At 40.0% G+C, this 288,358-nt stretch overlaps 11 protein-coding genes across 14 annotated transcripts in view; 7 read left to right on the forward strand and 4 right to left on the reverse strand.

The window, feature by feature from the left end:
* Positions 1 to 51,968: 51,968 nt before the first annotated feature.
* On the forward strand, positions 51,969 to 71,767 carry ccdc80 (coiled-coil domain containing 80). Its single transcript, XM_072444923.1, has 10 exons — positions 51,969 to 52,624; positions 52,984 to 53,181; positions 53,339 to 53,850; positions 54,790 to 55,125; positions 56,333 to 56,489; positions 59,325 to 59,461; positions 60,714 to 60,865; positions 61,480 to 61,583; positions 65,041 to 65,124; positions 70,947 to 71,767. Exons 1-10 carry the CDS (start codon positions 52,018 to 52,020, stop codon positions 71,270 to 71,272), a joined length of 2,613 nt encoding a protein of 870 aa, XP_072301024.1. The 5' UTR covers positions 51,969 to 52,017; the 3' UTR covers positions 71,273 to 71,767.
* A 244-nt stretch (positions 71,768 to 72,011) lies between these two features.
* On the reverse strand, positions 72,012 to 75,889 carry slc35a5 (solute carrier family 35 member A5). Its single transcript, XM_072444924.1, has 9 exons — positions 75,754 to 75,889; positions 75,584 to 75,682; positions 75,379 to 75,512; positions 75,237 to 75,304; positions 74,812 to 75,003; positions 73,955 to 74,155; positions 73,753 to 73,880; positions 73,395 to 73,663; positions 72,012 to 72,410 (listed from the first exon to the last, which is right to left on the reverse strand). Exons 1-9 carry the CDS (start codon positions 75,869 to 75,871, stop codon positions 72,342 to 72,344), a joined length of 1,278 nt encoding a protein of 425 aa, XP_072301025.1. The 5' UTR covers positions 75,872 to 75,889; the 3' UTR covers positions 72,012 to 72,341.
* Positions 75,890 to 77,358: 1,469 nt separating this feature from the next.
* Positions 77,359 to 88,898, forward strand: f5 (coagulation factor V). The gene is made up of 25 exons (XM_072444925.1): positions 77,359 to 77,544; positions 77,716 to 77,798; positions 78,261 to 78,383; positions 78,750 to 78,962; positions 79,033 to 79,194; positions 79,388 to 79,609; positions 79,687 to 79,852; positions 79,952 to 80,132; positions 80,504 to 80,600; positions 81,198 to 81,403; positions 81,795 to 81,942; positions 82,015 to 82,227; positions 82,672 to 84,901; positions 85,223 to 85,391; positions 85,469 to 85,705; positions 85,783 to 85,999; positions 86,069 to 86,248; positions 86,332 to 86,448; positions 86,527 to 86,598; positions 86,684 to 86,769; positions 86,837 to 86,992; positions 87,066 to 87,210; positions 87,724 to 87,875; positions 87,954 to 88,136; positions 88,220 to 88,898. The coding sequence occupies exons 1-25, from the start codon at positions 77,402 to 77,404 to the stop codon at positions 88,364 to 88,366; spliced, it is 6,048 nt and encodes a 2,015-aa protein (XP_072301026.1). The 5' UTR covers positions 77,359 to 77,401; the 3' UTR covers positions 88,367 to 88,898.
* Positions 88,899 to 90,233: 1,335 nt separating this feature from the next.
* On the forward strand, positions 90,234 to 94,406 carry rgcc (regulator of cell cycle). Its single transcript, XM_072444926.1, has 5 exons — positions 90,234 to 90,367; positions 90,487 to 90,660; positions 92,848 to 92,955; positions 93,031 to 93,093; positions 93,745 to 94,406. Exons 1-5 carry the CDS (start codon positions 90,340 to 90,342, stop codon positions 93,750 to 93,752), a joined length of 381 nt encoding a protein of 126 aa, XP_072301027.1. The 5' UTR covers positions 90,234 to 90,339; the 3' UTR covers positions 93,753 to 94,406.
* Positions 94,407 to 103,859: 9,453 nt separating this feature from the next.
* vwa8 (von Willebrand factor A domain containing 8) lies at positions 103,860 to 140,980 on the reverse strand. The gene is made up of 45 exons (XM_072444927.1): positions 140,728 to 140,980; positions 140,260 to 140,337; positions 140,046 to 140,176; positions 139,832 to 139,942; positions 136,904 to 137,071; positions 136,398 to 136,562; positions 136,189 to 136,238; positions 136,008 to 136,116; positions 135,648 to 135,752; positions 135,444 to 135,572; positions 134,729 to 134,863; positions 134,573 to 134,650; positions 133,514 to 133,674; positions 133,330 to 133,443; positions 131,638 to 131,818; positions 130,568 to 130,645; positions 130,362 to 130,477; positions 129,900 to 130,000; positions 129,721 to 129,827; positions 128,581 to 128,652; positions 128,322 to 128,398; positions 127,672 to 127,747; positions 127,466 to 127,601; positions 127,147 to 127,266; positions 126,743 to 126,948; positions 125,422 to 125,573; positions 123,166 to 123,274; positions 122,956 to 123,094; positions 122,620 to 122,807; positions 121,267 to 121,389; positions 121,116 to 121,180; positions 120,360 to 120,485; positions 120,172 to 120,281; positions 119,940 to 120,091; positions 119,652 to 119,856; positions 119,466 to 119,547; positions 118,994 to 119,198; positions 113,490 to 113,598; positions 113,262 to 113,418; positions 110,090 to 110,198; positions 108,049 to 108,174; positions 107,451 to 107,609; positions 106,572 to 106,670; positions 106,255 to 106,493; positions 103,860 to 105,390 (listed from the first exon to the last, which is right to left on the reverse strand). Exons 1-45 carry the CDS (start codon positions 140,858 to 140,860, stop codon positions 105,282 to 105,284), a joined length of 5,700 nt encoding a protein of 1,899 aa, XP_072301028.1. The 5' UTR covers positions 140,861 to 140,980; the 3' UTR covers positions 103,860 to 105,281.
* A 392-nt stretch (positions 140,981 to 141,372) lies between these two features.
* dgkh (diacylglycerol kinase, eta) lies at positions 141,373 to 182,850 on the forward strand. 3 transcript variants are annotated; one of them, XM_072444929.1, is made up of 31 exons: positions 141,373 to 141,612; positions 142,617 to 142,781; positions 147,735 to 147,845; positions 148,010 to 148,168; positions 150,053 to 150,133; positions 162,710 to 162,814; positions 164,208 to 164,340; positions 167,869 to 167,975; positions 168,064 to 168,189; positions 169,448 to 169,550; positions 171,526 to 171,688; positions 171,772 to 171,880; positions 172,158 to 172,379; positions 172,571 to 172,662; positions 172,771 to 172,870; positions 172,946 to 173,249; positions 173,621 to 173,755; positions 175,412 to 175,546; positions 175,744 to 175,861; positions 175,959 to 176,069; positions 176,197 to 176,293; positions 176,370 to 176,477; positions 177,294 to 177,407; positions 177,523 to 177,657; positions 177,750 to 177,910; positions 177,996 to 178,101; positions 178,174 to 178,266; positions 178,348 to 178,467; positions 178,606 to 178,711; positions 179,335 to 179,465; positions 179,937 to 182,850. In XM_072444929.1, the coding sequence occupies exons 1-31, from the start codon at positions 141,571 to 141,573 to the stop codon at positions 180,027 to 180,029; spliced, it is 3,885 nt and encodes a 1,294-aa protein (XP_072301030.1). In that variant the 5' UTR covers positions 141,373 to 141,570; the 3' UTR covers positions 180,030 to 182,850. The 3 variants fall into 3 exon arrangements, with proteins under 3 accessions (XP_072301030.1, XP_072301031.1, XP_072301029.1); XM_072444930.1 differs by lacking the exon at positions 148,010 to 148,168; XM_072444928.1 differs by lacking the exon at positions 141,373 to 141,612 and having other exon boundaries at positions 142,323 to 142,781; positions 173,621 to 173,782.
* A 5,069-nt stretch (positions 182,851 to 187,919) lies between these two features.
* akap11 (A kinase (PRKA) anchor protein 11) lies at positions 187,920 to 200,685 on the forward strand. 2 transcript variants are annotated; one of them, XM_072444932.1, is made up of 11 exons: positions 187,920 to 188,005; positions 188,284 to 188,394; positions 188,478 to 188,531; positions 188,613 to 188,741; positions 189,502 to 189,763; positions 190,197 to 194,382; positions 194,461 to 194,601; positions 195,284 to 195,367; positions 196,388 to 196,434; positions 196,810 to 197,009; positions 197,601 to 200,685. In XM_072444932.1, the coding sequence occupies exons 1-11, from the start codon at positions 187,943 to 187,945 to the stop codon at positions 197,784 to 197,786; spliced, it is 5,463 nt and encodes a 1,820-aa protein (XP_072301033.1). In that variant the 5' UTR covers positions 187,920 to 187,942; the 3' UTR covers positions 197,787 to 200,685. The 2 variants fall into 2 exon arrangements, with proteins under 2 accessions (XP_072301033.1, XP_072301034.1); XM_072444933.1 differs by having other exon boundaries at positions 195,287 to 195,367.
* Positions 200,686 to 212,600: 11,915 nt separating this feature from the next.
* On the forward strand, positions 212,601 to 220,167 carry tnfsf11 (TNF superfamily member 11). The gene is made up of 4 exons (XM_072444934.1): positions 212,601 to 212,895; positions 214,261 to 214,296; positions 218,028 to 218,163; positions 218,608 to 220,167. The coding sequence occupies exons 1-4, from the start codon at positions 212,695 to 212,697 to the stop codon at positions 219,024 to 219,026; spliced, it is 792 nt and encodes a 263-aa protein (XP_072301035.1). The 5' UTR covers positions 212,601 to 212,694; the 3' UTR covers positions 219,027 to 220,167.
* A 32,442-nt stretch (positions 220,168 to 252,609) lies between these two features.
* Positions 252,610 to 254,112, reverse strand: epsti1 (epithelial stromal interaction 1). Its single transcript, XM_072444058.1, has 5 exons — positions 253,788 to 254,112; positions 253,365 to 253,423; positions 253,017 to 253,100; positions 252,866 to 252,939; positions 252,610 to 252,762 (listed from the first exon to the last, which is right to left on the reverse strand). The coding sequence occupies exons 1-5, from the start codon at positions 253,904 to 253,906 to the stop codon at positions 252,646 to 252,648; spliced, it is 453 nt and encodes a 150-aa protein (XP_072300159.1). The 5' UTR covers positions 253,907 to 254,112; the 3' UTR covers positions 252,610 to 252,645.
* Positions 254,113 to 254,419: 307 nt separating this feature from the next.
* idh1 (isocitrate dehydrogenase (NADP(+)) 1) lies at positions 254,420 to 259,184 on the reverse strand. The gene is made up of 8 exons (XM_072444935.1): positions 259,041 to 259,184; positions 257,605 to 257,896; positions 256,518 to 256,620; positions 256,272 to 256,449; positions 256,051 to 256,202; positions 255,555 to 255,695; positions 255,310 to 255,472; positions 254,420 to 255,109 (listed from the first exon to the last, which is right to left on the reverse strand). Exons 1-8 carry the CDS (start codon positions 259,160 to 259,162, stop codon positions 255,016 to 255,018), a joined length of 1,245 nt encoding a protein of 414 aa, XP_072301036.1. The 5' UTR covers positions 259,163 to 259,184; the 3' UTR covers positions 254,420 to 255,015.
* Positions 259,185 to 262,154: 2,970 nt separating this feature from the next.
* kcnh3 (potassium voltage-gated channel, subfamily H (eag-related), member 3) overlaps positions 262,155 to 288,358 on the forward strand; it is a 107,827-nt gene continuing 81,623 nt past the window's right edge. The window contains exon 1 of the mRNA XM_072444936.1: positions 262,155 to 262,511. Coding sequence (XP_072301037.1) covers positions 262,436 to 262,511 — 76 coding nt within the window. The 5' untranslated portion in view covers positions 262,155 to 262,435. The remainder of the gene's footprint in view (positions 262,512 to 288,358) is intronic.

Here is a 288,358-nt window from a genome sequence, read left to right on the forward strand (position 1 = left end):
TAGCTCTACTCGTCTTTACCATGTAGCTCTAAAAGTCTTCACCATGTAGCTCTACACGTCTTTATCATGTAGCTCTACACGTCTTTACCATGTAGCTCTACACGTCTTTACCGTGTAGCTCTACAAGTCTTGACATGTAGCAGTACAAGTCTTTACCATGTAGCTCTACTCGTCTTTACCATGTAGCTCTAAAAGTCTTTACCATGTAGCTCTACACGTCTTTACCATGTAGTTCTACTCGTCTTAACTATGTAACTCTACACATCTTTATCATGTAGCTCTACTCGTCTTTACCATGTAGCTCTACACATCTTTATCATGTAGCTCTACTCGTCTTTACCATGCAGCTCTACACGTCTTTACCATGCAGCTCTAAATGTCTTTACCATGTAGCTCTACACGTCCTTACCATGTAGCTCTACTCATCTTTACCATGTAGCTCTACACGTCTTTACCATATAGTTCTACATATATTTACCATGTAGTTCTACACGTCTTTACCATGTAGCTCTACACGTCTTTACCATGTAGCTCTACACATCTTTACCATGTAGCTCCACACGTCTTTACCATGTAGCTCTACATGTCTTTACAATGTAGCTCTACACGTCTTTACCATATAGTTCTACACATATTTACCATGTAGTTCTACACATATTTACCATGTAGCTCTACACGTCTTTATCATGTAGCTCTACACATCTTTACCATGTAGCTCTACACGTCTTTACCATGTAGCAAGTCTTTACATGTAGCTCTACAAGTCTTTACCATGTAACTCTTACAAGTCTTTACCAAGTAGCTCTACAAGTCTTTACCATGTAGCTCTACACGTCTTTACCATGTAGCTCTACACGTCTTTACCATGTAGCTCTACACTTCTTTACCATGTAGCTCTACACGTCATTACCATGTAACTCTACAAGTCTTTACCGTGTAACTCTACAAGTCTAAACCATGTAGCTCTACAAGTCTTTACCATGTAGCTCTACACGTCTTTACCATGTAGCTCTACAAGTCTTTACCATGTAACTCTACAAGTCTTTACCATGTAGCTCTACACGTCTTTACCATGTAGCTCTACACGTCTTTACCATGTAGCTCTACATGTCTTTACAATGTAGCTATACACGTCTTTACCATACAGTTCTACACATATTTCCCATGTAGTTCTACACATCTTTACCATGTAGCTCTGCACGTCTTTACCATGTAGCTCTACATGTCTTTACAATGTAGCTCTACACGTCTTTACCATATAGTTCTACACATATTTACCATGTAGCTCTACACGTCTTTACCATGTAGCTCTACATGTCTTTACAATGTAGCTCTACACGTCTTTACCATATAGTTCTACGCATATTTACCATGTAGCTCTACACATCTTTACAATGTAGCTCTACTCGTCTTTACCATGTAGCTCTACTCGTCTTTACCATGTAGCTATACACGTCTTTACCATGCAGCTCTACACGTCTTTACCATTCAGCTCTACACGTCTTTACCATGTAGCTCTACTCTTCTTTACCATGTAGCTCTACATGTCTTTACCATGTAGCTCTACACGTCTTTACTATGTAGCTCTACATGTCTTTGCCATGTAGCTATACAAGTCTTTGCATGTAGCTCTACAAGTCTTTACCATGTAACTCTACAAGTCTTTACCATGTAGCTCTACACATATTTACCATGTAGCTCTACACGTCTTTACCATGTAGCTCTACAAGTCTTTACCATGTAGCTCTACACATCTTTATCATGTAGCTCTACACGTCTTTACCATATAGCTCTACAAGTCTTTACCATGTAGCTCTACATGTCTTTACAATGTAGCTCTACACGTCTTTACCATGTAGTTCTACACATATTTACCATGTAGTTCTACACGTCTTTACCATGTAGCTCTACACGTCTTTACCATGTAGCTCTACACATCTTTACCATGTAGCTCTACAAGTCTTTACCATGTAGCTCTACACGTCTTTATCATGTAGCTCTACACGTCTTTACCATGTAGCTCTACACGTCTTTACCATGTAGCTCTACACATCTTTACCATGTAGCTCTACACGTCTTTACCATGTAGCTCTACAAGTCTTTACCATGTAGCTCTACATGTCTTTACAATGTAGCTCTACACATCTTTACCATATAGTTCTACACATATTTACCATGTAGTTCTACACGTCTTTACCATGTAGCTCTACACGTCTTTACCATGTAGCTCTACACATCTTTACCATGTAGCTCTACACGTCTTTACCATGTAGATCTACATGTCTTTACAATGTAGCTCTACACGTCTTTACCATATAGTTCTACACATATTTACCATGTAGCTCCACACATCTTTATCATGTAGCTCTACACGTCTTTACCATGTAGCTCTACAAGACTTTACCATGTAGCTCTATACGTCTTTACCATGTAGCTCTACACGTCTTCATCATGTAGCTCTACATGTCTTTACCATGTAGCTCTACATGTCTTTACAATGTAGCTCTACACGTATTTACCATGTAGCTCTACACGTCTTTACCATGTAGCTCTACAAGTCTTTACCATGTAACTCTACAAGTCTAAACCATGTAGCTCTACAAGTCTTTACCATGTAGCTCTACACGTCTTTACCATATAGTTCTACACATATTTACCATTTAGCTCTACACGTCTTTACCATGTAGCACTACAAGTCTTTACCATGTAACTCTACAAGTCTTTACATGTAGCTCTACACGTCTTTACCATGTAGCTCTACACGTCTTTACCATGTAGCTCTACACGTCATTACCATGTAGCTCTACACGTCTTTACCATGTAGCTCTACACGTCATTACCATGTAACTCTACAAGTCTTTACCATGTAACTCTACAAGTCTAAACCATGTAGCTCCACACGTCTTTACCATGTAGCTCTACAAATCTTTACATGTTGCTCTACAAGTCTTTACCATGTAGCTCTAAAAGTCTTTACCATGTAGCTCTACACGTCTTTACCATGTAGTTCTAATTGTCTTTACCATGTAGCTCTACACGTCTTTACCATGTAGCTCTACAAGACGTTACCATGTAGCTCTATACCTCTTTACTATGTAGCTCTACACAACTTCATCATGTAACTCTACATGTCTTTACCATGTAGCTCTACATGTCCTTACAATGTAGCTCTACACGTATTTACCATGTAGCTCTACACGTCTTTACCATGTAGCTCTACAAGTCTTTACCCTGTAACTCTACAAGTCTAAACCATGTAGCTCTACAAGTCTTTACCCTGTAGCTCTACACGTCTTTACCATATAGTTCTACACATATTTACCATTTAGCTCTACACGTCTTTACCATGTAGCTCTACAAGTCTTTACCATGTAACTCTAAAAGTCTTTACATGTAGCTCTACAAGTCTTTACCATGTAACTCTACAAGTCTTTACCATGTAGCAAGTCTTTACATGTAGCTCTACAAGTCTTTACCATGTAACTCTTACAAGTCTTTACCAAGTAGCTCTACAAGTCTTTACCATGTAGCTCTACACGTCTTTACCATGTAGCTCTACACGTCTTTACCATGTAGCTCTACACTTCTTTACCATGTAGCTCTACACGTCATTACCATGTAACTCTACAAGTCTTTACCGTGTAACTCTACAAGTCTAAACCATGTAGCTCTACAAGTCTTTACCATGTAGCTCTACACGTCTTTACCATGTAGCTCTACAAGTCTTTACCATGTAACTCTACAAGTCTTTACCATGTAGCTCTACACGTCTTTACCATGTAGCTCTACACGTCTTTACCATGTAGCTCTACATGTCTTTACCATGTAGCTCTACACGTCTTTACCATGTAGCTCTACACGTCTTTACCATGTAGCTCTACACGTCATTACCATGTAGCTCTACACGTCTTTACCATGTAGCTCTACACGTCATTACCATGTAACTCTACAAGTCTTTACCATGTAACTCTACAAGTCTTTACCATGTAACTCTACAAGTCTAAACCATGTAGCTCCACACGTCTTTACCATGTAGCTCTACAAGTCTTTACATGTAGCTCTACAAGTCTTTACCATGTAGCTCTAAAAGTCTTTACCATGTAGCTCTACACGTCTTTACCATGTAGTTCTACTTGTCTTTACCATGTAGCTCTACACATCTTTACCATGTAGCTCTACATGTCTTTACCATGTAGCTCTACACGTCTTTACCATGTAGCTCTACATGTCTTTACCATGTAGCTCTACACGTCTTTACCATGTAGCTCTACACGTCTTTACATGTAGCTCTACACATCTTTACCATGTAGCTCTACATGTCTTTACCATGTAGCTCTACATGTCTTTACCATGTAGCTCTACAAGTCTTTACCATGTAGTACTACACGTCTTTATCATGTAGCTCTACACGTCTTTACCATGTAGCTCTACACGTCTTTACCATGTAGCTCTACAAGTCTTTACCATATAGCTCTACACATCTTTACCATGTAGCTCTACACGTCTTTACCATGTAGCTCTACAAGTCTTTACCATGTAGCTCTACATGTCTTTACAATGTAGCTCTACACGTCTTTACCATGTAGCTCTACACGTCTTTACCATGTAGCTCTACAGGTATTTATCATGTAGCTCTACATGTCTTTACAATGTAGCGCTACACGTCTTTACCATATAGTTCTACAAATATTTACCATGTAGCTCTATAAGTCTTTACCATGTAGCTCTACACGTCTTTATCATGTAGCTCTACACGTCTTTACCATGTAGCTCTACAAGTCTTTACAATGTAGCTCTACACGTCTTTACCATGTAGCTCTACAGGTCTTTATCATGTAGCTCTACATGTCTTTACCATGTAGCTCTACATGTCTTTACAATGTAGCTCTAAACATTTTTACCATGTAGCTCTACAAGTCTTTACCATGTAACTCTACAAGTCTTAACCATGTAGCTCTACAAGTCTTTACCATGTAACTCTACAAGTCTTAACCATGTAGCTCTACAAGTCTTTACCATGTAGCTCTAAATGTCTTTACCATGTAGCTCTACAAGTCTTTACCATGTAACTCTACAAGTCTTTACATGTAGCTCTACAAGTCTTTACCATGTAACTCTACAAATCTTTACCATGTAGCTCTACAAGTCTTTACATGCAGCTCTACAAGTCTTTACCATGTAACTCTTACAAGTCTTTACCATGTAGCTCTACAAGTCTTTACCATGTAGCTCTACAAGTCTTTACCATGTAGCTCTACACGTCTTTACCATATAGTTCTACACATATTTACCATGTAGCTCTACACGTCTTTACCATGTAGCTCTACACGTCTTCATCTTGTAGCTCTACACGTCTTTACCATGTAGCTCTACACGTCTTTACCATGTAGCTCTACACGTCTTTACCATGTAGCTCTACAAGTCTTTATATGTAGCTCTACAAGTCTTTACCATGTAGCTCTACTCGTCTTTACCATGTAGCTCTAAAAGTTTTTACCATGTAGCTCTACACGTCTTTACCATGTAGTTCTACTCGTCTTTACCATGTAGCTCTACACATCTTTATCATGTAGCTCTACTCGTCTTCACCATGTAGCTCTAAACATCTTTATCATGTAGCTCTACACGTCTTTACCATGTAGCTCTACTCATCTTTACCATGTAGCTCTACATGTCTTTACGATGTAGCTCTACACGTCTTTACTATGTAGTTCTACATGTCTTTACCATGTAGCTCTAGAAGTCTTTACATGTAGCTCTACAAGTCTTTACCATGTAGCTCTACACGTCTTTACCATGCAGCTCTACACGTCTTTACCATGTAGCTCTACACGTCTTTACTATGTAGCTCTACATGTCTTCACCCTGTAGCTCTACACGTCTTTACCATGCAGCTCTACACGTCTTTACCATGTAGCTCTACACGTCTTTACTATGTAGCTCTACATGTCTTTACCATGTAGCTCTAAAAGTCTTTACCATGTAGCTCTACACGTCTTTACCATGTAGTTCTACTTGTCTTTACAATGTAGCTCTACACGTCTTTACCATATAGTTCTACACATATTTACCATGTAGCTCTACACATCTTTACCATGTAGCTCTACAAGTCTTTACCATGTAGCTCTACACATCTTTACCATGTAGCTCTACAGGTCTTTACCATGTAGCTCTACAAGTCTTTACCATTTAGCTCTACATGTCTTTACAATGTAGCTCTACACGTCTTTACCATATAGTTCTACACATATTTACCATGTAGTTCTACACGTCTTTACCATGTAACTCTACACGTCTTTACCATGTAGCTCTACACATCTTTACCATGTAGCTCTACATGTCTTTACCATGTAGCTCTACAAGTCTTTACCATGTAGCTCTACAGTTCTTTACAATGTAGCTCTACACGTCTTTACCATACAGTTCTACACATATTTACCATGTAGTTCTACACAACTTTACCATGTAGCTCTACACGTCTTCACCATGTAGCTCTACATGTCTTTACAATGTAGCTCTACACGTCTTTACCATATAGTTCTACACATATTTACCATGTAGCTCTACACGTCTTTACCATGTAGCTCTACAGGTCTTTACAATGTAGCTCTACACGTCTTTACCATATAGTTCTACACATATTTACCATGTAGCTCTACACGTCTTTACCATGTAGCTCTACTCGTCTTTACCAAGTAGCTCTACACATCTTTATCATGTAGCTCTACTCGTCTTTACCATGTAGCTCTACACATCTTTATCATGTAGCTCTACTCGTCTTTACCATGTAGCTCTACACGTCTTTACCATGCAGCTCTACATGTCTTTACCATGTAGCTCTACACGTCTTTACCATGTAGCTCTACTCATCTTTACCATGTAGCTCTACATGTCTTTACCATGTAGCTCTACACGTCTTTACTATGTAGCTCTACATGTCTTTACCCTGTAGCTATACAAGTCTTTACATGTAGCTCTACAAGTCTTTACCATGTAACTCTACAAGTCTTTACCATGTAGCTCTACACGTCTTTACCATGCAGCTCTACACGTCTTTACCATGCAGCTCTACACGTCTTTACCATGTAGCTCTACACGTCTTTACTATGTAGCTCTACATGTCTTTACCATGTAGCTCTACACGTCTTTACCATGCAGCTATACACGTCTTTACCATGTAGCTCTACACCTCTTTACTATGTAGCTCTACATGTCTTTACCATGTAGCTCTACACGTCTTTACCATGTAGATCTACATGTCTTTACAATGTAGCTCTACACGTCTTTACCATATAGTTCTACACATATTTACCATGTAGCTCTACACGTCTTTACCATGTAGCTCTACAAGTCTTTACCATGTAGCTCTACACATCTTTACCATGTAGCTCTACAGGTCTTTACCATGTAGCTCTACAAGTCTTTACCATGTAGCTCTACATGTCTTTACAATGTAGCTCTACACGTCTTTACCATATAGTTCTACACATATTTACCATGTAGCTCTACAAGTCTTTACCATGTAACTCTACAAGTCTTTACCTTGTAGCTCTACACGTCTTTACCATGCAGCTCTACACGTCTTTACCATGCAGCTCTACACGTCTTTACCATGTAGCTCTACACGTCTTTACTATGTAGCTCTACATGTCTTTACCACGTAGCTCTACACGTCTTTACCATGCAGCTCTACACGTCTTTACCATGTAGCTCTACACCTCTTTACTATGTAGCTCTACATGTCTTTACCATGTAGCTCTACACGTCTTTACCATGTAGCTCTACATGTCTTTACAATGTAGCTCTACACGTCTTTACCATATGGTTCTACACATATTTACCATGTAGCTCTACACGTCTTTACCATGTAGCTCTACAAGTATTTACCATGTAGCTCTACACATCTTTACCATGTAGCTCTACACGTCTTTACCATGCAGCTCTACACGTCTTTACCATGTAGCTCTACACGTCTTTACTATGTAGCTCTACATGTCTTTACCATGTAGCTCTACACGTCTTTACCATGTAGCTCTACATGTCTTTACAATGTAGCTCTACAAGTCTTTACCATATAGTTCTACACATATTTACCATGTAGCTCTACAAATGTTTACCATGTAACTCTACAAGTCTTTACCATGTAGCTCTACACGTCTTTACCATGCAGCTCTACACGTCTTTACCATGCAGCTCTACACGTCTTTACCATGTAGCTCTACACGTCTTTAATATGTAGCTCTACATGTCTTTACCATGTAGCTCTACACGTCTTTACCATGCAGCTCTACACGTCTGTACCATGTAGCTCTACACGTCTTTACTATGTAGCTCTACATGTCTTTACCATGTAGCTCTACATGTCTTTACAATGTAGCTCTACACGTCTTTACCATATAGTTCTACACATATTTACCATGTAGCTCTACACGTCTTTACCATGTAGCTCTACAAGTCTTTACCATGTAGCTCTACACATCTTTACCATGTAGCTCTACACGTCTTTACCATGTAGCTCTACAAGTCTTTACCATGTAGCTCTACATGTCTTTACAATGTAGCTCTACACGTCTTTACCATATAGATCTACACATATTTACCATGTAGTTCTACACGTCTTTACCATGTAGCTCTACACGTCTTTACCGTGTAGCTCTACATATCTTTACCATGTAGCTCTACACGTCTTTACCATGTAGCTCTACAAGTCTTTACCATGTAGCTCTACATGTCTTTACAATGTAGCTCTACACGTCTTTACCATACAGTTCTACACATATTTACCATGTAGTTCTACACATCTTTACCATGTAGCTCTACACGTCTTTATCATGTAGCTCTACATGTCTTTACAATGTAGCTCTACACGTCTTTACCATATAGTTCTACACATATTTACCATGTAGCTCTACACGTCTTTACCATGTAGCTCTACATGTCTTTACAATGTAGCTCTACACGTCTTTACCATATAGTTCTACACATATTTACCATGTAGCTCTACACGTCTTTACCATGTAGCTCTACTCGTCTTTACCATGTAGCTCTACTCGTCTTTACCATGTAGCTCTACACGTCTTTACCATGCAGCTCTACACGTCTTTACCATGTAGCTCTACACATCTTTACCATGTAGCTCTACACGTCTTTACCATGCAGCTCTACACGTCTTTACCATGTAGCTCTACACGTCTTTACTATGTATCTCTACATGTCTTTACCATGTAGCTCTACACGTCTTTACCATGTAGCTCTACATGTCTTTACAATGTAGCTCTACACGTCTTTACCATATAGTTCTACACATATTTACCATGTAGCTCTACACGTCTTTACCATGTAGCTCTACAAGTCTTTACCATGTAGCTCTACACATCTTTATCATGTAGCTCTACACGTCTTTACCATGTAGCTCTACAAGTCTTTACCATGTAGCTCTACATGTCTTTACAATGTAGCTCTACACATCTTTACCATATAGTTCTACACATATTTACCATGTAGTTCTACACGTCTTTACCATGTAGCTCTACAAAACTTTACCATGTAGCTCTACACGTCTTTACCATGTAGCTCTACAAGTCTTTATCATGTAGCTCTACATGTCTTTACAATGTAGCTCTACACGTCTTTACCATACAGTTCTACACATATTTACCATGTAGTTCTACACGTCTTTACCATGTAGCTCTACACATGTTTACCATGTAGCTCTACAAGTCTTTACCATGTAGCTCTACACATCTTCATCATGTAGCTCTACACATCTTTACCATGTAGCTCTACAAGTCTTTACCATGTAGCTCTACATGTCTTTACAATGTAGCTCTACACGTCTTTACCATATAGTTCTACACATATTTACCATGTAGCTCTACACGTCTTTACCATGTAGCTCTACAAGTCTTAACCATGTAGCTCTACACGTCTTTATCATGTAACTCTACACGTCTTTACCATGTAGCTCTACACGTCTTTACCATGTAGCTCTACAAGTCTTTACCATGTAGCTCTACACATCTTTACCATGTAGCTCTACACGTCTTTACCATGTAGTTCTACTCGTCTTTACCATGTAGCTGTACACATCTTTATCATGTAGCTCTACTCGTCTTTACCATGTAGCTCTACACGTCTTTATCATGTAGCTCTACACGTCTTTACCATGTAGCTCTACACGTCTTTACCATGTAGCTCTACTCGTCTTTACCATGTAGCTCTAAAAGTCTTTACCATGTAGCTCTACACGTCTTTACCATGTAGTTCTACTCGTCTTTACCATGTAGCTCTACACATCTTTATCATGTAGCTCTACTCGTCTTTACAATGTAGCTCTACACGTCTTTACCATGTAGCTCTACACGTCTTTACCATGTAGCTCTACACGTCTTTACTGTGTAGCTCTACAAGTCTTTACATTAGCTCTACAAGTCTTTACCATGTAGCTCTACTCGTCTTTACCATGTAGCTCCAAAAGTCTTTACCATGTAGCTCTACACGTCTTTACCATGTAGTTCTACTCGTCTTTACTATGTAGCTCTACACATCTTTATCATGTAGCTCTACACGTCTTTACCATGTAGTTCTACTCGTCTTTACCATGTAGCTCTACACATCTTCATCATGTAGCTCTACTCGTCTTTACAATGTAGCTCTACACGTCTTTATCATGTAGCTCTACACGTCTTTACCATGTAGCTCTACACGTCTTTACCATGTAGCTCTACACGTCTTTACCGTGTAGCTCTACAAGTCTTTACATGTAGCTCTACAAGTCTTTACCATGTAGCTCTACTCGTCTTTACCATGTAGCTCTAAAAGTCTTTACCATGTAGCTCTACACGTCTTTACCATGTAGTTCTACTCGTCTTTACTATGTAGCTCTACACATCTTTATCATGTAGCTCTACTCGTCTTTACCATGTAGCTCTACACATCTTTATCATGTAGCTCTACTCGTCTTTACCATGCAGCTCTACACGTCTTTACCATGCAGCTCTAAATGTCTTTACCATGTAGCTCTACACGTCTTTACCATGTAGCTCTACTCATCTTTACCCTGTAGCTCTACATGTCTTTACAATGTAGCTCTACACGTCTTTACCATATAGTTCTACATATATTTACCATGTAGTTCTACACGTCTTTACCATGTAGGTCTACACATCTTCACCATGTAGCTCCACACGTCTTTACCATGTAGCTCTACATGTCTTTACAATGTAGCTCTACACGTCTTTATCATGTAGCTCTACACGTCTTTACCATGTAGCTCTACACGTCTTTACCATGTAGCTCTACACGTCTTTACCGTGTAGCTCTACACATCTTTACCATGTAGCTCTACACGTCTTTACCATGTAGCTCTACAAGTCTTTACCATGTAGCTCTACACGTCTTTACCATGTAGCTCTACACGTCTTTACCATGTAGCTCTACACGTCTTTACCGTGTAGCTCTACACATCTTTACCATGTAGCTCTACACGTCTTTACCATGTAGCTCTACAAGTCTTTACATGTAGCTCTACAAGTCTTTACCATGTAGCTCTACTCGTCTTTACCATGTAGCTCTAAAAGTCTTTACCATATAGCTCTACACGTCTTTACCATGTAGTTCTACTCGTCTTTACTATGTAGCTCTACACATCTTTATCATGTAGCTCTACTCGTCTTTACCATGTAGCTCTACACATCTTTATCATGTAGCTCTACTCGTCTTTACCATGCAGCTCTACACGTCTTTACCATGTAGCTCTACACGTCTTTACAATGTAGCTCTACTCATCTTTACCATGTAGCTCTACATGTCTTTACCATGTAGCTCTACACGTCTTTACTATGTAGCTCTACATGTCTTTACCATGTAGCTATACAAGTCTTTACATGTAGCTCTACAAGTCTTTACCATGTAACTTTACAAGTCTTTACCATGTAGCTCTACACGTCTTTACCATGCAGCTCTACACGTCTTTACCATGTAGCTCTACACGTCTTTACTATGTATCTCTACATGTCTTTACCATGTAGCTCTACAAGTCTTCACCATGTAGCTCTACATGTCTTTACAATGTAGCTCTACACGTCTTTACCATATAGTTCTACACATATTTACCATGTAGCTCTACACGTCTTTACCATGTAGCTCTACAAGTCTTTACCATGTAGCTCTACACATCTTCATCATGTAGCTCTACACGTCTTTACCATGTAGCTCTACAAGTCTTTACCATGTAGCTCTACATGTCTTTACAATGTAGCTCTACACGTCTTTACCATATAGTTCTACACATATTTACCATGTAGTTCTACACGTCTATACCATGTAGCTCTACACGTCTTTACCATGTAGCTCTACACATCTTTACCATGTAGCTCTACACGTCTTTACCATGTAGCTCTACAAGTCTTTACCATGTAGCTCTACATGTCTTTACAATGTAGCTCTACACGTCTTTACCATACAGTTCTACACATATTTACCATGTAGTTCTACACATCTTTACCATGTAGCTCTACAAGTCTTTACCATGTAGCGCTACACATCTTTACCATGTAGCTCTACACGTCTTTACCATGTAGTTCTACTCGACTTTACCATGTAGCTGTACACATCTTTATCATGTAGCTCTACTCGTCTTTACCATGTAGCTCTACACGTCTTTATCCTGTAGCTCTACACGTCTTTACCATGTAGCTCTACATGTCTTTACAATGTAGGTCTACACGTCTTTACCATATAGTTCTACACATATTTACAATGTAGTTCTACACATATTTACCATGTAGCTCTACACGTCTTTATCATGTAGCTCTACACGTCTTTACCATGTAGCTCTACTCGTCTTTACCATGTAGCTCTAAAAGTCTTTACCATGTAGCTCTACACGTCTTTACCATGTAGTTCTACTCGTCTTTACCATGTAGCTCTACACATCTTTATCATATAGCTCTACTCGTCTTTACCATGTAGCTCTACACGTCTTCATCATGTAGCTCTACACGTTTTTACCATGTAGCTTTACACGTCTTTACCATGTAGCTCTACACGTCTTTACCATGTAGCTCTACAAGTCTTTACATGTAGCTCTACAAGTCTTTACCATGTAGCTCTACTCGTCTTTACCATGTAGCTCTAAAAGTCTTTACCATGTAGCTCTACACGTCTTTACCATGTAGTTCTACTCGTCTTTACTATGTAGCTCTACACATCTTTATCATGTAGCTCTACTCGTCTTTACCATGTAGCTCTACACATCTTTATCATGTAGCTCTACACGTCTTTACCATGCAGCTCTAAATGTCTTTACCATGTAGCTCTACACGTCTTTACCATTAAGCTCTACTCATCTTTACCATGTAGCTCTACATGTCTTTACCATGTAGCTCTACATGTCTTTACAATGTAGGTCTACACGTCTTTACCATATAGTTCTACATATATTTACCATGTAGTTCTACACGTCTTTACCATGTAGCTCTACACGTCTTTACCATGTAGCTCTACACATCTTTACCATGTAGCTCCACACGTCTTTACCATGTAGCTCTACATGTCTTTACAATGTAGGTCTACACGTCTTTACCATATAGTTCTACACATATTTACAATGTAGTTCTACACATATTTACCATGTAGCTCTACACGTCTTTATCATGTAGCTCTACACGTCTTTACCATGTAGCTCTACACGTCTTTACCATGTAGCTCTACACGTCTTTACCATGTAGCTCTACACGTCTTTACCATATAGTTCTACACATATCTACCATGTAGTTCTACACGTCTTTACCATGTAGCTCTACACGTTTTTACCATGTAGCTCTACGCATCTTTACCATGTAGCTCTACACGTCTTTACCATGTAGCTCTACATGTCTTTACAATGTAGCTCTACACGTCTTTACCATATAGTTCTACACATATTTACCATGTAGCTCTACACGTCTTTACCATGTAGCTCTACAAGTCTTTACCATGTAGCTCTACACATCTTTACCATGTAGCTCTACACGTCTTTACCATGTATCTCTACAAGTCTTTACCATGTAGTTCTACACATCTTTACCATGTAGCTCTACACATTCTTTACCATGTAGCTCTACAAGTCTTTACCATGTAGCTCTACATGTCTTTACAATGTAGCGCTACACGTCTTTACCATATAGTTCTACACGTCTTTACCATGTAGCTCTACAAGGTTTAACCATGTAGCTCTACACATCTTTACCATGTAGCTCTACACGTCTTTTCCATGTAACTCTAAAAGTCTTTACCATGTAGTTCTACTCGTCTTTACCATATAGCTGTACACATCTTTATCATGTAGCTCTACTCGTCTTTACCATGTAGCTCTACACGTCTTCATCATGTAGCTCTACACGTCTTTACCATGTAGCTCTACACGTCTTTACCATGTAGCTCTACTCGTCTTTACCATGTAGCTCTAAAAGTCTTTACCATGTAGCTCTACATGTCTTTACCATGTAGCTCTACACATCTTTACTATGCAGATCTACATGTCTTTACCATGTAGCTCTACACGTCTTTACCATGTAGCTCTACACGTCTTTACCATATAGTTCTACATATATTTACCATGTAGTTCTACACGTCTTTACCATGTAGCTCTACACGTCTTTACCATGTAGCTCTACTCATCTTTACCATGTAGCTCTACATGTCTTTACAATGTAGCTCTACACGTCTTTACCATATAGTTCTACATATATTTACCATGTAGTTCTACACGTCTTTACCATGTAGCTCTACACGTCTTTACCATGTAGCTCTACACATCTTTACCATGTAGCTCCACACGTCTTTACCATGTAGCTCTACATGTCTTTACAATGTAGGTCTACACGTCTTTACCATATAGTTCTACACATATTTACAATGTAGTTCTACACATATTTACCATGTAGCTCTACACGTCTTTATCATGTAGCTCTACACGTCTTTACCATGTAGCTCTACACGTCTTTACCATGTAGCTCTACACGTCTTTACCATGTAGCTCTACACGTCTTTACCATATAGTTCTACACATATCTACCATGTAGTTCTACACGTCTTTACCATGTAGCTCTACAAGTTTTTACCATGTAGCTCTACACATCTTTACCATGTAGCTCTACACGTCTTTACCATGTAGCTCTACATGTCTTTACAATGTAGCTCTACACGTCTTTACCATATAGTTCTACACATATTTACCATGTAGCTCTACACGTCTTTACCATGTAGCTCTACAAGTCTTTACCATGTAGCTCTACACATCTTTACCATGTAGCTCTACACGTCTTTACCATGTAGCTCTACAAGTCTTTACCATGTAGTTCTACACATCTTTACCATGTAGCTCTACACATTCTGTACCATGTAGCTCTACAAGTCTTTACCATGTAGCTCTACATGTCTTTACAATGTAGCTCTACACGTCTTTACCATATAGTTCTACACGTCTTTACCATGTAGCTCTACAAGGTTTAACCATGTAGCTCTACACATCTTTACCATGTAGCTCTACACGTCTTTTCCATGTAACTCTAAAAGTCTTTACCATGTAGCTCTACACGTCTTTACCATGTAGTTCTACTCGTCTTTACCATGTAGCTGTACACATCTTTATCATGTAGCTCAATTCGTCTTTACCATGTAGCTCTACACGTCTTCATCATGTAGCTCTACACGTCTTTACCATGTAGCTCTACACGTCTTTACCATGTAGCTCTACTCGTCTTTACCATGTAGCTCTAAAAGTCTTTACCATGTAGCTCTACATGTCTTTACCATGTAGCTCTACACGTCTTTAATATGCAGCTCTACATGTCTTTACCATGTAGCTCTACACGTCTTTACCATGTAGCTCTACATATCTTTACAATGTAGCTCTACATGTCTTTACCATATAGTTCTACACATATTTACCATGTAGCTCTACACGTCTTTACCATGTAGCTCTACAAGTCTTTACCATGTAGCTCTACACGTCTTTATCATGTAGCTCTACACGTCTTTAACATGTAGCTCTACACGTCTTTACCATGTAGCTCTACACATCTTTACCATGTAGCTCTACACGTCTTTACCATGTAGCTCTACAAGTCTTTACCATGTAGCTCTACATGTCTTTACAATGTAGCTCTACACATCTTTACCATATAGTTCTACACATATTTACCATGTAGTTCTACACGTCTTTACCATGTAGCTCTACACGTCTTTACCATGTAGCTCTACACATATTTACCATGTAGCTCTACACGTCTTTACCATGTTGCTCTACATATCTTTACAATGTAGCTCTACATGTCTTTACCATATAGTTCTACACATATTTACCATGTAGTTCTACACGTCTTTACCATGTAGCTCTACAAGTCTTTACCATGTAGCTCTACACGTCTTTATCATGTAGCTCTACACGTCTTTACCATGTAGCTCTACACGTCTTTACCATGTAGCTCTACACATCTTTACCATGTAGCTCTACACGTCTTTACCATGTAGCTCTACAAGTCTTTACCATGTAGCTTTACATGTCTTTACAATGTAGCTCTACACATCTTTACAATATAGTTCTACACATATTTACCATGTAGTTCTACACGTCTTTACCATGTAGCTCTACACGTCTTTACCTTGTAGCTCTACACATCTTTACCATGTAGCTCTACACGTCTTTACAATGTAGATCTACATGTCTTTACAATGTAGCTCTACACGTCTTTACCATATAGTTCTACACATATTTACCATGTAGTTCTACACATATTTACCATGTAGCTCCACACATCTTTATCATGTAGCTCTACACGTCTTTACCATGTAGCTCTACAAGACTTTACCATGTAGCTCTATACGTCTTTACCATGTAGCTCTACACGTCTTCATCATGTAGCTCTACATGTCTTTACCATGTAGCTCTACATGTCTTTACAATGTAGCTCTACACGTATTTACCATTTAGCTCTACACGTCTTTACCATGTAGCTCTACAAGTCTTTACCATGTAACTCTACAAGTCTAAACCATGTAGCTCTACAAGTCTTTACCATGTAGCTCTACACGTCTTTACCATATAGTTCTACACATATTTACCATGTAGCTCTACACGTCTTTACCATGTAGCTCTACAAGTCTTTACCATGTAACTCTACAAGTCTTTACATGTAGCTCTACAAGTCTTTACCATGTAACTCTACAAGTCTTTACCATGTAGCAAGTCTTTACATGTAGCTCTACAAGTCTTTACCATGTAACTCTTACAAGTCTTTACCAAGTAGCTCTACAAGTCTTTACCATGTAGCTCTAAATGTCTTTACCATGTAGCTCTACACGTCTTTACCATGTAGCTCTACACGTCTTTACCATGTAGCTCTACACGTCATTACCATGTAACTCTACAAGTCTTTACCATGTAACTCTACAAGTCTAAACAATGTAGCTCTACAAGTCTTTACCATGTAGCTCTACACGTCTTTACCATGTAGCTCTACAAGTCTTTATCATGTAACTCTACAAGTCTTTACCATGTAGCTCCACACGTCTTTACCGTGTAGCTCTACAAGTCTTTACATGTAGCTCTACAAGTCTTTACCATGTAGCTCTAAAAGTCTTTACCATGTAGCTCTACACGTCTTTACCATGTAGCTCTACTTGTCTTTACCATGTAGCTCTACATGTCTTTACCATGTAGCTCTACAAGTCTTTACCATGTAGTACTACAAGTCTTTATCATGTAGCTCTACACGTCTTAACCATGTAGCTCTACACGTCTTTACCATGTAGCTCTACAAGTCTTTACCATTTAGCTCTACACATCTTTACCATGTAGCTCTACACGTCTTTACCATGTAGCTCTACAAGTCTTTACCATGTAGCTCTACATGTCTTTACAATGTAGCTCTACACGTCTTTACCATATAGTTCTACACATATTTACCATGTAGCTCTACAAGTCTTTACCATGTAGCTCTACACGTCTTCATCATGTAGCTCTACACGTCTAACCATGTAGCTCTACAAGTCTTTACCATGTAGCTCTACACGTCTTTACCATGTAGCTCTACAGGTCTTTATCATGTAGCTCTACATGTCTTTACCATGTAGCTCTACATGTCTTTACAATTTAGCTCTAAACATTTTTACCATGTAGCTCTACAAGTCTTTACCATGTAACTCTACAAGTCTTAACCATGTAGCTCTACAAGTCTTTACCATGTAACTCTACAAGTCTTAACCATGTAGCTCTACAAGTCTTTACCATGTAGCTCGAAACGTCTTTACCATGTAGCTCTACAAGTCGTTACCATGTAACTCTACAAGTCTTTACATGTAGCTCTACAAGTCTTTACCATGTAACTCTACAAATCTTTACCATGTAGCTCTACAAGTCTTTACATGTAGCTCTACAAGTCTTTACCATGTAACTCTTACAAGTCTTTACCATGTAGCTCTACAAGTCTTTACCATGTAGCTCTACAAGTCTTTACCATGTAGCTCTACACGTCTTTACCATATAGTTCTACACATATTTACCATGTAGCTCTACACGTCTTTACCATGTAGCTCTACACGTCTTCATCATGTAGCTCTACACGTCTTTACCATGTAGCTCTACACGTCTTTACCATGTAGCTCTACACGTCTTTACCATGTAGCTCTACAAGTCTTTATATGTAGCTCTACAAGTCTTTACCATGTAGCTCTACTCGTCTTCACCATGTAGCTCTAAAGGTTTTTACCATGTAGCTCTACACGTCTTTACCATGTAGTTCTACTCGTCTTTACCATGTAGCTCTACACATCTTTATCATGTAGCTCTACTCGTCTTCACCATGTAGCTCTACACATCTTTATCATGTAGCTCTACACGTCTTTACCATGTAGCTCTACTCATCTTTACCATGTAGCTCTACATGTCTTTACCATGTAGCTCTACACGTCTTTACTATGTAGTTCTACATGTCTTTACCATGTAGCTCTACAAGTCTTTACATGTAGCTCTACAAGTCTTTACCATGTAGCTCTACACGTCTTTACCATGCAGCTCTACACGTCTTTACCATGCAGCTCTACACGTCTTTACCATGTAGCTCTACACGTCTTTACTATGTAGCTCTACATGTCTTTACCATGTAGCTCTACACGTCTTTACCATGCAGCTCTACACGTCTTTACCATGTAGCTCTACACGTCTTTACTATGTAGCTCTACATGTCTTTACCATGTAGCTCTACATGTCTTTACCATGTAGCTCTACATGTCTTTACAATGTAGCTCTACACGTCTTTACCATATAGTTCTACACATATTTACCATGTAGCTCTACACGTCTTTACCATGTAGCTCTACAAGTCTTTACCATGCAGCTCTACACATCTTTACCATGTAGCTCTACACGTCTTTACCATGTAGCTCTACAAGTCTTTACCATGTAGCTCTACATGTCTTTACAATGTAGCTCTACACGTCTTTACCATATAGTTCTACACATATTTACTATGTAGTTCTACACATCTTTACCATGTAGCTCTACACGTCTTTACCATGTAGCTCTACATGTCTTTACAATGTAGCTCTACACGTCTTTACCATGTAACTCTACAAGTCTTAACCATGTAGCTCTACAAGTCTTTACCATGTAACTCTACAAGTCTTTACCATGTAACTCTACAAGTCTTAACGATGTAGCTCTACAAGTCTTTACCATGTAACTCTACAAGTCTTAACCATGTAGCTCTACAAGTCTTTACCATGTAGCTCTAAACGTCTTTACCATGTAGCTCTACAAGTCTTTACCATGTAACTCTACAAGTCTTTACATGTAGCTCTACAAGTCTTTACCATGTAACTCTACAAATCTTTACCATGTAGCTCTACAAGTCTTTACATGTAGCTCTACAAGTCTTTACCATGTAACTCTTACAAGTCTTTACCATGTAGCTCTACAAGTCTTTACCATGTAGCTCTACAAGTCTTTACCATGTAGCTCTACACGTCTTTACCATATAGTTCTACACATATTTACCATGTAGCTCTACACGTCTTTACCATGTAGCTCTACACGTCTTCATCATGTAGCTCTACACGTCTTTACCATGTAGCTCTACACGTCTTTACCATGTAGCTCTACACGTCTTTACCATGTAGCTCTACAAGTCTTTACCATGTAGCTCTACTCGTCTTTACCATGTAGCTCTAAAGGTTTTTACCATGTAGCTCTACACGTCTTTACCATGTAGTTCTACTCGTCTTTACCATGTAGCTCTACACATCTTTATCATGTAGCTCTACTCGTCTTCACCATGTAGCTCTACACATCTTTATCATGTAGCTCTACACGTCTTTACCATGTAGCTCTACTCATCTTTACCATGTAGCTCTACATGTCTTTACCATGTAGCTCTACACGTCTTTACTATGTAGTTCTACATGTCTTTACCATGTAGCTCTACAAGTCTTTACATGTAGCTCTACAAGTCTTTACCATGTAGCTCTACACGTCTTTACCATGCAGCTCTACACGTCTTTACCATGCAGCTCTACACGTCTTTACCATGTAGCTCTACATGTCTTTACCATGTAGCTCTACATGTCTTTACCATGTAGCTCTACATGTCTTTACAATGTAGCTCTACACGTCTTTACCATATAGTTCTACACATATTTACCATGTAGCTCTACACGTCTTTACCATGTAGCTCTACAAGTCTTTACCATGCAGCTCTACACATCTTTACCATGTAGCTCTACACGTCTTTACCATGTAGCTCTACAAGTCTTTACCATGTAGCTCTACATGTCTTTACAATGTAGCTCTACACGTCTTTACCATATAGTTCTACACATATTTACCATGTAGTTCTACACATCTTTACCATGTAGCTCTACACGTCTTTACCATGTAGCTCTACATGTCTTTACAATGTAGCTCTACACGTCTTTACCATATAGTTCTACACATATTTACCATGTAGCTCTACACTTCTTTACCATGTAGCTCTACATGTCTTTACAATGTAGCTCTACACGTCTTTACCATATAGTTCTTCACATATTTACCATGTAGCTCTACACGTCTTTACCATGTAGCTCTACTCGTCTTTACCATGTAGATCTACTCGTCTTTACCATGTAGCTCTACACGTCTTTACCATGCAGCTCTACACGTCTTTACCATGTAGCTCTACACGTCTTTACTATGTAGCTCTACATGTCTTTACCATGTAGCTATACAAGTCTTTACCATGTAGCTCTACACGTCTTTACCATGCAGCTCTACACGTCTTTAGCATGTAGCTCTACACGTCTTTACTATGTATCTCTACATGTCTTTACCATGTAGCTCTACACGTCTTTACCATGTAGCTCTACATGTCTTTACAATGTAGCTCTACACGTCTTTACCATATAGTTCTCCACATATTTACCATGTAGCTCTACACGTCTTTACCATGTAGCTCTACAAGTCTTTACCATATAGCTCTACACATCTTTATCATGTAGCTCTACACGTCTTTACCATGTAGCTCTACAAGTCTTTACCATGTAGCTCTACATGTCTTTACAATGTAGCTCTACACGTCTTTACCATATAGTTCTACACATATTTACCATGTAGTTCTACACGTCTTTACCATGTAGCTCTACACGTCTTTACCATGTAGCTCTACAAAACTTTACCATGTAGCTCTACACGTCTTTAACATGTAGCTCTACAAGTCTTTACCATGTAGCTCTACATGTCTTTACAATGTAGCTCTACACGTCTTTACCATACAGTTCTACATATATTTACCATGTAGTTCTACACGTCTTCACCATGTAGCTCTACACGTCTTTACCATGTAGCTCTACACATGTTTACCATGTAGCTCTACACGTCTTTACCATGTAGCTCTACAAGTCTTTACCATGTAGCTCTACACATCTTCATCATGTAGCTCTACACGTCTTTACCATGTAGCTCTACAAGTCTTTACCATGTAGCTCTACATGTCTTTACAATGTAGCTCTACACGTCTTTACCATATAGTTCTACACATATTTACCATGTAGCTCTACACGTCTTTACCATGTAGCTCTAAAAGTCTTTACCATGTAGCTCTACACGTCTTTATCATGTAGCTCTACACGTCTTTACCATGTAGCTCTACACGTCTTTACCATGTAGCTCTACAAGTCTTTACCATGTAGCTCTACACATCTTTACCATGTAGCTCTACACGTCTTTACCATGTAGTTCTACTCGTCTTTACCATGTAGCTGTACACATCTTTATCATGTAGCTCTACTCGTCTTTACCATGTAGCTCTACACGTCTTTCGTCTTTATCATGTAGCTCTACACGTCTTTACCATGTAGCTCTGCACGTCTTTACCATGTAGCTCTACTCGTCTTTACCATGTAGCTCTAAAAGTCTTCACCATGTAGCTCTACACGTCTTTATCATGTAGCTCTACACGTCTTTACCATGTAGCTCTACACATCTTTACCATGTAGTTCTACACATCTTTACCATGTAGCTCTACACATTCTGTACCATGTAGCTCTACAAGTCTTTACCATGTAGCTCTACATGTCTTTACAATGTAGCTCTACACGTCTTTACCATATAGTTCTACACGTCTTTACCATGTAGCTCTACAAGGTTTAACCATGTAGCTCTACACATCTTTACCATGTAGCTCTACACGTCTTTTCCATGTAACTCTAAAAGTCTTTACCATGTAGCTCTACACGTCTTTACCATGTAGTTCTACTCGTCTTTACCATGTAGCTGTACACATCTTTATCATGTAGCTCAATTCGTCTTTACCATGTAGCTCTACACGTCTTCATCATGTAGCTCTACACGTCTTTACCATGTAGCTCTACACGTCTTTACCATGTAGCTCTACTCGTCTTTACCATGTAGCTCTAAAAGTCTTTACCATGTAGCTCTACATGTCTTTACCATGTAGCTCTACACGTCTTTAATATGCAGCTCTACATGTCTTTACCATGTAGCTCTACACGTCTTTACCATGTAGCTCTACATATCTTTACAATGTAGCTCTACATGTCTTTACCATATAGTTCTACACATATTTACCATGTAGCTCTACACGTCTTTACCATGTAGCTCTACAAGTCTTTACCATGTAGCTCTACACGTCTTTATCATGTAGCTCTACACGTCTTTAACATGTAGCTCTACACGTCTTTACCATGTAGCTCTACACATCTTTACCATGTAGCTCTACACGTCTTTACCATGTAGCTCTACAAGTCTTTACCATGTAGCTCTACATGTCTTTACAATGTAGCTCTACACATCTTTACCATATAGTTCTACACATATTTACCATGTAGTTCTACACGTCTTTACCATGTAGCTCTACACGTCTTTACCATGTAGCTCTACACATATTTACCATGTAGCTCTACACGTCTTTACCATGTTGCTCTACATATCTTTACAATGTAGCTCTACATGTCTTTACCATATAGTTCTACACATATTTACCATGTAGTTCTACACGTCTTTACCATGTAGCTCTACAAGTCTTTACCATGTAGCTCTACACGTCTTTATCATGTAGCTCTACACGTCTTTACCATGTAGCTCTACACGTCTTTACCATGTAGCTCTACACATCTTTACCATGTAGCTCTACACGTCTTTACCATGTAGCTCTACAAGTCTTTACCATGTAGCTTTACATGTCTTTACAATGTAGCTCTACACATCTTTACCATATAGTTCTACACATATTTACCATGTAGTTCTACACGTCTTTACCATGTAGCTCTACACGTCTTTACCTTGTAGCTCTACACATCTTTACCATGTAGCTCTACACGTCTTTACAATGTAGATCTACATGTCTTTACAATGTAGCTCTACACGTCTTTACCATATAGTTCTACACATATTTACCATGTAGTTCTACACATATTTACCATGTAGCTCCACACATCTTTATCATGTAGCTCTACACGTCTTTACCATGTAGCTCTACAAGACTTTACCATGTAGCTCTATACGTCTTTACCATGTAGCTCTACACGTCTTCATCATGTAGCTCTACATGTCTTTACCATGTAGCTCTACATGTCTTTACAATGTAGCTCTACACGTATTTACCATTTAGCTCTACACGTCTTTACCATGTAGCTCTACAAGTCTTTACCATGTAACTCTACAAGTCTAAACCATGTAGCTCTACAAGTCTTTACCATGTAGCTCTACACGTCTTTACCATATAGTTCTACACATATTTACCATGTAGCTCTACACGTCTTTACCATGTAGCTCTACAAGTCTTTACCATGTAACTCTACAAGTCTTTACATGTAGCTCTACAAGTCTTTACCATGTAACTCTACAAGTCTTTACCATGTAGCAAGTCTTTACATGTAGCTCTACAAGTCTTTACCATGTAACTCTTACAAGTCTTTACCAAGTAGCTCTACAAGTCTTTACCATGTAGCTCTAAATGTCTTTACCATGTAGCTCTACACGTCTTTACCATGTAGCTCTACACGTCTTTACCATGTAGCTCTACACGTCATTACCATGTAACTCTACAAGTCTTTACCATGTAACTCTACAAGTCTAAACAATGTAGCTCTACAAGTCTTTACCATGTAGCTCTACACGTCTTTACCATGTAGCTCTACAAGTCTTTATCATGTAACTCTACAAGTCTTTACCATGTAGCTCCACACGTCTTTACCGTGTAGCTCTACAAGTCTTTACATGTAGCTCTACAAGTCTTTACCATGTAGCTCTAAAAGTCTTTACCATGTAGCTCTACACGTCTTTACCATGTAACTCTACTTGTCTTTACCATGTAGCTCTACATGTCTTTACCATGTAGCTCTACAAGTCTTTACCATGTAGTACTACAAGTCTTTATCATGTAGCTCTACACGTCTTAACCATGTAGCTCTACACGTCTTTACCATGTAGCTCTACAAGTCTTTACCATTTAGCTCTACACATCTTTACCATGTAGCTCTACACGTCTTTACCATGTAGCTCTACAAGTCTTTACCATGTAGCTCTACATGTCTTTACAATGTAGCTCTACACGTCTTTACCATATAGTTCTACACATATTTACCATGTAGCTCTACAAGTCTTTACCATGTAGCTCTACACGTCTTCATCATGTAGCTCTACACGTCTAACCATGTAGCTCTACAAGTCTTTACCATGTAGCTCTACACGTCTTTACCATGTAGCTCTACAGGTCTTTATCATGTAGCTCTACATGTCTTTACCATGTAGCTCTACATGTCTTTACAATTTAGCTCTAAACATTTTTACCATGTAGCTCTACAAGTCTTTACCATGTAACTCTACAAGTCTTAACCATGTAGCTCTACAAGTCTTTACCATGTAACTCTACAAGTCTTAACCATGTAGCTCTACAAGTCTTTACCATGTAGCTCTAAACGTCTTTACCATGTAGCTCTACAAGTCGTTACCATGTAACTCTACAAGTCTTTACATGTAGCTCTACAAGTCTTTACCATGTAACTCTACAAATCTTTACCATGTAGCTCTACAAGTCTTTACATGTAGCTCTACAAGTCTTTACCATGTAACTCTTACAAGTCTTTACCATGTAGCTCTACAAGTCTTTACCATGTAGCTCTACAAGTCTTTACCATGTAGCTCTACACGTCTTTACCATATAGTTCTACACATATTTACCATGTAGCTCTACACGTCTTTACCATGTAGCTCTACACGTCTTCATCATGTAGCTCTACACGTCTTTACCATGTAGCTCTACACGTCTTTACCATGTAGCTCTACACGTCTTTACCATGTAGCTCTACAAGTCTTTATATGTAGCTCTACAAGTCTTTACCATGTAGCTCTACTCGTCTTCACCATGTAGCTCTAAAGGTTTTTACCATGTAGCTCTACACGTCTTTACCATGTAGTTCTACTCGTCTTTACCATGTAGCTCTACACATCTTTATCATGTAGCTCTACTCGTCTTCACCATGTAGCTCTACACATCTTTATCATGTAGCTCTACACGTCTTTACCATGTAGCTCTACTCATCTTTACCATGTAGCTCTACATGTCTTTACCATGTAGCTCTACACGTCTTTACTATGTAGTTCTACATGTCTTTACCATGTAGCTCTACAAGTCTTTACATGTAGCTCTACAAGTCTTTACCATGTAGCTCTACACGTCTTTACCATGCAGCTCTACACGTCTTTACCATGCAGCTCTACACGTCTTTACCATGTAGCTCTACACGTCTTTACTATGTAGCTCTACATGTCTTTACCATGTAGCTCTACACGTCTTTACCATGCAGCTCTACACGTCTTTACCATGTAGCTCTACACGTCTTTACTATGTAGCTCTACATGTCTTTACCATGTAGCTCTACATGTCTTTACCATGTAGCTCTACATGTCTTTACAATGTAGCTCTACACGTCTTTACCATATAGTTCTACACATATTTACCATGTAGCTCTACAAGTCTTTACCATGTAGCTCTACAAGTCTTTACCATGCAGCTCTACACATCTTTACCATGTAGCTCTACACGTCTTTACCATGTAGCTCTACAAGTCTTTACCATGTAGCTCTACATGTCTTTACAATGTAGCTCTACACGTCTTTACCATATAGTTCTACACATATTTACTATGTAGTTCTACACATCTTTACCATGTAGCTCTACACGTCTTTACCATGTAGCTCTACATGTCTTTACAATGTAGCTCTACACGTCTTTACCATGTAACTCTACAAGTCTTAACCATGTAGCTCTACAAGTCTTTACCATGTAACTCTACAAGTCTTTACCATGTAACTCTACAAGTCTTAACGATGTAGCTCTACAAGTCTTTACCATGTAACTCTACAAGTCTTAACCATGTAGCTCTACAAGTCTTTACCATGTAGCTCTAAACGTCTTTACCATGTAGCTCTACAAGTCTTTACCATGTAACTCTACAAGTCTTTACATGTAGCTCTACAAGTCTTTACCATGTAACTCTACAAATCTTTACCATGTAGCTCTACAAGTCTTTACATGTAGCTCTACAAGTCTTTACCATGTAACTCTTACAAGTCTTTACCATGTAGCTCTACAAGTCTTTACCATGTAGCTCTACAAGTCTTTACCATGTAGCTCTACACGTCTTTACCATATAGTTCTACACATATTTACCATGTAGCTCTACACGTCTTTACCATGTAGCTCTACACGTCTTCATCATGTAGCTCTACACGTCTTTACCATGTAGCTCTACACGTCTTTACCATGTAGCTCTACACGTCTTTACCATGTAGCTCTACAAGTCTTTACCATGTAGCTCTACTCGTCTTTACCATGTAGCTCTAAAGGTTTTTACCATGTAGCTCTACACGTCTTTACCATGTAGTTCTACTCGTCTTTACCATGTAGCTCTACACATCTTTATCATGTAGCTCTACTCGTCTTCACCATGTAGCTCTACACATCTTTATCATGTAGCTCTACACGTCTTTACCATGTAGCTCTACTCATCTTTACCATGTAGCTCTACATGTCTTTACCATGTAGCTCTACACGTCTTTACTATGTAGTTCTACATGTCTTTACCATGTAGCTCTACAAGTCTTTACATGTAGCTCTACAAGTCTTTACCATGTAGCTCTACACGTCTTTACCATGCAGCTCTACACGTCTTTACCATGCAGCTCTACACGTCTTTACCATGTAGCTCTACATGTCTTTACCATGTAGCTCTACATGTCTTTACCATGTAGCTCTACATGTCTTTACAATGTAGCTCTACACGTCTTTACCATATAGTTCTACACATATTTACCATGTAGCTCTACACGTCTTTACCATGTAGCTCTACAAGTCTTTACCATGCAGCTCTACACATCTTTACCATGTAGCTCTACACGTCTTTACCATGTAGCTCTACAAGTCTTTACCATGTAGCTCTACATGTCTTTACAATGTAGCTCTACACGTCTTTACCATATAGTTCTACACATATTTACCATGTAGTTCTACACATCTTTACCATGTAGCTCTACACGTCTTTACCATGTAGCTCTACATGTCTTTACAATGTAGCTCTACACGTCTTTACCATATAGTTCTACACATATTTACCATGTAGCTCTACACTTCTTTACCATGTAGCTCTACATGTCTTTACAATGTAGCTCTACACGTCTTTACCATATAGTTCTTCACATATTTACCATGTAGCTCTACACGTCTTTACCATGTAGCTCTACTCGTCTTTACCATGTAGATCTACTCGTCTTTACCATGTAGCTCTACACGTCTTTACCATGCAGCTCTACACGTCTTCACCATGTAGCTCTACACGTCTTTACCATGTAGCTCTACTCATCTTTACCATGTAGCTCTACATGTCTTTACCATGTAGCTCTACACGTCTTTACTATGTAGCTCTACATGTCTTTACCATGTAGCTATACAAGTCTTTACATGTAGCTCTACAAGTCTTTACCATGTAACTCTACAAGTCTTTACCATGTAGCTCTACACGTCTTTACCATGCAGCTCTACACGTCTTTACCATGTAGCTCTACACGTCTTTACTATGTATCTCTACATGTCTTTACCATGTAGCTCTACACGTCTTTACCATGTAGCTCTACATGTCTTTACAATGTAGCTCTACACGTCTTTACCATATAGTTCTCCACATATTTACCATGTAGCTCTACACGTCTTTACCATGTAGCTCTACAAGTCTTTACCATATAGCTCTACACATCTTTATCATGTAGCTCTACACGTCTTTACCATGTAGCTCTACAAGTCTTTACCATGTAGCTCTACATGTCTTTACAATGTAGCTCTACACGTCTTTACCATATAGTTCTACACATATTTACCATGTAGTTCTACACGTCTTTACCATGTAGCTCTACACGTCTTTACCATGTAGCTCTACAAAACTTTACCATGTAGCTCTACACGTCTTTACCATGTAGCTCTACAAGTCTTTACCATGTAGCTCTACATGTCTTTACAATGTAGCTCTACACGTCTTTACCATACAGTTCTACATATATTTACCATGTAGTTCTACACGTCTTCACCATGTAGCTCTACACGTCTTTACCATGTAGCTCTACACATGTTTACCATGTAGCTCTACACGTCTTTACCATGTAGCTCTACAAGTCTTTACCATGTAGCTCTACACATCTTCATCATGTAGCTCTACACGTCTTTACCATGTAGCTCTACAAGTCTTTACCATGTAGCTCTACATGTCTTTACAATGTAGCTCTACACGTCTTTACCATATAGTTCTACACATATTTACCATGTAGCTCTACACGTCTTTACCATGTAGCTCTAAAAGTCTTTACCATGTAGCTCTACACGTCTTTATCATGTAGCTCTACACGTCTTTACCATGTAGCTCTACACGTCTTTACCATGTAGCTCTACAAGTCTTTACCATGTAGCTCTACACATCTTTACCATGTAGCTCTACACGTCTTTACCATGTAGTTCTACTCGTCTTTACCATGTAGCTGTACACATCTTTATCATGTAGCTCTACTCGTCTTTACCATGTAGCTCTACACGTCTTTCGTCTTTATCATGTAGCTCTACACGTCTTTACCATGTAGCTCTGCACGTCTTTACCATGTAGCTCTACTCGTCTTTACCATGTAGCTCTAAAAGTCTTCACCATGTAGCTCTACACGTCTTTATCATGTAGCTCTACACGTCTTTACCATGTAGCTCTACACATCTTTACCATGTAGCTCTACACGTCTTTACCGTGTAGCTCTACAAGTCTTGACATGTAGCAGTACAAGTCTTTACCATGTAGCTCTACTCGTCTTTACCATGTAGCTCTAAAAGTCTTTACCATGTAGCTCTACACGTCTTTACCATGTAGTTCTACTCGTCTTTACTATGTAGCTCTACACATCTTTATCATGTAGCTCTACTCGTCTTTACCATGTAGCTCTACACATCTTTATCATGTAGCTCTACTCGTCTTTACCATGCAGCTCTACACGTCTTTACATGTAGCTCTACAAGTCTTTACCATGTAACTCTACAAGTCTTTACCATGTAGCTCTACACGTCTTTACCATGCAGCTCTACACGTCTTTACCATGTAGCTCTACACGTCTTTACTATGTATCTCTACATGTCTTTACCATGTAGCTCTACACGTCTTTACCATGTAGCTCTACATGTCTTTACAATGTAGCTCTACACGTCTTTACCATATAGTTCTACACATATTTACCATGTAGCTCTACACGTCTTTACCATGTAGCTCTACAAGTCTTTACCATATAGCTCTACACATCTTTATCATGTAGCTCTACACGTCTTTACCATGTAGCTCTACAAGTCTTTACCATGTAGCTCTACATGTCTTTACCATGTAGCTCTACACGTCTTTACCATATAGTTCTACACATATTTACCATGTAGTTCTACACGTCTTTACCATGTAGCTCTACACGTCTTTACCATGTAGCTCTACAAAACTTTACCATGTAGCTCTACACGTCTTTACCATGTAGCTCTACAAGTCTTTACCATGTAGCTCTACATGTCTTCACAATGTAGCTCTACACGTCTTTACCATACAGTTCTACATATATTTACCATGTAGTTCTACACGTCTTCACCATGTAGCTCTACACGTCTTTACCATGTAGCTCTACACATGTTTACCATGTAGCTCTGCACGTCTTTACCATGTAGCTCTACAAGTCTTTACCATGTAGCTCTACACATCTTTATCATGTAGCTCTACACGTCTTTACCATGTAGCTCTACAAGTCTTTACCATGTAGCTCTACATGTCTTTACAATGTAGCTCTACACGTCTTTACCATATAGTTCTACACATATTTACCATGTAGCTCTACAAGTCTTTACCATGTAGCTCTACACATCTTTACCATGTAGCTCTACACGTCTTTACCATGTAGTTCTACTCGTCTTTACCATGTAGCTGTACACATCTTTATCATGTAGCTCTACACGTCTTTCGTCTTTATCATGTAGCTCTACACGTCTTTACCATGTAGCTCTGCACGTCTTTACCATGTAGCTCTACTCGTCTTTACCATGTAGCTCTAAAAGTCTTCACCATGTAGCTCTACACGTCTTTATCATGTAGCTCTACACGTCTTTACCATGTAGCTCTACACGTGTTTACCATGTAGCTCTACACGTCTTTACCGTGTAGCTCTACAAGTCTTGACATGTAGCAGTACAAGTCTTTACCATGTAGCTCTACTCGTCTTTACCATGTAGCTCTAAAAGTCTTTACCATGTAGCTCTACACGTCTTTACCATGTAGTTCTACTCGTCTTTACTATGTAGCTCTACACATCTTTATCATGTAGCTCTACTCGTCTTTACCATGTAGCTCTACACATCTTTATCATGTAGCTCTACTCGTCTTTACCATGCAGCTCTACACGTCTTTACCATGCAGCTCTAAATGTCTTTACCATGTAGTTCTACACGTCTTTACCATGTAGCTCTACACGTCTTTACCATGTAGCTCTACACATCTTTACCATGTAGCTCCACACGTCTTTACCATGTAGCTCTACATGTCTTTACAATGTAGCGCTACATGTCTTTACCATATAGTTCTACACATATTTACCATGTAGTTCTACACATATTTACCATGTAGCTCTACACGTCTTTATCATGTAGCTCTACACATCTTTACCATGTAGCTCTACACGTCTTTACCATGTAGCTCTACACGTCTTTACCGTGTAGCTCTACACATCTTTACCATGTAGCTCTACACATCTTTACCATGTAGCTCTACAAGTCTTTACCATGTAGCTCTACATGTCTTTACAATGTAGCTATACACGTCTTTACCATACAGTTCTACACATATTTCCCATGTAGTTCTACACATCTTTACCATGTAGCTCTACACGTCTTTACCATGTAGCTCTACATGTCTTTACAATGTAGCTCTACACGTCTTTACCATATAGTTCTACACATATTTACCATGTAGCTCTACACGTCTTTACCATGTAGCTCTACATGTCTTTACAATGTAGCTCTACACGTCTTTACCATATAGTTCTACACATATTTACCATGTAGCTCTACACATCTTTACCATGTAGCTCTACTCGTCTTTACCATGTAGCTCTACTCGTCTTTACCATGTAGCTCTACACGTCTTTACCATGCAGCTCTACACGTCTTTACCATTCAGCTCTACACGTCTTTACCATGTAGCTCTACTCTTCTTTACCATGTAGCTCTACATGTCTTTACCATGTAGCTCTACACGTCTTTACTATGTAGCTCTACATGTCTTTGCCATGTAGCTATACAAGTCTTTACATGTAGCTCTACAAGTCTTTACCATGTAACTCTACAAGTCTTTACCATGTAGCTCTACACATATTTACCATGTAGCTCTACACGTCTTTACCATGTAGCTCTACAAGTCTTTACCATGTAGCTCTACACATCTTTATCATGTAGCTCTACACATCTTTACCATGTAGCTCTACAAGTCTTTACCATGTAGCTCTACATGTCTTTACAATGTAGCTCTACACGTCTTTACCATGTAGTTCTACACATATTTACCATGTAGTTCTACACGTCTTTACAATGTAGCTCTACACGTCTTTACCATACAGTTCTACACATATTTACCATGTAGTTCTACACATCTTTACCATGTAGCTCTACAAGTCTTTACCATGTAGCTCTACACATCTTTACCATGTAGCTCTACACGTCTTTACCATGTAGCTCTACAAGTCTTTACCATGTAGCTCTACACATCTTTATCATGTAGCTCTACACGTCTTTACCATGTAGCTCTACACGTCTTTACTATGTAGCTCTACATGTCTTTACCATGTAGCTCTACACGTCTTTACTATGTAGCTCTACATGTCTTTACCATGTAGCTCTACACGTCTTTACCATGCAGCTCTACACGTCTTTACCATGTAGCTCTACACGTCTTTACTATGTAGCTCTACATGTCTTTACCATGTAGCTCTACATGTCTTTACCATGTAGCTCTACATGTCTTTACAATGTAGCTCTACACGTCTTTACCATATAGTTCTACACATATTTACCATGTAGCTCTACACGTCTTTACCATGTAGCTCTACAAGTCTTTACCATGCAGCTCTACACATCTTTACCATGTAGCTCTACACGTCTTTACCATGTAGCTCTACAAGTCTTTACCATGTAGCTCTACATGTCTTTACAATGTAGCTCTACACGTCTTTACCATATAGTTCTACACATATTTACCATGTAGTTCTACACATCTTTACCATGTAGCTCTACACGTCTTTACCATGTAGCTCTACATGTCTTTACAATGTAGCTCTACACGTCTTTACCATATAGTTCTACACATATTTACCATGTAGCTCTACACGTCTTTACCATGTAGCTCTACATGTCTTTACAATGTAGCTCTACACGTCTTTACCATATAGTTCTACACATATTTACCATGTAGCTCTACACGTCTTTACCATGTAGCTCTACTCGTCTTTACCATGTAGATCTACTCGTCTTTACCATGTAGCTCTACACGTCTTTACCATGCAGCTCTACACGTCTTCACCATGTAGCTCTACACGTCTTTACCATGTAGCTCTACTCATCTTTACCATGTAGCTCTACATGTCTTTACCATGTAGCTCTACACGTCTTTACTATGTAGCTCTACATGTCTTTACCATGTAGCTATACAAGTCTTTACATGTAGCTCTACAAGTCTTTACCATGTAACTCTACAAGTCTTTACCATGTAGCTCTACACGTCTTTACCATGCAGCTCTACACGTCTTTACCATGTAGCTCTACACGTCTTTACTATGTATCTCTACATGTCTTTACCATGTAGCTCTACACGTCTTTACCATGTAGCTCTACATGTCTTTACAATGTAGCTCTACACGTCTTTACCATATAGTTCTACACATATTTACCATGTAGCTCTACACGTCTTTACCATGTAGCTCTACACGTCTTTACCATGTAGCTCTACAAAACTTTACCATGTAGCTCTACACGTCTTTACCATGTAGCTCTACAAGTCTTTACCATGTAGCTCTACATGTCTTTACAATGTAGCTCTACACGTCTTTACCATACAGTTCTACATATATTTACCATGTAGTTCTACACGTCTTCACCATGTAGCTCTACACGTCTTTACCATGTAGCTCTACACATGTTTACCATGTAGCTCTACACGTCTTTACCATGTAGCTCTACAAGTCTTTACCATGTAGCTCTACACATCTTTATCATGTAGCTCTACACGTCTTTACCATGTAGCTCTACAAGTCTTTACCATTTAGCTCTACATGTCTTTACAATGTAGCTCTACACGTCTTTACCATATAGTTCTACACATATTTACCATGTAGCTCTACACGTCTTTACCATGTAGCTCTAAAAGTCATTACCATGTAGCTCTACACGTTTTTATCATGTAGCTCTACACGTCTTTATCATGTAGCTCTACACGTCTTTACCATGTAGCTCTACACGTCTTTACTATGTAGCTCAACATGTCTTTACCATGTAGCTCTACACGTCTTTACTATGTAGCTCTACATGTCTTTACCATGTAGCTCTACACGTCTTTACCATGCAGCTCTACACGTCTTTACCATGTAGCTCTACACGTCTTTACTATGTAGCTCTACATGTCTTTACCATGTAGCTCTACATGTCTTTACCATGTAGCTCTACATGTCTTTACAATGTAGCTCTACACGTCTTTACCATATAGTTCTACACATATTTACCATGTAGCTCTACACGTCTTTACCATGTAGCTCTACAAGTCTTTACCATGCAGCTCTACACATCTTTACCATGTAGCTCTACACGTCTTTACCATGTAGCTCTACAAGTCTTTACCATGTAGCTCTACATGTCTTTACAATGTAGCTCTACACGTCTTTACCATATAGTTCTACACATATTTACCATGTAGTTCTACACATCTTTACCATGTAGCTCTACACGTCTTTACCATGTAGCTCTACATGTCTTTACAATGTAGCTCTACACGTCTTTACCATATAGTTCTACACATATTTACCATGTAGCTCTACACGTCTTTACCATGTAGCTCTACATGTCTTTACAATGTAGCTCTACACGTCTTTACCATATAGTTCTACACATATTTACCATGTAGCGCTACACGTCTTTACCATGTAGCTCTACTCGTCTTTACCATGTAGATCTACCCGTCTTTACCATGTAGCTCTACACGTCTTTACCATGCAGCTCTACACGTCTTCACCATGTAGCTCTACACGTCTTTACCATGTAGCTCTACTCATCTTTACCATGTAGCTCTACATGTCTTTACCATGTAGCTCTACACGTCTTTACTATGTAGCTCTACATGTCTTTACCATGTAGCTATACAAGTCTTTACATGTAGCTCTACAAGTCTTTACCATGTAACTCTACAAGTCTTTACCATGTAGCTCTACACGTCTTTACCATGCAGCTCTACACGTCTTTACCATGTAGCTCTACACGTCTTTACTATGTATCTCTACATGTCTTTACCATGTAGCTCTACACGTCTTTACCATGTAGCTCTACATGTCTTTACAATGTAGCTCTACACGTCTTTACCATATAGTTCTACACATATTTACCATGTAGCTCTACACGTCTTTACCATGTAGCTCTACACGTCTTTACCATGTAGCTCTACAAAACTTTACCATGTAGCTCTACACGTCTTTACCATGTAGCTCTACAAGTCTTTACCATGTAGCTCTACATGTCTTTACAATGTAGCTCTACACGTCTTTACCATACAGTTCTACATATATTTACCATGTAGTTCTACACGTCTTCACCATGTAGCTCTACACGTCTTTACCATGTAGCTCTACACATGTTTACCATGTAGCTCTACACGTCTTTACCATGTAGCTCTACAAGTCTTTACCATGTAGCTCTACACATCTTTATCATGTAGCTCTACACGTCTTTACCATGTAGCTCTACAAGTCTTTACCATGTAGCTCTACATGTCTTTACAATGTAGCTCTACACGTCTTTACCATATAGTTCTACACATATTTACCATGTAGCTCTACACGTCTTTACCATGTAGCTCTAAAAGTCATTACCATGTAGCTCTACACGTCTTTATCATGTAGCTCTACACGTCTTTACCATGTAGCTCTACACGTCTTTACCATGTAGCTCTACAAGTCTTTACCATGTAGCTCTACACATCTTTACCATGTAGCTCTACACGTCTTTACCATGTAGTTCTACTCGTCTTCACCATGTAGCTGTACACATCTTTATCATGTAGCTCTACTCGTCTTTACCATGTAGCTCTACACGTCTTTCGTCTTTATCATGTAGCTCTACACGTCTTTACCATGTAGCTCTGCACGTCTTTACCATGTAGCTCTACTCGTCTTTACCATGTAGCTCTAAAAGTCTTCACCATGTAGCTCTACACGTCTTTATCATGTAGCTCTACACGTCTTTACCATGTAGCTCTACACGTCTTTACCATGTAGCTCTACACGTCTTTACCGTGTAGCTCTACAAGTCTTGACATGTAGCACTACAAGTCTTTACCATGTAGCTCTACTCGTCTTTACCATGTAGCTCTAAAAGTCTTTACCATGTAGCTCTACGCGTCTTTACCATGTAGTTCTACTCGTCTTTACTATGTAGCTCTACACATCTTTATCATGTAGCTCTACTCGTCTTTACCATGTAGCTCTACACATCTTTATCATGTAGCTCTACTCGTCTTTACCATGCAGCTCTACACGTCTTTACCATGCAGCTCTAAATGTCTTTACCATGTAGCTCTACACGTCCTTACCATGTAGCTCTACTCATCTTTACCATGTAGCTCTACACGTCTTTACCATATAGTTCTACATATATTTACCATGTAGTTCTACACGTCTTTACCATGTAGCTCTACACGTCTTTACCATGTAGCTCTACACATCTTTACCATGTAGCTCCACACGTCTTTACCATGTAGCTCTACACGTCTTTACCATGTAGTTCTACTCGTCTTTACTATGTAGCTCTACACATCTTTATCATGTAGCTCTACTCGTCTTTACCATGTAGCTCTACACATCTTTATCATGTAGCTCTACTCGTCTTTACCATGTAGCTCTACACGTCTTTACCATGCAGCTCTAAATGTCTTTACCATGTAGATCTACACGTCTTTACCATGTAGCTCTACACGTCTTTACCATGTAGCTCTACACGTCTTTACCATGTAGCTCTACCTATCTTTTCCATGTAGCTCCACACGTCTTTACCATGTAGCTCTACATGTCTTTACAATGTAGCTCTACACGTCTTTACCATATAGTTCTACACATATTTACAATGTAGTTCTACACATATTTACCATGTAGCTCTACACGTCTTTATCATGTAGCTCTACAGGTCTTAACCATGTAGCTCTACACGTCTTTACCATGTAGCTCTACATGTCTTTACCATGTAGCTCTACACGTCTTTACCATATAGTTCTACACATATCTACCATGTAGTTCTACACGTCTTTACCATGTAGCTCTACACGTTTTTACCATGTAGCTCTACACATCTTTACCATGTAGCTCTACACGTCTTTACCATGTAGCTCTACATGTCTTTACAATGTAGCTCTACACGTTTTTACCATATAGTTCTACACATATTTACCATGTAGCTCTACACGTCTTTACCATGTAGCTCTACAAGTCTTTACCATGTAGCTCTACACATCTTTACCATGTAGCTCTACAAGCCTTTACCATGTAGCTCTACAAGTCTTTACCATGTAGCTCTACACATCTTTACCATGTAGCTTTACACATTCTTTACCATGTAGCTCTACAAGTCTTTACCATGTAGCTCTACATGTCTTTACAATGTAGCTCTACACGTCTTTACCATATAGTTCTACACGTCTTTACCATTTAGCTCTACAAGTTTTAACCATGTAGCTCTACACATCTTTACCATGGAGCTCTACACGTCTTTTCCATTTAACTCTAAAAGTCTTTACCATGTAGCTCTACACGTCTTTACCATGTAGTTCTACTCGTCTTTACCATGTAGCTGTACACATCTTTATCATGTAGCTCTACTCGTCTTTACCATGTAGCTCTACACGTCTTCATCATGTAGCTCTACACGTCTTTACCATGTAGCTCTACACGTCTTTACCATGTAGCTCTACTCGTCTTTACCATGTAGCTCTAAAAGTCTTTACCATGTAGCTCTACATGTCTTTACCATGTAGCTCTACACGTCTTTACTATGCAGCTCTACATGTCTTTACCATGTAGCTCTACACGTCTTTACCATGTAGCTCTACATGTCTTTACAATGTAGCTCTACACGTCTTTACCATATAGTTCTACACATATTTACCATGTAGCTCTACACGTCTTTACCATGTAGCTCTACAAGTCTTTACCATGTAGCTCTACACGTCTTTATCATGTAGCTCTACACGTCTTTACCATGTAGCTCTACACGTCTTTACCATGTAGCTCTACACATCTTTACCATGTAGCTCTACACGTCTTTACCATGTAGCTCTACAAGTCTTTACCATGTAGCTCTACATGTCTTTACAATGTAGCTCTACACATCTTTACCATATAGTTCTACACATATTCACCATGTAGTTCTACACGTCTTTACCATGTTGCTCTACACGTCTTTACCATGTAGCTCTACACGTCTTTACCATGTAGCTCTACATGTCTTTACAATATAGCTCTACACGTCTTTACCATATAGTTCTACACATATTTACCATGTAGCTCCACACATCTTTATCATGTAGCTCTACACGTCTTTACCATGTAGCTCTACAAGACTTTACCATGTAGCTCTATACGTCTTTACCATGTAGCTCTACACGTCTTCATCATGTAGCTCTACATGTCTTTACCATGTAGCTCTACATGTCTTTACAATGTAGCTCTACACGTATTTACCATGTAGCTCTACACGTCTTTACCATGTAGCTCTACAAGTCTTTACCATGTAACTCTACAAGTCTAAACCATGTAGCTCTACAAGTCTTTACCATGTAGCTCTACACGTCTTTACCATATAGTTCTACACATATTTACCATGTAGCTCTACACGTCTTTACCATGTAGCTCTACAAGTCTTTACCATGTAACTCTACAAGCCTTTACATGTAGCTCTACAAGTCTTTACCATATAACTCTACAAGTCTTTACCATGTAGCAAGTCTTTACATGTAGCTCTACAAGTCTTTACCATGTAACTCTTACAAGTCTTTACCAAGTAGCTCTACAAGTCTTTACCATGTAGCTCTACACGTCTTTACCATGTAGCTCTACACGTCTTTACCATGTAGCTCTACACGTCTTTACCATGTAGCTCTACATGTCTTTACAATGTAGCTCTACACGTCTTTACCATACAGTTATACACATATTTACCATGTAGTTCTACACATCTTTACCATGTAGCTCTACAAGTCTTTACCATGTAACTCTACAAGTCTTTACCATGTAGCTCTACACGTCTTTACCATGTAGCTCTACAAGTCTTTACCATGTAGCTCTACACATCTTTATCATGTAGCTCTACACGTCTTTACAATGTAGCTCTACACGTCTTTACCATATAGTTCTACACATATCTACCATGTAGTTCTACACGTCTTTACCATGTAGCTCTACACGTTTTTACCATGTAGCTCTACACATCTTTACCATGTAGCTCTACACGTCTTTACCATGTAGCTCTACATGTCTTTACAATGTAGCTCTACACGTTTTTACCATATAGTTCTACACATATTTACCATGTAGCTCTACACGTCTTTACCATGTAGCTCTACAAGTCTTTACCATGTAGCTCTACACATCTTTACCATGTAGCTCTACAAGCCTTTACCATGTAGCTCTACAAGTCTTTACCATGTAGCTCTACACATCTTTACCATGTAGCTTTACACATTCTTTACCATGTAGCTCTACAAGTCTTTACCATGTAGCTCTACATGTCTTTACAATGTAGCTCTACACGTCTTTACCATATAGTTCTACACGTCTTTACCATTTAGCTCTACAAGTTTTAACCATGTAGCTCTACACATCTTTACCATGGAGCTCTACACGTCTTTTCCATTTAACTCTAAAAGTCTTTACCATGTAGCTCTACACGTCTTTACCATGTAGTTCTACTCGTCTTTACCATGTAGCTGTACACATCTTTATCATGTAGCTCTACTCGTCTTTACCATGTAGCTCTACACGTCTTCATCATGTAGCTCTACACGTCTTTACCATGTAGCTCTACACGTCTTTACCATGTAGCTCTACTCGTCTTTACCATGTAGCTCTAAAAGTCTTTACCATGTAGCTCTACATGTCTTTACCATGTAGCTCTACACGTCTTTACTATGCAGCTCTACATGTCTTTACCATGTAGCTCTACACGTCTTTACCATGTAGCTCTACATGTCTTTACAATGTAGCTCTACACGTCTTTACCATATAGTTCTACACATATTTACCATGTAGCTCTACACGTCTTTACCATGTAGCTCTACAAGTCTTTACCATGTAGCTCTACACGTCTTTATCATGTAGCTCTACACGTCTTTACCATGTAGCTCTACACGTCTTTACCATGTAGCTCTACACATCTTTACCATGTAGCTCTACACGTCTTTACCATGTAGCTCTACAAGTCTTTACCATGTAGCTCTACATGTCTTTACAATGTAGCTCTACACATCTTTACCATATAGTTCTACACATATTCACCATGTAGTTCTACACGTCTTTACCATGTTGCTCTACACGTCTTTACCATGTAGCTCTACACGTCTTTACCATGTAGCTCTACATGTCTTTACAATATAGCTCTACACGTCTTTACCATATAGTTCTACACATATTTACCATGTAGTTCTACACATATTTACCATGTAGCTCCACACATCTTTATCATGTAGCTCTACACGTCTTTACCATGTAGCTCTACAAGACTTTACCATGTAGCTCTATACGTCTTTACCATGTAGCTCTACACGTCTTCATCATGTAGCTCTACATGTCTTTACCATGTAGCTCTACATGTCTTTACAATGTAGCTCTACACGTATTTACCATGTAGCTCTACACGTCTTTACCATGTAGCTCTACAAGTCTTTACCATGTAACTCTACAAGTCTAAACCATGTAGCTCTACAAGTCTTTACCATGTAGCTCTACACGTCTTTACCATATAGTCCTACACATATTTACCATGTAGCTCTACACGTCTTTACCATGTAGCTCTACAAGTCTTTACCATGTAACTCTACAAGTCTTTACATGTAGCTCTACAAGTCTTTACCATATAACTCTACAAGTCTTTACCATGTAGCAAGTCTTTACATGTAGCTCTACAAGTCTTTACCATGTAACTCTTACAAGTCTTTACCAAGTAGCTCTACAAGTCTTTACCATGTAGCTCTACACGTCTTTACCATGTAGCTCTACACGTCTTTACCATGTAGCTCTACACGTCTTTACCATGTAGCTCTACATGTCTTTACAATGTAGCTCTACACGTCTTTACCATACAGTTATACACATATTTACCATGTAGTTCTACACATCTTTACCATGTAGCTCTACAAGTCTTTACCATGTAACTCTACACATCTTTACCATGTAGCTCTACACGTCTTTACCATGTAGCTCTACAAGTCTTTACCATGTAGCTCTACACATCTTTATCATGTAGCTCTACACGTCTTTACCATGTAGCTCTACAAGTCTTTACCATGTAGCTCTACACATCTTTACCATGTAGCTCTACACGTCTTTACCATGTAGTTCTACTCGTCTTTACCATGTAGCTGTACACATCTTTATCATGTAGCTCTACTCGTCTTTACCATATAGCTCTACACGTCTTTATCCTGTAGCTCTACACGTCTTTACCATGTAGCTCTACACGTCTTTACCATGTAGCTCTACTCGTCTTTACCATGTAGCTCTAAAAGTCTTTACCATGTAGCTCTACACGTCTTTACCATGTAGTTCTACTCGTCTTTACCATGTAGCTCTACACATCTTTATCATGTAGCTCTACTCGTCTTTACCATGTAGCTCTACACGTCTTTATCATGTAGCTCTACACGTCTTTACCATGTAGCTCTACACGTCTTTACCATGTAGCTCTACACGTCTTTACCATGTATCTCTACAAGTCTTTACATGTAGCTCTACAAGTCTTTACCATGTAGCTCTACTCGTCTTTACCATGTAGCTCTAAAAGTCTTTACCATGTAGCTCTACACGTCTTTACCATGTAGTTCTACTCGTCTTTACTATGTAGCTCTACACATCTTTATCATGTAGCTCTACTCGTCTTTACCATGTAGCTCTACACATCTTTATCATGTAGCTCTACTCGTCTTTACCATGTAGCTCTACACGTCTTTACCATGCAGCTCTAAATGTCTTTACCATGTAGCTCTACACGTCTTTATCATGTAGCTCTACACGTCTTTACCATGTAGCTCTACACGTCTTTACCATGTAGCTCTACCTATCTTTTCCATGTAGCTCCACACGTCTTTACCATGTAGCTCTACCTATCTTTTCCATGTAGCTCCACACGTCTTTACCATGTAGCTCTACATGTCTTTACAATGTAGCTCTACACGTCTTTACCATATAGTTCTACATATATTTACCATGTAGTTCTACACGTCTTTACCATGTAGCTCTACACGTCTTTACCATGTAGCTCTACACATCTTTACCATGTAGCTCCACACGTCTTTACCATGTAGCTCTACACGTCTTTACCATGTAGTTCTACTCGTCTTTACTATGTAGCTCTACACATCTTTATCATGTAGCTCTACTCGTCTTTACCATGTAGCTCTACACATATTTATCATGTAGCTCTACTCGTCTTTACCATGTAGCTCTACACGTCTTTACCATGCAGCTCTAAATGTCTTTACCATGTAGATCTACACGTCTTTACCATGTAGCTCTACACGTCTTTACCATGTAGCTCTACACGTCTTTACCATGTAGCTCTACCTATCTTTTCCATGTAGCTCCACACGTCTTTACCATGTAGCTCTACATGTCTTTACAATGTAGCTCTACACGTCTTTACCATATAGTTCTACACATATTTACAATGTAGTTCTACACATATTTACCATGTAGCTCTACACGTCTTTATCATGTAGCTCTACAGGTCTTAACCATGTAGCTCTACACGTCTTTACCATGTAGCTCTACATGTCTTTACCATGTAGCTCTACACGTCTTTACCATATAGTTCTACACATATCTACCATGTAGTTCTACACGTCTTTACCATGTAGCTCTACACGTTTTTACCATGTAGCTCTACACATCTATACCATGTAGCTCTACAAGTCTTTACCATGTAGCTCTACATGTCTTTACAATGTAGCTCTACACGTTTTTACCATATAGTTCTACACATATTTACCATGTAGCTCTACACGTCTTTACCATGTAGCTCTACAAGTCTTTACCATGTAGCTCTACAAGCCTTTACCATGTAGCTCTACAAGTCTTTACCATGTAGCTCTACACATCTTTACCATGTAGCTTTACACATTCTTTACCATGTAGCTCTACAAGTCTTTACCATGTAGCTATACATGTCTTTACAATGTAGCTCTACACGTCTTTACCATATAGTTCTACACGTCTTTACCATTTAGCTCTACAAGTTTTAACCATGTAGCTCTACACATCTTTACCATGGAGCTCTACACGTCTTTTCCATTTAACTCTAAAAGTCTTTACCATGTAGCTCTACACGTCTTTACCATGTAGTTCTACTCGTCTTTACCATGTAGCTGTACACATCTTTATCATGTAGCTCTACTCGTCTTTACCATGTAGCTCTACACGTCTTCATCATGTAGCTCTACACGTCTTTACCATGTAGCTCTACACGTCTTTACCATGTAGCTCTACTCGTCTTTACCATGTAGCTCTAAAAGTCTTTACCATGTAGCTCTACATGTCTTTACCATGTAGCTCTACACGTCTTTACTATGCAGCTCTACATGTCTTTACCATGTAGCTCTACACGTCTTTACCATGTAGCTCTACATGTCTTTACAATGTAGCTCTACACGTCTTTACCATATAGTTCTACACATATTTACCATGTAGCTCTACACGTCTTTACCATGTAGCTCTACAAGTCTTTACCATGTAACTCTACACGTCTTTATCATGTAGCTCTACACGTCTTTACCATGTAGCTCTACACGTCTTTACCATGTAGCTCTACACATCTTTACCATGTAGCTCTACACGTCTTTACCATGTAGCTCTACAAGTCTTTACCATGTTGCTCTACATGTCTTTACAATGTAGCTCTACACATCTTTACCATATAGTTCTACACATATTCACCATGTAGTTCTACACGTCTTTACCATGTTGCTCTACACGTCTTTACCATGTAGCTCTACACGTCTTTACCATGTAGCTCTACATGTCTTTACAATATAGCTCTACACGTCTTTACCATATAGTTCTACACATATTTACCATGTAGTTCTACACATATTTACCATGTAGCTCCACACATCTTTATCATGTAGCTCTACACGTCTTTACCATGTAGCTCTACAAGACTTTACCATGTAGCTCTATACGTCTTTACCATGTAGCTCTACACGTCTTCATCATGTAGCTCTACATGTCTTTACCATGTAGCTCTACATGTCTTTACAATGTAGCTCTACACGTATTTACCATGTAGCTCTACACGTCTTTACCATGTAGCTCTACAAGTCTTTACCATGTAACTCTACAAGTCTAAACCATGTAGCTCTACAAGTCTTTACCATGTAGCTCTACACGTCTTTACCATATAGTTCTACACATATTTACCATGTAGCTCTACACGTCTTTACCATGTAGCTCTACAAGTCTTTACCATGTAACTCTACAAGTCTTTACATGTAGCTCTACAAGTCTTTACCATATAACTCTACAAGTCTTTACCATGTAGCAAGTCTTTACATGTAGCTCTACAAGTCTTTACCATGTAACTCTTACAAGTCTTTACCAAGTAGCTCTACAAGTCTTTACCATGTAGCTCTACAAGTCTTTACCATGTAACTCTACACATCTTTACCATGTAGCTCTACACGTCTTTACCATGTAGCTCTACAAGTCTTTACCATGTAGCTCTACACATCTTTATCATGTAGCTCTACACGTCTTTACCATGTAGCTCTACACGTCTTTACCATATAGTTCTACACATATCTACCATGTAGTTCTACACGTCTTTACCATGTAGCTCTACACGTTTTTACCATGCAGCTCTACACATCTTTACCATGTAGCTCTACACGTCTTTACCATGTAGCTCTACATGTCTTTACAATGTAGCTCTACACGTTTTTACCATATAGTTCTACACATATTTACCATGTAGCTCTACACGTCTTTACCATGTAGCTCTACAAGTCTTTACCATGTAGCTCTACACATCTTTACCATGTAGCTCTACAAGCCTTTACCATGTAGCTCTACAAGTCTTTACCATGTAGCTCTACACATCTTTACCATGTAGCTTTACACATTCTTTACCATGTAGCTCTACAAGTCTTTACCATGTAGCTCTATATGTCTTTACAATGTAGCTCTACACGTCTTTACCATATAGTTCTACACGTCTTTACCATTTAGCTCTACAAGTTTTAACCATGTAGCTCTACACATCTTTACCATGGAGCTCTACACGTCTTTTCTATTTAACTCTAAAAGTCTTTACCATGTAGCTCTACACGTCTTTACCATGTAGTTCTACTCGTCTTTACCATGTAGCTGTACACATCTTTATCATGAAGCTCTACTCGTCTTTACCATGTAGCTCTACACGTCTTCATCATGTAGCTCTACTCGTCTTTACCATGTAGCTCTACACGTCTTTACCATGTAGCTCTACTCGTCTTTACCATGTAGCTCTAAAAGTCTTTACCATGTAGCTCTACATGTCTTTACCATGTAGCTCTACACGTCTTTACTATGCAGCTCTACATGTCTTTACCATGTAGCTCTACACGTCTTTACCATGTAGCTCTACATGTATTTACAATGTAGCTCTACACGTCTTTACCATATAGTTCTACACATATTTACCATGTAGCTCTACACGTCTTTACCATGTAGCTCTACAAGTCTTTACCATGTAGCTCTACACGTCTTTATCATGTAGCTCTACACGTCTTTACCATGTAGCTCTACACGTCTTTACCATGTAGCTCTACACATCTTTACCATGTAGCTCTACACGTCTTTACCATGTAGCTCTACAAGTCTTTACCATGTAGCTCTACATGTCTTTACAATGTAGCTCTACACATCTTTACCATATAGTTCTACACATATTCACCATGTAGTTCTACACGTCTTTACCATGTTGCTCTACACGTCTTTACCATGTAGCTCTACACGTCTTTACCATGTAGCTCTACATGTCTTTACAATATAGCTCTACACGTCTTTACCATATAGTTCTACACATATTTACCATGTAGTTCTACACATATTTACCATGTAGCTCCACACATCTTTATCATGTAGCTCTACACGTCTTTACCATGTAGCTCTACAAGACTTTACCATGTAGCTCTATACGTCTTTACCATGTAGCTCTACACGTCTTCATCATGTAGCTCTACATGTCTTTACCATGTAGCTCTACATGTCTTTACAATGTAGCTCTACACGTATTTACCATGTAGCTCTACACGTCTTTACCATGTAGCTCTACAAGTCTTTACCATGTAACTCTACAAGTCTAAACCATGTAGCTCTACAAGTCTTTACCATGTAGCTCTACACATCTTTACCATATAGTTCTACACATATTTACCATGTAGCTCTACACGTCTTTACCATGTAGCTCTACAAGTCTTTACCATGTAACTCTACAAGTCTTTACATGTAGCTCTACAAGTCTTTACCATATAACTCTACAAGTCTTTACCATGTAGCAAGTCTTTACATGTAGCTCTACAAGTCTTTACCATGTAACTCTTACAAGTCTTTACCAAGTAGCTCTACAAGTCTTTACCATGTAGCTCTACACGTCTTTACCATGTAGCTCTACACGTCTTTACCATGTAGCTCTACACGTCTTTACCATGTAGCTCTACATGTCTTTACAATGTAGCTCTACACGTCTTTACCATACAGTTATACACATATTTACCATGTAGTTCTACACATCTTTACCATGTAGCTCTACAAGTCTTTACCATGTAACTCTACACATCTTTACCATGTAGCTCTACACGTCTTTACCATGTAGCTCTACAAGTCTTTACCATGTAGCTCTACACATCTTTATCATGTAGCTCTACACGTCTTTACCATGTAGCTCTACAAGTCTTTACCATGCAGCTCTACACGTCTTTACCATTCAGCTCTACACGTCTTTACCATGTAGCTCTACTCTTCTTTACCATGTAGCTCTACATGTCTTTACCATGTAGCTCTACACGTCTTTACTATGTAGCTCTACATGTCTTTGCCATGTAGCTATACAAGTCTTTACATGTAGCTCTACAAGTCTTTACCATGTAACTCTACAAGTCTTTACCATGTAGCTCTACACATATTTACCATGTAGTTCTACACATCTTTACCATGTAGCTCTACAAGTCTTTACCATGTAACTCTACACATCTTTACCATGTAGCTCTACACGTCTTTACCATGTAGCTCTACAAGTCTTTACCATGTAGCTCTACACATCTTCATCATGTAGCTCTACACGTCTTTACCATGTAGCTCTACACGTCTTTACCATGTAGCTCTACTCGTCTTTACCATGTAGCTCTAAAAGTCTTTACCATGTAGCTCTACACGTCTTTACCATGTAGTTCTACTCGTCTTTACCATGTAGCTCTACAAGTCTTTACCATGTAGCTCTACATGTCTTTACAATGTAGCTCTACACGTCTTTACCATACAGTTCTACACATATTTACCATGTAGTTCTACACATCTTTACCATGTAGCTCTACAAGTCTTTACCATGTAGCTCTACACATCTTTACCATATAGTTCTACACATATTTACCATGTAGTTCTACACATATTTACCATGTAGCTCCACACATCTTTATCATGTAGCTCTACACGTCTTTACCATGTAGCTCTACAAGACTTTACCATGTAGCTCTATACGTCTTTACCATGTAGCTCTACACGTCTTCATCATGTAGCTCTACATGTCTTTACCATGTAGCTCTACATGTCTTTACAATGTAGCTCTACATGTCTTTGCCATGTAGCTATACAAGTCTTTACATGTAGCTCTACAAGTCTTTACCATGTAACTCTACAAGTCTTTACCATGTAGCTCTACACATATTTACCATGTAGCTCTACACGTCTTTACCATGTAGCTCTACAAGTCTTTACCATGTAGCTCTACACATCTTTATCATGTAGCTCTACACGTCTTTACCATGTAGCTCTACAAGTCTTTACCATGTAGCTCTACATGTCTTTACAATGTAGCTCTACACGTCTTTACCATGTAGTTCTACACATATTTACCATTTAGTTCTACACGTCTTTACCATGTAGCTCTACACGTCTTTACCATGTAGCTCTACACATCTTTACCATGTAGCTCTACACGTCTTTACCATGTAGCTCTACAAGTCTTTACCATGTAGCTCTACATGTCTTTACAATGTAGCTCTACACGTCTTTACCATACAGTTCTACACATATTTACCATGTAGTTCTACACATCTTTACCATGTAGCTCTACAAGTCTTTACCATGTAGCTCTACACATCTTTACCATATAGTTCTACACATATTTACCATGTAGTTCTACACATATTTACCATGTAGCTCCACACATCTTTATCATGTAGCTCTACACGTCTTTACCATGTAGCTCTACAAGACTTTACCATGTAGCTCTATACGTCTTTACCATGTAGCTCTACACGTCTTCATCATGTAGCTCTACATGTCTTTACCATGTAGCTCTACATGTCTTTACAATGTAGCTCTACACGTATTTACCATGTAGCTCTACACGTCTTTACCATGTAGCTCTACAAGTCTTTACCATGTAACTCTACAAGTCTAAACCATGTAGCTCTACAAGTCTTTACCATGTAGCTCTACATGTCTTTACCATGTAGCTCTACGCGTCTTTACCATGTAGCTCTACACGTCATTACCATGTAACTCTACAAGTCTAAACCATGTAGCTCTACAAGTCTTTACCATGTAGCTCTACACCTCTTTTCCATGTAGCTCTACTCGTCTTCACCATGTAGCTCTACATGTTTTTACCATGTAGCTCTACATGTCTTTACCATGTAGCTCTACACGTCTTTTCCATGTAGCTCTACATGTCTTTATCATGTAGCTCTACTCGTCTTTATCATGCAGCTCTACACGTCTTCATCATGTAGCTCTACACGTCTTTACCATGTAGCTCTACATGTCTTTATCATGTAGCTCTACTCGTCTTTATCATGCAGCTCTACACGTCTTCATCATGTAGCTCTACACGTCTTTACCATCACTTTAACCTGTGTCAGTCCTGAGCCTGATGTGGAGCCAGGAAGAACATCCTGTAAAATGCCAAAACAATAAAAGAATAGAAAAGTATATTGGTACATTAATAAGTCTATATTTCCGGATTATCCTGGTAAAGATATTCAGAAGATATTATGTCAATCAGACATAAATGTGCTAAAACATCTTTAGTTTAGCTGAAATGAAATGATTATAAAATGACCCATAACAGTTTGTCAGACCTGTTCCCAGTGCGTGTTGGACCAGGGCTGCTCAAGATCACAGATACATTCAGTCATTTCCTACTTCCTGTCCCAGTGATTTGGACCTGAGGCGATCGCGGATACAAGAGGTTGATCAGTTTTGTCCGCAGGGTGGCTGGGCGCTCACTTAGAGATAAAGTGGCTCAGACTAGAGCTGCTGCTCCTCCACGTCAAGAAGAGCCAGCTGAGGTGGCTGGAGCATCTGTCCCGGGGAAGACCCAGGACACACTGTGGGACGATGTCTCTCGGCTGACCTGGGGACGCCTCAGGACTTTCCCGGAGGAGCTAGAGGAAGTGTCTGGGGTGAGGCAGGTCTGGGAGTCACTGCTGCCCCCGCAACATGTTTGTCTATTTAACTTTTTGAAGCAATTGTTTTTAGCATTTTTTCAAAACAACTATCACAAAATGATTTATATTTCAGTCAATCACATCTAATGTTCATTCAAACGACTGCACCTGGTTATTTAGGTCTCTAATCCTGCAGCATCTGATCTTTGATTGTTTCCTGTTTGTCTCAAATGGTCTCAACATCACACCTTCATCTGACCGTATCCCGTCTCACTGACAGCAGGTCAGTCTCTCAAACCTGTAGCTGTTTAATGGCACATCTGAGGATGATCCTGACCCTTTGAGCTGTTTCAGACATGTTGAAGGGCTTTGATGAGAACATATGAGACACAGATGGTGCTGTGTGTGATGTGGTACAGACTGGTTTAACAGCAGAAGGGTGGTGCAGGAAAAAAGTACTTTTTTACAGTTTCCTGGTGATACGGGCGGTTTCCTTCCCTGGTACAGTTAAAAACAATGAAGAGTATTTGTGTTAGGGCCTGCTGTAAAAATACAACCTGTGTAAAGTACAAAGCCTTAAAAAATGTGCAGCCTTAGTGTTATTTATAGGCTGTGAGTACAAATACTGTATATACTGTACAGCAGGTCTTGACTTACACTGTCTCCACATCAAACTGGTTCAAATCAGGTTATTCTTCATGGAAATATACAATGGATATACTCTTGTTTGTCTGTATACAGCTGTCATACAGAAGTCATCTTTTGTAACTGCCCATCACACTGTGGCTTTACTCACAAGTTCACTTTTCTTTACGACTGTAATTACAAGCTGAACTTGGATATAAGTGAAAACGTATAACATACAAAGTTCAGAAGCTCCATCTCCAAATATTGACATAATCTTATGTAAATGTGCTCTTTTCCCAAAGTGTAGTGTTTATTTTAAAAACATCCCTGGAGCTGGAGCTGTTGGATGATAATATGCAGCATAAGCATGAAGGATGGGGATAAACCCGGGGGCGTCGCTGCGTCCAGGAGGAACTCGACACTGATGTGGTGGTTCTTCATCCCGCGGGGGTCAGATCCTGTTCCTCCTGCTCCGGGTTGAAACTTCTCTCTGCTCTGCTGTTCTTATGTGATTGATCAGGGCCCGCGGCTGGAGGACCGCGCAGAGCTGCAGACTCATCCGTGCTGGAAGGGGGAGTTTCTGAGAGCTGAACTGGCAGACACAGTCCTGGGGCACGGCCTGACATTGAGTCGCCAACAGTCCGGACGCTGAGGTTGTGTTTCTGAGGAAAAAGCGCTTTTCTCTTTTGCTTTTTTTGAACCGGGAAGAATCAACAAGTTTTCCGCTGCCACTTCATGAGAAGCACACAGAAGTGGAGCCTGGAGACGTTGGTCTGGAAGATTCTCACGTTCCAATGCGCGCAAAGGGAGATGAGAGATAGCTGAGTCATGAAAAGTTCTTTGGTGCAGTTTGTTATTCTAACAACATCGTTTTGAAGGTAAATCAAAGTGGATTATAAAATAGAGAACTTCCTCGAGGATTGCACTTCACGTGAAGGTTTACCATGAAGACTTGGAGCTTCACGCACGATCATTTTGTCTCTGACCTGTTTGTGTAGGCTAATAAACACGACTGCACGGTTTTGAATTTGTCTTTTGCCAGAACAAATCTCATGTCTGGCGTCATCTGGGTTGAATTCCTCCCAATGCGATTTACGGGTCCATCCCGGATCATAACTTCTTACAGTGAGCGCTTCAACAAGTCACAAAATGCACCGGTCCTTCGTGTTGAGTTTGGTGCTTTTATACGCGCTGAGCTGGACTGGGCTCACGGACAAACCCGGGGACAAACCGACACAACACCAGCGCGTCCCACTGTCCCGAGGAGCGAGGCCGGGACGTTTGAGCGCCTCTGACAACAATAAGGCGCGTCTGACTGTGCGCGCGCGCCCCGGCCCCTCGCACCCGCGTCCCGTTGCAGCGGAGCGCGTCCAGGCCGATGAAGGGGCCCCTGTGTTTAGGAGAACGGCGCACAGGAGAGGCGTGCTCCGAGATGAGGCCAGGTCCAGGGTGGCCCGCATGCCCAGTGGCGCGGGCTCCCCAAACCTGCTGGCCACGTTCGCCGGGAAGAACAGGGTGCTCGTGATCTCTGCGCCGCACGAGTCGGACGGGTACTACCGCATGATGATGTCACTGCTCACGCCGGACGTGTACTGCGAGCTGGCGGAGCGGCACGTGCAGCAGATCGTCATGTTTCACCAGGAGGGAGAGCTGGGAGGCAAAGTGCGCCGGATCACGACGGAGGGCAAGGTCATGGAGGAGCCGCTGGACACCGCGGTCATCCCCAGGCTCATGAGCGTCCTCAAAATGGAGAGAGGTAAAAGCACTGGATAACAGGCGTGATTAGTTTAGTTTTATTTATTTGCATTATAAGTTGTTGTTATTATAGGCCTATAGATTGACTTTCCTCTGATGCTGCATAATTAGTGACTGACTTCTGACTGAAAGTCCTGGATACTTGTTGGTTAATCAAAGGCGTGTCAAAGCCCCACCCACCTCATATGTTGATTCTACCCATTCTCTGATTGGTCAAAGTAGGTTTTACACCATGAAACCTTCCTAATGTTTTAAAAAATAAACTAATACATAATTAAAGGTAGGATTATAAGAACTGATATTAGGCCTATATTCATTTTCACCATGGTTTCCACAAGGCTTCTCTCTGTTTCTCTGCAGGTAAGTTTGGGATGGTCCTGCTGAGGAAGACCCTGCAGGTGGAGGAGAGATACCCGTATCCTGTGAGGCTGGAGGCCGTGTACGAAGTGATCGACCAGTCGCCAGTGAGAAGAATGGAGAAGATCCGACAGAAAGGATTTGTCCAGAAGTGTAAAGCCGCTGGAGTAGAGGGCCAAGTGGAGCAGGGCACGTTCACAGGTAAAGAACAATGTGTTTAATTCAATGATAGCCCATCCGCTGAGATGATGGGATATATATATATGGATAGGCTATATATATATGGTTTAATGTGTGGATTCATATTTTATTTGGACTTTGGTTGTATTTCATTTGAACAAAAGTGTAATATTTTCAGCTGTTGATGCACCAGAAGACAGAAAACCACCAAAGCGGAGAAAGCCTGCATCTACTACAACAACAACTACCACCAGACCAACCACAACTACCGTCTCCACGACAACCCCACGCCCCACCACCACAACAACCAAAGCAACAACTACAACTACCAAAGCTACTACTACTACTACTACTACAAGGCCAACTACTACTACTACCAGAGCGACTACTACTACTACAACAAGAGCTACTACTACTACAACCAAACGGACCACAACGACCACAAGACGTCCCACCACAACCACAACACAGAGGACGACCAGGGCCCACACCACTGCCCTGTGGCTCCCCGTCCCCCGGACCACCTCAGAACCCGAAGACTACAACCACAACCGGAGAGATAGGACCAGAACCACCCCAGCTGGAGACAACCGCACCGACAACAGAGATCCACACGAGCGTAAGATGGTGCCCTCCGCACACAAGCCAACAAGGGTCAGACCAACCAGGAAGAAAACGCCAATAGAAAAGGTAAAAGTAGATTAGCAACCTGTACAAGCTAAAGAAATTAAAATAAAACACATTTTACATGAATTACACTGTGTGAATTACACACACCAGATTTCTACAGTCTATAATACTAACATGCATACTTTAAAATAAGGCATTATAAAAAAAATCACTGTTATAATAATGTTCTAATAAAGCATACGGGCCAAAAAACAAACCAATTTACTGTAAAATCAGATAGAATTCACGGTTGTAGTGATATGTCGTGTAACAGGGATGTAATAATAATCGTGATATGGTATCATCACGAGTCTCTCATAATGTATTGAACTGCAAACTTCTTTTCTTAAATGCATTGTTTTGTTGCAACAGCAGAAACATAGCTACATCCACCATGATGTTTTCTCCCTTTCAGTGGAGACAGACATCATGAAAACATAAGTTAATACGCACTTTAATAAAGTAAACATTAAACACAACAGTAAACATTGTACCAAGAAATGAATAATGTGATAATATTGTAGCTTGATATTGTTACATTGCTACAAGACAGTGTGTATATAACTTTATTTTCATTGAGGGCTGCATACTTAAACACAGACTAAGCGGAGGGCCACAAACCAGTGTTTAATACCTGGAATGGAATCATTCAAAAACTTTGCCTTGGTTTGAAAGTGTCAACATACTTAATTCAGTCCTTCCATAATAGTTATGATAATAATGTGGGCCAAGTCACCAGGAAGCTTGGCCAAAATTGGCTCCCGGGCCTCAATTTAAACACCCAATACAATATTTGTTCTTATATCTTTTTAATACATTTAATACTTGGTGACAAATTACTATATAGTATTTTCTACTATAACCTGTTAAAGATGAATTGTGGTTAGATTGCATGCATAGTTAAAATAGGGATAATACAAATATGCAGTTTCCTGTAAATTACTTCTTATTTTTTCCTAGGTCTTAACCAACGAGTATGAGGACAAAGCTGAAAGTCTGAGCCGACCAACAGACAGTGACCCTGCGGAAACGCTCTCTGAAACCAGTCCCACCAAAAGAGTGAAAGTGAAGCAAGATAAACCGGACAAGAAAAAGAAGAGGACCGATAAGGCTGCCAAGAAAGCAGAGAGGAGAGGAGGCAAAGAGGGCAAGAACGGAGGCAAGAAAAACGGAAAGAAGCTGTCAAAGTATCCTGAAATAGACGAGTACTCAAAGATCACAAAGAGACCTACGCCTCCACCAAAGGGATCGTTGGCTACCTTCCTGGATTACTTTGAGAACAGGAGAAGACTGCTGGTAAGAGCGTGACACAATATCACACTACATCAACCGCGTGGGCTTTGGTTTATAACACGGGAAATGTGGAAACATGTTCATCTGGAAAATGTCTCAACAGCCTCGACATGCACAGGATGGGTCAGGTACAGTGGATCAGAGGGCGGAACAAGCTCTGCACAACAAACCAGAATAAGATTTAGCAAAGGCAAATTCAACTTCCTTACATTACTTGGGTTTAGAATTTGTGTGATTTATTTTAAACTTACTTTTTAGCCTGAAAAATTGAGAAAAGCATGTTTTTTTTATTTTTGGTTGTTATCTCTTAAGCCTTAGACTATAATATTCCACAGCTTGTCACACAACTTATCAATTTTCATAGAGAATGTTCAGAAATATGGTTTAACTTTCTATTTCCATGGAATGGTTAAACACTGTCACCTGCCGGCCTTTACAGAGATGTTACTGCTTTGAAAAGGAATGTCACACAGTATAGCATTTCATTTTTACATCAATCTCCATCTCCACGGGGACAAGCACCACCAGGCCACCAAGTTATATGAAAGGTCAGATCTGCGGAGAAGTGACCTTGTCCACAGTAAGAATGCAGGGTTTCTGAGCAATAAAAACAGTGTAATGCCACACTTTGGAATGATCAAGGCAAAGCAGTAAATCTCCTTGGAGACAAGCTTGGAGACCCCTGTACCAGAAAGGTTACACGGTGCAATTATCATTTTACATTTTAGATGGAAATTTAACAATGGCAAAAGGGGCAGCACTGTTGTACAAACATGTGTGTGGAGTTTGCTTGTAGGCTTCTTCTCTGAGTGAGCTGATTTCCTTTACCAAAATCACATGATCACATACCCAAAAGGAGACTTTTCAGTACTTCCTTAAGTTTCACTATAAAATGTGGACCCCAGGAAGGCAATGGACTTAATTTGTTTGGTAGTTGTTTTTTTCCTCGAATGAAAGTTCAGGAAACATCTGGCTTGGTAAAAAGACAATTCTGCTGCAATAAAACATCTGGCGCTATGACGCCAAAAATCTTTAGTTCTCAAACCATGTCAGGCAGCCTCAGTCAGGGCATCAGTGCAGCGTGCTAACAGACTGTGTGTCTCTGTTGCAGCTGCTATAGATTCTTATCACACTGGTGGTATGGGCTGGCTGGAGCGTCTGTCCCTGGTTTTGCAGGTTAACGAAAAGCTCTGTGTCTCTGCTCCTCCAGCTCATCACAACACCCAGCGAAGAGAACGGCATGTATGTCCAACAAAGGGATGAATACCTGGAGGCTGTGTGTGAAATGGCCATCAGGAAAGTCTCCATTATCACAATCTTTGGCACTTTCGCTAACCATACCATGAAGATTGACCACTACCAGCTGGGTAAGTAAAGACTGTGTCATCTTTGTATGATTTATCTGAGTTATGTAGGCTAATAAGAAGTAGTTTCTATCCTTTATGTGTCTGGACAGCGTTTACTTTATTTTTACTTTAAACCAGTCAACACAACAGATGCCGACAAAAGTATCATAGTATTCTAAAATGACGCTGGCGAAACCAAACATCCACTGCACAAAAGACTGTATCAACAAAGAACATTCTGGTTTGCACTCTGCCATGCATCTCAATCTAAAAGTTATTAATCACAATTCTGAGGAAAGGGAGTTTAAAATGTAAAGAGAGTTAATTATTTGAAAGAGGAGTGAACAGGGGTATATTTACTAAGAAGTGTACAGCACCCTGTTATCAGCTTGGCAGAAATCCAACTAGTCAAATCCCCTTGAGGTCCTTGACTGCTCAGATCCCCAAACCCAAGCTGTAGGGTGAAACTGACTCATAAACAAAGCTGGGTTAGTTTCAGTTAAAACTATTCAACATAAGGCTCAGGGGCCAAATCAGGCCCTGCAAGCGTTATAATGCGGCCCACAACCCATCTTCTGAATATTATAGAAAAAAAGCAATCATAATCTTGTTTAGTGGTTTGATTGCATTACTGGGTTAGCACTAGTTTAGACCTGGTTTGGTCTTGGTTTAGTCCTTCTGCTTTAGACCTGTTTTGATCCTGGGTTAGTCCTGGTTCATTTTATTCTTGTTCAGTACTGGATGGGCAATTTCTCACATTTCTCACAAAAATCTATCAGCAGTTATTTTATTGCGTTAACTCAATTTAATTAAATAGTGTCTGAGATGTTTGTGCACCCCAAACCTTTGTTACAGGGGCGTGTTCTGCCCAGAGGCCTTGGCCCTTTGAAAAATCTGGCCCTTGGGAAAATTAAGTTGTTCTCAACCATTTCTTTCAAATTGAAAATTACTTTCAGATGGAAGTTGAAATGTCCGGATGACTACGGCACCTTTGAAATCTGTCCTACCAAAGAATGCATTTAATTATGACAAAGATACAAGTTTAATTTGCTCCCAATTCAAGTACATTTCGTGTCCTTACACTGCCTTTCTGAAAGTCCACTTCAGTGTGACAAATGTGGTAGAATCTGCCTGTCACTCAAAGCTGGATGGTGGGTGACAAATAGGAAAAGGAAAAATGTCATATAGCTACAATAAAAGCAAAGCACTGTATAATGGCTTAATGATATCGACAAATAAACATATTGTCACGAAGGTTTGACAATATTGAACCAGACATAAACTGTGCTTAAAGTTAGTGAATATTTATGTCATGTTGAACTGGTTCAGAAAAACATTATCTTTTGGCTTCTGAACAATGCAGTTGGAAAAAGAATAAACTGCTCATCCTCCTTTGTCAAGCTGTCTTCTGCCACGATTCTGTTCTATTCTTGTTTCTTTTCACATCATGTCAGATGCTTTTGTCCTCCGTCTTTGGTCTAAAAACATGTTCTAAATATACTGTACAGTCTCACACAGCCAAGGCCACATTCCTGATGGGGAAAGTTTACTGCTGGTAATACTAGACTCGTAAAGAACTCATATAAAAGGTTCCAGATCTTTTGTAAGCAAGTGTGTTTGTGTAAGTAGCATGATCACGAAGAAGAGGTTGTCAAAATGGTCTGAATACAACAATATTAAAGTTTGATTATTTTCATTCAACTGTTAATATCACTTCTTCCACTATATTACAAATACTACTGCGGGTACTGCGTTTTCCTGTGGAGTCCAGCAGGTCGGTGCTAAATACAGTAGTGTTTACACAAACTCCCACATGGGGGAGGGAGAAATACCAGCACGCACACTCACACAACAAGGGGACACTTCAATTCTGACAGTACTGTGAATTAGTAAGGTTTATCTTCACAACCAGATGCTTTTGTATTTGTTCACCCATCTAACTTTGATATTACACACTGATGTGAGTGTCAATACATGGGAAAAAGGTACTTTCTGTGAGTCTGTAACTGGTTTTATTTAGATGGAAATGTTGGGAAATGCCGTTTTCGTGAGGTAATGTGTTCCACCCTCACCGTGAATGTGTACAAATACATGATTATTCTACAGTGTCCCCTCCCTCGCTTTGAGGTGATCTCATATCTTCTTGAGACGTTGTGTCAGCTGCACATTAGATGTATTTGTCTGTGTTCTGTGATGGATAGTGTGACCTCTGAGCACGAGTAAACATATAATATAATACCTGACACTGAAACATTTAGATTCATGTCTATTTGCAGCATGTAAGACAAACTACTTTTTCTCCACTCCCCAAGTCATTGTGAACTTTACTTAAGAGGCACTGGCTTGTTTCACAGCATGAAGGTCCTGGGTTTGATTCACAGACAATCATGAACCTGAACCTGACCTGCTGTATCTCTGTTTCTTCCCCTAAGCAAAAAGTCTAAATTCAATTTCATTCAATTTATTTTGTAATGCCCAATATCATAACAGTAGTTGCCTTGAAGAGAAATACATCCAAAGTCCAAAGTCTGCAAATAAATAAGCCTCTTCCCAGTGGGACATCTCCAGCAGGTTCCAGAACAGATGCACAATCCAAACTCATTTCGACCACTTGTATCCGAGATCTTGTGCTTCCATCATTACTCAAAGCTCATGACCATAGGTGAGGGTAGAACGTAGATTAACCGGTTGACAGCTTTGCCTTTTCGACTCCTTCTTCACCACAACAGTCTGATACAGCCACAGCAGAAGCCTGTCAATCTCAAGAGATGTGACTGCGAGATGTGACTGCGAGATGTAGGATTTTCATTCTTACAGCAGTTTATGTAACTTCACACTCCATTTGATCCTTTTCAGACAATGACAAGCCGATGAAAGGCCTGCGCCAGGAGGACCTGGAGAACCACGACCTGATCACCGAGCTGCGTAAAGAGTTCAGCATGATGTACGAGGACTTCTACATGATCCTCACTGACACCGACATGAGAGTTAAGGTAGAACATTGACACGCCACATGTCTAAATGAAATGTTAATATTTATTTATTTTCTTAATGACCATAGATTGTTTTATTGGTGTACATGGTGCTTCTAACTCATTTCAACACGTCTATACGTAAATCTAACCTTGTCAAAACTACTTCATTTAAAAGGTCCTATGTACATTTTCTGATGGCCAACAGCTTGTTACATGAGATGTTATTGCTCTGCCATGAAAAACTACCTTCATGGAGACAAGCAGGGACGTACTCAGGCCCAGTTACGGGTCAGATCTGCGGAGAGGCAAACCCGCTCCCAGAAAAAATGCATGCATACTGTGGAACATTACAGGAAAATGACTGTAATCTACAAGGAGAGAGAAAAGTGGCAGACCATCTACAAGAAAAAGTTACATAGTGCAACATTAAGCAAGGCCAGATATTCAATTGAACTTTCAGGGTTCACACTTTCAACACATCATTATTTGGACTGGATCAGGACTAAACAGAAACTAGAACAGGACCAAACCAAATCCCATCAGGACTAAAATAGGCTAAATTTAGGACCAAAAGCACTTTTACATCTCCTCATCCAACTCTCGTCACGTGAATGAGACACGGAGCAGCTCTAAACCTGCTGGAACACCTCCGTTTGGTTAAAGCTGAGACACCACACCATAAACGTGGTACAATTACAGAGCCAAAATACTTTTCCTGTTTAATGTTTGACTTGTCTGGACAGCTATTTAAAGGCTGACCAACTACCTGCCACTTTTATCCCATGCGGGTGCCTTGATGACAACAATGATTCCCTTGAACAGGACATTGGCCGAACAGCTGAGCGTGTGTGCCAGGGTAAACCAGAGCTGTTTTGGGACGGATGTGTTAAAGAGCACAGTGTTCAGGTCTCACTTAAATTTATGGATACAACATCTAACGGGGCTTTTTGCTAGTGACGTGAATCAACTATTTTGTTGAGTACATTTGGGAAATTGCTACTTTTTTAAAATGTTAGTGTGTTTGGTTCATTTTGGTAAGTGAGTAAAGGTTAGCTTTCTTGTCCTACCATCAAATTTATGTTTTTTTCTGCTGTAAAACAATTGAGAAATAAGACAAACTATTCTCAAAACCATATCTGTGTGACCACATAGCCCAGATGTTTCTCTAGCTTTGAGCCTTCACTGTCATGATGCATTTTTCTGTGGCTGCACCACATTTCATGTCAACATCAGAGGCTGTGTAAATAGAATAAGATGTTGTGTTTTTCAGCAAACCTATGAAGTCCCTATTGCCATGAAGGCTGTGTTCAGTTACATTGACACCTTCTCCACTCGGATCAGAGAGATGGAGCAGCAGAAGAGAGACGGAGTGGCCTGTAAGAAAGAGGACAAGCCGCGCTCACTGGAGAACTTCCTCGCCAGGTTTGTGCTTCATTCATTTGACTCAAAAATCTCCAAAACATATGACATTTAATGTGAAGTGTTATGACTGATCATAGCTATTCAAATTTGTATTTTTTTTTATCCATAATCAATCTGAAATGTTTTAATTTTATGTTAATGTTCATAGTACTTATTACTTGTCTACGTCAAAAAAAAGAATAAGGGTTGATTTGACCAGCTCGTTTGTAGTTAAAGTCCCAGTTCGGGGATCAACCCTTGATGAAATGTGTTACATAATAAGTCTCAGTGAGTCTTTTTGTCTGTTCTGCCTCTAAACAAACCACCACTCAGATTTCAGCACCTTTTGACTGTTCTGTCTGTGGATCCAGCTCCTCAAGGCCGAATCGCCACAGCCACAGTTTTCCTGAGACGCCCAAACCTCTGTTACCATGGAGACCAGAATTCCAGCTCCTGAGCGCGAAGATGTAGCACATTTTTGACCATAATTCGGGGTTGTCATCTCTTGGCAGTAATAGTACGGGACCATGTTAGTGTGCGATCGCTAAAGTGCCGGTCCAAAGCCGGAGCTGCTTCCACTGCAGTCTTTCAAAGAGCAGTTCCAAAAGTCAGGCTTTAATTTGGTCTGATTGAAGGTTCCGCTGGAGACGCCGACTCTTCATCATCTCGGCCCCCAGCGATGAAGAGTGGTCCTACCAGCAGCAGCAGTACGCTCTGTCCAGCCAGGCCTGTAATCTGGGTGAGTCCATATCAGGTGCTCCCACTGACACACTGGAGACAAGCTCAAACACTGTACTTTAGCAATGATCATAAGTATACTGTAGAAACATGTCTGAAAATGACATATTATTAAAAAGTGAAAACTCATATTAAAACTTATAATTGAACTAAACTTTCAATACTTAAATAGTTGTCTGCTATATTTAATTGAACACTAATCATTTCTTTAGTGTTTTTCCCCCTCAAAATGCCCCAGTCTAATTAGACGTGTTCAGTCCAATGTGTCTAATAATGCTGCGGAGTATTGGTAGAATATAACTGCTTTATCCTTGTGAGGCGAGTCGAGGAGCTGCTGGTCTGTTTCTCTTGGCCGCCTCGACTCTGCTGCTGACTGAGCTAAAGCCTTAAGATGTTTGATCCCATTATTCAGCACTTGGCTTCACAAGCAAAGCATGAGCTCTTATGTGTTTAGTGTGGGCTTTGTCGCTTCAGAGGAAACAGCTTGTTGGATAGATTTGTTGGACCACCAAGTTCTCCCTGCTTTACCTAGAAACCAGAGCTAAGATGGGTTCAATAATAAACACTGGGATGAATCAGGCTAAAAAAGCAACAAGTGGATAACAAGGAATCGGCACGTTTATATTCCAGAGAGGCTGCTTTTAAATACTATCTTTAGTGTGCACAATTCAGCAGTGTAACAGCAAACGGCTCAAATTAATGGACCCAGATACAAATTCTGTAAATAAATTCTATCCATGCCACGACAGAAATTACGGCATACAACAAATGCAAAGTTAAATAAACTAACCAATTTCATGGACAGTCTCAATGAGGCATGAACGTCTGCTCGGTCAGGGGTGTTCTGTGTGAGCTCGGTCAGGGGTGTTCTGTGTGTGCTTGGTCAGGGGTGTTCTGTGTGTGCTTGGTCAGGGGTGTTCTGTGTGTGCTCGGTCAGGGGTGTTCTGTGTGTGCTTGGTCAGGGGTGTTCTGTGTGTGCTCGGTCAGGGGTGTTCTGTGTGAGCTCGGTCAGGGGTGTTCTGTCAGGGGTGTTCTGTGTGAGCTCGGTCAGGGGTGTTCTGTGTGTGCTTGGTCAGGGGTGTTCTGTGTGTGCTCGGTCAGGGGTGTTCTGTGTGAGCTCGGTCAGGGGTGTTCTGTGTGTGCTTGGTCAGGGGTGTTCTGTGTGTGCTTGGTCAGGGGTGTTCTGTGTGTGCTCGGTCAGGGGTGTTCTGTGTGTGCTTGGTCAGGGGTGTTCTGTGTGTGCTCGGTCAGGGGTGTTCTGTGTGTGCTCGGTCAGGGGTGTTCTGTGTGTGCTCGGTCAGGGGTGTTCTGTGTGTGCTTGGTCAGGGGTGTTCTGTGTGTGCTCGGTCAGGGGTGTTCTGTGTGTGCTCGGTCAGGGGTGTTCTGTGTGTGCTCGGTCAGGGGTGTTCTGTGTGTGCTCGGTCAGGGGTGTTCTGTGTGTGCTCGGTCAGGGGTGTTCTGTGTGTGCTCGGTCAGGGGTGTTCTGTGTGAGCTCGGTCAGGGGTGTTCTGTGTGTGCTCGGTCAGGGGTGTTCTGTGTGAGCTCGGTCAGGGGTGTTCTGTGTGTGCTTGGTCAGGGGTGTTCTGTGTGTGCTTGGTCAGGGGTGTTCTGTGTGTGCTCGGTCAGGGGTGTTCTGTGTGTGCTTGGTCAGGGGTGTTCTGTGTGTGCTCGGTCAGGGGTGTTCTGTGTGAGCTCGGTCAGGGGTGTTCTGTCAGGGGTGTTCTGTGTGAGCTCGGTCAGGGGTGTTCTGTGTGTGCTTGGTCAGGGGTGTTCTGTGTGTGCTCGGTCAGGGGTGTTCTGTGTGAGCTCGGTCAGGGGTGTTCTGTGTGTGCTTGGTCAGGGGTGTTCTGTGTGTGCTCGGTCAGGGGTGTTCTGTGTGTGCTCGGTCAGGGGTGTTCTGTGTGTGCTTGGTCAGGGGTGTTCTGTGTGTGCTCGGTCAGGGGTGTTCTGTGTGTGCTCGGTCAGGGGTGTTCTGTGTGTGCTTGGTCAGGGGTGTTCTGTGTGTGCTTGGTCAGGGGTGTTCTGTGTGTGCTCGGTCAGGGGTGTTCTGTGTGTGCTCGGTCAGGGGTGTTCTGTGTGTGCTCGGTCAGGGGTGTTCTGTGTGAGCTCGGTCAGGGGTGTTCTGTGTGTGCTTGGTCAGGGGTGTTCTGTGTGTGCTTGGTCAGGGGTGTTCTGTGTGTGCTTGGTCAGGGGTGTTCTGTGTGTGCTTGGTCAGGGGTGTTCTGTGTGAGCTCGGTCAGGGGTGTTCTGTGTGTGCTCGGTCAGGGGTGTTCTGTGTGAGCTCGGTCAGGGGTGTTCTGTGTGTGCTTGGTCAGGGGTGTTCTGTGTGTGCTTGGTCAGGGGTGTTCTGTGTGTGCTCGGTCAGGGGTGTTCTGTGTGTGCTTGGTCAGGGGTGTTCTGTGTGTGCTCGGTCAGGGGTGTTCTGTGTGAGCTCGGTCAGGGGTGTTCTGTCAGGGGTGTTCTGTGTGAGCTCGGTCAGGGGTGTTCTGTGTGTGCTTGGTCAGGGGTGTTCTGTGTGTGCTCGGTCAGGGGTGTTCTGTGTGAGCTCGGTCAGGGGTGTTCTGTGTGTGCTTGGTCAGGGGTGTTCTGTGTGTGCTTGGTCAGGGGTGTTCTGTGTGTGCTCGGTCAGGGGTGTTCTGTGTGTGCTCGGTCAGGGGTGTTCTGTGTGTGCTCGGTCAGGGGTGTTCTGTGTGTGCTCGGTCAGGGGTGTTCTGTGTGTGCTCGGTCAGGGGTGTTCTGTGTGTGCTTGGTCAGGGGTGTTCTGTGTGTGCTCGGTCAGGGGTGTTCTGTGTGTGCTCGGTCAGGGGTGTTCTGTGTGTGCTCGGTCAGGGGTGTTCTGTGTGTGCTCGGTCAGGGGTGTTCTGTGTGTGCTCGGTCAGGGGTGTTCTGTGTGTGCTCGGTCAGGGGTGTTCTGTGTGTGCTCGGTCAGGGGTGTTCTGTGTGTGCTCGGTCAGGGGTGTTCTGTGTGTGCTCGGTCAGGGGTGTTCTGTGTGTGCTCGGTCAGGGGTGTTCTGTGTGTGCTTGGTCAGGGGTGTTCTGTGTGAGCTCGGTCAGGGGTGTTCTGTCAGGGGTGTTCTGTGTGTGCTTGGTCAGGGGTGTTCTGTGTGTGCTCGGTCAGGGGTGTTCTGTGTGTGCTTGGTCAGGATGTGTGTGTACTGTATATTGTAGTTTTTGAAGACACAGGACGTCGCATGACTGCTCCAAACTCCACTTATGCACACAAAATAATAATAATGCCAAACAAACACAAAATAAAACTGTTCCTTCACCTACTTACAATGTTAGTAGTTTAAAAGTTGTACTAAATAGGTTCACAGTAATAGTGAGTATATTGTAAGTATAGTCTGAAATTGAGTTTTTGCTGACATCTGATTTGACTGTTGTTATAACACAGTGTGTATAATGTGCGTTCAGTTACAATGAAAGCTTCTCATGCTTGATTTTGTGATTTATCTCAGGTTTGAGGCACATTGCCATCCTGAAGCTGACTGGCACAGATATTCTGGACATGGGTGGAGTTTTGGAGCTCTATCCTATCAATGGTAAGTAGAACTTCCTCATGTAACAGAGTGGCCCTTTCCGGAACCAGTTCCTCCTCCCTTTTCCTCCCCACTTCTCCTTACTCCTCATTGAAGGCTCCTTCATTGCTGAGCGGAGGTTCCTTCATTAGAGGCTCAGAGCTTTGACTTTCAGACACTCCCCCTCGCTCCGAGAGAAGAGACACGCCCCTTTACCTTGAAAGCACCGCCCACAACTAATGCCCCTCGAACTCGAGACGACTCCTGTTGTGATTTTGGGCGATACAAAAATACATTTAATTGAATTGAAACAACTGACGCAGAGAGCAAAACTTGATTTAAAGATGAAATCAGAAAGAACGTTTTGAGTGGAGAAGTTTACCCGTTATAGTTGTTCTTAATACACAATATTATAACATAAAGTGTTGGGAAAGTAAAGCCTATAACATGTGCAAGTAATACCAAGATAAGAAGATACATCAACAAATAATGATAATACCACAAGTTAATACCATATATTCCAGTCTATTATTAATACCAGTGTTCAAAAAAGTGCTAAATTAGCCTGTGGTGTCAGCCAACACATTGATCGATAATTAGAAAAGCACAATTGAGGTCACAAAGGACGATTTTAGTTTAAAGCCACTTGCATAAAAAATATAGTAATGTTATGTGTCAAACACATAAGAATCCCACAAATAAGGTGTTTCCCAAATAAAGTCAAACTTGTGTCTCACTGTGGTTTTCTCTTTCATTTGTCAAAGCTCACTCGCTTATAACCAAACGTGGAACTAAACTGGTGTGGTCTTGCACAACGTGCTGCTCTCCAGTGTCACACGCACCTAGTGTCAGCTCTGATTCTGACTCTCTGAGAAGGAGCTGATGAGACACTTCTTCTTACTGCTCGATCCCTTTTCGAACATCACTCAACGTTGTGGGAATGCACAAAATGAGGATTAGTGCGTAGGAAAAGGAAGGAGGAAGCGGTTTGGGAAAGGGCCTGTGTATGTGATTGCAGAGGCTTGTTTCATAAAACTTATAAGACTCAAATGACCAAATGTAACTTACTATGTTGTCATTTGGGTTTCACCCAGAGTCTCACTCAGCTGCTATGGCAACTGAGACAGGGAACTTAGACTGGTCTGGAGCAGACTTAAAGGCTCTGTGGAAAAAAAATCACTTTTATTACATCTTTCAAGAAGAAAAAGTATTTAATCAATATCCCAAAACATGTCATTGTTATTAGAATAAATCAACCAAACATGAGTATATATACATTAGTGAGAGTGGGTTTGATTCTTGATCCCGTAACTTTGTGATGGAAAAATACTCCTCATGTGCAGAGTAGTTAGTGTTATGAAGTTTGCCTGCTCACTCATGTACGACCTCTCAGGTAAGAGAGGTCATACATGAGTGTTATGTCTCTATGTCTTAAAGGGATTTTGGTGTCAGTGGGCGTGTCTTAAAGGGGTTTTGTTGGAGGTTGGCGTGTCTTAAAAGGTTTTGTTGGAGATGGGCACGTCTTAAACAGGTTTTGGTGGAGGTGGGCGTGTCTTAAAGATAAGATAAGATAAGATAAGATATTCCTTTATTGTCCCACATGGGGAAATTTCATTGGTGCAACGCAGGTAGATACAGAGGTAGATACAGAAGAACAGATCACTTATAGGAAGTCTGAAAAACACTTTCAGTAGAAGATCTCCTATAAATAAATAAAAACTCCCATAGACAAATGAATAAATAAATACATCACATTGCATGTGATCACGACAGTAATTGCACATGAATATGTGTCACGACAGCACATAGATTGCACATGAATTTCACAGTAATTGCACATGAATTGCACATGAATTCCAACAGCAATTGCACATATGACAGAATTGCACATCAGTATTAGGTTAGGTCAGTATTGCGAGTGTTCAGTACTAACAGTTTTTGTTATAAAGTCTGACAGCAGCAGGAAGGAAAGACCTACGGAACCTTTCCTTCACACATCGAGGGTGGATCAGTCTCTCACTGAAGCTGCTCTCCAGAGCGGAGAGAGTGTCCTGCAGGGGGTGACACTCATGGTCCAGCATAGATGTGAATCTAGCCAGGACCCTCCTGTCCCCCACCTCCTGCACCGAGTCCAGAGCACAGCCCAGGACGGAGCTGGACTTCTTGATGACTCTGTCCAGCTTCCTCCTCTCCCTCTCTGTGATGCTGCTGCTCCAGCAGGCCACACCATACAGGAGGGCCGATGCCACCACAGAGTCGTAGAAGGTATTCAGGAGTGGCCCTGTCACTCCAAAAGACCTGAGTCTCCTCAGGAGGTAGAGCCGACTCTGGCTCTTCCTGTACAGTGCGTCTGTGTTATGAGTCCAGTCCAGTTTGTGGTTCAGATGAACACCCAGGTACTTGTATGAGTCCACTCTCTCAATGTCCCGTCCCTGGATGTTCACTGGTGAGGGGGCAGTGGGGTGGCGTCTGCGGAAATCCACCACCATCTCCTTGGTCTTCCCCGCGTTGATGAGGAGGTGGTTCCGCTGACACCAGTCCACAAAGTCCTGCGCCAGTCCTCTGTACTCCGCGTCATCGTCATCTGTGATGAGTCCGATGATGGCAGAGTCGTCAGAGAACTTCTGCAGGACACAGCTGTCCGTGTCATGTCTGAAGTCTGCAGTGTAAAGGGTGAAGAGAAAGGGCGCGAGGACAGTGCCCTGGGGCGCCCCCACACTGCAGGTCCGAGTGTCAGACACACAGTTCCGGGCACTCACAAACTGGGGTCGGTCTGTGAGGTAGTCCAGGATCCACTCTGCCAGGTCATACTCCACACCAGCCGTCTCCAGCTTGTCCCTCAGGAGCAGCGGCTGGATGGTGTTGAAGGCGCTGGAAAGATCGAAGAACAGAATCCTCACAGAGCTGCCAGGCTTTTCCAGGTGAGAGAGAGAGCGGTGCAGCAGGGAGATGACGGCGTCCTCCACTCCGATGCCAGACCCATATGCAAACTGCAGCGGGTCCATGGCTGAGCTCACGGTGGAGCGGAGGTGGTCCAGGACTAGCCGCTCCAGTGTCTTCATCAGGTGGGACGTGAGAGCCACTGGCCTGAAGCTGTTGAGGTCTTTGGGGCGCGGTGTCTTAGGCACAGGTACCAGACAGGAGGTCTTCCAGACCTGTGGTACCACCCTCAGCTTCAGGCTCATGTTGAAGACATGCTCCATAACTCCACACAGTTCATCTGCGCAGGACTTAAGGAGCCTGGGGCTGATGCCATCAGGTCCTGCTGCCTTCCTCACTTTAATCCTCTTCAGCTCACTCCTCACCTGTGCTGCTGTGACAGTCAGTGGTTGGCAGGGGGACCGTGTGCTGGGGGGATGGGTGAGTCCAGGCGAAGTGGGGAGCTGATGGTCCGGGGCAGATAAGCGAAGAGGAACAGATGCAGGGCATTGTCCAGCTGTGGAAGAGGGAGCATGCAGCTGTGCAGGGGGAGGGGCGGGTGACCGATCAAACCTCAAGAAGTGAGCATTTAAATCATTCACCCACTGTAGATCCCCCTCTGTCTGGGCAGGGGGGATTTTGAAGCCCGAGATGGTTTTCAGGCTCCTCCACACTCCCTGAATGTTCTTTTGCTGCAGCTGCTCCTCCATCCTCCTCTTGTAGCCGGCCTCAGCCTGCCTGATCTTCCTCCTCAGCTCCTTCTGCACAGTCCTCAGCTCCTCCTTGTTCCCTGACCTGAAGGCTCTCTTCTTCTCCTTCAGCAGAGCCTTCAGTTCACGGTTAATCCATGGCTTGTTGTTTGGAAAACACTGCACCGTCCGGGAGGGAACAATGTTCTCAAAACAGAAGTTGATGTAGTCCGTGATGCACTCTGTGATGGTGTTGATGTCCTCCCCATGTGGGTCATAAAGCTCAGTCCAGACAGTGGTGCTGAAGCAGTCCCTCAGAGCCTCCTCGCTCTCAGCAGACCACATCCTCACCAAGGGGTCTTGGTGGAGGTGGGCGTGTCTTAAAGGGATTTTGTTGGAGGTGGGCGTGTCTTAAAGGGGTTTTGGTGGAGGTTGGCGTGTCTTAAAGGGGTTTGTTGGAGGTTGGCGTGTCTTAAACAGGTTTTGGTGGAGGTGGGCGTGTCTTAAAAGGGTCTTGGTGGAGGTGGGCGTGTCTTAAAGGTTTTTTGGTGGAGGTGGGCGTGTCTTAAAGGGATTTTGGTGGAGATGGGCGCGTCTTAAAGGGATTTTGGTGTCAGTGGGCGTGTCTTAAAGGGGTTTTGGTGTCAGTAGTCGTGTCTTAAAGGGGTTTTGGTGTCAGTAGGCGTGTCTAAAAGGGGTTTTGGTGTCAGTAGGCGTGTCTTAAAGGGGTTTTGGTGTCAGTAGGCGTGTCTTAAAGGGGTTTTGGTGTCAGTAGGCGTGTCTAAAAGGGGTTTTGGTGTCAGTAGGCGTGTCTTAAAGAGGTTTTGGTGGAGGTGGGCGTGTCTTAAAGGGGTTTGGTGTCAGTGGGCGTGTCTTAAAGGGGTTTTGGTGGAGGTGGGCGTGTCTTAAAGGAATTTTGGTGGAGGTGGGCGTGTCTTAAAGGAATTTTGGTGGAGGTGGGCGTGTCTTAAAGGGGTTTTGTTGGAGGTTGGCGTGTCTTAAAGGGGTTTGTTGGAGGTGGGCACGTCTTAAACAGTTTTTTTGTGTCAGTAGGCGTGTCTTAAAGGGGTTTTGGTGTCAGTGGGGGGTTTTGGTGTCTGTGGGCGTGTCTTAAAGGGGTTTTGGTGTCACTGGGCGTGTCTTAAAGGGGTTTTGGTGTCAGTGGGCGTGTCTTAAAGCGGTTTTGGTGTCAGTAAGTAGAGTGTCGTCTCTATGGTCTTGTATCTTTGCTCCTTGTGGGTTTTCAAAGCTGCTCTTATTAAGTGACACTGGGCTGAGTGCAGCGGGTGAAATAGACTGAGCATAAACTTCTGTGTTTATGCTCAGTCAAGAGAGAAGTTGGGCAGAAAGTCTGGTTTTACTGAAAAAGTTTTATGAAACAGCCCTCAGGTGAGGCATGTCTATGGTAAACACAGAGCTGCTTACTCAAACATAGCACTTCTATTCCTGCACACACTGGCTTCTTTTTCTCAGACTTTCCCTCCTCGCTCACATGTAGAAACCCACATTTAAAACCGCTTCATTTTTCTATTGCTGCTTGCATACGGACGTTTAATTAATTGAGAAATCCTTCTGGAACAAGTCAGTGTTTGTCTAACTTCAATGCCATATGTAATCAGGATAGACTAATTACGGTTCTTTCTTTTTCCTGGTCTATTCATCATTAAAATGTATTTAACATTTAATTGATCAGGTGCATCATTGAGAAACAACAACTTTGATTAAAAGACTGTTTGTATTAAATGGATCATTCAATAGGTTAATTTCACGTGACATCACATCAATCTTCTGTTTAACTGTCAAATTGCTGATTTGTTGACACGATTTTGGTTAATATCTGTAATAACCAGGGTTATCCACATGAAATCAACGTCTTCTCTGTAAACACAAATCAACCAAAGTGAAAAAAGAAATTCACAATAGCTTCAGAGAATGGTGCCATAATTAAAACCCTATAGACGAGATTGTTGTCTGTTGAAACAACATTAGATTAATATAGAAAGTTTATGTTGCCAGTCTCCAACAAATAATGTTAATTTTAATGAATATTTCTGGCAAAAACGGTAAATCTTTCATAAATCTCCATTTGAAATTATGAACATGAATGCAAACCTGTTAAGTCTGAAAGTCACAAAGTCTGGTTCCAGTTAAAAGGGTTGGTGACAAAGGTCATTATTTATACCAGTCATGTCAGGTTAATAGTGTTTAATGGTTTGACTGTGTTTCTGCCTTGTTCAGGCACATCCACAGTGGAGCGAGAGAGTCTGATAGCCACACTCGTGACAGACATGAGGAACTACTTCCAGATCAGCCCTGAGTATTTTTCTATGCTGTTGGTGGGAAAGGACGGCAACGTAAAGTCTTGGTACCCGTCGCCCATGTGGTCTATGGCCATCATCTATGACCTGGTCGATTCAATGCAGCTGCGCAGGCAGGAGATGGCCATCCAGCAGTCTCTGGGCATGCGCTGCCCCGAGGACGAGTACGGGGGGTACGGGTACCACCAGCATGGGTATGGACACGGATACCAGGATGGATACCACCAGGGCTATGGCTACAAATAGACTACACACATTTCATCACGATGAAATGAATTTCAGTGATCTGGGAAAATACTTTTTAAGCCAACAGTCTTTTTATATTCTGATCTTTCTGAATGGTTTATGAAGGTTTTGTAGCACTTAGTGGAGGCCTAAATGTAGCTTTCACCTTTCAGTTTACAATGTTACGCAGTAGAAAAATGGACAAGTGATTTGCAAATTTCAAGAGAGAAGATGCTCATTGATTGTTCATCTTTATATGGTTTTATTATCATATTTTCAGTGCGACGCTATAGAAGATATGAAATGATGAAATATTAACATTCTCCAGGTCACCCTTGAAAATGAGGTCTCGATCTCAATCGTGATGGGTTCTCAACTGGTTAAATTAAAGTAAATTAATAAAATCACGACTCAAGACTATTGCATTTTTCGATTGCGTAAAATGTGTTTGTCAATATAGTCTTTTATTTATAATGTATATTGTATTATATGACAAATAAATACTTGTTTACTATACATGTCCTAATAGTTATTTGCACATAAGAACTGCAGTGAAGACTGAGCTGGAAACCTGAGCACTTGCTCATCCTTTGAGATACAGCGCTCCCTAGTGGACAGAAAATTAAATAAAAAACTGTTGACACCGCCCTATTATATATTATATAATATATAGTATGTATCCATAATATAGATACAATGTTTATCATCTTTACAGTTGTCATTAGGCAACAAAGTTTAGGTTGAAAAATCAGCTGTTTATTGTTTTTTTTCTGTTTATAGTTGCATACATAATATGAACTATTATATGTACATTACCATAATTCATACATGGCACAAAACAAAGTATGACAGGCACATTTCATAATAAACACACAACATATTAAATACTTTTGAGTTGTTACATGTCAATTGTGCTTTTGAATTTAAATAGTTGAGTAGCTGTAAGACATTCTTTCATTTAGTGGCATCATAGCAAAAACAGCATTATTTGACAGACAGGCACAATTGTAAAAAACAATATATATTTAGAAAACAAAAAGTGCAAACATGTGGTCCCTGTACTTTCCACAGCTTTGAGAAAAACATTGTGCTATAAGGAGTCATCATCTGTTTCACTGTCTGTGTTGGGTTTGGTCAACAGCTCCAGCTCCTCTCCATCCTATAAACATAAGAAAAAAGGTCAAAACTCAAGTCATCAAACTCAAGATCTGCTTTCAACATTGAACTGGATCTCAAAGTACCCTGATAAAGGTTCTTGGTAGTAAACCAATAGTCACGCTCTTGTAGATAAAACAAATTAGATTAGTGAAAAGTAGTAATCACATTTAGTACATAAAGAACATGGTAAGTGGCAAGAAATACAAACTGCTGCCAAACTATTAAGACTAGAAACCACTTCTTCAGAAATGTGTTGCTCGTATATTGGATCAGCTGAGCTGGCACATCCAAGAAGAACGCCTCCACTTCAATTATTGAACCACTTCTCTCATCTCTATGCTCTAATTATTTCAATATGACCAGGGAACAAACCACTGAAACTACATTCTGCTCCCCCATTTTGGGAACTTTATATGTAATATTTGAAGATGAAATGTTGACTTGACAAAATACAGCTAGCTACTATAAGATTATTATTACCAGTGTTCCTAATCTGCCTTCAAAGTTTAGGCAAGGAGGAAACTAGAGGCAAAAATGGTGAGCACTATATTACATTTTAATGACTTAAGTGACATAAAATCTACACGCAGAAAATGAGGATTTTTAATAAAACAAAAACACATCTTTATTTTCCAACATCAATGTGTCAATTTATTGTATTTTAGCTTCACAAAAAGTGAAAAAAAAAAAAAAAACGTGAATCTGGTTCATGGCAGATTGATATTTGGATCACCCTGGATGGAGTTCTGCACATAGTCAAGAGTGAAACACGAGCCAGGTTAACAAAAAGTGGGAAGTGGACAAATTAAGACTCATTCTATAGCGTGTGTACATTAATCACCACAATAAATACAAAATAACTTAAGTTATTTATTATTAGTATGATACTTAAATATAGAGTCATCATTTGTCAAAACCACCTTGATTTTTTGTATTTTGTGAAATTCTGTGGCAAATCCTAATATATGCACTGTGTTTTTCTTACCCCTCTTGACCTCTCAAACACTTCACCATTGATGACTCTGAGCTTCTCCTTTTGCAGAGTGTACTCCAGGTCTTTGGGCCGGCTGGCATTGTAGATAAATATTGCCAGCAGAACCATGGGAGCCTGGAGGAAGAAGTCCAACGAAGGTCGGAAATCAAAGAGGAACAGGGAGAGAGCGGTGACCAGGACGGTGGTGAGCTGACCCGTCAGCACGTGGAACATGTTGTCCCGAAATTTCAGGATGAAGGCCACAGATAAACCAAGCGCAGCTATAGCAGAATTCAGACAACAGACAACATTAAGCATTGATTCAAAATATATGTAAACATACACTTAAAATTATAGTGTTATTACTGACCAGTGACCAGCACCAGGCCCAAGGAGAAGACGTTGTGTCCGTAAAGCAGCCCACAGTGTATGGTTATGCCTCGTGCCTCACTCCCCAGTCCAATCGTTAGGCCATTGAAGATGAGCCCAAAGACATAACTACAGAGACATGCAGAGACACTAATGAGACAAGGTCAACAATACAAATATTATATGAATCATGAATGACATACAGTTTACTGTTCTGTATAAAGATGCTCTCTGTGACCTGGTCCCCTTCCTTTAGGATCTTTTCATTGTAGATATTGGCCATAGCAGAGATGAAGCACTGAAGAATGAGCAAGATATGACCCACTCCAAACGTCCGGAGCTTCTCTACTATTTTATCCCTCCACTCTTGAGCGGGAAGCACTGACACCCACGACTCACTGGCACTGGAGAAGGTCAACATGTACTGATCAGTGAAGTGTCTAAAACAGGAGGGGTATCCATACCATAGCACCAACAAAAGTCACTTAGACCACATCCAAGACACTGTAAATGTACATGAATGAAAAATGAAAAAAAACAGATTGCGCTAAAAACTTCCGACTGCTTTTTGCAGTGGGATTTTGGTCATAACTTCATGTGTTCCTATTGTTTTCATAGTTTCCATTTTGCTTTCATATGCTTTTTGCTAATTCGTAAATGGGATGTTGAGCGATGATGTCATTACTCATACTTCCAGGTCCAATGGAATGCCAGCCTCATTCATACTTTCATTCACTCCAGAGTTTTGAGCTAAGCTGTTTACAAATTTAAAACTGCATAAAAACATCAGTAATGTCTGGTCTTCTTCTAGAGAAAATGTTTAGTCATAAACGATCAAATCTGGGCCTAAAAAAGAAGCTGCAACAAAAATAGTTGCATTCACTGATAAATGTGTGAAGCAGTTTCTGTCCCTGCCCTGATATGTCTTTTTTGTCCCTTTTGTTTGTGTTTCTGGAACATTTGGATTTAGATAACGTCACACTTCACAATCCTATTACTTTACACTGATGATGCATAATACTGCACATACATGTACACAAATGATAATTAGTTTGTTTACCTGCTGTTCCTCATTTGTTCCAGGAGCTGAGTGTAGAGGAGGCAGGAGTTAGAGGGAGCGGAGAGGGGGTATGCATGGACCGCACCAGTGACAGCAATGGGATGCTGGTTACCTCCAGAGCCTGTCGTCAAGGAAACGATGGCAAGAAACAAAATAAACAGAGACGCCCACTGGACCCAGGACAACCGTCTCCTGAAGATGACAAAGATTTGTGAGGTTAGGGCGGCGCAATATGACACATTTGCTTTCTTCATATTGATCATTCACAATATTTGATCAGATTTTGTCTCATTTAAAACAAATACAAATGTCCTTCAATGTTAGTTTTCTGAACATAAAAAGACAGACCAATGTGAGGTAATTCATTGTATACATACTACTCTAGTAATGTACGATAAAGATTATATCGCATTTAATTTACTTACTTCAGAACAAGTCTAAACAGAACAGCTGTGGTCAGGATTACAAAGTTGGAAAACAGCACTGCCATAGCCTAAAAACAAGAAAATGAATTGTTAAATATATATTACTAGAGTATGGTCAAATATAACATTGTTGTATACGCACAGGCTGAAGATATGTCATCACATAAAAAATAATGATGTTGTCAAGAAAATACAGAAAAGCGGGAATGGCCCATTTCAAGGAAAGCAGGAGAGAGGTAGTTGATGAAAATCCAAGTTCTCTGCATGGCCGTCCCTCTAAAAGAACAACACAACTGTTAATAAATATAATTACACTTCCCACAGCTGATCTCAGAACTGTGCTGTACCTCGGACGATGACCCGGACAGACATGACCAGACAGAAGATCAACTTCAGAGCTTCAGCCAGGAGATTCACAGAGGCCGGGTGGAAATCATACTTGTTATCTGTCAGGAAACATTACATTCGATTAGGATATTGTTCGTTATAATGATTAATAAAGAGTATATTTTCTCACCGGCATTGGCAGAGAACTTGAGCAGCAGGATGCGACTGGTCCCCAAAGTCACAAAGCAAAAGCCCAGAGCCAAAGTGTAAAGTGAGGAGCGCGAGCACAGCCTCCTGCAGCACGCCATGGCTCACACTGAAACAGAACAAAGAACAACTTTAGGCATGTCTCCATGATGACAACAGCATGCACACAGAATCAGAGATAGACAAAGAAATGATTATCATGTATGCTTTTTCCAGGACAGACAACACAACATAGTCACACGTCAGCATTGTTCACGTTCACATGATGTGCATTTAAGTACATTTATGAACAGACATGTGAATGCCTGTTAAAACCACCATTCACAACAACGACGACGAGAAATACGAACGAACCATGAATGTGTGATTTGTGTGAAAGAGCAGCAGGAACAAAATGTAAACAGCACATTTGCATCTCTGCCATCTGTTCCTTTTTTGCAGTGAACGACCAGAGATTGTCTGTCTAATGTCATTGAAAAACAACACCAATAACGTTCAAATATGAATAAAAGAAGACAATGAAACCATCATACCTTTAACCTGTCCTCGCCCAGAGCATAATTAAAGGCAGAATTATAAGTAAAAAATCGCGGATTCTAAAGAATCAGACTCCTGAATTCTGAATTCCACAGCGAACAACTTTAGCTTTTCCGGGTTGCTCTGCGCATGCGCAGGAAAAGCTACCAGGTTAAAAAAAACAAAACAAGAATAAAAAAGACAATCAAAAGGTGCCGTGGTAAAGGTAAACATCTATTATATGTTACATGTAATTTATTATAATATAGGGCTTAGGTAGCCGTGAAGAAGAGAGTAAATCATGTCTAATGTAGATAAACCAACTGTGTTTAGCCTGGTTAATTTGTTTAAACTTCAATTGGTTCAGGTTTTATCATATTAGATTGAGCCTGAAAATTGCTAATTGCTGATTTGAGTTTAACCTGGGAATGTTTTAATGAGCTGACTAATTTCTGAAAAGGGACTAACTTACTGATGATTAAATTAACCTAACTTAATTTCCCCCACACACAGTCATACATCACAGGCACTGAAACCCTGGCAGAAAGTGTCATTTACAAAGACATATGTTACTGCTGCCCTCTTTCAATTCTAATTGTAGTTCTAATATTTGTGAAGGGGAATTATTTGATTCAGGGGGTTGTTTGATGTTTTGCTCAATGTAATGATTTGCACTACTGGTGACATCAGGTTTAGTCCTGCAAACTGCATCAATCATTTTTGTCAAACATGATTTTAATGTACACCAGTTCTACTGTCATTGTTGTTTACCTGTAAAATATGACTTATTATTAGTGTAACACCTTACCAGCTTTACTTCACAGCACTTCTTTCTGGCATTTTGTTTGGTTTAACGCCTCTTCTTAAGAAAGAAGTGAATGTCATTGGTAGGAATACACTCCCCAAAGTGACTCAGAGTCAAACACACGTTTCTAATTAAAGAGGGATGAGAGAAAACAGACAGTGGCATGGTTCACTGGCCGAGGACATAATGTTTACATTGCGCATGTGTGCTTTTGTGCCACTGACAGATAAAGAGCACACTGCAGGCTTCACTCACAGACAGCTTCAGGAACCTAAAGACGCCACTGGATTTTGAAGAACAGTTCAACATCATGAGGCAATGTGGAGATCTATGTCTCCAAGTGCTGCTCCTAACTTCTGTATTCTGTGTTCAAGCAGAGCAGCGCGGACCCAAAGAGAGACACTTCTATATCGCTGCTGTGGAAATTGATTGGAATTATTCTGGCACAAAAGGGTACGACTATTTTTTATCATCGTAATGTTTAGATTTGGAATTAACTGAGGTGAACTTCTGTTATCAGTGTCATGTTTAGGATAGAATTCTTGTAATTGTGGCTCTGTATCTTGATTTTAGTAGAAACAAGTAAAGCTGTTATTTCATGTGTTTTTCCACTCTTTCACTTAGGCTTGGTCAGACTTATAAAAAAGTGGTTTTTCGAGAGTATGAGGAAGGCTTCAGTCGGGCAAAGCCACATCCTTCTTGGTTAGGTAAATCCAAAAACATGCTCTTAATTAAAATAAACATCTTCTCCCTGCAGACGCACATTTTCAACATTTTTCTTTTAAAATTACTTACATGATGGCGTAACCAGAAGACAAAGAAAAATTCAAATTATAGGTTCTCAAAACATTTTACACACATATTTCATTTTATGTTTTCACTATAAATGCATAACTTTACAAATACTTTCAAGCTCTGATGAATTGTTATAACATTAAAACTATGATGCAGATGATTTATTGCTTCTATGTAACTACTAATTAACTGCATCTGCTTCAATGTTCCAAAAAATGGTTGCTAAGCAGACCACATGAACATATTGTCCTGTACTTCATCCAAACCATCCTTTCTTCAAAGCACAAAAACAAAAACACCATAAACCACAAAATGCAGTCATAATGAAGTGACATCATTCTGACGTCTCAAAACAAGTCTGTGTCTGTGTCCAGGTTTAATGGGACCGACACTGAGGGCTCAAGAAGGTGAGACGCTTGTCGTCACTTTCAGGAACATGGCGAATGGAGAATACAGCATCCACCCACATGGGATCGCTTACGGGAAGCAGTCAGAAGGTGAGTAGCTGCGGCTGTGGCTAAAGACACTCCATGAGCTGCAGTGTGTTCTCATGTCGTTTTCCCTACGGTTAAGCAACTAAACAAATAAGGTTGTTTGTCTTTTTCTGAAATATTAACCCGAACAGTCAGATTATCAAAGTAGTCGGTACTGAAGTCCAACAAGAGGCTTCGGATGTACAACAAGACAACAAGGAAATTGAAACTCATAAAATCTAATTAAAAGGCCACAGTGCTGGGTTAAAACAAGTTTATAGGAAACACGAAGGAACATCATGTTTTCTGACTCCATTCACAGTAGATTATAAACCAATCAGGGAGGGATTTGGCCTAAACTACATTTTTACAATAAGTGCTTTTCTGCAGGAGCTTACTACTTTGACAACTCCTCCCCAAAAGAAAAAGAGGACGATATAATCAGGGCTAATGGAGAACATGTCTACCACTGGGAGGTCACATCAGAGGTCTCCCCTCAGAGGAACGACCCGTCCTGCCTCACGTACTCCTACGTCTCACACAAGAATGTAGTGGAGGACTACAACTCTGGCCTCATCGGGGCCCTGCTCGTCTGCAAACCTGGTAAGACCGGACAATTTGAGATGAAATAGCTGGGTGTTACTATTACATATATTATTATCATTATTCATAGGCACCTTGGATGTATCAGGGCAGCAGATTGGCTTCCACCACGAGTTTGTATTCCTGTTTGGAGTTTTTAATGAAAAGGAAAGCAAATATATGCCCAAAAACTATGGCATCGATGACCATCTGAAGTACACAATCAATGGATACACAGAAGGGACATTGCCTGGTAAGTTTTGTATACATAATCATATTCATGTGAAATATTTAAATACACATACATGTATATTTGCTGTGGAGGTAATTAAAACACAGCCAAGAGTTATATAAAATATCCCAAATAAACGTGTCTCTCACTGCACACCTTTTGCCTTTTGAACTATTATAACATTGTCTCCTCTAATTCACTCCTTGCTTTCCAGACGTGAGCATTTGTGCCCATACCGCTGTCAGTCTGCATTTCCTGGGCATGAGCTCGGATCCAGAGGTGTTCTCGGTGCACATGAATGGACAGGTGCTGCAGCAGGACGGACACAAAGTCTCCTCGGTGGGCCTCATCAGTGGCTCCTCGGTGACCGCCACCATGGTCGCCGTTCACCCCGGGCGCTGGCTTCTGTCCTCACACGTCATCAAGCACATGGAAGGTAAGGTGTGTGCTGAGCAGGAGTATGTGACCTGTGCTATTCATCTAATTCATTCATTATTTTCTTTGTTTATGCAGCCGGGATGCATGGTTTTGTTAATGTGAAGCAATGCGAGGGTTTTGAAGCACCAAAAAGAACGCTGACACTGGCTCAAAAACGACAGAGGATTGAGTGGACATATTACATCGCCGCAGAGGAAGTCAGCTGGGACTACGCTCTCAACATGCCGGACTACGCGGACAAGTGGGTTTTGCTATCTAAACTTTTTATCAAAATGGATAAACATACATATTTGTCATTCATCTTTATGTCATGTTAAACACACACTGTTCCCTCCAAAAGGAATTTCAAGTTGGAGTATCTGACAAATTCGCCAGTTCGCATTGGTCCCAAATACAAGAAGGCGGTGTTCACGCTGTACAAAAACGAGTCGTTCACGGAGAAATCGGAAACCAAGCAACGGAGGAATGAGCTTGGGATTCTGGGGCCGGTTATAAGAGCGCAGATCCGAGACGTCATCAAGGTGCGTGACGTGTCTGTGCGGTGCGCGCTCACGGTGGCTGTTTAATGATGCGCCTTTGTTTATGTCGCACAGTTATTATAATTTTACATTTATTATTCTTTATTTCAATCGTGCGTTATTGACATTAACATAAATTATCATCATAATCGAAAAGGAGCAGAGAGACGACATTTCATACAACAAAAAACAACAAAAACACAAGATGTTTCTAACAACTTGTTTTACGTTTTACATACACTGTTTTACATTTACAACATGCCACACATCAATGGTTGAGTCTTTTTTATTATTATTATTTAATTCATATGATTTGACTGTTATTGCTTTAAACTGTTTCGCAAAGATCAAGACACAATTCTTTTTCATTCCAGATTGTCTTTAAGAATATGGCGTCGCGGCCTTACAGCATCTACCCACATGGACTAACCATAGAAAAGTCACAGGAAGGGGTCAACTACCCGGCAGGAGGTAACTCACACTTGGCAAATGTACCTTACTGAAGTAGTGATTCAGAGTTTGCCCATTTTTCAATATCATTATCAGGTTTCTACGAGGCATACGGTTAAATTAGTCATATTATATCAGAATCAGAAAAAAACTTTATTGCCATTCTCAGTGAACAAAATGTATAAACCTGGAACTTGCTTGAGCAACATGAAACAATTAATAAAATAATAAACTATAAACTATGATCAAATTGAATTAACTAAAGCATGCATAAAAGTAAGGAAGTTTAGAAAAAGAAAAGAAAAACAGTACATGAACTCAAAATGTACAGTTCAAATTCATCACAACACAATCGTAAGAAATTAACAATAATAACTGTGACAATTTAAGGAAACACTCACAAAATTTGAATTCAATCCAACCTAAATATATAGTTTTAATCCCGTTGAAGGTTTGATTTGACAAAGCTGGTCACATACTAGAGAAACTGACCGAAGGTGAATTAAAGATTTCATTGTTGTTTGGTCCTGATGTCAATAATCGTGAATACTGGTCCAATTGTGGCGTTTCCCCTGACAACGACGCTCCTGACATTCGATATTGTGACGCGGGCGACAGGTAACCAGTCTCACGGAGTGCAGCCGGGCGAGACGCACACGTATTTGTGGCGCGTTGTTGAGCAGGACGAGCCTTTGGACGCGGACTCTCGATGTCTGACCCGCATGTATCACAGCGCGGTGGACACTCCTCGGGACATCGCCTCAGGGCTCATCGGACCCATCCTCATCTGTAAAAGCCAGTCGCTCAATGTCAGGAATGTGCAGGTACCACTCGTTTAAGGCGTGATCTTAATTCACGTAACTCTTGGCTTGCAACACTCGATCGCTCTTATTTACAGTAACATTTAAGTTACTATTTATTACTAGTAAATTGGCTCTGAATGGATTACAGTAACTTCAGCTTCTATTCTTTATCTCTTGAAAGTACAAAAGAGTATTTTTTATATTATTTGCTGTTTGCATAATCCAGTCAAAGAGCAGTGAAAACTTTCTTTAAATCCCAGCTCCGATAATTACAGAAAAAACAACACATTAACAAAAGGAAAAAAAGTTTGCTTTGTGTTTGGATGGAAATGAGACATTGCTGTTTATGTAATTTCTTACCTTGTACACATAACATTGGTACAAAATGGTAATTGCTCTGTTGGTTTTGTAGCTCAAAGCAGACAAGGAGCAGCATGCAGTCTTTGCTGTGTTTGATGAGAACAAAAGCTGGTACTTGGAAGACAACATAAACAGGAGCTGTAACCAGTCCAGAGTCAATAAAGCCGATCCTGAATTCTACAAGTCTAACGTCATGCACAGTGAGTTTCTGCTCACTTACTGTCATAACATCACTTGCCCAAAAGCTTGACTGTGACTGTCTTTACTTGCAGCTATAAACGGATACACTTTTGAGAGCGGGCCCGTTCTTGGCTTCTGTTATGGTGAAGTTGCTACATGGCACGTGTCGAGCGTTGGAGCCCAGGATTTTATTCAGACGGCCACATTTTATGGACATCCTTTTGAGTTGAACGAGCGCACTGAGGACATGCTGAGCCTTTACCCCATGACTGGAGAAACCATCACGATGAACATGGACAACATTGGTAAGACAGTTTATTCTTTCTGCGAGTCCCGTGTTACCGTGGGTTCTTTCATACCATCCAAACACGTGAATGTGCAGTGCAGTAGATACTTTCATGCAGTGAATTAATGTAAGAGCAACGCAGAGCTGCTCAATTCATGTCACCTTTATTTGGCTCATGAACTAAATCATTATTATTATACTGTCCAAAGTAAACCTATAGAATGTAAGATAGACTTGCTTTGTGATTCATCATTTTGAAAGCCAATGTAGATTAAAATATTTGCATTAGACAGTTTAATGGGCTAAAGTACCTACCAAAACTACATTACAAGTTCATACAAGTTCATTACTTTTTCAGTGATATCTTTGGAGCGATAACTGTAATCACGCTTACAATTTGCCCTGCACCATAATGATGACTTCATACAAGATCCACCACTTATTCATCTGTTCTGATGTCTAGGTCATTGGCTCCTTGCGTCCCTGAACACGCATGGAAGCACGAAAGGCGTACGGGTCAAGTTCCAAGACGTGGAGTGCTATCGAGACTCCCTCTACGAGTACGACGACGACGAGGAAACTACGAATGAATGGAAAGAGTGGAAGCCCGCCACGTTGGAGGAGATCCAGAAAGAGGAGGAAGAGAAGGAGAAGCAGAAGAAGGAGGAGGCAGAAAAAGAGAAAGAAAAGCCGCCGGTAGTAGATGTTTACACAGACATCTTTGCTGAGGAGTGGGGCCTGAGGTCTTTGAAAAACCAGTCTGTGGATATGGAACAACTGGATCTGTCTTTTCTGGACTACGACGCGGTTGATGTGCCAGATGGACATGAACATACCCTGAGTAAAAATGGTAAAAACACTACAGCAAAGGCTAACGTTACAGTGACGGTTGAAGACGGTATAAGTGGACAAATCGATCAAAGCCTGTCGATTGGGAACAACAGTGTGGAAGTGGACAGTTCCAATCTCACCGTCTCTAACATCTCTGAGCTCAAGAACGAGACGGGACCACTCCTCGCCGCAAATGAAACCGACGCCAGCGACGTCTCTTCAAATGTGAGACAGTTGTACACGGTGAACTTGACGTCCGTGAACGAATTTGTGGTTGATAGTTCAGAGGAAATTGTCACCAGAGGGGACGTGTTCTCATACGATGTGCCACAAAATGCATCTGACGCTTACCAGACAGATGCTAGTGACCACAGTGTGACCAAAGCATCCACAGAGCAGCAGAAGACGGACAACAATGTCACATCATCAACCAACGCAACAGAAAACAACGTCAGAAGTACTTATTTAAATGTGACAAGCGGCATATCTAACCACTCCACTAGGGGGCACCAACATCCGTTAAGTTATTCCAACATTGACTCAAACATTGCAAATTCAAACATCTCTAAAGAATCGATTACTTTAACAAATTCCACAGTGACAGTCCAGGACCTTAAGGAAAATACAGACTTTTTCAGGTCAATAGGAAATGTTACCGCCTTTAATTCTTCTCTCAATAGCAGCGGTTTAACCAATCAAACAACATTGAAGAACGAAACTGACTATTTCTCACTGGATTCAATGAATTTAGTGAACACCTCTGTCCTGGAAGACGAGGAAGAACTGGAACAATTCGGTTATTGGAGTGCGGCAGAAAACACCTCCGACTCATTTGAAGCATCCGATCTAAGAGTCTCAAATGTGTCTATTGATGTAACAAATTTACAGAATACAGAAAATCCAACAAATCAAAGTTTTATGGAAATCACACAGAGCAATTTTACAAACGTATTGAAAACACCACTGGACAACGAGACCAACTCAAACTCATCTGAGATTGTAACTGAGTTTGTGGGTGCGTCGAACTCACCCATAATTAAAAGTTCTGCTGAGGTCTTAGAAGTCCAAAACACAACTGGAGGTGTCTTACAATTAAATACTTCTGTGGAGCTAAATTATGACGCGACCATTGAGAAAAATGTCTCCCTTGAAACACAACCATCTCGTAGTCATTCTTACATTGTGGGAAGCTCTGAGGAACTCGGTGCCTCGGTCAGCAGCGAGGAAGTGGTCATTTACCTCCAAGAGAAGATCACAGAGGCCATTAAAACCAAAATCATCAAAATACCTGCACAGAACTGGACTTACGACGTGACGCACGAAACCGCCCCCATGGAAATCTCCGATCAAACGGTCAAATACATGAGTAAACCTGCGCCCCCCAAAAAGCCGCTTAAAAAGGTGACGCTGCGACAGTGGCCACAAAAAGGGCAAGGCATGAAAACCAAAAAGAGGAAAGACTACGTGCCTCAAGCTCGGAGCGGTTTGCCCTTCTCGCCCCGCGGATTCCAACCTGGAATGTCTCCGCGGGGGTCCAGGCCGGTCTCGCCCAAAGCAGTGTCCGACGAGGAGGATCTCATCAACAAGCCCATCGTGATCGGCGTGCCCAGACCAGACTTCAGTGACTACGAACTGTACGTACCCGGGGAGAAGCCGGACCACCTGGACTTGGAGGAGCGCGTGAGAGAGGAGGAGTACGAGTATGTGTCCTACAAAGACCCCTACAGCAGCCAGGAGGATATGAAACACTTCAGCCTGGACGATGCCACCAAGTATTTCCTGAAAAATGTGGGAAAGAATACCAAGCTGTATTTTATCGCAGCTGAGGAGGTGGAGTGGGACTATGCCGGCTATGGGCACAAGTAAGGTCACTTTTTGTCTTTTTAGAACGTGACATGTGCACATTTTGTTATGATCAAGATATGTCATTATGCAATATTTTCTTTTTAGTTAGTTATAGTTTTGAATGACCTCTTTAGGACTTATAAAAGCATTGACTGTTTGGAGCCATTTTAAACCCCCAAATAAACAGGAAATAGGAGAGAATTAGGAGTCAATCTGAAAACCCATTTGTTTCGCTTTGTAAAGTTCAATGATAGTCCACACAATACAAAATGACAGTTTCATATATTTGTATGTAATATGGTCAATGTAGCTTGAAAATCAAGTTTGTTTCATTGCAGGAGACAAGAGAGGTCAGAACTGAATAACCGTGAGACAATGTTTAAAAAGGTTGTTTTCCGAGAGTACATTGACAGCACCTTCACTACACCTGACATCCGAGGAGAGATAGAGGAACATTTGGGAATTCTTGGACCTCTTATCAAGGCAGAGGTTGGACAGGATATTATGGTAAGACCAAAACCATAACACATTATAAATAATGACAGTTAATCATTTTGGTGTTTTGAAAATGTGTTTGTTTTTAGGTTGTGTTTAAGAACGGCGCGAGCCGCCCCTACTCTTTACATCCCAATGGAGTCGGCTACACCAAACAGACTGAGGGGTTGAACTATGAGGACGACTCTAAATACTGGCACAAGTATGACGATGAAGTGAAACCCAACACGACCTTCACATATCTATGGACCGTCACTTCCACAGTCGGGCCAGCAGAGGGCGAGTCTGACTGCAGGACCTGGGCTTACTATTCTGGTGTTAATCCTGTAAATATTTCTATTACAGTTTGTTAAATAGAATAATGATTGTAAATAAATATATAGTGATTGTGTTTGTGTTTTAGGAGAGGGACATTCAGTCTGGTTTGATCGGACCTCTGTTGGTGTGCCGTGAAGGAACCCTCAATAAATCAGTGACAAACACACGGGAGTTTATGCTGCTTTTCATGACTTTTGATGAGTCTCAGAGCTGGTACTTTGAGGAGAATCTAGAGACAATTCAAAGAAAGACACGAAGGAGGAGCTTGAGCATGGCTCTGAAAGAAAACCTACAGTTCCACAGTGAGTGACTTTGAAATCAAACTATTGAAGATGACAAAAACATTATTTTTAATGACTCTCTTATTTTAGCCATCAATGGCATTATTCACAGCCTGAAGGGTCTGAGGATGTACACAAATCAGTTGGTCCGCTGGCATCTTATCAACATGGGCTCTCCAAAAGATTTCCAGAGTGTTCATTTTCACGGTCAAACCTTTTTGCACAAGAAAATCAAAAGTTATAAACAGGCCGTTTACCCACTATTGCCAGGTAATGTTATGAATATATATGATAAATAACTAAATAACTATTTGGCTTTGGAGTTTTATATAATTTTATTTGTTTTATTTTAGGGAGTTTTGCTACTCTAGAGATGATTCCTTCTAAACCAGGATTATGGCAACTGGAGACTGAAGTTGGGAGCATCCAACAAAAGGGCATGCAGACTCTATTCCTCGTTTTGGAAGATGGTAAAATATTTAAACTGCAGGAATTATTTCTTATTTTGAAAAGATGTTTCTTTTTTGAACTTTTCTTTCTGTTTTCAGATTGCTTCCATCCATTTGGAATGGAGTCAGGCAGCGTGACAGACATTCAGATCACTGCTAAAAACTTCAGAGGTACAAAGTCTTTTGATGATGATGATGATGATGATTAGCCAGTGTATTCTACTGATGTAATATTATAATATCTGTTGTTTTAAAGGATACTGGGAACCACATCTCGCCAGATTGAACAATGCAGGGAAATACAATGCGTGGAGCACTGATGAAGACAACAGTTGGATTCAGGTGTACATTCAGAACAAAAGCAGTTTTTATTTTGCACTGCAGTGTTTTAACATGTGCGCTCTCCCAGGTCGACTTCCAGCGCCCTGTGGTGATAAGTCAGATATCCACGCAAGGGGCCAAACAGATGTTTTACCCACAATATGTACACAAGTATGCCATTTCATACAGCAACGACAGACGGAAGTGGACATTCTACAAGGGCGACAGCAAGAGTTTCAGAAAGGTACAAGCTAACTAAAATAAACTTAAAATTCACATATTAGGCAAACCTCAATCGTCCATTCTCTTTGTACTAGATTTTTTCAGGGAACCAGGAAGCCTATGCAACCAAGACCAACCCCTTCTTCCCACCTATAATCGGCCGCTTCATTCGGCTCCACCCGGTTCAGTGGCACGGCAAACCCACAATGCGCATGGAGTACTACGGCTGTGCGCTCGACGGTAACGGATTTAATTCAATATTAAGTCACACGGCTCAAAATACCAGAATCAGAAATGTTTTGTTGCCATTGTCAGTGAACAAAAACTAGGAATATGCTTCGGCAATGTGACGCAACATAAAACAGTGACGAATAATAGCAAAATAACTCATCCAAGTAGCTGTAAATTGTGTGTCTGTACTATACCTTTATTTTTATTTTATTTATTTAAGCAATTTTTTATTCTTGCCTGATTATTGTTTTTCACCGAAGAAAGTTCTTAGTTTATGAATGTGGTTCTTATTCACTGATAATGGCGATATTTAAACCTTTTTCTGATTCTGAGCTTCTTCAACCAAGAAAACTGTAGCAAAACCTATTCTCTTGAAGCTTTGACTGACTTTCAGGATGACTAAATTCAAATGTTGTCATCTTCATGGATCCCACCTGGACGTCTCATTACACAGACAATTAATAAGAAAATATGATCAAATAAATCCACTTACTTATCATGTTTATTCTGTCTGGGCCTAAGGTTGCTCTTTGCCTTTGGGGATGGAGAGCAGGCTGATACAGGACTATCAGATCACGGCCAGCTCCACAGCCAGCAGCTGGTACGGCGGACCATGGAAACCGTCTTTTGCACGCCTCAACAAACAAGGAACCATCAATGCATGGCAGGCGGGGGTAAATAGTCTCCCAAGTTTGCCATAGTAAAAAAGAATATCCTTAGACTTACAATCTCTCCTTGACGTGTTGGAACAGACAAACGACCTGCAGCAGTGGCTTCAGGTGGAGCTGCCTCAGATTAAGAAGATCACAGGCATCATAACACAGGGAGCCAAGTCTCTGGGAAAAGAGATGTATGTGATCTCCTTCTCGGTGCAGCACAGCAACGACGGACTGCACTGGACCGACTACACAGACGACGAGGTCATCACGTCCAAGGTGGGTCACGCTTCAGTGCTTTTATCAATCGAATCTGGGTCAAATGTGGCTGAACTCTGTGTGTGCCATGCTCCTCTCTGCAGACCTACATAGCAAACACCAACAACTGCGACCATGTGAGAAACTACATCCACCCGCCCATTTTCTCTCGCTTCATCCGAATCATCCCCAAAAGCTGGAAGAACTCCATCACCATGAGGGTCGAGCTGCTGGGCTGTGACTTTGAGTGACAAATACACTCACTTACAAAAGGATCATTGACATTCTTTGAAAACAAACGATTCAGGTAGAATTATCCACAACAGTATTACTATTATATTTTTATATCTACTTATGCAATTGATCATATTAAGTCCTTCACGGCATCGACAGATTAACTTTATTTTGACTGCATTTTTAGGCTTTGCACTTCGACAGAAAGTCTATTTTAGTGTTTAGGTTGCATCATAACATTGCTTAATTGAGAGGGACGACATTTGATGCTGAAACATATTTTAAGGACTAAGAAGTCAGGCAGACATAAGATAGGTGCAATATATCTTAAATACCGTACGCAGTGTGACGTGCTGTGTTAACATAGCTGTAGTCCTTTAAGCAGACATTATACATGTACAGCACTTTTGGCCATATGCAGAACTCATCATGTTGTAAAATAAGCCGCCTCATGAGAAACTTTATGACTACATAAATTACCGGTCACTACAAGTTTGTTTTTTAAAAGGAAATGTACCACATCTCTGTACAAGTTTCCTTTTTTCTTTTTTTTTTACAGAAACACACAAGGCTATGAATGTCAGTATTGTTTGTCTGTTGTTGTTTTTTTAATTTATCATATAATTCCAATATGTGTAAATATTCAAGGGTTTTGTAATTTATTTTCTCAATAAATACAATTGTTTCATTTGTTTTGGTTCTTGGATAAAGTTTTAATGATACAAAGTGATGAATAGAAAGTCAGCAGGGCCCCAGTATGTGAGCAGTGATAGCTTCTCAGGCTGTCTCCAAGGCGTCACTTTTAGCACCTGAGCCGATGCCAGAGCCACCGTTAAGAGGCACCTCAGGGTCCCAGAGTTAACAGACACGTGCAGCTGCAAACACATGGCATGTTTATCCATTGGCTGATCATGTTGAACTAGGCAGTGAAGGTGTGAAAATCCCAGCGTGACTGGAGGGCACTACTACTTATCCATGAAGATAAATGGGATAGTTTTATAGGACGTCCGGCCGCCAGACAGCTCTGGGAGGACTCCACAGAGGCCTCTGTTGGCATCAGTGCATAGACTTTGGGATGTACTGTATAATAATAGGTATAATTGGATAGAGATGGGCAGAATGTGGTGCTGGGTCACTAGCAATTCTCATGGTTAACCACAGGGGGGCACTATAAGACTAATCAACAGTTTACCATCTCAATACAGTTCAGTACAGAGTTATTGACTTGTGTCATTATACTTTTATCTAAAAACCTTGGCTCAGTAAGATAAAAAATAACAATAACAACACATTGTACATTGATATAGGACACTAGTCTAATATCGTGTCATGTTTAGTGGGGTTCATATGCTTGAGGCAACAAAGCAGAATCCTATTAAGTGAAATAGAGTTTAAAATGCAAATGCACTTTGAACATAGGGAGAATTATTGTGCACATTTACATTTGTTGTTTGCTATTCTTGACACTCAATCAGGCATTGCATAAACTGTGTGTATTTCGGGTCCGGGTCCGCGTAGTCGGACTATGGGCCTATCCTATGCGCAATATTAAGTACTACAAGAGCTCAAATGATATGTCTTCCTTCTGTGTCATGTAGCTATAAGTGTAAAGAGTCTGTCCATCAGTGTGTGACCTGCATCCGCCGCGATCTGCCCAGTGATAAAGCATGAAACCCCTCAGAGTGCTGCCCATTGCGTTATAAATACATCCACGTATTACTCCGCTGCCTGGCAAGGGATACGCGACTTGTTTACAAACACGGAGGGGGGGTGACGTCACGCGCGGTGTCCACTTGGATTGGTCACTCCCACCCGGTCCTCACCCTGCTCCCGCCCCCGCCCCCGCAGAGCCCAGAGGTCGTTAAAAAGCGCCAGGAGCCGCGGAGTGAGCGCAAGTCTTGAATGAGTGACGCACTGGAAGGGACGCGGGTGGACTAATAATAATATAAATAATATAAATAATATATAACGGGATAAAATCACTGGAAAGATGAAGTCTCCAAAGCTTAAGACACAAGGTAAGCAGAGATTTGTATTATAATGTAACAATAACATGTGTGTGAAATGAATAATTCCCTAAATCAACTTTACGCACGAAAACTGAACGAAACTCAACTGTGTGATTTTGTTTTTGCAGCAAAATTTGTCAATGAGGAGGATCTGGACGACGTGCTCGGGGAGTTCGACGCGGTCATTGAAGACTTCACGTCGCCAATCGAGAAGCGTCACTTCAGGTACGACGAGCACCTGAAGACGATGAAGAGGAGGAGCAGCGCCAGCGTCAGCGACAGCGGCATCAGCGACTCTGAAAGTAAGAACGAGCTCCAAACACAGAATAAAACAACAACCGTGTGTCTGCAAATGTGACAGTTGAGATGGGCGCGCGTGATTTGGAGAGGGCGCAGTCAAAAGTCAGTGGGACTCCCTTTTACACACACAGGGCTCCTCTTATCCCAGGTACTAAATACATCTGTTTTGTATTGTAGGCCTAGTATATATCAAATTGTTTTTATTTGCTTATATTTTTGTATTGTAATGTCCAAAAACCTCCAAAAACATTCTTTAAAACTAAATTGGAACCCATGCACCCCCTGCTGTGCATGCTCACCCCAACCTAGATTATTTCTCCTGAACCTGTGTATTTCTCAACACTGTAACCGTAACATCAATCTAATCAGTAATCAATAGTCAGTTGCTATTAAAATGACACTTTTTCAAGACAAATGGACATCTTTTGGAGCTCCTCGTTCTGCCCGTAGTGCCTGAACACCAAGCGTCACTACACGACGCCATCCCCAGTGTCAGATTACTGCAGTAAACTCTGACAGCCTCCAGAACGGAGATCAGGCACATGCGAGCCTTTAGTGTGGTCTCCAATCACATGTCAACGCTATTCTTATCATAGGTGTCATTTACTCAAGAGTCGGCCGCATTAATGCCCGCGTGCTTTGCATTTTGTATCATTTGAGAGGGGTTGGGGGCTGTTCTGACTTGCAGTACAGGGCAAAGATCAACCTGATAGACATGTGCAAAGATGTGGCTGATAAAGTGTGAAGCCGCACGTGCCGCCTTTTGTGCTCTGTGGTGTTTTAGTTCTAGCTTTGCCCTCCAGCAAGTGCAAATGCTTCGCTTTAACTTATGAAATTGTACCAAAACACATAACTTGTTTGAGAGTTTGCGAGCGGAGACAGCAGTGTGGGGGGGAAAAGAAAAGAAAATCATAGGAACACATTCTCGACTGCATTTAGACATACCGCAGAGGAATTCAGACACATAATGAAAATACCACGTCATGCCTTTTCTTAGCTTTAGACACCACTTTGAAGTTACATAATAACTTAGGGCCTGGCTGTGTTTACCAGTGCAGTTTAGCATTTTATTACCAGTGCACAGCAGGTAGTTTGTCCAATATCATGTCTTAAAACCCCAAGAACACTGTTGGAATCGTCATTAATGGCACTAACAAGTGGTTGATTTGCCGATGGGATCAGATTCCAATGAGGGCCGTGTCCTCTCCATGGCAGTCCACTGAACAGGGGATTGTCCCACGCACTGACACTATTGTGCTCGGCTGTGATGGATGGACAGACTGTGTTAAAAGGGTCGTGTCAAAGAGGAGGATGTGTGGGACAGAGTCAGAAGGATGGGAGCAGTGACTGACACATGAGTGAACTCGTGTGGTTATCCAAAACGCACGGCCCAACTGGGAATAAAGCTTTGACAGGAAGTAACACAAACATGGCCGAGCTGGAGGTCACGTTTGAATCTGTAAAATCTGAATCGATCTGTGGAAATGTGTGAGGACAAAAATTAATGATAATAAGACAAAAACATAAAAGTAATGTCCTCATACTGACTCAATCTCAATTGTATTTGAAATAGACCTAAATGTACCGGTATGTGAATTTTTATCTTTATTTTGTCTTTCAGAAAGTTCAGTTTTGTAAAGCTGGTCACAAATTTGAGGAAAAGTAACATGTTAAACCAGAGGAATGAAAGAAAATTAAAGAATCCTCTGCTGCTTGCTCACAGTCTCAATAATCAGGAATAATCGTTAAATCATAATGTTTTTTTCTCACAATAATCACAATACACTAACATTTGATACTGTGACAATTTAATCTCAATTATTTAGTGACTGATTTTATTAGTAGACTCTGTAAGACTGGTTTTATGTAGTAGCATTAGATATTATATTGTCTAGATTGATGCATTTAACGAGTAGAAAGAAATCAGAATGAGACAGCGTTGGCTTATTGAGCAATCCGACCTCGTACCGCTGGTTTGGAAACACTGGTCTCCAAAAGGCACTAGAGTATTTGTATGTACAGTCCGTGTTTGCATATTTGTGTCTACTACAAGCACATGCCTGACAGTGAGAAAGTGGAAGGTTGTCATTACAGGAGAATGCACACAATTACACACTTCTCTGACACATTTTATGGACAAGTGCAGAGTGAACGTTGGGTCTTATTTGCTTGTGTTTTGTCTGTGTCAGGTGCCGAGTCACTAAACCGAAACAGCTTCAGCTTCAGCGACGAGCGGCTCAACTCACCCACGGGGCCCCCCTCGAACCCCACCTCACCCACTCTTATGTCACCAAAACGTAAGCCTCGAAAAGCATCTCTGCTGCTTGCACCCTTAAGTTGCTGATAATTAAACTTGTTTCCTCCTTTTGTAGCTAAACTCGGGGACACTAAAGAGCTGGAGGACTTCATCGCTGACCTGGACAGGACATTAGAGAGTAAGTGCTTAGAATCCTTTAAACTGCAGTAGCTCTTATAAAGATAGCGCAGCCCGTTTGTCCCCTCTTTCACCACCATTAATGAGCTGCTGTGGAGTACTCATAAAGCTTCCCAGTGCGTACTTAGTGTTAGTCAAAAAAAAAAAGTTCTGACCCTTTGTCAACCTGTAATAGGACTCAACATGGTCAGGACTGAACTAGAAGGCTAATTTTGGTTTATTATCACATTAGGAGCACACCGTTATCTTTATTTTAAATGTATTATGCAGGCCTCATTGTAAACATGGTCTTCTGTACCGCACTGATAAGGCTTAAAGTATGCATCAGCCAGTGTGTGAGGAATGTAAATGCGTAAATGTCAGAAGTGGGAGTTCAAATGTTTCCGTGTTTTCCTGTTTTCCTCCTCTGCTCCCGGTTATGTGCTTTTCCTTCTTCATGCGCTCAATGATCCTCTTTCAGTCCCGTCCTGTGTAAAATCCCTGGCAGTGGTTAGGGTTAGTCAGGCAGTCGGCCAGGCCCGGCTAGTCGTGTAGAAAGGCGCGTTTATGTGTTTACGATGTCCTCTTCAGTTTTTCTGAGAATAAAACCAGCATCCCAGGAGCCAAGGTGTCCCGCTCTAACCAGCACTGTCTGTCCCTGTCCTTTTTTTAGGCATGTGACACTGTGGCCACAGTGGCCCTCAGTGAGCCGTGAGGGAGGAGGAAGTGGACGTCTGTACTCAGGCTATAGCACACATCTGGAAACCACCCAAAAGGAAACAGCTGGATGCCATGGCAACTGCCAACGGACAGCGACTGCATGACGAGTTTAGCTGGTATTTTCCTAAACTTGGTCCTCTGCACATGCCAGACCACCTGAGGAGAGAGGACAGAAGACAGCTCTAAATTAGCATAGTAGAAACAATGTGGACAATGTGTGAAATGGTTTGGACTCCTTCCACTGGAAAAGACTTGGACTTAATAACAGAGTCACTGGATCCTTTAATGTAGAAGACATACACTTCCTCATCCAAAACTTGACCTGGAAGATTATTTAAATGGCTTTTATATTAGAAATATATTTGTAATTTTATAGAGCTACATATTTGTACATTTATCTGTCTTTTTGTGAAATATATTTTTGTATCTTGTGTAAATAACAATTGTCTCAGATTCTATTTGGCTTGGCATTAACGAGTCCTTAAGTGACACTTATGTCTAAATCATGTGAGAGCTTAAATCACTCTGGAAATAACTGGAATGCAAATGTATTTAATACAGAAACTGTCTTCCAGAGTTATTATTTAATTAATATAAAAACGCTCTGTAATTAAATGTGTCTGTGCTGTTCATATCAACATCAATCAGCTCAGTAACATTCATAACCGCAGTATACAAAGGGGCAAAGGGCTTATACAAATACACAGAACACATTCTAGAGGACAAAAGGTACAACTGATTAGCTGTGGTGAAAGCCTATGGGTTAGGTTTATTTATATATATATATATGTGGAAGCTTGGATCTGTCAACTTAAAGCCACAGAATGAAGTAAACACTAATATTTCCCTTATAAAATGCAATGTATCAGTCAATATTATTAAAGGTCAAATATAAGGATGGAAGTAAAGTACTCAACCGCTCTGATGCCCTGTGTAGACCTACATACCACAGCCCTTCTTTCTAAGAACGTAAACTCATATGTCACAAGACGGTGACCTGACGTGAATCACTCCTCTACCTCCTGTGCTCATTACTCAAAGTACTTGACAAAGCAGTCACTTATGTAACTCCTGCCATGCTTGGGTCTATTTGCAGAGGTGGAGGGAGACACCGTTGTGACCCTGGGCTGGCTCTGCAGCAGGTGTAGTGCTATGCAGTCCAATGTCAGAGGTATTGTGCAATCAAATGACCTCCAGAGGACCAGAGGAGGATCATGGGACATTTGCATCTACTGTATGGCAGCTACTTGCAGGTGCAACATACAGTGATAAAGATACTGATACCTTGTCGGTTACTGAAGCAAACTAAAGAGAGTTGTTGCTTTTGAGCGCATTCATCCACATAGTAAATTGTCAGAGACAAAATCATTCGGGGTTTATATGAAGATATTTTAAGTTGCACTATTGTACTCCAGATCTGATTTCAGCCCATTACATTTCTATGAGACAGTGTTGGCTTGGTGTGATTTGATGTGTTGGCAGGAAGTTGGCACGTTTGCTAGCCTATGTTTCTTCAGTAGAGTTGGCAGCGTGGGTTCTCACTGTCAACACAACAGAACCAGGCGGCTGGTTTTGGAGGCGTTCTGCCTGTAGCTGGTCTTTGGCACTGACCTGAACCCCATGTTGATACAGCACATGATCCAGGACAGAGTCGCTGCCCTCTTGTTTAAAACAACCGCCCCACTTGGCAGCAAATGGCATCTTTGGCACTGTGGTGCAGTACAGTAGGAGGATTGGCCTTGGCTGCAGCAGACAGTGTGCACACTCCAAAGTGTGGGAAAGTGTCCACCGGAACTGAGAAAAGTCAAGCGAATAATGCAAGGAGATTTTTTAAATGTACATAAAGAGTCACAGTTAAACAGTAAGGTCACAGTTTACAGTAAATATACTGTACAGACATCATGATGACTTCCCATGGGAGGTCCCACTGCTCTAGTGGTCACTCTATGAATAGTTTGGGCAGAGACTCACAGATGTGAGTCCACATCACAAAAAAGACAGAAATACACAGAGGCAAATATCAGGTTCAGCTTACTCTGCTGACTTTACATGACTGAGGCCAGATGTCCCTGTGCAACCCAATGAGCAACCATAACACACACACGCGTGTACATGCACTGATAATAATGCCTATAATAAATATGCCTTTATTCGTCCACACATGGGGAAATTTTGGTGTTGCAACACAGATAGATACAGAAGAAAAGAACACTCTTAATAGAAAAAAAACTCTTATAAACAAAACTCCTATGTGCAGAACCTCTCCTATTCTTAATAGGGAATAGAGAAATAAAATAAAATATAAATAAAAATATAAAAATAAGCTAACATAAGACAAAATAATACTAACATAGTGGTGAAGTAAACACTCTTATTTACAGCAGTTATATGCACATGAATATGACAAAGTATTTCATAAAGTATGACAGTAATTGCACATGAATATTACAGTATTGCACATGGTTAAAGTCAGTATTGCACATGGGTATGACAGTTACACGTGTTCAGGGCTGACAGCAGCAGGAAGGAAATAAAGTTGGCCTGGTATACTCAAAGACATCATATGTAAGATGTACTGGTTCATCCTAATGACTTGCGTACTTATTTGATGGTATTTTTCTCTCATAACGACAGGGGATGAAGTCCGTGTCCTGCAGCAGGCAGATGCAGCACACTGGCCTCATGACGGCCCAGAGTCCAGCAGCCAGGCTTCTGAGTCAGAACAATGTGTGTGACTGCTGAGGAAAGCTGAGCAGCAGGTGCTGAATGGCTTTCTAAAAACTTCATCTATAAGAAAGATATGTGACTTTGCACCGACTTGCGAAAAATGTGACAGAAGGATCAAGCTACAGAACACAATATGAGCTTATTATGGCAACAGAAAATAGACAGTTATGTTAATATCCTTGGCTATTCTTCAGAAATTCAAGTGATATCATCCTCTAAGTATGTGTGAGCGGTGGAGGGAGGAATCTGAATGCAGGATACTTTTTCTAAAACTGAGAATAAGCAATGGAACCATTACACTTTTGCAGATTGTTAGAAATTCTGCCGTCTCTGTGATCAGAATACAAGCGGACAAAGTGACTCATATACGTGTGGTCATTTAGGATGCAATCAGCATTTCAATGTATTTCCACACATTATGAGTCACTGACTGATGGACAAAGGCTAAATATGGTCCTTTATTCTTTTTGCTGCCAGTGGCCTCCCGACTATTGTCTATGTCTGTCTCACTTCTGTTGCAACTCATCAAAAGAACAGAGGTACCGTGGAAAATATTTCCATTGTTTAGTTTTTAACAGCCTTTGAGAAAGCTGTCTAAGACCTTGTGGTCATTTGCATACACCAGCAACATCAATCATTCAGCACATCAATGGCTTTACAAATGGTATCCTCTGTCACAGAAGAAGATTTGCACTGATACATTTTGTTCAGTCCTCATTCCTGAGTAGCCCCCAGAGCAGCACCACAAAGGCCCCTCTCTTCTCTCAAAGGAGAGCACTGTTGTTCACACCAAGTGCTGGATAAATGTGAGAGGGGGTCAGAGAGGTGGGCTCTGACAAGGACTCCCATGTCCCTATATTCTGTGGTACAATAGGCATTAGATCAGTGTTTGCCAAGGTTTTCATCAAAAATAATTGCAAACAAGTGACTATATTCAATAATTAAAAAAAAAATCTAAAATAAAATATGATCTTAAATCTTTGTATACCATCATCCCTGTTTTTTAACAGTTAGGGATTACTTACTCCTCCTGACCAGAAGCCTGGTGGAAAAGAGTGTAGTGATTTAGCTTTAGATGAAAGTTCAGTAACATGTAACTGTACATGTAACTGAGCAGTAACATTTAAAATCTCATCTACCTGGTCAAAGCAGTAAACCCTTCAATGTTCTAGTGTTTTACTCAACACAGACCTACAGATATGTCCTCTGCTGCAGTGGAACCCTGAGGACGGATGTCTTCCATAGGCTGGCCTGATTGGACATAGTAGAGGAAGAGGTAAATACATTCTGAAGTGCATGCATTGTAGTGAACACTTTGTATGAAATAAAACAAGTATATGTTGGAATTCTTGTTCAAGAAAGGGTCCTGGGCACATCAGTGTGTCATTAACAGGTCGAGAAAGGCTCTGAGCGTTGGTACTTAACCTTCAGAGTGACAGAGTCCTCAGGCACAGGCTGTGCTTTATCTGTGAGCAGAGCTTCATCTTTAACCTTTAGGGCAAATCAGCTGCAATTACTGCGGTATTCCACTGGGCCAGACTTGTGCCTACAGCAACAGTCCTCTTAATAATCAGCAGACAAAATGTAATGTTCTGGACAGAGACTGAAACTTTTTTTAATGTGCGTTTTATTGGACAATTCATTTTTAAAATAATTCTCGGTGCCTGTATTCAGACGATGGTTTTGGGTAAAGAAATCATTCAGCCACGGCATCAGTAGTTTACTTTAAGGACTGCATCAGATGCATTTGGCATTTCCTGACTGAGGCCTCACAACAAACTGTGGCTGCTCTAATTCTTTGGTCTGATTCTTTTTTGTTGGTCGGACTGAAAGCTCATTGTCCCATGGTGTTGTCCCAGAAGCTTGTATTACAAAATTACATCTTCCAGCATTATTAGATCATAAAAAGTAATCAGCTGGTTATTATATTTAGTAAGATGAATAAAACTATGTTGACGGATGACCTTTTGTAAACTTCCTGTTCATTTAAAAGGTGCAATATAGGAACTATTATTTGCACCAAAAATCCTCTTTATCAGCAGCTAGTGAAACACACCATTCATCATCATTATGTTCATTACTGGTCTTCTGCTTTGGGCTGTTGTTGGGATAAGCCAGTGCCTAGACACTGTCTGCTGGACTCTCCCAAACTGAGGTCAAAGCACCACCTTGTCTGAGCTTGAAACTCAGATAAAAAGCTATTGTGAAACACCAGCAGACAAAAATAAAGTTTATGTGATAGTTTCAATGTTAACAGGTGTCATTCCACAACTAAGTTATGCATAATTCAAACTAGGAAGGCTTCGACTTTGTTACCATCTTCTGAGACCTGTATTCACCTCGCAATACCAACAAGCAATCTCCACTAATTCACATAAATAACTCTCGCTCTGTTTGTTTACAATGAGCCACGACCCTCCAAAATCCAGCACCAAAACAACAGCCTCCCCCGACTTGATCTTTTCCTTTTCACCATCACAAATGAAGGCACAAAAGGGAACATTTTCATAATTTATCATCAGAGGTGTGAAAAAAGCCAACATCTATTTTCACGGAAGATTAGATTAGTAGTGGTCCAGGAAATTACTCAAGCAAAAGAAACGTAAAATCAGATTTACCTTTGAAGTTTATGTAAATGGAAGGACATAACAAAGAATATTGAATGTCATGTAGTATTTTTTTAATCATTTAACATTGTCATTATAAAGTTTCTGTCAGTAACTTTGGTGTAAACAATCAAAGCAAATGTTTAGGGGCACAGCCAAAAAGGGGGGCCACATGCTCAGGTGAGCTGTGTCCGGAGTCAATAAACACTAATTCAAATGTACAGTTGATATCTGTCCTTGTGCAAAGCTCCAATCTAAACTCTTGCTCATCTTCAAATACAGCCTAGGACCTGGTGTTTTGTTTTTATTTTTTCAAGCATTTCAAAGGTTAGATAAAACGTAAACTAGTGTAGACTAGAAAGGAAATGGTATGTGGTTTATCCAACATTTCTTAGGAGAGAACCCCCAACCCCCCTTAACATTTAACTTTTCTAGTTTTAAATAAATAAATACCCCTGATTTCTTGTTTTTCTTTTATTATTCTCCATCGTTAGGTCCATGTATTTATTTAAACAATGCGTGTCCTTTGGTGGGCCGTATATAAAATCTTGCTTAGGGCCTCCACGCGCCCTGGTAGTGGGAGGAGTGTGCATACTTTTACTCAAGTAAGAATGCAGTTACTTTCATTAAAAATAAGCAATATCGACCATACTGTAAAAAATATAGTGTCTGTAAACTACAACGCTTGCAAAGTTACTTAATAATTCATTATTTTCACTTGTAATGTATTATCTTATTAAGTCATGTCCTGCTAAACAACTCACACAAACCGCTGATGCTTTTACTATTTAAAAAGTTGGTCGTCGTGTCATGAATTTGTAACACACACACTCAACGTGAATGAGAAATACAGACGAGAATTAACTGGGGAAAGTTTCATCGTGAGAGAGTGCGGGGAGGAAAAGCAGGAAGGAAAGAGTGACGATGAGGACGAAATCTGCGAAACAAATCAGTCCATCTGTCTGTGCGTCCAAGACAAACACAGCTACAGTGTACGGTCACTATGCAACAACGTGAGGAGCAGCCACTAAACAACATAAAAACAGAGTCTGCAGGACATGTGCGATTACAAGAGCAGCGTCAGCGAGAATCCTCCTCATGTGACTGTGAGCTGGCCCTGTACTTCCCTGGATGAAATACACATACACGCCAAGACAACACACAAATACAGCTGTTATCCTGCCACTATGGGAATAAAGTTATGGTGATGTACAAGAGTAATGTTCTCGTCAGTTCCAAGCCTGGATAAACGGAGAGCGATGGGGGGATTATGTAAGAAGAATTGTGCCACAGGTGGAGGAAGTCTGAATAGTTCTTTTATGAATGTATTGTGTTCATAAAAGTAGCCGAGCAGTTTTAAAGTATGTTATTTCCCTTTTCTGATGGATCATATGCTTGTCTCCATTGCTTTGCCTGGAATGTACCACAGTTTGACATTTTCTATTACAAGTCTTGCCAAAAATAATAATAAAACAACTTTGAAAATATGCGTTCTTATGGTGATGCTTATTAATGCTATAGTGCGGAACGTTCAAGGCTAAGTACCATCATCTCCATGGAAACAAGCAACAGAAAAGGTACATATTGCACCTTTATGCAGAGTGATTGAAACATTGTGTTAATTAAAGTAGGATATATTCACTGTCTTCAATTAAGTAAATGTTCGGCTGCATAATTTAAAAGTGAGTGATTTAAATTTCAAAATAAAACTGTCAGTGAAAATGCTGTATGAGGTGAGGACTGTGGCTTCCAGGTAAATCCTCGGGTGTTCGTACATGTTCGTACTATGAACATGAGGATAAACAGAGACAAGCTTCTCTTTTCAACAAGACATCTCAGTTATGTCTTTCAAAATGAACTGAAAGAAAAAAGAAACAGATAACGCTACTTCTCAAATATATCCGACACCAGTATCTCGCAAACATAACTGTGTTTAGTTGTTGTCAAGGCGTCATCATATCTCCAAAGAGCAACAAACCTCATCCACAAGACTCATCAAGGCTTCACATGGCGGATTTAACTCATTCAAGAGTTAAGGCACGTTCACTGAGTGTAGCAGAGAATTACTGTCCTATCTAGACATGAATGTATTTGCACCGTATTTTTGGTAAATATATGCTTTGGTAAATTAAAACACACTATACTGACATACACAGAACTCACCTCACAGAAGTTTCACTGAGTTTCCAAACTAACCCGAGTTATTTGACAACCTGCTCCTTGTTTCACCTGTAAAAGCTTTTTCCACCGTTAACTGTTAATGAGTGGAAACTTGACGTAACCTGTGAGTGGACTTGTACACAGCAGAGGCTTTTAACCTGCTACTTGTGTCATTCATTCATTACATTTGTGGGACATCACTGTTATTTGTGATGGTAATAAGTATATGATAAATTAATACATAATTCACTTAAAATTAAGCAATATTTTTGTTTATCTCAACAAGAAGCAACAGATTAGCCACCATTCAAAATGTATAGTAATGTTAAATAAAGCACATGCAAAATAATACAAAATAAACACATTATTTTATGAGGTGCCCTGCTTTTTCTAAATATTTGAAAGAACTCCTCCCTTCACCTCGAAGTGTCATAAGTACTGTAAAAACTTCACGGACGTGCTGAAATGCACTCTTGTACTGTTCTATTTACAGTGGTTAGTTTTTCAACAGGACGTGAGGCTCGGAGTGGCGGCTCGTGCATCTGCGCGGGGCGTTCAGGCTTGTCAGGTGCAGCAGCAGTAGATCTCCAGCCTGTCAGCGGTTTCCATATTCCACACAGCTCAATCAGGATCTGACAGTGCAGTTTAGGTCACCAGCGAGGGGCAAAGATGGACATTATACGTTCATTACATTACATTTTATTGTTATGTACAGCTGTTTGTTCTGTATTCTTTTTTCAGGAGCATAAACTTTCAGGTTAAGCAGGTTGCCCTCTAATGAGAGGGTTGGTGGTTTGGATCCAATGCTTCGTACATAACCTTAACTCACATTGCATGCTTCACTCTGCACAAAGCTAGTTCCAACATGAATGTGTAAAAAGCTACTAAATAATTCACTCTGCGGACTCGAGATAGGGTTGGGTGATATTGACCAATACGAATATCTCAAAATGTTTTTGCCTCATCTTAGTAACAATATGTCAGGTGATATTTTAACAATGCATCAGGAATGTGCTAAAATGTGCCTGTAAATGTCTTGATTGAGGTTCAAGTATCGCACAATGTGTAAATGGACCATGAAATGAACCACAAAATAGCAAAAATATCACTTTATTCTCGGATGATGGATTTCACAGACATTTTAATTAGGTATAGACGATGTACTTGATATTCTAATTTTGCATATCTCCAGAACAATTACAATTATCCACTTGTAACTAAACTACACAAAACAAAACTATAGGCTATGTTTTTGGTGAAGTACTTAAACACATCACTGGATTCTGGCCAAATATACAGTACGTGTCAGTCGCCTAGAGCTAAATAAACAACAAACTTACTCTTCGGGCGAACATACTTTCACCACTCGTAAAGTCACATATGCTATACACATGCTAGACCAGGTTTTAACCACATCTCCAAATAAACACTGTCAAATAAGTCACATTCCTGAACTGTGGGCGCAAATCTTCAGGCTGGGAGGAAGTGTCAGGGCCAGATCAATCACGGCCTTGTTTTCTCTGGGACAATCATTTTGGTGCCCTAGTCCTTCCCATTGACTTGACATGACATTAGGGATCAATTACAATGAGTAATGAGTCATTCCGGGTCAAAGGGGGCGATGGGTAGCCTTGAGTCAACACGTGAGGGTAAACTGTAGATATGTTGGGACGCCTGGGTGATCAGCAGCGCTCACAGTGGAGGCCAAACCCATTTTATTATTTGTACTATTCCTAGCTAGCACGCTTAATTCTTTTTAAATACACAATAAGCTTAATAGATATCCCCTTTTGCATTTTCCCAAAACATTTAGTGTGCAGTATGTATTTTGTATTTGGTCTGTATGGTCATAATGATAGTCAAAAGTATCCTGGCGAGCAACTGGAAGTGACACAAATGATACTGGATCGCGATACATTACATCAGTCCTTTTAAAATGTATCACCACCAAGATTTTCTGTTGCTATTTCCTAAACCACAATGACTAAACCATACGAAGAGGGGGAGCACCGCACTTTAACTGTGACTAATACTTGAACACACACTTTGAGTCTAGACGCCTTATCTGGCTCTTGTAATGAATGAATGAATGAATGAATGAGCGACCAGGTGTAGGTTAAACTCTGAGCGGTTAAGGTCACTTTATGAGCCATATCTTCTCACTTAATCCTCTGGAATAACGTCCAGAGAAGAGCTAAGAGGGAACTAAATAATTACCACATTTCCACAAGGCCAGACGGAGCCAAGGCAGGGATTGTGGGATGAATAACACCCTTTCCAAATACTTCATGTCAGATGCAATTCTGAGTGAGAATCTGCAACACTTTTTGCCAGCGCATGATTCATTTCCACTGGATTTAATAGTGGAGAAAATACTACACTGTAAATTTTGTAATGAGGGAAAAGGAAATCTTTTGGTACATGTACTAACATGGTCTGGTAAGATTTATGGTTAAAGAGATGGATGATAAAAGCACATGGAAAAGATGACCACACAGGAAACAAGGGGTAATTTCTTGAGACTTGAAAAAATATTATTAAGTCTTTTTTAATATTGTAAAGAATTACTATCAGCACACTGTAATTTTGTCATAAAATGGCAAATAAATATGCATATTGAATCTATAATTAAACAAAAAAATACAGCATTTTACAGTATTGTCTTAATGTGTATGTTATTTTCAAATGTACAGATACATTAAAACGACCATACAATTATCAATAATCTTATGAACGAACGATAACTCCAGTCATTAAAACAAGGCAAGTGCACAATAAAAGCACAGACATTTTCATCAATGAGAAGTTAGTGCACAAGAAATAAATCTTTCATAAATCGTTCAAATTAATGTTGTTTTTAGCAACAAACTACAAACACAATTTCTGCCCATTTGATTAATAGTGTTGTGTTTCACCTTAACTCTAGCACCAGTTGCTTCAGAGTAAAATTTCAAGATTTCTCTAAGTCATTATTGGTCTATTTTTACATGGTTGTGTCGAAGGTGACTCCATGTTTGTTGAAGAAGTCTGTGAAGTTCTTGTCGTGAAAGTTGATCTGAGATTCCTGCTGCATTTGGAGCGTCGTGGCGTCACGAGGTCCCCGCGGCCAGGAAGGATGTTGACATAGATTCTAAGGCAGAGCGCTCCGAGTCACGAGCGCACCTTAAAACTGGTGTGGGGTACGCTCTGGCGGGACACTTGAAAGAGCAGTCAGGTGGGACATTCCCTGTTTGAGGAGCGGAACAGCATGCCGGAGGAGAAACCGCACACGTTCCAAGTGTGGGGCCACCAGAGTGTCCGAGTCACCTTTCACCTCTTGTCTGAGCACTTTTGGCATGGCAAGTGAAAAATGAGTGGGAAGTCCAAATATGTAGAGGACTGTCAAGTTCATAGGCGGTTCTCTTCAGCGATATAACAGGATATGCTTTTTGATCAGTGTCCAAGTGCTACAATCGACAACGACAAGTCTGACGCCCACGGAAAGGTTTCAAAAAGGCAAAAAGATTTACAAGGCCGTTTAATTCTGTAATTTGTTCAGTGTCGTTCCCTAAAACAGTGGTTCTCAAGCTTTTAAAACCCAGCACCACCTCAAAAACAAAGGAAAAAGGGCTGAAATGGATCAACATCTTGACACATCAGCTGTTTCCTGTTTATCAACACATGGAAGCTGCGTCTAGACCTAAAATATTATATTTACAGTGCATAATGCATATAACATTATACAAACCCAATGCATTAGATAAAGGGACATGACAAAGCGATGTAGAGGCTCAGAAAAGTGAAATACCTAATAACAGTTTGAGAACCACTGCCATAAAGAGACGTTACCACACTGCAGATAATGTTTCAGAAAACCATATAAACACCACTTCTGGGTATTTGTAGACCTGATAACACCCAGAGTGTTACATAATATTGCACAGAAAATGGTTAAGGGCACATAGCAACAATACTTGAGTTGTTGAGTGAGTGAGGAGAGGACAAGTGTCTCTTTGTCTCAGGCGCTGGAAAGCATGGTGGATGTGAAGATCTGCTGCAGGATTTGGGGGATCTGCTTTGTGTCCATGGCAACAAAGGATCTGCCAGCTGGAAGTGTCTTCTGTAGCCTGGAATACAGAATAGTAACATGGTTTATTTACATGATTTTATATGTAAACTCTGTTCTAAATGTCTCTTAATTGTGTCAAGATATTATACACAATTAAGGCAGCAGTTGCCTCGATGGGCTTCCCAGAATAGTTGAGTTAACAAACAGAAAGTCAGAGAATAAAGAGAAAGTTTGAAGAAACAGTTATTAGCAGATTAAGAACAAATATTGTTCCAATACCATTCCAAAGCAATTCTATATCCATTTTGAAAGTAACAGACAATCATGGGCTTCACTTAAAATAAAGTTATTTTCACCCCTTTTCTTTTTTTTAATTTTCCACTCTGTTGGCAACACATTGGACAACTTAAAGTATATTGTACCTACATTATTAATTTGGAGATAGAACTGAACATGTCTGACTTGTCTTTTGCACAATTTTAATCAAAGTCATAAGCTTCCAGCTTCTGAAGATTCGTCTTATGCAACAGTATCTAATCATTTATGGTATGGTAATGTTCTTCACACACATTCATCCTGCAGCTATATCTCTCTTTTGGAGGTGAACAGAATGTGAGAAGCAGATGATCGTCATTCTCACACTCTAAAACTCATGACCACATTCAAACAGTAAAGAAAGAACTGAGCCCACAAACCATGACAGAGATGTTTATCAGGCAGAAAAGAGGAGACTGGAGCTTAAGAGTTTTAACAGAAGACTATTTAAACTGTTCCTTCTTTTGATTCAAATACTTGGACAGGAGTAGGAGTCAAAACCACAGTGGGACTTAATTATATAATTTAAAATTGGTAGCTTGTAATATTGTATTAGTTTTTAAATAGAAAACATCATCTCGTATCTTCCACATCAACAACTTCTCACCTTTCAGCCTGGTCGCCCAGGGATCCAATAAAGATTGCGAAGGCGTTGACCTGAGGGTCTGAGGTCAGGACACTAGAAAAGCGCTCGGGTTGGATCCCGTAACGCTCCAAGTTGGCATCACTCAGCACCACCACAAAGTGCTCGTCGGCCTCCTCTTTCGAGAGCTCCTTGATACTGGCCTCAGTCCCTTCCAGAGTGTAGTCTCCACTCATGCAAAACTGTGCATGAGCGAGCATCGTCTGTGGGGGCACGATATTAGACTCATTCATTTCAATTATTGAACAAAATAACTGTAAAGAGGATATTGAAGTTTGTACCTTTAGAACTTTTAGTCTTTCCTTGTTATTTTTAGGGACTTTGTCGTTTCTAACCAGCTCGATGTCATATCCATCACCCGAGTGACCCATGATGTCATACTGCAAACATGAAGGGCAGAAACTTTATACACAGAAGAATACCTACTGAAATACTGTTCTTACATCCTCATAAGACAATCTATTGCCACCGTGTTGTTTGTAAAAGGTTAATTATTGAATACAAAAAGCACATATCAATCCATTGTACTAAAGTACGATGCTAAGATGTTTAAGTTATGTTAATTACATGGAGTTTCTAGACAAAGTTATGAATATGAGTGAACTGTGTATCAGTTGCACTGAACAGTGTTAAAGAAAGTGAGCGTGCCATCCATACTGTCAGTCCAACTGCTTACATCACCAGACTGGGTCTGACTGGCTCCATGAGCTCAGCTATATCAGGACACACATATTATGTATATAGGCTATTTCTAATAGAGCCAGTTATGACTGTGGTTGTAAACGGTATGCGACAGTGTGTCTCATCTGTTCATATCACTGTTGCCGTGTAGAAATGTTTCAGATATGAGATAAAAACATATTTTTCAGTGTTAATGTTATCAATCAGATTCGTCAAAAATAAAGGTCAGTTTCTATTCAAGAATGTCTTGAATGCTGAAGTGTGACACTGATACTTGATTGGCTTAAGTGTCAGGGGCCAAGAAGTCTGTCTCCGTTAGTTTTTTAGACTCTCACTTGTCTCACACACCTCTTTCCATTTGCTCTTGGATCTTTCTTTTAGAAAATTAGTCACATTTATTTTAGAACTCTAGTCAGAAAAGGTAGCGTGACCTCGTTTAATATTAGGTGAGGCTTTACAAGTGTCTGTGGCATTTTTACCTTGAACTTGTCCTCATAGCTCTCCAGGGCCTCCATGACCATGCACACGGCCGCCATGGACCGCTCCAACCGTCCGTCCATTCCATTGAAGCGATACATACTGCCGGACACGTCAGCTAAAACACGCAATCGCTTTGGCTTTTGCTGAGGAGTTCCAGGCTTTAGAAGGCAAATGAGGACACAAAAGTACAAACAGCAGTTATCACAACACATTGAATGAAAAATACTAAAACACAATAATAGGTAAGTAAGTATACTTTGGACAGAGTTTTGTTTGATGTATCGGACTATCCAGAATAAAAGCATTCAAAGAGGGTGCAATTATTTCATAGTAGACATTTGGGTCAGACCAATAATATGCAATGCTTGGAGCTAAAAAGGTAAAGCTAAATATTATGCTTGGTGTGTATGATTAGTACGGACGCCCATATGACAAAGAAAAGCATGCGTGTGTGAGAAAATGACAATCTAAAGACCACTGGAATGTTCTGTCTGACTGTTGAGGTCAAAGTTATGCGTCGAGCCTGGGAGTGGCGTGTTTGTGGGTGGGGCAAAAAGTAACAAAATGCAAAAAGTAGTTCAAGTAAACAGCCACAACCTCTGGGTCCAGCTCTCCTCTGCGTTTATAAATAGCCTTCTCTCCAGTCAGGCCGTCAATGATCTTCGCATCGTCCAGTTCGCCCAAAGCCTGGTTCTTTAGCCACTGTCGCTCTTTGCCTTTGGCCTAAAAGCAAAACAAACACCAGACAACAATTAGCATGGAATTGTGTTTTTTCAGTGAGCAAAACAAAAACTGTCTGCAGAACATGAACAACCACAAAAACAAAGCGTATTCACAACTTCTAGCTCATGTATTTAATTTCTTCGTCTGTATCTCTGCCCTCAATTGCCTCAGGTTCAGGGAACTGGATCACTTTCCCTGCATATTTGTATTGGAAAGTGGAGGAAGCCTATTTAATTACACAAAATATGGTGAACAAAAGCGGTAACTCAACTGCCCTCAGCCACACCCACCACGAAGAGCACAAAAACGACAATGCCCACTTGTTAGAGCAGTAATGTATATATTTCCCTTGAGACATCAGGCTGAACATTAGACAAGGCGTGTGGCAGGAGCATCGAATACAGACATGTTTATTATCTTTTAATATGATGAAAATGTGAATAGTATAAAATGCTACAGGCAGGAGAAAAATAACATTGCACCTCAGAATCTACAAAGGCCCTGTCTGAATTAGCACACAGTTACATTATTTATGATACTATTGGGCTTTTTTCTGTTTTAAAGTTCTAAGCGATTGTTAAATGTGGTTAAGAATCTTTTTGCAAACAAAGGCATATTATCGTTGGGTCATTGTCTTGCTCTTCCGGTCTGTATGCCTTCCTCAGCGCAATTCTGGTCAATTCCCAACGTAACACGTGATAAAAGCCGGCCCTACTGTTTATATCAAGTAACGCCGGCAATTGTTGAAAGATAAATTGAAAGGGCTTTCCCTCAGGCTAGACTACAGCAGATCGAAACAATACTCGTGACGTTACAGAACGCCTGCCAGCGATGATTATAAGTGTGTGTGTGTGTGTGTCTGTGTGTGTCTGTGCGTGTGTGGGAGGGGGGCTTCCTAAATCACTCCTCAGGTATGATCAAAAATAACATGACTTCAGAGAGAACAGTGGACTGTATAGGCATGTCCTGGGGGCCAGTGAAACGCATACAAACAATGTCACATTTTCATGCGTTAAGTGGCAGTTGTGGCGTGGGCACAAACACCTGGATGAGAAAACAAAACACCCGACATGCAGGTCCACACACCTGGGGGGAATATAAGAGCACAGCTTAGAAGACTGCTCTGTAATCATTCTTATGTGCATCATTTTTCTCTCACGAACACTCAAGCACAATGAACACGCGTCCCCTGAGACGCCCAAAACAAAAGCAGGAAAAAGATCCAGAAAAAAAAGGCAAAATCACTGGAGTCATTCTAGGGACAGTACAACACGTGAACACAAGGTGAAACAAGGTATACAATTAACAGTATTTGTACACCAACAATAAGAACTGTTTTGCCGAAAACATGACAACTTTCTATTGGTTTATATTTCCTATTGGCTATTGGTTGTAGACACCGCCGTACTTATTCTTATTATGGAATTTAGAAATCCCGATTTTTTGCAGAATGGTTAAAGGCAGTATGGACGATTTTTCGGCGATTTGAGAACGCAGGCGGAAGTGCGCATGCGCACTCCCCCGTGCGGACCGATACAACACACACACGTGCGTTTGTTTATTAGCGCAACGGAGCGCAACGGAGCGCATCGCATCGCTCGTCTCCCGTAGATTTCTGTCCACTTCTGCGTCAGCTCGAACTGTCTTTCTCCGTCTTCATTTTGCCCCGTACACTGAGGGAACTATATTATGATAGATCCATGCGCTTAGGCACGCGGAAACGTGGGGACGAGCCTGACGCGGCTGCAGGTGAGCGATAGGTGCGTTTTATGATCGATACGTGGCAGGACTAATGATTTATCCACGCCACAAGGAAATATGACAAAAAATTTGCTGAAAAAAATCGTCCATACCACCTTTAATATGAACCTAAATTAGTCAATACAAATTCACAAATATAAAGCGTGCCATGTACCTGTAAACTGTCGAGTATGATGCGCAGAGACTGCACTTGGCGTCTGACAGCACTGGAGAAGCGCTCGTACATTTCAGCGTCATATTCACTCATGTTGATCTCTTTTAATCTGAGGAGAAAATAAGAAGTAGTAAATATAAAAACATTAATGTAAAAACACATTCACCATTTTCTGCCACAACCTATTAGGGACTGAAGTTGGCTTGAGAGCTTAGCAAGATACTGTATATGAGCCATAATACATTGTGGTTGGAGGACCTGTCAATCAAATTTAAGCTAAGCTAAGATAAGATAGCCTTTATTTTTTTTGGAAATTTCTGGGTTGCAACACAAGTAGGTACAGAAGTAAAAGAACAGATAACTTATAGAAAGCTTTAAGGAAAAAAAAAACTCTTAATAGAAAAACTCTTATATTCTTAATAAAAAGTTAAAAATGAATAAATAATAATAATAATAATAATTTAAAAATAAAAATAGTCCTAACAAAAGTCTATCTAAGTCCTCTTTAAGTGGCATAGGCGCTGACCCGCTCCATACACCGACATACACCGTACAGTCACAGGGAAAAGTTCATTACAAAAGTCTAACAAAATTGTTTCATTTGTTTTTTAGGTCATAATTTCACCAAAAGTGAAGTAACTTTCTTTAATGTCACAGTGCAGCTGTGTAAATATAGGTGCCTCAACTTTATCTCAGGTGTGGGAAACGGGACCCCGATCCCGTACGTGTGATGGGGCGCTTTTCCATGTGTAAAGACCCATACGAGACAATCAGACCATGACACAGCAAAGTGGTGAACAATGAGCTCAAAAAAGCTTTTACTTAATGTGTCATGTCTCGTATCAAACCAGCTTGTACAGGGTCTGCACATTGTTTAGGCTGCGGTGGTATCAGCAGTGCAATCACAAGCTCTGGACTCCTTCACTCTGGAGACTCCAGGCAGTTTACCAACACACAGTTTGTAGGGTGTGACCAGCTCCCTCAAGCAAACACTTAAAGTCAGAGGATATGATTGTATACGCTATTATCCTGTACGACTTAGTATGTGGCATCCACTCTTATATCTGTTTTACACCAAACAACAAACAGCAAAGTACTTTAATAGGGCTTTCATGGAACAACAATAACATACTAAAACAGTGACTAAATAGAATATGAATCTAATTATTAAAATACTAGTTCTGGACACTTTTTTTTTAGGCACCGTCACCACAAATGAGATAGCAAAAAATAACATTATGATTCTGTTTTGTCATTTTATTTAACATTTTATACAGAAATAGTACCAGAAAGTGACAGTTCTAACACCAGTACTAAAAATCAGGTATTGTTCAAGTACTGGTGGCCAAAAATATTGAACTGTACTCAGCCCTATGACTGTATCTGTAGCTCACACGCAGCAGAGCTTTACAAGTCGCCCCACACATTCCTCTGCCTTGTGTGTTTGTGTGTATGTGTGAGGATGTGCAGAAGAGCATGTGGGCAGTGGACGCCCTGGCCAGTGAGTCCAGCTATTTTCTTTGAATTCCTCAACTGTTACTTAAACGAGAAAAAAGGGGCATGAATGAAGGAAAAGACAAAACACAGGGAGAGGCAGAGCTATTTGGATGGAGGTGGAGACTGAGATTTCACACAAAACAACCACAAAAACAAGGGTGCACCACTCCCTCCAGCTTATCACAGAACAAACTATTGACAAAGCTTTCCACTTTAGAACATTAACAGTAACTTATTAGATTAGAAGTACAAAATGTGCATGCTGCTTCTTTCTTTAGGTGGTACTCTGAAGATTAATGTTGTTTAATGAGGGATTTCTGGTCTTCAAAGTGACCTCACAGCCAGTTTTCTAGTTTCTTCTTATATTCTAAGGATAGGACCCTTTTATAGAGCATGTTTATGTCATTTTCCTTATATAATTGATTTAGTTAGTTTGCACATAGCTTATATATATTTTTGTTTTGTAAAGGTGTGCTATATACTGTAACTTTTCTAATGAGAAAGTCTTCATGGAGATGTTACTGCTTTGCCTGGACTGTTCCAGAATATAGCATTAAATCAATCTCAGACAGATGAATCGCAACTAATTAATTATTCAAATAATCATACAATGAACTGAAAAAGGAGGTTTTATGACTCAGCTTGTGCAGTAATTACTTGAAAATGTGTAAATATTTAGCGTCATCTGGGCTATTTTTGTAAAAAATCTAATATTCACCAGACTTTTGTGATCGCAATAACTAATCTATAAGCAAAATAATTGTTAGCTGTATTCAAGCTGGTAGTCGTCTCTATTTCATGTGTAAAACTCACATACAGTTTATAATTAGGTGACAGCTTTGTTTTCAGTCTCTACTTACAGTATAAAGTGAGATAAACGGCAGGTGAATCTGAAGAAAGCCAGTGGCAGCTTGACTTCACACATACTTCAGCCTGTTTCTGCCTGTGCCTGTAGGTTCAAGGGCTTATGGAATAATCTTTGATTGATGCTTGACCTGGAGCTAAGACAACACTGCACATGCTTCCACACATTTTATATGAAGAAAATGTCAACCTAAGGAATAAAAACAGTAAAACAGGCTGGGGTCTGTTTCTAAAAAAGGAACTCAGTGATATGGGGCTGGGAGTAAAGATATGACATGTACATGCAGGATTTTCAATAGGCTTAGAAGGACTTAACGAGACAAGTGGATGACAGGTATAGATAAATAAACAGGAGACGATGCCGCAAAATGGAGTAAGATAAACAAAAGTTTGGAGATGTTGTCCATGTTTTGTGAAAGCTTCAGTGTATGATCTCATGGGAAAAGGGCAAGTGGAGAAAACCGGACAGTTTGAACATAAAAAGCACAGAGGGGCCCTTTATGGCGGAGCTAGGGATAGTGGTGCCCTCTTCACCCCTCACTCTCACATTTGTGGGAGCATACACTTGCATTAAGCCCAGCATGATTAATTGGTGGCTTCTTCCTGTTTTACCAGAAACGAGTTGTGAATTTGGGAAGACGGTTTGGGCTTGGAAGTGGTGTAGATGGACAATATTAAAAGCTCACATACACAACAACATCTGTCCTTTATCATGGAGACAGCTTGCTCCTGGGTAAGTGGAAAATCATTGTGAGTGAAGAACATCTGTATAGCTTTAGCCGGTGCTAATGTGGAGCAGAGAAGTTCCCACCTGTCTTTGAAGGCCTTTTCAGCCATTTCACGAGCAGCTTGCCGAACTTCCTCTGGAACCGCATCCTTCTCCGCCTGAGACACCTGGTGCACTTTATGTCCCGCATCAAGACGATATGGGCCTCCTTTACCACCGAGGCCTGCTGTGTCTCTGCCACCTGCACAGAAACACACGCTCTGAGCACTTCATCATTACATTTGTAAAAGAGGTCATTTTGTAGTTTGTTACCTGTGCCGCCAGCCCACTGGTTCCCACCAACATGAGGCGTATTCAGGGGATCGACTTTGCCATGTTTTGGGGCAGAGACATCCATTCCACTATCTCTCTGAACAGTAATCTAAAAAAAATCAACCATCCAATTAACAATGATTAAATGAGTCTTTCTTAGTTTGGATTAGGAGTGGGCGATATTGACAGAGTATACTGATAACGTTAGTCTGTTGATATTTTATCAATCCAACATAAATGTGTTAAAACATGTCTTTAAACTTATTAGTTGAGGTTTAATAATCAGGCAAAAGTGAAATGCCTGTAAAAAAAATAATCACCAAAGTGCAGAAATATCACCTTATACCCTTATTTGAAAGTTTTTTTCTTTCAATTTGTATTAATATAAGCAATATACTAAAGATACACATGTGGCATATCTTCAAAACTACAGTCACTCTATTAGCTATATTTTGATACATTGCCCACCTCTAATCTAAAAATGTCCTTGCATTATCTCAGTTCAGACAATATTTTAACAATGCACTAGGAATGTGCGAAAATAAGTTGTAAAATGTCTTGCAACAGGTTCAAGCTTTACACAAAATGTGACTGGAGCTTATAATTAACCCCAAAAAGGCAGAAATATCACTATTTTGATACTATTTTCCAACCTTTTTTAGAAGCTTACATGTTTCTGATCATTTGGAATCAACATATTGAGCAGTAATTTGTAATAGTTAATTAAAGTCTTCTACATTCACATATCGCCAGAACAACAATTGCAACATTATCAATTTTTGATATATATTTTGATACTTCCCAATCTAGTCTGAATACTATAAAGAAACTTGTACTTTTATTATCTTATCCTAGTGTAACATTTGCACTTGTTTGTTCAATAATAATACTGGAGGCTAGCTAAAACAGCCACAGCAGCGCCTCATCAGAAGAGCTACAGGAGCTATTCTTAGAGAGGATTAGTCTGGTTAGTTTGATGAACCTTTTTAGAAATTACTCACAGGATAATTCCGGGGGAGATGAAGGTGTGATGATGACTTTTCTAAACAGTATGTGCTGTTTCTTCAGCCACATTAACATAATAACACAAGATGAACAAACTGTTGCAATAAAATGAAACTATTTGGTTTGTAAAAGTTCAAAGAATGATTGAATGGTTAAAACACATATCACAAACATTAGGGAGGGGCAATATCTCATGGTTACACAGATATCAGACCAATATTAAACATGTTACATAAGTGAAAAGTTAATTTGTGAAATTGACTCTTTCTTATACATTTGTGGGCTTTGCTTTGGAATATTGAAATCTTAAAACCGGTACAGGCAGATGTTGGCCACAGCAACAAGCCAACTATCTGACGTAGTGGTGTCGGCTCCAAAAAATTTGAATAAAGCCAAAAGATCTCTAGAGGATCCCTAAATACCTTAAGATTCCAACAGCCACAGACATGCAAAAATAAGTAATTGTTTTTTTTAAATTTGGCTGAGATAATCCTCCCTATTTAAAACTTTAATAGTTTTATTTCTACAATAAAAGGAATGCATCAGTCCCAATCCTTGATCACTACTGATTTAAGAAAAACAAATGAAGCTGGTAAAACGTCCTGCTTCATGATCACATCTTCTCCAAGTCCAGCTGTGTTGGCAGTGAATTGCAAGCGGAAATCTCTTTTGGCCATCTCTTGCATGACAAAAAGTGATGGTAACGGGGGATGTGCCGTTTAAAGGATTCCTACACGGCTAATTTAAAATGACAAACAGACAATGTGTCCCTTTGACTAAAGCCGATAAGCACATATGCATTTAGTCTTTGCATTACTGTACTGTTGCTAAGGCTCCCCAGGGGTCTGTCTGTCTCGTGGTGTGTCCCAAAACATGATCCACAGTTAACCCCCGGTAACAGGAGAGAGTCCGGTGCCATAGCTGTGGGCTGAGGTAAAAGGGTCAGAGCTTTTGAGCCATTTACGTCACCTTCAGGAGCTCATTTCCACTACTCTCTCATTACGCTCTAATACAAATGCATGGGGCATTTAGGGAGCAGTGGGGGGCGCACCTGATGAAGGGAAAGAGGCTTCAAATGCTTAACTGTGGCAAGACAAACTGTCCCCTGGGGCTCAGCTATCAATCAAATTTGGATCTAGATGGAGATTCAGTCATTCTGTCAATGTTTTTAATGTTGTAAAAAACATGTGGTTTGGAGCAGTGTTCAGAAGAAGAAGTATTTTTTTATTTTTTTAATGTTAAATAGCAGTGATTACAATTATTTATTGTTTTTGTTCAGGAAATCAATATTGAAAGCCATTTCTATTTGTTTTTAATAAGGCAATATACTGTGCAATTGAAAATCAAGATTGATCAATATGAGGAAAACAATTGTGATAAAAATGTTTTTCATAGTGCCCAATCCTACTGTCCTTGTGTGATTATGAATGTGACTGTAGCCGCTTGATATACATGGGTCACTAAACTTTCTCCTGATAATAATGTAGCTATCAAACCAAAACAAGCATATGTACAACTTAGTCTAGCAGGCAACTTATGTCACTAAACTCTATTGGATATTAACACAACTTAATGTTAAGTAAAGTTATATTATAAAGTATTTCCTGCCCTATCATCATCTCCCTGTCATCATGCTATTGCTTACACTGGTGACATAGATATTGCACCCCTTTAACTCCGTCACAACCAGTAAAAGACTGAGTAATGCTCTAATTTTAGGTTTAGGTGAAATAGTGACCAGCACCCTACGATCTTAACTGCGTATTGGGAGTCGGTGTTGATTTCTGCACTTATGGGAAAAGCATGAGTAACTTATGAATGTCCACTGTGATATGTGCCCTTCTCAGTCTTAGTGGGGGCTGCATGGTTTGTCTTACACTTAACACTCTAAACCAGGAAAAGCTCACACCTGATAGTGGATCTTTAGAGCATTTTCTCTTGGATAAGAATGTCACAATTTAAAATTTTAAGATCATTGTGAGAAGAATTATTATTATATTACGATTATTCATAACTAATGACACCATGGCAAAACAACAGTAAAATCCTTATTAAAATTCAAATACATAGATCACAGTTCCTCTGACACTAAATGTGTGAATGATTAAGTAAAGTTAATGTAACAAAAAAAACACCATGTATAGATATATTTTTTTTAGGATTGTAAATTGTATAATCTCCTAATAATCTTGACATCCCTCATCCTGTATAATAATCATTTAGAAAAAAGGAAAAAGGTTTGCAAAACAAATTAAAACACTATTCAAAATATAAATGTGTGAAAACGGGTCACTGGAGAATACTCCATCTTTATGACTGTGAGAATAAATCTGTGTTTGAGCGACTGAATTCGACCACTGAGTTTCCCCCACTGTCTCATCTGAAGTCCACGCCCTGTCTTTTAGGATTAATAGGCTCATAAATTTGTGATTCTGGCTTTAAGACGACGGCAGATGTGGAGTGATTTAAGAGCCAAGGCCTCAGTGTGTGCCCCAGTGTGAACTTGAGGGTGTGTGTGTGTGTCAATGAATCAATACAAGTCTGTGCAAGCGCACTTGAATATTTGTATCCATAAAGGAGAAGGATAAGACTGTTAAGTCCAAATTTATGCTCAAACAAGTAGTGTGTATGAACCATAAAATATACTTGCTTTATGTTCACTCTTAAAGGTGCAATATGTAACGTTTCTGTGTGTGCACCAGAATGTTACACAGTATAACATTAAACTTAAATATCTAGCTAGAATTTAATTAATTAAAGGTGGTATTATTGCTAAAAAATGTCATTAAAAACATAGGGTAACTTGGCCTGGATTTGCCACTTGCTTGTCTCCATGGAGATAGATACTTTTAAAGCATTCTTGGCAAAGCAGTACAATCTTTACAGAGACAACACTGTGGCCTTCCCTCCACCAGAAAAGTTACGCAGTGAACCTTTAACAAAAACTTGTAAATATACATTTACACAACACTCTCATTGAAGTGTCCTGGCCACTTTGGAGAGGTGAGCTGAAGGACACAGTGCTCATGTGGTGACAAGGCTAAATTAAACAGGATTTCTCTGCTTCTAGTGAAGACTGATGCCTCCTGTCCACGTGTGTGTTTGTGAGTGGATCATGATCATGTCAACGGTGCTGTAATGGAGCGATTTCACATTGACGGATGTGAAGAGCTTTAGAGTGCGCTGTTGAACGGGCCACAGCAAGTATCTGCATGTAAAGTCTGTGTACACCAATCTAAAACTAAATCTGTGCAGAATACTGTAGCTGCCAAATAAACACCAAATAAAAAAGAGACAAGATTTGTGACGATTGGGTAAAATTTGATAAATCTTTTCTATATTTTATGTTTTCTAGATTTACAAGAACAAAATAAAACCATAACTAGACTAGGAGTAAAATAGGTCTAAAGTGCACCATCAAATCTAAATCAAATAAAGGTTTTGTAAATCGTGTCTTTGTACTTTCACTGAAGGAAATAATTATGGGTCTTACACAAGATGTTTTTTTCCCTTTCTATGTTGTTTATTAGTTGTAGTTTGGAAGAAGACAATGCAAGGATTGTTGGGCTTATTGCACAACATATACTAACTATAGTAGCCAAGTTGTGCAAATTTTTACATACAGTTAATAGTGCATAGAGTACCTTATAGTAAGGTGCTATATATGTTTTATACAGTGGGGTCAGTGTTATTTGCAGGGCGCTAACACAGAGCACAGGGAGACTCTGTCTAAGTTTGACCTGCAGTGCACTCAAGGAGCCCCATCAAAGAAGAGTTGACTACTGAGGAATCTACGCCAGAAAAAAATGGTCTGCAGTATGTTTTGCAGGTGTGCAGGTGTGTAGCGATTGGGAAATTTAACAAATATTGACTTATACCCCAATAAACGGTAAAAGAAAAGTTCTGGATTTTTATGTGTTATTCTAAATAGTATAATATTCAACATAACAACAAGCTAGGAGCCAAGACTCCATTGAATAATAATCTCAACGGGACTTTCCTGATTAAATAAAGGTCATATAAAAAAAAGAAAAGAAAAAGTTGCATTCAGTTTTTGTTTCTTGTAACAATGTCGCATGTTGACTTTTTGGTTTTTAGATGCCAGGATAAGATGTCCTCTTTGGAAGGTTAAAGCTGAAGAAATTGGCTGATTGTGGTCAGCATGTGGGCCCCTCAACAATACTGCCTTAGTGTTCAGTGCTGGGCTGAAAGTCTAGCCCTTTGCACAAGTCAAACCTCTGACATCACAAGCTCAATGATCATTCATAGTCTCCTGCCCTTAGAGTCACTGAGCCGTCAAATGTGGGCCTGGAAATGTACCTGTTCTGCTCTACTTACTACTGCCCACATGCAACTGACAGTAAACATATGGTAAGGCAATGCTGACATCTAGTGGTCTATATATGCATTACAACCTGCAAATACTTCAACATACACAATTAAAAAAACAGCTTTAGTTGGTGTATAACGGGAAACCGCAGCATGTATTAAGGATGTACCTGTAATGGCCTGCCGTCCTCTGCTCCAATCATATTCCTCCACTCCATTAGAGAGCGCTGCAGAGTGTCTAACCCAGTCTCCCAGAGCCGCACATATCCACCCATGTCCACAGAAAAGACACCTCCAGAACCCAGCGATGCCACCAGCACATCAGACTCCGACACTTTGGACAGCCAGTTGGTGTACGGAGACACTGACATCGACCTGCACAAAGCACAATCAAATCAAAAAAAAAATCCTCTCAAACTCTACAAGAAGATAAATAGATATATATTTTGACATACTGGCACATTTTCAATCAACAAAAATGAAAATGATGGCATTCTAATAAGCTATTGTTAATTCAATTGAGATTCCTGCTGAATTTGCTGCTGTAGTTTTATTTCTCTCCACTAGGATGCACTATCATCCTTCAACTGAACACAGCATGACAGATATCCCATAATAAATACAAGGTTATGATGTTTTTACCTTGGCACAGGAATGTATTTCAATTTTTTGGAGTTCATGTCAGTCACCTCCAAATAAGCTGAAGCCATTGGTGGAGTGACATCTGAGAAGAAAACAAAAGGTTAACTACAAGGTGCAATTACACTTACAAATTTACACATTTACACGTTACAAGTGTTTATGCTGTTGAGTGAGCTACATTTCAACCTTTGGGGAAGATTTCTTTCAGAGGGACCTTGTTGGGTGGCAGTGCACGGACCACTTGGTTGTGGGAGAGCAGGCTGACACAGTTGTTCCTTTTGGCAGGGCTGGATCGATGCCCTCCACTAAAGAGCGTGTGACCTCCACCTTCACTGCTCTTCATCGTAGACAAGTCCATGGGCCTATTAAAGCTGTACACCTCATTTGGGGACTAGGACAGAAATATGAGAGCAAAAGTAAACTTAAGAAATACTTACTTAAATGTACAAGGCGCACAATCAAATATATTCTTACCATTAAGTCAGGGAATCCTACAATGATCCGAGCAAAGGAGCTTGTGTCAGCCAGTAAACGATTGGGCGAGACAATCTTCTGCTCAAGCGCGGTGCTGAGATTTTCATTGGGCAGTTGCTCATTAGAAAACATTTGAGGGATGGAGACTTCAGCTGAAAAGATTTAACAACATGCAAAATAATAAAAGATCACGGCAATGTAATTCATGTGGGATAATGGCTTTAGAGTTTACCTGAGCTGGCTCCGTGGCCTGAGTTTACACCATCTTCGCTGATGTTGTGAAGTTGACACACGCTGGAGTTTTCAGCCGCCATGTGCATGGGCTTAGTCAGAAGAAACTTTCTGTCAAGGTTAAATATCAGTACATTTCATCATTATTCCATTATATTCAACTTGAAATAACCAAGTTTTATGCCTCACTTGTTGGTGTTGCTCTCCAACAGTAACCAGCGATCCTCCGCCACCAAGTAAACTGACTTGAGGTTAATGGGAAGAGAGATCGAATGTAAGCGGCCCTCTAGTACATCCAGCACGTCCAGCTGGTTACTGCAAACAACAGGTTTAATCAAATGAGACCAAGGCTTTTGAGCTGACACGCTTGGCAACATTAAGCTCTTCTAGTGTGATATAATGCTCTGATGGAGTGATGAGTGAGTTGTAGATGTCCTGGGTTTGCTCTGATGAAATTGTGTTGTTAAGATTGTTCATTCATTTAGTGACTCTTCTTTAGAGGTTGAGGACAATAATGCATTTTTTAACTTTTAGTATTTCATGTTAAAGAAGCTTTAGTATTTTCATGTGATAATTGTATTGTTGAATTGGATAATTAATTTAAATGTTTAGTGAGGAATTTCAAAATTGTATTTTAGGAGGATTTTTTAAATGAGGAATATGAATTGTATAACTGTTTTTTAGGAGGTAAGCCTTTAACTAATGAGGAATTATGAATTGGATTATGGAATATGTCAATGTTTAGGAGAATTGTTGCTGATTAATAGTTTATTTATACAGTGTGTGTATATATATACAAAAGGGGCTGATGTGTATATAGGGGTGTTTGATTGTGATTGACAACCCTCAGGACATATGAAAATGAGCTTGTAGCTAAATCTGGTAAATAAATAAATAAACGCACGCACACACACACACACACACACACACACACACTCTTCTTACCCATCTTCTTTGTAAAACAGAAGCCAGTTTTTATGGGCAAATTCACAGCACATTTTATTCACTCCCTGCAATGTTCAAATAAGTTAAAAATATCAACCTACAACTTATAATCATATTACAATATATTTTTGTTTCTAGAATAACTGTTAACCTGTTGCTCTTTACTGCTGTTCCACCAATTGGAGGCTTTGGCATTGGGCTGCTCACTGTCTGCAGACAAGATAAGTCGTCGCACTGCACCCGTTACCATGTCCACATGAAGCACAGTGTTGCTCTGGTGTGGAAGAAACAACAAGTTAAAGCCATTTGCTGTGATTTTATTTAAAGAGTGCTGTAGTTATGTTACTTCATAATAAAACAACAAGATATCCCCCATTCCACCACTCTTTCAGCTACTGTATGTTGGGAACTGTGGTATTTTCCGCACCTTTTTTCATATTTTAGGTCAACTTAGACTATGGAGCGACATATATGTGATATTATCCGTTATTTTCACACTGGCAACCGCATTTCACATGACATCCGCAAGAGGGCGCTCTAGACTCTAAGCAGAAGAAGAATCTGCATTTCCTCTACCTCTGGAGTTTGCAGAGTTGTTTAGAGTGACACAGAGGAAGAAGAAGATGAAATGTCTGTTCTTGGTCTTGGATTTTATCACTTAAATTTCCCCCAAAAATGCGACTTATACTCCAGTGCGACTTATAATCCAGAAAATACGGTATCTAGTTCAGTAGTAAAGCGCTATCAATTTAGTCACCGAGCCCTGTAATGATGACCCCTTGTGGCTCCATTTTGCATGATTTGTTTCTCCTCATTATAGTTCATCACCAGCACAAGAACACAAAAAAGTGCATACAGAGTTGTTAATTAACTCATATGACACACATCCCTTGATCATTTGTTGAATAAGCAGAACCAAAGGATGCCAAGGTTCTTATGACACACTAAGCATCATCTCTGATTGTCTTTTATGGGAAAGAGCCACAGGGGAGCTCATCTCGGCCCCGGCTGCCCTCCTTCGCTCTAATGGTTTCCTTATGGCCTCTCATTCCTGACATACACACCACTGCCTGTATACCACTTAAACTATTTGCAGAAGGCAACCCCCATTTCCTGATGCTAAACATAAACTAGCATGGCCACGGGACAGTGCATGTGTCAGGATCATGTCTGCTGCATGTAAAATGAGGTGTTGAATTCAGTGTGGGGTTTACTAGAGTCCCTCCAATTTAACATCAACCTCTAAAAATATACTGTAGCCTTGTATTCTGCGATTTCCCTGAAAGGACAGTGAACTTTGAATGAACTTGTGTTGTCTGGACCGCTTCATTTTCCATTCATTTTGAGGCCATTGTAACATGATCCATCATAAAGGTATTTTTAGAAGTCCTCCTCTTGCCTAATATGCACCAGCTGTAAAACAGTTTTGGTTGGACAAATAGCGAACATTCATTGTTCATGCCTTTCACTGACAACCTCAACCCCAAGGTCATAAAGGGCTAACCTGTTCTTCATGTAGAACCACTTGTCCGTCCAGAGGGCTGCCCAGAGGAGCAACAGTGACGAAAGGCTGCCAAACCCCACTAATGGTCTTAGGAAACACATCATAGAGCTCAATGCAGTGGATGGTATCTCCATGCTCCTTCATCGAGTACAGTGACACTGGATTACAGGTCGCCACATAAAGCACATCTGGAAGGGAAATCCAGAGGGATATTACTATTAACACTAGAGCAAAAATGAATACAATTGAATAGTATGTGACATTAAAGCAAAAGTTAGTCAAATCCAATGCTGTGCGTGTGCGTGCGTGTGTGCGTGTGTGCGTGTGCGTGTGTACCGTCCAGGGAGGTAACATCACAAATAATGTTGACTTCATTCATGGGAAGTTGCCAGTGGGCTTTTTCTTCTGTAAAGCTCAAAGCTCGGCTCTCTTGACGGTTGCAGGGATAACCTTGAACACGCAGAAAAACAGGGCCCTGGAAAACAAAGCATTGTGCGGTCTAGGCTTTGTGGTAGATGAAGTGCACGCTGGACATTGTGTTGGTACCTTGATGTCAATGAGACGAGTTTCAGTTGGACAGAGCATTTTGCGCCGAGCGTTGATCCCCTGGCCAATAGTCCAGTACCCTGTCATCTTTAACTCAGGAAGGGGCAACCTGCAAATAAGAGGTCTATTCAAGTATGACCAATTTATACAACACATGTCTTAAACAGGATTATAAAGTATAACGTTCACATCACTGCAGAAGACAGATCCTAAAAACATTTAAACAGTTATAATTATTATCGGTAGTTTGTTTGGTGTTAGGAGCATATTATGTCATAGGCTATTTCTTATCCATTCCGCATTCACTCTCACTCTCTCTTTCATAGACCAGCATACATGGCCCTGAAGTGTCTTGCCCAAGGACACAACAACCACGTACACTACCGCCCCTCTGTCTCTCTTCCAACACTAAACAGGCCCCTCCTTCCCCAGTGTCAGGGATCTGAATAGATCAGGCGTTGACAAAGATCACACTTTGGAATTCATGTGCAATTCATGTGCAATTACTGTGAAATTCATGTGCAATCTATGTGCTGTCGTGACACATATTCATGTGCGATTACCGTAGGGATCACATGCAATTTATTTATTTATTTGTCTATGGGAGTTTTTATTTATTTATAGGAGATCTACTGAAAGTGTTTTTCAGACTTCCTATAAGTGATCTGTTCTTCTGTATCTACCTCTGTATCTACCTGGGTTGCACCAATGAAATTTCCCCATGTGGGACAATAAAGGAATATCTTATCTTATCTCTTATCTTATCTTACTTGAAGTAGCACCAACAAACACAAAACTTTCCAATATTTCACTAGATTTTGACTCCTCGTACAGAAGGATTTAATTCTAAGACTGTTTGTCCAGTGTTTTTATAGGGAATTTTCATGCTAATGTTTAGTTTACTCAAATAATAAGATCTTCAATCCTGTCTGTAAATGTTGTCTAATCTATCAACAAATGAAGCAAAGAATTGAAACTATCACTTTTACAGATTTTCCTGTTCTTTTTATGCCATTTTAATCCATATATTTCTTTATTTGTATAGAATTTTTTTTTTTTAGATTTTAAGATAAGTAAACTAACTAACTAACTAAGCTATATATATATATATATATATATATATAACAAAAGTAAGAAAAAGAAAATTACAAGTGAAACTAGAGCCGGTGCGTGGGGAAGGAGTGTCTTTTGTGATAATCCTTTCTGACCTTGTGTCTAACCAAAAGAGAACTGGATTTCCCATGAATCATTGCTGGATTGAGGTTACAGCGTTATTGCCTACAGGTGTGGTCAAATGCAACTTAACTAGTACAAACCAAAGGAGCAAGACATGAATTAGAGCTTTGCAGGGTGGTCAGTTGTGCATTCATAAATATTTATGTGAAAGTACACACAAAAAGACGATGAAGTAAAACAGTTTTGTCGTTTTTATGTCTAAAAATGGAACTCACTGAGCAGAAATATTTGCCTTTATGTGCTAAAGATGTGGTGGCTAAATTATGTGGTGAAGCCTTTTAAACAGTTCAAGATGAGTCCCAGTAAACATGGATATTATGAAAGGAAAATACTTGTTTTTCGTTCCCTGGGTTACTGTGGGAGGTATATGGATTTACACAAAAAAATCATAATAAAACCACAGGAGACGGAGGAAACAAATATTTTCCTTTATTAAAACAAAACTGTACACAATGCACTTGCATTTCTAAAAAAAATTAAACGAGTACTCTCCAATTTTGGAAAGTTGAGGTATAATGACTCATGTACGACTATGAATGTACACATTTATAAAATGTAATGTTTTTTGTTAAATGAGGTAAAAAAATAGTTAACAGGATGAAGTTGTAGTAGTAAAATAGGGGATAAAACAATAAATACTTATTTTTTTAAGCCACCACATAATTTACACACACAGCCAAATCAAACTTTAGTGAGTATAAGGAGCATATGAAGATAACTAATTTCAAGCATTTATCATTTCAAGTTTTGATCATTATGACCTATAATGAAACTCAAAATACACGTGCAACAGTAACATTTTAACATAATTAAAATATTAAATAAAATGCTTCAAATATTTCATTTGAAAAACTGAACTACGGTAATAATACAACTATGATTTACGTCACTTTCTATGATGTAGCTGTAGTAGATGAGTGTGTCATTGTGTATCAGTGTGTGTATCATTGTGAGTCATTGTGTGTCATTGTGTGTATCATTGTGTGTATCATTGTGTGTCATCGTGTCCCTGATGCTTACTCCTTTGCCAGTTTGACGGAGCTAGGCTTGGCTCCAATGGGAATCCCATGTTTATGCAGCGATTCGATCAGAACCTCTCTCATGTCTTTGTTGTAGGAGTCAAAGTCAAAGACGTTTCTCACCACATTGGCCAAACCCTCCTCAGGGAATTTCTAAAAGAAAAGATGGAAAGAACTAGAAGTGTAATAACTGTACAGATAATGAACCTTTACCGATGATCATGTTTAACCAGGTGCACTGATAAAAATGACAGGTGAGTGATATTAAACCTTATAAAATATACTTAATGCATTTATTCATTTTATGGTCAAACTGTGTATAAATAGTAGATAACTATGAACTCTTCTTGGCCTGAAACCTCTGTTAAAAAAATAATAAGTGGCATGATGACTTGATAGCCCATAATCTATTGTGATTGTGCTTTAAGGTCTTCATTTCAGCAGTCTATTTACACTCGGGTTCACATGATGAGCTTGCAAAAATCAATACAATCTCATCCCCAAACTCAACTTAAGAACAGATGTGCAGTGCTCTGTATTGATCCAAGTCTCACTCCAAATACAAACAATTATGACAAAATGTGAAATAACAATTAAGATCCACATTGGCAATTTCGACCTGTACAAATCGTGCTTCTTCCCTGCTCTCCCCTATGTCAATAGCAGCAGTGATTGATGACAGAACAACACAGCCCGTGGGGAAATCAGACCGAGTCCTTGTTCACTGAATTATTGATCAGCAATAAGACAAGGCAAAACCCTTATTTACCTCTTCCCTGAGGTCTGGTGGTCTAGTTTCTTGCAATTATTTACCCCTGATCTCTCAAAGGGATTACACAACATTTATAAAAATAAAAGCAGCTATCATTTCTAGTATACAGCCAATTACAGGTTACTGTGTTTGAACTAAAGATAAAACTTAACAGAATGTCAATAAAATAAATATATATATATATATATATATATATATATATATATATATATATATATATATATATATATATATATATATAGTATCTTTATTTTTCTTATTTGAATGTTTACAAATACATACATTTCACTATGTTCCTTGTTGCCAAAACAAAGCCACTGCAATGCTGCTCACATTTGTGAACTACATTATACTACTTTCATGGCTGGTGATTATTCAATGGCAGAAGAAAGTATAAATAAAGAGGCGAGAGAATGCAAACAATAGAAAAGCTACAAAAAGATGGATCAAATTATGTTATTACGGTTATTATGTAAATATATTATGATGATATATTCTAAAAGACAATGAACAATGTAGAATAAAAGGAAATAGTCTTAAAGAGACTTACTTGCAGGTGTTTAACGATGTTCACGACCTCCCTGGTGGAGTAGGGGTAAGAGATGGTGCCCTGGTCTGCCATAGATCTCAGTTCTCCAAAGGCAGCCACCAACTTCTGCAGAGTGGAGTCCGGCACATCTGGCCCGTACTGTTTCAGCATCGCCAGCTCAGCCTGAGGCTTTGGATTGTCCACCGCATGGCAGCTAAAGATATCACCTGTTCACAAAATAAAACGGTGGAATATGACACAAAACTGACCGATGCATCAGGAAAGACCTAATGAAAAGAAGTGAATGAATGATTCCATTTAGTTAGTAGCACTTTATCGTTTTATGTTATCTTATAGAATGGATGAAATTATGAACATATTCAAATTTGGAAGCAGGGTTTGAGTGGTAATGTATTGTAGGTCACCTAGAGCTGCAAAGAAGTCATTGCCCAGAAAAGGGAAGCCAGGTCTGTTGGCCAGGACCAGCATCCTGAAGTCAGGGTGCATGAATATGGTGTTTGGTCTGTCCGTTGGTTCTCTTGGATCTAAGAAGACAGAATATTGAAGATATTAAACCATCTGAATTATACTCAGGAGCATTTGAGTGTGTGGTGGCTGTTCTAATTTATTTCTAGCACTATATTTAGAGTTGAAAATCTTCTGGTTCACACAACCCACAGTAGATGTTGTAATGTGTGGTGTTGAAGGGAAGTGTTAAACCCATTTATGTGAATTTGTCGTTACCAGAAACGATTCTTCGCCCATCTGCCAGAATCATCTCCCCGCTTTCGACTAGTGTTTTGAGGATACAGGTGACATTTGTGGGTGCTTTGTCAGCCTCGTCGATAACTAAAATATGCCCCATTTTCACTGCTTTTACCTGTGTCAATCAAAAGAATCAGAGGTTATAAAAGCAATGTTACATTCCAAGGAGATATTTCACAACTGACCAGAGGTGAGTCTTCATAGATAATTAACCCATCTCTGACTGAAGGCTGCAGTGTCAGAGTTTGTACAGTTGTGTCCCTAGAAAGAAACACGAACAAGCATACAGTAGATCAAAGGAATTTAAATGGTTTACTTTCATTGTATTTAACAACAAAAAGACTCAGATCCAATACAGTTTTATCCAGGAGCTGTCCTAGTTTCCTTCCTGGTGAGCTGTCGGCATCTAGTATATTTCTGAGCCAAATCTCTGTAGGTTTTCATGCACAGATCTTAGACTCTGCCCTGCACTAATATTAGCTGCGGGGACATTAGAAAACCAGGCCAAATCCACTTTTAGCTCTTCTTTGACTTTCACAGGACTTTGACAGTCTACACAGACCAAGAGTACTCTCAATTTAAGGAAAATACCCACCTGTGGCCGATTAGCCTTCATCCAACTTTTACACTCAAAAGAGAATTTTACTTGTAGAACATACTGTGACTGCCCACTGTATCTGTTGCTTCAATCTCAAAGCGTTGCTTTCTTATTAGTGCACAGATCAATAAAAGGCCAATCTATGTCCCTCATTGATTCAGTAGCAGAGCGAACACCACAAATGGATGTAAGTACAAAACAACTTTGAGGGTTAGGGTTACGTTCAAAACACTTTACCGATGAAGCTGTAGGTATTCTCTGGGTCTATTCAGGAGGTGCAGAAATCGGTCTACAATTTTATTCTTGCCAACACCCTGTAAAGAGAAAGTTCTTCATGTAGCTGGATGACATGTACCAAATTACGTGTGACTTATAGTCCAGCAAATATGGTAAGATAAACTATGTTCTCAAGGCATAAATCACTCAACTTTATGATTCCACCTTAGTAAGTACATTTTAAGTTTCCAAATGACGTACTTTATAAAATATAACTCACCTGGTTGCCCACTAAGAGAAGGTGCTCCCCTAAAAGAAAGTCTTTCAGCATTTCCTCCATCACCTTCATATGCTGTAAAATTAATGTATTATAAATTGTGACAACGTTACACAACTGGGCATTAACCACAGAGACAGAAAACAGGTCACATCTAAAGTAGGCCGTGTTTCTATCTTAACTCTCAGCTGGAGACATGGGCAATGTAAAAGGGCAGAATGAGGACAGTTCTTCAAAAATGCAGCTTGTGTGGCAGCATAACAGAGCCATCTTCAAAAAGGGGTCAGGCCAGCAGTAATACGCTGTACGACAGTGTTAAACAAACTGATTGAAGACCTGTAATACTAAATAAATACTGAATAAATGCTACTTTATTGCTTGTTGTATTGTTCTACACATACAGGCATAACTATATTTAAACTCAGTATTTTCTAATCAGCACGGACATTTATGCTCCAAAAATGTATCAAATTAAATTAAACATTTCAATTATGGGTCGCTTGTGTCTCCTGTGGGAAACGCTATTGTACCCCATTAGGGTTCAATATATTGTTTTGAAGACAGAATATAGGACAGGTGAGCATTACGGGTCAAAAATGTAGCAAAATGCTTTTACGCTAGGTACTCTCCAAGGACCAGATTGCAAGTTTCATTAACCAAAAAAAGATGCCATTCCATAACAAATGGCAAAAGGATGCATACTGACAACATAAAGTAAAACTCTGTTATCTTGCAATTCATTTGTGAATGTAAAAGTGTACACTAGATATGGGTGATATTTTACAACTATTATGTTATGGGTGGTGCACTTAGGGTACACTACGAAACAGGAAAAATAGCATGATATGGGACCTTTAAACAGACAGTCAATCACTGTACATGAGAATCAGAGCCAGACGCAGATATTTGATTATGCCTATAAAATATAATGCAAAAGACACATGCTTGAATGGAATTAACCTGAAACCTTTAATATGTACAATAAAAACCCTTCAAGGAGCACTCTACGAGCTCCTACTTCTGTTATTAACAAAGACGCCATAGTTCTACTACAGACTGAAAACAGAAAGTCTAACCCAGAACTGAATAATAACAACATATTTTTTTTAAATTCTGTTCTATATTTCATATGGGGAAAATTACCTGAGGATTATCATAGAAAAGCACATCTGGGACTTTCAGCTTCACATCGGGAATGTACACTGGAGCTGACACACTCCCAATAGTCAAAACACCATCTTTGACCAAACCTAAAAGAAGATGGAAGTGTCAAACAATTACAAGTAATTTCTTGTTATTAGCATAGATAGCGGTCTACTTACAATTATAACTGTGGGAATCTTCATTAGATTCTGGTCCGTTTTCTATAGAGCAGTTGGCAAGACTTTTTTGTAAAGATGCACGTGCAAGACTGGGCAAAAACCTTGAGTACAAATACAAACGCACATCAGTGGCTGGTTCTCAAATGTCTCCATCTAAATAACAGCAGATCTACGGACAAGGACTTAAGTATGATTAAACATGGCTTAAGTAGTTTAAACAAACGCTAGAACAGCAGAGGGACCAGAGTACCAGCAGAAGCAGTTTGAGAACTACTGTATTACATTAAAATGTGGGTATACGAGAAAAGCTACAAGCTGTGCTCTGTGTACTCTGAATTCTATTTCATTCCTACTTTCAGCTGGGATTCATAGAACCATTGTTACATTTGTAACATTCGTTCTACTGCCATAACAAACTAATACAAGCCATTCTGAGTGAAGAATTCAAGTCCACTTTTGTACCTGGAGAGGCAGGCCTTGTTGACTGCATGAGCAATGCTCTCCTCAGGATATTGAGAGAGGCGGCGACACATCCTCAGCAGCTGTCGAGTGGAGAGAGACGAGGCCAGGGACTGTGCCTATGGACAAATACCATGCATAAATTAATTAGACAGACTCAACATACAGAAACAAATTGCTCAGTGCTGCTGACATATTCACACACTCACCGTAGGGTCAAATGTGCTGCGTAGGCTGTGAGTGAGGTTCAGGAGCTGCTCTATAGCCTCCTTTGGAACATTGGGCGCCTTCAAAAAGAAGCACAAACAGAAAAGTAGTGTTTACAATGTAATTATGGCTATAGACCTTTTAAAGATACACTGTACCACTTTTCTGATGGGCACCTGCTTGTCTGTTATTGATTTGCATGGATTATTCCATAGTCTTGCATTTATTCAAGAACACATGTTTCTCTTGTCCAAATATGACTTGAAAAATGCATTCTTACAGTGAGCAGGATCGTCTCTCCACAGATCTGACCTGTAACTTGGTGTAGTGGCATCATCCGCTTGTCTACATGGTGAAACAAGTTTAATGCCATACTGTGGAACAATCCAGGAAAAGCAATGACATCACCATGGAGACAAGTAAGTGGCTCCACCAGAAATGGTGAATTTACATTTATGATAATAATATAGTGGAATGCTTAAAACGTTTGTTAGGATGAGCTTTCTCCATTCAAAAAGAATAATATCTCATCATTTGAATCACATAATTTCTACAGCAATAGATGTCTCGTCATACGTCATACTCGTTATCAGGATTGAATAAAATGTTCTCCAACTTCTCTGTCCATGGCTGCTGTGGCGCCAGTATCAATATTTTGTTGTATTCTGGAGCAGAATGATATAATTTTAACCCTTTGGAACTCCTGCCTCTCTTTTAACAATGTTTGTTTTCACCCAAAAGGGGTCGTGGCTGTAGCGTTAGCCCAAAAGTACGGTACCGTATGACTGGAGACATCTATGGACGCCTGTTGCCATAGAAACACAAAAAAAACTTGTATTTGTTAGTACAATTATTTCTAAAATCATCAGCTTCAACAGTCATAGGCATCACATATAAGTTGTATAGTTTTACAAAACTATACATTTCATTGATTTACTGAGATTAATCAACATTTTCACAACATATTATATGTTGTTATGTTATCTGCCAAAAAATAAAATAGAAAATATTTATCCAAATGCAGCAATGCCCTGTGGGTAATGTGAGTAATGCGCGTAGTGTGTGTGCTTACCAGCCCCTCGATGAGCGCCATCTCTTCTGCCTTGCTCATGGGTGTGACAGTGTGGTAGAGAAACATTGTAAGCAGTTCTGGACCTAACCACTGCTGACCTTTGCTGCTGCTTCCACTGGCAAGCACTGGGGGCTCTGCCAGGGCCAGCACCCGGAATGATGGGTGTATGGGAAAGATAGACCTGCAAATATGCAGTAAGAATGATCAAATTAGAGGAGGAATCAGCCTAGAATCATCTGCTTCATATAAATGGGTGTGAAGTGCAGGTGCCAGTGGAGTTTGTGGCATATTGTGTGTCCAAACTAATCCACCTGAACCACTCAAGCAGGTCTTTTGACAGCTGCTGTGTAATCTTGTGATTCGAGAGGACAACAGAATCCGCTCACTTCATCACTTCACAGAAACACCCACATGCACCGGGATATTTTTACTCTAATGTGGGCAGCACAAGCTATTATTACAGCATGTCTGCCTTTGTCGTTAGTATCAAGAAACATGAGTAACTCATCTAAGTAAGAATGAAAATGCTGTACAACGATGACAACTCTGAATAAATGTAATATACCTATAGATATATCTTATCATATATATAAAATAGCTTGTTCTATATTCTCTCAACACTCTTACATACATGAAAGAATAATTAGAATCAGTTGTCTACCAATCAGAGCACATAAAACATTATCGAACACACTTGTTACTGGGCAACATGCAGTTTTCCCTATATTAGCACATTTAAACTTTTTAAATTCAATGTTTTCCAAGAGCCGGTACACATCCTAATCCCAAGTACACATCCTAATTCTGGCCGACTCACACATTTTGCCCGAGCCACAGACTAAAGGAAGAGGAAGTAGGTTTATTTCAACCCAGACGTCCTACCGCAAACATCCTTCCTGTCGACTAAGGTGGTTTTCACACACATGTGCTTGTAAATATACAAAAACATACAGTACACACACTATCTGGGTGCAAAAATGCATCAGACACAACACAATTTTAAGGGACAGTTTGAGGGCAGAACATTTTGATTAATTATTTGTCAGTTGTTCTTTGATAAAGTTGATATAATAAACAAAAAAACATAAATATATTCAGTTTATTTTTTACAAGGGGGGATTCAGCTGTTAAAAGGACAGATTTATAATACAAAATGTATACAAATATATTTAATTTCAACCTTTTATTTTTGATAACTTTATTTCTTCTATTGGTCTGTGACAAAAATAACTTCCCCTTGGGGATGAATAAATAGTGTTTTTAGTTTAACTTTATGCGTCTTAGAAATATTAAACAATTATAAATACAATTTAAGATTTGAATCCTCTACATCAGGGGTGGGCAAACTACGGCCTGCGGGCCACATGTGGCTCGATTGTCTTTATAATCCGGCCCCCCAAACATGCCAAGTAATACTTGTAAAAAACATTTTTCTAAATGTTTTTCTTTTTTGCCCAAGTATCCCTAATAAAAATGACATGAAATGAATTAAATAATAGATTCAATAGCCTATATTTGACAGAAAAGTGATATTTTATTTGATATTTAATATTTTAATTTTTTTCACACCAACGATCGCGGGTCGGCCCTCTGCTACTTGCCTGGATTCAAATATGGCCCTCGGAGGAAAATAATTGCCCACCCCTGCTCTACATACTTAAAGCATTTGAAAATGTGTATTTGTTGATATACCTTTCTTGCAGTTGTTGGTCAGTTAACTGCAGTTCTTCTTTCAAAGCTTGGTACCGATCCCATCTTAGCAGCCTGGTTCCATCATACAGGTCCAACTCCCTATCATGTAGCAACCTTGAATACAAAAGAGTGAAAAGTACTAAATCTGAAGTTAGCTTAAATGCACAAGTTTGATGAGATGTACCTTGATAATACAGCCAGAGATCCTAGATTGACGCGGTGTATCCCATCCAGCAGCAGAAGTTTGCCCTCCATGGCAGCAGTGACAAGAGGAGACGGCCTCCACGCGGTGTCACCATTAGGAAGAGTGAATCTCTGCTGGAGTAGGTCCCGTGCTGTCATGTCCTAGGAAAAGACAAGGAAAGCCATAAAATAAAAGGTAAACAATGTAAAAAAAGAGGAAGAAAATGCATAATGTATAAAACCAGTGCAAAAATGGAAGACCAGGAACAAAGTGTAGGCCTTCTATGTCCCAAAATGGGTTTTTAACAGTTGACAAAAACGAACCACTGTGGATTCTGCAATTCCCGCAGAGCAAGTCACCCCCTAACCCCAGTGGGCTAAAAATAACTCGAGCATGATGCATAAATACATATGGCTTATGCACACCCGCTTCCTGTGCGATCATGACCCAAATGACAGCATTCCTCAAAATCACACACAGAACTAGAATAATGTTGAGACGGTCTTCTGTTTCCTACAAGGGGCTTATGTAAAACTGAATTTTGCACGCTTCCAAGTCCTTGTTAGTAACATTGTACATAAAAATGCCTCTTCAAATATATATATTTTTAATATTTCACAAACGCACTAGCTTCTGTTCAGGCAGCTCCATTCTAAATGATCATGTTATTGTACTGAAATAATCCAACCGTTCCAAGTGTAAGTAGGTATTAGAACATGTTGGAAGTTTAGTGCCCACATTAATGTATAGCAATTTCTGCATCATTGATGGTAAAGAAGGTACTTTTTCAAATTCAAACATTGTACTAATCCACCAAAATGACAAATACATGTAGGATACAAAAAGAGCCTGAGGTATAAATAAATGCTGGCACTTGCTTTTCACAATATTGGTCCAGAGCTGAACAGATGGTCAGAGGCTTCACATCATGAATATTATATGAGGTGTGACCTACAGTAAAAAACACTTTTTTCTGATAGCTCCAATTTTCACATTTGTAGCAAGCATGTAGTATAACCATATACATTTCAGCTATACAAACATGATTTATTTATTTACCTGGTAAAGCATCACCGACTCAATACTGTATCCCAATATCCCACCAAACTCTCTGGCAATTGCTGACTTGCCACAGCCCTAAAGGAAACAACAGTATTGACTTACTGTGTGTGAAAACAAGAGAGATGCACAATCTGAATGGGACTGGGTTACAACCTTAGCTCCAATAAGACATATATCCTTGACCATGTGTGACTGCATCATCTCTGCGATCAGCTGGGACTGGCTGCGTGTGCTGATGAAGAGCGAACTGCAGTTGGGCTGACGCGGTTCATTGACCCCGGACTGTACCTGCAAAGACAAAAGAAAAGCGCTTATGCATTAAATAACAGGATATCATTATCAACAATAGTCAAATGCCAATAGCCTGAAAGACCATACTGTATTTTCAGTTTAGAAAAGACGTTAATTTACAAGATTCTGCACTATTAAATTATACACACTGAATAAATTATCTTTACTAAAAAAAACAAAAACAAATTGATATTATCTCCTTATTTGGGCACTAAATCTTTTCCAATATAAAGATCAGCACTGAGAAATTCTTTCATCCTTTTGTTCATTCTTAAATAAGGAGCACATTTTGGTCAATTACAGGAGTGATATCACTGAAATAATTTCCTCTTTTTGGCATGTTGTTCGCTATTATTAGAACAATGGCTTATCTATAAAGCCCACAGTGACTCATTCACACAAAAAAACACTAAGTGTAAGCTGTGAAAGACTATCACTGCCCAGACATTTGCCAGAAACCCACAGTGATAACGCTAATAATGCAATGTTCTGTTTGATAATGTGTGGCCTACCCTGAGAATACAGGGAACCACTCTGACAAACGCATTACTCAGCCTTTATTTGAGCGCATTAGTACCTCAAATGTAACTTCTTTTCCCGCAACTTCTAAAGTCACGTTTGCATGGTCCTTTGTCTCTGTTACAGCTGACACGTTCAGAATACAGGTAGGTGCTTGCTGCCTACGGCCATCCAGGAGCTCAAACCTCTATAAAAACACATATATTAGTATATACATAAAACATGTTAAGCTAAGTTAAGTTTCTTTGTATTCTTTTCTCACACTAAGGACATTCTCCACAGCAGTGCAGCCCTCCTTGCCCAAGATGCTTTTGTAAGGATAAAGTCTATTTACGAGCTGCTGGGATGACAACATGGGAAACACGTTCTACAACAAAAGACATCAGTTAAGCAAAAAAAGCCAGTGTAACTGTTTAAACAATATGATAAGATAAGATAAGATAATCCTTTATTGTCCCACATGGGGAAATTTCATTGGTGCAACGCAGGTAGATACAGAGGTAGATACAGAAGAACAGATCACTTATAGGAAGTCTGAAAAAACACTTTCAGTAGAAGATCTCCTATAAATAAATAAAAACTCCCATAGTGGAAGTAAATATTTTAGCTTTGGATTTTATACCAGCACTTCCAGAGCTGAAGGCAGATTGTCTACCGGAAAGTCAGGGAGGCCCAGGCTCGATGATTCCTGGGAGCACAGAGTAGTTGCTAATGACAACAACTGGGACACCCTGAAATAACAACAGGAAAGTTTTAAAAGACATACAGTATTTAACAGCAATTTAGAGGAAGCTAGAAATTACCTATCTGCACCAATGTTTGGCCCAGCTGTGTTCAACAACTCCAACTGGTCCTAAAATATTTAAGAAAGAGAAATTACACTTTCTTATGTTTAATATGATCTTTCAAATAAAAATAAATAAATAATAATAATAATTGTGAGAACTTTTTTCATTCAAAAGCTGAAACACGCACGCATACACGCTCGCACACAGTTCATCTTTGTGCCAACCTTAAAGGGTAGCTGATAAATATCTCGGGCCTGAAAACGAGAGCGGAGGGGTGGGTCCAGAGGATTGCCCTTGTATTTGGGAACAGGAATACCCAGAGCAATGACCCGGAAGTCCTTGCTCACACGGACAATCTTCGAGCTGTCCAACTCCTCTTTGGTGTGCTCCTAGACAACACAAAACCATTATATTTACATCATTACATTTTAATAATTACTCTTTCTTTCCCAAAATCTACAGTAAAGGACCAGCAGGAGTTGTGATGTTTTGAACAGTTATCAGATTTATGTTAATCATGGAGTAGATGAGGAGATAAGTTATGGAGGACAAATTAAATCACAGTAATACAAAGTCCAACCTTCTAAAAATCAATAAAATAAAGAATATTTGGTCCATAGGTCAAAAACAGTACACTTTGACAAAAAGCACTCATGAATCTTAACTAAATGATTATGACCCTGACCCAAAGCATCTTCCCATCTGACTAAATTTGTACTTCTGTATTGACCTGCAGCAGTTTGTCGTATCGCTCGGCTGACATGAGGAAGCGCCCGTCCTCCAGCTGCATCTCTCTGTTCTCCAGCAGGTTGTTGAGCACGGGCAGCACGTTCCTCTCGGCCTTCTCCAGCCCCTCCAGCACCAGCACACGGCCCTGGGTCGCTGCCCGAACTGCACACTAGAGACACAGGGGCCAAAAAAAAATCAATGCAACCATTTTTTATGGCAACAGTTAGCCAAAAGATAATTGTAAAGGATAAGAGATTGGCTAATTATAGATCTTAAGTTGTACAGATAAAAGAACATTCTGGTCTTTAGTTACACGAGTAATATAGTATCATAATTATTCCATTATTAAAATTGTGCTGGTTGCTAAATATAGAAAACCACATCGAGTCTCCGGGTATTCCCAGAATTCAAATATTACCATAAATGTAGTTTACCGCATTTGGTGCCATTACTAAGCAGCAGCTTGTAAAATGCTTTTCCTGAGGATGTCCTTAGTATATTGTGTTACAACATCCTCCTCAATTCCTCTAAACTCTTTCAGCCAAGCCATTATTTTGTTCCAAAATTAAACCGAAACGTTTCGTTAGTTCTTGTTTTTGACAGTCTTCAGCAGAAAAGGAACATGTGACGTCAAGAGGCAGGAAATTTTAGCAGTCTGTGTGGACCACAGAGCGTGTGACCATATAATTAGGTTAACATGTAAATATGTGCCAGGTTGTGTGGGAAGCACAGCCATTAAACTATAGAGAGAAACAGATGCTCTATTTTTAACCCCTGCTCCCTTTTAGGCACAAACGCTATAATCAGATAATTGTTCAAAGAATCTGGTGACGCAGGATTCAGAGTGAATGGGGAACCACACTGAAGCAATGTGTCCGGTCCGAAAGACTTTACTGAGTGACAGACCATTTTGTTTACATGACCTTTCCCTACATTTTATACAGTTTAGCTCAATTTGTTTTTGGTCATACAGTTTACTGCATTCTGAAACACTCTGAATCTGAAGGTCCTTGATGCAAGACCAGCCTAAGCACCTTGTGACGGTCCTTGTGACAGTCCCTTTGCCCTCTCCAGTCAGTGTCATGTGGCTGGTTATCACAGGAAGGGCATCTGACATAAAACTCTGTTCAACTGTAATGTGGCCCCTGACAAAGAAGGTGGCAGCCAAATGAAAAAATAAATCAAATCTGCAGAGTCAGGCCTGATTGATGCATCTGAATCTTTTACTGTATACAAAAAAAAAAAAAAGAATCTGAAAGAAATTCACAAAAACTTACACTAATATTTATTTCTATTATATGATTAATGTGATAAAAATGTACTTCGGCATCCCATTTGTGATGTTTTTCACAGCTGTAAAAGTATTTTACATTTTTTAAATAGAGTGAGTATGTACAGTAATGTGTAGCATGTAATTTGTAACTTCACAGATGTAAGGGTGTAATGAAGGTCATCCAATATTATATATTTTATATATTTATATATATATATTTGATACTTGATAGCCTGGGTACTTTGCCACAACATACACTTAAACTAACTAACAAACATTCCCAAAAATGTAAGTGCACAAAAAACCCTGATCACAAAACCTCTTGTGAATCCATTTACTTAAGTTATCCTGTCACTAAATATTGTTGGTAGAGGATGATTCAAACCACAGATTGGACTAAAAATAAGTACAGTTCTTTCAACTCTGGTGGAGGTTGCAAGCCCTTTTATTACTCCTTATGTAGTAGGCTTTCCAGGTTGGCTGCTTACACAACAGCTCAGTGGGAGAGAGGTAATTGCCAATGTCACAAAGATAACAGTGATTATATATCTGTGTTAGGAGACAGGGTTTCAAGCTATTTTAACGGTCAACGAAAAAGGAACAAAAAGCCAAATGAGCACAAATTGGATGCTATTATAAGTACCGCAAAGAGATAAGTGAATAGGACTGGGAGCACCATCTGAATATAGGACTAAAAATCAGCACAGAGCTCTAAGGAATAGAACGTTCTACAAGACACAAAACCCAACAATGCACAAGTAGTTCTGTGCAGTTAAAAGAGCCCTACTTGATTAACACAGCCCCCAAACAATAAAAATGTCAGTATCAAGGAATACTAGGAAGATGGTCATTGTTTAAATTATTGATAGTTCACATATTTTAATAAAGCCATTCCTCGTGTATGGATTGTTGTCAAAGGAATCAACTTCTTCCTGTTGCAGTTATTTTTGATGCAAATGCTGCCAACTTTACGGTCTTATATTTTTATAGGTAATAATCCTATGGCTTTGATTTTAAACAGACATGCATATAGCCCAGGTAACCAGTAAATCTCATTCCTCTTGTATAGGAGCTGGTCAAAACAGTTCTGATCTTATTGTTTTAAAACTTAGAAGAAATAGAGCAAAAATCAAACTGTGAATTTTCCCAAAAAAACACATAACTAGGTCAACAATGTTGTAAACAAAATGTTTGCTAATTTCACAACAAAATCCTGAAATTTCACAACAAAAACTGAAATATGATGTTTCAATACTTGTTACAGCAGGGTATTTTTGTGCCAATAAATATCTGTGACTACATTTAATGACCATTGCGTTTTTTATTTCAAAGATTAGTTGAGAACAGAACGTTCTCCTCAGAGAGTCCAGACTAGAGAATTAATATCCGGTTTCCATGGATACTTTATTTAAGGAGTCACCAGAGTGTGGGGGTGTAATAAGACTTGATTGATCAGAGCAGAATGAAAATATTGAAGATGATGACCGGGTGCAGCTTGTTGTACGATATATTAATTCACAGAATAAGGGAGTTCATAGTCATGACTAAAAATTAGGGAATCATGTTAAATGTTGTAATCAGAACTATTCTCCACTTTAGGCGGGCAGCAATTTAGGCCGCTCAATACATCATGTATGTGCTACGTAATATATTTACCTGGTCAATGTAGAAGGCTGTTCCTGAGCGAATCTCTCTTCTTTGTTTAAGATCAGTCTCTGTTGTGTCTCTGGACAGAGCTACATATTCTACTTCACGCTTGGTCAGCTCCTGGAAGAAAAGATAATGAATAATTATCAATTTTACCCACAGTTTGTGTTACTATTAGTCTTGTAAATCTGTGATGATTTAGAAAACATAATGCAATACTCACCAAGTATTGCATGGCTATGGAACGTCTTAGGGGCCCAGGGGGTCCAATCAGAAACATGTCTTGGCCCAATAGGTCTTTCTGCATGATCCATCGTAAATGTTGCATCACTGTCTGTGGAGGCAAGTCTGAAACTAGAATACATCCATACATGTTTTGTTAATAAGCATATTTATAAATGCACCACAAAAAATACAAGAACACTTAAATCACAAACTGTGTTTAGCAGGGACTAGCTCTGGGTTCTGTGGTGTCTTCAGTTTGTACGAGATGTCTCCTATTGTCACAGTGTCACCTGAAACAAAATAGTATGTTTATTACAATGAATGATCTAAGGCACTTTTTGTTTATAGTAGGGTAATTAGGCTACTTGATTATATTTTGAAAAAGTTAATCAATGAAATGTTTACAACTACATTTTCAATTATAGAACTTATTGTAGCATTACTGAATTATGTAAAGAAAGTTGCATTGAGTTTCTAGATTATCAATGTGAAACACCACCAATCATATACCATCATCTTAATAAAATGAATAGGAACACTTCATTGCCACACTGTGCATACTTTATTATCAACATAGTAGGTCATCTATTTTGCTATTGCTATTTGTTTTCAAGTAAATTGTTTTCCAGCTTGCTTCACTATTCATCAGTGTGGTACGACATGATAATAAGATATACTACCTGAGGATGTGTTTATAAGTTTGACCTCTCGGGTTCTCCACATCCAGCTGCCAGCGACAGAGCCCAGAATATTGCGCATTCTCCTCGCAGCAACAGCCGCAGCTGTGCCACGAGATAAAATGTAAGGTTTCATGCTATAGTTTAATCCAAACCCATTCAGAGAGACAAACGGTCCTGGCTGACGTTTGATCAGTCTAGTGTTATGTCAGACAGCTCATGTTGGAAAGTCGGAACATAACAGTGGAGGGACAAGATGGTGCGTTACATAAACCTGCCGTGTGAGCAATTGTTTCTTCCAAAGGTTCCGGATACAAAGCAAAGGTGGGAAAAAAGGGACCGCTAGCAACCTTTTTCCAACTGTTGATAAGACAAGACAAATCTGGGGCACAAGAACATAGTCGCATTATGCAAATCATAATCAAAATACATGTTTTAAATGTATTTTAATTGTGCATTATTTCTTACCCGTTGTTGTATAATGCCAGGATTATATGCATCTTAAACAGTCACACTAGCAGCTGGGAAAACATCAGTCAAATAAATGTCACCATTAGAGAAACATTTTGCGTCTGGCTGCGCACAAAGCCCATTACCCTAAATTAATTTGACGTCAATCACGTGGAGTAAAGCTTTGATGGGCGCAAAGGGCGGGGGCGCGAGCGGAGGGAGCGCTGTAGTAGTAGTAGAGACGGGAGGACAGCGCAAAGAGGAGTATGTACGCAGTGTGCATATGACTGGTGCTGGACCCGGGGATCAGGCTGCTCGACAATCCCTCCACCATCTCCGAAACCCGCTCCCGATTCTTCTGTTTCCTCTCTAGAGCGGACACTGCGCTCTGGGACTATGGAGGATGTCTACACTCGCAGTCCTGCCTGGGAGGAACTGGTTAGTACCATTCCGCACTGGACCCTTTACCCCGAGTGTTCGATAGCCCAAATGTGTCCGTCTACCATAGAAGTTTGAAAAGTTGTTGTAATTTAGCATCTTGTCGCGTCTCCCCCCCCCCCCCCCGGACATTTCTGCAGACATGTGCATCCATCCCGATCGTGTCACTTCAGCTAGATTTCTTTGTTTAGAAGCGTTTCTTGAAATACAATTAGGAACAACCAAGTACCTACACTTGTAAGTGGTTGTCGTTGTTTTTTAAGTTGTTGTAAATTGTAAGACCGCAAATCGACTGTCATGAGCTTTCAATTTCAAATCTCTGAAGACTGATGATGGTGTCACACACTCACACAATCAGTGTTTTTTAGTTTTTATTGTCAGTTTAAATTAACGTCAGACAAGCAACTGACGCGCGTGTTCCTCCCCTCAGTGTGTGTGCAGGACCCAAACACGAGCCTCTAAAGTACTCACTGAAGCCTGTGGACATTACTGGCCTTGCGTTATTATTTACTCTTATTATATGTGTGTGTCAACATAGTATGCATGCAATTATACATGAAGGTGATCTTGTTCTGCATCAAAGTCCAGCCGCCTCAAGCATTTGTAGTTTTGACGCGCTTCTTCCCGCACGTTGTGTTGTCGGTAAGAGCGCGCTGTGTGCGTGAAGCCGCCACTAGGGTCTGCCATGCCACGGGCAGGTCCACGGAGCGTGTGTGAGGCGGTCTCTGAGCTGTTCATGACTGGAGCCAGATCTCCTCCGGACAAAAGAGATCACACACTGTCGGTTCTCATTAAACAGTCGTGCTCTGGCAGTGTCGAGCAGCGCCATGCCCCATCCTCCATGCAGCCCACACACACTCCACAAAACACGGGCGTCTTTATCGTGGAGCCAGTGAGAGATGACAGCGAGGAGAGACGCCTCGCAGCTCTGGAGCTCTCGAAAGGGAGTCGCTGTGGATCGAGACAGGACTAATCCCGAATGTGTTTGTTCCATCCCACGACAGGAGCCCGAGAAAGGAGCTACGTCCACCGTGGGCATCCATGCCCATGTGGTGGGCACCACCACCGGCTCTGGAGCCGCGGACGAGTCTTCAGACAGCGATGCAGAGCAGGAAGGCCCCCAGAAACTCATCCGGAAAGTGTCCACATCAGGACAGATAAGAAGCAAGGTAAACCTCGTCTCTAGTTGTGTGGATAAATACTAGACAGGACAAGACTGACTTAAACAGCCTTTAATGTTTGTGTTAATGCCTGTTATTGAAAGCTGTTGATTCATTTGAGGATTGTTACATGTGCTTTTTTTTGTAATATCTGTTTTTATTTTTTCTCAGCCCAAAGTATAGAAAATAGCAAAGACAAGACTTTCAAGACTTGTTGTTATGGCAACTGTTGAATGTTCAGTGTCTGGGTTTTCAATGTGAAACTAAAATATTGGCATCCGTGCAGGCATTTTATTAACTTGATGATATTCACATTTTAAGAAAGGATTTTGCAAGATTAATATCAATGTTTGCATATAATAAGCCAATGTTTTAGAAGTGTAGAAGTGCAGAAAGTTATGATGAAAACATTTTTTTAGGCACAGCATTGAACTAAACACAGTGCCCTATTCCCAAGTGTAAACTTAAACCATGGCTAAATTCATAGCAGAGAATATACACTGTTCTACCTGTGACATCTAAGCCGTCTTGGCCCACTTATCTTATACACTGTAAATGAGTGCGATCCTCTCACACCAATGAATCCACTTAATTATTGACCGCTCCACTCCACCCTTACCTGCATTATTCACAATGGGATATATTTAGAGACTCCCAATCAGATGATACCCTCATTATGCTAATCTTTTACCTACTCACCTGTCAGTGCAGATGACAGGACAAGCTTTGACTGCAATGTTTTTTTATTTACTTCCTATTATTATTATTCTAATAATGTAAAAAGATGCATTTGAATTTTGAGTAGCTATGAAGTTATTGGATGCATTTTTCTTCAAACCTGCTCCATTATGCACAATAAGATATGCTGATTTTCAGGCAAAGACTAGAAATGTTGTATCCAATGTTTGCAACTATTTCTCAAACAAACCCCTTATGGTTTAGTGAATGGACAACATAAAGCATAAAGTCGGGCTCATGTATTTACACTCGTCCCAGTCTGAGAGATGCAGTGGTGTGGGTCAGCGAGTCGTTTTACCTTGTGACGATGTTACTAATGGATCATGCAGGTTGGCCTCAGAGTGTTGTTCCATTGGCTTGTTTGCGCAGCTCTGTGTGTGCACATGCATGTTACTCATCACTGTCTCTGTCCACACTACTACTTTAGCTTCTGTAGATTTCATGAGTTTATTGTGGGCTTATGCGGCAAATTCAAAAGGTGTAAAGTTGTAAACAATTGTTGATTGAATGATTAAAGACAAGGTGTTTTTTTCTTATCCTTGCATAATGTGACATGACAAAAACATTTTTAAATTGTGTTTCCTCATCTTGATACATCCCAATTTAAATGTTTTATTTGTTTGTTTAATAAAGATAAGATAATAATGTTGTTACCCGTAGGCTTTATTAGACAGGAAAGGACAGAGTAAAATGGGGGCTGAGAAGGGCAGACGTGCAGTCGGATTTTAATCAATGTCATTTGACACAGAAAATAAAGTAAACTTTCCTCTTTAATAATATTAATTGTAATATTAATTATTTAATGTTAACCCTTTCCATTTACTGGCTGATTTGGATATTTGGTGGCTTTACAACAACCAAAAACCACATTACAAGGAATTCTGTTGGATACCCCCCATTGTGCTTGCAAATAATATAACTTTAAGCACTCAATCTGGTATTACCGGTATATCTCTTGTAGCTAATTGTGTGTTCATCCACACTTTTAAGCCCCACAAGAAAAATCAATATATTGACAGCTTTGAATGCTTTTTAAATGGTCTACTACAGCACTTATGTGTTATTGAATATAATTTTTTCACCAGCCATTGTTCCAGGATTTCCCTCAGTTGGTCAGGGCATAATAGAATTTGACACATTATTTGACTTAATATTCACCCTTAAATACTGTTAGTTAGTCCTCATGGAGATGAAGGGCTGAAGTTAAATATGTTGTTGAAGCAAAGATTTGAAATAGGAAACTTTCCACTTCAGTGGCTCTGTGCTGTTGTGTTTTGGTGTCGTTGTATGGGGACACAGCCTGTAAACTTGTTGCTAATTCTGTATCAGGGTGATTGAAAGCAGAGCTTAGAGTGCACAGGAGCTTGCTGCTGTTTTGGGACTTTGTATTGGTCTCTAGGGCTCCTCTGATGATGCACACACGACAATGTGGGAATATAATTTTAGTTTTTCCTTAAAACTGCTTTGTGCGTGGACTGTGTAAGCCAAACAAATATTATATTAAGCTGAAAACACATTAGTACACATAAAGCAAAGCTATGTTTTACTTAATTTGAGCAGAATTAAATAATGTGTAGTAGCTGTATATTTTAAAAGTGGCTCTGTGGAAAAAGACAAAAGTAGCATAAGTGGAAGTAGCAGCGCTGAGACATATTGAAGAGTTAAAATAGGCAATATACATTCATAGGTAAGAAAGTGGAAGTTACAATTAGTAGAGACCTAAAGAACACCAAAGAGGACATTCACATATGTATATAAAAATGCCACGTTGAGTCAAGTGCAGAAGATAGAGATAGAAAGGTGTACAAAATGCTTGAACAGAAAGTGCAGTATCTTCTCTGTATGTCTCACCCTCACACTTAAAGCTCTCTAAATAGCCGCTGTTCTACCTAGACATACATATTAATGACACAACATGGTGCTGTACCCGAACCGGAGACAGACCCCCGACAAGGGGATCGTCCCTTCTCACCTCCTGTGTTATAATTTTCTCATCACTATGGTGAATTTTAGCATGTGGTGGGAGGTAGAAATGTAGCAAATTATAATTAAATCCGACTAGAAAACGAAGAATGCACAGAGAGGTAGAGAGGAGGGGTGATGTGGGAAGAAAGTATTTTGTGATTCAGCACTTGTCTGTCAAATAACTGATTGTGCTCCAGTGGCACTCCTGACTCAAGCACAAATGACAAATAAGTCAGTGACAGATGTTTAAATTAATGTAACAATGTGCTGGGTAAGACGCACGCCTATGGCCTATAGCTGGGTCAGTATTATTGCACATAGTAGTCACAATGTACATTTTTGCCTGTAGAATTGAATGTACTCATAGTTGAAGACAAATACTTTAATTGGAAACAAAATGACTACCAGACATTTGTGAACAAAATGACTACCAGACATTTGTGAACATACACATATTTTATTTATTGTTCAATGTTAATTCATCTTTTCATTTTCCAAAACAAAATGAAAATGGCTTGCAATAAACAACATCTACAAAAATGGTTAAATATGGTCCCCCAAAGTCTGAACTCTTATTTACTGACAGAAGATTGGCTTTGGACCGCTCCAATAAAAACCCCAAGCATAAACATAAATTATTTCAATTTCAGTTAAACTTTGATTAACACTAGCCCTAATGTGGTATTTGTTTTAAAATGTCAAGACATATTTTGAGAAATAGTTTTTAAGCATGCCCAAGCTTCAGTTTTACTCTTCTATAATGGTCCTGTGACGAGGTTGGCCCTTCACTGAGAATGTTTAAAATGCTGAAGTATCGTTGTTAAGAGACCAGACAAATGTGAATAGGAAGCTCTCTAAGTTCATACATGGGCAGGTTCTGTGGCCACTGTCTGCCTAACATTAACAAGAACAGAGACAAGAGGTTGTTGCTGCCGTTACTTTGTGTGAGTTTGCGTTTCCCTGTCGGTGTCCACGCAGACTGTCAGTGGTGAGCTCAGGTTACTCATTTCTCTTAAGGCACAGGACAGCTATCTGTCTCACTATTTAGCAGCAGAGGCAAAGTATTTATAGATCACTTCTGGCCTACTTGGCAACAGGAAGGAGATGAAGACAAGGAAAGGAACTATGGAGGCCAAGGAGGGACAAAATATAGAAAGTGGAACATCCAACTAGAACAAAGTCCTTGTTCTGGCTGTGCACTGCTCATGCTGAAAAAATATAGAATTATAGATATAAAACATATTACATTATTGCAAGGCATACCAATAAACTAGGCTATTCCATCATTTATGGTTTGCACCATTTATTAATGATTAACATATGCAATTTTAACTAGAAAATGTAACTTATATTTCTCCTGTTATTAATACTGCCTAAATCTAATTGTGTTAAACCATAATAATACAATTTAACGCAGGGTAAGAGCTATAGGAGTAGCTGTAGGAGTAAGTCATAGAAGTTTGGTTGTTTGATTATTTTGCTCATGTGTGCTACTGTTCTTCAATGATGTAGCACAAGAATAAACATGTTTCACTACAGAAAAGAGTTAACACATAGTGTTATTCTCTCAGTAGTGTCCTGACTATAAATGAGGAGATGACTTCATCTGCCATGTCGGTTTTTCAGCCTTGGTTTGATTGCGCTTGGCGGCAAGCAGCAAAGTCCTTATAGGGAAGTGAGCGTTGAGGTATTTCACCTTAATCCACTCCAGGAATTCAGTCTTTAACGCTACCTTCAACGGGGGAAGATGACATCTATAGTAGATGGCTAGATTCTGTCTATCTCTCTATTGAAGAAGCGCACAAGAGTGCAAAAGAATATGTTGCTGAATAATTGAAATATACAGTATATAATATAAATACATATGGAAATGTCCTCTACTGGTTACTTGGTAGAAGAGATCTATTTAGGATTATAAATGCTGTAGACGGAATTTTAACATTGCTCTTAAAAGAGCCATTTGAATTCACAGTTGAGTCAAATGTCCCCTGATGCCCCCCGTAGTAGCCTGTGTCCCTGGCGTGTTTGGATGTTTAAGTTGACACAGCTGGTGGGCAGGATGTCAGCTTCAGCCCATGTCACTGTGTGCAGTTCTTCCTTAGAAACAAGCATTCAACGGCAATTAAAAAAAAATCTCAATTTATAGGTAACCTTAGAATTTATGGGGATTTTGCTGTAAAAGTGCTGTTCCAGTTTTTATGAATCATAAATTACTGTGCTGTATGAAACTGATTGTGTTACATCTCTTTCTCTTACCAGACAAGTATAAAAGAGGGATTGTTGCTCAAACAGACCAGCTCTTTCCAGAGGTGGAAAAAGCGTTACTTCAAATTGAGAGGACGAACTCTTTACTATGCCAAAGATGCCAAGGTAAGCTTCCGTTATCATCAAACCTGATTTATTTAAGAAAGAAACGCTCAAGCAACCTTTTTTGGGTCTTTTTACTATTTAGTTTAATCAGTTCTTTGGTTGAGTCCCCCTTTGAACTTAACTCTTGGTTTTGCTCTGTGCATGTGTTTGTGCACGTGCCCCAGTCGGGCAGTGCTGTGGCACATTGGCAGGAGCGGGCGCTGCGTAGAGTGTCCCGGAGCCGTGTGTGCTGGCGGGTGCTGTCTGTGTGCTGGACAGGGGCGCGCCACTCTCCCACATCCATGGGTGCCAGCGGATCTGAGGAAGGCCTGTTGGGAGTCCGGGTCAGCACAGCTCAGTCAGGGTCAAGGGTCAGGGGCTGGACCCCCAGCAGACCATAGTCTCTTTATAATCGCATAAGAGCAGCATTCATGCCATATGAAGATACACACTGTGGCTTCATTATTACTAAAGGCGTTTGCCATAAATCCTTAACTTCCTAGTTTGCCTTTACATTTGGAAAGAGTAGAACTTAATTCTCTTTCTATCACCGCCATTTCCTTTATCTGGGCTTGGCATCAGCACAGATTTTGTGCCTGTCCCAAGAAGCTAACAAGCTGCTCAATCATTTATATAATTAATCATTGTTACTACAAGACCAGATCCTCAGATATTTCTCATGTGGCAAGAATGCTTAAATACACTTAAAGAAGCAAAGTGTATTTGTTAAGGTTGGACAGCAAACCACAATGTATATGTAATAAGAATATATATAATGCCATCCATTCATGTTTTTGTGTGGCATCAAATTAAGAGCTGTGCTGTCCTATTCTTAAGAAGCGCCTCAATGATCCAACAATACATTTCAACAACAAATGCATAACAAACATTATAACGTTAATTTCTAGACAAAATATAGTATATTTCCTTCAAATTGCAAAATTGGTTGAAATATTGCTTAAATCTTTATTTTATAATGCCTACACATTGTCGTTGAAATGTTGTCTTTAGAACTCTGGATCTGTAGCTAAAGGTCAAGATGTCTTTGTCCTGCTCTCACTGTCAGCTTATATTACAGATCTGCCCAAACCGAAAGCCTCTAATAAGTTGGCATTCATGCATGCGTGAAAACACACTTTGCACACACGCGAGCCAAGCAGCCAAGAGAGCAGTTACTGGTCAGTGTTGGTATGTTCTCCTCACTAAGCTCACTCATGACCTGCACTTGTAGGTCTTCACGCTTGGTCTAAGCAGCGTGCCTGAGCAATGCACACACAGTATTGGCTGAGGTCCCTTTTTAGTCTGACCGGGGAAAGCGTCATTATCTGGGCTTTTCTCTGACAGCTGCAGAGCTCCCTTCTTACACACGCACACTGGGGTGAAGGGTATTCCTGTGAGTGACGACAGCAGATTTTTGGCTTGTTGCCCTTTTGCAGCTCAAGCACCGAAATGCCATACACATAACGGAGATGAGAGGATACCAACATCCGGTTTGCATATGACTCTGTATGCACATCCCATCAGACATAAGCTGCTTCCCAAAATGAATGACTCTCTTGATGTCTATTTTTTTAGTTGCAAGAAATACAATGCACATTTAAAACTGCACGATCATCCTATTATATAAGAGCTTGGCAATGTTACAATCCAAAATCAGAATTGATGTGTATATTGTGAGGACAAAACATTTTATAACATACTAATTGATATTATTTTGGAATATTTAGAATATAATTGAAATATATAATAAACATTGTACCGCAACCAATGCATTTATATTTTTATACATCAATTAATTGATGTAGGAATATTTGAGTAGGTTGCTATGTATAAGCAGCACGATGTAAGTTTTCTGGTGGAGGGTTCATCACTTGCTTGTTTCATGAAAGTGTTGTTGCTTTGCTCAGAATGTTCCACAGTATGGTAGACATCTATCCTTATTTTTTACATTACAGGGGCTTTTAATGCCAAAAATACTTGGTTTGTTGAAGTGAATCACCTGCATGTCTCCATGGAGATGGCTAAGTTTGATTCCATTTTGTGGAACATTTCAGGCAAAATTACAACATCTCAATGGACAATAGCAGGTGGACCTTTTACCTTAAAACTGAGTGAACCTTTAGTTACTCACTTCATGCCTAGTATAAGTTATTATAATATGTTTAAATACTCATTCTGTTTCTTTGTTTCTTGCATTTCTTTTCTTCGGTGCTTCATCCTCTGTTCAGTCGCTTATCTTTGATGAAGTGGACCTATCGGACGCCAGTGTTGCCGAATCCAGCACTAAAAATGCTAACAACAGCTTCACAGTGAGTGCCTTTTATGTATTTTTATTTTATTCTACATTTATACTGTACGCTTGTCAAATGCATTCACATTTTGTTAATATCCCTAAGCAATTTTATTGTACCAATGTGTGTGTGTTTTCATAGATAGCTATTACCGGTGCTCTTTTTTTCTACATACATTTTAAAATGATGGGTCCATAAATAATCCACGATATCCAGCATTCTTAAATTACCGGTATTTTCTTTCTGGGGTCACAACTCCCTCATAGTGTGCAGTCACAGCTATGCGGCAGGCACTAGCTCATGCTTGATTATGTTTATTTACTTGTAGTTTGTGGCAATGGTTGAAGGATGCCCATTAAACCAACAGTTTACAGTCCAATCCGGTCCAGTACATGGAGCTCTTGTGTTTCCCTAGAACTACAACAGCAGTAGCTCAGTGGTAGCCTGCTCGTCTTCTAATCTGAAGGTGTAGTTTGAATCCCGCTCTCTCCTGGTAGAGTGGTCAGATCCACTGACGCACAGCTTGGCGGTGCGATCGCAGCTCCCCCATGTGAACTCTGCCCTTGTGTCCTTGGCCAAGACACTTAACCAGACTTACCCCCAATGTCTGTGAACATCTGGTGTGTGATTGTGTGTGTGAATGGGTTCCTTGATGTTAAGTGATTTGAGTGCCTTGTTGGTAGAAAAGCGCTGTATAAAATGTGACCATGTGACCATGTGACCATGTGTGTAAATCTGACACAAAATGACACACCGTCACACATCAGAGTTCAAACTGTACATTGTATACTGTATAACTTATTAGCTACTGATGTATTTTGCATGAATCTATAAATATTACGGGATGTTTATCACCACCACTTGTGTCTATGTTAGATTCAAAGCCTGTGGCATCTCTATTTGTAGATTGTAATAAGCAGTCTTACTGACAGTTAGGTGTGGGAGTGAAGGTTATTGAGCGTGATGTGCTCGGAGGATTCAAGCAGACATCACCAGAGCTACTGGTGTCTTGTCCTTTCTATAAATGTCTCGGCTCTCCCGCACTGTTTCTATATCAAGAAGAGCGGAGGAGGAGGAAGCAGGCAGGAGAACAGTGCCTTGAACCGAACACAGCTATTTTTAGCAAAACATCCAAACGCTCCACTGACTGCTCGAGATGGCTTATGTCATATTCATAAATAAGATTATATGAGCTGAACTGGTAGTAGATGTGTGCAGCTGTCATGGAATCAGACAAACACCGATGCTATTCCGTAACACATCGAGAACACAATTCAACTTAGAATATGAAACGACACAGAAATATCAGACATTTGTATGGCAAGCTTGGGAGAAAACGCGGGGACTGATCACGCAAGCTGTTGTAAGCAGCCTGCGTGATCCTCCTGCGTCTCACCCCGTTTTTTCCCATGCTGGTTGGTTTTATTAGATATTCTGGAATAGGCGGGTCACATTTCTCATTGGTCAGCCTCACATCAAGGCACTTGGTATTTTTCCGTAGAGATAAAGCCTGCAAGGGGGGGTGCAACTCCCCCCCTGGGGCAACATTCTTTGGCCCATCTTTATGATACCTTCACAAACAAATGCAGTTTGTCACACACCCGTTCTTCTCTTAGACTAATGATGCAGATAAAATATCACTATTATGCAGATAAAATACATCACAGAAATATAATCATATATTCACATTTTATCACATTTCCCTCCTGTTTATCAAAGCATTAGTCACTGTCTCATATGCCAAACATATTATTCTTTTCAGTTTTCAACATGTCTTTCATATAGGTGTTAAAATGACACTTTTACACACAAAAAGTTTCAACATTGAACACACTCCTTTTCTCTCGGCCCACAACATTTCTACTGCATTACTGTCCTAAATTTTGAGTCAGATTGGTCAATCTCTGTAATTTGACAAACAGACAATTTAATCTGTCTATAATTTTGTGCGGTGTGATGGGAAATATAGAAGTACAAGCGGAAAGCCCTCAAACCCGTTGCTCTCTGGTCAGTCACTTTGACTCGTCAGGGACCTCTCTGGACACCCCAATAGAATCAAATACGTAGTATCAGGTGCTACTGGAACCAGATTGTCCACTAACCTCTCGACCTTGACCCTGCGGTATGGTTCTGGGTGATGCTGATCACAACAGAGACATAGGCACAACGTCCTAGTCCTTCCAAGTGCCCTCTCAGCACTGTGTGCCCACACCACCATACGTCCTCGCTTGGTTTCTTAAGAGACCTTTTTCCGCTGCTCGCTTCGGTCACACCTATGACACATATGAACTGGTACATTTCCCATCTCAATTCATAATCTCATGAACATTGCATGTAGTTATGTTGTAGCAGATAAAAAACTCTCTTAGTTAGTGCAAACAACAGTGGCTGTATAATATGCCATTGTGTTTCTTCAGCTACTGTCATGTCAATTATACATTGTACATTATTAGACATCATGCATTTCATAACCTTTCAAGTTGATCACTTATTTTCTTCCCTCTATTTTCCATGTCTGTGTATGTTTCATTTCCCGGTATACACAGTTGTGTATGTTGATCGATTGTCCCGATTGCATAATACAGGTGTTCAGCACCCATATTACCGTCATCACTGTGATGATGATAACTGTTGATTCTCTTCACAGAGTATGATACTCTGCGCACCGTAGCCTCTGGCTCTCGTTCATCGTAGCAGAGTATAGCACTTTGCGTACTGTAGAATCTGTCTCCCGTCCATTGTAGCAGAGTATCGTACTCTACCGTAGACTCTGGACAAAACTCATACAAACGAAGTCCTGCGTCTGCAATGTTATGGACCTGCCGCTGTGTTGTCCAGACATTTCTCTCACTTTCCCATGAGAGCACCCATGTTCTCGTCCCTCCAATGGTCAGGACGACACGGTGTGGCTCCGTCCACTTGGCTCGTCCACTTGGCTCGTCTCTGTAAACACCACATCTCCAACACGTTTTGCTGCGGTGATAAACAAAGTCTTTTCGACAATTCAGTGTATTTCAAACAGTTTTCTTGTTTACAATTTTTTTTTTTGTAATTTTTTTTTTGTAATTATTGATTCGGAATATTTGTTTACTCGTACATATCCCTCCTTTTTGAGATATGGCCTTGCCCATTTCTCAACCTACTACATTTAAACAAAATTAAATAATCCAGATAGTTTACAACGTTCACTAATCCAGGATGTAATCAAGGAAGAGATGGAATTGCGTCTGTCACTCCAACTCCGCAATGTCACCTCTTGACCTTTCACAGTTCAGTGGTCACATCCCTGGCTGAGCCCCCCCTTCCACGGCGCTGGGCCCATGTGTCTGTGTCTGTAATCCGACACTGCCAAACCTATCTGTTTTACCACCATTTGTTTCAAACTCTAAATGTTTCAAACTCTAAATGTTTCAAACTCTAAATGTCTGGTGTCCACGTGTGCGCGCGTATGTATGTATGTATGTGTGTGTGTGTGTGTGTGTGTGTGTGTGCAATACAAATACATCAAACAATAATAATTATCTCAATAATTCCCCGTTGAGCTGGCCATAAGGGTCAGTTCACAACTTAGAGTATTAACATCAAATTTCACATCTCCTCTGTTTGTGTGGCCTGAATAAAATCACCCATCTAATGTAATATGTTCTAATCTTTTATATGTGCTTCAGGTGAGTTTCAAACTCAATCTCTCACACCTGCTCATGTGGTGCTTTACAACATTGTGTATTAGTTTGTTCTAGCAAGTCTATGTGTATTAAAAATCAAAATGATTCTAAACCTTCCCCTTGTACATAAGGCACATCATTTTATCAACCCGTTTTCCCCTTGTTGCCTACTTTCCTGTCTTTCCTTTGTAACGCATCTTCCTCTCTATCTTCCCCTCTGTCTGTTCTCTCTGTCTTCCTCTTGTAACGGAGGAAACACCCATTTCCAAATTTCTGAACCTGCTTTTTCTTTCTCTCTTTTCACTTACTCTTACCTTCACTTGTAACCTGCTTTTACTTTCTCTCTCTCTTGTAGTCTAACCATCTCTTGCCTCCGTCCTGAGTCCTATAATGTTTAGTTCCCATTATCACTGGTTTTCAGAACTTCTATAGCTTCTAAATTTAGATGATATTGTCTAATTTAAATCTATTCAATTCTTGATTGAATCTCAACAATCCTTCAGGTATTTACTTTAGAATGTCAAATTCTTTCGCTGTTAATGTTAACTTTTCCTATTACTCATCAGTCAACCCCCCCTGAGGTGTTGCTGTTGGTGTCCCTGTGATCCGTAAAGATAACAACATCTGCTCCATCCTGAGTCCTCCAGATTCTTTGCCAGTCAATAGCCCCTTATCTCTGACTATCTTTATGACTTGGTGTCCTGTTGTCACCTTGTTAGTTAATAAACACATGTATGTCCCATGTCCCCCCACTTCTGTGTCAATTGCCCTAGTTAATGACCCATTCATGTCTTTCCTGGGAGGGCATTGGACGTCACTATTTAACTTATTCCCTTGCTTACGTCTACATGCAATACGAGGTTTCCTCATGATAATACAAATAAATAAGTTACTGATATAACTTTTACTTTCACTTTACTTACTGCCCGTTCTATGTCCAAAAACTTCAGTAGTCACTCATTTACCCATAATATCACTTCCCAGGCCTGTGCCTGTATTTGATTCTAAATTTAAAAACACTTCTGTCTTTTCGTCCTGTACTTTCATCTAGTCATGCATTAAGTCCAAAAAGATAATTTTCGTCAAGTCCAAAAATAAAACAAAACAAAACGTAGGTTTGTTATGTGCACTCAAAAAACACGATACCGTAAAAACACAACTTTTGTCTTCTATGTCGGGGACAGGAAGTGTCCTGTCTGTCTGTGATCACATTCCCCCCAAAAATATTGGCCATCTATAAAAATCTGAATTCATCTTCATCTCTTATCAAGTTTAATACAATCTTTATAATTGATTGTTGTCAAAACAAAACCCTTAAAATTGGTTCTACAGAGCTCTCATTACTAAAAATTTAAAACCAGCTGGGTTTAGTTCCTAATTCATTAACCTTCCTTCAGAGCGTCCTCTGAACTGCTTTCTCCTCTCCTGCCTTGCTGACCCCCCTTTATCTCCCCCTCTCTGCCACGTCATCTGAGCACACTGGACTTTTCCTTTGTCTTTTTACAGTTTGGGGTGATAATTCTGGCATTATGTGGTCTCGGTCGTCTGAGAGAAATGCTACTTGCTTTACAGTCACAGTCAATGTCAAGCTTCTAGAGAAAATTCCTTATTAGATTCCTCCGGACATAAACGTGGTGTTTAAGATTCACCCATGACTGCAAATTTTAGATCTCTCAGAATAACGCCTTGTGACCCTTGTATGATTAATTGTGATTCACACTTGTTAGTTAATCACTTATTAATCCTCATTCACACATTCACACTTCTCTTGTTCTTCTGTATCTACCTCTGGATCTACCTGCGTTGCACCAATGAAATTTCCCCATGTGGGACAATAAAGGAATATCTTATCTTATCTTTCTCTCTTACTTACTTTGCTCGTGCACAGCGCTTACATTCACACTTCTTAATGTCAGTAACAACTCGGCATAAGGCTTCATAACTTTCTTTCGGTGAGAAACTTAACTCGTGGTGAGCAATTTAACTCCTTTATGTGAGAAACTTATCTACACAAAGCTAACCAATATTTTTTCAGAAATATTAAACTAATTGCTTAACGCCAACCAATATTTTTCAGAAATATTAAAAACTAATGCTCGAAAGCTAACAATATTTTTCAGAAATATCAAAAACTAATGCTCGAAAGCTAACCAATATTTTTCAGAAATATCAAAAACTAATGCTCGAAAGCTAACCAATATTTTTCAGAAATATTAAAAACTAATGCTCGAAAGCTAACCAATATTTTTCAGAAATATTAAAAACTAATGCTCGAAAGCTAACCAATCTTTTTCAGAAATATTAAAAACTAATGCATAAAACGTTTTATGGCTAACTCTTTTTCACACACAAAATTTTGTCTGACCTTCTTCGTCGCCTGTGTTCTCCTGCTGCTTCGAAACGACGCGCTCTCCTCGCGGAGACTGAGGTGCGATGGGCGGCCACGGGGAAAAGTGGACTTCTTTTAGCTGTGCACAGACTTCACCGATTCACCCATCAATCTCCGCGAAGGGCAGCTGGTTGTCCGGCTCGATAGGACCAGAAAATGTCATGGAATCAGACAAACACCGATGCTATTCCGTAACACATCGAGAACACAATTCAACTTAGAATATGAAACGACACAGAAATATCAGACATTTGTATGGCAAGCTTGGGAGAAAACGCGGGGACTGATCACGCAAGCTGTTGTACGCAGCCTGCGTGATCCTCCTGCGTCTCACCCCGTTTTTTCCCATGCTGGTTGGTTTTATTAGATATTCTGGAATAGGCGGGTCACATTTCTCATTGGTCAGCCTCACATCAAGGCACTTGGTATTTTTCCGTAGAGATAAAGCCTGCAAGGGGGGGTGCAACTCCCCCCCTGTGTGCCACAGGAAGATAAATAAAAAGAGAACATTTTATTGATTTGTGTTTTTAGTTTGTGTTTGAAAAAAACAAAACTATTAATTGCCTAAGGATGATTATTAAATGATCGCAGTGAATATTATGGGCACATGTGGTGACATTTCCTACAATTCTATTATTTTAATCATTCATAGATGGTTAGTTAGTTAATACTGGTTAGTTAGTTAAAACATTACTTAGTAAGTAATGCTTTGTTTGGTATTTTATAGCAATAGAACAATTAAAGAAGACATAGCATATGTTGTTGGGTTTTTTCTTCTGTTTCTAAGTATTTAACCATAACTTATGTCGATCATTGTAATATGCAATAATAATTCATTAGAGACATGGGACCATTGACTTCATGGACAAAAAATTAGGCACCACTTTTTCATCATCAGTTATGTTTTTTTTCTTGCTTGCTTTTTAAAGAATGTTTATCTTTTTATATCTATTTTGTTTTGAAGGACTCAAGCCTTGAATACAGGACATGCATACAGACCCGCATGCATCAATCAAAATACAACTTAGAGTGAGGGACCATCGTTATACCATGGTTAAAAGCTCCAAAAGTCTATTTTTCATGTATGACAATTATGTCCCCATTAATTTCATAAATGTAAGTCAGCAGGAGCGGACTGTTGACCAGAAAATTTACATATGTAAGAAATGTAACGTAAGAAAGATCTTAAAAGCAGCAAGGTAGAGCTGTAGAGGAAATCCTAGAGTGATGTCAGATCCACAGCTGATCGCACACACACACCTACACACACACACACCTACACACACTCGCACACACACACCTACACACGCACACCTACACACACACACGCACACACACATCCCATGGGTAAGAGAGAGTGGCACGGGTCGAGCGAGACGGGAGCGAGCAGCAGCCAGCACACATAGACAACATGAAGACTGCGCCGCACTGACAGCAGCACGGGAACGTTTAACATCCCAGAGGTAATTTGATTTGAGGTTTACTTGAGCATATGCAGTCTTATGGTGTGGCGTGCCGTCAGGCGGAGTCTAAGCCCAATTATGTGATCTCGACAGAACGACGGAAAATGGGAAGGAGAACACTGCGGAGGAGGCAATGCAGAGGTTGCTGTTACTGTTTACCTCAAACCATAGCCTGTTTAGGATTCTTATTGTTGTGTTTTAATGATCATGAATGTATTGGCTGTGACGTATGCATGTTGCAAAGGAAAGAACAGAAAGGTTAAAAAAAATAGTTATGTGGCGCCTTCAGACTGACCAAAATAGTGTAATTTTTTACAGTTCAAACTTCTTTAAAGAAATATGCTTTTATTGAGCACTGTCTCAGGAATGAATATTGCACTTCTTGCATTCCTTTATTGAATATATTGTTGATGTGGTTTGCTAGACTTTTCAGCTTGGACAAGAGAATATTAAAATGTGTCTAATAAGCTGGTCATTAAATTCACAAATGTGTAATGTAGGAGTTTATCTGCAGTGGATGAAAGGGATAATTCGACTTGACATCACACCCCCTGCTTGTTACAGTTTGCATTAACTGTGTAATCTTCATAAAGGGACTGCAAGATTAATCAGAATAAAACTTACTTACACTGTAGTTTAGACCTCTACAAGCAAGTTCTGAAATGGTTTAATATTATCCAAATAATTACACTAATGACTTTTTTGGCATTATCGCGTCGTCGCATTGCACACCCTCCTGTCCACGCACAGCCCAACCCAAACCGTGAATCGTTTCCCATCATAGCAACTGCCACTGCCTTGTGTTTATTGCATTGCACTCATTATAACTGGCCACTTCAAGTCCATGAAATCTGTGATGAGGTTTGAATCGTGGGTGTATTTGTGCCGGGAAACGATTGTGGAGTTAATTTGAAAGTCAATTGTTATGCTGTTATTTGTGTGTTGAATGGTCTATGTGCAAGAGGCAGTGGGCATCTGTCAAAGCAGGTCCTGTTAGACACAGGATCAGTACAAAACAGTCACTAATCCTCCTGTGGCTGTGTGCTTGAAAATACTGATACTCCTACTTAACATTAGTAGGTGGTTTTGTATTGGAAAATGTACAGTAGATCCTGATACTTGAGTGCAAATGTCCTAGTTTAGCTCTGAATCTGTCATTTTGATTGGGCCAGCCCTCTTTTAAATCTAAATCAATAATATACAGAACATTATGACTAATAGCTGACATATGAGCTTAGAGCAAGTGCATGTTGTTTCGAAGATGTGAACAATTTGAGTATTAAGTATCTTGCTTATAGTTAAAAAATCAAATACAATTGAAATTTTGAAACAAATTGCACATTTGTGTTTCACAATTTCACAATAATTTCTGATAATTAATTCTCAACTAATATGTTTTAAGGACGTTTTAATATTTTGGTTGGATTGACATAATATCGTCTGAATATTGTACTCGATATATCGCCTGCCCCAATTAGACCACGTCACTTTTGTAATTCCTATTGTGATGTTTAAATGTTCCTATCTCTACATCTGTCCATCCATCTGTTTCCAAAAGATATTAAAAGCCAGCAATAATTACAAACAAGTTGATGGTGGCGTCTGATGGTGAAATCTGAAAATATCACATTAAATAATTCCTGGTGATATTATTCTTGGGTCAATCATCCCTGCTCTATCTTTACCTCACTCGCCAGTTCTGATACGCAGCGGCGTGTCACACTTGATCAGAAACACACAGCTGATGAATGTACATTGAAGGTCAGCAATCAAGGGAGGTTTTCCACTCTTGAGGGATGCCGGGAGCCATTTTTGGAAACGTCGTTCCTGTTTCCCCTGGCAACCAATCTTATCCCTACACACACACAAGCTAAACTCGCACGGGCACACTACTCCAGCACAAAGACAGGATGATCCATGTCCGAAGGGATCAATTGGCCTCCGTGCATGTGAGTACGCACAAGTGTGAGTGAGTGGGCTGACTCGTACATACGGACAGACAAACACTCTAATCCAGAGAAGAAAAGATACACATTGTAGAGCCGGTGTGTGCCCTGCAGGCTTACATTAAGGTGAAAGATCAAAAAAGGGGTTTCAGTCTGGTGTTCACAATTAAACTTTAACTGCTGTGGATTTTGCTGGGAAATGTTGAACGAAAATTTCATTTTTCTGTTAAATATTACGATTTAAACATTAATGAATGAAAGAAATTAGTAGAAAGAGTTACACTTTTCACTCCCAGAGCCTCAGACGAGACATAGGAATTTCATGATTTAAAATGTTTCTATTACGATTATTGCAAGAAAATATATATAATATAATGATTATTCACAATTACTGAGCTGATCACCAATCAACAGTGAAATCTTTAATTGTCTTTCATTCCCACACGTTACTATTCCTCAAGTTGTGACCAGCTTTACAAAATCTAACTTTCTGAATGTCAAAATGAAGACATTTTTTACAATAAATGTAATAAAAAATGTGCTTTGAAAATTGTCACAGTTCAGAAGCCTCTTATGACAAGTGCTACAATAAGGCTAGTTAAGTCGTCCGGATTGGCTTTAGACTGGGGTGGGTGCTCGACAGAGGGTCTGGCTGCCCGGCATAGCCCGAATGAGCAAGGTGGGGCTGTCCTCCTGAGGACCAACCACCTGCAAGAGGGGCCGGTGCAGAGAGATCTGGGCGGCAGTCGATGGCAGGGGCCTCGACGACCAGATATCCGGAGGGGCAGAGCTGTCAACCAATCACCACCTGGTGGTGAGTTGGCTCTTGTGTCAAAGAAGGAAGCTGGACAGACTTTGTGAGGCTCTGTTTGGAACGTCTTGCAGAGCCCTTTATCAGCAGGGTCTTCAACTCACACCTCCGGGAGAGCCTCCCTGGGGAGGTTGGGGACATTGAGTCCGAGTGGACCATATTCTAGACCTCCATTGTAAATGTGGCTGCTCAGAGCTGTGGTCGCAAGGACTCAGGTGCCTGTCGCGGCACCCCCCGAACCTGGTGATGGAAATCAGAAGTAAGGGATGCCGTCAGGCTGAGGAAGGAGGCTTGTGGAACTCCTGAGGCAGTTAACAGATATGGGCTGGCCAAGCGTGCAGGAAGCAGTGCTTCACCAACATTGTTTATGGTGTGGGTGGAAACCGTCGTCGGACGGTGGAAGGAATACTTTGAGGACCTCCTTAATCCCTCTGTCACGTCTTCTGGAGAGAAAGCAGAGACTTAAGGACTCGGAGGCTGACTCGTCCATCACCCAAGCTGAAGTGACTGAGGTTGTTGGCCATCTCCTCGGTAGCAGGGCTCCGAGGGTGGATTAGATCCACCCTGAGTACCTTAAGTATCAGGATGTTGTAGGACTATCTTGACTGAAACATCTCTGCAACATAGCGTTGCGGTCAGGGACCAAACCTCGGGACTGTGGTGGTGGTCCCTCTGTTCAAGAAGGGTAACCGGAGGGTAGGGTGTGTTCCAACTACAGAGGGATCACACTCCTCGGCCTCTCCGGTAAAGTCTATTCCAGGGTACTGGAGAGGAGAATCTGACCGATAGTCAAAACTCAGCTTCAGGAGGAGCAGAGTGGTTTAGGTGATGGTCGTGGAACACTGGACCAGCTCTATACTCTCCATCAGGTGCTCAAGGGTTTATGGGAGTTTGCCCACTTTGTAGATCTGGAGAAGGCTTTTGACCGTGTCCTTTGGGGGGTGCTCCGGGAGTACGGGGTCTGGGGCCCTTTGCTCAGGGCTGTCCGGTCGGGCATGTCCCACCGGGAAGAGGTCCCGGGGAAGACCCAGGACACGCTGGAGGGACTATGTCTCTCGGTTGGCTTGGGAACGCCTTGGGATCCCCCTGGAGGAGTTGGAGGAAGTGTCTGGGGAGTGATGGCTGTGAGTCCCTGCTTAGACACCTGCCCCCGCGACCCAGCACCGGACCCAGCAAGCCGAAGAAGATGGATGGATGGATGGATCATTCTTTAGTTCTTACGATTATATTGTGACCTGAATAATCAATATTACCTAATAATCTTGACATTCCTAACCAGACCATACACAAATTCAACATCCAAGGAACAATTTCTGACTAAAACTAAAAAAATAAACTAAATCTTGACTACTGCTAAACAATATTGCAAAAACATAATTACCTCATTATACAAAAGTGTCACAGAAATTCAGTATGTACAATGTAAGTTTGGGCCAGTAGACAGGACAACGTTAAATTGTTGAAATTGTTTTGTTACTGTGCATGCTGACAACATCCTGTCTGGGGAGAGAAAACAAAATCCTTATCCCTGTGTCTCAAAGCAGCGCTCTTTTTCACTGCAGATCAGAGCTCATTAACACCTGCCATGCCTGTAAATTACATTTTTGCTGAGATATACCATTTTACACCTATTTCTTACACCGCCAATATCATCTCCAAGGATTTGTTTATGATTATTACACATGCATATTTACAGTGGCTTACATAACAGCCATGTAGTGAATATTAAAATGAGTGCATTGATACCTAATGTTTATTCATGTTTAGTGGGTCTATCCATCATGACTTGTCAGGTATAGAGATACCATTGGGATATGACCAGTTAGAAAGAGTAGATGAGAGAGGATGAATAAATGATGCTCTGTTGAAAGCCTCGCTGTATGTCTGTAGGGTTATCCACTGACAGTCCCCAGTTTTAACCACACCAACACACACCAGAGAGAGGACGCAGGAGCGGCGGGGGCAACACAAGCTTTTAGCCTTTTCCGAGGCACTTCTCCTGTCAGCACCGATCTTCCTCAACGCTCCGTGGTCCACGCTCCGAGTCAGGGAAAAAAAGCAAAGAGGTGAAAGCAAAGTCTTAACTATAGGAAGGTGTGAAGGGACGAGGGAGCTAGAGATAATGAGGGAGAGAGAGTATCAGAAGGGAGGGGTGTTTCTCATCCCAGCTTGCTCTTAAAGACAGAGTGCATGGTTACGGACTCGCAGTGGAACGGCGGGCTCAGCTGCACATCTCTGAAAGTCTCTCCTTCGTCCAAAAAAAGTCACCGTTTTACCTGGAATCGTCTAACCAGGGGGTCTTGTTTTCCTCTGTGTCCAGGTGATCACTCCGTTCCGTAGGCTCATCCTCTGCGCGGAAAACAGGAAAGAGATGGAGGACTGGATCAGTTCACTCAAATCTGTCCAGTCCAGAGAACATTACGAGGTATGCCCCGTTTACTGATGTTTATGTGCATGTTGAGGGCTTAAGTGCGTCTGTGTGTGTGTGTGTGTGTGTGTGTGTGTGTGTGTGTGTGTGTGTGTGTGTGTGTGTGTGTGTGTGTGTGTGTGCGTGCGTGCGTGTGTCTGTGTGTGAGAGAGACAGAGAAGAAATCTAGAGAGTGTTTGAAGAACAAGAGATTTACAGTATGCTAAGGTATTTTTATATTCTCTGTATCCCTAAGTGACTCTCCTCAACTCTAGTTGAATTAACAAAACATTATCAAGATCACTTAACTAATCTAATCTTCTATGTTGAAGGTGTTATGCAGTGTTTTTGAGATCCTGTGCTGTGTTTTGTCATTTAGTAAGGGTCCCATGCAATGTTTATGCAAAAGTATACACACACTTTACAGTACGTGTAGCTGTAATGCGGCTGTGGCCATGAACAGACGTGCATAGGCAGGCTTAATGTGCTCAGGTGCATCATTGAAAGCGATATCCAGGCATAGAGAAAAATGCTTTACCAGCAATAATACATTTTAAATGGAATAAGCCTCTGTTAATTTCATCTCAGCATCATGCACTTGTAGAGTGGTTTCACCAAAGTAAAAAGGTAGATAATGATGCACAATACAGAGACTAAAAGCAAAGACATTTAATAATTGGATGTATTTGGAGAAAAACTCTTTATTCATGTCAGTACAAGATGTGCTAAATCTTGGCAATGTGTTGACAGCGAGGCGCTTGTGGTGAGCAAAGCAAAAACTGCGCCATGCATGTTAATGGCTTTGATTTGGGATTTCTTATATAATCCTATCTCACACCCCTTTATTGCACTGCAATGCAGCAGTATCCCATTGCTGTCACTCCACAGGGCATCACACATACACATATGTTGTACAGTCGTGCATGGCGCCCCCACGCTGAGGCGGGTCTGTTAGCTGTAAGTCTGTTAGGACCAGATCTGAGGCACCTGTTACAAATGGACCCATGATACATTAGACACTGTATGTAGAACTGCACCAACAGCCAAACTCAACACCCACACTGTGCTAACCACATGTTACATCTGCTACATCTCAGAGGAGCGTTTCAATTATGTCAGAAGATTCAATGAACAACTTTTACACCACTGCAGTAAGCAAATTGTTCATGCACATTTTTACATCAAAAGGACCTGGGAATAGTGACAGCAAGTCTTTTACTGCAATCATTTTCTAACAATTTCTTTAATGAGAGAACACTGTACCACACTGCTGGAGTGGAGCCACTTCTTGTGACAAAACTCATTTTTATCATTGACTATGGAAAATATTTTGAACAAAAACTAATTAAAAGGTTGCATACTAATCAGTGTTATTTGAATGTTTTACTTTTACTTTTTATTCTTTTGGCAGACAGCGCAGTTCAATGTGGAGCACTTCTCAGGGATGCACAACTGGTATGCCTGCTCCCATGCACGGCCCACCTTCTGCAACGTTTGTAAAGACAGCTTGTCAGGTGTGACCTCTCATGGCCTCTCATGTGAAGGTAAGGCGATTTTGTTTTTTTATGGACTAGGTTGTCAAAAAAAAATTACGAAGATCAGATACTAATTGATACTAAAACTAGTATCGAAACAAGATACTTATTTGAGGAGACATTGATCCTGAAACTAAAAATTACATATCGGACAATGTTGGACCTTTCTTGAATAGTTTAGTCTTGATCTTGAACCAATGAAACTACTATTTTGTGTTGAAAATGACATTCTGTCGTCTCAAATGTAAGGCAAGGCAAGGCAAGTTTATTTGTAGAGCACATTTCATACACAAGGCAATTCAAAGTGCTTCACACAGCAGGAAATATGTAGTTAGAAAGTTCGAAATATACATATTGTTTGTTATTATTTGAAATTGGTAACGCCACTTTCCACGACATGCAAATGCAAAATGAATCCTTCATCCTTAAATGGGTTGGAGTGAATCTTTGACTGAAATCTGTAAAAAATTGTGTGAGTTGTAATTCACTGGAGACCCGCTCAAGCATGTCATACGGTGTGTTGCATAAATGCCCCAGAAAGCAGCTATTTAAATTTTCATTTTGCATTTGCAACTCTCCGTCTCACCAATTCTGCAGATAGGGTAAAAAACTTGTCAATGACGCCACATCTTCTCATCTCATCTCTGAAAGAACAGCAGGAAAGAAGAAGAAGCTGATGGGCTGGTGTGAAGTGTCAGCGACAGGCAGCAGATCGAAATCTAATAATAATAATAATCTGAAGCTGCTCCCTGTCTTAATATATCCAGGGGCCTTGTGTGTTTTGAACGCTGGGTTAGGTGTGTGCGTGAAAGCCAGAGATCTGTGCACTCAGAGATCATTACCCACTACAATTAGACCCTCTTGTACAACGAGTGGGAGGCCAAAGAAAGCAGCATAGACAAGAGAAAGGACCAACTCGTTAAGAGGCCTCTGAATGCCATTATCTGCAATAATCTCCTCACCGCAAAGACACACTTAAACTCACAATTGCACAAATGGTTATAAGAGGCCCGTTTCAGCTCTTCTCATCAATATCGGATTCATGCGGGGTAGAACAACGGAAAAGCAGAAGTGAGAGACTGTTGGCCACCTTTAACCAATGATGGATGATGGTATCAACAGGATGTAGGGCTGCGCAATAGGAAGACAATAACACATTTACTTCTGACCTGACCCTGAAAAAAATCTGCCAATTTGGATAGATCAGTTTACCTTAAGAGAGTTTCTTTGATTTCTTCCTATGCAAGGGTTTCAGCTTCCTTTTACACAGTATTCCATATTACAGGCAGATTTACCTATAACAGTAAAGTGTGGGGTCTCAGAAGAGGCAGACTGCTTTAGTTACTGCATTATAATACACACACACAAGTACACTTTGTACTGTATGCTCATGTGAGAGCTGGCCTCCAACAGTCTCTTTACAGAAGCACAAAGTATTGATGTCAATGTTTAACAGATTTTCCAAAAACAAAAGTAGATGTCTAAACCTTTCAAACTCATTCCTATTCACACTTGTATTGACATCCATACATTTTTTGGCCACTAGCACAGCTTTTTTAGACACAAGTTCTGCTTTTAGAATATACTTTCATGAGAAAATCTTGCAAATGATTTAAAGGTGTACTATGCAATATTTCTTATGCTGTGTCCCCACTTGCATATTTCCATGGAGTTGTTATGGCTTTGCTTGGAATGTTTTGCAATATGGCATGAAACAATCTTGCATTTATTTGATCAGATGTCTTTATAATAAAAATACCTTGAAAAACATCCATCCTAACAGTGACCTTTAACTTGGCCTGGTGCTGTCACTTACTTCGAAATAGATCACTTTAATTTAGGAGTCTTTTTAGTCCATACACTTTCTTTCAGACACAGGCTCACTATCACAGCTTTGTTTAGCATCATCAGGTCGAACACACGAGTCAGAGACAGATGTGAGGAAGAGAAAAGCAATGGATTATCAATGACAATTCGATTACTCCGAAAGGGAGGAGTACGCACAGCCAGAGAGAAAGAACAACTACGTCTGTATTAAACCACCGGCCAAACAGTTTCACAGCAATCAGCGTGGCTTAAATTTCCCCTTCGATTTCCTGCTCCAGACGCTCTGCTGTGATTGATTTATGATATACCTCCACACAAACACTAAAACACACAAAGTCTAGCCATCCTTGCTCACAAATGTTCCCAGTCCAGCCCTAAAGAGCCAGCAGTATCATGCCTAATGCTTTGCTAATGCACCATAATAGTGTTTAGCCGGAAACACAGCAATGGCTTTGTATGTCCGGTTATGCTGAAGTTTTTTTTTTTTTGTGTGGTGTCTTCGGGAGAGTGAAATGGTTGGACGATGTAATCACTGTATTATTCATGTGTTGCTGGGTTGAACGCTGTCATGCTTTTTCAAATGATGCGTGTTATTAATTATACATAATAGCTGCATATGTGGGCTGCACTTACATTTACATACTGGGGGTTTGGAGACATGATTTTTACATTTGAGCATATACATTGTATACACGTTGCATGAAAACGTTAACACAACTTTGAGTTTGAGATATGAATTTTGTGTCCTAAAGATTGTATATGCATTCTATACTATCCTGAAAATATAGAGTATTAATGTCATTTGAAAATAGTAGCACCCTTTTGTCATTATAACAGGGATTGCAAATGTTTAACAGGCAACAAGATACATAATAAGCAAGCCTTATATAAATCTTACATAAATCTCTAAAACATTATTACTTAAAGAAAAAACAATAAACACATCGCATATCTTAAGATAAGATAAGATAAGATATTCCTTTATTGTCCCACATGGGGAAATTTCATTGGTGCAACGCAGGTAGATACAGAGGTAGATACAGAAGAACAGATCACTTATAGGAAGTCTGAAAAAAATACTTTCAGTAGAAGATCTCCTATAAATAAATAAAAACTCCCATAGACAAATAAATAAATAAATAAATACATAAATACCATTGCATGTGATCCCGACAGTAATTGCACATGAATATGTGTCACGACAGCACATAGATTGCACATGAATTTCACAGTAATTGCACATGCATCTTCACGCTATGCTTGTACCAATAGCTAGTTCAGTACCTGCATGATCCTTATACTGCAGTGCTACTGTTGCTATAGCTTGAACGTGTGACTAAAGGTTCGTTCACACTTGCACAATCACCACCAAAATTGGGACTGAATCAGGACTAAATCAGGACTTAAGGACCAAGTCCACATCAACACAAAAATGGGCTCAAATTAAGATCAAATAACGACAAGTGTGAACAAACCCTTAATTAACCAGTTGCCTTAAAACACAAGGACGCTCTTCTGTTGCTGTCGACTGCGATTCGGGATAGCTATTACACTGACATGCAATTAGGCTTAATTTAGTTCTTCTTCTTCTAGATTGTACTTTACAGGGTGGGTATGTTTCAACTAATCCTTTATCTAGTTAGCAGTTGCACTCTCTGTGTTTCTATGTTTATACTGATTGTGACTCTGTTGGCTTTGTCTCTTTTTCAGTGTGTAAATTTAAAGCCCACAAGCGCTGTGCTGTTCGAGCCATTAACAACTGTAAATGGACGACACTGGCGTCCATAGGAAAAGATATTATCGAGGATGAAGATGGGGTATGTTTTATTGATTATATATTTTAAGACATATTTGTTTGTGCATTTTGACAATAGTTCTTTAGACCTTCTCATTTTGTGTACGCAGATTGCAATGCCTCACCAGTGGTTGGAGGGGAACCTTCCTGTCAGTGCCAAGTGTGCCGTGTGTGATAAGACATGTGGCAGCGTGTTGCGGCTGCAGGACTGGCGCTGCCTCTGGTGCAAAGCTATGGTAGGAGGACATCAGGTACCAGTGCATACATCTGACAACACTTTCATCTTGTTAAATAATACCTCAATATCTCTCAAATTCACTCCTCTGACTAATCCGGTTAGTTATATAATTGGTGTGTTTCATTCTTTATCAGTCACAATTTCCTTTTAGTTTTTAATTTCTGGAACATGAGACTTTTATGCTATCAAAATGTAGTTAGGCAATTCATTATTCTGAGCAGGATTTGAGTTTCCAATCCATCCCAAGTCATTTTTAAGGCTCTTGCTGAATCATTTGGGCTGGAAACATATGAAATATATATATATATATATATATATATATATATATATATATATATATATATATATATCCATCCATTCATTTTCTACCACTTGTTCCCTTTCGGGGTCGCGGGTGACTGGAGCCTATCCCAGTGACTTCTGGCCTTAGGCGGGGTACACCCTGGACAGTGGCCAACTCGTCATATGCAATTATATAGTATAATAATATAATAATAATATATATATATATATATATATATATATATATATATATATATATATATATATATATATATATATATATTACTATTATATTATTATACCAATAATTGTATTTGGTGGTGCAAATAAAACTCTCTTTTTTGTATCTTTAAGTCTTTGCTGTAATTGGTTTAACAGTTTATGATGTCCAGTGACAGGTTGAAGCAAAATGAACACGAGAATGTAAAGCAAGAAATACAAAACTTGCAAAATTTTGATATTCGGAATTCCTCACCCTCACTGAGGATTTTCTGGCTGACATTTGTTCATTAATTTATAATCAGCCATGAAAATGACTCTCTGTCTGAGAGAGATTAAATGTCCTCTTTTCTCTCAGATTTTAGGTTTACCTAACCTTCACCTCACATCAGTCAAAAGTCTAGACAAAGGCTCATATTTTTATGGCCCTAAAATCCACAGTTTATTCCTTGTATAATACGGTAATTTTCTATGACTCCTAGTGACAGATATTCATTGCCTTCATGGAGTCTGTATAGTCTCTGTATAGAGTATACTCTATAAAGCACTTCACTGATTATTGATCATTTACATTATTGATTGTTATTACCGACAACGGATGAAAATAGCCCACGGCCTGTTTACATCATGTGTTTCACGTATGTTTATTGACATGCACTGTCCTGACTAAATAAATAAATATCTAAAAGACAAAAGTAAAAATGATTTTAAATTGCCTCATTTTGCTTTAAAATAACATGTTGTAATTGATTTAGGTGCACACAGCGTGTATGGACCTATATCCTCGCAAATGTCCCCTGGGTCAGTGTAAAGTCTCCATCATTCCCCCCACGGCGCTCAACAGCATCGACTCAGATGGTAAGCAACTCTGACACCTGTCTGAGAGCACCCCAGGGCCCCAAACCAATCTCTGTATGAGCAGCAATAAATGCCCCTTGAAAATGGGTTTCCAGTCCATTTAGTTTTAGAGCTGTTCTCGTGTGAACTTTAACCTCTATGCTCAAATTAAAAGCTGCAATAAAGAAGCTTACACAACGTTTTACAATAATTTATTTCACGTTAAACCCAATGTCCTAAAAGCATCACTTTATATAGTGTCAAAACTAGTACAGTATTAGAATTTTTAGGTCCCCTGAGGTCATTTGAATGTTGTTTTAATATTTTAATGCCGTTCCTGTCTATGTATCTTCCTCTTTATTTGATTTGAACAGTGGCTGAAAAAGCATGTGAATAAATGTAATCTTACCTGGCGTGTCTCCCCTATAGCCAGGAGTTAAAAATAGCCCTTTGTATCACGTGACGAGGTGTGTGGACATGTGACCAGCAGGGAGAGTCTTCTTCTCCACCAGCACTGACATACAATACATGTGACAATTGAATGAAAGTTTAAACACCGTCCAACTATAAACAGTGCTATTCTCGAGAAATGAAATATTAAGAGTGTGATTCTGTGCACATAAACATGTCACGATGCATTTATATCACTAGGATGCTGCTATTATCAAGGTAGTAGGATTGTCAAAAGTATCGAAAAGCAGATACGAATCAATACTAAAACATAACCTCATCACAATAACACCAATAGAAAATAATCAGATAAAATGCATCTATAAAATGAGTTAGAATTGTTATTTTTCAGCCTTAAGGGACAGGAACCGCACATTACACAGATTATTCTTGTGATTAACTCATTTGAACAGCGTGTCTCTGTCTAATTGGCGGATAGATATGACTAGACATCCAGGAAGGAAAAGCGCAGATGATATGCTTCCCTGTATGATAGCTTTTATTTTTTTCACCATCTCAACACATGTGCCTGTACCCCGCTGCCCAACTGCAGGATGGAGAGAGAAGAGAGGGATGGAGAGAGAGAGAGAGAGAGAGGTAGAGAGGTAGAGAGGGAGAGGGGCTTTGTAATTGGCTGAGCGGGGATCAGACTGAAACACGTGCCTCAAGAGTCGTGACTTTCCCTCGTTTTTTTTCTCTCTAGCCTCCTCCATCTCCTCCTTTCCCTGCTTTCTCTGACAGAATAACAAAAAGGAAGGGAAAAAAATCAAAGTAGGGACCAGACAGAGAGCTTTAGAAGGATATGGAGAAGAAAACAGACGCACATGATGGGGTGTGCACAAAGCCTTTGACGGCCTGGTGGGTGCGCAGTGCAGATTACACTGTATGTGTCAAACCCTTATGTTGTGTTGCCATGGTCAGATTATCCATATGTATGTACGTGGTAGTGTGAGCGAAACACGTGATTTTGGCACGTGCTGGTTCCCCATGTGCTGTGAAGCTTGATTGCGGAGGTTCGTTTTGATGAGGTTATCATAACGACGGCACTAGATGGACTCACTGTGAACAGACAGCAATACACAGATGAGTGATTTCTGAACTACAACAAATGAAGCGTAGACATTTTATTACAAGCATTTGATAGTATCAGTTAAACATGTTCATTGGCACTAGTCTAATCCTAACAGAATAACTCATAACACATAAATACACCACTTTCTTTTAGGAGCTACGGCAATCAGAGGAAATAGAAACAATTTGAAACTCATAATTTTTTTTATTAGGGGCCCTAGAACAGAATCGATTAAGCACTTTCATTATTAAATTTCTTAGTGACCAGGCTATATTTACATGCATACCAAAAACATTCCAGTGTTATCTGATTATTGAGGCAGGTTTTGAAAAGGCAAATTATGCAACAAGAAAAAACAATGTTTACTTCATTGTACTTTGTCTTCCAAGTACAAGTTACTCAAATGTTAATATTCTAGTAATCTGATAGAATGATAGATATGTGTGTTCTGACCTGTTCTACATTCCTCCAAAGGATTCTGGAAAGCTACTTGTCCCCCGTCATGTGCCAGCCCGCTCCTGGTGTTTGTAAACTCTAAAAGTGGAGACAATCAGGGAGTCAAGTTCTTGCGGCGTTTCAAGCAGCTCCTCAACCCGGCCCAAGTCTTTGATCTCGTGAATGGTGGGCCACACCTCGGGTAAGGACGAACATCAGTTACAACCTTCTAGAGTAAAGCTACATCAATAGTTACCAAATTCTGCCTGTGTTGATGTATTTCAGTCTACGCCTATTTCAAAAGTTTGACAACTTTCGGATCCTGGTTTGTGGAGGAGACGGCAGTGTGGGCTGGGTCCTGTCTGAAATTGATAAGCTCAACCTTCACAAGCAGGTATTTCATTAAAACAGCCAAAGAAAGGTAGTGTCATCACAAAGTATCAGTTTGGAACAGGCTTCTGGCTGTTTTAGATCCCTCAAGTGGATAATTGAAGACACATTTAAACAAGTACAGGCATATGAACAATCCTCGTGTGAAATTAGAGAAGAGATGATATCTGTGATTAACAAATCAAGTATTGTTAACGTTTAATTATACTTGGATATAGTATGTAAACTATGTGACCAAAGCAGTGCATTCTGATCACTGTCGCCCTGGCCATGTGTTACAGTGCCAGCTGGGGGTGCTGCCTCTGGGAACAGGCAATGATCTGGCACGAGTGCTGGGCTGGGGTCCGTCGTGCGATGATGACACACAGTTGCCCCAAATCCTGGAGAAGTTGGAGCGAGCCAGTACAAAAATGTTGGATCGCTGGAGCATCATGACATATGAGATCAAGATCCCTCCTAAACACAGCTGCCCCACCACACCTGAGGGGGGCGATGACTGCCAGGTACACACAGGAGCCAACAAGCCTCCAAACACTAGAGACAGATCAGCACAGACATGTCCACAGTAATAGCAGCTAAATGTCAACTAAATACACTTTGTCTTCTAATTGTTGTTGCTATTGATTATTTAGAGTCCTGGAGCTTAACACAAAACCATGGTTGTTTACACTCTCTTATTGTGCACTTTCTGCAGTTTCATATTTCAGCTTATGAAGACTCAGTAGCAGCCCATCTCACCAAGATCCTGAACTCTGACCAGCACTCTGTGGTCATCTCCTCTGCCAAGTACGTAGCACCTCCCACCAGCTCGCCTCACACTTGTAAAAGATAAACTCTGAAAGCACAAGAAAAGAATTGTGGTTTGTGTTTTATACAAAGTGTTTCTTTGTGCAGAATCTTATGTGAAACAGTGAAGGATTTTGCTGTCAAAGTGGGAAAGGCCTATGAGAAGAGCAGTGAAAATGCAGATGAGTGTGACAGCATGTCTCTCAAAGTACGCCGTAGTAAACATTACCTAAACCTTTTTGTCCATTTTTGGTTTTACTGACTCAACTACATCTGTCATCAGTGTGCCATCCTGAATGAGAAGCTGGACTCTCTGCTCCATACGCTGCAAACTGAGTGCCACGCTCTGCCTCAGCTGCCCCACCCCACGCCCCCCATTGTAGAGGAGGAGCCGGAAGATGAGGACGATGACGAAGAGGAGCCCAGTGAGGAGAGCCTGAGCGAGCTGAAGGAGAAACTGGAGCGGGCGGAGACTGAGAAGGGAGCAACCACTTCACGACATCAGTTCAAGAGCCGGGAGCAGCTTATGCTCCGGGCCAACAGTTTGAAGAAAGCTGTGCGGCAGATCATTGAACAAGCTGAGAGAGGTGACTACACAAGTGTTCACAAGTGTACAACAATTAACCCTTAAATCTAGGGGGCTGAGATAACGTTCTACTTAATTTTTGTATTGGATAAACACCGATAGATTTACATGACGTGAACAATGGGAGCCTAATTAAAAAAAGGAGGGAAAATGAAAAAAAAACAACTATTATTTCCTCTTAATTGGCATGTCAGTAATCAGGAATAAAACTGCCAACCATTGTCGAGTCCCTTTGCATCACCAGGGAGAGGACTAACTGCATTTTTGGCCGAATTTGATCCTCGATTTAGGCCTGTGTTCTATGGCTCTCCTTTTCTCTTTTTCAATAATGTATCATAAAGAACAACAACTTACATATCTCCTTTTTTAAAGTGGTGGATGAGCAGAACACTGACACAGAGGAGACAGAGCTGACGTCTCCACTAGAGTTAAAAAAAGACAGCGAGGAGGAGAACCGCGACAGTGAGAAGGATGAAGATACCAAGGAGCTGGAGCTGATGCTGCCATGTAAGTCTTCTACTGTCTCTGCTCCCAGTCTGTTATGTGACCTGTTTACAATCCCTTTTACCAACTTGGCTCTAATGCAAACTATTTCCATCCTGGGTTGTGTCCAAAGCATTTAACCTTTCCATCCTCATCTGCCTGATCTTCTCACACCGCCAGTTGGCATTGTCTTCAAGCGCTTACGATGTAATTAATTAAGATTGTGATGCCAGCTAAACCTTTACAGGGGATGCTCTAACACACATGCGCTCACTTGAACTTCCAGTAGACAGTTTTCATGCAAGTTCAAGGAAAAGAAAACACATAAAGGACAAAAAAGTCGCCCCCTTGTGGTCACTATAATCCTTGCAACACATCAACAACAAAAACAGCAAATGGGATAAAAACTTCTGACGCAAATCATATTTCCTGTCATAAATAAACTGAAGGATTTGTTAAGCTATAGGCTAAGTACAAGCAGAAACATGTTACTCAAGAATGGAATAATAAAAGTTTTGAACATTGAATGAGTCAATTGCATGCACGATACTGTGATTGTGTATGATTGTGCTTAAGCCACAGGATGTTTTATTGTCTTAGGAGCAGAAGTTCTTCCTGTTTATCATGGGGCAGCTTCCTTCCATGCATTTTCCAGGTCATTAGGAAAGACTGGGGGCATCGCTTCAGATCCTTTGCTGAGCGTCGTCGGGTTTCCTTACTCTTTCCTGACCCACTCATGAATTTCTCCCCCTTCGTTAGATAAATAGTGCTGTTGCTGAATGGGCCAGACATATTTAGCATAGTACAAAGATCTTTAAATAATGGCTTGTTTTAACGTATTTGTTCCATTTTCTTTTGTTTGTTTGTTTGTTTCCAATTGGTTCCAACTCAGGGTTACTTAAACAATTGCATACTGAAGAAACCATGATGCTATTACATACAGAGGCCACTACACTACGGATTCTCAGAAAAAACATGTCCTCCCTTAATTCACAGTGGGCTTGCCCCCTACTGTGAACTAACTAATTACCTGTGCTAAATGAATGTGTGACTGGCTGGCTGTATGTTACTGCGGGCAACACCCAACTTTTCAGTGTGTGCCTCTCCTAAAGCCCTGACTTTGACAATATAGTGTGAGAAATGTCCCGTAACATGTCTTTAAACGTATTAGTTGAGGTTTTAGTATCAGACATGCGAAATGACAGGAAAATTTGCCACAATTAACAATATACCTAATATTCCATTTTAGCATATCTTCCAAACTTGTTGACTAAAAGCGGCACATTTCATGCATAAAATAAAGAGTAAACAATGACTTCTGCATGTTCGAGAACTGTTTCAAAAGAGGGAACGTGCTTATAATGTAAGAGACCAATGTGTTAAACCAAATGTGAGAACAAATGTAAAGCAGCATTTTATTTCAGTTTTTGGGGTTAATATATGGAATGAGTTGGACCTGGAGTTAAAAGACTGTAGAACATTAAGACACTTAGAGACCTTTTTCAGACATTATGCACATATTTTTTTTGTATTGCTTAAACCAAACCAAACTGAAAAAAACATTCTCATTTATCTGTATTTTGATATATTTCCCATCTTTAAATCCAACCATTAAATAATACAGAATAATCAGAAATATAACCAAAACTAAATATAAAAAGTTTGTTTTTCTGTGTGCAGCTGCCAAGAGTCCATGTTCTCCTACAGAACGCAAAGTCAGCCGTAGCACCCAGTCTTACCAGTCATTCACCATCACCCCCTTCACCACCAGCAAAGAGAACCTGCCTGTGCTCAACACTCGCATCATCTGCCCTGGTAAGCCAACGCAAACCAACAAGTACATCAAGTATATTACCGTGTATACTTTGATGTGTATTTTTACTAGCACTGTGGCTTTTTGTGGCTTTTGTGGCTAACTTTCTAAAACAAATGCCTTCAACACAAGAACAGTGTAATGAGAGAATACCTATGCATCACCTCACCCTTGTGTGTGTGTGTGTGTGTTTGTACAGGCCTGCGAGCTGGTCTGGCGGCCTCAATCGCCGGTAGCTCCATCATTAGTAAGATGCTGCTGGCTAACATCGACCCATTTGGTGCCACTCCCTTCATTGACCCCGACCTTGATTCACTGTAAGACTTTTCTCGTTTCGAAACACGGCCCTGGTTTGTTTGTACAATGCTGCTGGAATAAAATCTAATCTAAACTTGTGTACCTTTCTTTATCTAGAGAGGGTTACATGGAAAAATGTGTGATGAACAACTACTTTGGTATCGGTTTGGATGCCAAGATTTCCTTAGAGTTTAACAACAAGCGAGAAGAGCATCCAGAAAAATGCAGGTAGTTGTCTAATTTATTATTTTCACTTTTCATTGGCAGTTTTTTTGTTAATAATTCCTACCAAGAATGTGAATCTAAACAACCAATAATTGTAGTATGTTTGTATTGTGTCTAATCCCCATTGTAGGAGTCGTACAAAGAACATGATGTGGTATGGAGTTTTAGGCACTAAGGAGCTTCTCCAGAGAACCTACAAAAATCTGGAGCAGAAAGTTCAATTAGAGGTTGGTAAATAAGATTTTTTTCTGTAATATTCTGCAATACAAAATAAATCTAATTGGGCAAATACTGCTTTTCTAGTGTGATGGTCAGTACATTCCTCTGCCGAGCCTACAGGGGATTGCAGTGTTAAACATTCCTAGTTATGCTGGAGGGACCAACTTCTGGGGAGGCACCAAAGAGGACGATGTAAGTATTTCCATGCTTTGGCTCAAACACTAATTTATTATTGCCTTTAAACCTTGGTGAGTCATGAAATACAGTACAGGAGACAAACTGGAGAAACAAATATCTACTGTGTTGGTACAAAGTTATATTTCGCTTTTCCCTTTGCTAAGCCATGTTAAGACAGCCATGATCCTGGTTCAGCCCGACCCCAATGGCCCTGAGGTGTAGGGGGAGGCACGGATAGAGAAATATGTGCGCTTGTTTGTTCAAGGCTCAGAGCACAAGGGCTGCTGAGGGACTGGAGTGTCAGTTTGCACGGTTACATACACACAGTGATCCAGAGGCTACCCTTGGACACGCAAATACTGTATGTGCAGTCACTCTTATGTAACTGTCAGGCTCAGAAGGGGACAATAAATTAGAGCGAGGACGTTTAGTTAAATTTAGTCATGAGCAGATGTAAACATTGGACATTTGCCTCATTTATACTTTTCCTGTTTGGCAGACCACAGTAAATCACCCGCTTCAGAGCAAACGTTCGACATCATTGGTTCTTTCTGACAAAAGGGGCTTGGAATTGAGACAAAAAGAACAGCTGATTATGATGCCTCACAGATTAATAAACATCTGCAATATATGAAACTATCAATCAACATTTTTCACACCACAACGTGATACATTTGTTTCCCCCTAGTGGACGCACAACAACATTTACAATCTATGATTTGATACCATAGATTGGTTCTGCGTGTAATAGTCAGTGGTTATTATTCATTGGTTGTTGGTGGTTATTGGTTAATGGTAATTCAATGACATTGGTTTTATTTTTTATTGTAGATATTCTGTGCCCCGTCTTTTGATGATAAAATTCTGGAGGTTGTGGCTGTGTTTGGGAGCATGCAGATGGCTGTGTCCAGAGTGATCAAGCTACAACATCATCGCATTGCACAGGTTTGGATAAACTAGTGAACAATGATACATTTTTTTCAATCTTCAAGAATGAAATCACTGAAATGCATATTATACTAATATACTATAAAGATGTGTAACTGTTTTGCTGATCTAGTGTCGAACAGTGAAGATTACCATCCTTGGAGACGAGGGCGTTCCCATTCAGGTGGACGGTGAGGCCTGGATCCAGCCTCCGGGCGTCATCAAAATTCAGCACAAGAACCGGGCTCAGATGCTCACCAGAGATAGGGTAAAACCTTTAGACTTATCAAATGGAAAAGGGCGTTGTAAAGGGCAGAGTAATGTAGATTTGCTGCTTATTGGGTCCCTCTTTGAATGCAGGCGTTTGAAAACACGCTGAAGTCCTGGGAGGATAAGTTGAAGTATGATAAGCCACCTCTTAGACCTCACCTTTATCCACAACATTCAGTGGATTTGGCAACAGAAGAGGAGGCCGGACTGGTGCAGATGTGTGCCCGAGCTGCAGAGGAGCTCATCACAAGGTAACCAGCACTGGACTGGATTTAAAATGAAAAATAAAAACAAGTGATTTTGTGTGAATAGTCACGGGTTCTGTTTCTGTCATAGGATATGTGAGGCTGCCAAAACCAATGGACTCTTAGAGCAAGAACTGGCTCATGCTGTCAATGCAGCATCACACGCCATTAACAAAACTCATCCCAAGTTTCCTGAGGTTTGTTAAAGAACATGTTTACAGTAATTAGAATGCAATAGGCAACAGTATTTAATTTAATTTTGTATATAGAGCCTAACCAGAAACACAGCTATAGAGGTTGCCAGCACAGTCAAGGCCCTCTACAATGAGACTGAGTCTCTTCTTGTAGGACGAGTTTCTCTGGTACGTTATCACTGGCACAATACAGCTTGTACTTGTATTAACCAGTCGATTCCATTAACATGTGTATATTTGTACTAAAAGCAACTGGAGCCACCTGAAGAAGAGCAGCTCTCGAATGCCCTCCAGAGTGTGGAGCATGAAATGGCAAAACTAGGAGAGATTCCTTGGCTCTACCACATCTTGCAGCCAAACGATGAAGAGGTAAATAGATGGGATTTAAACAGTGACTTAAGTCCATATTGTATATTGTAAATGTAAGCTTGTTTCTTATGCTTAATCTTCACAACAGAGCTGAATAGCTAAATGAAAGGCTATAGGTTGACTGTGCTTATGTACCAGGACCCCTCTCTGGGTTACGGCAAGAGGAACAGCCGCTCCAGCATGTTTCGAATAGTTCCCAAGTTCAAGAAGGAGAAGGCTGCCAAAAAGACCAGCCCTCAGTCAGGTACAGCCCTGTCCACAATGACCAACAAAGTGAAAATCAGTAAGGGTTTGAGATTGTACACTGTTTGATGAATGAATGATTGAATTAGTTATCGTAAAAGCGTTGTTGTTGAGTATAATACAGGTGATGTAAAATTCTTGCTTCTTTAGCATCTCTCGCAAACAAAAATAACATCTTCTGATTCTGATACAAAAATGCAGTGATTTAAAGTTGATTGTTTTTGAAGTACTAGCAATCAGAGAATCCAGATCACCAGATTTGTGTAACAATCCACTACTCTGCCATACATAGTTGTATTATCTCCATGGGCAGTTTGTCCTACAGACCACAAAGGCTTGACCTCCCCTCCTACTTTCTCTGTATGTCCAGATATGTGTTGACAGTAAGCATGCCCTAAACCCTCCTGGAATGATCTATGGTCTCTGTCAAAATCCTGCTGCTGCCAGTGCTGCTTCCCTCTTTTCTCTCTGATTCCCTTCTGAAAACTTTTCAATGTTGATTTATCACAGTTGGGTGTGAGGATATAGTGTCAGTCTGTGTAGTGTGGCTGTGTGAGCCTCTCTCTTCTTTACCCTGTGTGTGTGTGTGTATGTGTGTATGCGTGTGTGCTGGTGCGTGCACAGTAGAGAGATGGGGCACAGAGGAGGTGGGCGTCTGGCTGGAACAGCTGAGCCTTGGAGAGTACAGAGAAACCTTCATTCGCCACGACATCCGCGGTTCAGAGCTGCTGCACCTGGAGAGGCGGGACCTAAAGGTACAGACACTCCAGTTGTGTTAGTGTGTGAACCTTCAATCACTTTTCTTTCTGTCTTAATATCTCCACCCATAAAGACTTTGGTGTGTTTTGACACTTCTTGTGTTGCATTGCTCTGCTTGGCTTTTCTATTGCTGCTTGTTGACACTAACACGGGGAAGGTTTCATAGTCAGGGCAGTATGTATAGACACAAGCAAGGTAGGTGGTGAGGTAACAGTGGAAGTTCTACGTCATCAGTGTGCACTTGTTTACACTGAGCAAAAATCATTCAAACCAGTCCCAAACATATATTGAATAGACACCAACCAGAAAAACTGTTGCTTCAATTGCAAATGGTTCTCAGAGAAGTTGCATTAAGCAACATGGCTGTGTGATGTTTTAAATTAAAACTAATTAACAAACATCTTCTCTTGCAGCTTTGAAAATAAGCTGTTGTTTTGTGCCTGAAGTGATTTGTTTTCCCCCTTTAGGATCTGGGGATATCGAAAGTGGGTCATATGAAGAGAATTCTCCAGGGAACTAAGGACCTGGCCAAGACCTCCATGATTGACCTCGCAACCTGAGCTGAAGCTCCAGCAGAGGGAGCCCAAGAGCTCCCCAACCTCAGTGGAGTTTATGAGCATGAAGTCAGTAAAGACATGACAAGGGGAAATCATCGCCCTGTGGTGACAACTGCTGTCAAGCAGTGAACAAAATTGATTTGTGTTTTTTGTGCGTTGGTACCAAAATGAACGAGAAAGAGTTAAAGGAAGTTACAGATCTTCAAAATATATTGTATAATAAGCCATGTATGGTCCATTCATAGAACATAATCAGTTATGCAACAAACCAAACGGAAGCAGATAGTGTGTTGTTTCACAACACTGCAGTAGCAAAAACAAGACTTCCAGGAGCGTTTCTGAGGTATAGTGTTAATTTCAGTCCAGTGCGAGACATGTTCCTCACATTATAGCATTGTAGCTGATTTTCTGCAGGGTTTGGTGATGCTGCTGTCCAGTGGAGGGTGCTGTCTAACACAGTGGGTTACATGGGCTGCATGCAATACTTGCTCAATTATGTTGAAGTGCATGATTAGTGACTTAAGTGCAGCGTACACTTGAATATGTTTTATTTTCTGAAAGTAAGTATTAAAATGCCATAAGTTACTACTGACAGCCCTGTTTTTAATCAGACTTTAGCTTTAATTTATTTTGTTTGCATGACAAAAGTGTGTCAAGTTGTATGTCAAGTGCCACATAATGGATCACACAATATATATATATTTTTTTTGTAGACAAGTTTTAGCATTTTGCTGAGATATATTGTAAGTATATTGAGTTATATCTGTGTGATGCGTCTCTGTGGATGTGAGTATTCGTACCAAAGTGAATGTCAGTTTGATCACAAAGCCACTCATATTCAACAGGCCAGTGAGTCCTAGGTGTTATTCCATCAGACAGAGAGTGGTTAGTATTAGGAAAAATACTGGCAGTAACATAAGAATGTTTAAGGACTACTTAAGGCACTTTTACTCCTTGCATTATGCAAGTTAAAATCTTCATATCATGACAGAATCTACAGTACACCTCAAACTGTCTTTTTTACTGTTAGTAACAGTATTTAACACTAAGGATAAGAATAGTTTGATATATCAGTTTTTAAAATCTAATACAGTATCTTACCTTGTGTTGTTCAAGCGCAGCTTCTTTCTTCAAACTACAAATACAGCATGGGTCGAACACTAATTTAGTTTCTTTAAGACAGTGGCTTTACAGGGTATATTTAATTATAATTTGTATATGTACATATATTTGCACTGTATACAGTATCCCAGGCCCAGTGTATGCAAACAATGTGTGTAAGTCTAATAGTTAATGCGTTTGTTTTTTGCTTGCGTAGCATGCATTGTGAACAGCTTACATATTTGATTGCGTGCATATTACACCATTACAGTTTTGTGTTGTTGATGTGGTTCTAATCTTGTACATGATGATGCGGTGTATTTTAATAATGGTGCAATATTTGATCTATTGTTTTGATACCGTATTTGCAGTTTTCTGAAATTTCTCAGTGGGGGAAGGTTTTGTACTCATAAATGCTCATAAAGATTTAGAAGCAAGCCCCTACACAAATATGTAGTTTCTCTTCTCTGTGCTTCCAATATAATACACTAAAATGTTAGTGCGTGAGATGTGAGGGCAGACTTGACTGTTGTCTTAATCTTTATGTTACTAAGCCTACTTTATGTGTAGGTGAGTGTGACTTAGTAGTGACATATTTTAGCAGTTACAATTATATTTTTTGTTGACATTATCTTCCTACTTTCGCTGGTACTGTTTTGTGCTTCTAAATCAGCCTTCTATACTGTTTTTCAGTCAATAGCTCCGCCTTTGACTTTTTACTCTGCGCTTTATAGCCTCTAATTTAAGTAATTTGATAACCATGTCCCTTTTTATAAGAATGTGAAGATCAGAGTAGTTTTGTAATTTCAATAATAGACCAGTAGACTTTTAATCTCTGTCTTGCAGTTATACTTTGATAGACTGATATTGAACATATAAAAGCTGAAAACAATTTAGTCTCATTCAAATGTGACTCATAATTTTGTTACTAGCCCATATTTATATCATTACAGTTGATGCCTATTTCTTGCCATGAATGGAAGACGTTTTTGAGTATGTGCTTTATGTGAAGCAGTGGTAAAAATGTGCTTAATCTGTACATGCCAAACTCCATTCCATATCAATTTTCAAAACATTCTGTTTTTGTTAATGGTCATGCTCAATGTCTGCCAGAGTGTAAGGATCATTTTGGGGGGCTTTTTATAGGTAGCACCATGCACCCGTGCTTATATTTACAGTGGTCTGTAAATAATGCTGCAAACTGCCTGGTTTTTCAGAAACCAATTAACCCATGCAAGATTCTCTACACAATGGGATAGTTACATATATAGTCTTTGATATCATTTCTAAAATGGTGGGAGAAAAGTGAGTATCATTTGTTTACATTATGTTTACAATGGCACAGTTTTAATTTGTAAGAATATCTATGAAGGTATCAACAATTTGACATATTTATTGTATAAGGTTCAATGATATGGTGTGTATTGTGTTTTTCACATTTGGAATATATTGTTACACCTGTCACTTGTAATATTATCTGGATGACTTTTGGTAAAGTAGTTAATCATTTTTATGACTACTATAAGTGACTGTTCTCTGTGCCTTTTTATGGTTAGAATGCATGGTTATAACTATTTATTACAAATTGGAGTCACCAAGATGTGTATTTTTGTATTCTGGATAATAAATAAATGGTTCTGCTTTTGTTGTACATTTGAAGGTGCCTTAAAACAGGCTACCAATTCATATCTTTCCTCTTCAATAAAACCAAATATGCAGTGTCTTTTTGCTTCATTCTTTTTCTACAAAACAATGCTTACACTCCCTCTAGACCATCTGTGAGGGATTTTGCATGATGATCCAGATACTTTAATTGATCTTTCCCACAGATGACAATGACATTTTGAAAAGTAAAAACAGATAATAAGAGGCTTTTTTCAAGCAGCTTACTTTTACTCATACTTTTTTCAGTGAAATAGTAATAGTACTCTTAATTGAGTAAAAGTTTTGTTTAATTGTTTTGAATGTTTGTCTCTTGCGCTGCTCCTTCAGATACAGACATGTTTGTGTCTATCCTTTAAAAACACCAGCTTTTGTGCTTTACTTAATGTGTAGTCCTTATATTTAATTAAAATTACAAATTAGGCGTTACATCTATTACTCTTAGAACTGCTCCTTTGTGAGTAGGAGTTTCCTCAAATACTTTTTTACTCTTGAGTAATAACTTGTACATGGAGCATTTTGAGAAGAAGGCACTGACCTCCTTTTCAGCCATTGCTCCAAGTCTTTGGTGTCACTACCTGGATGACACATTTGTGACAATCAAGAAACAAGGACTGGCAGCCTTCTCAGAGCACACCAATGCTGTGGACCCTTATCAGGTTTACAAGAGAAGAAGAAAAGCGCTTGGCCTTTCTTGATTGTTCCACTACCAGAGGAGAGGACGGTAAGCTCCAGATAGAAGTATATAGGAAACCTGCACACGGACCAGTATCTGCTCTTTGGCTCTAATCACCCACTACAGCACAAGCTGGGAGTGATCAGAACCTTACAACACAGAGCCCAAGAGGTGCCCACCAGCTCAGAGGGCAAGAGGAAAGAGGAAAAACACATCCAGAATGCTCTCTCAGCCACTGTGTACCCGGCGTGGGTGTTTCTATCCCTTACGTCGCGAGACTGTGGGAAAAACTACAACGATTTTTTAGGCAACACAAAATTCCTGTTTATTTTAAAACAGGCAACACTTTAAGACAAAAACTGGTTCACCCGAAGGACAAGTTGCCAACACAAAATGAGAGCAATGTAGTTTACTCTATCCAATGCAGTGAAGAAAATTGTAAAGAGCGGTACATAGGAGAGACTAAACAGCCTCTTCACAAGAGGCTTTATCAGCACAGAAGACACTGGAGTTCAGGACCACAGAGCACCGTGCATCTTCATCTTAAAGCCACGAACAACTCTATTGAAGACAGTGAGGTGAAGATTCTAAGCAGGGAAAAAAGATGGTTTGAAAGAGGATTTAAAGAGGCAATCTTTGTTAAAAAAAAAAAGAAAAGAAAAAAAGAGAATCCTTCTTTAAACCGAAACGGAGGTTTAAAATTCAATCTGCCGGTCGTATATAATAGTGTCTTGAAACCCTGGAGCGGGAAACGCCTGGGGCATTCTGATGCTAAGCTGTTAGAAAACAAAGAAGAGCAGTCTCAAGTGAAACCAAAAACTCCCTTTATCGGGAGGTCCCGCCCGGTGGGCTAGGCTTACACAGAGAAGGATATAAAACTTGAGCTCCCAGACTCGATTCACAGATTGAGAATGACTCTTGGATGAGAATCCAGATGACTACAACAGATTTTTTTCTACAATGGAACACTACTGGACGAATGAGGTATTACGCCGACTTGAGTAATAATATTATTTTGACGTAATGTTACTCTTAATTGAGTCAAATTTTTGGCTTCTCTATCTGCCTCGGATCTATTCCAAACAAACACAAAATTACTGAATTTGCATAATTTGGTAGGACTAAATACCTCAACACTGGCTGTATAAATTGCTTTATACGATAATAAAATAAAAATACAATACTGTATACTAGTCCTTCCCAGCTAGGGGTATTAGCCCTATGGGGATCCCTACTTCTTAGTAGTTACTTTAACATCCTAAATGTTTCTGTAGGATAATTGAGGACATAATTATTATTGTAGTTATAATGACTAGTAGAATATTTTGCCAATTATGACTTATACTTGGCAAAATATTCTACTAGTCATTTACTAAAGAAACACCTCACAATAGAATACGCAGAGGCTGAAATACAATCCTCCCTAATCTTGTCTTTAGTTCGATTTATCTGCCTCCACGTCCATCCTAGATCGCATTTCCTGTGTGCGATTGGTGATGTCTAACACCGTCTTGTTTTCATGGAAAAGCTGCTGCCTGGCTCTGGAAAATGGAGAAGTGGATGTTAAAGCAGTGACATCCAACGCGGAACAGTAAGTATACTCTTTTATCCCTGTGATATAATCGGATTATTGTTATTTGTCGCTCAGTGAGTAAATAAAACCGTAGCCTCGGTGTTGCCATTGTGCTCTTTCGCTTCTCTTCGCAGCCTCCCACCAGTGATAAGCCCCTCTATGTTGCCATTTTCTGACAGTCTGCTGCAGCATCCTTTGGGCCATGGTCCGGGCCCGTGTCATTTACTTAAAATAACGTTGACCTGAATTCGGAAATCATAGTCACCGGTGATTAATGGCCTGTTTACAATGCAATAAATAGTGACGTGTGTATGCTTACATCTAACAGATCTACTGTCATAAATATGTACGTACCACCAGGCTTAAACACAGTACATCCTTGTTTGGTACATGCGTGCATCCTTTAGGCTGAGGCTTTCGTGTTTCTTTGGGGTTAAAGTTAGCTCTTAGCAGCAGGATGTGCGTGGAATGACCTCACACAGGCCCTGCTTTCGCGGATCATTGCTGCGTATAACGATTGCATTCATTTCATTTTATATTTCTGAAGCAAATAAAAAAAAAAAAAAAGTAAATGATGCAATAGGAATATCTGTATTTTTTAAGAAGAAGAAGTAGTGATGGTGTGTGGTCAACATCAGCATCTAAGGCTTGTTCAAGGCCCCAGCTGAGGCGGTGATGATGGAACTGGATCTTTACTGTAAAAGGCTGTTGGCCACTTTGCAACTTTAGCACCTCTACATGACTAAAGCCACATTATAATTAAGCTGCCATTGAATAAGAGGGCGTTTTGGCATCTTAAATACAGGCCAGCCATGCCCCTCAGCTTAGTGTTGTTATGATGATGTTATAATTTATTGCTTCAGGTCCAGTGTGACTTATTCATCTCATGACACCGAGTACAGGGAAGCCTATTGTTCAAGAAGTAAGTTATGGGATATTCTATCTATCTGCTGCATTGGAGTTGTTTTTATATTATTAGGGTTATGTTGGCGTTGCACTACGTATCTTTTCTGGTGAAGGGGCCATAACTTGATTGTTTCCAGGAAGATTCCATTGCTTTTATGCCATTGGATAATATTAAACTTCTCATTTTCAGTTACAGGTGTTTTTATTGCCCAAACATATCTTTTAAAACATGCATTCTTCTTATAGCGAGAGTGAGATAGTGTACCTTTAACTAATGTCCCTTATGGCTTCTTGATACATTTAACGTTGTGGAATAATTTGGTCACAATTTTCAGAGATTTTCTTTTTTAGAATCAACTTTCTGTTTTTGCATGTTGGTTTACTTTCCCTCAGGTAATGCTATACCCTACATTTGACCCATCCATCAAACCTGTCCAGAGCTATGTTCTTGGTCAGCTGGAGGATACAGGATATGTCTGCTGACTGTGCATGTTTTTAGGTTGTCAAGCGGAGTAAAGGCCCCTAGACACTGAAAGAACATGCAAACTCCAATAGAAAGGCTCTCCCATCATATTCTTCTTCATATCATCACTTCTCCACCACTCCAACTCGGGATGTCACAATATCAAACTTGAATGTTACGAATACAATTATTGAGAGAAAAAAGATCACGATTTAACGATTATTCACGATTATTACTGTGTGAAAGCTCGTCTTAACACATAACTAGTTCTCAAGTTTGTGACCAACTTCATGAATGATAAAATAAAGTAAATGTGACAAAACAACCAGATAAAAAGTACTTTTAAAAAACATTTATAATTAAAACCACTTCATTTTGCATCTTAAATAGTCATGGTTATTATTTTTTATGATTATATTGTGACGTAAATAATAAGGATTATCGATCCAAATAATCTTGACTCCCCTACCTGTAACCATATAGAAATGTACCATATAGAGTTAATAATAGCATTGACCTAGTCCTGTGAATGTTCCATCTTGTCATCACTCTACAGAGGGTGGTGGTCATAATGGACGTCATTGTGCTTTGCTTGTGAGTGAATTGGGATGTACTACATATTTGAGGGTAAACAGCAGTTTTGTTTTGGTAAAGTCCTCCAAAGCACCCGTGAGAAGCCAGAAGGTCCAGGGTCAGCAGAGGATCCTGTGGACACTACCCTCGTGGTCCACAAAATACAAAATGAGCTGATCAATGTGCCCGACTGCTTGTGTCTAGACTCAAATGTTGGAATTTACCTCAAAAAGGAGGTTTGGATTTCCTGGGAAACCTTTCCTGCTTCTACATTGTAAATATTTTTGCTTCATTTTCCCCACACACTTGTGCGTACCAAATGTGTTTTTCCAGCTTCAAACGCAACACACTGATCTTCTAGCCCTGCTTTTTGATCTCTGGTGCAGGTATTTGTAACAACAATGGGCCTCAGACATTATTTGTTTAGAGTTATAGTTGTTAAATTCAACCCGCTATTACAATTTTATTTAATTCAATTTCAATATTCTATCTACTTGATTACTATTAGAGGGGTCGGCACAATCTGATGCATTTTCACGCAGATATAATTGAAAATATAACATTTTTGTTTTTACATGGTTTTAATGATTGTATTTGTATGGATTTCTGCCAATTACTCTTGTGCCCTTGTGATGAGTTTTCTCACACACTTGATGTCCACTCAAATCCTCAAAAATAGCACAGTTTCATCTCAATGACAGTTGCACTTGACAGGTTTCTTGTTCCTGAGGAACTTAAAGAAATGGTGTGAACGTCTTGGTAATAGTCTATTCCTCTCAAGGTAAGGAGGGAGGATTGTCCTTGTGATATAAAGGTTGCTTTGTGCAAATGTGTTTGGCATATACATAAAGTGTGCAAGTGAGTGTGTCTTGTATATCTTGTTGGGTGGAATTTCATTGCTTAAATAACGTTCTTGCCTCTCTATTTTCAGGTGAGGGGCAGTAAACCTGCAGCATTTGGTCATGGATGCTTGTGCTCGTATTAGAGGAGTCCCAGTTAGGTCTCGTGCCACAGTCCGAAAAGAGGTGAGTTACTAATGTATATACCATAATACAATGCTTCCTAAAAATAGAAATGTCTAAATGAGCATGCATTAATGGCCCTCATTGCCAGCCAACATGTATATTCTTCACCTTAATGCTACTGCATCATGCTGAACAAACAATGTAGCAACAGTCAGAAAACAATCTCCTGGGAATTTCTTTGGTACAAGATTTGCTCCAGGCAATGAAAGACTGGTGAATTTTCTCATTCTGTTTATTTTATTTGGCATTTTCAACATTGAATGCATCTGTATTTTCAGATTGTGCGTGAGAGTGGAGTGCACAGTGTTAAGAGCCTTTTTAGAAACAAAAAGGATCTATGCAGCATTTGTGTAGAACTGCCGACCAGAGACACCACAAGGCTGACAGAGGTTTGTTTCACAAAAACAGCGCCTATGAGAAATGTTAACCTCAAACTAGCAGTGTTATAAACTGCCATTTATTTTATTTTCAGATACATTTTGTTTGTCTGCCAAGTCAGTGTGAAGGAGAGGAGGCCATTCATCAGGTGAAGGACAAGTAACAAAATGTCCAAAATGTTAAGATCCTTTCCCTACATTTGTGTTAATCTAAACCGTGTCCTTTTTAGACTCTGTTGTCTTTACCAGTGGGCCTGTGTGAGCTGCTCAGGCCACATCACATTCAAAGCCTAAAACAGGATGAGGTTCTGCTGCTTAAAGACAATCGCCGGATATCGGACCACAAGGATGCTTCTCAGGTTTTACTTTTAACATTTTGAAACTAAATAATAGGGATGAACTGATACTATACTCTATACTTGATATCGGCACCTATCCAGATGAATTTGCTGGATTGGGTATTGGTTCAGCCAATACTCTTTTTGGGCCTTTAACTTGATATATTACTATGCTGTTGATGGCCCCAAATGTTTGGACTTTTATAGATGCAAAGCTTTTTTGAGGTTACTTGTAGGATACAGAACAGTTACATTTAGATTTGCTTGTTGTACGTTGTTTGTGTTTTAAGGAAATAAATGTGTTCTTTTGTATTATCACTTGATATTGGGTATTGGCAGATACTTTAAGCTATTAAATTCTGTTTTGGACCTGAAATAGTTGGTTGGGTCATATACGATAGTCAATACTATGCACAATTCATTTACAAGTGTTCTGAATTCAGTATTCAGGAGACAAAACAAATGAGACTATTCTCACACTCTGAAGCAGCCCAGGTGGCCCATGGTTGCTGCCTTGTACTTCCTGGCCATATGTGTTGTGTTTGGGTTCACACAAGCGCTGCAGCTCGATCTGTGGTTTTGTTTGTACATTTTAGACATTGAGATCACCCACTTCTTTGAATTAAATAGTTGACTTGCACATTTTCTCTTTCCTGCTTTTTCCGGTTCTCATCACAAATGTAGACATAACACTTTGAAAATAAAGATCTATCTTCATTGCTTGTTTTTGACATTTTTATTCATCATAACTGACCTACTTTCTCTCTGTTTTTCCCCTTAGGTTCTGTGTAAGGCTGTGTGTGTGATGAGGCACAGTCCTATCACTGGTGTGTCTCCTCAGTCCAGTGTCTCTCATCTCCTGGGCCTGCTGGGCTGTTACATGGCGGGGATCCGATATGCTTTAGAACAGCATGTTTCAAGAGGATTCTCTGGGAGCAGTCACCAGGAGGAAGACGACACCAATCAATCGGTGTCATCTATTGAAGATGACTTTGTGACTGCTTTGGAGCATCTTGAAGATGATGACACTGGAGACCACCCTGGTATATTTATCACACTTTCACTTCAGCCACAAATATGCTAAAGTTATACTTCTGTTTTGATGCACATATACATGTATACATACACGCATATCTTTATCTATATCTATATCTATATATCTATATATCTATATATCTATATATCTCGATCTCTATCTCTATCTCTATCTCTATCTCGATCTCGATCTCGATCTCTATCTCTATCTCTATCTCTATCTCTATCTCTATCTCTATCTCTATCTCTATCTCTATCTCTATCTCTATCTCTATCTCGATCTCGATCTCGATCTCGATCTCGATCTCGATCTCGATCTCGATCTCGATCTCGATCTCGATCTCGATCTCGATCTCGATCTCGATCTCGATCTCGATCTCGATCTCGATCTCGATCTCGATCTCGATCACAAACATATAATTTTCTTTTTTTTTTTGACAGGTTCAGCTTCCTTTCGATATTTTAAGAAGCGTGATGTGGCATCACAGACTATTCCATTTCATAGGAGAAAAAAGGAATTGTTGGGCTCTCGAGTTATCATAAGTTCAGTGTCAAAGAAACCCTCAAAAGACAGGTCTAGTTTGGACGTGTCTGTCACTGTGCAGAGGTCAGAGGGCATGGAGTCCCAGCGGACCATCTGTAGCCCCAAAGCTCTACTGCCCACCTCATCTGACCACATCAGTGAGTCAGAGGAGTCGGACTGCTCCAGTCCTAGTCCAATCATTTTCCTGGATGATGTAGGTTACCAAAAGAGTCTTTTAGCTAAATTAGACATTCCTCAAGTGCCAGGGGGCCCCAGAGAAAGAGTGGAAGACTCTGACTCAGAAGTAAGTGAGTTTTTTGACAGCTTTGACCAGTTTGATGACCTGGATGAGCAGAGCTCTGAGAGCAGCACTCTGGCCCTGCCACTGGATCCTGTATCCACATCAACCACTCAAAATAAGCCTACTGATGCCAGCACTGGCCGGGCAGCTGCTAAGTATGTGTCGAGGGGATGTTCAACTAAAGGAATGAACCTTCAGTGCTTTGAAGCCCCCACCCTTCCTGCTGATGTGAAGAAACCCACTCCTCTTAAGCCTGGCTCTCCATATTCACACCACTCTGAATTACCAGACTCTCCTAGACCAGTGCACACTCCCTCTGATGAAAACGCAGGTCCACTCTTCAGTCCTGTCAGCTCTTCTGCCTTCAGTCCGCTCACAGATGGAAGTGGGAATCTAGAATACTTTTGGAAGACAGCTGAAGATGACAATTCAGAGCTGCGTAAACCGCAAGATCTTTGCTCATTGTACAAAACCTATTCAGACTTTGCCTGCAACATGTCCAAAGACATAATGGAGTCTGTCTGTGGCTACCAGTCTGCTGTCGACATTAGTGACAATAAAAATCTCAGCTGTGTCTGTCACAAGGAGTTCAAAAACCCACTGGGTTATGTGATGAAACTTTCAGAAATCCAAGAGACGGTGACTGTTGCCAAGTTGCAGAAGACATCCCAATCTTTGAAAGATGGCATCCAGAGGTTTGCAACAGATTTGGTGGAAATGAGCTTGGGCAGCGCATTCAGAGATCTTCAAAACAGTGTTTCCTCTTGCACCACAACTTTGTGTCATCTCGCAGCTAGACTGACATCGTCAGTGTTTCAAATGGCATTTCATGAGATTGGGATGCGACATGCCTATGTGTTAAAAGAGAGAGCTATCAATGGATTAGCCGGTTTCTTGGTGGGGGAGGCATTGTCTGGAGCTCTTACAGATTTTCTGATGGTAAAAAAACAGATTTTTCACAACACAGTCACACAGTTTGCTTCTGATTTGGCAGAAGAGCTTGTGTTTGAAGGTATTATGGAAGTCTGCCAGTTCTCCCACCCATCAACTCCCCACACACCCAGTGATCGAACCTTTGGTCTGGGACCAGAAATAGAAGAAGAAGAGGAGGTTGTTTCCTCTTATGCTTCAGACCTGTCTGAGTCAGTTCTACAGGAAGCCTTTATTCAACTGTCCCAGGCTGATATAGGCTTTACCAGCCAAGCTGCTGTCAGCTTATCTATGGATAACATTTGCTATGTGAGTGCAGAAAACAATCAAACTAGTAGTACATTTGCTAACCAGCAAGTAGTAACCAGCTCCATCCAGGGCTCTTCAATGAAGGACCCCACATGTACAGTTAAGAAAGCCCTGCTCACGGTGTCTGGTATGGCTAGTTGTGTCCCTGTGCCAAAGGCAGGCCATGCTCTCTCTCACGTTCCAGATCCAGAGGCGAGTTCTTCAGAAAACTCCCCTCATTATGCCCCTGACATCACCACATCCACGCAAACTCCTCCCCTTATACACCAAGGGGACCAAGCTAAATCCCCTTTTGAAAACTTCTCTGGCAACATGGTTGATTTGATGGTAACCGAAGCATGTGAGTTGATTACTGCCTCAAAGGTAAAGAAGAGCTTTGGTGACTGTGCTGATTTTTTTAGTAAGATTGGAAGCCAAAAGACTTCAGATCAAGGAAATACCAATTCTTCATTACAAACGGATAATAGAGACCCTTTCGAATTTGAATGTAAAGAAAGCAGTTTGGTACAGCATGTACCTGGAGCCTCTCAAACTTCCACTTTGTGCCAAGGGAAAATCAAAAGTCACTTAGACCCCAGAATCAGAAGTGTGGGTGAAACACACCCCATGTTAGACACACTGGATGTTCCCAGTGTGTCCATAAGTGCACAAAGAAGGAGATCCGTCCCTTTGGATGAGTCAGCTGCAAACACAGGAAAATCTAGTGGAACCCCTGGCACTCCTCCATCCACACCTCAACAGCACAGCGAGGTATCTAAAGAGAAGCAGATAAAACAGTTTTCAAAAAAACTGAAAACCAAGCTGGCTAAAGAATTCTCCCCAGCCACTCCCCCTCCAACGCCACATTATCAACCCGAGCCTGATCCTAAACTGAAAGATTCTTCTCCAGAGGCTGAAAAGGCAGAATTTATGATAAAACTCATGAGATCCCTTTCAGAGGAGGCAGAGGGTAATGAGAATGAAGATGATGAAGACATGCCAGAAGAGTCAGTCATTTGTGTCAAAAACAGAAGTTTAGAGACAGGACACAAGTCATCTACCCGCCGAATGTCTAACAAAGAAGCTCTTCATTATGCCGAACGTTTAGCCTGCCATATTGTCTCCATGGCAACAGAGATGGACACTCTGGCAGTGTCTGACGAAGCAGGAGAAGTGAGTTTTAGTGAAGAGAGGCGGAGAGATAGTGTTGCTCAGTTTTCCGAGCATACTCTGAACACGCTGTGGGTGTATGCTGGAGAGGTGGCAGGAGAGGTCATCATCGATGTCAAACGAATGGTGAGCTCAGGACAGCAGTGTCCTTATCATGCAGCTATCAGGAGGAGGAGCTACAACTCTGAGCACTCAGTACAGACGGGCCAAAGCCGGGCCAGCAAACTGGCAGAGCAGTGGTCCAATGATTTAATTGCCTCTGTGCTGCGTTCAACTCCCTCTTCTAGCATAGCCTCCAGCTCTAGCTCAGGGCTGTCATCTGAGTATCTGAGCTGTGAGAGTGTGACAGATGAATACGCTGGTTATCTCATAAAAGTGCTGAAGAAGGAAGGAGGCAGCAGGGAGCTTGTACTAGATCAGTATGCCAGCCGCTTGGCATACCGCTCCATAAAGCTGGGCCTAGCTCATGCCAGCAGAAAAATTAAGCAAAGATCCAGTACACATCTTAGTTTTTCAAAATCCATGACGGATGAATCAAAGATGTCTGGGAGTGAAACATCCTCAACCCAACAGAAACCATTGTCAGCAATTAGCCCTTCTGCTGAGGAAACTCAATGTAATTGTAGGTCAGAGGAGCGAAAACAGAAAGAATATGTCGACCTGGTGAACTTTGCAGAGTCTTTGGCCTACAATATCACCTGTGATGTCACACAGAAGATGCATCGCACATCTGTGCGGCTGCCCAAGTCTCTAACTGACTCTTGTCTTTATAAAAAGTCTCAACTCGACAACATGTCTGAAAATCTAATACGAAACTCTTTTTCCTGCCCACTTTTATCAAGAGAGGGTCAGAAAAGACATCATCACAGTACAGGCAGTCTCTGCGACAGCAGCTATAATAATAGGATGATGCAAGTGATTGAACATTATGCTCGGAAGATCGTTGATGACACACTAAAGATGAGCCTGGCTTCCATTGGTCTCACACCGGAGCATCGGCGGATACTAGACCACACCAGACACACTCATGCACAGAGACTGTCCGAGGTGGCAGTGCTGGGGCACAACGTGAGGGAAAGGGCCTGTCACTTCTGTTCGCTTCAGGAACGTTCCGTCAGCTCTAAGATCAGCAGTCATCAACTCTTCCAGCCTGCGTGGACAAGGAGAAGGAGGTCAGAGGGTCAACCACACTCCAGCGTGGACATCCCTAAGATACACATCCATTTGGACCGTAAAGCTGCATTTGCTGAAGAAATGGTCTCGATGGCAATGGAGGTGGCCAAACGCGAGCTGAGTAATACCAGTCTTAATGCAGATAGTGGTATTGGATATGATGGCACAAGCTATGCTGAAAGCCTGACCGCTGAGATCATGACCTCTGCTTTGACCAACGTCTGCCAAGCAACCAGCAGCAGGTATGTGGCATATGAAATCACCCATGTGTAATACAATAATTTATTTGTTTTGCTTTTGTTTACTTCTTATGCACACAGCTCTCAGGGCCGAGAAGTCACAGAGTCGACAGTGTCCCAGCAGTTGAGTGTGGGAGATGACAGTCTGGGCAGCTGGTCAAACCTGAGCTTTGAAGACGAACACCCAGACGACAACAGCAGCTTCCTCCATCTCAGTGACAGGTACAGGACACAGTATTATGTGCCTAATCTCATCGAAGCTTGTAACAACCATTCAAAAAATCTCACTCTTGCCAATAGAACCTTTTAAATGTTCTCTTTTCTCTTTCGTTGGGTGTTGACATGCTGTTACTTAACACAATTCTGTGTAACTAAGATCCTTGGTTATGACGCACTCATGATTGAGACTGAATGAAAGGTTTTTGTTTGCATTTTATTTTGGAAATTGTGACCAAGTTTACATATTATAGTATTTTCTAAAGGTGTGTCCTCAAGAGCTCTTCTTACTTTATGCAGTTCTCCTTTGTGCAAAGTGCATCAATTAAAAAAAGGCTTGTACATCCGCATTCTGTTGAAACCTGTACCTCAAACAAGTAACCACACAGAGGCTGAGGTAATGCAGATTTAAGATTATTTTTGTCTGTCTATTTTTGGATTTCCTGTCAGTGAGTTTCAAAAGAAGCCATATGCACAGAATTTAGCTGAAGGGCTTAGTGTCATCTAATTACAGATGATTATCTATACTGTTTGCTTTTGTTGATGGATCATTGTCAAAGGATTAAGTGAAATTTAGCCGGCGCAAAAACGCAATGATCTACTATATTATACCTACAACAGCAGAGGATTCAGTGAGATGTTGGAATGTGTGTGGCATTGTGGTGCGTCATCATGGCTTTCTCTTCAGCAGCAATGGGAACAGCAGTAGCTGGAGCAGTCTGGGCTTGGAGGGAGAGGCGTGCGAGGAGTGCCTGTCCTCCCCCTCAGACAGGTTGGTCTGCAGCTGGTTGGCATTGTCGTTTCCTAAAATGTCCTTTAAAACTTCCGTGACTCTCCTGGAATGAGACGATAAATTGGTAGAAACTGTGACATAAATATTTACCACTACATGTACTGTATATTCTGTTCGATGGCATAATTGTCTCATGCTAGGAGCCACCAAACCAATGCACAGACAGACCTATACAGTACATAATTAAAAGCTTTACCTAGTATGTATTGTATTGTATTGTATTGTATTGTATTGTATTGTATTGTATTGTATGTGCTAGTGCCTGTCTGAAAATTGTGCTGAATTATTTTTGTTTATTTGGTAATTTTTTGTGTTGCAAAGTTTTGGCATTTATACTTTAAAAACATTGTTTGCCCAAAGTACTGTTATGTTAAAATGAGTTAGTTTCAAATACTATGGGTGGCTTTGTTTTCTTTTGTGTTGCAAAGTGCACACTGTAAGAAAATCCACTTCAGTGCCTGCGTTGTTAGTGGCACACTCAATATTGTATTACTTTAATTTTTACTGAAACCTCACTTGCATAAAAGGAAAATGCTTAAATGTAGGTATTAAGCCTTTGCCGTGTAAATGGTTAATTTACTTTGTGTGTGTGTGTTTCACAATTGTGTTGCTTGACTGTTGCATTAATCTATTTTGTCCCTAAACTGTATAGTGCCGCAAAAGAAATCATTGTATCATGAGTCTCTTTGTCTGTTTCCTTGGGCTGTGTCAACAAGGCTGTAACTATCAGTTCTATAAAATGGACTGTTGGTACAAAGCATATCATTTCACTAGTGAGAAAAATATGTGCCAAGTTGGCGAGACTTGTCATTTATTGGCATTAAAGTGATAACTCATGTGCTTATTGGGCTTTGCTGACACAAGGTATTATTCTGAAGTACATTTACCAGAATATATAAAAAAAATAGCATTTCAACTTTAGTGATTAACTCTGATTTATATATTTAATACAATCAATACATGTTGGCATTGTTTTATATGTGCTTTTTTTATCAACAGTGACCACATAGAGGACAAAGAGACGGAGAATAAAGAAGAATCTAGTGGTAAGAAGTTTTGAAGTAGCTCAAATGCTTTTTATGGGAGAAATTTAAGTAAAATAATACATTTTTAAGTTGTACCGTCACTATATAAAGCCAAAAACTACACTTGGTTGGTTTCTGCTTTATCGGTCTCAATCCCTGTCTGTTATGTGATGTTCTTGGGGGATTTCTACACCCCCAATTTTAGCCGCAATGTTGCTCATTCATGCCTCCACTCCCTCCTCAGTCACTCACTCTGCTTTATCTGTGGGTGTGTGTAAAACCATTACAAGGGGGGCTCAGTTGTGGGTAGGCTCTGTGAGTGTGGGAAACCAAACATCTTTTAGGCTGTTATGATCCTGATGGTCAGTGAAAAGCATATTAAACATTGTTTTACAGGGACGGTCTGCATGGGCAGGACAGAGGTGCAGGCTCCCAGGACTGCCTTTGTCATTCTGAACTCGGATCTTATGGAGCGTGGGCGGGGCCATTCCAACGTGACCCTTGACCCCCAGCTCAGGAGCCTGCTGCAGTGGGTGGCAGCCTCCATGTTAGACATATCCCAGATCCAGCTCAGTCCAGACAGAGAGCTGCAGCAGGTGATGACAACGAGTCATTTTCGAATCATGTAAATCAGGCATGTCCAAACTAGGGCCCGGGGGCCAAATGCGCCCCTCAGACCAATTTTTGTTGGCCCTCCAGCTTCCTGCTATGTCAAACAACAAAAAGTTGTACTTTTTACTGTGAAATTGGTAAGATGCAGGCATATTGATGTTATACCAACCTAATATTAATGTTCTAGGTCTAATTAAAGATGTGGAGGCTCATTGCAATTACATCAAATGCAAAATCTCGAATGATTCACTTTGTCATTCAACAAATTCAACATTCTAGTTGTTTGTGGCCCTCTGCCCCGTTTTAAGTTTCAAAATGCGGCCCTTGGTGAAAAAAGTTTGGACACCCCATGATTGGTGTAAAACAAAAGATTATTATTATTATTATTTTCTTTTTTTTACAACCTGTTCTATGATATTGTTGTAATATTTTTTTATTTTTCAATTTACTTTATATTTTATAGATTTTATTATTTTATTTCTTCCCTGTATTTTGGTCTAAGCCTACTGTATGTTGGTTATTATCTTACACTTGGTTATCATCTTTGATTTTCTAACTGCGGGATGCTCTTTCAGCTGCCAGCAGTGGTCCAGAAGCTGCGTGAGAAGAGGTGGCGGGTGGGGGAGTTGCTCCACACTCTGCTGCGCTACTGTGAGGAGAGCCCTGCGCAGAGTCAGCCACAGCCCAGAGAGGAGAGTCTCCAGGCAGGCAGAGAATCCGTTCGTATTCCCCTGTTCCAGTGGCTTCTGGAGTTTGCATAGGGTCCATTTTCTTTCCTCATTTCCAACAGGGCTTTGTGAAATCCATTTCTGCCCCTAGAGGGCAGCATGCAAAACATTTATTATAAAAATGAATGTAATTGTATTTCACATCGCATGTAGTGCTCTAGAGTTCTATATTTACTTTTAGTACTTACAGTTGTATTTATTTAGGTGTCACTTGTTTTAGTTTAATAGTGAACTGCCTCATCCATCTCCTCTGTGCTGAACCCTTACTTCAGGGTAACAGAAAGAATGGAAGAAAAACAGGAACCCAGCCCTGTGTCTCAAACAGAGCGACACAGGGACTGAAGGAGAGTGTTTTTGTTAGGGAATCCCCATTGCTGCGGGCTGATAACGTCATCAGCCACTGCTCACCTCTGTGGTTGTGTCTCCATATGTTATGAGGCCAACAGTGCGCTCACTTACCCACTACAACCGTTCATTATCTGCCATAAAACAACCTTACATGTCTGACACTGTTGTCCGACAAATACCTCCCACTAGCATCAATTGTTGTATTATTTGTTACTATTCACTTTCATAGTAAATCATTAGCCTCGTAATTTGCGTAATGAATACTATCAATATGTAATCTGTGTGAGTACACTGGCCTTGTAAACAATTATAGTATGCTCAGTGTAATCTTGTCAACATTTGTGATTGATATGTGACTATGAGTTATTTTATGATAAGTTTCTTACATTTTACAATATGATTTTTCATATCAAATATTACATCCATCAAATTAATGAAGAAAATATTTAATGAAGTTGCTTTTGTTGATACTGTACAATTGCTTGCCTTGCAACAATCTTGGTTTTGAAACTTAGTAAAGGACTAATGAAGTATACTAGTGCAATCTAAAAAAAAAAATATTTTGTATATTTTTGACCATGTATAAGTCAGATGTGAAATGCTGCTGAGTTAAGAAAAAGCCATGATTTAGGCTTGATGTTGCCAAATGTTACTTGTGAAATGACACTTCTCCCTTCCGCTCACTACAGTGCGTAAAACATTTTGGTTTTCTGTGTCAGTGGATTCTTTTGGGAAGATCCAGTGACGCAGACAATATGTTTTATATAATTACTGATCTGTAGCTCTGAAACCACAAACTAACGAACATGTACATAGCTCAAAGCTGGGCTCACCGGTCACCCACGCTACACTGTGCAATGAAGGAATGCTCAAACCCCACAACAGCTGTTACTCACCGACTACGATGCACTTTTTGTATATTTTAAGAACTGAGCTGTGACCAGCTGCCTTCAGACATATTCTCTTATACTTGATTTGAATCCTGTCCCCTAAAGTTTGAAATTGTTTATCTATTATTTTTTGGCCCTGGCTATAAGCTTCACAGCCGAAGTCAGGAAACCTTTGAAGAATTTGAAAACTGTAACACGCCCTCACCTGTATTATTATGAATGAAAAACTGTTGGTAGTGTTGACATGCATGGCAAAATTATTATTACTTATTATTATTATTATTATTGTATTGGCCAACACAGTAATTGAGGTGCAGTGTTTATTTGTTCACAACAAACACAACACGGCGTCCATAACATGTGCCTTGGACTCATGTGCCACATGAACGATACAAAGTTAACCATTTAAAACACTAAGTTAATTTTTTCATAAATAACTAATAGAAATCATGGCCCTTTTCATTTTTTTTCCCAGACTTGAACTGTGGCGGAAGCTTGTCTATCAACAAGAAATATAACCGGACCTTCCGCATTTTTACTGTGTAAACATTAATTTGTTGGCAAGCGTTGTGTTTCTTGAGGGAGTATGTAAAAATGTTGTGTGAGGAAAGTTTGTCAAATCCTCTGGTATCAGTGCCATACAAATCCAATGGGGTGAGAAGAAGATATTATGCCAAGATAAATTTAGTTTTGTTTTCCTTTCTTCGTCAGATACCGAATACAAATCAATCCTAAATCCTTTTCCTAAATCCGATCATCCTCAATATGTCTTCCCTCCAATATTTAAATGTAAAACCCCAGCTGAAATCTTGACAAATCAAATTATGAGGTAAAGCATTTTCACTTTTGTGTTTGAAAATGTAAACATTTTCACAGCTGCTATAAATTGCTTTTAGTATTTAAACAAACACATGAGTTGATGGTACTAATAAAACCTAATGTACTTATGTAACCTATGCAGTATGTCAAGGGCCCTGATTTAAGATAGAATTGATGTATTTATCGCTAGGCAACAGAAGATAATCTTTAATACATGTGGTCCCTGGCACAAGTGTGGACACCCGTTATTATTGAGCTCTAACAGTATGTGATTGACCACTTTTTGTTCATGCTTAAATGCTCCAGGCTGCCAAAAAGTAAAACGTTTCGTCACAAAAATCATTCTACATATTGAAGTATTTAACTATTTCTTGGTTTGTATTGAAGAATGTATTGAGATATGTGGACACTCTGCATCACATATAAATGAGTTGTGTCTGCTGAGGCAGGACTATTCCCTCTATTGCCTCCCCTGTGATTTCTTTCTAATAGACGTTCCTGTGAATCAAATCTCCTCTTCTATAGTGTTGTATTGTGAACGCTGAATGTGCAAAGACTCCATGTAAAGGCAGATATTGTAAATTTGTTTTGCTACTGTTGTAAAAGATGTGTTTTGCCTCTTTTGGCCACTTGCAGTTAAAAAAAAAAAGTACCTCAGCCAATTGTACACTCTATTTTTCCTGCGCTATTAACAAATCCTGCCAAATGAATATATTTAATATATGATGTAAGTTATATACTGTCTGACATAAAGTTAATTATTCGTCCCGAAAGTGACATTGCTACATACAGTAGAACACAGTCACGCCTGAAGTCAAACTTTAAAGTTGTTTATGTTGGAGCTTGTGAGAATAAAGCTTTTCCATGTGCTCTTATGCCAGCTATGCCCGTCTATTTTTTCCATATTTACAGTGATGATGAAGTATCTCTGTGCGGTTCAAATGCATAATATATAAGATGTCAAGGTTAGAAGGTAGACATGCATTGTACACATAAGGTAAATAATACTAGAGGCAATATGTATACAGATATACTTCTATCTAGATTAAATAAGTAACACTACCTCCTTTGACGTGGTTGTAGTATTCAGAAGGTTAGCTGTAGTTCAGTTTCAGCTATAGCAGCAGCATGGCTAATTGCTGGGTTTCAGATGACATCACAACTTTCTACATTCTTTTTGTATAGTATTTTATCACACAAGAAATGAATGGGTCTAGTCACAAATAGAAATGATACGATTAAACATGTGTCAGTTTACCTTTTAGACATTGGCAAAGTCCAATGTAATCAATATGAAAACCTGGCTCTTGTCCCTCATCATGGGGTATGACATCATCACACTGTAGAATCTGAAAAACACCAATACAATAGGTTACGCCCAAATTCTAGAATGTTATGATGTCATGATCTTACATGGTGGGCGGGGCCTATAGGATTATGAGAGATTTGCTGTTTTTGAAAGAAATTTCCCCAAAAAAAATCCTCAAACGTCATAGTTTTTTTGGGATTGACTCCCCAAATCTGCAATAATAATCTCATGTCTTAAAGTCCTTTCAATTGATAATTCACACCTTTTTGAGTTGCAATGGCACTAATTTGTGGGGCTAATGTGAAAATATAATCCCACTTTTGTGCATTTATACTGACAGAGAAGACATTGAACATTGTGTCAGTTTTGTTTTATGTAGCTTTCACCGTAAGTACAGAGATGAACAAGGACAATGTGAATTCTAATTTCAAATTTAAACTATGACTGTAGTAGTTAGTATATACATTTATCTGTTAGGATCTTAATTTACAGATAAAGCAGTAGTGCAAACAGGAACACGACATCTCTGTTCATGAAATAACGTTCAACACAACATAATAGATATAACAACAACAAATTAACTTTGAAAATGTTTATTATATTCTTCACAACTGTAAACAGAAGACAATATTTTAGTAGGTGTAAAGTGGTAAGTAAGTGTCAAGAAATTACACATGAATCAATGCTATTACTTAACAGTCAGAGAACATAATTCAACTTAGAATATTAAACGACACAGAAACGTCAGTCTTTTGTGTGGCTTGCAAGGGAGAGGAAGGCTTAGCCGCGTCAAGATGTTGTGAGCAACCTGAACGACTTTCCAAAATCACTCTCAGCGTTCCTCCCTCTTACAAGTCATTTTATTAAAATCACACATAAAAAAAAAGGCGGGTCACATTTCTCATTGGTCAGCTTCACATCAAGGTACTTGTCTTTTACGACTCTTTGGTATTATCTTTAGAGATAAAAACCTTGGTGAATGTTCTACCCATCTGGTCCCCAGGATGGGAGGAACATTCCTCACAGCTGCTTCTACAACATCTTCACACATGTTATTAGAAATACATGCCTTTCCCTCCCACATGCCTTTCCCTCCCCCCAGGCTAATGATGCAGATAACTTTTAACACACAAATATAATCATATATTTACATTTTATCACAGTAAGTACCGTATTTTACAGACTATACGTTTTTCCGAGTTTTGGCCGGGGCGACTTATACTCCAGAGTGAGATATTATTTGTTATTTTCACACTGGAAACCACATATTGATTATTTTTACATGACAACCACAAGAGGGTGCTCTAGGCTCTAAGCGACGCAGAAGAAGAATCTGCACTTCCTCTTCCTCTGGAGTTTGTGGAGTTGTTTAGAAGTGACACAGAGGAAGAAGAATTCAATGGATTTAGTGATTTGGGGTAAAACTGATGCTTTGGTAAACTTGTTATCATGTTCTTTATGCTATAGTTATCTGAATAACTGTTCATATGTTACGTTAACATACCAGACACAGTTCTGTCTGTGCGTCATGTAGCTGAAGGTGTTAGCGTTAGCATACGTCATGTAGCTGAAGGTGTTAGCGTTAGCATACGTACACCTATTCACCATGTTCTCTAATCTGTTATTATTTTAAATTGCATTTCAAGATGAAATGTCTGTTCTTGATCTTGGATTTTTTCAAATAAATTAAGATAAAATAAGATAATCCTTTATTGTCCACACATGGGGAAATTTGATTGTTGCGAGGGAAGTGATGTCAAAAAACGAACTCTTATAAACAAAAGCTCTTATAGACAAAACCTCTCATTTCCTAATAAGGAAGGGAGGGGGGAAATAAATAAAGATAAAAAATTTTAAAAAATATAAAACAGCTAGCGTAAGACAAGATAATACTAATAACAACGGTAAAATAAACACTCTATTTACATCAGTTATATGCACATGAATATCCAGTGCGACATATAGTCCGGAAAATACGGTATCTGTGCTTTACATGAGGATGTCAAGTTTAGCCAATCTTTGACTTCTTTTGACTTTGACTCCTTTGAGGTTTATTGTATTTAATTTTTTGCAGGTGCCAATGCATATTTAAGATCTAGCATCAACAACCGCCCTCTCAGAGCACCTCAAACAAGTATTGTTGCCATGTGATTAGACCTCACAGGAGTGTATTTAGGTAATGTTTTGTTTCAATAGTTAGAGTCTGTTGGCAAGCGTCGAATCAATGGCACTGTGTCTAAGCCTTGGGGAAAGGAGAGATGAAAGCGAGAGGGTGGAGGACAGGTGGGAAAAGTAAATTGTAGGCTCCTTAGTGATACAGCAGGTAAGGAATGTGTGTGATGAGTTTACTGCAGTAGCTTTGGAGCAGGAGACACACAGAGAGCTTTCCAGACAAGATGCGAAGGAAGAAGGCCCAAAAGATGAACACAAGTAATCTTGGTAAATCACTTTGAGAATGAACAGGCATACTATGAACAATTAAGGGGCATTTATCATTTCCTGTCTGTAATCCACATGACACGGTTACAATGGCATTTTTTATTGTTTCCAAAATATTACACATAAACAATTTCTCTTTCTTTCTTAGCCAGTTGTCAGGCACAGAGACACACCACAAATACAATTCACACACACTTCTAATCACCAGGGACAATTTGAGTCACTAATCTACCAATGAGAAACTGCACCAGCAATGGACAGATTCCAGTGAAAAAGCAGCAACAAGCACAATAAATTAATCCATTCTGTTCTTTTCTAGATGTTCTTGAGGGCCAATTTGTCACTCCAAGTCAGTTTATTCTAAACATCTTAAAAGCTGGGCTACCAAACTTTTTTGAATGTTAAAATAGTATAAAGCAGTACTGTGTGACAAAATGATATTGCTGTGTCTGCATGTACTAATAAAGTATTTTATTTCTTTTCAACGTGGAAATAAGAGCTGAATGCAGCGCTTTGGTTGGCTGCCCTTGGGTGGTCCACCCCATTTTCACTTTGCCGTCTGAAAAAAGCTGTTCTGAAGTTGTGCACGTGACTGAAAATGAATGCTTGTGAATATTAACAATGTCCTAAAGGGTTTGTGAGAGCAAGGGACGAGTTTAAAAACCTGCTTCTGGTTTCGAGGTGTGAAAATTAATTGTTTCCGATCATATAGTAATGTTGAATTCTTAACCTGGTTCTTCCTTGATTCCTTGATTAACAAAATATATACATAATTTTGGCAGTAAGTTGTATAGTCAGATAAGTATTACAGTTACAGTGACAAAGGTATATTTTTAAATACAGTAGCCAATTCCATGTTGACAACTGTTTGTATTCTTAAACATGACCACAAAAGCCTTAATGAAAGAGTGGGACACACGCACAGAGGTACAAGCCACAGGAACGCCACTTAAAACCGGGTTTGTGTGCACGTAGGGAAATGCTATCCTTTTATTAACTTCAAGTCTCAATCCCATTGGCACTGTAGGGCATTGTGTCGGATGTAAAATAATTATCATGGAGGGGACCACCAGTCAGCAAGTCGCGCAGACAGTGTACCACCCCCAGTCTGGCACTCATGTCTGAACCTTTCACCACGCTCATCACATTATCTGCACGCCTGTAGTCGAAGCATCCTTAGTTGACATCACTTCCCTCGCAACAAATGGCAAGGCTGTTGGAAGTGTCCACTGAGAGGCGACTGAATAGAGGGGGGTGGGCTGAGTCAATCTTTTAGGAATCTGTTGTAAACTGTACAGGGCTTTGTGTTCAAAAGGGGAAAACCTACGACATCACCGCTGCTAATCTTTGGTTTTCTCCAGCATGAAGAAACCTCTCTTTGTTTTTGCTCCATAGATGTGAAACCCTTTTCATCACATCGCTCTAATAGGTGTGAGTGGTTAATAGGCTGAGAATCGAATATTTCACTTCAGACAAAACTGGTCTCAAGTATGTCCACACATTTAACTTTCTGGAAGGTATTGGAGATGATGAATAGTTTGAAGGTGGAGCTCTCAAAGTCTAAATATCCGAATGTTATTAAGCGGAAAATTAAATTGTCAAAATGAAAGTTGGAGGATTTCCTTGCTTTGTGTCCAATTTTCCCATTGGTTTAATAAAAAAGGGCAGAGCTTTATGAGTTTTGAGTTTCACATATGCTTTTTGACCACCTGCACATTTGCAAATACATGACTCTGCACTCAGCATCCTGTTATGGCTAACACACATGGGTCAGTAGTGTCCTGGTATTGTTATTAGGGCCAGCATTATCTTTAAGACCTGGACAACTGTTGTTGGAGACATTCATGTTTTTGGATGCCTTGTTCTGAACAGGGACTTTGGAGCTGGTGTGGACATTGTTCCGCAAAAGGCTTTTTGGGCGAGGGCTGTACATTTAAGTTTTGGATATTAATAATAATTATGTGCTTCACAAATATTGAGTCACTCAGTGGTTGTTAGGGATGCAAGGATTATTCAGTAAATCAATCATCATGATTATTCACGTCACAATATAAATGAGAGAGAATTGTAAAATAAAAAACTGAGAACTTTAGAAGCAAAAATAAGTCATTATTCAGTCAATGCTGCAGAAAAGTAAACCTATACCTTTTTAACTTAATTTTTTAGGAGGAGGGTCCACCACATACTTTCCATGGAAATATTATTGTTTTGCTGGCAATGTTTGCATTACACAAAATATATTATAAGATTATTGACACCATGACCAAACAACAGTGAAATCTTTACATTGGGATGTTATTGTCTCCATTAAGATGTCATCACTTTGCCTCTAATGATCCACAATATGGCATTTAAAAAAAAAATCTCAATGGAGACAATAACATCCCAATGTAAAGATTTCACTGTTGTTTGGTCATGGTGTCAATAATCATGAATCATCTTTATAGTAATAGTAACACTAAATGTGATATCATGACATCAATCATTCATACGCTACATTTATAAAGATGCAAGTTGGACAAAATATCTTTTAAAGGACACAACAACACTATTGGATGTTGCAGACTCACTATCACCAGCAGAAAACACGTCAGATGCTCGCTGCTCTTTTTGCAGAAGTCATGGTAACAGGAGTCCTGGACTTCCTTAATCCTGTTGACTTTATGAGCAAAGACAGGCCTAATCACTGATCCCAGAGCGTCACCGTCACCGAGTTACAAACAGTCATCCGTAAAAACGTGAAGGAAACATGACACAGCTCCCGCTATTGTTTGGGTTGTCCCGGGCAAACTGCAGAGGTCCAAGACAAGTAAATGCCGGCACAGGGATGGGAGAGGCTGGAGAGTATGAGAGCAAAGATAAGAGATTATGTCAGAGGGAGAAGCTGAATCATCTTTTATAAAAATAATACAACTGCCTCTGGTGTGTTTTGACTGTGGAGCTATTGACAACAACAATAGAAACCTGGATGTCAAAACATACATTAAATTGTCAAGTGAACTGACATATCATTATTAACTATTCATAAAACTGTTGACGTCATAGACGTCTGCCAAGGCATAAAGCCAAATCTCTCAACAGAGAAGTAATTGGAAAGACCTTTGGGGTAAATGCTACCGTTTTATAAATAGGTGTAATACCTTATTCGCCAAGGAGTGTTCCATTGTAGAAAAATATTCAGTTGTAGTCATCTGGGTGCTGTTTTTAGAAAAACTGGACTTTTCAACATCCAAGAGTCATTCTCAATCAGATTGAGAGTCAAAACGTCCTGTCCACAACTGAATCTTTTTACAGTGCTACTGTTTTAAGACAAAGGAAATAGGAATCACAATTGAAATCTGAAATAGAATTGTAATAAACCATTTTTTTCACAGATTTCTGTATTAGACTGCTAAATAAATTTAAAAGGCAATGATAAACAACATGCAAATGTTTAGATTCCACTTTACGTACATCTCTGGTTATACGGCATTGAACATCATCACATGATATTATCGGAACAAGTCTAATCATAATGTAATAAGCCCAGAGATTCAAAAACAATTTCGTAATGCGGAAACCATGATTACTCCCACCCTTAGAGTAAAAAATTAGATTAAGGCTTTCACTGTTTCAAGGTGTTGCTTCACTTTGGTGTTGTGTCTGTTCTGATCTCCTGTCTGGGACACCCACCTCCCCAATGACTCAGGTGTGTCTCAAACACTGAGAGCTCCTTCAAACAAGACATGATCATATGATGTCATTGGCCTGCTCTCGCCCCTGCACCGAGGACTGAAGGGGGCTTTGTCAGAGGGGCCAAGCCTATTAGATATTACCACAGAGTGATACTGAGGTTAATCGCAGGAAGTCCGAACATGGGCATCTGAAGACACGATAGTTGATGCAGCAAGTCCTGGTTTCCCCTTTGTTAAGTTGCACAATTTCCGGAAGAATTATAGAAGACAAATGTACTCAAATTACATAATTCACACATTTTCAGTGCTCTTGGTGTTTTTATTATCTTAATACATCTTGATTAAAGTAAAAAAAAACAAAAAATTGCATTTGTAAAATACATAGAGTAGACAATATCCATCCATCCATCCATCTTCTGCCGCTTTATCCGGGGCCGGGTCGCGGGGGCAGCAGTCTGAGCAGGGACTCCCAGACTTCCTTCTCCCCAGACACTTCCTCTAACTCCTCCGGGGGGATCCCGAGGCGTTCCCAGGCCAGCCGAGAGACATAGTCTCTCCAGCGTGTCCTGGGTCTTCCCCGGGGCCTCTTCCCGGTGGGACATGCCTGAAACACCTCCCGAGGGAGGCGCCCAGGAGGCATCCGAAACAGATGCCCGAGCCACCTCAGCTGGCTCCTCTCGACGTGGAGGAGCAGCGGCTCTACTCCGAGCTCCCCCCGTGTGGCCGAGCTCCTCACCTTATCTCTAAGGGAGCGCCCAGCCACACGGCGGAGGAAACTCATTTCGACCGCTTGTATCCGCGATCTTGTTCTTTCGGTCACTACCCAAAGCTCATGACCATAGGTGAGGGTAGGAACGTAGACCGACCGGTAAATAGAGAGCTTTGCCTTTCGGCTCAGCTCCCTCTTTACCACAACGGTCCGATGCAGCGACTGCATCACTGCAGCCGCTGCACCGATCCGCCTGTCGATCTCACGCTCCATCCTTCCCTCACTCGTGAACAAGACCCCGAGATACTTGAACTCCTCCACTTGGGGCAAGGACACCCCACCCACCTGGAGAGGGCAAGCCACCTTTTTCCGGTCGAGAACCATGGCCTCGGATTTGGAGGTGCTGATTCTCATCCCAGCCGCTTCACACTCGGCTGCAAACCGTCCCAGTGCATGTTGCAGGTCCGGGTTTGATGGAGCCATCAGGACAACATCGTCTGCAAACAGCAGAGATGGAATCCTGTGGTCCCCAAACCGGACACCCTCCGACCCCTGACTGCGCCTAGAAATTCTGTCCATAAAAATTATGAACAGAACCGGTGACAAAGGGCAGCCCTGGCGGAGTCCAACATGCACTGGGAACAGGTCTGACTTACTGCCGGCAATGCCAGTAGACAATATCCAAATATCTTTATGGTGGCTCTAAGCAAAGGTCTTTTTATTTGGGTAAACACTGGTCTGGTGTGATTTATTGAAGACAAGAGACCAAGCAGAGACTGAGGAGGAAGTTGTAGAGGACAAGAACAGGGCAACTGGGACTCAAGTGGAGGCCCCCTATATGAGCCAAAACCTGTATGTGTTATATAAGCTACACTGCTATTATTATTAGCTGAAGCTGATGTTTCAAACTATTGCATACTCCACATCATGAATAAGGAGTCAATTATAGTGCAATGGAAGTAGTTCAGGCGAAAAACTAATAATAACTAAAAAGAAAAACATGATTAATTAATATAATGATATCATTAAACTACCTCCACCAATACAACTTGCTGGATTGAGAACCAACTCTTGTATCACTACAGGACCGGCTTATGTATATATATAGCTGGACAGATCAGATTTAGGAAAACTGTAGTTTATATGACCAGATATGACCACAGTCAAATGTGAGGTAGAGATTTGCAGTGTAAACATTGACGTTGCCATAGCGTTCCGGGTGTAATAGTAGTAATAAGGGGCAGAAGCTTGTGTGTGTTTGTGGAGAGAAGACTTGGAGTAACCCTGTTACCACAGAGGATGTGGGAGTGAGGGGGGAAGGGGACAACCTGATGCTCTTCAATCCACAGGGCTGAGAGCAGACCTTCACTCAGTTAAACAGGCACATGATAAACAGGAATTTAGAAAAGGCATGTTATTGTTCCCTCATTACATCTCAATACAGAGCCATTCAATCAAATATATATATGCCAGAATAAAGTTCAAGTGTTTACTCATTGTTGGCTCCGAGTCCTTTTTAAGGGTAAATGAAACCACTCTAGCTTTGAAGCTGCAAAATCAATGGAGAACAATGAGGTTGATTTTGACAGCACATGCCAAACCAAACCACATATCTGGTCCATTTATGTGAAATGTAATTTATTGTGCTGCTCGTGGTCGAGGGGATAGCACACTGTAGACAGTAAAGGTTGCGTCAGTCCCATGCCCAGATAATGAACCAACAAGCAACAAAGGACAGGTATGATAAAAAGAATCATGGCGTCATATCAAGGGCCAGACAATTAGTGGCAAAAAAGAATAAGGTATTATTTGTGCTAGTCCCATTCTTGATTACAACAGGAAAGACATAATGTTATGCAAATGTGTGCACACTACAAGCAAAGCGCAAACGTTAAAAGGTAAAAGCAAATCAAATGTATTCATTGACATCAATTAAGGCATCTCGCCATAAACTCCCACATTCTCTCTGAATTTAAAAAAACTGCTCCATGTGTCCCTGATTTGACCTCTGGCCTCATGCAACAAACTCAATAAGGTTACAGAGTTTAAATCTTGATCCTAGTGCACATTCAACTAAAGCCTCTTCTTGAGGACACTTTAATCAAGGACACCACATCTTGTATTTTATGTTTGCATGCAACACAATGGGTATGTACTTTCAACTTGGTATTTTCTTCTTTACCTCCCCTCACCCTTGCTCTCTCATTCATGCCTTCTCTTGGGTTTCCCTCCTCAGCTGCAGGGCTTTTGGCTGGATGTCATCCTCTAACTGAGCATCAAGTTGCAACGTCTGGCTGGAGGTGGACTGGGAAACACAAGGGCACGGAGCAGACCCAAACACACACAACCACACATGTATAAGAGCTCCACATGCAGCAAAAATGTGATACTGACCACATGTAACCTGCCTGCCAGTCAAAACCAATGCTCTTCCCCACAGAGATACCCACTCACATTTGGATTAAATATTTTTGACATTTAAGCAAAGGAATTACTCTCCACCATTCACAGCCAGAGGTGGAAATACACTAAGTACATAGTAAATACCGTGGTATATGTATACTATATAGCACAGGGGTCCCACAGGCATAAGCACCAACTACCGGGCCCCTAAGGAACATATTATCTTTGAAATGTACCTACGTTACTTCTGTTTTATGTCTGGATTTTATTGTGAAAATATGGAGCCAATTAACCTGGTAACAGCAAACATGAGTAAAAATACTTTCCTAGTACTGCACTGTTGTTACCTTCCCCTTCTACTTCTTCTATATGTTTAGCACTGGTCCTTAAGTTAAAAACGGTTGAGGACTCATTAAAAGTAGAGTAATAAAGGCTATAGAGTAAAAGCAATACCACTACAACCACCAACACTGCTAGTACTACCGCCATTAAAGGTATTAGAACAGAGGCAGTCAAGTATAAGTACCACTACAAACCTATTTTGAAAGATTCCTCTAATCAAATTCTTGAGTAGACATTTTTACCACAATCAATTATGTTTAAGGGGGGAAATATATTCAGAACATATGGTAACTATCCTTTAAACAGTGCTCCAGCCAGTATCCAGTTGCTTTCCACCTCTTACCACAGCCGAATTCATAAAAACAGCTACGAGCGGCTCGAGGATCTAGTGTAGCCAGGACATCAGTTCTGAGGTTTTCCCTGGGAGAGATACAACCTTAGTGGGAACCCTGCCAGGAGGACGCTGACAGAATTAGTTGTAGTTCCTCTGCCCCTTTCTGAAAGCAAAACATGTACAGGGCCTTCCTACAAAAGCATGGTAAAGAGGAGAGAGCTGTGGTTGCACTACAACATAACCAGAATCATGTGTGTGGTTTTATGAAGTTTGAAAACCCATAATGATGGTGTATTAAATGATTGTGTCGCCGTACGGTTTGACGGCTGAAAGCAAGCGGTGGGAGGGGCGTATAAATAGCCAGATTTCTCCCATGAACTCCTCTGGCACCTCCAAAGTTAGTACAATTTTGCAAACTCGCTCAACTTATAACAGCCCCCTCTTTTTTCCATTGTTTCTGCTTTTGAAGAGTTTTTTTTTTTTTTTTTTTTTTTTAGCTTTTTTGAACCCCATTTGCAAAGTGGGTTGTAAGAGAGCCTGGCTTTGATTAGATGCAATGGGAGGCAATAGAATCAGGATGGTTGCAAGAAATATTTAGCAGAAGAAGAAGGCATATATATGTTGCTAATATATTAGTAATAAAGAAGATACCGTAGCAGCCATACCTGCCTGCCAATTCCTGATCTCGTAAGCTCAGCAGAACAGGGCCTGGTTAGTACTTGTATACAATGACTAAACTTTATTTGACACAATAATGCACACTTTAATTGATCCAAACACTATTAAATTTACACTATAATCATTATCAATATTACTATTAGTTGTAGTAGAAGTTGCAATGATTAGTCGATAGTGACTAGTCGAATACAATTACTACACTACTACTATACAACACTATAATTCTTTAACACAGGCCAAAAGACCTTTTTTACATCAAAGACATTGGCAATAGCTTAATATAACAAAATGTCATAAAAGAGTACACTTTTATCAGATTTAATATATTTTAAAATTCCTGATTATTATTAAGGCTTGTGTGGTTGTGGTTTCCAATAATTCACAATGAACGTCAATTATTATAATTGGTATCATTATTATTTAATTGACCATTTAGTCTGTGTCATTAGTCCTCCAGCCATTTCCCTCTTTGTTGTTAATGTCCTAAAATACCTTGATCAAAAACTAAGATCAGGGTTAATCCCATAAATACCTCTTTTCCTGTCTGACGCGATGTATTGTAACAAACCTGAACATTGAGCCAACAATCATTACTCACACAACTGGAGCCCTCTCTCGGGGCCACTAGGCCGCGCGGGTGGCGTGCGTGTCACGGGAGGTGTGGACGCGCAGGAAAGGGGGAGGACTACGTGACAAGCCGCGCCGCGCTCTTCTCACGGGCCCTGAAAAAAAAAAAAATCAAAAAAAGAAAGAGTCCTCCTTGTGCTCCACGGGTCTCGAACCGGCAGCGCACTGTCCTCAGCTCCTCCGCACAGCCACACTCCGGGTCTCCCCCTGTCCGGCCTTCGCCTCGTCCCCCCGCGCTCCAATTGGCTGCGCCGTCCCCAGCCCACCCACCGTCCCTTTTTAGAGCTCCGATCCGGTGGCGGCTGACTTCACCGTGACTTCCTCGCCTTGGGATCCGGGTTGAGCGCACGCAGACACGGCTACGGCGGCATGGCAGCTAGTCACGATTACCGAGGCTACCTGCGGGACAGCGTGGACCTGGAGGCGACCCAGCACCACCGCTTTCACCCGGTGCAGAGCTCGGAGACCACGTACCGGCCGCTCCTAATTGGGACGCTTGCTATTATGGGATTGCTTCAGGTGGCGTCCAGCGTGGCCATCTTATTGCACCTGACAGGTTATCTGCAAGAGGTAGGACCCAGCGTGACAGTTGCACTTTTCTATTTTAAAGTCAGTGTTTTTTTTGTGTGCAATAAATAGGAACGATGCTTGATTTTTCTGCTTGGAATTTAGTTTTTAAAATTCCTGATTTCGTTTTTTCAGCAATATTGAATATTAAATTTGGGGCTCTATTACTGTTTAACAAGAGATTGTACATTGTATTGGCTGCACATAACTTTTTCCTCTTGAAAAAGTTCCCACAGAAGTTGCTGAGCAGCTTTGGACTGATCATATCTCAGATGCGATCCACAAATGTCAGCTATAAGATGTCTTGTTTTTGCAAGATACAGATGTTTTCACTCCCGGCTGCTGGGCTGCACACTTTCATTCTTATGTTTACATGCCATCTGGATTTATATGTGCCATAAATAAAGTTAAACCGAGTTGGATTGACGGGAGAAATCTGACTCCAGACTGAAAATCTGATGTTTTGATTTGAAAATGATGACATGTGAAAGTGCAGTTTATTATCTATTATCTGATGCAGTATCATTCATAAGCCCATGCTAAGTGAATTCAACATTACAGGAAGCACAAAGGTCACCTGAAAACCATGGCTTCTTCTGCTCTTGTCTGTGTGTTTGTGTGATGAATTTCTTTTGGCTTGTTCTTGGCATAAACACACAGTTGTGCGGTAGTGGCTTGTTATTCACTGGACTTTAGCCAGACGGGAAAAGCACATGAGAAAAGCAATTAAAAAAAGTAAACACTGAGAGTTTGGGCACTGTGCAACCGCTGTGGTCATGTATAAGTAATAACAATCCGTGAGATAGAAATGTGAGGAGAGCTCTTAGTACTTTCTTCATATACCATAATTTAGACGTTTGAAGATCTTTGGTTTGTCAGGTTTAGTCACTGATATTTTATTCATTCATAACAGGAGTAATTGAAGTGCTGTGATGACAACTGTATCATACTTTCACTATGAGTCAGTAAATGTTGGTGCAGAGTTTGGCATTGGACCATCACCTCTTCCCAGCACCTGTAGCAAGACTTCCTGAAGGTGCAAAGTGGGACATTTGGGAAGTTTGAAATGGGAAATGGGACCTTTTATGCATCTAGTTATGATTGTAGAAATGAATTGCTTCCTGGAGACGATGCAGAGCCTAAATGTGGCTGTGGCAGTGGAATGCAGGGCGACACGTGTAAAGTAACTTGTTTAGCCTCTTCTTGAAGTAGAACATAAACGCTGCATTGCTGCCTGTCTTCCTGTGCGTTTGGAAACATATTCCTCCCACACAGAATTCAAGGAAACGGCTTAAAAATGTGGCACATGTGTTCAAACAGACCTTTTCTCTTCATCTGCTGAACTAGGTTTGTCTTCTGTCTTTTCAGGTCGATTTGTCCACGGCACCACAACGGCCCATAGAGGTGAGAGGCTTTTTCATATGCATTACACTTCGTACTACAACATACGCACGTGTCTTAAGCGACATGGTTTCTAAATGGATTAAGAAATACTAGTTGCTATGAGTGATGGAGCTGGAGTAGAGTTTGTTGGTTCCATGAAGGCCTTTTGAAATGTATGCAAAATATATGATACACTGTTGATTTAGACATGGCTAGAATGTTGTTTAAATTAATGTCTAAATCTACCTTGTAAGACACATTGTAACACTATTACTAAACATTACGCAGCTTAACAAATGTATGGAATTTAATAAACATGAACTCTGTGTTGCATCAGGGAATATTGTAATAATGATAATGATAATGATGGGTGCACGGTGGCAAAGGCGGTTAGCGCTCTTGCCTCCCAAGAAGGAGATCATGGGTTCGATTCCTGGACCAGATCAACATCACATGATCTCTCTGGGTGGAGTTTGCATGTTCTCCCCGTGTTACCGTGGGTTCTCTCCGGGTTCTCCGGCTTCCTCCCACCGTCCAAAGACATGCATGTGTTAGGCAAAATTGGTGACTCTAAGTTGGCCCTAGTGAATGAATGTGAGCGTGAACTGTCTGTAATATCTGTGTCTCTGTGTTGGCCCTGCGACAAGTTGGCCACTGTCCAGGGTGTACCCCGCCTAAGGCCCGAAGTCACTGGGATAGGCTCCAGTCACCCGCGACCCCGAAAGGGAACAAGCGGTAGAAAACGGATGGATGGATAATGATGATATATTTCCTTCCTTGTTGATTTGAGTGTGTTATCTACATTGCATCGCTTTCAGCTAATGGGATCCATGTAGACAACACATGTGTAACAAAATAAACAAAAAGATGGAAATAATATGTGGGTGTGACAGGGATCTCTGCCATCAGAGATAGTGAGATAGAAGATAGGAAATCCTACCAGTTTTCTCGCTTTCAAAATCCTATTTCAACACCACCGCCCTTTTTTGGCTCAGACTTAGTCCAACAAAATCAAATATCACGTATTACAGGGATCTCTTTGCTTCAGTTTTTCCTAATGCTCTTTCTGACTATCTTTCACAGCAGGCTATTCTTTATGTCTCCCATAAACCTCCCAGCATGTCTTGGGCTAAAGCACTCATTGCGTTGGCCGTTTTCCATCAAGTGAAAGGTTGATCCATTGTGGGTGCTTTATGAGGTGTCAGGGTGATAGGTTTTTGGCCTTTCTTCTCTTATAAGTCTCCACTGACTGTCGGGATAAGTGCTAAAGAGAGCTGTGCATGCATCTGTCAGCCCCTCTGAAGCTGGGCTGTGGCTGTGGTCAGTGACATCTCAAAAGTGATGAGAATACACCAATTCAGACACACAAAGCCACTCAAATGACTGTTTATGGTGTCCATAGAACTTGTTCAACAAAAGCAAGCATCTGCCAGGGTGGCCTTGGTTTCAGTATATCGTAAAGCACTCCCATAATAGTTGAATGACACTTGTGGTTAGACTTGACTACATTGTGCCGATGGATGCACATCAAAGTCAAACTAACTTAGTGTTTTAGATGCCGGCTCTTCTTTTTGTTGTATTCAATTCAATTCAATTCCATTTATTTTTGTATGACATTTGTATGACATTTGCCTCTGGCCTGACTGCATAGTGTTCTTCCTAAGTTCATAAGGGTTGGTTACAGGGTTTTCATAACGCCCTTTAAAGAAGACATTTAATGTTTTTTTCCCCTAGGTATTTACTTTATACTAACAATTATAATAAACAATTATAAGATAAGATAAGATAAGATAAGATATTCCTTTATTGTCCCACATGGGGAAATTTCATTGGTGCAACGCAGGTAGATACAGAGGTAGATACAGAAGAACAGATCACTTATAGGAAGTCTGAAAAACACTTTCAGTAGAAGATCTCCTATAAATAAATAAAAACTCCCATAGACAAATAAATACATAAATACCATTGCATGTGATCCCGACAGTAATTGCACATGAATATGTGTCACGACAGCACATAGACTGCACATGAATTTCACAGTAATTGCACATATGACAGAATTGCACATCAGTATTAGGTTAGGTCAGTATTGCGCCGGGATAACGTGACGATCTCCGGGTAAGACGACTGTTCTCCTCAGTTTCATGAGTTCCTCCTTTGTGTAAACGCGGTACGGCGCCGGAGCCGGGGGGCGGGGCCGGAGCCGGGGGACTCAGAGCCAAGACACATCGCAACGACACGACGAAAACACTCAATCCAGCCGAATAAAGTCAAAACAAGTTAATTTAAAGCGATTCCAGTGCGTGTCCCGATCGTTCGTGAAGTTCCTCTTTCATATAAACGTGTATATAAACGTGTACCGACGACACGCCGTACTTTAGCGCGGCCGGAGGGCGCGGGGGGGGGGCTGGTGGGCTCGCTCGGAGCTAGCTCACGTCACAACAACACAACGAACGCAACGAAAAACGCTCAAATCCAGCCGAAAAAAGTCAAAAACAGTTGAATTAAAAAACTATTCCAGCGCGTGTCCCTATCGTACAGAAAAATAGAAAAAAATATACTAACTATATTTACCAAATATAGGAGATAAAGCACAATAAGTGTGAGAAGAAGAGAGAGCGTTTACACCGGGCTGCCAGCTGTACCAGCGCCTTATGACGTATATTGATCTAAAACAGCGTAATAACAGAGATAGGTCCCTTGACTAGTTCAAACCTGCTGAACTGTGAGGCCCCAGCCCTTCATAGAGGCATTTCACTGTAGCAAGCAGCAGAATTCTTTGAATAATGGTAAGTAAGTAGAGAGCAGTGGGCAGAGATAGATGTAGGTGAAAACAGATATTTTTGTACAAACAGAGCTCAAATGTATGACAATGAAGGATTACTATTGGAATAACAAGCATATTAATGGTGAGGGAACACTGTAATGACATGGTTAAAAGCTCAAGTTGAGTTTACATAATATATATCCTTTAACATCTACTTATATAAAATATACACTTTTTATAGATCAGCCAGTTATGTTGCAATTCTTTGTTTGCAGTACATTAATGTTCTATGTCTGGTTGAATCTCTGGTTACTGTTCAGTGAACACTTCATAAGAGCTCTTTGCAGTTATGTTTAATTTGAAAGATGTGTTTATCTTACCTCATTTCTGGACACTGACATGTAAACTTGTTTGAACTGAAAGTTGTTTTGAACAAGAGTGTCATTCCAGTATGTGTTTAAATGAAAAGACTCAGTAGTTGTCCTTGGTACACAATCGATAGAGCATTTCTGAGCAGTTGTTGGTTTAACGTTGGAGTTACATGAGTTTGGCAGCATTCCTGAGAAAATAGATCAGATGAACAAGTCAAAACTCCTTCAGGATGCAATTAAATTGTATTCATATTAGCAAAGCCATATGTCGAATGAGTAGCATCAACTCAGTTGTACTCGTTGATAACTTTAGATAACAATCACAAAGAGTGATGTTCTATAAACTGTTATTTTAACAGAGCTCTTGTTTACTTTCTTGGAAACCGTGTTTGTCTCTTATTCATCTGAGTGTTGATAATTGTGATGTCAACCTTAAATAGAATACCATGGAATCAATCATGTATCCTTTACTATTTGATGCCAAAACCAGAGGGACTTGAAAATACTGCCATACCAAAAACAAAGACACTAACATTTTTCTGAGTCACTTTTTTGCATGCAGATTTTTTAAATAAAATGTGTCCTAACCTACATTATGTTTCTTTGTGTTGTAGGAAATGCACACAGAACCTATTATGGATGCCTTACAGGGCACTCCAAAAACCAAAAGATGCAAGAACAGATGTAAAATTCCAAAAGACAGCGTGCCATCGGCTCATCTACCGATCAGAGCGAAACACGAGTACCCAAGTGAGTTTTTCTGTTCATTTACATTACTTTGAATACCACCAAAATTAGAGTCCTATGATGTAACCTAGAGAAAGTTTATACTGTCTGGTCTTCCTAATTTGAAATTGCCTGAAGCCTCTTTTAGTGTGACCTTTGAACCTGTTCCAAGCCTGGAAAATGCAAGTCTGTGAAACCTACAGTCAATATAATTCCATTTATAGCAAAGACAGAATATTTGTCATGGCATTGGTGACGCCCGATGGAAAAGTTGGGAAAATGTTCTATAGTTTGAGGGCTTGTACGTGATTTTTATTTTAGAAAATCACTTGGGAGAAAAACATTTTTTGAACAGTTACAATGAAACGTGTTCTTCACTTGTGGTTAAAAATCAGGGACACATCCTTTATATGTTGAAACATTTGAAAACAAATTGTACAAACAAATAGCTGTGTTGTGTCGTTGCAGAAGGCAAGCCCGATACTGTCACTATTGAATGGGACAATAACCAAGGAGACCTGCACTGCATGACGTACAACAAAGGGAAGTTGTTCATCGAGGAGCCTGGATACTACTATGTCTATGCCAAGACGTGTTTCCGATACTACTATGACGCAGACGAGGTCTCCAACGTGGACTTCAGCAACCTTCAGCTCATCCAGTACATTTATCATGACATCCGCACACAGAACACCAGGGTGAGACTGATGAAGACGGGTAGCACCGGCCAGTGGAACAACCGCAGCTACAACATGTACTGTGCGCAGCAGGGCCGAGGGGTGCGGCTCGATCAGGGGGACGCGTTGTCCGTAAATGTGTCCAACGCGTGGCTTCTGGACCTGGACACAGAAGGGACGTACTTTGGGGTCATAAAGTTGGCCAACTGACATGTTAAGTAACGGAGTGGACATGCTACTGAACATTCAATATGCCAAAGACCACTGTTTTTGCTCATTTTCCTGTCATTATTGCCGTTTTATGTTGATTTGCCGGTGGAATTTCCTGTAATTGATAATACCACACCACAAAGGTTGGTTGGAAAGCAAATGAAGTGATGGGTTGTCCCTTTTTCACTTGACTAATGGCTCGCAACGCTCTCCAAAATGGTATTGGAGAATTGCTTGTTCAATCTAGCTTTTTGGTTTTACACAATCTATACAAATTAAAACAAACCTCACAGGTCAGTGCTGGTCGGCCTGTCTGAGTTTGTCATTAAATGAACATTGGAGCTCTTCTGGCATCTGCTTACACTTTACATGGAGCCAGATAAAACTAACAATCCCCCGGACCTGTCTCTGGACCTGTGTCTGTGTCTCTGACCCACAGCAGACATATACAGTGTTTAATGGGCAGTGAGGCATCCCTGCCCTATGTAACCGAGGTATGCAGTGTGTAGTAGACCGTTCACTTTGGATTGGTCTTCCTCAGAAGCTGATTTATTTTTTTACTGATGTTTTTTTTTAAGTCACACATGCGTTGTAAATGTAAAACCACTGAATCTGATGACAATGATCAAAACGTAATAATTGACAAATGATTATTGACAATCAACGCGCAAAGCAGATAGCTGGACTGTCTGGCCAATAATGACATGAAAAGTCTCCTTTAACTTGAACCAAATTGATTTTGGTTCATCATTAACTTAAATCTTTTTTTCATTTGGCTCTTCAGTGAGGTAAATGGGAATATGCACTAAATATTTATTTATTAGTTCTATAGTTACAGAGATGGGCCACTGTTACAGTGAGTTCTCAGCTGTAGAAAATCAATATATTTCATGTCTGTTTGACGTCCATTACGCAGCACTTAGAGGGTATAGTAGACACGCTTTTTTGTTATTAAAACACAAGGGCTTTCATTTTTTAATTCAATATTTATGTCTTATTTTTTACAACTGTGTGTGCACTCGCCTTGACATGAGCAGTATGGATGTAATGTTTCAGATTGTACTATACAGTAAGATTGTCGTTTATACAATATTTTGTCAATATTATTTATGTTGTTAATAAAAACTACTTTTGTTACAAATTTAGTGCAGCGATCTTAAATGTCTTTCCTGCAAATATCTTAATTGCATGGCAACCGTGTCTGTGATAAGAGCAGAGCTAATGAATACTTGGTACAAGCAGTGTAAAAAGCAGCAGTATTATGGGTTCAGAGTGAAGTCACAGTCCCTCCTGCAGTGGCCCACCATCTCATTACCTCCATAGATTGTGTAAAGAAACCGCCCACTGCAGCACCACTAACTCACAGCAGACATTTGGACCAACGGCAGATGAGAAACCGATCATACAAATACTGGAGGATTATTTTGAGGAATCTAATGTCTGCTTGATCATTTAGTTGTGTCTTGTAAAATTTATGACAGAAGTAAGGAATGTTTATGTAGAAGTGTGATGGAAGTGCACCCATGTTTGATTTGAAATGAAAGTATTTCCGAAAAAATGTAATAAAGGACTGGACAAATTAATGAAATGAGCATAATGGCATCAAAGAGGATTTAATTAGTGCTGGTGGTGGGTTCACTTACCAAATGCTGAGACCTCACAGGGCTTCATCAAGAGAAAAGAGCCCACAAAGCCACGTCTCAGTGATTTTTACAACATAAATATCTTAGCGGCAATCATCCATGTCAGGAGTAATAAAACACCAATAAACAATTTAAAATATACAACCCCTATAGAAATATATAATGTTGTCAAATATTCCTCTGCAATACGTTTTAGGCCTCTCAGTTTCAGATTGAAACAGTCGAAGCCATAACAGTGTAAACAGTGGACTTCCATTATGTGCCGCCATTTTAAAGTGACTAAATTTCAAAATTTTTGGCCCGGGCAGAGAAACCATTAAAATGTGTTGTGTCAGTAAACAGTACAGACAGCCCGGCCTCCACTCTCCCTTCTGAACCCAACCTGTTTAACATCACAAACGCAGTACAAAGCATTTCACTTACTCTCACCGCTTCATAAAAGGAGCTGGATTCTGGCAGGAGAGGACGTTCAGTATAAACTTCTGTTATTCAATAAACGCAGCGGTGATGGTAAGGAAATTAAATTGGGCTAATCCATCTCATAGTTTATGCTAACTTCACTTAACCATGTGCTGAAGTGGATGGAGAACTACAAAATGAATGGTTCTCTAAGTTATTGGTCTATTAGAAGTGGGATTGCATTGCATGTGAGCTGTTTTTTACTATTATGGTTATACTTTGGGGCAGTAATGGATGTTTTGTAAATCAAATCAAATCAAATCAATTTATTTTTGTAAGGCCCAAAATCACAACAACAGTTGCCTCTGAGGGCCATTATTATAAATGTGCTTTATAAATAAACTTGACCTTGTTGCATGTAGTCCTAACTCACTCATATCTGCCACCATTAAAGAATTATTATCTACTATTAATTATCATTATTACCAACTTAACTCCCTTTACGCTTCCTTAAAACGGCCGACTAAAACTAGCCCAAATTTAAACTGAAACGGAAATCAGATTTTAAATTCTGTTTTCTTTGTTAAATATATGAATGAATAAAGCTGATTTCTGGAGGGATGTCTGATTGACACTAAATAGCATTTGTTGGGTTTTGACAATAATTTCTTAAAAGCTGACGGTAAATTCACTAAAATCAGTTTTAGGGACTATCCAGTCGGAATCCATATACATTTTAGGGAATTGTTTTTAATTTGTAGGTTGCAAAACACAAACTGACCCTGATCCATCCCAGAATGTTTAATTTGACTGGAAATAAGTGGATAACAGCTTTATTTTTAAGTACAACATATCAAGCAGTTTGAGAGTTCCCTTTTATCAGATGGTGGACACATTGGAATAAATAAAGAAAAAGTCCAATGTATATCCTAAGCATAACCTTTACTTTTATTTATTTTTATAAAAGTCAACCATTTACACTAATAATGATAATGTCTTTTGTAATATGTAAAGTGCGACACTGTTAGCATATCTGTGACTTTGGGCCCTGCAACCACCCCTCACGCACAAGTACATAGTGCACATATAGGCAAGTAAAACGTGTCGTGCACAATGACACCAGGCTGTGGTGTGAGCTGGAATCTAACCATGATGGATGAACGCTCTAACCACTTAGCCACTGACTTGGGTCCAGATAAATGGATAAGCTTAATTCTGGAAGCGGCAGACTCAAGCAACAAATGAAGTATACACTGGGTGGTAGATGATCCACTGTTTTTTATGAACAAATGATATGATTATTCACATCTCTGTAAGATGTTAGCGCAACGTTTTGTCCTCCTTAGATGCGGAGATGTTTTGGGAAATATATTGGTGTGTTTTTACCCGTAAAAACCGGCGGCATCAATATAAGAAGTCGGTGCTATTAGCCAAATGGTGCTAAACTTTATGAGGCTGTGGTTTGGAGGAAACAGAATCTGAGAAGCAGCTGGAGGTCTTTATATAATTGCCAGTCAGGTTAGTAAGCATTTCACACAGCATTTAAATATCCACACACTCACTATTGATGTATGTATCTGAGCCCACAAACAATAACAAACACTTACGGGCAAGCTGCATGCACACTCTCCTTTGCTTAGTCAGCGCACACAACTATTTTCACAAGCCTTTGTTTTCACCCAAATATAGCTTCACGTGTAGCATTGTTAGCGTTGAAGTCTGATTGACAACTTGTCTTTTTCAAATTACAATATGTGTCATGTATGTGGCAAATCAAGCAAAATCCAGGCTATGTGCAACATTTGAGTGGGTTGTACGTAACAGCACCATGTCATTTGTGAAGCAGACAGAGCATGAGAAGTCAGATTGGACGTGTGCATCAGCAAAATAGTCTCATCTTCACACAATACTTGTTAATGTGAATGAAACAACATCATCTGTTGTATTGGGTCAGTTCTCCTTCTCTTCCCAAATGCATGAGCCCAGGAATGTTTTACACTAGCTCCTTTTCTGGACCACAGTCAATAGATGTTTGTTCTAGACACATTTCTAGACACAAACGTTGAAGACACAATATGCACATTAAATGATATGTTATTAAATGATAATAAATTCTGATTATAATATAATCTGGGGATTGATCTTTCCCCTGCAAACAACTGCCTATTGCCCTTGTATCCCTCTTAAAGACCATAGTTGATGAGATGGAGTGCAAACAAACTCTCACATGAATAATCAAAAGATATATATACATTTGAATCCATTGACTTTTGGTCCAATTTTGACTTGATATTGGCACCATGGACAATCATGGACTTCTCACATATGCAAGGTCATTGTGGAAAGAATTGTGCTTTTCTCTCAACTAGATTTAGCCAAAGTTTGATTTATCAACTTGCTCTGCTCCGCTGACCCTTCAGCTTGAAGTATTTGTCTTTTCCCAGTCGCTTTCAAGAAGAACAGTCCAAGACTGATAATAACTCAGAATCTTTAAGCCAGAATGAAAAATAAAATTAAATAAATAATACATGGTGTCAGTCCAAGTATCTATAAATTTGGATATAAAAAAATATTTAATATTTTATGTAGAAATGTAAAATGTCAATCTGGGAAAATCTCCAGACATTTATGGCTTTATTGCCAATAAATGTGAATATATCTAATATCTAAATCTAATATCTCTAATATAGATAAATAAAATAGAATACATGAATAATATACAATCACCCAAAACAACAGAAGAAGTACAGTATGCAGGGAATCCCCTTAAAGAAATCCACTGTCAAACATGCGTAATCCTGATGCTAATCCTGAGTGGATCAAGCATCTCGGAAAGATCACGTTTGCTTTGAGATGTGGGGACACCTGCGCCCGAGTTACAGCTAACTCAGATTAACTCTAATGTCTCTGTGTGGACACCTGCAGCTGGTCTGGAGAATCAGATTAGACTGGTATGTTGTATTATTTATGGATTAACTAAGTAGGCCATCAGATGTCATAATGATGGATTAATTATATACCAGTCAAATAAAAAAAAAAAAAATTTTGGCGGGAGGTTCTGGTCTGGATGGACTGGTGTAGAGAAAGCGGAGGGAGTCTACGGTGGAGATGGGGGAGTCTGTCATGGTGAGGGGGGGCTGGGGGGGTGAAGTCCACCATCATGTCCACTGTCTTCTGGGCGTTGAACTCCAGGTTGTTTTGTATGAGTTTGCACACATAATCAGTTCAGGTGAAGGACTTGTCCACTAAACCAAAGGTCTGGTGTTTGCTCGGGTGATTGAACCCATGGCTCTTGTTCATGAGTTGGAAAGTTGGTCAATGTAAATCACTTATCTGTAAAAATGGAAAGCTTTTAAACAGGGGATTCATAATCCCAAATACTGCACAATTACACTGTTACTTTAAAGCTCAGATATTGGATGGTGGTGTTTTTATTTGGTAAACTGCTTGACGGTGCGTGCAAAATGAGGGTCAAATGAGAATACTTTCCCTTCAGACTCATATGGAGAATATCAGATCAATGTTGGCGAACTCTCCAAGAGTCATAAGGCGATGTAAACCACAATACATCTTCAATGCAATATGTGCTAGAACATGAGATTCTGACTAGAGCAGCAGATTTTTCTGCAGACATGACCTTGATAAGACACGTCTGCTCTCAACCACAAATGTGCAGGTCTGTGGGCCACCTCTGTCTGGCCCAACAACACACTGTGTCTTTTCACTCGTTTACCTTCTACTTGCAGTTTCAATTTGTACATTTACACTTTGCTGTCTTTTCCATTCAATTACATTCTAAGAAATGTTGTCAAATCCACAGCTACAGTTACTATTGAAAGAATAAGATTTCAAAGACTCAGTTATCTATGGTGCACGCCTCAAATGTTTGTTTGGATCAGTGTGTTCTTATAACTATGTGACACAACCTGATTTGTTTGCAAAGTGCATATCCAACTACATTTACATAACAATTGCTGTAATGTTATAAATAAACACATCAGTTCAAATTTATTTCCGCCCATTTTGTGGAAGCTTCAGAGCATTTTCAACCTGTCAGGGAGTATTTGTATTGGCAGCGTATGTAAGGTATGTACTAGATAAAACAAACAGATACCTAGATGGCTTTGGCGTCTGCAGATTTTATCATTACCTCATGGTTGCTCAAAGGGAGGTTTGATTGGATGGAATTGTAACCTAATCTAATATCTTAACCGTGCAGGGATGTTTGCATTAGATTGAGCATCTCTAATAAACCTTTTCCTAATAATACATAAAACTTTGCAAAGAAGTTAAGCTTTTTTGGGTGTTTTAACAATGCCACGTGTGAGGGAGTGCACCACCTGAGAGGGAAGGGCACATTTTGGCTCTTTAATCCCTGTGCTGATTGGAAACAAACAAGTCATGTCGGGCCGCATCCCTTGTAGCCTTGGACAGTTCGTCTGCTGCTAACCACGACAGCGGCTGGAGATTACAGAGAGGAATCCACGAATCAACAACTGTCTGTCTGAGTGGTGCGTTTGAGGTCAGTCTGGTGTATCACAGACACACACAGTAAACGCATAGACACTACTACTAACTCATGCAGCTGGGAGGAATTATACTGCCACACTATGATGAACTCACAAACGGGCCAAGCATACAATATTCTGATTTGACTGGTGCTGTCTATGAACCTATAATGTACAGTTCAAAACGTTTCTCACAACTTTTTTTAAGGAGCATTTTGATTTGATGATTGTGATACGAAAAATATATACAAGTTTTGAAGCAAGAGAGGTAGAGTAGCCAAAAAAGTTGAAGTACAGAGTAGTGGTCCAAGTAATTACTCAAGTAGGAGTAAAAAGCTCTTCTCCAGAGAGTAATGGAACAGCATTATATCATTTGAATTTATTGTAGGCATAATTTTAAACATTAAATCATGAAAATAAAAAATGAGAAGACCCAAACTGAGTAAAATATTGAAGAGTAACCCAATGTTTCACTCAAATAAGAGTAGTTAGTGCGTCAAATAAATTCCTTTTTTTCTGGCCATCAGTAGCTCAGTTTTTTGAGCATTTGTCTATCAGGTTTCCACTAACCTAAGAGTCGTAGGTTCGATTCGGGCCGAGCCCCTGAGTATGGAATGAGAGTAATGACAACAGTGTGGTGCTTCGACAAGCCTTTAGCAATAGTCTTTGCAAAATAAAACAACACATTTAGCCAGTTTTATTTATCAGTTTTCCAGTCCGTCCTCACTAGATCAAAGCACATACTGACCTAACATAGACTATCTGCTCCTCTGATAGAGATGCAATGAACAGAAATCTCACATTTCCAACTTCCTAAGTTCATGTTCTATTTACTACATCAGCAAATGAATGTCTGCTTAAAGTTCTCAGTAACAAACAGGAAACATGGTTAAACGCAGAAGTCAATCTCAATTAACATTCCATCGATCACTAAAGCCGTCCCATCCTTCAGTTTCAAGATGGCAGCCGCTTTATCGTGTGTCTTTCTCTTTTGCGTGCTAATCCTCAGTGTTGGCTGAACAACTGTAGCTGTTCTGTCGTCAGTGATCACAGTTTTATGATTTGATGAGGGAAAATCTTCGAAATGCTAGTTGATTGCAAAAACATTGACAATTCCACAGTCATTTGAGACAAGTAAAATGGTTTAATATTTTGGATAATTACGTTAAATGACAGCAGTGCCTTAAAGCTTATGCGAGGCAGTTCTTTGGTTGGACAGTATTTACGGTACTATGAGAACTTGGCTCCTGAAGATATCTGAGAACATCTCCACTCTAAACACTGCCTCTAGTTATTTATAGGGTTTATAAAGTGCTTCACCACTGCTGTTTATCGGAAATCATTCCATTACTTTAGTCTCAAGTTGTTTTTCCGTAGATTCAATGAGAACATTTTCTAAATGCACTGATCTTACGCTACAACACTGAATATAAACATTACTGCGCAAAAGCTTTGGAAACTATTTGGTCGACTGTCATCAGGACCTTTTTGGTGAGGATAAGTTCAAAGGTATATTACAGAGGTTTAATAGTGACCCTCAGTTCAAAAGTTTATGAAACACCTGCAGTGACAGCCCGACCAAACCGATCCGTGATCCTTTACCATTCTGGACACGAGTCGAGCCAACTCACCCAGACTTTCCAATCTCCTCTTCAGAAATTAATTTTAGGCAAAGGCAAATGGCCACAGAACACACCCTAAAAAGCTCGAGCTACAGTCATCTTATTGAGCCTTCATCTTCATAAAGGCTGCGTTTGTCATCTTTGCATTTCTAAATTTTGCTTATTAGCCACTTTAAAAGAATAATTCCATGCTTGCTGGGATTGATTCCTTTATTTTCTTTACCTGAGACTTCTTCAGTCTCACGCTCCGACTCTCGGCTTGCATCTAGGTCTGATCCAGTAAGTGTTTGCTCTACAGCCAGTCAGAAGGAGCTAGTAGCTTTTACTGTAAACACAATTATGTTAACAGTGTTGAGATTCAGTGACCACATGAAGGCATATCCTCTCTCACGCACACTACTTACTCACTCACTACACGCTCATAAAGAGGGAACGGGGCTGGACTCTGCACCTGCGATCCCACAGAGCCACCAGCGGCGCTCTTGGACGCACACCTACACACCATAAACAACTTCCTCCGAGGCAGCGTGATTAAAAAGCACACTGCAGTGAGGAGGTGGTTGTACTCGACATGCACGCACTCAGACCACAACACACACTGAAGACGGCTCGAATAAGCAGTTCAAAATGAATACTTTTGCACCTACTTTGTTATAGGTGCGACGCATTTTTGTTTTTTGGGGCTTAGGCGAGGGCAGAGGTGTAGCAGAAAATTCTAGGTCTTAATTATAGGTACAATATAGGCCCCTAATAAGTTTAGGATGGAATTTTAATGCGTATAGGTTCTTCTTGGCCATTCACATTCTACAATTCTTTACTTATTCTTATTACTCATTATCAGAACACAGAGAATAAGCGGAAAATAACTCCCTTCTCCTTAATTCCTCTGCACAGTCCCACTATGCATCCCTTACGTGTGAAAGGCGTATCAGATAAAGGGATTTACCATTTGACCCATTTATAATTGTTTTTTGTATTTTTTTTATTTGCTGAGACTTGTTATAAATGCCAAATGATTCACCGGTGCATTCGGTCTCTTTCTTCTTCCAGTAGACACACACAATGGCGGCGACTCACCTCAGGGGTATAGCATCTGTTTGGTCAATAGTGTCATTTACAGCATAACACTTCATTCTTTCCAGTGTGGGAGTGGGCAGGGCTTTCTTTGGTTTCAGAGTCACTGCACTCCCTCTGGCCAATACACGCACAAGCATATTCAATAGTATACAGTCCACACCCGAAAGTTTGAACTGGGAAATAAGGGAATCCTCAGTCTCAGACACGTTAACACTCTGACTTTACTGTAACCGCAGGCTGCAAAAAGACAGATTTATCTTCTTTCCTATTACTTTTAACGACATGCTGAATTAATACTTATGGAAGGGGCATAGGAAGTTCACACCGCATGGCGCATCTAGGTAGTTGGTTAAGTATCATTGCTAAGCTTCCTTGTTTGGCCTGTTGACACTGAGCAGACCCAGGTTCAGCTTGTCTGCTTGTTTATTGAATGTTGCTTGTGGGCTTGACATTTCCCACCAAGCAGGGCACATTAGTTTTATTATTCAAACCACAGAGTCAAGTGAAAAGGCTGTGTTCAATCACACAAACGTCCAGTGAGAATGTACCAAATGCAGTAACTGCTTTCCAATTGTGACTTGTGTGCTAGAAGGCACCCAAAAATGTAATCCAGCCACTGTTAACTGATAAAATCGGTCTGAAAGTGAAACTTGCACTGCTTGTGTTCAAGAAAGGTCATATGAACGCCTACAGATAACCATGTTGTGTCCTGTCACTTCCTGTTTGAGACAAAACTGTTCTGAGTTGGAAAAAGGGGCACTCTTTAGGCAGTTTATTGTAAAACTTTAGAAGAACATTTCAGCAATAACACATTATTCCAGGTGTCGAAGCCTATGATTGGCTACGTTTATGTGTTCGTTTTAAAAACAAAGGCACCCAAAAATGCTTAATGAAGACCTATTATAAACATCCAATACAACAAACGAAGCAAGAGTTTATTTAATAATATAGCATGTATTTGTTTAATTGCATACAAACTATAAAATTGTGTCCATAATATAAGCCAATGGAGAAAATTCTTCTGGGATGGGTGATGGGATGAGATCCGTGATGTGGTTTGACTGTCTTGGGTGATACGTGTCATTGCATGGTGGTCGGGACTGTGCCTGTACCTCCAATTAACAGTTTAATATTTCAATCAATCTCTGATTACAGAGGAAATGTTTCCAACTTTATCAAACTAGACATTCAGAGAAACCTAATCTTTGGTCCGCTTTTTGTGGTCATTACAATCTGGGCTGCACAAGCCACTGGATAATGACCCCTAACCCTACAAATCTACTCAGCAAGTCCAAATAAATTTCTCAACAAAACCACTGGCCACACTGGTTCAAGTCTCTGTCATCACTGCAAGTGCTGCTAGTGTAGCCTTTGTGAGTTGCAATAGAAGCAGTTACAGCAGAATTATGCAGTTTATGACTGTTTTGTATCCACTATTTTTACTATCAAGCAAACCTAGCACTTATTGTGTTTATCAGTCTTACTATGGGAAATAAGGCTAAACAATGGTCCAATATAATGTGATATTGGTAAGTGATGTTGGTGTATGCTGCTTTTATCACTCTAGCACAGTGGCCCCCCATAAATACCATTTGTGCAAAAATGGCTGTTAAATAAAAGAAAATAATGCTTCTCATATGATGCATTTTATCAATCAGTGAGAGATCAGAGCCAGGTTACATCGTGTTGATTTCAGCCTGTCCACCCATTCTTTGTCATGGCAGATGGATCAGACCTAGATGGTGGGAGGATGAGTGCGGGCTGCAGTGGAGGCAGGTCTTATGTCTACTGCTCCAGACGAGTGGTGGATTTCTGGTAATTCTCCACTGGAGCAGAACAGGACGCTAGGAAACTTGGACGAGTTGTTGTTGTGTGCATAAGGATTTATCTGTGAATAGCTGTGGTACAGATATTTTTATGAACACCCCGGTACACTCATCCCTTTTTGTGTCTTGTTTTTGCAGATTATTGTGTGGGTTACTAGCAAATATACGTTGAAATAAAAGATTTAATCGTCTCCATATTCTGAGCTCTACTTTTCCAAGGTGTGGTCGTACACGATGAGTCTCTGATTCATAAACCACTAGACGTTAAATCAGATCCCCACAGAAATAAAATGTATATGGCAATACATAGATAATCCCTTCTCAAGGTTTTATGAAGCATAAGTGGTTCAATCACATGTCAAATGAGGATATGTCCTGCAGGGCTGCTCATTGTGGACTGCGCTGAGTTCTGAAAAGGAATCCTTCTCAACACATAAACTTCCATCCAAACTGCAGCAACAATTTACACCCAAGGAACACTGTCCTGACTTCAGAAACTTCAGAAAGGCAGATTAAAGTAAGTGTCAAACTGTGGAAAACTGGGTAAGATGTTTACTTACCGGTAGCTACATTTAAAATATAATGATGTTGATGTACTTAAACAAATGAGGTGTTTCATTTCAATGTACTGTATTAAGACGTCACACTTGTACATACAGTACATAACAACTGGTATTAAAGTGGGACTAAACCTGGACTAGACCAGGACTAAACTCAGACTAGAATATAACCAATCCAAGTCTACATCAGAACTAAATTGGGCTCAAACCTGGGCCACATCACAAGTGTGAACACAGTCATTGGTTCCAGACACACAGTGACAGTTTAGCCATGGTAAACTGAGCTACTACTGCTCTGCATAAACTCAACTCTAAGTTTGTACAACATAGTATTTTTTTCTTTTGTCTGTGTATACATTTTAGCTTGTGAAATTACTTCAATCCAACAATTTTACCAAAGTTGATATGGCCTTCTTTTGTGTCATGTGAAAGGCCCTAAGTGGCAGTGAAACTTCACATTCAGTGTGTTCTCCTGCACAGTGTCTACGGGGCAAAGAGAATGACATACTATAATTCAAAATGAAATAACAATCTAGTTATTCATCATAACATTCAACACGCCAAGATAAACAAAACACAGATACACAACTGCTGCTTTCAAAGTAATAAACTGTTTATAAAATATATGGAACATTATGTATACTCAATCTGTACAAGTGCCTGGTTACTGTACTCTATTTTCAAATATATAATTTAGAGCCCCAATTACATAAACACAGAACATGAAGAAGCTGAAGAATCCATGCAAAATGCATTCTCCAGAAAATGTTAACAGTGCCTAAAATTGACACTGTGTGACATTCTGATTTATTGCAGAGAAAAAAAAGCCCTTTGTGCGCCGTATCTTGGACTGACAGAGCCCTGGAGACCTGTTTTTGGTATAAAGATCATAATTGCATGAATTGGTCATTGTGCAAACACGGCCCGCTGAGGGTGCTGCGGAGGCACTATGTGCAGTGCATTCAAATGTGTTCTGCAATCCTGGACTTGATGAGGTGGGTCCATACGGCCAAAACACAGAGGAGAATTTAGAGTGACCAAAGAGGATCCTTGTGAGACAGCGGCAACCACGGATTTGGTCAGGACATGGTGGACAGCGGGTCAGCCCAGGGTCTTTGGGGAATGGCTATATTAAGTCACTGAGTTTGTTTCAGGGAATGTTTTGGAGGTTGACCCGTGTTCTTGGGTTCAGCGTACTGTAAGCTGTTTGTGTTATTCTTTTCCATTACTACTGAATGCAGCCTGTCCAAACTCACAAATCATTTTTGATTTAGCAATTGTTGGACATGTTTTTGAGTCTGTCTCCAAGAGCATTTGGCCAGTCTTGAATATTTTTAACCACAGAAACGATGAAGAGAAGGGGTATAGATGAGGTGAATTGTTTCGCCATATTTATTTATTCCAACTTTTGTAGACTTTTATGCAAAAAAGAAAGGAAAAAAAAGTTAGACACGAAGATCCAACGGGCCCCCCAAATAACAATTCACGCTATATTCAAAAGCACATGCAATGCTTTTCCTTTCATACCTACATATATAAATATGAATGATACCTGTTGGGTTAAATCCATTCAAAATAATACATTTAACCAAATATATTAGATAAAGTTTATTTACAAATCGATTGTCTTTTATGCTTGTTGTGGGGGGCTCTCTGCAATGCCTCTGAGCCCCACCAGCGGACCCCATGCCCATTTGGTAGTTTTATTGTAAACCACAATATTAATCTAAACTGGCTTAAAGGAATAATAGAGGATTTTTCGCTGATTTGAGAACTCAAGAGACTGTTAGTCCCTTTTTTTTAAATGTGCATGCGCACACTCACCCCCACCCTCCTAAAATAAAAAAACCTTCTTCCAAACTGCGTATCTTCATGGGATATTTTAGAACCCAACATGTATGACTTGGAATCATATTTTTTTTTTCAAACACTCGCAACTATGTACAGGGTTGTGGGCAGGGATAAGGGGTAGGTGAAAAGAGGTGGTGCTGCGGTTAGTGCCATCACCTCACAGCAAGAAGGTCCTGGGATTGATTCCCAGGTGGTGCAGATCACGCAGGGCCTTTCTGTGCATTAATGAGAGTGAATGCGGGACAATGGATGAAAATTAGATGATGATGATGATGATGATGAGATTGAACGCCAAATACAAATTAAACAAATTAAAAAAAACTCATTCAAGTTGATTTTGTATACTTTGGTACTTCATTCAGCCTGAGTATGTTCTATGAAAAAAGGAATAAATACATTATTCATTTTTAGGTCCATAGGATCTGCTTATAACCTAATGGTTAAATGCCCTATCCATTCATGACATAGACCTCCTGTACTGTCCCAACGTGGCATTACGCTCCATCTTTCACCATCACAGCGCTGTTACTCAGAAAGGATCCCAGCCTCTAATTATCCTCCAAGTCAACTGCTGCTGGACCACATAGCGGCATGCTCTCCAGGGATAGAGAGCTGCACTGTAGGTCCTCGCATTTTGAATTAAATCCTACATTTCTACAACATTTACCAGCCAAACAACACATATATTAACACCAATACACCAATGCAGAAAAAACATAGACAGGTTTTGTAAGGACAGAGATCTGACCAGCAAACAATAGATTTTTTTCCCCCATTGACTTAAATTTGGGTGGGAATGGACAATGGCGCTGAAATGATTGGTGGTTTCAGTAACTTTCGTCCCACTGCATGTGAGTTTGTTTGGGTTCATGCATAAGCAATACACTAGACCAGGGGCACCAGGATAACCATCTTGTGGGTGGAGGAAAACTTAAAATACACAGGGATGATGACATTTACTTTGTCTTTCAGAGGTTTTTTGGCGCTTTCTCAGAACACGTGTCCAACATAGCAATATGCATTGTTGCAGCATGTTTTCTAGTTATTTAGGGCACCTTGGTTTCCTGAACTCTGTGGCCTTTCACCTCAGCTTCATCTGTATTCTCCAGTCAGCTACTGAAACATAGAGCCATGCAGAAACAGTGAGTCACAGTCAGTTAACTGAAATGACTTGTCTACACTGTTTCGTGGACATCTTTCAAAGCATGCATGAAATATAGTATTTATATAAATAGTAGACACAATTCAGGTGGTAATATAGGTTGCAGTACTTTTTTAATTTATTTATTGACTTTAAAAAGACTAACTTACACAATTTAAAGTGTCTGCACTAAATAGGTATTTCCCCCAGTACACTAAGCTCCAATTCCATAACTTTATGAGCTACAAATCTTTGTGGCTTGATCTTGAGTCTGCATTTGTGGCTCATTGCAAACGACATATAATTACGTTCATATTAAAAGAAAAAGTATAGTTTTATTTCCGATTGTCAACTTTTTACATTTCCTATGGATTTGCAGCTCAGTAAATTGATGCCATTGATGAAATTTGGAGGCCATATCCAAAGGTCTGGGTGGAGCAGTGATTATATTACAAGACAGCGCTGCATTTGTTAAAGATGTCTCTGGGTGATAAATTAGACAATAAATCTTGATTATTAGAGTAATGTGTGTGTTCTGACCCCAGTGCATCTGAAGGAACAGAAGAGGCCTTTGTAACTGCAGACTTTGGCCCACAGAGGAGTGAAGACAGGCTGCAAAATAACAATGCACAATTGGCCTGTGTCCCATCTCCCAAACCCCTGATTAGATTGCTCCATCCACCTATAATATAATACAACTATAACTTTGAGTGCACATGCCAGCTGGTGAGTGCAGCGAACAGTGTGGGAATATGAAGAACTGTCAGCACTGTCCACCAAACGCTTGAGGAATGCCAATTTTCCCCCAGGAAACCAAGTGACTCAGTTGTGGTTCAACATCATTTCGAGTGCATGTACAGTGTGTGTTCACCCATGTACAATGTATGAGTGTCCATCTGTGTCTGCGTTTAAGCACAAGGATACAACCCTTTTGAGGACATGTTTTACCACCCTTAGACACCGCAGCTCAACGCCCAAATGTAAAGTCTACCAGGCTCACATGAGGGTGCTATGAAAACAGCAAAGCGCACAAACATGATAAAGTTTGTTGGAATTTGCCCCTGGATGTCGTTAGGTCCAGACATGATACAATAATTGTTCCATTGAAAGGTAGAACATTAAGGTAGGGTCTCAGTGGAAACCTTAGCAGCTGTGATATGGTCAAATGAACTGATGATAACAGGGTTTGTCTTATGAGCAAAGGTTAAAAGTGTGGTTAAAATTGTATCCTTGTGCACTTCACCCATCATTCCTGAGCATGAATGTGGTGAGTGAGAGGCAATGGTTGGAGAGGTTGTTTGCTCGGACAGGTAGTCATGTTTTGTGAATAATTCGATAGTCATTTCAGTGTCCAAATAAAGTGATTTACAAGGCTGATATTGCCCTTTAAATATATTACCTTCTGGACTACCTTCTTAATCACAGTGTTTATGGAATAGATTATTCCTGATTCTCTGGTTCTGTTTGTAACAGGACAAACTGCCGTTGCTGTGTTTGGGGGCTCTTTTGATACAAACACCATACTCAGTTGGTTCTAGTTGTCATGCAAATGGAAGGGCTGGAATTAATCATGATATTTTGTTTAGTACAGAGGTCAACATTTGAGTCCTTTTATAGAAGTCTTGGTGATTTCCAATACACCAGAATGCTTTTTATATCAGTAATTCATCTTCTCCAGAGCTATGCGTAATTGTAAGGGTGTTTCTTCAGAAAGCTCAGATAGTTTATCATATTCTTGAGTTTTGCTGTTATTTGTGTGTAATGCAGATTTGAGCAGTTTGAGTGATCTCATTCTGTGATTGTGTGAACCGCCCTTTGGGATTCCCCCAACTCCACTCTGTTTGTAGGGCCCTGCATCCACGCATGTGTTTGTTGCTGTGCCACAGGCTGAGGTAATGGCCGTTCTCTACAGGGACAGCTCATCCTCCAGAGCAGGGTGGTCCTTTGGGCAGTGACAATTGAAGAGAAATGGACAACCAGCAGGGGAAGAAAATACTGAATGTTTCTGCATTGAGAATGCAGACATGCAACGCGTGGACCTTAGCTCAGTTATTACAGCTGTGAGACCTGGCGTGTTTCAACTTTTTATTGTTTATTCAAATACATTTATTTGATCTTACGGGAGTCCATTTATCAAATACAGTGGCGTTCGAAGTAGAGAGCGGATGTGCGGAGGGTAAGGTAGCGGCCAGAGTGGTCTGGGTGACTCATCTGGGTTCAAGATCAACAGTTTTGCGATGCTGGTGAGCAGACAGGAAAGGCTTGGTATCCCGGGGCCCACTGGGAGCTGTGTGGGTGTCATGTGTGCCAAACATGTGTTTGTGTTATGCACTTTGGGTGCACTGTGGCCAAACGGTTTCCCACTTTGAAGCTCTGGGAACCAAACTCTGCTCTCCTGCACCTGCCCCCTTCTTCCTCTACCGGATCCAACCTGACAGTATTCTCCAGTTCCCTATTATACAGCTTTTAGCTAAATTTTTAATTGTTTATCAAAAAAATTCTCGATTAGTAAGTAGTAACTGAAATAGAATAATGGAATAATTGTGTTTTATTGCAAATTTCACAGTTTGAGCATTTTGTGCATCACTGTTTTTTATGCATGTCTACAGAGGTCAAAATAAGTAGGATGAAGGTAAAAAAATAAGATAAAACTTGAATATTTAAATGTTCTAATGTTATAGTCTGTTAGACCGACTTTCAGCCACTAAACTTTATGAACGTGGACATCGGGCACTGGGTTGTTCCTCTGACTGAATAGGGGACTGGGATAATATCAATCAATCAATCAATCAATCAAATGTATTTATAGAGCACAATTTGTACAAAGCGAAATTTAAAGTGCTTTACAATGTTAAAAACACTAAATAAATAAAAACATAAAAACAAATTAACATGGTATTTAACCAGGTAAAAGTATTTCAGTCATAGGTGCGGCTAAACAAAACAGTCTTTAGCTTAGATTTAAACACAGGCGGTTGGGGTCTGTCTCCCAACCTCGGGAAGGTTATTCCAGACCTTTGCCCCATAAAACTGAAATGCAGATTCTCCATGTTTAATCCTGACTCTGGCACCAGCAGGAGGCCGGTCCATGTTTAGTCCTGACTCTGGCACCAGCAGGAGGCCGGTCCATGTTTAGTCCTGACTCTGGCACCAGCAGGAGGCCGGTCCATGTTTAGTCCTGACTCTGGCACCAGCAGGAGGCCGGTCCATGTTTAGTCCTGACTCTGGCACCAGCAGGAGGCCGGTCCATGTTTAGTCCTGACTCTGGCACCAGCAAGAGGCCGGTCCATGTTTAGTCCTGACTCTGGCATCAACAGGAGGCCGGTCCATGTTTAGTCCTGACTCTGGCACCACCAGGAGGCCGGTCCATGTTTAGCCCTGACTCTGGCACCAACAGGAGGCCGGTCCATGTTTAGTCCTGACTCTGGCACCAGCAGAAGTTCGGTCCATGTTTAGTCCTGACTCTGGGCACCAGCAGGAGGCCGGTCCATGTTTAGTCCTGACTCTGGGCACCAGCAGGAGGCCGGTCCATGTTTAGTCCTGACTCTGGCACCAGCAGGAGGCCAGTCCATGTTTAGTCCTGACTCTGGCACCAGCAGGAGGCCGGTCCATGTTTAGTCCTGACTCTGGCACCAGCAGGAGGCCGGTCCATGTTTAGTCCTGACTCTGGACACCAGCAGGAGGCCGGTCCATGTTTAGTCCTGACTCTGGACACCAGCAGGAGGCCGGTCCATGTTTAGTCCTGACTCTGGCACCAGCAGGAGGCCGGTCCATGTTTAGTCCTGACTCTGGACACCAGCAGGAGGCCGGTCCATGTTTAGTCCTGACTCTGGCACCTGCAGGAGGCCGCTCCATGTTTAGTCCTGACTCTGGCACCAGCAGGAGGCCGGTCCATGTTTAGTCCTGACTCTGGCACCAGCAGGAGGCCGGTCCATGTTTAGTCCTGACTCTGGCACCAGCAGGAGGCCGGTCCATGTTTAGTCCTGACTCTGGCACCAGCAGGAGGCCGGTCCCTGAGGTCCTCAGAGTCCGAGATGATTCCTATGGCACTAACATGTCTGAGATGTACTTTGGTGCAAAATACATCTCAGGGACTTTGTTCTTGGAACTGTTGCAACAGTTTCACTATGTGAAAACATCTATTATCTATGACCTGAAGGATTGTGGGAAACCACTTCAAACTGGTGTTCACAAACATTTGTAAGAACAATTTCAGACACAGATTGCCACAAAAATCAAGTTTTTTGTTTTTTTGTGTTACTACTTTACACCTATCACATACTGCAAATGTTGAATAACAAATATTTCAACTTTAAAAAAAAAAAAAAAAAAAATATATATATATATATATATATATATTTATACAATTATTTGTACACCTTTAAAATAAATAATCACACTTTGTTTTAGAACTATAATTTATTGATTTTCCAATTTCAGACAGAAAAGCACCACAAATCAGTGATGTAAAACATCAAAAACTCCACAAAACGTCACATCAGATCTACGTCCCACACAAACACACCACCACCAGATATATCGTTTCCATCTGTTCCAGAATCATAACATTTTGATCATAATTATAATTTGAGCAGTGCTCACACCTCTCTTTGATTAGAAAAGTACACCTAAATCCCCTTTGTATTGAATAAGCCAGTATGGAGGGAGTATGCTCATATGATGGATTATTATTATTACTATTATTAGGCCCGAGCGCCACAAGCTGGCGAGAGGCCTATTAATCTCGTAAGGCCGTGCGAAGCACGGCTGCGAAAGTGTGCACGTAATGCACTCCTTCACTCACGCACGCCCCGTGCATACTAATTAGTAGTAGGAAAATGGAACTTTACCGTTGTAAACGGGCGAAGCCCGTGCAAAAGTACGCACTAAACGAGCACTTTAAATTGGGATGACGACCCCCATATAAAGCACTCATTTGCGCTAAGTAGCTCACAAATACGTTCCCCATCTCTTGCATGTTCCGTGCATATAAGCATGTAATGCAAAAATTGAACATTATTACTGTATAGAGGGCCAAAAACACAAAGTGGGCGGAGCCCACTCAAAATTAACGAAAGTACCCGTCAGTGACCAGGGACCCACACCATGAGGTAGGAAAGTGCGAGCGCTTTCCGAAAATGTATAGTTCATGATATTTGAAAAATGGGAAACATTGTTTTCGCATCGGAATATTATTCTTTCTTTCTTTCTTTCTTCTTCTTCTTCTTCTCGGGACCAACCCCCCTATTTTTCACCCAGTGAACATTGACGAAAAGTCACAAAAATTAGCACACCTCTAAAAATCATGCCTCTCTACATTCTGGCTATTTCCTTTTTCTAAAATTAAAAAAATTGGCGCGTCAGCGCCCCCAAATGTACCAAATATGCATTGAGAGATGGGAAATGACACAAAAAAAATCTGATCGTAGAATCATGAAATTTGGCGCAGAGGTAGATGGTGACAAGAGAAGTAAAAAATATTATTACGGCAACGCCGTCCGCCCAACCAAATGTCGGCCATATTGCTTCAAAAATGGCTAAGCAGGACTCTGGAGTTTTTCCAAATGTCATACTTTTACGAACTCCTCCCAGGGCGTTGGCTCTAAAAAGCTGAAATTTGGTGAAAATGCTACTGAGGAGTGGGACATCAAAAGTTATCCAAATTACATTGATACCTCTCACGGTCTCTGTGCGGCGAAGCCGCAAACTGTAGCAAGAATTTCAGAAATCTCCCAAATTTAACATTTCTGCCGTTTGCGCAGATAAAGTCCGAATTGCGTCAAATTAGAATCGGTTGTTAAACTCTTTGCCCTAAACCTACTTGAAGTGAAATAAATTAATTTGGAGCCACAGCGCCCCCTACAGATTTTATATGGAGGTTAAATATTTAGTTTTGCGAAATTATATGAAATTTGACACACAACTCAATTTTGGCATCTTCATCAAAAAAGTCAATGAGACCCATGTCATAATTGTTATGGCTTTGCCGTAACGATGACCGAAACCTTCCATGTTATTCCAATGGGGAAATCGCCAGAACATGTTTACACTTTAAACTTTCACGAACTCCTCTTAGGGCGTTAGACATATTAACCTGAAATTTGGTGAGACTCATCTTCAGGACCATCAAAAGTTATCCACATTTTTATTCTAAGAGTCACGGTGTCTGTGCGGCAAAGCCGCACATTTTGCCAAGAATTCAAAATAAAATTGCTTTTTGATGGTAAAACAAAGGAGAAGATGTGACAGCGTCACAGATTCAGCAGTAGATGTAATAAAAGGACAATTGGGGCGCGTTAGCGCCCCCTCCTCTTGCGGAGGAGGGGGCGGACATACAGGAGATGTGGGAATGAAGGTCTTTATCAGCACATTCAAATGTGGAATTTGCTGCTAGTGTTTTGTTTCAATACTCTTCTCTCCTGAATATGTTCATAAAATTGTCTACATTTTGTGTCTAGATTTATTTAGTGTCATGTGTTTAATTTACCTTTTTTAGAAACAAGTCAGTGGATTTAAGTGCAGTCATCGGGTCACTGTTTTGAAAATCAATCAGCCACATTTTGAGGTTGAGGAAGTCTAAGAACATGCACTACAGTAAACACAAGCTGTTTTTCATTTCATAATCTGTTGACACCTTTGTTGTTGTTTGAACCTAACCTGGCAAATGTTCTCATGTAATTCCCACAAAACAGAGATGTACAACCATACATCCATCTGTTGGCATCAAATGTATTATATTTACACGAGATGGTTACTTTGCACATTGAATATTTTGTTTTTTATGAGGTTAATGTTTTTTGTGCGTTGTTGCTTTTCAAATAAATAAATTCAAAGTGTGAACGCCACTTACGTAACCGAGGGATTCAGTTTGTCCCGCCCAAGCTTCAGATCTACAGGGAGGTAAACTAGCAAAATGAATCAAAATGAAAGTTAATTTGTCATTTATCAAAATATTGTCTTACATGGTCTTTTGTGCACAGTTGTGGTACTCTCACTGTTTCCTTTAATCTACAAATAGAGGTTTTGCCAGATGACATCAGCGGGGCCCCTGACATGACTGCATATCACAGTAAGGGGATTTCAGCTCCCCCACAATAGGAACACCACCCTCTGGCCTTTGTTCTCTGTGTTAGGTGAATAAACTCTTTCTATGTCCAACTCTGCAGCGCTACAAGTCACACACTTCAGCTCAAACATTTCTATATATGTGTTTCATAAAGATCCTGCCTGCACAATCCTCTCCATAAAGGGTTTTTTTAATAAACTGCATCATTACTATGAATATGGTTTATCACATATGCCTTTGGTTATAGCTAAGAATAGTACTGCAGATATTTAGTATGTGCAATTGTGCAATCAAATACAGATAGATACCCAAATAATACATTCATTTTCAAGTGAAAGAGTAAATTTGGCTTTTACCATACATGGGCTATTTTTCTCCTAAAAGCACACATTTCTTATAATATGGACAGTACATTTGCAGAGATTGTGACATACATGGCGGATTATAATGTATTTGGCCTTACCCCACAATAGGAACATATCTGAATAGTATGGGAACGCATATAGTTTTATTTGAACTAAAAGAGCATCCCCGTGTCAGGCCTGATACCCATAACAATAATTGGCACAATCAAAAGTAATTGGAGGTATACATTACATACAATTCAACGATTCAAATGCTCAGCATAGGAGGAGCGCATAGGCCTGATCGTAGTCACCATTGCATTGACTGAGGATATCGTAAAGAAAGTCTTCTTCATAATGAGGGAAGTTTACAATCAACGTCATCAGGGCCCCTTCATATTCTGGAAAAGAACAAAAACAAAAGCCGTGGAAAACCTGGGTCGCTATTGGTAAATACATGTATCACTCTAGAGTCAGAATACATGAATGAACACTGAGTTTAGTATTAAGCATCTTAAAATTTTTATCGATTTTGACATTAGGCCAACAGAAAAATCCACTGATTCCTGAGCTATAACTAGCATTACACATCCTCATTATGGACGAGGAGTGTCACAACAGGTAAAGCTGTATGCAGTGCCAAGACTTCAGACAGTGTTGATTTTAATGGGTTTTTTTTATTGTGTGGAATGTGGACTGAATTAGAGGTGCCAAAATAACCTCTCTACTACTGCTACTGTTAGTACTACTGCTACTGTTAGTACTACTGCTACTGTTACTGTTACTGCTACTACTACTGCTACTGCTACTGCAACTGTTACTGCTACTGCTACTGCTACTGCTACTGTTACTGCTACTGTTACTGCTACTGCTACTGCTACTGCTACTGCTACTGCAACTGCTACTGTTAGTACTACTGGTACTGTTAGTACTACTGCTACTGTTAGTACTACTGCTACTGTTACTGTTACTGCTACTACTACTGCTACTGCAACTGTTACTGCTACTGCTACTGCTACTGCTACTGCTACTGTTACTGCTACTGTTACTGCTACTGCTACTGCTACTGCAACTGTTACTGCTACTGCTACTGCTACTGCTACTGCTACTGTTACTGCTACTGTTACTGCTACTGCTACTGCAACTGCTACTGTTAGTACTACTGCTACTGTTAGTACTACTGTTACTGTTACTGCTACTGCTACTGCAACTGCTACTGTTAGTACTACTGTTACTGTTACTGCTACTACTACTGCTACTGTTACTGCAACTGTTACTGCTACTGCTACTGCTACTGCTACTGCAACTGTTACTGCTACTGTTAGTACTACTGCTACTGTTAGTACTACTGCTACTGTTAGTACTACTGTTACTACTACTGCTACTGCTACTGTTACTACTACTGCTACTATTACTGCTACTGCTACTACTACTGTTACTGTTACTACTACTGCTACTGTTACTACTACTGTTACTACTACTACTACTGTTACTGCTACTGTTACTACTACTGCTACTGTTACTACTACTGCTACTGTTACTACTACTGCTACTGTTAGTACTACTGTTACTACTACTACTACTACTACTACTGCTACTGTTACTGCTACTGCTACTGTTACTACTACTACTACTGCTACTGCTACTGTTACTGCTACTGCTACTGTTACTACTACTGCTACTGTTGCTACTACTACTACTGTTACTGCTACTGTTACTACTACTGCTACTGTTACTACTACTGCTACTGTTACTACTACTGCTACTGTTACTGCTACTGCTACTACTACTGTTACTGCTACTGCTACTGTTACTACTACTGCTACTGTTACTACTACTGCTACTGTTACTGCTACTGCTACTGTTAGTACTACTGCTACTACTACTGTTACTGCTACTGCTACTGTTACTACTACTGCTACTGTTACTACTACTGCTACTGTTACTACTACTGCTACTGTTAGTACTACTGCTACTGTTACTACTACTGCTACTGTTACTACTACTGCTACTGTTAGTACTACTGCTACTACTACTGTTACTGCTACTGCTACTGTCAGTACTACTGCTACTGTTACTACTACTGCTACTGTTACTACTACTGCTACTGTTACTACTACTGCTACTACTACTGTTACTGCTACTGCTACTGTTAGTACTACTGCTACTGTTACTACTACTGCTACTGTTAGTACTACTGCTACTACTACTGCTACTGTTAGTACTACTGCTACTGCTACTGTTAGTACTACTGCTACTGTTACTGCTACTGCTACTGCTACTACTACTGTTACTGCTACTGCTACTGTAACTACTACTGCTACTGTTACTGCTACTGCTACTGTTAGTACTACTGCTACTACTACTGTTACTGCTACTGCTACTGTTACTACTACTGCTACTGTTACTACTACTGCTACTGTTACTACTACTGCTACTGTTAGTACTACTGCTACTACTACTGGTCCCTCATCTGCCTGAAGAGTGGGTCCAGCTCCAGTCTCCTTGTGTCCGTCTGTCCGTCTGTGAGAGTGGGATCTCTCCTTCACTGGAACTCCTCCAGGTTTCTACGCTTTTTTCCCAAAGAGGTTTTTTTTGTAGTTTTTCCTGGCCGAGAAGGAGAGTCTAAGGACAGAGGACCCTGGGACATCGTCCCTCGCCACCACAGACATTGTCTGACTCCATCGCCACCACAGACATTATTGATTAATTTCTCCCTGTGGCCCTCAGAGGCAACTGTTGTTGTGATTTTGGGCCTTACAAAAATAAATGTATTTGATTTGATTTGATACTGTTAGTACTACTGCTACTGCTACTGTTAGTACTACTGCTACTGTTACTACTACTGCTACTGTTACTACTACTGCTACTGTTAGTACTACTGCTACTACTACTGCTACTGTTAGTACTACTGCTACTACTACTGTTACTGCTACTGCTACTGTTAGTACTACTGCTACTGTTACTACTACTGCTACTGTTACTACTACTGCTACTGTTAGTACTACTGCTACTACTACTGCTACTGTTAGTACTACTGCTACTGCTACTGTTACTGCTACTGCTACTGTTAGTACTACTGCTACTGTTACTACTACTGCTACTGTTACTACTACTACTACTACTACTACTACTACTACTACTACTGATACTACTGATACTGTTAGTACTACTGCTACTACTACTGCTACTGTTAGTACTACTGCTACTGTTACTACTACTGCTACTGTTACTACTACTGCTACTACTACTGTTACTGCTACTGCTACTGTTAGTACTACTGCTACTGTTACTACTACTGCTACTGTTAGTACTACTGCTACTACTACTGCTACTGTTAGTACTACTGCTACTGCTACTGTTAGTACTACTGCTACTGTTACTACTACTACTACTACTACTACTGATACTACTGATACTGTTAGTACTACTGCTACTACTACTGCTACTGTTAGTACTACTGCTACTGTTACTACTACTGCTACTGTTACTACTACTGCTACTACTACTGTTACTGCTACTACTACTGCTACTGTTAGTACTACTGCTACTGCTACTGTTACTACTACTGCTACTGTTACTACTACTGCTACTGTTACTACTACTACTACTACTACTACTACTACTACTACTACTACTACTGATACTACTGATACTGCTATTACTACTTATTTAACTTATATATCTACATTGAGAAAAGCAGGTAAAGCCTCAAGTCCAAATTAAGGATAATTACAAAAATAAATGTATTTGATTTGATTTGATACTGTTAGTACTACTGCTACTGCTACTGTTAGTACTACTGCTACTGTTACTACTACTGCTACTGTTACTACTACTGCTACTGTTAGTACTACTGCTACTACTACTGCTACTGTTAGTACTACTGCTACTACTACTGTTACTGCTACTGCTACTGTTAGTACTACTGCTACTGTTACTACTACTGCTACTGTTACTACTACTGCTACTGTTAGTACTACTGCTACTACTACTGCTACTGTTAGTACTACTGCTACTGCTACTGTTACTGCTACTGCTACTGTTAGTACTACTGCTACTGTTACTACTACTACTGCTACTGTTAGTACTACTGCTACTGTTACTACTACTGCTACTGTTACTACTACTGCTACTACTACTGTTACTGCTACTGCTACTGTTAGTACTACTGCTACTGTTACTACTACTGCTACTGTTAGTACTACTGCTACTACTACTGCTACTGTTAGTACTACTGCTACTGCTACTGTTAGTACTACTGCTACTGTTACTACTACTACTACTACTACTACTACTGATACTGTTAGTACTACTGCTACTACTACTGCTACTGTTAGTACTACTGCTACTGTTACTACTACTGCTACTGTTACTACTACTGCTACTACTACTGTTACTGCTACTACTACTGCTACTGTTAGTACTACTGCTACTGCTACTGTTACTACTACTGCTACTGTTACTACTACTGCTACTGTTATTACTACTACTACTACTACTACTACTACTACTACTGATACTACTGATACTGCTATTACTACTTATTTAACTTATATATCTACATTGAGAAAAGCAGGTAAAGCCTCAAGTCCAAATTAAGGATAATTACTACAAAGACATCTCCACTGAGACAAGCAGGTGGAAAAGTTGCAATATTCACCTTCACATTTCTAAAAGTAAGTTTATATGAAATGTGATATTTCGATTAAAATCATCGCTGTGATTAAACTTGTCGTAACATGCAACAAGACGCCACAATTACAAACATTGCTTGGCGTTGTGTCTGCGTGTGCACCTGCCTTCTGAACTTAATGTCTTCTTATGATAATGACTCATCTCAAAAATAAAAGAAGAGACTTTTAAGGTACAGATCAACAATAACAAATAATACTTACAAATATTAAACTGTTACAAAAGTCTTTCATTGTGAAAAGCAGCATTTGTTCTGTATTTAGCACCCAATGCATTATGTATGTAAGATATGGTTACCTTAGGGTTATTGTTAGATGACATAAACTAATCTTAAATATGATTGTTTATTGCAATACAGCAAACTAACTGTGACCAAGAGAAAATAACATATATTCAAGAGTTATTAGACCATTTATTATATTGTTTATTTAGTCTATCTATACAGCAGGGTCCTTTAAAAATACATATAAATGAAAAAGGGAAGAAGTCCTTACTTAATGTACGTTTATTTTAAGCTGCCAACTATAGCACCATCACTTGATTTCAGACCTTGTATCTTTGATCTAATTATGGAAGCTAGATTTAGTTCCCACAAGCCGTTTTACACGTTACGCACAAAGAGCTCGTTCTTGTGCTCGTTACATAAAACCTTTGATTCATCACAGACTAAACAGTCCATCACACTAAGCATGAGGTGGGCCATCGGTGTCACAGATCGGACTGAGTCGGTTGACCGGCGCTGGACCACAGTATGAGTGAGAAGGCGTGTGAAATAGTGGGGTGTGTGTACCTGTGTTTGTCACACCGTCTCCAGCTGAGCGCCCGGAGCAGATCGCTTCTGGAGACGATGATTCACCTCTCTCTGTCTTTATTTTATGATCTATTTTATCCAGAAAAGCAGCATTTATTCTGTAAAACAAAGACAACATTTGTATTTTCCACTTATACCAGTTATTTTAGGTGATCATGGCGTTATGTTGTGGTTAAGCTTATGCAATTAAACATATTTTCAATGTAATTAAAGCAGCTTTACAAATAATACAAATAGAAATATAAAACTTGCTTTCAAAGTTTAGAATTAATAGCGTGACCGTCCTACAATTTCACATGGACAATATCATCGCTTTTTATTTCAATAGATGAGGCATATTGTCATGTTTCTTCGTGTTTTACTTCTACATTTGTTAATAATCCACATTTAATTGTGATTTGTGTATCAATTAAAATAAATATATTCCTAATAAAGAATAATAATAATAATAAAGTCTAGATTGCTGTGTCATAGAGCATCATATTGAAATTGTAATGATATGATGGCAGATTAAAAACAAATAAAAAATACCTCTTGTGTTCCCGTTGTTGTTCTTCCTGTTTCACTTTTGGAGCGTCACTCTGGAAAGGAATATGAACATTGACCTTGTGAGCTTAAAGAAAACTGTGTTGTCTTATCAGCATTAAACAAATATGATCAAAGGCAATGGCTTAATCTGAACGACAGAGATAACTTTACTTTACTGTATTTTTTTAAGAGATACCAAGTTAAGATAAGAATAGTAAAGTAGAAGTAGGTAGAAGTGTTAAGCTTACATAAATCCTACCCCTCTTTAAATGAAGGAAACACAAAACAAAGACATTTTAGCCCATTTTACTTGAAAATGTTGAGGCTATCTCGAATTAACCATGGAAACTTTGATTCTAAGAAAAACTGTCTAAACACAACCAGGATTTAATGCAGTTTACTTTGCCACATTAAAACCTCTTCAGGAGTTGGTAATTGTTAGTGCTTCACATTTATCATTATTTATCTATCGCAATATATTATTTTGCCAACACATTACAGAATAAGTCACATTTTCCAGTTGATTCTTGACAGGGTTCTCAACAGCACTGCGGAAACAAGCGACAGGAAAGCACAGCCCACCTGCGGCAGCTTAACACAAAATCTTCCATTTACACAATAGGAGATCTATGGGGCTTATCAAGCTTCACTAAACCAAACAACACGTCCCATAGCCCTGCACCAGACCACTTCAAGAGGCCCGACTTCTGCTGCACTCTGCCTCACACGGCCTTCACCCCCTCCTCATCCGGGACGTCCTACTGAGACCAGCCCAGAGGAAGGAGAGAAGATGGAGGAGAAAGGAGACAGGAAGTAGGAGACGTAAGGGAAAGTAAAGAGACACTATACACAAAGTCATCTCTTCACAACACCACTACTCCAGCACCTTTGCCTGACCAGCCAAGGCCACACGCTTTGAAAATAATTCACAAAGAGGTTTTGGTCTGGAATCCAACCCAGTAGCTCCAATTTCCAAAGGGAGTGATTGACAGGGGGATTAACCAATCAGACAAACGCATTGTCCGTTCGCGTCTAAACAAACATGGCGGCTTACGAGGAAAGAATACAATAACACAGACTGATAAACGTTGCCGACTTCTGCCGAGTCAACAAGCGACGCACGAAAACTCTGTAAATCTGAGGTAAATGAAGTTGTATATTTTGTTCTGAATGTTCGGAAAATATTTGAGAGATGTTTTCCGCATTTGAGAGACACGTGACAGCGGCGGTGGTTGGACCGGTTCATGCTTGGAGAGCTTTTGGACGCCCCCAATGGTCCAATTCCAGACCTTTCTGCATTTGAACAGAATGTAGGAGGGACTGGCTGATCAGGCAACAAACGCCTGCTCGATGTTTTTGCTTTGCCTAGAATACTCAACATGATAGAATGATTAAACGTCTCTATTTTGCATGTATTACATTCTAATTGCAGAAACAAAAGAAAACCTGGGAAAACATGCATTCTTACAGTTGCCGCTCCACAGATCTGATTTGTAAATTGACCTGCTTGTCCTCTGTCCTCTCACCAACTGCACAGTCCCTTTTAGCTGTCTTTAAAGTTTGTTTGTTGATATTCCCTTTTTATTGTTGTAAGTTGAGTGTCATGATAAGAAAGAAATAGTCACTTATTAATTAACCTTCCTTGTATGTGTACCTAGCATCAAATGGAAGACTACAGCATAAGTGTAGTTCATTTAGTTTCTTGCCAAACAGTCTCAGGCTCAGTAATGGACATCAGAGCAATAAAGACTTGAGACAGAAAGACCTGAGCAAACATTTGTCCTGTCCACTGAGGAAGCTGTGAGCACTTTCACCCTTCATGTCTACGCCGGACTGAAACAACATTTTACTGTATGAAAAGTCAACAGGCCGCTTCCTGCGTCGCAACGTCATTCACAGTACGACAGGTGACATCATCTCCAGCCGACAGTTTATACTTCCTTCGTTTCACTGACTCCACTAAATCCCAGGGCATTTATTTTGTGTCTCTCTTCTGGGTTCTTTTGTGAACTCTGGGAAGTCCCTAGCACTCACAGACCGACGGACGTCACGTTTTCAATCAGAAAATATGTTGTTTCACAGTACCATTTACAGACACTAATTCTAAAGAAGGAATTAACCACTGGGAATGCCCGACGTCCTCTGATATCTGAAGCTAGGGATTGTTTGGCCTGGTTAGTACTTGGCCGGGACGCCGCTGTATACCAGGGGCCACAGGGGGGCAGCAGTAGCTCTGGTGGGAAATGTTGTCGTGTCCTCACCTTGCCAAGTATGTGTGTGTGTGTGTGTGTGTGTGTGATCGGAGACGGTTGGAGCTCAGCGGTGCGATGGTAAGTATCACCTCTGAGCGTGGGGAGTGACTGAATAATGTACAGAATCCTAGTAAATAACTGTACTTAATTACACTTCTTTACTTTGCTTTTAGGAGCAGGTTTCTCTACTTTATAGCCTACTTCTTTATGTGGTGAAAGTACTTTTGATATGGTTTGAGGGTTTACTTTTTAGCACATTCATACTGACATCCTTCATAAAGGTTTTGAGTTCAAGTGTTGGTTTTGAGCAAACTAAAACACATGCATACAATTCACTAGAAAAGTAGACATTGATACACTTCACTACTGTAGCGCAGCTCTTCAAAACCACATTCAACGCTTTAACAGTTCTACATTTTACTCTTGAAGTATATTTTACAATGAATACTTCATTTTTGACTTTAGTGTCTGAAAAACTATGAATTATGAATGCATTTTATTATTCTTACTATCAGAAGTGGCTCTCACAAAAGTAAAAAAGAAGCCTGCCGCACTTGGACAAGCACAAACGAGAGCAGCAAACACAATATGAAGTGGACTCGCTGCAGTTGCATGAAACACACTTCTACACAGCTGTGAACTGTGGCCCCAGCTCTGACCACAAGCAAATTATGAGGAAACTTATTGAGCTCAACGCCAGTCTAATACAAGAGCACATTTGGGGGATAAAACTCAATGATATTTACTTAGAAAACAGCCTTCAAAGTCAGGCATATCACAGGGAATTACAGCAACGCCTGTTTCCGATCCTGCAGCCAAGTTATGGGGCTTGACACTGAACTCGAAGACCAGTCAAACAAGACTAAGCTTTTTGCTTCAGACACAACCAAATAATTGTACAAGCGGCGAATGCAATAAGCAGCAGCACATACAGTGTTTGCAGCGGCTTCGTTCATGTTCCTTGAGGCACTTCTGGATGGCATTTGCTGCTGCATTCTGTCATACGCACTGTAGAAAAGATACATATGAGTAATATTAAAAGCAATAAGAACAAACAGACAATGAATCAATGTAGTATTTTTGCTTTTAAGTTATGCAAATGTGTGAATTCTATTGGAACGTATTTGTCTCAGTTGATTACAGATTATTTAGAGTGAACCATGTGCTAAATAATTCTATTGTATTCCTCAACGTTTTCTTTGTTTATTCATGGTCTTACGTTGATTTACCGTCTCCTGCGTTTGTTTTACTTGTACGACATCCAAAGACACTCCTTGACAAAAAATTTTTTCTCCGAATCTGCCCCAGGGTGTAATCCAATAAAATGAGTTAACAATACATTACAGGTTGGTCTGACTAATATGACATGCCTTTTATGCAATGACACTGACTCTAAAAAGTGGCTGTATCGCTCAAAGTTTGTATATTTACGAATAGAGAAACATGTTTTTTGCCTCTATAATTCCACATCTAACTCATTTCCTCATTCCACTGTAGTTCAGAGTTCTCACTGATGTATCCTGGCTTATTTATATATCTGAACTGGTACACCGCCTCGAGCTAGAGTTTTATAGTTTGAGGGTGTGAAGTGTATTTGCCTTTACGCATACCACGCTGCAAAATTTAATCAGTTGTCTTATAGGTAATTTACTATAACGTAAAGAGGAATTTGCTAATTGACCTGGATTATGGAAACTATCTCTAATTACTGGACCTATCCACATGAAACAAAAACTGGCACAAAGTTCAACAAAAGGGATTCCCCCCTCCACAAAAGCTTCAAAAATTGGTTCCATTTGTTCAACATGAAAGATGAGATTGTTTAGGATTTTAAGTGACTCAAGATCATAAGTTTAGATATTCGTCCCTAGAGTTATAAAAGCCCCTGTCGTTTGTATCTGCGCTGTTGCATAGACAAATAATTATAGGTCAGTAAATATTAGCACTAATGGAAGATCATTGTATTCATGAAATATACACACATTATGTCATTTCTATTATTATTATTATTGGTGAAGAGGAAGTAATGAATCAGAATAAGCAGTGATGTGGTAAGAGGAATATTGCGTCTGACCTCCTCTGCTTCTCAGCATAAAGCTCCCTCTTCTTGTCCTCTTCTTGTTTCTTTCTCTTCTCCTGTTGCTCAGTCTAAAGATACACAATATTATTATAGTACAACATAAGTGAAGACAGATGGTTTGTCTTTTTTTGTTTGTTTAGTTTATAGTTCACCTTTATTGTCATCGCTAAATGTGCAACTAAATTGAACCTCATGGCATAAAAAAACAATTAAAAAAAACATACAAAAATTACAAAGGCAATTAATTTTAACGTGCAAACCCTTTTATGACACTGTGCTATTTTTGCATTCTGTGATTTTACACACTTTGAAAATTGTGTAATCGCCTGGTCCCTTGCTTTTGGCACAATGCAAAAACCTGTCAAATCTCTTCTCTTTTAAGACATAAAAATGATTGACACAAAACACTTTAGAGAACTACAATTGTGTACATTTTTACAAACGCAGGCCTTATTTGTACAGTTCTACATGGGCCACCGCCATTGAAAGACTTCCTTTAACAAAAGACAGTGAGAGGGAATTGCCCCAGGGCCACATCTGGACAGACTGTGCTCTAGCAAAGAGACTCACCACTGGAATAATCTTCTGACAATAAAAGAATATCCACCACTAGCCACTTTCAAATATACATTTTACACTGTGGATCAAGAAAAAAACCTGTGAACGTCTGTAATTGTCTTCTGTGTTGTTACCTGTATAACACAATTAAATGAACACATGTCAAATATTCACTGTAACAGGCTTTGGAGAGAAGCAAAAGGTTTATCTAATAACCTGAATTATTAATAATGGAGTGATATATTTATTTGTCTATGGGAGTTTTTATTTATTTATAGGAGATCTTCTACTGAAAGTGTTTTTCAGACTTCCTATAAGTGATCTGTTCTTCTGTATCTACCTCTGTATCTACCTGCGTTGCACCAATGAAATTTCCCCATGTGGGACAATAAAGGAATATCTTATCTTATCTTATCTTATATATCGCGCACAAGCCAAACACACATTCAGGTGAATATTAGCTATTGCTAGACTCTACTGACATCTAGTGGCCGACTAAGACACTGCAACATTGAACAGCACTGCAGAGTCCCACCATCAGCAGCTGCAATCAGGTGAATTATTGTGCAGCATTTGTTGGAATATGAATCCTTATCATTAGTGTTTCAGTCACCAGATTCCAGAGGTCACATTTCTTTATGGGGAAAATGAAACTAATCTAATCTATTTTGTTTTGAATTGTTTCTTTTACCTTTTTTCTGTGTATGTCTTTTATTTCCTGTAGTTGTCTTTCCTCCTCTTCTTTCTTTCTTCTCTTTTCATCCCCTTGCTTCATCTTGGCACAGAAGATAAAACATGACTCACCCATCAGATCTCACCCCGAGTTACCGTGCATCTCATCATCAGGATTGGAAAGGAGCAGAGCAAAAATGTTTTACCTGTTTCTGCAGTTTGATGTTGCGTTGGTCTCGATTCTGCTGCTCACGAACCTCGGCCATTGTCCTATTTCCTCCTGAAGACATTATTTAACAGTATGATAGGAAGTAGGAGATAAGAAGGCATTGCTGTGCATCATAAGTGGTTATTTACCCAGTCTTGCAGGATCCATGTGAACAGGAGCAGATCTCTGTGCTTCTCTAAGTGTCTCAAGACTTTCAACCTCTCTTTGGGCCGCTGCAAAAACATTTGTGATGTTAGTGAAATAATAATACATTTTTTATTTATAAGCGCCTTTCCTAAGAGCACTCACACACTCTTTGGCACATCACTAGTGTCCACATGCATTTTTTGGCCACTTGCACAACTTTTGATTAAAAAATATAACACATATTTTTATACTTAATACTTTATGTTTTATATTTAAAACTTAACAATACTTTACAAAGCATTAACACATTAACATGAGCACAGGTTGCATGTTAATCAGTTTTGACTTACACTCTCTCCAGTTGTTTCTCCGGGTTTCATTAGGTGGGAACATAGTAAATCCATTTCCACTGAAAGAAACAACCCAACAAATGACCTCTAGAAAATGCATTTTAAAAATAAATACATCAAAGTGTTACACAGATACCTGTAAGAATAGTACCTTACTTAATTGACTATATTATATGTATTTACCCTCGTTGTTACTCAACATAGAAACTGAATGTTAACGTTTCCCATTGACATTGAACGTTTCATTTTCTGATTCAGAGAAAGGAAAGTGAAACTGAAAATGAGCTCTCTCCCAAAACACAACTTATCACTGTGACAGATTGTAGAATATAAACCATAAATGTGCAGAACTACATCAAATAACAGCCCTAATCAGGACAATGACATGAGCTTGAATTTGTTACATCTTAATAAAGTACTTACTATTGTGGCCCTTGTTCAGCAGCGCTGTTCCTGGCGGTGTTTTCAGATGAAGAGTCATTTCTTAGATGATTTGGGTCTGTGTTGTTCATTTGATCTCGTTGGTTCTGACGAGGATTCATGGCACAAAAAAGACTTGAATCGTTTGTCTGCGCTCCTTCTTCTTCTTCTTCTTTGGTGTTTTATAGCGGTTGGTATCTAAGTGTTACATTACCACAAGACTTTATATTCTTTAGACTTTATTCCAGAGCTGACTGTTCCTCTTCTTTTTCGTTTCCGCCGTAAATCTGAGGCTTTATTCTCTAGGCTTTATTCTTGTCTGAGCTCCTGCAAGTGTCGCTCCCGGTTCAAGTCTCGTCCTAACAACACCCCTAATGCATGTGGTATATGGCGCCATCTGCTGGACAACTGTGAATTACATAAAACAATATTTTTCTTTTAATTGTAGAGCGCAATAACATGGCCATTCCTCAATATAAAAAAATATGTATTTAATGTCTCGGTTCAAGCTCATTGTCTTGAATTGTTGTTTCTCTTTGAGTTTTTGAACAGCCAATGAAATAAATCAAATGACCGATATGGCGTCGTAAAACAACTTATTATTGTGATATATTGGTAAAACAGCACAAAATAACTAAAGTTTCAAAAACCAGTTTAATTAATCCACATTTATAGTTTTGTTATAACCACACAGAGATGGGAGGACACTTTTATGGCAGGTCATGAGTTACGTAGTCCTACACACTACATTTATCTAAAACAAATGATGAAAGACAGTTTAAAAGCAGGTTGCGCAGCCATGCTATTAATGCCTTGTCAATAATCTTATTTGCATGTTAATATAAGTATATTACATTATATTTTAGTATTATATTTTCAGTGATTGTATTTTCATTAGGGTTAGATCAATGCACGTTTGCTCAAATTTGAAGCAGACAGGAAACAATAACATGATTCTAATAAGGAATTGCAGCATGTATTAAAATACGTTCATTGTTTAGCATTTGTCACAGTTATGAGGTACTGCATGTACAGGAAAGTTTGGCCCAAAGTTGTCAAACATGTCTTCTCTCTTCTTCAGGACAAGGCACTGTGTTTGCTGAACAGGTTTCTTCTCCGTACATTAAACAGCCTCACGAGTTGACCTCAGGCTCACTATGAAACCATAGCTGGAGGAAAGATGTTGATGTGTTGATTATCTGGATGTGTGCGCTCCTGTGTTCGTGCCCAATCACAGCTTGGGCTGGTTGGCCATCTTTGCCTTCAGGTTCTCAGCCAGTTTATCCAGAAATTCAAAAGTGTTTAAGTAGTCAGCACGTGTTACACTGGAAATACAAGAGAGCACAAGAAAGCCACTTATTAAATTGTATAACATATTTTTTTGTATAACCAATCTTCCAACAATAATCTAAAGAGGTAAGTCATAAATGTACAAACTACCACTCCTTCGCAATAGGCTTCAATTTCAGATATTTATAACATCTATGCTCATTTATACATGCTCATACACATGTATTAAACTTACTGAGACAGTCCTTTAATGCAGATCGCCAGGTCTTTGGTCATAAAACCAGCTTCAATAGTTTCAATACAAACTGCTTCCAGGGCTTCTGCAAAATACTTAAGCTCCTTGTTGTTGTCCAGCGTGGCCCTGTGAAGCAAACCTCGTGTCCAGGCAAAGATTGAGGCTGTAAAGACATCCAAAACATTTTTTTTTATGCGATAATAAATGAGGTGATAACAAAACCTTCAGGTCATAATGGTTGTTACCTATGGGATTAGTGGAGGTTTCTTTGCCCTGCTGGTGCTGCCTGTAGTGGCGAGTCACTGTCCCATGAGCAGCCTCGGACTCTACTGTCCGACCATCAGGACAGATCAGCACACTAGTCATCATACCCAGGGAGCCATAACCTAAAAGTATGAGCATAAAAGCATTGTGAGACTTCAAAAGTACACAAATATAATAGCAGTGTACAATTGTCAAAGAAGATAAACGTAGAAATGCCACACATAAAAAGGTAAGCACCAGGTCCTCCAGGAAACTGTAACTGAGCAGTCGGACTTTTTTTGTACATGTACATGTTTACAGCAGGTACAGTTTTTGTTTTGTACAGTTTTCAGTATTTTAGTTTGTACTCTCCACTGTTTATAATACTATACTTGTTACTTATTGTTATTATTATGTTTTTATCATGTCCCCTGCTTGACCACGCCATATATTTACATAGTGTGTGTGTGTGTGGCCACTACAAATGCATTCACTAACCTTGTGCAACAGAATCGGACTGTACATCCCCGTCATAGTTTTTGCAGGCCCAAATAAAACCACCTTCAGACTTCATGGCCTGAGCAACCATATCGTCAATCAGTCTGTGCTCGTACCAGATCTTTTTAGCCTCAAACTGAGCACGGTACTCTCTGGAAAGAATCATTTATTAGTTGAAAAGATAGTGTACCGATATTTTGAAAAGGAAATACACTCTTTACTTTTCATAGATTTCCTGGAAGATGTCCTTAAATCGTCCGTCGTACTTCTTGAGGATGGTGTTCTTGGTGCTGAGGTAGAGAGGCCAGCTTTTGTTCAGCGCCATCCGGAAAGAGCTGTGCGCAAAGTCTTTGATGGAACTATCAGTGTTGTACATAGCCAAAGCAACACCACCAGTGCCTACAATCAAAGCAATATGTCATTCACACACTCCTTTTGCCAATTTTGACCATTTACAATATTTTTACCTTGAAAATTATACACTAAATACTTGACTGGCGCTCCTTCAGCGGGCGTGTAAGTCATCTCAACTTTCCCAGGCCCAGGCACTACAAAGTCTGTGGCTTTGTACTGAAAGAAACAATAAAAGACATACGGGAAAAGATGAAGTCTCTGATTCAAGATTTGTATTTATTTAATGAGACAGTTTTTGTTCCAAATCTCCTTAACAAATGTTGAGTTTAACTTAATATTTGATGTTATCAGAGAATATTACGTAACCATCTATTCCTCTTTCCCCCATAAAGAGCGGTTGACTTTGGCACACAGCCATAAATTCCCTGCATGTGTGACACAGTACAAAGAACATCAATAAACAAACAATAATTATTGACCTAGTTGCTCTTGACGACACAAAATTGTTTCATTCCCACTCTAAATAAACTTTTCTCTTTCTTGTGGGGATAAGAGAAGAGTCAATCTGTGTTTTATATGTAACTTGCATTTCTGAAAATAAATAAACAATAAAACGAATTATAATCTTAGAATTAGTTAAGATCACAATTCAATCTTGAAGATTAGATAGATTTTAGCAGAAAGTAGCAGTCTTACAAACTTACCAAATGTATAATGAATAACAGCAAAGTTGTTTGCATTAATTAAAGGTGGTATGGACGATTTTTTTCAGCAAATTTTTTATCATATTTCCTCGTGGCGTGGATAAATCATTAGTCCTGCCACGTATAGATCATAAAACACACCTATCGCTCACCTGCAGCCGCGTCAGGCTCGTCCCCACGTTTCCGCGTGCCTAAGCGCATGGATCTATCATAATATAGTTCCCTCAGTGTACGGGGCAAAATGAAGACGGAGAAAGACAGTTCGAGCTGACGCAGAAGTGGACAGAAATCTACGGGAGACGAGCGATGCGATGCGCTCCGTTGCGCTAATAAACAAACGCACGTGTGTGTTGTATCAGTCCACACGGGGGAGTGCGCATGCGCACTTCCGCCTGCGTTCTCAAATCGCCGAAAAATCGTCCATACTGCCTTTAAATGTATGATATAATTAATTAGAAAAATCATTAGAGGTGTAAGTTATTATTACTTATATTACCTGATCACCGTGGGCGTGTCTGCCGATGATGATGGGCTTGATCCAGCCGGGCACCAGACGAGGGATGTTCTTGCAGATAATGGCCTCTCTGAACACTGTCCCTCCCAGAATGTTCCGGATGGTCCCATTGGGGGAACGCCACATCTGCTTCAGCTTGAACTCCTCCACTCGATTCTCATCTGGGGTGATGGTGGCACACTTGATCCCCACGTTATAGCGACGCACTGCCTCCGCTGCATCTATGGTCACCTGGTCGTCTGTTGCATCGCGATTTTCCATGCCCAGGTCAAAGCTGTCAAAATGTAAGAATATATGTGTGAAGACAAACTTAATAATGAACAATAATGAAAAATGTAAGTCTTAATCATAGTAAGGTGAAAAACGTCTTTGCCAGCAACAACAACAACAACAACGACTATTACGCTTCATTAGTCACTGCAGAAGTAATGTCAAGTTTGTATGTTTAAAAACACCATAAAAAGAAACATTTATATAAAATTGGCCCGAACTGTGCAGCCTCAAATATTTTGATTCTGAGAGTTATGTAAATGTCCTAAAGCGCTATGGTTCTTCTGTTCCCCTTGTGGCTACACACTCTATTGCCTGTTATGTGAGTTCAATAGTAGGACTTTGTAGGCAAGCTAGGAACAAATTGTGCAATTGATGGACTGATAAGTCATCAGACGGCTTCATTTAACTAAACCTGTCAAACTTGGATAGAAAAAATCAGTTAAACCCCATGATTAAGCTGGAGGCTATAGCTTCCTTAAGAACACATTGTCTTTGTTTGAAAGTTACTGTGATCTTTCACCCAGATCAGTTCATCGTGAAAGCCAAGCCCATTCTACAATTTACAACTAAGAAAGCTTTGAGTAAAGAGACATTATTTTCACATAACATAGCCTCATTAAAATAGTTTTTTAATATATATATTGCAAAGATTTGCAAAAAATGTTGTTGCTGTAGATGTGGGGATTTGCTTTGTATTTGTTATCCAGGCCAAATGACCACAAACAGTGCAGAAAGGTTGTTGCAAAACCTATAATCTGATTATTAACTTCTACAATTATTGTAAAAAAAGATTCAGTTGTAGTCATCTGGACTCAGTTTTAGAAACTAGTACTACACGTTTTAGAAGCTACAACTGAACCTTTTTCTACAATGGAACACTCCTGGAAAAATGAGGGACTACACAACCTATATATAATTATAAGAATTGGTTATGTATAACAAATTCAACATCTTTAACCCGCTGCATAGAAGCAAAGACGTGCCAATTCTTCTTCTTCTTCTTCAGTGTTTTATGGCAGCTGGTATCCAAGTGTTACATTATGGCCAGACTTCTTTTACAGAATGAGCATTATGTCCCCAACTGTTCCCTAGGCAACCACAGCAGCCCACCTGACAGCATGGGACAATTATACCCGTATGTTTACCTGTGCATGTCCAGCTCCAGGTAAGGGAAGACGAGCTTCTCTTTGATGAGCTCCCAGATGACCCGGGTCATCTCATCTCCCTGCATCTCCACCACTGAACCGGCCTTGATCTTCTGAGACATCTTTGAGGCTGTAACAAATTGTGAATACTTTATAGATGAGCTATTATTAAAAAATCATCACAAAAGTATCTATTGAATTCATCTATCCACGTGGTTACTTGTCGGAAGCCTTTCCTAAAAGCAACTCTCTTCTCCAGTGAGCCAGGACTTGATTTGAAGTATTAGGTTGCGCTCACACTTATTTGGTCCTAAATTGAGCCCATTATAGCCCTGATGTAGACTTGGGTTGATTCAGTTCTGATAGTTTTAGTCCCAATTTTGATCATTTATTAGTATATAATAATAATAATAATATTGTTGTTACTGCATTGCTTCAATAAATAAAAATACAGTTAGAGCAATGGATCAGCACTCTATTGCTTGAAAAGAGTCTCGTGATCCTCTAAGCCTGGAGCCCTGACCAGAACAGGTTGTAGCATGACATTTTAGGGCCACTTCTTGGGTGAATGGCCTACGTGTGTAGATAGTGGCATGATAGGGAGGAGACTAACTGAACCAACAGGAAAAAAGCAGCCTGTCAAGTGAGCTAAAGCTAGAGTGGCTTAACAGGGACAAAGACACACAGAAGTATCGAATTACACAATGGATGTAGTGTTTCATGCGCACAATAGCGGTATAATCCCAGTTTATATGTGCGTTATTAACCGATGCAAGAACACTCTGCAGGCTGTCTAATACAAACGAGTCAAAATATTTATAATAATAATAATTCCACACAACATCGACAAATAACATCCAAACGTTGGAAGCCTTACCTGAAATAATGTGCAGATACAGCTGGAAGAGGAGCGGAGGCAGCGGAGGCTCTGAATGATCCGAGGCTAGAGAGCTACGCTTCCTCCTTCTCCTTCTGCAGAGAGTGCGGAAGTGATCTTAGCCAATCAGAGAAGATTAGTAAGAGTATCGGCCAATCAGAGAAGAGGTGGAAGAGCGGCGGCCAATCAGAGAGGCGCTCACCACCAGCATATATCCACCCCATTGTTATCTCTGGCTTTCTCAGAGCTCTGTTGTTACAAATAATTATGTTAATTCACTTTAGTCCTATCTGAATTCTACTGTGTTGGGCTGTGTCCTCCTCCTTTTGCTCCTTGTGTTTTTAAAGACCACCTTCACTGGTCAATTCAAGGCTGTCTTGTATCGTGTTTGTACTATACTGGCCTCTTATTACTATCACTTCCACTCTGGTATGAGAGAACACAAGTTAAATAATATATTTGTCCTCAAAATGTTACATATAACACAAAGCTGAAACCCAGGAGTGGTGCCCTAAGCCCTGTACGTTTTAGAGAGTAGAATTGTTTGCAAGTGTTCCAAGTGTTCAATTATTTTAGGACAGTTTCATACTAAGGTTCTGACTCACTACATGGTCAGTCATTTTAGTTTGGTCTTCAACATCTGCTTTTCACACACTGTGAATCTTGTCTTGACTCAGCCTGACTCCAATCCACTCATTTTACTGTCAGTTTGAGTCTTGTCTGGAGCATGTCTAAAGCAACACTGCAGATCCACTGCAACATGCACAGTTTAACCTGCCCACTGACCTGGTGCAGGCCTAACCCTAAATATTAAACACTTTCAGCACCAAACTTCTTTGTAGGAAAGTGTTTGTGAGGTTTTATTTGGTTGACATGAAATGTACATTTGAAATCTGTACTTTTAACAGTATGTATTATTCCTGTACAAAACGTCTCGAAACATCAAGCCCATTTTAACTGAACAAACAGCCCATATTTGCTTGACAAATTAAGTTAAAATTGCAGGGGGTTTTGGAAAGTGATGAATGTCGTACTGCTGTTGTGGTTTTAGACATTACAAAAATACATTTAATTGATTATACATTTAATTAGTTATGGCCATAATCATGTCAAAGTTATGTCAAATCTCAAAAGATTTGTCAACTTAATTGTTCTGGAAAAGTCCATGATGTGAAAAAATAAAATTATTTCCAAAATTGCTGATAGTGTTGTTTCTTATGCCTACAACAAAGATTAGATTAGAATTTGGACTAGGCTAATTCTGTGTTCAAGCCTATCCTGGGAATGAGCCAGCACGAGCCTGCAGGTGTGCACTAGCATGCAGGGAATGATTGACACGTGGCTGTCTACTCGGCTGTCCATGCCACGAGGAAATGAGACTCTGACCAAAAATCCTTCATTCAGCCTTTAAGTTTGCTTATTTAGAACAGGCCTACAGCAGGCCTGTTGGCCTATTTACATGTATTAGATTTTTGGAAGTTTAATAACATGATATTGTATATTTATGCCAGATTGTTGGAGATTAATGCAATTATACTATATAATTATAATTATGCTAAAGTTGGGCCTAATGTGCGTGTCTAAACCTGCAGTAGACCCCACTGGCCAGTAGAGGGCAGAAAGTCACTACTCTAAGCAGATCACTCTTCTTTTCAAAGTGTGGAGCTGCTCAGTGCCATGTGGTCCTGAGGAGGGAAGAGAACAAAGCAGACTCCGATGGTGCTCTGGGTAAATCCTTGTCAGAATATGTTGAGTTTTGAGCTAACAGACACGCATTATTGTATTGCATTTAACGTGCTCTGGTATATTTAAAAAAAGTAATTAACGTCTGATAATGAAGCTAATACTCTTTATTGGGCTATAGGACAGCTGCAGCCAGGATTGTGTGCATGAATGGGGCTGTGTTAATAATTAAACACAGGGGTCTCATCCGGGGCACGGTCGCTTTTCCCCCTAAAAGCACCTCTTTGTTGTCCCTCGTCTCCACTTTGAACGCACAACGTGAAGACGTGAAAGGAGTCACATGACTGTGTTGTGCTCTCAGTTGTGGTGAGATCCACGCTGGAGTGTGTGCAATGTGCATGTAAGACCTGTGTGCAGGAGGAGAGAGAGGGACGAGGAGGAGCTCTAACACTGACTCCACGCACCATCAGCATCAAAACTTGCAGCCGCTCCATCCTCTTGCTCCATCCTCTTGCTCCATCCTCGCTCCATCCTCTTACGCAGCAAGTGAGTGAACGAATACCTGCAATTTCATTTAATTTCCCAATCTCCTCCCCGTCGAGTGGCGCTCAGGTGCAGCCCGCGGTTGTTGCTCGTTCTCCGCTGACTTGATTATGATCATAACCCCCGCGGTGCCAAGGTGGAGTCACCGCGCGTATCTCGGATCGGTGCGCTTCTCCAGGGGCTGGGATGCGCACCGGGCACCTCTCGGTTCCTTCCGGGTTTCGGGTCTGAGCAGGAGTCCAGCGCGGCCGCGGGGCGCCGGAACAGGAGGACCCAGTCGACCCGGAGCAGGATGCCGGTGATGCGGGGGCTCCTGGCCCCGCAGAACACCTTCTTGGACACCATCGCCACCCGCTTTGATGGCACTCGTGAGTAGCAGACACGCACACACTTTGTCTGCGCGATATTAGAATGCAACAAGTTATTCATGCCAAAAAATTAAAATTCAAGTTGTGATAATACATTTTTAAAGTTAATTGGTGCATATTTATCTGCGCGGTGCATGTCAAGTGACTTCTCTCACCAGTTTTAACACTTGCTTTGGTTGCCTGCGGCAGAATATTGAAGGAAGGGTTGATTGACCACACTAGGGAAAAAGCTATAACTAAAAGTACACAGTCACATTATTATTATTTGTATTAAGTTCTTTGGTATAGGCCTTTTAGCTGTTGTGATTGGTCCAGATGTGCACTTATACAATGTGTTACCATATTCTTCGGCCTTAACCATTTGCTTTTTTGCTGTGCATTTGCTTTATTTTTTATTTTAGCTGACATGTATTTGATTAATGCTTGTGAATATATCCACAGCTGCTGTTACATTTATACCTGACATGACCACAGCCTGTGTGCACTGTTGCTTTGGTCTATTGTATCTTGTAAGATGGTGCTATTGGACAAATCATATCATTGAAAAAAGAGGAGGGTGTGACCTGTGTTGAGCTTTACCAGTGGTTAGTGCTGATTTGGAATTTGAATAACTTGATGGCAAAAATTCCACATCATAAACAGCCTCATTACGTTTTATTCAGGAGGCTTCAAATAAAAAAGAATACAATCTAATTTCCAGGGTTGGAACCACACACCCACAGCAAGATGAAAGAAGATAATGGCAATTGTTAAACTATCAATTCCACCCACTGATGCTCAACTAGGCATGTCACAATATTAAAGTTTAGTGTTACGATTATTGTGAGAAAAAACATCATGATTTAACGATTATTCACGATTAGGGGACGGTGATCATTGTACATTTTTTTTCATTCCCATTGCCTACATGTTACTTTTCCTCAAGTTTGTGACCAACTTTACAAAATAGAATTTTCTGAAAGACAAAATAAAGTTACATTTGCCAAAAACATCCAGCTAAAAAGTTTTTTATATTTAGGTCTATATTTTGGACCATAGGTTGATGTAAAAATACTTCTAAAATCGTCACGATTATTATTTTCTGGTTCTTGCAATTATATCGTGACCTGAATAATCACGATTGTCGACAAATAAAATAAAATAAACAAATAATCTTGACTAATAATGCTCAACTGTATTATTATTTAATTTTTAAAAAAAGAAGTGTATTTTTTACGGTTAATTGCAAATGGTAAAAACATTCCTATACATCAAACAAAGAATAAAAGGATACATTTTGGTATGATTATAATAATGTTACAATCCCCAGTCCACCCCCTGCACTCTGTCAAAACCACACTATGACACAATAGCTTTTCATGATGCACCCGCCATCTCAGTCCATAGAAAAGTCATCGCTGTAAGCTATGCTATTTTCTTTTTCTATGCCACAAAGCAGATCTACCATTGGTGCCGATAATTATACATCACCAGCAGTGCATGTGCAGTCATTGTAATTAACTAGCGGGATGTCAAGAATTCATGGTGCCCTTTCTGGTTGTCAGTGAAGGGGAGGATGGTGTGGGGGCGAGGGCTGCACTGCCTGGAGATCTTTCCATTGAGAGAGTTGGATTGAATTAAGTCAAACGTAAGCTTTTAGCATTAGAGTAAATAATGAGACATTGATTTGCCATTAATCCATCTCTCTTGAAATCATTATAGCTATTTTCCAAAGACTTCATAAACTATTCAGTATGCTTTATTATTTTGCTGAGTTAGTGTCCATGTAAAACATAAAAGTATGATACTAGGTTCTGTATCTTTCACTTGTAATCACACAGTTGCGTGTTATTTACACATTTCTGCATTTAATCTAATGTTTTGTTGTGGATTTTCAAAAACTTGATGTGCTTTAAAACTTTTTAATAAGCAATCGAGTGCTGAACATAATTTCCTGGAGGTTATTTTTGGATTATGAATGACCCGTGTCTGTGGCACAGCAGATTTTTATGCTACAAAAGACAAACTTTGATTAAATAAAATACAAGGACATCAGGTAGAATTTATTTTCTCAATGCTCTACATCAATTTGTGGACTTTGGCTAAAGGTAGTCCATCTATTTTACCTAACAGAGAACTCCTTAAAATGTCTGATTAAAAAAGCATGTTTTCACCTCTATCGCTTTATCAATATGATGCTGCACATTATGTAAAAAACAACAGGTACATTCAGACATCGTAACTTCTGACTGGTGAAATTAATTACATTATTAAAGATAATTGCTGGATTTACACGCTCCAAAATGGACACACACACATTTCAGAAGGGACAAATTTAATGACTAATAGTAAGTCAGGTCAGTATCTATCAGATTTATCCACTAAAAAAATGGCTGTGAATGAGACGCAGGCATTTATGGAAGCGAAAACTGACCCACGTGCTAAGACTATGTTGGTTTTACACTTTTTACTGAAAGGTTTGGTGTAACAATTGAAGATGGGTCTCAGAATGATGAATGATTAGGACTGTGGCCATGGCACTTTTAATTTAAAACAAATTTAAAACAAATTATTCTATCTTTTAAATGGTGAAAAGTCCTCATAATGTGGACAATAACAGGAAGCCACGAATAGCTTGAGATCCAGGCTGGAGCTCTCTGTAATTTTCTATATACAGAGACTTGTCCGTCCGGTTACCGGCTCCTCCCCCGCGTCTCAGGCCAAACTCAGACAGAGCAATCACGGTTGTTGATTTCATGACGCATGGCGAATTAACAAGGTCATTGGTCATCGGTCATCGAACTGAAACCTCTCTCAACTCATATTAAAAGCGTTTTGTTCTTGACTCATTGATTGAGTTCTCTGTGTTTTTTTCGTAAGCAGCCATGTTTGTTTGAGGAACCATGTGTTTTTCTGATATGCTGAAAGGCCTGTCATAGTGTTAGTTTGGACTGTGAGAGATAGAACTGTACTATATGTAAAATATACTTAAACTCAGTGGTTCTCAAACCTTTCACACCAAGTACCATCCTAGAAAAGATTTGACTTTTTGATACCACTAGGTTTAACAAGGTGGGCCTGTAAAAGTACCGTAGTATTTCAGGGTTAAACTAGGGCTAAAATTGGACTACATCATTGCTACAGTAGATTAGAACTGTAGTTTAGTTTATTTTAGTCTTTATTTTACAGGAACCATGTACAAAATCATTCATCTTCAAGAGAACATTTCATCACAATTACAACACATTTCATTTTATTATAACATTTGCTCAGTAAATTACACTTCCCAATTTCTAAAATTACAAAATTAGTTCAAAACACCACTGATTATCTGTGAGGTGCTTTTTTCAGGTTTTGAGTGAAGTTGTGAATATCTACAGACAATTTCAGACTCTAGGAAGTTGATTCCACTGTTTTTGTGACACTGTTACACATAACTACCTCTTTGAGCAAACTTTGAGCAAAGCCTGAGCTTGTTGTCTCCCACATAAGTTTCTGATTCTGATCGCTGCAGGCTTAAGACTCCATCATCTCACTCCTGACTCTTCAGGACTATTCACTTGGGTCAGACATAGATCTAAATAATTGACCAGGGGTGTTCAATATTGACAAAAAGGAATATTTTTTGGGAGCATCGCAATAACAAAATTCAGATGAGATTATGTCAAACCAACAGAAGTCTTTGAATGTATTAGTTGATGTTTTATTATCAGACAAATGTGAAATGTCTGTAAAATGAATCACAAAAGGTTATGTTTTTTTTAAACTTAAGCTCTTTTTGGAACACTTTTCACCTAAACAACATCAAAACAATATTCAGTAAAATTTCGATATTTGTTGCCCACCTCTAACTGCCCTTAAATTGGAAAACCCATCCTTGCATCAGAGCGCAGTGTGACATCACAGCCGCTGAATCATACACTTGTTAAAAGGTTATTATTTATAGAGGCGCCTCATGAGAAGCGTCGCAGCCAACACCTTGTTCATGCAGCAACATTCACATCGTTTTGAGATTTGAACATTTGTTAAATAGCTCAGCACTCAGGCCTTTTTGTAACCAACATACAGCGTGCACAAGATGGTGAACCAGCCTGACAGCTTAAACCTAAAGCACGGTTGATCAGAGCCTCTTTGAGAAGGCAGCAGCTGTGTGGCAATACAAGTCAATTGGCCCATTAATTGAGTGGGACTCGGCCTGAGCCTAATCAGGTGAGCTCTCCTCAGCACGAGATATGTTTTGATCCATCTTCGCTGTAAAGTAAAACGGCATAGCAATTGTCTGTCGGTTTGATAGTCTTGAAATTACTGTTGTCAAGAAGGAGTATAGGATTTTCTGTGGATGCCTGTGACAAATGTGTGGGTGATATTGACAAAAATGCATATCTGAATTTGAGTATCCCAATAACAATATTCACTTGCGATGTCAATGCAATAGAAATGTGTTAAAACTCATCTTCACACTTTCACATGGCTCGCTTTATCTTTAATTCAGTTTCCCATGATTCAAAGAGAGCGTTATCAGATTTTGATTGATATGAGACGTCTGTAATATTTGTGGATTGCACCTCAAGCAGTATTTGACATTAGGATAGACAAACAGCTTACGCATTACGCAATTTCCCATGCCTTTTCTCAAAATATACGCCTTTCCAAGCTTTCTTTTCCACTGCACCCTTCTTCAAATGCCACTGTGCGCATACTGACTTCATTATCATCTTCTCCAGCGTCTGTATGTAACATAACACACTCTTTGTCTTTAATCCCATTAACTCAACTCAAATTAAAAACCCTCTCTCTATTCAACAGCTTTGATAAGTGTCAAATTATCTCCCATCTCCCTCTGCGCCTCGCTCACTATTGTCAGGCCTCTAGAACGCCGCACTCTCACCCTCCTTCTGTTATTTCCACTGCATCTACGCACACTTAAGTAAGAAAAATCCAGTTTATGGTTCGGCGCGGTGTCATATAAGCCTGTTGTGTAGTATTCATGTGGTTGCAGTAGAAGCATTGTTTTGTCTCAGGTGTGTGCGTCCCCTGTGGCGTTAAGTGGCACTGCCTATACCCCCCAGGCATCAGATTCAGGCCATTTGTGGTGTTGGCAATCTCCATCTTTTAGCTACAGATTACAACGTACGAAAGAGTGTAACTGCGAGTGTCGTATTATGGAAGTGATATAGGGTGTCACAACTGTAAAAAGCTGCTGAAATGGTTTGCACAAGGGATAATGTAGGTGGGAATGGTCCCATAAAATTGGGTTTAAATCACTGCTTGACTCTCTGCTAAAGCCTTTTAGAGTAAAAAAAATAAACCCTACCTTGAATTGAATTAATCTGTAAGCAATTGGCTGCGTGGTGTAATCTTTCAACATTTTACACACATGGGAAAGCTAAATAATGACGTCTTGATTGGCTTATAAAAGCGAGAACTCATTTTCTTAAAGACTTTTCTGGACCGAAGGGTTTATTTGACTGGACAGTTGTAGCGTGAAATGGGGAGAGAGGTTAAAGACATCTGGCAAATGGTCGTGGGTTCGAATTGAATCCAAGAATGGTGGTGGCAGCCGCACATGTGTAACACCCTCATCCACTGCACCAGCGACGCACACGAGAAATCTTCTATACACAAAGCATCGTAGAGACCTAGCTTAGTGAAATTGTTCATTTAGAGCGAGTGAAGCCCATTGAGTTTGATTGTGAGACTGAATAACCACCAGAGATGTGTCGCGTGTGTTTTTATGCAAATTCTGTTCACATCATCGCCGCCAGATCCAATAACTGTAGTTTGTGATCCAATGGTCTGAATCACGCGACAGCCTGCGGGTCAAGAGCTTTCTAAAGCTGTGAGTGGTAGACTGGGCTCAGCGGACAAGCCCGCAGAGAGGACGAGATGAGACGGCAATGAGATGGTGGAGAGCGAGGAGAAAACCATCAGGTAGGAGGGTGTAATGAACTGTAATAACATGCACAAATATGATGAACCGGAAAAATGTTTTTAAATGAGGAGCAGTAACATCAAGAACAAGAAAAGTTAGAAATGTTATGCCAAGTTTTGGAATTTTAGTGATGTTGATGTTTAAATTTGGCTTCTTAATGTGTTACAAATATCATTGTTATATTTTTTTCATTATTTCAATATTATTATATAGTGACCTGTATAATCACGATTGATTACTTAAAAAACGATTGACATTGACTATTCATGCATTCATTGTTCTGGGCGCCCTGTTTCAACCACTCTGCGGGACCATTCTGTCCTTCTAAAATTAGTCTAAAATTAGAATTGTTTAGGTTGTGCCACACTGAATGTCAGTTGTTGCTTAGGACGGTAATTCAATGAGGAAAACATTTGAACTGCATTCATAACATGGATTGGGGAGGGGAATAAATTCTTAATCAAGTAACGCTCTCCAAATGTGCTCAACATGATTAAGAAATCACTCGATTTCACTTCAATTTAAGTGGCCTCCTTTTACTCGCATACGCTTCACACAAACGTTTATAAATTATGAAGTGGATAATCTGTAATGGCATACTCTACTTTACTCATCTAGATAGTTATAATTCAACAGATGGGATCGGAACGCAACGTTAAAGCCAAAAGCTCAAAGTCAGGGCCCGAGGATGTTATTTTTCTTCCTTCCCTGACTGACGCACTGGGGTCTCTAGACTGATTTCTACAGGAGATTTGAAAGCTGTGCTCAGTACTCAAACACTGTCTCACACTATGTATTTTACACTATGTTTGTGTTTTATTTTTGACCGGAGCACTGTGTTATACCATTAATTGTATAACCCGAGGGCTCGTTTACAATTGTGAGGTCCGAATTTGCCAATTTCAGCCACAAATGAAGGGGACAGTACGAAACCTCAGTGTAAAATTGCATTGGCATTAGCATCTCTATTTATGGTTAATAATGGCCTTGTTACTAATTCTTACAAAATAGGACCAATATCATCTCTTGGTCTCTGTTGCTTATTGTTAGTGAAATAAATGGAGAGGCTTGAAAATAATAAATGCAACAATCTTGCATTTAAAATCCCTCATTCCCCAGGAGTGTTCCATTGTAGAAAAAGATTCTGTTGCAGTCATCTGGACACTGTTTTTAGAAAGACAATGTGTTTCAACTCTCATCCAAAAGTCATTCTCAATCTGTGGAGTCCACTCTGTAGTGGGCTATCATCAGCCAGCTTACAATAGGATTTTAATTACAGGGCTGTGAGGGTACAAAGAAGAGTAGTAGTCTGAGTTCTCAGACTAGATCTGCAGATTGAGAATGACTCTTGGATGAGAGTATGTCCAGGTGACTGTCTGAATCCTTTTCTACATAAATCCATAATGTTTTCAAATAACAAACTAAAATATGCAAAGAAGGTTGTGATGTAAGCAACACTTTTATCATTGATAAGAGTAGGACGAGTCGGTGCTCTTAAAAATGTGTCAAAATGGCTGAACAGATTTTGTCATTCACTTCACCCAAAATTACTGCATTTTCCTTGGTGCACTGCTGTTCAAATACACCCCTGTCTTTTAAAACATTTTCTACATACAATATTTGTTCTTATACAAGCTTACAGTAATACAACAGGCAAAAGATTGTGAAGACACTCAGAAAGGTGGTCGGAAATAGACAACAAACCAGGGGAGCTGACACAGGACTGTAACAGAGGTAAATGAAAGTGATGGAGCTGGAGCGACATGGCATACATCAGACTGCTGCGAGATAATGTGTCCAAATGGGACGCAGATGAATCTCGCCTGTGCTTCATTAGAGACAGGACCAGCCACTGAGGAACACAGTGCAAATGTAACGTTTGATTGTTTCAGTTTCTTGGTACAAAGTAGTCCCTATATACAAGCTATGGCCAAACAATCTAGTTCAGAAACCACTCAGGACCAGAGAGTCTCAACCTGTGTCACAGATTAAAGTGCAGAAGTTTTTACTTGAAATGACTTTACCAGATATATCCTATCTTACAGTGTGGTTCAGGTAGAGGGATATTTTTTTCAGTATTGCAACAGCAAAGGCATATTCAGACAAAAAAAAGACTTTTTTGGCATTGGTTTTGATTCACCCACTTCGCCATTTGACATGAACAAGTGCCAAAGGCTGAATGCATCTTACCAGAAATACATTTCGATCCAGTAATACTGTACTTGTAATAATAATTGAAGTGTTTGTGAAAAGAAACCAAAGAAATAACTGAAAAATAATGTTTGATAAAATCCCTTTAATATTTTTGATATAGTCTCAAACAAATCCATACATGTGCTGGTTAAATCTAATGCAGCATTAAATATGGTAACATGGGCACAGACATGCTGATGTGGGATGAAGAGCTCAAATCAGCAGATGGAGTGCATTCCTCAGGGCTTCCTCCTGTCTCAGATTGAGAAGAGAACATCCAGAGATGCAAACATCCTCCACATATGGATACGCAGGCCTCCGCGGGCTACACAAAATCATTCTGCCAACATATATCCTTTAAAAAGGACAAGGAGACGACTCAAGCCATTTAGTAACATCTGGGCTTCCCTCGTGTGCACTGCATGTGCACTGAATTTATTGGTGCAGTTCTAAATGTCACATATGTTCTTCTAAGGGAAAACACACTTGCTCAGGCATCAGACAATGAAGGAAATTGATTACCGTGTTCTTAAACATGTTGTTATAAGCTGGGAGAAATTTACGGCAGAGCAACATTTTGTCACAAAGTTTATGTTTGAAATTGTGTAAATGGATTAGGAATTGAATGGCTCAGGCAAAATGTGTTAAATTTTGAAGAATTGCTGAAGAACTGCTGCACTCCTATGTGTCAGGAGGAGAAAGTGTGCACCTCTGTGTAGGGGCTGACACCAGTAATTGTCAAGTATACCTGTGTTTGGAAAATGTTTCCTCTCCACTGGCAGGGATGCCACAAATGATATGGTTTATCGCGATAAAAAATGGTAAACAATAATCATTGGCTGAACATTCTGTATTATCATGATAATCGCCAAGATAATTACCATTTTACCAAATTATGACATTGTAATTATCCTATTTTTAAATTGAAAACAGTGGTTTATTTGTTATCTGATCCAATTCTAGTAAAGCATACACATCTAATCTTATCTTAAAATAAATACAAATGAACCTAATTTTACCGTGGTGGGGGTCCTGAGTTGGTTGCATTGTTCGGCGGTTCTGGCCGGAAAAGTTTGGGAACTCCTGGTCTAGATCAAGAGTGTTTTTGAAACAAATAGAGTAGAATGTCAAAAACTACAATGATAATGAAGTGAATCATTCAAAAATATGTTCGTACATTTGGCGTATATTTGATGATTCACCACACCTTGTAATAAGTCTTGGGACATTCACATTCGTCTTAATCACACCAAGATGTTTGTTATTTGAGTTATGATCCAAATTTGCAGTAAAAAGTTCTGCTTTTGGTTGTTTGGGCCGACACAGCAGGAAGCACGAGGGCAAACAAAAATATCCTTGATTGTTGTTGTTTTCATTATTATAAGTACATTTCCATAACAGATGCTTAAATATGGAACCTTTTCGTATTAAAATTATGAATATTAAACATAAATGTTTTGATGTTCAGACGTTTTGAACAATTATAGTGATATTATCCTTTATCACAATTATTGATGAACAGTTTTCACATTTTGAGGGCTTTGCAGCTCTATTAAAAACCCGTGACAACAATGGCATATGGTTCAGGAGAAACTACACTGGCGTTACAGGTGAAGTGTGTCAGTTGGAGAGGCTTCAGTCACTTCCTCAATCAGAGTGACAGACGGGGTGAGAGGCCGAGGCCCCTGACAGGACGAGACAGGTCCGGGCCGCTCCCCTCCGCCCCATCACCGCCTGGTCCCCGTCTACATCCATGTTTTCACGACTCAATAATCTCATACACATTTCATACCGCCTCATATTCGTGTGTTTGTTTTGTGATTGATGACTGTTCAAGCGCTTGCTATTGCTTAATTGTTGCAAATATTGACTTTGTGGAAGAGGGACTGCCTCATGTCTCTTTCCTCTCGTCAAAGGGCTGGTGGTGACTAAGCTGTGTTCCAGTCAAGAGAAATGCAATTGTTTTTTTGCACACTGGGGCTAGGGGAGTGGCAGCTGGTTACATAAAGTTTGTTCCAAAAAGATGCATGCCGCTGTTAATTATTTTGAAAGCCAGTTGTATTATTCCACATCAAAACTATGACGAGGCAGAAATGATAAAGCAAAAGAATATTACATTTTATGAATAAAAGCTCTCAGGCACTGTGCTTCATGCTTTTGTACCATTTCGTTTTGGAATGACGTAGATTAAAGTCAATTGATCAGTTATTTATTTTACTCCTGTTCCTTTCTACCACTCTTTTACGTAATCACCTTTCATCTATTTTGCAGTGTTTTGCGTTCTGTTCTAGCACAAAGTTGAACAACAAGACTGGCAAATGCATGTGCTTCTAAACCATAGCTCGCAGGACATTTTGGAAGTGGCGATAGAGTTTCATGGACAAACACACCAAATTGCAGTTCATATCTTTCTGTTCAGAAGATACGATGTTCTCCGTTGCATATCGGAGGAATCGGGAAATAAGTGTGATCAAACTGTCTATTTTGGACTCTGTCTGAAAAGCCCATTCACAGCCGAACTCGAGCAAAGTTGAAATGTCAGTCACTTGGTAAAATGGCGTGTCTGGCTCTTTCAGGACCTTAACAGATGTGTGAATGCACCATTACACGGTGGTGGTCTGTGACTGTCTGAAAGGCCTGGCTGACTGTAAAACTCTCCACTGTCAAACTAATTGGCCGATGGAACGGATGCAGAAGTATTGTATGTGTATGCAAATGTCACACTTCCTGAGACTTGAGCGCTTCACATTATTATGGCTTTCTCAAAAATAGCCTGCTCTGGCCGTGATGCTACACACCGGCTACAGAGTGGGACATTTTCCACTTGCAAATGGTCTTCTGGGATATGTTAAAAGAAAGGAAATGTCATGTTTAAAGCTGCGAACATTTAGTCATTTGGTCAGTTAATTGATATGTTTAGTCAAGCAACATTTGTGTTTGTCGAATGTTATTTTTTGGGGGATTATAAATGTTGTATGTGGATCGCAGCTGAAAGGAGAAGTATGGAGCACGGGTGTGTCGCGTGGGCACTGAGCCCGGTCCGGAGTGAATCATGAATTCAATCTGCCTTTTGAATATGAAGAATTTTGTTTCACTTCTCTGCAAGTTTTTTTTTTTCAAAGTGGAGTTTTGGTCAGATACATAGTTAGATCATATATATACAATATAAGATTAGTGGAACAACCTTGTAAAAGTAAAGAATATCCACTCATGTTCATTTCTATTTGTGACTAATAAATGACAGAAAATTGCATGGAGACAATTGCAATTTTATTTTTATCAACTTCTGTCAAATATTTGAAGTCTATGAAATGATTGTGAAGTTATTTGAAACCAAGATTTTGAAAGGTCGGGTTGAATACCAAAGTATTTACATTTTAAATAAAGTTTCAGTTATTGATAAATAGTTTGATTTAAAGGCAAATTAAATCAAACCACTTCATTTAGAGTCTTTGGCATTCATCTCATTTTCAGCATGTTTTAACGCTGCTTTTTAGACCTATTTTATATGACTTGCATTGTTTGTTTACTGCATCTAAACACAGCCTTCAATTGTTCCTATAGAGGTGTATTTTCGAATAGACAAACGGTCAGACCATTTCACTTTCCACGGTCCACTTAGCTTCCATAAGAACACATCCTGTTTTAACCTCCACTGACATGTTCCCCTCCCGTGGACACTGACGGCCACAAAATTGTGTTTAGGAGAAATTGCCGTGGCTTTTAAACCGTGCAGTCTTTGAGAGAAAAAAATCGTTCTACTTGTACCAAAGTAAGTGCAGCGTTATTATGATTGAAATTTTAATCATGTTTTGCTGAATGTTCGGTATCTTTAGTGATACAGAAAAAACTCAGTCGTTTTTTGAGATACTCCTTTCGAGACACATGACTTGGACCAGACCTGGATGCCATGCTGACGGATAGGCCTTGATGGGAACATGAAATATTTAGATGCGGTAAATGAACGAGGAGACTCTCCGTCAGACTCAGACACACCTGCTGTTTTTTTATCTGAATACATTAATACAAACATGATCACTGAGCTCATCTGTTAAAGAGTGCATTTATTTGGTCTCTTATTTTCTATGTTTTTGTGCCCACCACTATTTCCACTTCGCAGCAAGTTTCATGCTTTTAGTGCCACAAATTATGATGGGGATGTTATTCCGTTTCTTGGAATGTGCCATAATAAGGCATTAAACATGAGCATATATGTGGCAGCCATAATGGACCTGATGCTGTCACATAATCAACGCGCAGCAGGTCAATTATGTGGAGGCGAGTCTGCTCACGGTCAGAATGTACGCTTTTGAGCAGTAAAAATACTTGCAATGAAATAAATGGTAAATGGAATTATGTTATGAATGCAATACTGCCCATGTTTATGTGGCTAAGTTTTGGGTTTGTGTACAGTCTTGCTTACAGTCAACTTTTGTCATGGCAAAAATAAGGCAAGGAGGCGAGTTGCTTTGTCTCAATGTTAAGGTGATTTAATCAGGCGTTTCTCTCTCTCTGGTACATTACATGATCAGAATCTCCCCCTTGTCCCATGTCCTCCTTATTTATACACCTCAGTCACATGACCCCGCACACGGAAAGTTACCGGTCAGACAGGTAGCGCGGGTACAAAGTGACCAAAGAACCAGGGGTTTCGGGAGACAGTGGATAACATTTGCATTGATTCAATTTACAGTCTTATTCTTTGTCCTAGTGTGAAGCCAAACGGGGCGTGGCCTGGGACATGTAAATCTCCAGGAGGGGAGGGGTTGTGTCAAGCTGTGTCTTTGTGTGTTAGAACTAAAGCAAATTAAGATAGAATTTGAGAATTAAAAAGCAAAGGGCCAGATTATATTTTTCCACAACATCATCACTCCCAGAAATATTATGTTGTGTGTTTTTGAGGGAAATTGTATACATTTTATGAATATGATAGTTTGTATTTAGATGTAATTTTTTAGAGCTAAGACAAGCTACAATTTATTTACCATTTTAAAATCTCAGTTCCTTATCCGTGTACGTTGGAGAGAATAATTGCTACGAGGAAGGGCAGGTTATTGGAGCATAGCAATGGAGTGTTTGTCCTCTAGAATTTTAAAGTTTGTTTTTTCTGTTTCGTTTTTGAATATCCCTTGTGCCCTTTCTCGTTTGTGCTGTTCTGTATTTGTGTATTAATGACATTTTTTTAGATCTTTTTTCCTGTTTTGTTCTCCACTGTAATGTATGAGTATGAATATGAATATCATGTCATAAGTGGATGTTTGTGAGGACTTACATGAAACAATTGAATTAATTATTAATATTTGAAAAAAACATGGATATGAAGCGATAACATCCCAAATGGAGATAAATAGCTGGTGTGTCCTTTACCACAAATGTTGCACAGTGCAGCTTTAAATTCAAGTTAAAAATGGTGTGATAAAACAAGATGAACAACAAAATAAAGAATTGCTTCCATTAGCTGTTAGTTGTTTTGTCCATGTATAGGTTTATTGTACAAATCCATTTCGAACCAACTGCTTTTGAAACCATGGCACTACTTGTGTCTACCTTTTCATTTAGTCCAAACTCTTGTGGAGAGAGCTATCAGTTTACATGGGCTGATGTGTTTCATAATGCTTTGGTCCCTAAACAATTAAAGCCTATATGTAATCATACTCATCAACCTGCATGTGTACGGCTTTATTTATCCCTCATGCCTGTCCGAGCCTTTATGAGCAGCCTGTCTGTCTGTTATCTTTTCATGTGGCCATTCAAAGTGTTGATCCACCTGTCTCTCCATCTGTCTGACTGGCTCTAATTATGATCGGCGCTGTCACTTACAATGGACCAGCTTTGATCAGCAGCAGTGTGTGGGTCACTACATTCACCATGCATATGACTTCACCAACACCACAGGCTTTGTCATTTGTTTCCTTTCACTTGCGTTTCCCACAGTAGTTAAAGGAAAAGGGGATGTTAGCAGAAGGTATTGTTGTTACCTCTTTCCAGTCTGGACGTTCTAAAAACTTACATCATCGTCTCACCGCACTGTAAAGTCTCAGATTGGCACACTCTAGGTTGTTACAATACTGCATTTCATAATTCTCCAATAATACACAGCACATTCAATTGATGTTCAGATTTAGTTTGCTCTAAATGGCATCTGCAAATATTAAGCATTTACTTGCAAGTTTTACAATGAAATGTGTTCCATAAAAGTGCCCTGTCAGCATGTGCTCTTTCTCTGCTTTTTCCCTTTGACGTTATTCACTCTCAAATCTGGCCTTGATAGTTTTCTAAAATGTCACTGCTCTATTTTATTAGATTTTTTAAATTTCCAGCTCAGTGTCAAGATGTATAGTGATCTGCTCACATCCGAACTGTGATTGTCTCTTACATTATGTTCCTTCAAACGAACAGAACAAACCTCTGGCTAAGTTTTGGGTTTGTGCACAGTCTTGCTTACAGTCAATGGGTATTTCTTTTGTCATCACTCCCAGAAATATAATGTTGTGTGTTCTTGAGGGAAATTGTATACATTTTATGAATATGAGAAAATGGACATTTTTAGAGCAAGGACAAGCTCCATTTTAAAATCTCAGTTCCTTATCCGTGTACTTTGGGGAGAATAATTGCTATGGGGAAGGGCAGGTTATTGGAGCATAGCAATGGAGTGTTTGTCCTCTTATTTTTCTGTTTAGTTTTTGAATATCCCTTGTGCCCTTTCTCATTTGTGCTGTTTTTTATTTGTGTATTTATTAAAAAAATTTGGATCTTTTTTCCTGTTTTGTTATCCACTGTGATGTATGAGTATGAATATGAATATCATGTCATAAGTGGATGTTTGTGAGGATTTACATGAAACAATTAAATTAATTATTTGAATAATAATACGTGGATATGAAGCAACAACATCCCAAACGGGGATCATTTCCAGCTCAGTGTCAAGATGTATAGTGATCTGCTCACGGCTAAAATGTTACTTCGACTTGTGTTATATAATTAGTTTTAACCAGTAAGGCAGCTGTAGCAGTAATGTTTGTTATGGAGGATTAAATTGTGGTTTATCAGTGTATGAGTTGTGTAAGACGCCCCATCAACTGATTTGGGGGTTTTCTAGGGCCAGGGTGGTACATTTACCTGCAAGTTTTAAATTCCTCTTCCATAACATCACCATAACAGACTGACAGACTTGACATTTAAGCTGACTTACCAAACTTTTATTTCTTGTAAATGATTAAATCTTGTTATGTTTTTCCCCCCAGAAAGAGCATTTTAAAAGCAGAACATTAAATCTATTGCAAACCTGTTCATCTCTATATGAAGCTTTACATTCCCGTCTATAAGAAACTGTTCTTTACTAACATGCATCTGAATACTAGGGTTTGTGAGAGCGTTGAACAAGTTTTATGTACCTCTCTTTTCATGGTTTGAAAATTAGGGCCTTGGCTAAATCTACCAATGTACTCAATTTAATTTTTGGATTGCCAGTCAAGCCTGTCATGCTTTGTGTTTCAGTTCTTAAATTAAAACATTTTTGACATCATTGTATGTACTGTAGTGACAATGTCATTTCCTCTTGCATTTATTTGCTTCAGTGCACATACTTGAGTGCATGTTTGGATTACTTTCCATCGTGCTTTTCACCTACAACTGGTGCCTCGGGACTCAGAGTTCAGTTCAGTAAGTCATAGACAACACAAACAAAGCATCTAGTGAGAGTCAGTGTTTTCTCTGAGCTCCACTGCGGTCTGTTGTTTAGTGTGAAACTGCAGATCTCAATTAGCCACACTTAGTCATTTTAGATGCACAGGCTCCTCAGCTGGAGTGCAAGTACGAACACTGTACTACTGTGTGTACAAGTACGAACACTGTACCACTGTGAGTACAAGTACGAACACTGCACCACTGTGAGTACAAGTACGAACACTGCACCACTGTGAGTACAAGTACGAACACACACTGTACCACTGTGAGTACAAGTACGAACACTGTACCACTGTGTGTACAAGTACGAACACTGTACCACTGTGAGTACAAGTACGAACACTGCACCACTGTGAGTACAAGTACGAACACTGCACCACTGTGAGTACAAGTACGAACACTGTACCACTGTGTGTACAAGTACGAACACTGTACCACTGTGTGTACAAGTACGAACACTGTACTACTGTGTGTGCAAGTACGAACACTGTACCACTGTGTGTACAAGTACGAACACACACTGTACCACTGTGAGTACAAGTACGAACACTGTACCACTGTGTGTACAAGTACGAACACTGTACCACTGTGAGTACAAGTACGAACACTGCACCACTGTGAGTACAAGTACGAACACTGCACCACTGTGAGTACAAGTACGAACACTGCACCACTGTGTGTACAAGTACGAACACTGTACCACTGTGTGTACAAGTACGAACACTGTACCACTGTGTGTACAAGTACGAACACTGTACCACTGTGTGTACAAGTACGAACACTGTACCACTGTGAGTACAAGTACGAACACTGTACCACTGTGTGTACAAGTACGAACACTGTACCACTGTGTGTACAAGTACGAACACTGTACCACTGTGTGTACAGGTACGAACACTGTACCACTGTGTGTACAAGTACGAACACTGTACCACTGTGTGTACAAGTACGAACACTGTACCACTGTGAGTGCAAGTACGAACACTGTACCACTGTGTGTGCAAGTACGAACACTGTACCACTGTGTGTACAAGTACGAACACTGTACCACTGTGTGTGCAAGTACGAACACTGTACCACTGTGTGTGCAAGTACGAACACTGTACCACTGTGTGTACAAGTACGAACACTGTACCACTGTGTGTGCAAGTACGAACACTGTACCACTGTGTGTGCAAGTACGAACACTGTACCACTGTGTGTACAAGTACGAACACTGTACCACTGTGTGTACAAGTACGAACACTGTACCACTGTGTGTACAAGTACGAACACTGTACCACTGTGTGTACAAGTACGAACACTGTACCACTGTGTGTGCAAGTACGAACACTGTACCACTGTGTGTACAAGTACGAACACTGTACTACTGTGTGTGCAAGTACGAACACTGTACCACTGTGTGTGCAAGTACGAACACTGTACTACGAACACTGTACCACTGTGTGTACAAGTACGAACACTGTACTACTGTGTGTGCAAGTACGAACACTGTACCACTGTGAGTACAAGTACGAACACTGCACCACTGTGAGTACAAGTACGAACACTGTACTACTGTGTGTGCAAGTACGAACACTGTACCACTGTGTGTACAAGTACGAACACACACTGTACCACTGTGTGTACAAGTACGAACACTGTACCACTGTATGTACAAGTACGAACACTGTACCACTGTGTGTACAAGTACGAACACTGTACCACTGTGTGTACAAGTACGAACACTGTACCACTGTGAGTACAAGTACGAACACTGTACCACTGTGAGTACAAGTACGAACACTGTACCACTGTGTGTACAAGTACGAACACTGTACCACTGTGTGTACAAGTACGAACACTGTACCACTGTGTGTACAAGTACGAACACACACTGTACCACTGTGAGTACAAGTACGAACACTGTACCACTGTGTGTACAAGTACGAACACTGTACCACTGGTACCACTGTGTGTACAAGTACGAACACTGTACCACTGTGAGTACAAGTACGAACACTGTACCACTGTGTGTACAAGTACGAACACTGTACCACTGTGTGTGCAAGTACGAACACTGTACCACTGTGTGTACAAGTACGAACACACACTGTACCACTGTGTGTACAAGTACGAACACTGTACTACTGTGTGTACAAGTACGAACACTGTACCACTGGTACCACTGTGTGTACAAGTACGAACACTGTACCACTGTGAGTACAAGTACGAACACTGTACCACTGTGAGTACAAGTACGAACACTGTACCACTGTGTGTACAAGTACGAACACTGTACCACTGTGTGTACAAGTACGAACACTGTACTACTGGGTGTACAAGTACGAACACTGTACCACTGTGAGTACAAGTACGAACACTGTACCACTGTGTGTACAAGTACGAACACTGTACCACTGTGTGTACAAGAACGAACACTGTACCACTGTGTGTGCAAGTACGAACACTGTACTACGAACACTGTACCACTGTGTGTACAAGTACGAACACTGTACCACTGTGTGTACAAGTACGAACACTGTACCACTGTGTGTACAAGTACGAACACTGTACCACTGTGTGTGCAAGTACGAACACTGTACTACTGTGTGTACAAGTACGAACACTGTACCACTGTGTGTACAAGTACGAACACTGTACCACTGTGTGTACAAGTACGAACACTGTACCACTGTGTGTACAAGTACGAACACTGTACCACTGTGTGTACAAGTACGAACACTGTACTACTGTGTGTGCAAGTACGAACACTGTACCACTGTGTGTGCAAGTACGAACACTGTACCACTGTGTGTGCAAGTACGAACACTGTACTACGAACACTGTACCACTGTGTGTGCAAGTACGAACACTGTACTACGAACACTGTACCACTGTGTGTACAAGTACGAACACTGTACTACTGTGTGTGCAAGTACGAACACTGTACCACTGTGTGTGCAAGTACGAACACTGTACTACTGTGTGTGCAAGTACGAACACACACTGTACCACTGTGTGTACAAGTACGAACACTGTACTACTGTGTGTACAAGTACGAACACTGTACCACTGTGTGTACAAGTACGAACACTGTACTACTGTGTGTACAAGTACGAACACTGTACTACTGTGTGTACAAGTACGAACACTGTACTACTGTGTGTACAAGTACGAACACTGTACCACTGTGTGTACAAGTACGAACACTGTACTACTGTGTGTACAAGTACGAACACTGTACTACTGTGTGTACATGCAACTGTAGGCCTACTGCTTTCTTTCTTTGTGTCATGTTGTATTTGATATTGACACAACCAGTTTATATTTTTAATAAAGTAGATTTTAAGTTGCAGATATATTGAAAAGGGTAGATTTTCCTATTCAATTGTATTTTCCAAGAGTTCACTGTATCCTTTAGTGTTTTAAAAGAAGGTGCATCTCTGCATCTAAAAGTAAAATAGGTTAATGAAGCAAATTACCGCCTATGCTAGTTTCTAATCTGATTGCCACTTGTTTTAGGACTGTGCCATTTAGCAAATTTGAATCAATATTCAGGCATCTTTTAATGATCAGTTTAAGTTCTTTAATCAAAAGGTCCACAGCCATTCCTGCCAACTTTCTAAATGCAAAAATACGCTTTTTTATTTTCAATTCAATTACATTTATTTAATACAGCAGTTGCCTCGGAGGACGAAATGTTAAATTCACCTATTTATTTATATAATCTGTAACGAAAGCACACTAAACCTCAGTAAAACTGGTTCTAAACATCACATGATTTAGAAAACAAACAATCCTGGTGTGTGCACTGTCATCTCCAGGTATCAGCCACTCAGGGTAATTACCATAAACACCAGTTCATTTGTAGTCCATGAGTCTTATGCCCTTTGACCCTGCAATTATAGTGAGGCGGCCTCTTCAGCATAAGCAACCAAATCAAGCGGAACCCCCTTTGCTTCTTTCAACATAGACACATTCACAGGCAAAGAACTGTGGATAAGTCGTTAGCTACCCGTTCCTGACACGTAGCACTGGAAACAGCACTTGCTTATCGGAATTTTCTGAATCAATGACCAGAGTAATGAACAAGCCTCTCGGACAAAGTCTGGCCTGATCAATAAAGCGATATGCACCCCAAGTTGATGGCTGCAGCACCAATTTATTCTGGCTGAATATGAATTGGAACATACAAAGACGCAAAATGTAACAAACCATAACAGATGACATGCAATTTGTTATGTTTAATTTCAAGGCCGTGGCTACAGAGCCGTGGCGCGTTGAAATAGCCCAGCAGTTTCAGGAGCCGCGGCACAAAATAGCCTTGCAGTTTCGGCCATGCGCCGCGGCTCTGTAGACACGCCCTAATTTCAAACAAGCAGCATGTGCTATCCATCAAAACCAAGTAGAGTTGTGCATCATTAAGAACATAGCAATTGATTTTTCTGCTGTTACAAAGTGCTCTGGGAATAAAAGAGAACAGAAAATGCAAAGGTAGTATTTTTCCCTTTTTCAATATTGATTTCTGTTCTGTTCCCTATACAGTGTATGCATAGGGCTATAGGATGAGTGAACCTACTGTATACCACTGATTAAAGATGTTATGATTCTAATTATTTCAGATGTTAAGTTTTGGGAGCTGGGTCAAGCTTCATCTTTCCATCCAACCTCATGGATAAATAGATCGCACTCATACAATGTTAAAAAACACATTCGCTCCTCACCAATTTTTTTCTCCAACAATTCTATTTAAACTCACACTCATTGGCCCTTAAACTTGACTAATAAGTATTTGTATCTACCCTTTGTTGTATTTTATAGCCAAGACAGATGCCAGTAAAGGCAGAACTAGAACATTAGACGCACAAAAGCAAACCACTTAGCCTTTAAACTATACATGTTTTGCATTGACGCACACATAAGTATAGTTTGTACTGATCCCATTAGTTTCCTGTAATTAAGTAAAATGTACTGTTCAGCTATATTGAAAGCAGATCTTAGCGTCAAAATGAGACAGCAGTGTGCTGTCTGCGTGTAATTACAGAGCATTTTTGTCGTCCGTGAGTAACGCTGGTGCGCCTTTAGCTGACAGAAGCTCCGGCCTCTGTTGTGTAACGCACTTGTGAACACTTCAATAACATTTCGTCCTAATTTGTCCTGATTTGAGTTGCCTGGAGTATATCATACCGGCACCTCTAAACAAAATGTCATGCTCTTATGTCCAATTTCAAACAGAAACCCCAAGAAAGATGCATATTTTGAATTACCGATTGACACAATTACTATTCCATTAATCATATTTGTGTAATGTCAGGGTGGATGTAATCTGCTTTGTTCCACGCTGATATAGAGACTTGAGCTGGTCTCTCTCAGGGACATGAATGATTACCTGTTGTGGCAACGTGACAAACTCTGGACGTTGACTCCATTTGTTGAAAATCCCAAATGAGAAGTGCAGATCCATTGTTAAGGCCAATAATTGCTAAATGACACGTTGGGCCCACCGCTGGCTCTGCAGATGGGATAAGAGAGAAAAGAGGGGACGTGTGGAAGACGACAATATTGTGAGAATGTGTCAAACGAAAGTTTAATGGCTCTCTGAGATTAAATACATACGCCGCTTTGAACTGGCTTTGGGTTTTCTATGACATTAGCTCAAGTACTGCACAAAACGAAGTAAACCATTCAGTTCAGTCTATTCATGTCTAACAGCTGGAGCTCAGGCTAATGTTTAATGTAAGAGATTGTTTCATTGTTGCAAATACTTGAGACGTAGATGTTATTTCTTTACCTGGAATGTTCCACAAAGTATATATAAATGCTTCTACCTCCATGAAGACAAGCATATGGCACTACCAAGCCAAGTTACAGATATGATCTACGGAGAGGCGACTGCACTCACAGTAAAAATGCACGTTATTCTTTTTTTAGGGGTGCAACAATTAATTGGCTAATTGTGACTTTAAGGAAATGTTTATTGTATTTTGATAATGGTAAATGTTATCTGGACTATACAGAGTTGAGAACACATGGTAGATGTATTTTATCAAAAAAAAGATGGCACCAATATTGAATCAAAATTAATAATACACTTTATTTGCAAATATTCTCTAATAGCCTTCAGTCATATTATGTCCACATATATTAGGTTAACATTTTATTTTAAATCCCCAATGTGACACATAAATAATAATTTGACTTCTCAACTGATCAACAAAAACACCTGTAAATGGATAAATGCAAAATAGATACTGTACCTTTAATGCATTCCAGGCAAAGCTCTAACATGTCCATGGAGATAAACCAGTGGAAAGTTACAAAGTGCATCTTTAAGAGCATGCTGCAACATTGTTTATAGCCTTTCTCATTGTCCCTTTGGCCTTTCACTATTATTGTCTATTTCAAACAGTGTATTGTATGTATTATGAAGCTTTTCCTTGGGGCTGTAGAGACAATGGTGAATTTATCTTTTTGAAAGGAGGTGTTCTGCTTCAGGACTTTGCTCGTGTGACCTACTGTATTCCTCCCATGGTTCACTGAGCCTCTCTCACATGAAGGAGCTCTTTATGTTACTACAGAGCACCACCTGTGACCGAAAGGATGAAGCCTAAAATCAAAATGGCATGTTAATTCATTGTAAGTCCTTCCCAGAGGCCACTTGAGGCAATTAAAGAGATACTGTCAATACTGTGGTAAATGAGAGTCAGATATCCAGGATCTATACTCTGCCCTCGAGCCATAGAAAACATGTGCTCTTTGAAAAGATGTTTGAAAGAATGTTTTATGTCATGTAATGTCCACTCTTCATGTGGTTTTGAGCAAGACTTTCAAGGATGGTGTGTGCGTGTGTGAGTGTGTGTGTGTGTGTGCGCGCGCGTGTGTGTGTGTGTGTGCGTGTGTGTGTGTGTGCTTGTGTGTGTGCATGTGCGTGTTAAATGGCACTGATTAAAAGTCTGTAATCAACACTGAAATTTGAATAAAAAATCAATATTGATAAAGAAATCATAGTTATTTCGTTATTTTTGTCATATTGACCGGCCCTAAATTCAACCGCTGTTTTTTCTTTCTTCATGCAAAAAAGTGACATTTCTTCCTCTCATAATTTTGCACTGTTATGCTTTTGCTCATGGATATTTGCTCATGCTAATTCATCTAATTTGATAATGATAATTGACATCCATAATCTTTGGAACCCATAGGGTGCACTGACTTTGATGAGTAGGCAAGCAGACTTGGGACTTTTGTTCACTGTTTGGCGCTGTTGTTGTTGCCCTGTTGCACATGTGCAGTACGCGCACAAGAGCAAAAGCTTGTGACATCTCTGGTTCCATGTGGTTTTCCCACTGTTTTATTAAGCACTAAGTATTAAGTATTTGCCTGACGTGGTCCTCAGTTCGCATGCGCAAACCTCCAAAACAAGCTGCTCTCCTCCGTAATAAATAATCAGACTTACTGTTCTAATTTGAACACAAAATCTTCAGAGCTGTAAATAAAAACATACATACATTGTATTTGAACATTGTAAGTTCTCTTCCTCCAGCCATAGATCCAGACTCACCTGCTCCCCTTGAATTGTGAATAGAATGAATACATTATTAATCTCTAAATGAATTGGATCCCTCTGTAATAATTACATTGTGCAGCTACATAATTATTTTATAGTGAAATGGGGATGATTCAACACTGATTTTCACACTGGACTAATTTCAATAGGTGAGAACAAATCACTACACATTGACAGTTCAATTACTTTCCATATTGTGCCCAAATTAGCTGCTGCTGCTGCTGCTGCTGCTGCTGCTGCTGCTGCTGCTGCTGCTGCTGCTGCTGCTGCTGCTGCTGCTGCTGCTGCTGCTGCTGCAGCAGCATTCATTTAAGGCCTGGTCGACACGGCGTGACATGCAAAGATAAATGCGCAGGGCTGTAAATAGAATGAAGACGGAGGGATGATGTAAGGTGAAGAGAAATTGACTTAAATGTTAAATATGATGTGTGTTGGAGGGTTGTGCATTGGGTGATCTGTGGGTGGAGGCACTGGAGAGCTTTGAAGATGATCCATAGTGAATAGTGTTGTTGAGCAGAGGTGACAATCCCATCGCGCAGCAGCCATGAGCCCTGTGTGCGGCCACGCTTTGCTTCATTATGTGGATCTGTATCTATTAAGATGCTTTCTGCTTGTGCGCTGTGTTTAAGTGACAAGGTAATCAAGAGAATGTGTGAATCATTTGGGGATTTCAATCAATGTTTGGATACAGTTAGCCTCCTAAATACAAGGCAATTATGTATTCTGTTCGACTTAGCTGTGACTATGTTAAGGCTGTGATGTGGGAAAAGTGCATCGTTTTTAAATAACAGACACTGGATCCCACACCAAAACGCACATATTTATAGTTTAGTATATATTAAAGGCGGTATGGACGATTTTTCGGCGATTTGAGAACGCAGGCGGAAGTGCGCATGCGCACTCCCCCGTGTGGACTGATACAACACACACACGTGCGTTTGTTTATTAGCGCAACAGAGCGCATCGCATCGCTCGTCTCCCGTAGATTTCTGTCCACTTCTGCGTCAGCTCGAACTGTCTTTCTCCGTCTTCATTTTGCCCCGTACACTGAGGGAACTATATTATGATAGATCCATGCGCTTAGGCACGCGGAAACGTGAGGAGGAACCGCACGCGGCTGCAGGTGAGCGATAGGTGTGTTTTATGATCTATACGTGGCAGGACAAATGATTTATCCACGCCACGAGGAAATATGATAAAAAAAATTGCTGAAAAAATCGTCCATACCACCTTTAAGTATGTTTTAATAACTAATTATCTCTCATTTTGATTACATTATTGTTCTTATCCTGTTCTTAAAACAATGGATTTTCCACATTAAATGCCTTTTTTATTTTTTATCTAATTTTGTCTTAAAAAAGAAGAAGGTTTTTCATCCTGCATACACCTTTTAACACCAATTACTTATTAATTAAGTTCAGTTTCTTCTACTGAAAGTGTTTTTCAGACTTCCTATAAGTGATCTGTTCTGTTCTTCTGTATCTACCTCTGTATCTACCTGCGTTGCACCAATGAAATTTCCCCATGTGGGACAATAAAGGAATATCTTATCTTATCTTAATTAAGGGTTTGGACTGACTGAATAAACTATGATTTACTGCATAATCTAAATATTTCTTGGCTACCTATAACCAAGATTTTTAGTTTCTCAAGAAACATCTTTGTTTTGGCCCCATATTAAAGAATCTCATCACTGCACAATGCTCTAAAATATTAACCAGCTAAAATATTACCCGGCAAGGTCATTAATCTATATACTGTGGGCAAGTACAAGCACTTATACAACCCCTTCATTAATGTTGATCACAGCCAAGACCCTTTTATTTATCTCTGCAGTAACTGAATTCCCAACTGAAATCACTTTAGCTGTAATTTATTCTATCCATATACTGCATAATCTTAGCCATAGCCACTTACTCTATATTATATTATAATACACTTAAGTCACTTTAACTGTAATTTATATGGTATTTATTCTGTCCATATGCCTCAATGGACACGACCATATTTTTCTCTACCTGCTCATTGTGTGATTTTGAAGTGTATTTTTTAAAGTTATTTATTTTGCTTTTATTACATCCTTTTATTCCCCTGCTGCTCTTGAACTGTCCATTGCAACTTTTGAATTTCCGCTTTGTGGGATAAATAAAGTTCCTCTTATCTTATCTTACTTTGTCTGAAAAGATAAAAGATTACCACAAGGCAGTTATATATAGAAATATTTGTGGTTACAACTCATCCATCTTATAATAATGAAGTAATCTGAACGTGGCTTAGTCGACTGCAAAACCGCACACGAAAATTACTTCTTCAAAGTCAATCATATTTATGCGAACAAATTCAAACAAGCATCATGTGCACCAGTGATCATTAGTAGTAATGGCAATACCTGGGTCACTCTGTAAATTAATGAGGATACACAAGTACAGTCTCTAAAGGCTGTAGACAAATCTAATGCGCTAATGAAGAGGAAAGGTTGTCAAGGACGAATGCTAATGGTAAAATCAGCCA

The sequence above is a fragment of the Eucyclogobius newberryi genome, unplaced genomic scaffold, assembly GCF_026437365.1.
Source record: "Eucyclogobius newberryi isolate DKJ021-1_F unplaced genomic scaffold, fEucNew1.0.hap1 SCAF_14, whole genome shotgun sequence".
Classification (NCBI taxonomy): domain Eukaryota; kingdom Metazoa; phylum Chordata; class Actinopteri; order Gobiiformes; family Gobiidae; genus Eucyclogobius; species Eucyclogobius newberryi.

What these genes read in the sequence shown, in the direction of transcription:
- ccdc80 (XM_072444923.1), top strand. Translation starts at nt 52,018, where the DNA reads ATGCACCGGTCCTTCGTGTTGAGTTTGGTGCTTTTATACGCGCTGAGC. An exon ending in CGTCCTCAAAATGGAGAGAG is followed by an intron (nt 52,625 to 52,983) that starts GTAAAAGCACTG and finishes GTTTCTCTGCAG; the next exon opens with GTAAGTTTGGGATGGTCCTG. An exon ending in AGAAAACGCCAATAGAAAAG is followed by an intron (nt 53,851 to 54,789) that starts GTAAAAGTAGAT and finishes ATTTTTTCCTAG; the next exon opens with GTCTTAACCAACGAGTATGA.
- slc35a5 (XM_072444924.1), bottom strand. Translation starts at nt 75,871, where the DNA reads ATGGCGTGCTGCAGGAGGCTGTGCTCGCGCTCCTCACTTTACACTTTG. An exon ending in CAAGTTCTCTGCCAATGCCG is followed by an intron (nt 75,683 to 75,753) that starts GTGAGAAAATAT and finishes GTTTCCTGACAG; the next exon opens with ATAACAAGTATGATTTCCAC. An exon ending in TGATGACATATCTTCAGCCT is followed by an intron (nt 75,305 to 75,378) that starts GTGCGTATACAA and finishes TCTTGTTTTTAG; the next exon opens with GCTATGGCAGTGCTGTTTTC.
- f5 (XM_072444925.1), top strand. Translation starts at nt 77,402, where the DNA reads ATGAGGCAATGTGGAGATCTATGTCTCCAAGTGCTGCTCCTAACTTCT. An exon ending in GATGAACATGGACAACATTG is followed by an intron (nt 82,228 to 82,671) that starts GTAAGACAGTTT and finishes TCTGATGTCTAG; the next exon opens with GTCATTGGCTCCTTGCGTCC. An exon ending in CGTTTACCCACTATTGCCAG is followed by an intron (nt 86,249 to 86,331) that starts GTAATGTTATGA and finishes GTTTTATTTTAG; the next exon opens with GGAGTTTTGCTACTCTAGAG.
- rgcc (XM_072444926.1), top strand. Translation starts at nt 90,340, where the DNA reads ATGAAGTCTCCAAAGCTTAAGACACAAG. An exon ending in TCCAAAGCTTAAGACACAAG is followed by an intron (nt 90,368 to 90,486) that starts GTAAGCAGAGAT and finishes TTGTTTTTGCAG; the next exon opens with CAAAATTTGTCAATGAGGAG. An exon ending in CACTCTTATGTCACCAAAAC is followed by an intron (nt 92,956 to 93,030) that starts GTAAGCCTCGAA and finishes CTCCTTTTGTAG; the next exon opens with CTAAACTCGGGGACACTAAA.
- vwa8 (XM_072444927.1), bottom strand. Translation starts at nt 140,860, where the DNA reads ATGAAACCTTACATTTTATCTCGTGGCACAGCTGCGGCTGTTGCTGCG. An exon ending in CCAAACATTGGTGCAGATAG is followed by an intron (nt 136,117 to 136,188) that starts GTAATTTCTAGC and finishes TTGTTATTTCAG; the next exon opens with GGTGTCCCAGTTGTTGTCAT. An exon ending in GACCAACAACTGCAAGAAAG is followed by an intron (nt 131,819 to 133,329) that starts GTATATCAACAA and finishes GCATATTTGCAG; the next exon opens with GTCTATCTTTCCCATACACC.
- dgkh (XM_072444928.1), top strand. Translation starts at nt 142,512, where the DNA reads ATGACAGCGAGGAGAGACGCCTCGCAGCTCTGGAGCTCTCGAAAGGGA. An exon ending in AGTCCAGAGAACATTACGAG is followed by an intron (nt 162,815 to 164,207) that starts GTATGCCCCGTT and finishes TTCTTTTGGCAG; the next exon opens with ACAGCGCAGTTCAATGTGGA. An exon ending in GTGGTCATCTCCTCTGCCAA is followed by an intron (nt 172,663 to 172,770) that starts GTACGTAGCACC and finishes TTCTTTGTGCAG; the next exon opens with AATCTTATGTGAAACAGTGA.
- akap11 (XM_072444932.1), top strand. Translation starts at nt 187,943, where the DNA reads ATGGATGCTTGTGCTCGTATTAGAGGAGTCCCAGTTAGGTCTCGTGCC. An exon ending in ACCACAAGGATGCTTCTCAG is followed by an intron (nt 188,742 to 189,501) that starts GTTTTACTTTTA and finishes TTTTCCCCTTAG; the next exon opens with GTTCTGTGTAAGGCTGTGTG. An exon ending in TGCCAAGCAACCAGCAGCAG is followed by an intron (nt 194,383 to 194,460) that starts GTATGTGGCATA and finishes TTATGCACACAG; the next exon opens with CTCTCAGGGCCGAGAAGTCA.
- tnfsf11 (XM_072444934.1), top strand. Translation starts at nt 212,695, where the DNA reads ATGGCAGCTAGTCACGATTACCGAGGCTACCTGCGGGACAGCGTGGAC. An exon ending in TGACAGGTTATCTGCAAGAG is followed by an intron (nt 212,896 to 214,260) that starts GTAGGACCCAGC and finishes CTGTCTTTTCAG; the next exon opens with GTCGATTTGTCCACGGCACC. An exon ending in AGCGAAACACGAGTACCCAA is followed by an intron (nt 218,164 to 218,607) that starts GTGAGTTTTTCT and finishes GTGTCGTTGCAG; the next exon opens with AAGGCAAGCCCGATACTGTC.
- epsti1 (XM_072444058.1), bottom strand. Translation starts at nt 253,906, where the DNA reads ATGAATCCTCGTCAGAACCAACGAGATCAAATGAACAACACAGACCCA. An exon ending in GCTGAACAAGGGCCACAATA is followed by an intron (nt 253,424 to 253,787) that starts GTAAGTACTTTA and finishes TGTTTCTTTCAG; the next exon opens with TGGAAATGGATTTACTATGT. An exon ending in GAGAAACAACTGGAGAGAGT is followed by an intron (nt 253,101 to 253,364) that starts GTAAGTCAAAAC and finishes ATGTTTTTGCAG; the next exon opens with CGGCCCAAAGAGAGGTTGAA.
- idh1 (XM_072444935.1), bottom strand. Translation starts at nt 259,162, where the DNA reads ATGTCTCAGAAGATCAAGGCCGGTTCAGTGGTGGAGATGCAGGGAGAT. An exon ending in TTTAGTGTATAATTTTCAAG is followed by an intron (nt 256,450 to 256,517) that starts GTAAAAATATTG and finishes CTTTGATTGTAG; the next exon opens with GCACTGGTGGTGTTGCTTTG. An exon ending in AACCTCCACTAATCCCATAG is followed by an intron (nt 255,473 to 255,554) that starts GTAACAACCATT and finishes ATGTCTTTACAG; the next exon opens with CCTCAATCTTTGCCTGGACA.